Genomic DNA, 288,358 nt, shown 5'->3' with positions numbered 1-288,358 from the left:
TGATAGGTATGAGTTTAGTTCTCTCATTTTGATGTCTTTTTTTGTGTGTTGTTGACAGTTTCTTTTTCTGACTTAATTTTTTGTGCTGAGTAGTTTATGTATTGTCTTTTCGTCTTATTCATTGTTGTTAATTTTGCTTCTGCTGGATCTTTATTTTTTTCTTGTATTTTATTTTGATGAGCAGGATTGTTAGTCTTCTTGTGGTTACCTTAATCTTTACCCCTATTTTTCTAAGTTGAAACCTAACTTTTCTTTATACTGCCTTGACTTCCTCTCCATATGAAAGATCTATGATTACATTTCTTAGTCCCTCTTTATTGTTGTAATGTTTTCTTCTTTTTCATAATGACATTGCTTTTTTCCTGTTTTCAATGTTTTTTTATCTTGATATATTTTTGTAATTTCCCTATCTATGTTGACGCTTGATTGCTCGGTCCAGTGTTCTAGTCTTGGGTTGATATTTGATATTATTGATTTTCTAACCAAAGAACTCCCTTTAGTATTTCTTGTAGTTCTGGTTTGGTTTTTATGAATTCCCTAAACTTCTCTTTATCTGGAAATGTCCTAATTTCACCTTCATATTTAATAGACAGTTTTGCTGGATATATGATTCTTGCCTGGCAATTTTTTTTTCTTCGATGCTTTATATAAGTCATCCCATTGCCTTCTTGCCTGTATGGCTTCTGCCAAGTAGTCTGAGCTTATTCTTATTGACTGTCCTTTGTAGGTGACTTTTTGTTTATCCCTAGCTGCTCTTAAAATTCTCTCTTTACCTTTGGTTTTGGCAAGTTTGATTATAATATATCTTGGTGACTTTCTTTTGAGATCTACTTTATGTGGAGTTCGATGAGCATCTTGGATAGATATCTTCTCATCTTTCACGATATGAGGGAAGTTTTCTGCCAACAAATCTTCAACAATTCTCTCTGTATTTTCTGTTATCCCTCCCTGTTCTGGTATTCCCATCACTCATAGGTTATTTCTCTTGATAGAATCCCACATGATTCTTAGGCTTTCTTCATTTATTTAAAATTCTGCTATCTGGTTTTTCTTCCAATATATTGGTGTCAGTTGTTTTATCTTCAATGTCTCTAGTTGTGCCTTCCACTTCGTTGATTCTGCTCCTCTGACTTTCTAATGAATTTTCTCATTCTGTAATTTTATTGGTAATTGTCTGAGTTTTTGATTGCTGTCTCTCTATGGATTCTTGCAGCCTATTAAATTTTTCATTATGTTCTTAAATAACCTCTTTAATTTCTTCAATTGCTTTATCTGTGTGTTCCTTGGCTTGTTCTGCATTTTGCCTGATTTCGTTCCTGATGTCTTGAAAAGTTCTGTATATTAATCTTTTGTATTCTGCATCTGGTAATTCCAGGAATATAACTTCATCCAGAAGATTCCTTGATTCTTTGTTTCGAGAGCTTGTTGAAGTGATCATGGTCTGCTTCTTTATGTGATTTGATATCACCTGTTGTCTCTGAGCCATTTATAAGTTACTGTTTTAGTTTATTTTATGTTTGCTTACTATACCCTAGCTTCTTGCTTTGTTTTGTTTTGATATGCCCAAATGGGTTGCTTGAGCAAGCTAGCTTGATTATTTTCACCTTTGAAGTTCTAACATCCTGTTACCAGATGGCTAAAGCTATTACCAGGTATATGGGCCTAGGAGTCCATTCACTTTTCTTGTATGGATTCAGCTTAGGTGTCCAGGTAGTTAGTCATCAAGTGTGTGGTACAGGCTCTGTCCTACAGTCTTAGAGGGGCAGGGGTGATTGGTGTAGGTACCGGTATCTGGTTGCAGCAGTGTGTCACACTCTGGAAAAGGCAGGGGGCTGACAACCATCCCCCAAGTGTCTGTGAGGAAAGCGGTCCCTGTTCCCTAAAATGCACAGGTGGGTGGGTTCTGCAGCTGGACCATGGGCACCCAATGCTTTTGGTTATTAGGACTGGGAGGTACCACTTATCCTTAGACCTATGTCATGGGTGGCTAGGCGATGTGGCAGAGCCACGAGTCCTTACGCACCTGATGTGGGTAGGTGAGGACCCTGTTTAATAGCCAAAGTCGTGTCAAACATCAAACACCCACCTCTCCACCACAGAGCTATAACAGTTGCAATTGCTCACAAGGACCTATTCTCCTGAAATATGCCCACACATGTCCATGCAGGGGTGAAAGTTATTCAAAGTCCAAGGACCGTTTGTGCCTGTATAGGAGCGGCTTCTGTCCTGAGCTCCCAGCTTAGTGTAGCTGGCAGAATATCTTTTCCCCCAATTGTGAATTTATTCCTTCTTCAAGGCTGGGAGAATTGCTCAGGACGCGCAGCAGAACCTATCTCAAGCCCAGGGAAGTCAACACCCACTGAAGGTGTCTTGAGGACTGGGGTTGTGGGAAAATAAACGCAATTAGTTTTTGCTGAGAGCACCGTTCTTCACTGGTTCTGGAGGTGTAAGTAGGCTGTGCTGCTTGCTGTCTCTCCCTGAGGAAACCACATCTGGAACTCTACCACCAGCTCCGCCATAGCCACTCCAGGGAATGGTGCCTGAGATTTCCCAGCGATTCAGTTCTGGCAACTCCTTGCAGCTTCTGAGCCATCTCTCCCTCCCTGCCGCTCAGTCCATTCTCTACCTTTGCCTTTGATGTTCTGGCCCCCTACCTTGTCATATATATAATCATTTCACTTGTTTTTTTTGTGTGTCTTTGTTACAAGAGAGATCACTGGATGCATCTGACTACTCTGCCATCTTGGCCTTCCCTCAATAGTCATCAAATTTATATGCACAAAAGATGCTCAGCATTATTAGTCACCAGGGAAATGCAAATGAAAACAACAGTGAGATACCATTTCATACCACTAGGACAGGTATTATCAGAAAATAACAAGTGTTTGTGGAGAAATTTTAACCCTCATATGTTGCTGAAGGAAATATAAAATGCTGTAGCCATTTTGGAAAACAGTCTGCCAGCTTCTCAAATGGTTAAACATAGAGTTACCATGGGATTCAGCAATTCCACTCCTAGGTAAATACCCAAGAGATATGAAAATATGTCCATGCAAAACCTTATACATGAATGTTTGTAGTAGCATGATTCATAATAGCCAAAAAGTGGAGTCAACCCAAATTTCCATCAACTGATAAATGTTGTTTTTAGGTGACTTCAAGTCAATTACAACCCATAACGGCCCTATGAACAACAGAACAAAACACTGTCTGGTCCTGCACCATCCTCACAATCATTGTTATGTTTGAGACCATTGTTGCAGTCACTGTGTCAATTCGTCTTGTTGAAGGTCTTTCTCTTTTTTGCTGACCATCTGCTTTACCAAGCATGATGTCCTTCTCCAGGAATAGGTCCCTCCTGATAACATGTCCAAAGTACGTGAGACATAGTCTCACCATCCTTGCTTCTAAGGAGTGTTCTGGCTGTACATCTTCCAAGACAGGTTTGTTCATTCTTTTGGCAGTCCATACTATATTCAATATTCTCCACCAGCACCACAATTCGAAGGCATCAATTCTTCTTCGGTCTTCCTTATTCATCATCCAGCTTTCTCATGTAAATGAGGCAAATGAAAACACCATGGCTTGGGTTAGGCGCACCTTAGTCTTCAAGGTGACATCTTTGCTTTTCAACACTTTAAAGAGGCCTTTTGCAGCAGATTTGTCCAATGCAATGCATCTTTTGATTTCTTGACTGCTGCTTCCATGGGTGTTGATTGTGGATCCAAGTAAAATGAAATCCTTGACAACTTCAATATTGTTTTCATTTATCCTGATGTTGCTTATTGGTCCAGTTGTGAGTCTTTTTGTTTCCTTTATGTTGAGGCATAATCCATACTGAAGGTTGTGGTCTTTGATCTTCATCAGTAAATGCTTTAAGCCCTCTTTGCTTTCAGCAAGCAAGGTTGTGTCATCTGCATAATGCAGGTTGTTAACTGATGAATAGATAGACAAAACATGGCATATCCCTACAATGGCATATTATTCAGTCATAAAAAAAGCCTGAAGTACTGATACTTGCTGTAATATGGATAAGTCTAGAAGACATTATGCTAAGTGAAAGAAGCCAGACACACATTGTATGATTCTATTTTTATGAGCTGTTCTGAATAGACAAACTCATAGAGACAAAATGGAAATTAGAGGTTGCCTCAGGCAGGCTGGGGGAGGGGGTTTGATGGTAGATGCAGTGTGATTGATTACTTTTGTGTGTGTGGCATTTCTAGCCATGGTCTTGTAACTCCCACCCAAGTGATTGGGCAGGACAATGTGTTAAGGCAATTGTGGCCCACCAAGTGGAATGGTCAGTTCTGCCTTAAAAGAGAGCCAATTTCAGAGCAGAAAGGAGGATCCTACCACCACCAAGGAAGAACATCCAGGAGTGGAGAGCGTGTCCTTTGGACCCAGGAACCCTGAGTTGAGAAGCTCCTGGAAGCAGGAGATGGAGAGAGAGAGAGAAAGATAGAGCAAGCTATAACATTGAAGACAGTGAGAAGCAGTGGCAGGAGAGACCCGGCAGCAGGAGATGGCATCGTGGGCTTCCCAGCACAGGAAGAGAGAGAGCTGACTGCCTTTGGGGAGAGGCCTAGGGCCAGGGAGAGTCATGCCTGCCAGCACTGCTGGGAAGAGGCTATCCTGAAGGAAGAACTGTATCCTGAGTGTTCTTGAGCACTAATAAACCCCATAATTGTGAGTATTGTCTGTGAGTTCTGTGTGGCCATTGCAACGAATTATTGAAGCCAGTAGAGATTGCTGTGGGAGGGACATTTGGTGTCAGAATTGGTAAAGATGGTGGAGAGAGGAGGCGAATCTGACCTCTACCTCATAGGAATCAGCTTTGGGCTGTTGACCTTGGCTCTCTTTTTCCCTTGTGGGGTTGGAGGAGGTCAGACACCTCCCCAAGGCCATTTTTACTGTAGGACTGGAAAAGGAAGGCTAAAATTATGGTTTCTTTTTGGGGTGATGAAAACATTCTAAAATTGATTGTGGTGATAGTTGCACATATCTGTGAATACATCAAAAGCCACTTTTAAGTGAGCAAACTGTATGGTATGTGAATTTTATCTCAATAAAGCTGCTATCAAAAAACTATACACATACCATGAATATAATTTGTGCATATATGTCTGTGGAAACCCTGTTGGAGTAGTAGTTAAGTGCTACAGCTGCTAACCAAAAGGTCGGCAGTTTGAATCCACCAGGCGCTCCTTGGAAACTCTATGGAGCAGTTCTACTCTGTCCCATGGGGTCGCTATGAGTCGGAATCGACTTGATGGCAACGGGTTTTTTTTTTTTTTTGGTTATATACGTATGTATATGTGTATTTGTGTTTATGTTATTTCAAAGGTTTCCTGAAGCCACTGTATTTTTGTACATTTAAAAAAAATCAGAGGATACTGAAAAGATGACTATTTATGTGGGAAGCCACATAAAATGTTTATGTCAAAAAATAATTGCCCTCAACAAGATCAATTGGGGGAAAGGATGAAAGTACCATCTGTTAGGCACCTGCTGTGGGCCAGACACCATGCTGGTACTTTACATACAGTGTCTCACTTCATAAATGAGTCATATGATAAAGATAAACAATGGAAACAGAGGTAAAAACATAGCCCCCTAACCAAAACCTAGCACCATTCACATACTGCAGAAGATGGCATCCTGCAGCAGATAAAGCATATACTTTGGGGTCATACCTTAGTTTTCAAATTCAGTTCCATCTTTAATTAGCTGGAGAACTCAAAACAATTTAAATAAATAATAAAAATAAAATAAAATAAAACTTTTTTACTTTTATTATTTTTGTGTCCTCTGTGTATGTACTTTCAGATGGGAACAGGAATTCAGTTAGGAGTTAATGGCAAATGTCCTTCTTCTTCCCTCAGAAATACAGCAATTAAGATGAATTAGATGCTTTTGATTTTGAATCATACTTACTCTCTTTGAAAAGAATAACTTTTGGGCCTTTTTCCACCCTACAATACCCTGAAAAAAATGGCAAAGCTTTTCTTTACTGGATGAGATAGAATCCTAGGAACATCTAGCAACACAAGGCTAAAAAAGGGCAAGCAGATAATACACTCACAGAAAACATTACTGGATGAGATAGAATCCTAGGAACATCTAGCAACAAAGGCTAAAAAAGGGCAAGCAGATAATACACTCACAGAAAACATAGTAATTTGACATGGACAAGCATTCCCCAAATTGTGTTTCTCAGATGTGTTGTACAAAATGCTCCCGGAGAAAAGGATGCCATGGCCAAACAAGTTTGGAAAACACTGCTTTTTCATTTTCTTGAAGATACAGGGTACATATTAAAGGCCTAAGCAATTCTACAATTGTTCTTGTTAATTGCCATCGATTTGGCTCTGACTCATAGCAGAATGAAATGTTGCTCAGTCCTGTGCCATCTTCATGATCATTGGTATGCCTTGTCCATTGTTTTGGCGATTTTTGCCTATTCATCTCATTGAGGGTTTCCCTAGTTTTCTCCAGATTTTCCTAAATATATTCGATCAATCAACTTTATTCCAGAATTTTCTCAACATCTTTCAGTTCTTCAGATGCACATTCTTTGGGAAACACTGACTGGGCAATTAATACATTTGGAAAATAACACAAGCTCCTTGATAACACGTAGATATGACCTTTAAACCACTTTTTAATTCTCTATGGCTTGCCACAAGAATGGCTACAGTAAACCCAGCTGGGATATTTGCATCTGGAACTATGAAAGTAGGAAGCAGAAGACTCATGTGACGTAGGGGCCAGGAGAGGTATGGGCTGGGAGGAAACATACTGAATTTCATTAGCCTTCTTTATTCAGGGCCTCATTCTCCTAAGAATTTGCCAATGAAAAGTAATGCTTTCCTCAGAAATCCTGTCAAGAATATTGCTGAAGGTAGAAAACACTCATTTCCAGGAATAACAACACCTCCTAAATAGGACTTTTGTGGTATGTCAAGAGGCGAACAACCTAGATTTGGGAATACTTAGGGAGAAAGTGACTGACAGATACAATATGTCTTTCTTTCACCCACTTTCCACCAGTCCTCAAGAGGAAAAGCTCTAAAACTTGCATCCGGAAATCTCAAGTACTGCACCAAGGGCAAAGATTTCCACGGGGCCAGTGCACCTTAGCCCATCTTAAACTCAATTTGTGAGAATAAACAACTAACACAGGTTAGTAGGAAAAAGTGTCAATTAGATGATCACTATTTTGATAGACAAAGTAAAGAGTGAACCGACTTTCAGAAGCTGGGGAAACTACTCTTGTAAATTCTGATCTTATTGGTTCTGTATTTGACCAGCTAATCCAGATTCTACTCTGAACCCAGGACTATCTTGTTTGGTGTTTGAAAAGAATAGTCAACATATGTCATTGTTTCTTCTGTTTTGGATTGTCTTGAATAAACTTTTTTTGCATCCAACTTGTTAGTTTTTCTTTGTAAAAGAGAAGAAATTATAATGTAAGGAAACATATTTTGCTTTAATAAACCATTTAATAAAAAATAGAACAACAAAAAAAAGTGCGCCAATATTTTATCTGCAGGTATAGCAGAAAAATTGCATTCCCTTGTTTTATCATTTAGAATACCAATTATCATATTAGACTCTGTTACCAGAACCTCTGTTGTAGACTGACAATCTCTCTTCTATAAGGATATTAATAGAAGCACCTGGTCTGAAGTGGCTAGGATAGTGTCTATTTCTGGCCTGAATTATTTTCTTCCATTGACCTTGCTTGGTATTTCTATAGCCATATCTTGTGTTAATGCAGATCCTATATGGTTCACATTATATGTATCACTTCTCATATCAGTCAATGTATGGCTTAATGTCAGTAATAATAATCTGTGAAATTCAACATGTTGCCTTGTTCTATAAAGAAAATCAGCTGTGTGTCTGTTGCTTTAGCTATTTCCTTTCCCATCTACTACTGTTTAATGTGGTCAGTAATGAAACGTTGTAAGTGCTGTGACCTTAACAACAGTGAAAAAAGTAACAACAGTAGCCTCTGCTTAACACTTATGCAAAACACTTCTGGAGTTTCTATGAGATGAATTTTATAACTTCCCTGATTTTAAGGAGGGAAAGGAACATCTTCCAGGTGAAGTCTTGCTTAAAAGACTCAGCTAGTAGAAAGCTTTATTGCTGATTGTTTCTTGTTTCCCACTATCAACAGTTGAAATTAAAAGGTGTTAAGTGACCTTATTCTTGTGTGTAATTACACCCACTATATAACACTATCATATTGTCTATCTCCTCCTATACACAGTGAATATTGAGGACTGATACTGTGTCTTATTCATTTCAATATTCCTAATGTCAGTCACAGTCCCTGGCATATATTAGATGCTCACTAAATATTTGTTGAATGAATAAATAAATAAAAATATCCATCCTGCATAGACTTTCCATCCCTCCCCAAAAACAGTGAGTTAAATCAGAGTTAGTAGGTATTACTGATAACGAAGTATGAAAGCCATACCAGACAGGGCCCTTACATGTGGCCCATGAATCACCAATCATAGACACTGCAGATATGTACCTATGGAAGAAAATATCAGTGTGAAGCAAATATTCTAAATTTGAAATCTTTCTGTAGAGCTCTGGTTGGTTAAATAATACCTCCCCCCGCCCTGCCCCCCTGCAAAGATGTTCACATCCTAAACCCTGGAACCTGTGAATATGTTACTTTACATGGCAAAAGAGACTTTGCAGATGTGATTAAAGTTAAGGATATTGACATGGGGAAATTATCCTGGATTATCTGGGTAGGACCAGTCTAATCCCATGAGTTCTTAAAAGCAGAGAACCTTTCCCACCTGCGGTTAGAGAGAGAGATGTGATGATGGAAGCAAGGTCACAGAGATGCAATGTTGCTGGCTTTGAAGCTGGAGTAAGGGGGGCATGACTCCAGAAATGTAGGTGGCCTCTAAAAGCCTTCTAGAGTCTCCAGAAGGAATGTAGCCTTGATTTTAGCCCAATGAGACCTATATTGGACTTCTAACTTACAAAACTAGAGAATAATAAATTTGTGTTGTTTTAAGCCCACTAAAGTTGCAGTAATTTGTTACAGCAGCAATAGAAAACTAATACGAGAGCAAATCCAATTCTAATATTAAGAAGTTTATGGCCATACCCACATGACCAGATTTAATTTTTCCTTTATTGAATATTTGTTAACTGTCAGACAAAATTGATCAGTAAGTATTCATACACGAAATTAGAATATGCCTTAATACTTTATAAGCACCCTGTTCATATTTAACAACAGCCATTTTGTAGAGTCTGGTGATTAACATAAAAAATCTGCACAATGTACACCATTATCCGACTGGTTGGGAGTGGAAGTCCATTAGAAGCTCCTGTTAACGCTGGTGTTTACAAAACCTTCTACAAGCTCCCCTAACGTAGGGGTATAACAGGAATTTCTGAGAGGTGAGTCCATTTTTAAAAGTATTTTAAGTCAGACAAATCTGGAAACTAAAAAGGCACCATTTTTTCTTCATTTACAGGAGAATTGCTCTGAGCTTGAAAAGAAATGGACACTCTCCTCTTGACCTTTACTTGCATCTTCTCGTTCAATTCTTACAAGAAAATCGTGAAGTAGGAAGGCCAGCTGTTATTAACCCCATGGAGAGAAGAAGATAATGAGGTTAAAATTAGGTGACTACATCTCTGTAAATATGCTAAAAAGCATTGAATTGTATACTTTAAATGGGTGAATTGTATGGTATGTGAGTTATATTGCAATAAAGTGGTTGTATAAAAAATTATCATTACCTGTAAGCAAAAAAAATTAAGTGACTGGCCCAAGGTCTCATAGACAGTTACTTTTAGAGCTGGATCTTACTGGCAACAATGGCGACTGGGGAAAACAAAAGAAACATGGAAGCAGAACAGTGATGATTGATTAAGCAACTAAATAAATGTCAGACACTTTGGAAAATGATATGGCACTTCCTTAAAAAGCTAGAAATAGAAATACCATATGATCCAGCAATCCCACTCCTAGGAATATAGCCTAGAGAAATAAAAGCCATCACATGAATAGACATATACACACCCATACTCATTGCAGCATTGTTCACAATAGTAAAAAAAATGGGAAACAATCTAAGTACCTATCAACAGATGAATGAGTAAACAAATTATGGTACATACAAACAATGGAATACTACACAATAATAAAGAACAATGATGAATCCGTGAAACATCTCACAACATGGATGAATCTGGAAGACATTATGCTGAGTAAAATAAGTCAATCACAAAAGGACAAATACTGTATAAGACCACTATTTTAAAAATTCATGGAAAGGTTTACACACGAAAGAAAAAATCTTTGATGGTTATGACGGAGAGGAAAGGTAGATAGGGAAAAACACTAACAAGACAATAGATAAGTGGTAATTTTGGTGAAGGGTAAGACAGTACAAAATACTGGGGGAGCCAGCACAACTTGACTAAGGCAAGTTCATGGAAGTTTTGTAGACACATCTAAGCTCCCTGAGAGACCAAATTGTTGGGCCGAAGTCTGGAAACCATGGTCTTGGGGTACATCTAGCTCAATTGGCATAACAGTTTATAAAGAAAATGTTCTACATCCTACTTTGGTAAGTAGTGTTTGGGGTCTTAAAAGCTTGTAAACGGTCATCTAAGATACTCCACTGGTCCCACCCCGTCTGGAGCAAGGGAGAATGAAGAAAACCAAAGACACAAGGGAAAGATTAGTCCAAAGGCCTAATGGACCACCACTACCACAGCCTCCACCAGACTGAGTCCAGCACAACTAGATGGTGCCTGGCTACCACCACTGACTGCTCTGACAGGGATCACAGTAGAGGGTCCTGGACAGAGCTGGAGAAAAGTGTAGAACAAAATTCTAACTTACAAAAAAATACCAGACTTACTGGTCTGACAGAGACTGAAGAAACCCCGGGAGTAGAGCTCCTGGACACACTTTTAACTCAGTACTGAAGTCACTTCTGAGGTTCACCCTTCAGTCAAAGACTGGACAGGCCCATAAAACAAACAATAACACATGTAGCTCAACCATGTACATGAGACAAAATGGGCACACCAGCCTAGGGGCAAGAAGGAGAAGGCAGGAGGGGACAGGAAAGCTGGATGAGTGGAAATGGGGAACTCAAAGCCAAGAAGAGAGTGTTAACATGTTGCTGGGTTGGCAAATAATGTCACAAAACAATATGTATATTAATTGCTTAATGAGAAACTAATTTGCTCCGTAAACTTTCACCTAAAACACAATAAAAAATACGTAAATAAATAAATGTCAGATAAGGAAACATGATAATTTCAAGCTTTGCTCAAAACTGAGTCCCCTTTGCCCCATCCCCCTGTGGAAGCATTTAATTTTCTTCATCTCTTGATCAACTCCTTGGGCACTATGTTTAGTCTAAACCTAGAGGTGAAGGCTGTCAACAGATTGCAGTGGCAATGAAGCAGAATTGCCACTGTGCTTTTCCCAGTGGGATGTATTTAATGATATTTGTTTTGTTTCTCTCAAATACAATATCCAAAATAAAGCTAGATATTTAAAGTTTGTTTACTTTCATGTGCAAATCAGATATTTGTGTAACACAAACAAGCTTTGTCCATGCCAACTTAAAAAAAAAATTCAGCAATCACCTCCAAAGTTACAAGACAACAAAAACCACATCTTGGAATAGCCACTGTTCTTCATTTTTTTTTTCCATCAGGGGAAGAATATAGATCTTGTTATGAAACAAACATTACTGAGAATTTTCTAGGCAGAATTGTGCATCTCTCCCCATCCCATAAATGATGTATGCAGATTTTACTTCCACATAATTCCCAGTGTGCACCTGATCTATGAGTTGACATTTCTTTGTGAATACTTAAGCTAATGTCTGCTCTGGTCTCCTGTGCAGAATCAAACAAAACTTTTTCTACTCTACTTTTGTCGAGTGTTATGTATTTGCTTATGAACACTGCTTGGGAAAAAAAAAAAGGCCATCTATTTTAAAGAGATTATTCTGTATCTGTATAAATGAGGGACTCTAAAAGGTCTTTCAGGGATTTTATTCGCAAAGAACACATTTCAAAGAAGCTTTACATTTACCCAGACTATAGAAAGCTATCCCAGCTGGAAAATGAAAATACCATCTCACTAATTACATCCTTCTATTATTGAAGTAAAGTTCTATTTGATATACCAGGGCTGTTTTAGTAAATGATAAGTTGGGATGTCTTTCTCTGAAGATGAAGGGCGTTTAGTACACTTCATTGTTCTTAGAGTTATGTCACCTTAAAAAAAGGTGTGATGATCTGCTAACTATGGGAAACCTTTTCCAAGTGTCATTTTGTGTTCCTGAATGTAAACATTACTAAAACTTTTTATTGTAGTTGCTCTGCCCATAAAAATCTGGTATTAACAAAATTTAGCAACTTAAATAATTAATCTGTATGAATGCATCCTAACTTGTCAGCCTCCCAAATGAAAAGATTCGTAATTTTGACACAAATATTGACTGACTTTATATCCACCCACATCTATGTGAGCACCTATAATATCCCAATCCATTTTTGTCATTTGTTAAAATGATCATCTTTCCTCCATGTCTCTGCCATGTAGTCACCTGATCCAAGTTTCACCTCCACCATCTTTCCTGACAAATGAATTCCCTACCAGTAGATTAACTATGACATCCCTGGGTGGTACAAACATTTAAGCACTTGGCTGCTAACCCAAAAGATGACAATTCAAGTCTACCCAGAGGCATCTCAGAAGAAAGTCCTAGAGATCTACTTCTGAAAAATCAGCCATTGAAAATCCTACGGAGCATAGTTCTGCTCTGACACACATGGGGTCTCTATGAGTCAGAATCAACTCAGCAGCAACAGATCCTTTTTTTTAATTATATTATGTTAAAAATTTATTTTAAATTGTCCCTTAACTGGGTTGGTGTAGAGAGTCAAGCCAACACACAGAGAGGACACAGAAACATTAATATAGTGGAAGATGAAAGAGGCCTTGGAAATCATCTAGTTCATGCCCTTGTTTTACATATATGGAAATTAAAATTAATGAAAAAGAAATGACATATTAAAGGTCACAATTAATAGTCATAAGAAATGTGAGGACTAGAACCTAGGTCCCCTTGTGTATTTCTGTTTATGCCTTTTCTGACTTTGTTTCACAGATTTACATAAATTTGGGCACCTCTCCATCTTAGAGTTTCCCAAACACAGGTCAGCACTCATCTAACCTGTTTTTTGCTCCTTTTATGTTTTCCTCTTCTATGTTTCCATAATGCTCTGTGCAGATTTTTATCATAGCACTCAACATGCTGTACTGATGCAGTTGATTTTTTCATGTATTTTTCCCACCGGACTGTGTATTCCTTGAGAGCAAGGGATGGGTCTTGTTCATCTCTGAACCACTGCACACAGAAATACACCTGGCACAAAATAGGTATAACCAAACAGTTGTGGAATAAGGTGGGATTTTAAATTTTAGCCTCAACGTTCAAATTAAAACAAAACAAAGACACCATTTTTCACCTGTCAGATTGGAAGAACTCTCTAAGTTTTGACAACATATTTTGTCGATGAGGTGATAAGAAAACAAGGATTTAAATCATTATTGCTGGGAATGCCAAACAATATAACCTCATTGGAGGAGAATTTGGCAACATCCAGAAAAGTTACAGACTTTTGGGTTTATCTTACCGGCAGAACTCCGTAAGTATTAATGACACTCAGAGTCAAATGGTAGAATCGTCTTAGTTCCTGGTGTTTTATCCAATAAGAGAAGGGTCATAGCTAATGTGAGGTGGTCAGAGTAACAGGACCCAGCCTCAAACAAATGGATCTATCAAGAGACAAGCAGAGTATCGAGGACCTTTTCAAGTAGTCAAGGATCCAGATAAAACTAGGAGTTTCAGGTGGGGCTTGATGCACACATTAGGAAATCAAGATTGAATTCATGTGATATAGATTTGATATACTTAATGGTAATTGGAGCAAGGCTGCAGATCAGGCATTCCTTAGCATCATAGTTGTTCACTGCCAATACTATATATGTGGCTTATGAAAAAAAGAAATCTCAACTGGGTAATGAATAAGATCATAAACACCTATCTCACTTGTCATCAAGTTAAAAAAATAGGTTTATCTAAGCTTATAGGCTGATATACTCTACTTCTTGCCATGCTGTTAGCCCTGCCTGTAATGTGTATTTTCCTGTTGAGATGCCACCATTCATCTTTTAAGAATCAGGTCAAATGTCATCTCTTCTAGGAAATATTTCCTAATCTCCTAGATGGAGATGCTCCTCCACTAGACTCTCAGAGTATTCTGCCTATAACTCTTTCATGATATTTATCTTACTTTTCCTTTTTATTTTTCTTTGGGTACTTACCTCATCCCTGTGAGAGTGTAAACTCCTCAAGGACAGGTATCACGTCCCCATCTTTTCATCTCCCGCACCACAGAGTAGATACTATGAAAGTATGTGTTTGATTGAAATGTGACTTGCTTCCAAGTCGAAAAAGTTGATTCAGAGCATAAGATTTACACTGGTGTCAGCTAGTAGTTCCTGTTTCATGATCCCCCACCTTCCAACAATAATACATATGAAGACAGGGAAATCACAAAAACCCAGAGCAATGCTAAAAACTAAGGCTGACTAACAGGTTATTGCCAGAACCTGAAGCTTTTTTCTCTCTAATTATAGTACATACAGAATGAAAATCACAATCACAATTGAAGTTGACACATGCTTTGTCAGTTGAAATGACGTAAACCTGTTGTCATGAAAGAAATGAGGAGAGGTGTCATCCCTCCCACACTGCCTGGTCCCGGGGTACATACCAATCCAAAAATAGGCAGCCAAATCAAAATAGTGCAGGTATTCTTTTTCTATGCAATCACAGTATTATTATACTTTTCTATCAGTTCCGATCATTTTTAATTCATTCAGGGGTTATAACTCAAGAAAACAGTGTGGCAGAAAGTGTGAAGTGAGATAGGAACTGTTAATGATATACTGTGTTCTGCAAGGAATAGGCCCAAGGTCACTAGCTATATTTGTATTAGAAAAAGATGCTCCCTCTTGATGGATATAGCCTTATGCACACATTTTGGAGAATGAAGTACATGCTGGATTATGTACGCTGCTCAACCAGATGCCCTTGTGTAGGGTATAACCTGCATGACCATAAAGGGCAGCTCTGAAGGGTCCCAGGGAGCAAAATGCTATAGTTGGGGGAAGATACAGAAAAGTAATTGGTAATAGTGGATGCTGGAGCCTAAAGTTTTTAATTTTCTTCTTTAGCTCAGTGTCAGAGAAACACAGAGAGAAAAATGAAAATGTAAAAGATCTCAGATCAATCTAATAAGTTCTGATGAGATCAAAGTTTCTCAAGCAGTAACTAGGGGTGATTTTGACTCCCAGAGGACATTTGAACATGTCTGGAGACATTCTTTGGTTGTCACGACTGGCAGTGGGTATCCTGGCATGTAGTGGGTAGAGGATAGGGATGCTGCTAAATATCCGACAACAATGAGTTATCTTGCCTCAAATGTCAATAGTGCTGAGGTTGAGAAATGCTGACTTAGAGGGATGTCTACTACCATCATAAATTGGGCTAGGACACAGGAATATCAATCTAATTCAAGAATGAGATTCTATTTATATACAAGTTGGAAAAGACCAGGAAAATGGTTACGTCTCACACATCTTACAACACCAGGATAAAATAGAGCTCTTCTTGATTCATGAGAAGGGGAAGAAATGATTAGGATTTATTTATAAATGAGAGGTTACTTCAGGACAAAGAAAAGGTGATATTGTTGAAGACTTGGAGGAGGCTCAGCAGACTTCTGACAATTATTTACTCTAGGAAACAGAAGAAAAAAACTAAGCTTCTTAATATTCTAAACAGGATTCCATAAGACATGATCTTTAGAAATAAGAACAGAGAAAAATAAATAAAAGATAAAAAGATGTTATGCAAAGAGATTTGGTTGAGCTAAAAAAAGAGCTATATAGGAAAATATTAATCCCAAAGAAGCTAAAATAGCAAACCATGAATACAATCCACACCGTAAGCAGACAACAGAACTTACATTAAGGAAAATCAGTGAAACGGAGGGTAAATTGAGAAACAACAGCAAACAGAGGAAAGACAGAGAGACAAAAACAATAGAAAAATAAAAAGAACAGTGCCCCAACCCCAGATAATTGGTGTTTCTAAAGAAAAAAAAAAATAGTAATGATTGTGATGGCCCAGGACCGGACAACACTCAGTTCTGTCTTATATCAGGTCACTGTTATAGATTGAATTGTGTCCCCAAAAAATATGTGTTGTAAATCCTAACCTCTATGCCTGTGGTTATAATCCCATTTGGGAATGAGTTTTCCATTATATTAATAAGGCAAAATTATTGTAGAGTGTAACTTGAGTCAATCTCTTTAAAGAGATAAAAGGACAAGATTAGGCAAGCAGACAAAGATGAGGGAAAGACTGATGCCATGCCACATGGAGATCTTCAAGGAATCAGGAAACAGAAGCTGAAGCAACAAGGACCTTCCTCCAGAACTGACAGAGAAAATCTTCCCCTAGAGCTAGCACCCTGAATTTGGCCTTCCAGCCTCTTTAACTGTGAGAAAATAAATTTCTGTTTCTTAAACCCATCGACTTGTGGTATTTCTGTTATAGTACCACTAGATAACTAAGACAGTCCCTAGGAGTCAGAACCGACTTGATGGCACTTAAGACGAACAACAAAAGAAAAGACTAGAATAAGCAGAACCAATAAAATAACAAAAGCTACAATAACCGAAAACTTTTATGAGCTGAATAAATATCAGGGTCCAAAATTCACAGGGTTCAATGAATACCAGCAAAAATAGTTTATTTTTTAGAGACTTACTTCTACAAACATTCTGGCAAAGGTTTGAATTTAATTTATTAACAAGATTCTTTTTTCAGTCCTCCAATCTTTGAGGCACATGTGTGCAGGGGCAAGGTTTTCTAGCGAGGAATGAAATCAGCCTCACTACAGATTTCACACATCTTCCTTGATACACTCAAAACTACATGTTAATAATCATGCAACATATAGAGAGTTCTGAGGAATAAAGGAATCAAGAATTATTGAATAAACCATGGACTGCCAGAAGAAGGAACAAGTCTGTCTTGGAAGAAATACAGTCAGAGCGCTTCTTGGAAGCAAGGATGGCAAGACTTTGTCTCATGTACTTTGGACATGTTATCAGAGGGAACCAGTCCCTGGAGAAGGACATCATGCTTGGTAAGGTAGAGGGTCAGAGAAAAAGGGGATGACACTTGATGAGATGGACTGACACAGTGGCTGCAATAATGGGCTCAACGATTGTGAGGATAGTGCAGAACTGAGCAGTGTTTCATTCTGTTTTACATAAGGTTGCTACAAGTCGGAACTGACTCGACGGCACCTAACAATAACCCAATAATTATACACCTAAACAGGTTGTCATTGATTTACATCAGATATGCAAAAGCCTAGAAAATACAGCACCAAAAAGCCCTTTTGAGATACGAAAATTACTTGAAGTACATATTCTAACCCACCTAGCAATGAATCTAAGTTGATAATCTAAGCAGAGGCAATTCAGTTCTTACCATAAGAAGACTGACATTCCTCACTGAATTGAATGAAACACAAAAAAACAGTTGCTGTCAAGTTGATTCTGACTCGTGATAACCCCAACATGGGGGCCCCCAAAATGTTATAAACATGATTGTAAAACTGAAAGAAAATGAGAACAATTATTATTGTAATAGGCATATGGTGAGGGAAAAAAAACTGATTCTAAAACTCTAATAGGGGAAGGTTGGCAATTAATAAGTAAATTATTGAGTACATGAATAAATAAAGTAATTAGAGATGTTACTGATACCGTGAAGAGAATAAGCAGGAAGCTATGATAGAGGATAACAGGGGTGGCCTACTTTAAATAGGGTGGTGTCTTAGGCTGGGTTCTCTAGAGAAGCAAAACCAATAAAGCGGATAAGTATATATACAGAGACATTTATATCAAGGAAATGGCTTACGCAGTTGTAGAGGTTAGAATGTCCCAGGTCCATGGGTTAGGATAGAGGCTTCTCCTGATTCACAGAGCCGCAGGGGTTTGTGAACCCAAGATCAGCAGGTCAGAGAGAGGGGCTCTTGCTCACAGGCTGTGAAGATCAAGGAATCCCTAAACCAGCAGGCAAGATGGCAGGTAAGCTGCTAGCTCAAGTCCCAAGAACCAGAGGTCAGATGAACAGGAGCCAGCTACAGGATCCAGAGCAAGCAAAAGCCCACAAGCCTTGCCAGAATGTCCACTTATATTCGATGCAGGCTATACACCCAAAGAAACACCTTTTCAACTGATTGGCTACTCACAGCAGATCCCATCATGCAGGTGATCACATTATATCAAATCTCATCATGGAAGTGATCACGACATCATACAACTGCCAGACTACAGAGAATCATGGCCCAGCCAAGTTGATACACATCCTTAAGCACCACAGGTGGTCAGGGAATTGTTTAAGCAGAGATTGGAAAGATGAGAATGTGAAGAGTTGGTGTGAAGGGGCAGAGTGCACTATGGGTAAAGGTCACAGCCAGCTCAGAAGCCCCCCGGTGTGAACTAGCAAGGTTCACTTAAAGAGCTGAGAGGCAGCCCCATGCCTCCTTTTAGAATGGCCCTGGGAAAACACGGTAAGACACGATGCCACAGAGATCAGCAGGAACAGCTACATTATGCAGGCCCTTTATAGGCTATAGCAAGGTTTGTGGGTTTATTCCAAGAGCTATGAGAAGCTGTTGAAAAGTTTTAAGCAGAGAAGAGATATAACTGATTTACTTTTTTAAAGAAAAGTGTAACTGCTCTGTAGAGATATATTGAAATTGTTTTAAATGTCCAAGAGACAAATAGTTTGCGTTTATAAAACTGTTTCAAATCACTGAAAAATAGGAACAGCTTCTTATATAATTTTCTGAAGAAAACATAACCCTGACAGTAAAATCTGACAAAGATGGTTCAAAGAAAGAGAGCAAGAGATAACTCTCACTAAACATGTAGATATTAGCCCTAATTAAAATAATGATAAAGTTAATTTATTGATATAATAAAAGCTAAACATACCATGACAATCCCAGGGCAGGGAAGCTTCGATCACAAGAAGGTTTCAACATTAAAGAAGGTTTCAACATTAGAAAATCTATTAATATAATTCATCAAGTTAAAAAGACAAATGAGAAAACCAGACAAATATCTTTAAAGACAAAAAGCAAAGTATTTGATAAAATTCCAGACCTATTACTGACTTTAAAATTTCCAAAAAAAACTTGGTATAGAGGAATACTTTCTTAAGATAATAACATTCATGTATCGTAAACACCTTGCAAAAATGATTACCACAATTTTTGTGCAATATTTTTCAAGTTACCCAAAATGTAACCACATCATCAATGGGAAAAATTAAAAAAAAACAGTAACAGCAACATTTATAGACAATTTGTATATGTAAGACAATTGTGTTATTTGTTCTATGTGGCTTAACTTGTCTCCTTTAATTTTTACAATTCTAACCATAAGCATTATTTTTATCTCCATTTTATGGATGAAGACACTGAGATCATAAAAAGAAATACTATGTAGAACAAAGGATGCAAAATTATCATTGTTTGTGAATGATAAGATTATATACCCAAAAATACAAGAAAACAAACTAAAAAGTTAACAGATAGGACTCAACAATTATATAGCAGAAAATAACAGCAGACTACATACAGTTAAGACACACAGTTTACGGATGGCAGTACTAAATAATGGGAATTTGTTCATTCTTCCCAAACTAATACATATATTTAATCTAATGTCAATAAAATGCTCAGTTAAAATGTTCTGACTTGATAAATAAAAAATAGATACCAATATTCATAATAATTAATAAAAGACAGAGAATATCTATGGAAAATTTGAAAAAGAATAGCAAGGATAGATTTGCTTTTGAGATAAATATATATCATAATTCTAAGAAAATTAAAATTGTGTCAGTATTGTAAGAATCGACTAGCAGATCAATACAACAGAATAGAAATCCTGAAAAAAAAAGAACTTTAATATAAAAATAATGTTGAATAGAATAAATATGGTGTTTTGAGTAAGGGTAAAATGATGGGTTATTCAGTAAATTTTCCTAATACAACTGATTAACTACATGGAAAATAATATTACATTAGAACCCAACCTCATTTCAGAACACTAAGATATATAATAAAAACTCATTGCCAGTGAATCAATTCCAACACATAGCAACCCTATAGGACAGAGTACAGCTGCCCCATAGGGTTTCCAAGGAACACCTGGTGGGTTCGAACTACCAAGTTTTTGGTTGGCAGCCATAAATCTTACCACTATGCCATCAGGGTTTCCAAAATATATGATAGATAGGCTAAAAAATAAAAAACAAAACAAAGAATACAGGCGGGGCCAAGATGGCTGACTAGGTAGACGCTACCTCGGATCCCTCTTGCAACAAAGACTCGGAAAAACAAGTGAATCGATCACATACATGACAATCTATGAACCCTGACCAACAAACACAGATTTAAAGAGTTGACCTGAGTGACAGAGACTGAGAACGAACAACCACGGGGAAGCAGCGTCTGTTTTCGGAGCCTGGAGCCAGCGTCCCAGTCAGGAAACCTTGGCCCCAGGCTTTGGACTAGGCTCAGGGGAGCTGAGCACGGCATCCTGTGCCGGCGCAAACAAGGGGCACTACCCTACCCCCCTGAACTGACCACGGGAGAAGCCCAGCCAGTGCACACAAGCAGCGCAGTGATGCAGCTGACAGGAGGAGAAGTCACCGGGAGGCAGCGAATGCTTTTGGAGCAGGGAGTGCGGAGTCCCAGCCGGGGAATCTTGACGTTGGGCTTTAGACTGGGAGCAGAGGAACTGACTGCGGCTTCTGAGACAGCGCAAGCAAGGGACGAGGGCCTGACACTCGGGGGCAATCTCTACCCAGCCGGTGCACACAGTTGACGCGCCCCTCGGGAATCTCAGATAAAAGTCATACCATGCAAGATAAGTAACTTTGTCTATATTCCAGGGTGCTACTCTCTCCTATTTATCTGAACCCTCCCCTCCCGTTCCCAGGCGGCCTTATTAACATTGGAATTTCCTGAGCCAGAGAGTGAACTGCTCTGCGGGTTTTCTTTTCCCCTTTTTTTTGGTCTTTTCCTAACCTATTCTCCTGGCCTGAGAGAAGCAACTACAAAAAACCCAGGGACCAAAAACCCTTACCTAATTGGACTAAAAACACAGAACAAGCTCCAGCCAAGCACATGTGATCCACAGTCTTGGGCTTTCATCCCTACAGGGAACAAGGTGGCTATTATAATGCAAAGGCTTTTCTGATAGGGATCTGATTGTAATTGTTTTAGTGGATTTACTGGAAAGAAAAGTTTCCCAGGTCTGATATCTCTGCATATTCAAAAGAGCCCACAACAGGGAACTGAGGGCTGAAGCTCCCCCCAGACCACCTAGCCTCCTGCCTTAGGGGTCTAAGGGGGGTGACACCTACCAATCTGTAGAGGTACTTGCATTGGGGGCTTAAGGTACAGCTGCAGAGCCCACCCACTAAGGTGCTTTAGGAATAGAGACACACCTATCTTACTGACACTTGGGGGAAGCCTGTCAGCATCCTGCCCCCCCTGGAGTGTGAACCTCTGCTGCTACTAGAATCTGGTGCACACAACTATCACCACTACTTCTCTAGGTGGATAGCTGACACTCTGCATCACACACTTGATGACCCAAAATCAGATTCTACTCAAGAATAGTGAATGGACTCAGGCATATATATCTGGTAACAGCCCAAACAAGCTGGTAATAGGACACAAGTGAGTCAAGTGCTACAACAATCAAGACAGCACAATCTAGTAGCCCATCTACGTATATTGAAAGAAAACAAAACAAGACTCAGTGAGCAAATATAGAATAAATCACTACAATATCTTAGTGAAGGCTCGGAGAAAGCAGTCGATCTCAAACCACATAAAGAAGCAGACCATGATTGCTTCTACAACCCCCCAAACTAAAGAATCAAAACCTTTCCCAAATGAAGATACAATCCCAGAATTACCAGATATAGAATATAAAAAACAAATTTACAGAATGCTTCAAGACAACAGGGATGACCACAGAAATGAAATAAGGCAAGCTACAGAAAAAGCCAAGGAATACACTGATAAAGCAGCTAAAGAACTCAAAAAGATTATTCAAGAACATAGTGGAAAAATTAATAAGTTGCAACAATCCATACAGAGACAGCATTCAGAAATCCAAAAGATTAACAATAAAATAACAGAATTAGAAAATGCAATAGGAAGTCAGAGGAGCAGACTCGAGGAATTAGGATGCAGAGTGGGAAATCTGGAGGACCAGGGAATTAACACCAATATAGCTGAAAAAAAATCAGATAAAAAAATGAAGAAACCCTAACAATCATGTGGGACTCTATCAAGAAGGATAACTTGCGTGTGATTGGAGTCCCAGAACAGGGAGGGAGGACAGAAAACACAGAGAGAATAGTTGAAGATCTGCTGACAGAAAACTTCCCTGACATCATGAAAGACGAAAGTATATCTATAAAAGATGCTCATCGAACCCCATTTAAGATTGATCCAAAAAGAAAAACACCAAGACATATTATCATCAAACTTGCCAAAATCAGAGAAAATTTTAAAAGCAGCCAGGGAGAAAAGAAAGGTCTCCTACAAGGGAGAATCAAGAAGAATAAGTTCAGACTACTCAGCAGAAACCATGCAGTCAAGAAGGCAATGGGATGACATATACAGAGCACTGAAGGACAAAAATTGCCAGCCAAGGATCATATATCCAGCAAAACTCTCTCTGAAATATGAAGGCGAAATTAAGATATTTACAGATAAACACAAGCTTAGAGAATTTGCAAAAACAAAAAAAAAGCTACAAGAAATACTAAAGGAAATTGGTCAGAAAACCAATAATATCAGATATCAGCACAACACAAGATCACAGAACAGAGTATCCTGATATCAACTCATACAGGGAAATCACAAAAACAAATTAAGATTAATTAAAAAAAAACGCTCAAAACAGGGAATCATTGAAGTGAATATGTAAAAGATCACAATAATCAAAAAGAGGAAATAAATACAGGTGGCATACAACTGCCATATGGAGAGGGATACAAGGCGATATAGGACCAGTTAGGTTTTTACTTAGAAAAATATGGGTAAATATTAAGGTAACCACAAAGAGGTATAACAACTCCACAACTCAAAATAAAAACCAAGAAAAACGTAACGACTCAGCAAACATAAATTCAACTACTATGAAAATGAGGAACACACAATTTACGAAGAAAAACGTCTCAGCACAAAAAAGTAAGTGGAAAAATGAAATTATTAACAACACACATAAAAAAGCATCAAAATGACAACACTAAACACATAACTTATCTATAATTACGCTGAATGTAAATGGACTAAACGCACCAATAAAGAGACAGAGAGTCTCAGACTGGATAAAGAAACACGATCCGTCTATATGCTGCCTACAAGAGACATACCTTAGACTTATAGACACAAACAAACTAAAACTCAAAGGATGGAAAAAAATATATCAAGCAAACGATAAGCAAAAAAGAGCAGGAGGGGGCGGAGCCAAGATGGCGGACTAGGCAGACGCTACCTCGGATCCCTCTTACAACAAAGACACGGAAAAACAAGTGAATCGATCACATACATAACAATCTACGAACCCTGAACAACAAACACAGATTTAGAGACGGAGAACGAACTAATACGGGGAAGCAGCGATTGTTTCCAGAGCCTGGAGCCAGCGTACCAGTCAGGTACGGCACAAGCACAGAGACCTGCTCCACCCTCCTGAACTAACCCGGGAGGGGGACCAGCTGGTTCCACGGGCGGCGTGGGATGCAGCTGGTAGGAGAAGTCCCCGGGAGGCAGTGACTGGTCTTGGAGCAGAAAGAGCAGCATCCGAGCCGGGGAACCGTCCTGCAGGGATTTGGACTGGACACAGCGGATTTTCTGGAAAAACTAGTTTCCCAGTGATGGCTCGGAGACAACAATCCATATCAAACCACTTAAAGAAGCAGACCGTGACAGCTTCTCCAACCCCCCAAACAAAAGAATCAAAACCTTTCCCAAATGAAGATACTATCTTGGAATTATCAGATACAGAATATAAAAAACTAATTTACAGAATGCTTAATGATATCACAAATGAAATTAGGATAACTGCAGAAAAAGCCAAGGAACACACTGATAAAACTGTTGAAGAACTCAAAAAGATTATTCAAGAACATACTGGAAAAATTAATAAGTTGCAAGAATCCATAGAGAGACAACATGTAGAAATCCAAAAGATTAACGATAAAATAACAGAATTAGACAACGCACTAGGAAGTCAGAGGAGTAGACTCGAGCAATTAGAATGCAGACTGGGACATCTGGAGGACCAGGGAATCAACACCAACATAGCTGAAAAAAAATCAGATAAAAGAATTTAAAAAAATGAAGAAACCCTAAGAATCATGTGGGACTCTATCAAGAAGGATAACCTGCGGGTGATTGGAGTCCCAGAACAGGGAGGGGGGACAGAAAACACAGAGAAAATAGTTGAAGAACTCCTGACAGAAAACTTCCCTGACATCATGAAAGACGAAAGGATAGCTATCCAAGATGCTCATCGAACCCCATTTAAGATTGATCCAAAAAGAAAAACACCAAGACATGTTATCATCAAACTCACCAAAACCAAAGATAAACAGAAAATTTTAAAAGCAGCCAGGGAGAAAAGAAAGGTTTCCTTCAAGGGAGAATCAATAAGAATATGTTCTGACTACTCAGCAGAAACCATGCAGGCAAGAAGGGAATGGGGCGACATATACAGAACACTGAAGGAGAAAAACTGCCAGCCAAAGATCATATATCCAGCAAAACTCTCTCTGAAATATGAAGGCGAAATTAAGATATTTACAGACAAACACAAGTTTAGAGAATTTGCAAAAACCAAACCAAAGCTACAAGAAATACTAAAGGATATTGTTTGGTCAGAGAACCAATAATATCAGACATCAGCACAACACAAGGTCACAAAACAGAACGTCCTGATATCAACTCAAATAGGGAAATCACAAAAACAAATTAAGATTAATTAAAAAAAATAATACACATAACAGGGAATCATGGAAGTCAACAGGTAAAAGATCACAATAATCAAAAAGAGGGACTAAATACAGGAGGCATTGAACTGCCATATGGAGAGTGATACAAGGCGATATAGAACAATACAAGTTAGGTTTTTACTTAGAAAAATAGGGGTAAATAATAAGGTAACCACAAAAAGGTATAACAACTCTATAACTCAAGATAAAAACCAAGAAAAACGTAACGACTCAACTAACATAAAGTCAAGCACTATGAAAATGAGGATCTCACAATTTACTAAGAAAAACGCCTCAGCACAAAAAATATGTGGAAAAATGAAATTGTCAACAACACACATAAAAAGGCATCAAAATGACAGCACTAAAAACTTATTTATCTATAATTACCCTGAATGTAAATGGACTAAATGCACCAATAAAGAGACAGAGAGTCACAGACTGGATAAAGAAACACGATCCATCTATATGCTGCCTACAAGAGACACACCTTAGACTTAGAGACACAAACAAACTAAAACTCAAAGGATGGAAAAAAGTATATCAAGCAAACAATAAGCAAAAAAGAAGAGGAGTAGCAATATTAGTTTCTGACAAAATAGACTTTAGACTTAAATCCACCACAAAGGATAAAGAAGGACACTATATAATGATAAAAGGGACAATTGATCAGGAAGACATAACCATATTAAATATTTATGCACCCAATGACAGGGCTGCAAGATACATAAATCAAATTTTAACAGAATTGAAAAGCGAGATAGATACCTCCACAATTATAGTAGGAGACTTCAACACACCACTTTCGGAGAAGGACAGGACATCCAGTAACAAGCTCAACAGAGACACGGAAGATCTAATTACGACAATCAACCAACTTGACCTCATTGACTTATACAGAACTCTCCACCCAACTGCTCCAAAACATACTTTTTTTTCTAGCGCACATGGAACATTCTCTAGAATAGACCACATATTAGGTCATAAAACAAACCTTTGCAGAGTCCAAAACATCGAAATATTACAAAGCATCTTCTCAGACCACAAGGCAATAAAACTAGAGATCAATAACAGAAAAACTAGGGAAAAGAAATCAAATACTTGGAAAATGAACAACACCCTCCTGAAAAAAGACTGGGTTATACAAGACATCAAGGAGGGAATAAGGAAATTCATAGAAAGCAACGAGAATGAAAATACTTCCTATCAAAACCTCTGGGACACAGCAAAAGCAGTGCTCAGAGGCCAATTTATATCGATAAATGCACACATACAAAAAGAAGAAAGAGCCAAAAGCAGAGAACTGTCCCTACAACTTGAACAAATAGAAAGTGAGCAACAAAAGAATCCATCAGGCACCAGAAGAAAACAAATAATAAAAATTAGAGCTGAACTAAATGAATTAGAGAACAGAAAAACAATTGAAAGAATTAACAAAGCCAAAAGCTGGTTCTTTGAAAAAATTAACAAAATTGATAAACCATTGGCTAGACTGACTAAAGAAATACAGGAAAGGAAACAAATAACCCAAATAAGAAATGAGAAGGACCACATCACAACAGAACCAAATGAAATTAAAAGAATCATTTCAGATTATTATGAAAAATTGTACTGTAACAAATTTGAAAACCTAGAAGAAATGGATGAATTCCTAGAAAAACACTACCTACCTAAACTAACACATTCAGAAGTAGAACAACTAAATAGACCCATAACAAAAAAAGAGATTGAAACGGTAATCAAAAAACTCCCAACAAAAAAAAGCCCTGGCCCGGATGGCTTCACTGCAGAGTTCTACCAAACTTTCAGAGAAGAGTTAACACCACTACTACTAAAGGTATTCCAAAGCATAGAAAATGACGGAATACTACCCAACTCATTCTATGAAGCCACCATCTCCCTGATACCAAAACCAGGTAAAGACATTACAAAAAAAGAAATTTATAGACCTATATCCCTCATGAACATTGATGCAAAAATCCTCAACAAAATTCTAGCCAATAGAATCCAACAACACATCAAAAAAATAATTCACCCTGATCAAGTGGGATTTATACCAGGTATGCAAGGCTGGTTTAATATCAGAAAAACCATTAATGTAATCCATCACATAAATAAAACAAAAGACAAAAACCACATGATCTTATCAATTGATGCAGAAAAGGCATTTGACAAAGTCCAACACCCATTCATGATAAAAACTCTTACCAAAATAGGAATTGAAGGAAAATTCCTCAACATAATAACTATGCAAAGCCAACAGCCAATATCACTCTCAATGGAGAGAACCTGAAAGCATTTCCCTTGAGAACGGGAACCAGACAAGGATGCCCTTTATCCCCGCTCTTATTCAACATCGTGTTGGAAGTCTTAGCCAGGGCAATTAGGCTAGACAAAGAAATAAAAGGTATCCGGATTGGCAAGGAAGAAGTAAAGTTATCACTATTTGCAGATGACATGATTATATACACAGAAAACCCTAAGGAATCCTCCAGAAAACTACTGAAACTAATAGAAGAGTTTGGCAGAGTCTCAGGTTATAAAATAAACATACAAAAATCACTCGGATTCCTCTACATCAACAAAAAGAACACCGAAGAGGAAATAACCAAATCAATACCATTCACAGTAGCCCCCAAGAAGATAAGATACTTAGGAATAAATCTTACCAAGGATGTAAAAGACCTACACAAAGAAAACTACAAAGCTCTACTACAAGAAATTCAAAAGGACATACTTAAGTGGAAAAACATACCTTGCTCATGGATAGGAAGACTTAACATAGTCAAAATGTCTATTCTACCAAAAGCCATCTATACATTTAACGCACTTCCGATCCAAATTCCAGTGTCATATTTTAAGGGGATAGAGAAACAAATCACCAATTTCATGTGGAAGGGAAAGAAGCCCCGGATAAGCAAAGCACTACTGAAAAAGAAGAAGAAAGTGGGAGGCCTCGCCTTACCTGACTTCAGAACCTATTATACAGCCACAGTAGTCAAAACAGCCTGGTATTGGTACAACAACAGACACATAGACCAATGCAACAGAATTGAGAACCCAGACATAGATCCATCCACGTATGAGCAGCTGATATTTGACAAAGGACCAGTGTCAATTAACTGGGGAAAAGATAGCCTTTTTAACAAATGGTGCTGGCATAACTGGATATCCATTTGCAAAAAAATGAAACAGGACCCATACCTCACACCATGCACAAAAACTAACTCCAAGTGGATCAAAGACCTAAACATAAAGACTAAAATGATAAAGATCATGGAAGAAAAAATTGGGACAACCCTAGGAGCCCTAGTACAAGGTATAAACAGAATACAAAACATTACCAAAAATGATGAAGAGAAACCCGATAACTGGGAGCTCCTAAAAATCAAACACCTATGCTCATCTAAAGACTTCTCCAAAAGAGTAAAAAAGACCACCTACAGATTGGGAAAGAATTTTCATCTATGACATCTCCGACCAGCACCTGATCTCTAAAATCTACATGATTCTGTCAAAACTCAACCACAAAAAGACAAACAACCCAATCAAGAAGTGGGCAAAGGATATGAACACACATTTCACTAAAGAAGATATTCAGGCAGCCAACAGATACATGAGAAAATGCTCTCGATCATTAGCCATTTAGAGAAATGCAAATTAAAACTACGATGAGATTCCATCTCACACCAGCAAGGCTGGCATTAATCCAAAAAACACAAACTAATAAATGTTGGAGAGGCTGCGGAGAGATTGGAACTCTCATACACTGCTGGTGGGAATGTAAAATGGTACAACCACTTTGGAAATCTATCTGGCGTTATCTTAAACAGTTAGAAATAGAACTAGCATACAACCCAGAAATCCCACTCCTCGGAATATACCCTAGAGATACAAGAGCCTTCATACAAACAGATATATGCACACCCATGTTTATTGCAGCTCTGTTTACAATAGCAAAAAGTTGGAAGCAACCAAGGTGTCCATCAACGGATGAATGGGTAAATAAATTGTGGTATATTCACACAATGGAATACTACGCATCAATAAAGAACAGTGACGAATCTCTGAAACATTTCATAACATGGAGGAACCTGGAAGGCATTATGCTGAGCGAAGCTAGTCAGAGGCAAAAGGACAAATATTGTATAAGACCACTATTATAAGATCTTGAGAAATAGTAAACCTGAGAAGAACACATACTTTTGTGGTTACGAGGGGGGGAGGGAGGGAGGGTGGGAGAGGGTTTTTATTGATTAATCAGTAGATAAGAACTGCTTTAGGTGAAGGGAAAGACAACACTCAATACATGGAAGGTCAGCTCAATTGGACTGGACCAAAAGCAAAGAAGTTTCCGGGATAAAATGAATGCTTCAAAGGTCAGCAGAGCAAGCGCGGGGGTCTGGGGAACATGGTTTGCGGGGACTTCTAAGTCAATTGGCAAAATAATTCTATTATGAAATCATTCTGCATCCCACTTTGAAATGTGGCGTCTGGGGTCTTAAATGCTAACAAGCGGCCATCTAAGATGCAGCAATTGGTCTCAACCCACCTGGAGCAAAGGGAAATGAAGAACACCAAGGCCACACGACAACTAAGAGCCCAAGAGACAGAAAGAGCCACATGAACCAGAGACCTACATCATCCTGAGACCAGAAGAACTAGTTGGTGCCCGGCCACAATTGATGACTGCCCTGACAGGGGGCACAGCAGAGGACCCCTGAGGGAGCAGGAGATCAGTGGGATGCAGACCCCAAATTCTCATAAAAAGACCAAACTTAATGGTCTGACTGAGACTGGAGGAATCCCGGCGGCCATGGTCCCCAAACCTTCTGTTGGCCCAGAACAGGAACCATTCCTGAAGACTACTCATCAGACATGGAAGGGACTGGACAGTGGGTAGGAGAGAGATGCTGACGAAGAGTGAGCTACTTGTATCAGGTGGTGGACACTTGAGATTGTGTTGGCATCTCCTGTCTGGAGGGGGGATGGGAGGGTAGAGAGGGTTGGAAGCTGATAAAATTGTCACAAAAGGAGAGACTGGAAGGGTTGACTCATTAGGGGGAGAGCAAGTGGGAGTACGGAGTAAGGTGTATATAAACTTATATGTGACAGACTGACTTGATTTGTAAACGTTCACTTGAAGCTCAATAAAAATTAAAAAATAATAAAATAAAAAAACAATAAATACATAATAAATCTGGAAGGAAACGCAAGTGATTATTTCTCACAACTTGATTGTTTTCTTAATTTAAAAGTACCACCCTTTTGGGGAAAAAAGTGCTTCTCTAAATATAAATATCAATACCCCAATAGAAAAATGTCAAAGCACATAAAACAATAAGTTATTAAAAGGAAAATATAAATGATCGATTCACTTATAAAGAATTCACCCCAAATAAATGTATAATCTCGAGCAATATCATACTTATTCTCTTTAAAGTCTCAAATTTCCTAATCTGTAAAATGAGAAAATAAGGAAAGAGAATCATTTGTCTTCACCGTCTCTGAGTGTGTGTGGACAACTGGTCACAAAGTATCTGCTGTGATAACAATGAGGTACAATCATTGAATGGGGGCTGCCTCCTTAATAAGGTGTCATGGACTGAATTGTGCCCTCCCAATATATTTGTCAACTTAGTTAGGTCATGATTTCCAGTATTGTATGATTGTCTAACATTTTGTCATCTGATGTGATTTCCCTATGCGTTGTTGTAAAATCCTATCAGAGTGATGTAATGAGATGGATTGGTGGCAGTTATATGGATGAGATCTACAAGATTAGATAGTGCCTTAAACCAATCTCTTTGGAGATATAAAAGAGAGAAGCGAGCAGAGAGACATGGGGGCCTCATACCACCAAGAAAGCAGTGCCGGGAGCAGAGCGCGTCCTTTGGACCTGAGGCCCCTGTACTGAGATGCTCCCAGACCAGGGTAAGACTGATGACAAGGACCTTCCTCCAGAGCCATCAGAGACAGAAAGTCTTCCTCTGGAGCTGATGCCCTGAATTTGGACTTCTAGCCTACAGGACTGTAAGAGGATAAACTTCTCTCTGTTAAAGCCATCTACTTGTGCTATTTCTGTTATAGCAGCACTACCTGACTAAGGCATAAGGGTATGTTTCTGTTTATTGTGCCAAGGAAGGTAGGATTTATCAGATTCCCATTTGACTTATTGGTAGGAAAAGTGGGTCACAGTACCCTTTCAGCAAGGCTAAAATACAGCTCAGCCATGAAAATTTTGTAGAGTCATTTTTCTGCTTGCCTTATATAGGTGATCCCAGCTAAGTCCATATTTCTGTGTTACTGGGGGAGATGAAATTTGTTAGATGTTTTTGTCACTTACAATTACATAAGACAAAATTCAACTATTCTTTTCTCTTAGAAATATAGAGTGTCTCAGAGAAAGTTTCAGATTAGTTGGCCCTTCATGTCCTTCATAAGAAAATCAGTACCCTGATGCAAAGAATTGCTCTTGTAAGAGAAAACCCCACAAATGTAGTTTTAAAATCTGAGGAAAAATAATTTTACATAAAAGACACTAAAGTATGGAGTGAGGAAATGTCACAAACTATAAACCTCTTACTATAACCTTGCCGCAGTTTTATAAATCCAAATTTTAAAGGGACAAGAAAAAAAAGGTAATTCACTTATCTGAAGTTCCATCTGCATTATGCAGAATAGTTGAACAGAAGTCTTTACTGAATGAGTAGATGCATAAACTCAAAGCTTGTTTTCCCATCTCACAACAAATTATAAGCAGCAAATTAAAAGAGAGGGCAGATTGAAGAAGCGGTTAGAGACTGACAGTCTGTAGTGAAAGAAATGGCTGATGGCAAGAGAGGAGGCAGGAAAAAAAAATACACATGCACAGCTTAGAGCCATTTACTGCAGGGACAAACAGCTCTACAAGCTTAATGGCCCCTGGGGATGTCTTCGCATTACAACTTCAAACAGTAATTATAAATGCAATAACATCTACTGTTGATTAAGCGTGCATCTTGTGGACAGGAACTGCTAAGGGCTCCATGCCATTTCATTTCATCCTCACAACAATCTTATGAGATTGATACTGTTATTATCTCAGTGCTATAGATGAGAAAATAGAAAGATTAAGCAGCTGCCAAAGGTCACATAGGTCATCAGAACCCAGATTGAATTCTAGGTTTCTCTGGCTCTCAAGCCATCAGGGCTTACTGTTCTGTTGTGCTGTCTTCCCTAGTCAGGTTTACCTACCCTGCTGTGTTGGGGAATCTAAACCTCCACTTCTCGCTCAACATGACTTGTCATCATTCCTTTGACCAACATATTGAGCATTTATCGGGACCAGCACTGCTCTAGGGACTGTTCTGAAGGAGCTCCCATTCTAGTGAGAGTGGTTGCTAGGTGTTGTTGAGTTGGTTCCGATTCATAGCGACCCCATGCACAACGGAACGAAACACTGCCCAGTCCTGCGCCATCCTTATGATCGTTATGCTTGAGCCCATTGTTGCAGCCACCGTGTCAATCCATCTGGTTGAGTGTCTTCCTCTTTGTCACCGACCCTCTACTTTACCAAGCATGATGTCCTTCTTCAGGGACTGATCCCTCCTGATGACATGTCCAAAGTATGTGAGACAAGACAGATTTGTTTGTTCTTCTGGCAGTCCATTCAATATTCTTTGCCAACACCATGATTCAAAGGTGCCAATTCTTCCTTGGTCTTCTGTCTTTGTCCAGCTTTCACATGCATATTAGGCAATTGAAAACACCATGGCTTGGGTCAGGCGCACTTTAGTCCTCAGGGTGGCATCATTGTTTTGTAACACTTTAAAGAGATCTCTCACAACCGATTTGCCCAATCGGCTCTAGTGAGAGAGCTCATATGTAAAAAATGATGAACAATGAAACAAAGTGGCTGTAGAATTTTTCTTGGTTGATAGAGGGAGGGGATGAATTATCATTACATACTTGCAATTCTTTGCAATAGAATCTAATTTCAGTTCATGTTTTTCATTCCACTTTTATTCATAGTTATCCAAAAATGCTTCCTTCTGAAATTCCAGCGACATTTCCACCAGACCTTAAAGTATGACAGAAAAGAAGGGGGAGTGTACTGTATGCATAGAGAGGAGGATGCTCAAATGCACGAAAGCAAGAAAGAATAACAATGAATTCAGGGACTGGAGAGTCTTCTGCAAACTTCAGCCATGTGGAACATCTAAAAAAACTTCAGATTACAGGGCTCCATTCCAATGATTCTGATTCAGGAGGTCTGGGGTGGGACAGGAGAATTTGAATTCTAAGCAAGCCTCACCCCTCACCCAGGTGAATTTGATATATGGCACTGGTAGGAAACCCTGTACTAGAGTGTTCTGGGGTCAGGAAGCAATGAAAACCGAGACCCAGGGGGTCTAACAGCCTTGCTCATCTTTGAAAACAGCTTGAGGCAGCCTCTTTTGCTCCAAGTTTGGCTCCTCTGTGGGGTTACTCAACCACGGGGGGCTGCAGGTCATACAGACCATGGAGATATCTTGTTCTTTGTTTTTTTTGAGCAGGCCTCAAATGACGCTGAAGTAAATGCCTGGTTAGTTCTGCGTGGCCACACAGCCCCCATGAGAATGAACACACCAACAGCTCTTCAGGATGTTAGTTACTGGTCAAATTCATCCGTGAACAATCCCTCCAACCACCTACACACACACACCCTGCTTGGCACATGAAAGGTTCTCTGAGATTACTTAGACTACATTTTCTATGGAGTCCCTTGGTGGTGCAAACGGTTAACATCAAAAGGTTGGAGGTTTGTGTCCACCCAGAGTTACCTTGGAAGAAAGACCTGGTGATCTACTGCTGAAAAATCAGCCACTGAAAGCCCTATGGAGCACAGTAATACTCACACGCACGAGTCTCCATGAGTCAGATCAGACTCTGAGGCAACTGGTTACACTTTATTCACTAGTATGTCAGATTCTAATCAATGTTATTATCACTATAAAGTAACAGTTTGCACAGATTGTGATAAAATAGCTCAAAACGGAAATGCTGTGGGCTTTTTACTCTGAAATAGATTAATTGAGGTCCTATCAGCAATGCTTAGACAAAATTTTTTAAACAGGATTAATTGCATTGACTTCATCCTCTCTTATTTTCGAATTCACATGCTTCATCTAGCCAAACAAACATGCCCATTCTTGACTTGGTCAAGAACTTGTCCATTCTTGGTTTCCTCAATCTCATATTTTACCTTCTAATTGCCATCAGTCACCCCTGGATTTTACTCCCCTTCTCTTTCTGTGAAATTGCTCTTCATCATCCCTTCTCTACTGGGAAACCTACTCCAAACCCTTCCTGTTTGCCAGCATCGCTGACTAATCCCACTGTTCTGGTCACTCCATAGGATGGAATGCTCTCCAGAGATTATGCACAGTAATACCTTGGTTATCCATAATGCTTGGTCATTGTATACACACGTGGGTGTTCTCAGTTAATTAAAATTTCAAATTAAATTTGGTTTAAAAATGTAAAATGTCTTAGTTTGTTTCAATTCTTATTGGACATTCTTTTAAAGTGTCTAAGATAACTAACACACTGAGTAAAATGGACTTTTTTTTTTTTTTGATGACTGAGGCCCTGGTGGCACAGTGCTTAAGCCTTTGGCAGCTAACCAAAAGGTCAGCAGTTACAGCCCACCAGCCACTCCTTAGAAACTGTACAGGGCAATTCTACTCCGCGCTATAGGGTTGCTATGAGTTGGAATCCACTCGATGGCAACAGGTTTGAAGGACCTTTTACTGACTTAGGAAGTAAAGTGATATCTCATTGTGCTTTTTTATCTCCCTAATGAATAATCTCATAAGGGAGATTCAAATGGTTTAAAATCAGGAAAGTGAATCTCACAAGGGAGATTCGAATGGTTTAAAATCAGGAAAGCGTGCATCAGGGTTGTATCATTTCACCATGCTTATTCAATCTGCATGTTGAGAAAATAATCCAAGAAGGTGAACTGTCTTAGGCTGGGTTCTCTAGAAAAGCAAAACCAGTAAAACATATAAATATATATATGGAGAGATTTATATCAAGGAAATGGCTCACGTGATTGTGAGGCTGAAACGTCCCAAGTCCGTGTATCAGGATAGATGATTCTCTCAATTCCTGTAGCCACAGAGGCTGGCAAATCCAAGATTGGCAGGTTGGAGAGTGGGGCTTCTGCTCTCAGGCTGTGAAGATCTATGAATTCCAAGATTTGCAGATAAGCTCAAGTCCCAAGAGCCAGAGGTCGAATGAACAGGAGGCAGCGCAGGATCCAGAGTGAGCAAAAAAGCCAGAACATCTACTTATATTTTGACGCAGGCCACACCCCCAAAGAAACTCCCTTTCAACTGACTGGCTACTCACAGCACATTCAATCATGGGAGTGATCACATATAAACACTGAGAATCATGGCCCAGCCAAGCTGACACACAATCTCAACCATCACATGAACTATATGAAATAGAAAGGAGCATCGGGATTGGAGGAAGACTCATCAACAATTTGTGATATGCAGATGATACAACCTTGCTTGCTGAAAGTGAAGTGGACTTGAAGCACTTAGACTGATGAAGATCAAAAACTACAGCCTGCAGTATGGATTGCACCTCAACATAAAGAAAACAAAAATTCTTACAGCTGGACCAATAAGCAACATCACAATAAAAGGAGAAAATACTGAAGTTGTCAAGGATTTTATTTTACTTGAATCCACAATCAACGCTCATAAAAGCGGCAGTCAAGAAATCAAAAGACACATTGCAATGGGCAAAACTGCCACAAAAGACCTCTTCTAAGTATTAAAAAACAAAAATGTCACTTTGAGGACTAAGGTGCGTCTGACCCAAACTATCATATTTTCAATCACCTCATGTTATGCATGCGAAGGTAGGACAATGAATGAGGAAGACTGAAGAAGAATTGATGTCTTTGAACCATGGTGTTGGAAAAGTGTATTGAATATACCATGGACTCCCAGAATAAACAAGTCTGTCTTAGAAGAAGTATAGCCAGAAGATCCTTAGAAGCGAGGATGGTGAGACTTCATCTCATGTATTTTGCACATGTCATTAGGAAGGATCAGTCCCTGGAGAAGAACATTATGCTTGGTAAAGTAGAGGGTCAGTGAAAAAGAGGCAGACCCTCAATGAGATAGATTGATGCAGTGGGCTCGAACACAGCAACGATTGTGAGAATGTCTTAGGACTGGGCGGTGTTTTATTCTGTTGTACATAGGGTTGCTGTGAGCTGGAATTGACTCAATGGCACCCAACAACAACAACCATGAACAATCATGTTTGCATGTTTTCATGTGCTCGTTTGTATATCTTCTTTGGAGAAATGTCTATTCAAGTCCTTTGTCCATTTAAGTTTTTTTTTTTAATCACACTTTTTGATGGGCCTTAATGAGAATTTTTCCAACAAACCAAGATAGCCAGATACCATTTAACCATCTTACTGTAAAAGATTTCATGTGTAATCACCAAATAATTTTTTATAGAATGTTATGTGTACATAATGGAATCACTGATAATTATTAAATTTGTTTTCTTTCAACCTCCTCTTTCTTTGCATCTCTTTTATTTCTGCAACAAGAAAACAAAATAAATGCTCCAAGTTCCTATCATTTTTTTTAAATTTCTTTTCCCTACCATCTGAATTGGTGATTCAAAATAAGAATATTGGGAGGCAATGGGGGAAAAAAAGGAAATTAACATTTATTGAGCTCCCACTATGTGCCAAGTAGTGTGCTAGACAAGTTAGATACATTATCTCGTTTTAGCAAAACAACATCCCTGAGGCTTAGGAATTCTTCTTCTCCCCATTTTACATATGGGAAATTAAGATTCAATACCTTGCCCAAGTCACACAGCTAGTAAGTGGCTGAGACAGAAATTGAAACAACTACTTTGCCTTTTCATTATAAGAGCTTGAACTGGCTTTACTGAACAATTCTAGGTGTGAGATCATCAGCCCCAAGTTATTAGGCAACAGCAGAGGCAATGTCACTTCCAGATTGAGGTGCATTCTGTGTCCAGGGATAGTGTTAGCAGGCCTAGCTTCAAAAGATGTGGGCCCATTTCCTTTCCTAATTCCCGTTAGCTTCTCTAAGCCTGTCAGAGATGTGCTGCCCATTGCTACCTCCAGCCTATTTGTCCTGAGGATTTGCTAATTCAATTATTTTATTCTTCCAATATCGATCCTCACATCGCACTCTAAGCCTTTGCTGGTCCTGTTCCCTGAAGCACAATGATTTCCTACCAAGTTTTAATTCTGCAGTGCACTCAACTAGATCAACATCACCTTCTCCTTGGTATTCATCTGCCTAGATTTCCTTATTAGACTTTAAAATTAGATTTCCCTGTCTGCCTGAAGCAGGGCCTTCTATTTCTCTGAAATGGCGGAATGATTTCAGCGCCTTCTCAAGGAAGCTGTATATGGAGCTACAGCTCAGTTTTCAAGGAAAGGAACCATATGACCCAAGTCTGATACGGTTCAGTGATTTCAAATGGCAGATCCACTGCACAAAAAAGTAATATTTATAAAGATTATTAATTCAAGAATCCTTGACTTCTTGCACGTTATGAAATATTTTATTTTTAAAATTTATTTTCTTGGAAGAGCATGATGTAGCTGAATGGTGATAAGATTGACAAGAGGGGGGAGTAAGTAAAAACGATTTAGAATCAGGTCAGATGCATCGGATTATAGTACTTCAAGTAAATGACAATTGAGAAATTAAATGTCATTTTTTTTCTATTGAGAGGCTTTCTTGTCTTCTCTGATATCCTACCTATTGACAACTGTTAAGATCCGTCTCTGAGATCCAAGATACATCATGTATAATTGAAAAAACATGCCGGTGGAATCAGCCAACATGTTTGACAGGAGAAATTATGGTGTAGGTGTTTGAGCACTGGACTAAGAGTAGAAAGATTTGGCTTCATTGGAAAAGCAGGTTTAATCAAGCAGTGAGAACAGGGGTCTTCTTTCAACTAGGGCTATGATTAAAGGCAACTTGGAAAGTTATAAAGGATAAGGGAGAGTTGTTTTAGGATGATATCTAACAGAATTTAGTTCTCAGAATATCCAGGAGCTAGCTACATAAGCACTTTGAGTAGATTACCTCATTTAATCTTTGAAACAACCTCATTTGTTTACAGATAGGAAAGTAAAGCTAGGAAAGGCTAAGTGAAGTATCCAAAGTCACTTGTTTATCTTTGAATTAGAAACCATTCTCAAGAAAATCAGATTTTCTTTTTGACTGTCTTCAGGGTTTTAAGTCATTATGAGCTCAAGTTTCAAAATCTGTGCTTTTGTAAGGCTGTTCTTAGTCCTGAATTGATACTTTCTGACACTTGCTGTAATTGCCATCCTCAGGGCCAATGGAAGACAAAAATCAGTTTAATTAATATTAAAACTATCAGATGGAGTTTGCCTTTAGGGTTCCTTGATTCCTCTGTACCTTGAAGAGAAGTACTTGCTGGTAGGGTGAGGAACAAGAAAACCTCACACTACTAAGTTATGAACCTATAATTTCCAAAGATCCTGTGATCCCATGATTTCCTTCTGAACTCAAACTACCCTCTGGCATTTGTATGGCATTTGAGATATTACACTATCCAGACTAAGAGTCCTCCATCAGGACACCAGCCTGGTGCACAGGGCAAACTTATAAAAGTTCAAGGTTTTCTCCTTTAGTATTTCTTCCCGTGGTCCCAAGGAACTGGTAGGAGGTAAGCACATTCAGTCAGGAAAGGGTAAAATTAATAAAGCCTTGCTTCTGACCAGTAGCAATCTAAAGCACTTGAGGATTGCACTTTCTGCTCCTGACTGCTCCCATGCCAAAGTGTGCCAGAATGTTCCATTTTCTTCTTACTTTTTTTTTCCTCTGAGAGGTTAGCACTAAGTTGTCTATCACCTTAGTTTTTAAGATATCTAGGGAATTTTTTTTTTTTCTAGATCAACACACTAAATGAGAAACCCGAATGACTTAAATATCAGACTGGATCCAAACCCTTTCTTATTTTCTGTTTAAAAATATAAAAGGCTTCCAGCGAGAGCACATCTGTGGCCCAGTGACTGATGTGACTGCTCCTGCAGCCTGGCAACTGACTGGGGCACATTCACTGCCCAGTGCCTGGCAGGAGAGTACCTGTAGCCTGGCGACCAGTGGGAGTACACCTGCTGCCTGATGACTGGAGGGAGCACCCTGCCTGCAGCACAGAGACTGGCAGGACTGTGCCTGCAGCTCAGCGACTGGTGATTGACAGGAGTGTCTCGGTGCCCACTAGACTGGTGAGAGCATGCCTACAGCCCAATGACTGGAGAAAGAGCCCTCTCCCCTGTAGCCTGGACACCATTGGAAGAATGCTGGCAGCCTGGCAACCAGTGGGAGCATGCCCTCATTCACTGTCTGGCAAATGGCAGGATCCCCTCAAGCCCATACGGCAACAAGAAATGCACTGAATGCCATTGCCCAGCAGCCAGCAGGTGTACCCCACACCCAAGCCCAGTGACTAGCAGACACATCCCTGTGAACTCTTCCAGTGACCACCTTGCATGGCTTGGCAAGCATGACCTATCACCAGTGACCACCAGGTTTATCACGACAGACTCCAATGACAAGCAGGCATGCTCTGTTCCTATACCCAAAGACCCCCCCAGCTTCAGTGATGCCCATTCTACACCCAACTAGTTCCTACAGGTCAACCTCACATGTACTGAGGCTCCTTGATTTCCCACCACCTACTGAGACACCAATTCTTGCCTGCAAAAAGGGTCTACCCCATCCATTTGAGTAGCACTGGCAACCTGTGGCTATGAAAATGACATTTCTTCCTCTCCAGTAGATGCATTAACTGTTAGCACCAACCCAGAAGGACCTCATGGTCCCACAAGGGCTGTGAAGGAACCCAGACCACAGAATACTTATCACTCAATATCAGTGAAAGAATCCCACCTACACTCAGTCCAGTAAGCAAGACACACAAGCCTAACCACAGAGGTATCACAAGTGGGAGTGACCCACCATATACACTAGTGAGAGGAAATTATGTCCAGCCAACAGGCACCAACAAAGTCACATACAGACTGGAATCAAAAAACAGATATGAAGACATCCTGCCATGACCTCCACAGAATACACTAACTGCTAGCACCAACCTGGCACCTTAATGCCTCAGAGACAGCAGACAATATCAAATAATATAAAGAAGCAGCACGAGATGGCTCAAACAAGTGACCAAAACAAAGGGGCAGAAAACTTTCCTGAGGAAGAAATGGTAATAGAACTACCTGATAAGGAATTCAAAAGACTTACATATAGGATCCTCAAAGAGATCAAGGAAAACACAGACAAAACTCTAGAATAATTCAGGAAAACAATACAAGAACAAAATGACAAATTAAATAGACAATTAGAAACCAAACAAAAAAAGCAACTAGATATGCAGGAGACCAACAAAATATGAAAAATAGATAACTCAGTGGACGGACATTGAATCAATGGAAGAAAGAATCAGAAAAACAGAGAAAAAATCCCTTGATACTACTTTGAGGAACAATCAGCAAAAAATGAAGAAAAATGAAAGCCTAAGAGTTATGTGGAACACTATCAAGAGGAATAATTTACGTTTGATTAGAATTCCAGAACAGGAGGAGACAAAAAAAAAAGTAGGTGAATTTTCGAAGATTTTCTGGCAGAAAACTTCCCCAATATAATGAAAGATGAGAAGATTACCATCCAAGAAGCTCAATGAATCCTATGCAGGATAGACCACAAAAGAAAGTCAACAAGACATATCATAATTGAACTTTCCAAAACCAAAGAAAAAGAAGAATTCTGAGAGCAGCTTGGGAAAAATGAAATGTCACCTAGAAAGGGGTGCCAGCAGGACAAAACTCTGATTTCTTAGCAGAAACCATGCAGGCAAGAAGGCAATGGGATGACATGCGTAAAACCCTGAAAGAAAAGAAATGCCAACCAAAAATCATATATCCAGCAAAACTGTATCTCAAATATGATGGTGAAACTAGAACATTTCCAGATAAGCAGAAATTAAAGGAACTTCTAAAAACCCAGACCAACCTTACAAGAAATATTAAAGGGAGCCTTCAGACAGAGAACCAAAAACATTGGACAACAACCTGAGATTAAGACATACTACAGAATCGCCCAGATACCAACCCAAATAAAGAAGTCTAAAAAGTTATATAAAGCTACAAAACTGAAAACAGGGAACCAGAGATGTCAATTTGTAAATGACAAAAACTTCAAAATACATGGAGAATTTATAGAACCCTCATATGGAAAGGATGTCAAGGCAATATCAAGAAATAACACACTGTTTTAAACTCAGGAATATAAAGGTAAATTTCAGAGTAACCACAAAGAAAATTAATAAACCTACTCACCAAAATAAAAAAGAAGAAAATCATAAAGACTCAGGAAAAACACAAAATCAACAATAACGAAGGAATTGAAAAAATCCACGAAAAGAACTCAGCCCAGAAACTTAAGTGGAACAAAAAAACCATCAACACCACAAAAAAAGCATAGCAAAATGACAGCAATAAATCCATACCTATCAATAATCACACTGAATGAAAATGTTTTAAATGTCCCAGTTAAGAGACAGAGAGTGGAAGAATGGATTAAAAAAAAAATCAGTATATTGACTGCAAGAGACACACCTTAGACACAAAGACATAAATGTGTTAAAAATCACAGGATGGAAAATAAATATATCAAGCAAACAGTAACCAAAAAAGAACAGGAGTGGCAGTATTAATCTCTGATAAAATAGACTGTCATGGATTGAAATATGCCCTCCCAAAAATATGTGTATCAACTTGGTAAGCCAAGATTCCCAGTATTGTGCAGTTGTCCTCCATTTTGTGATTGTAGTTTTATGTTGAGGATTAGGGTGGGATTGTAACACCACCCTTACTCAGGTCACCTCCCTGATCCAATGTGGAGGGAGTTCCCCTGCAGTGTGGCCTGCACCACCTTTTATCTCTCAAGAGATAAAAGGAAAGGGAAGCAAGCAGAGAGTTGGGGGCCTCATACCACCAAGAAAGCAGTGCCGGGAGCGGAACGTGTCCTTTGGACCTGGGGTTCCTATGCCTGAGAAGCTTCTCAACCATGGGAAGATTGAGGACAAAGACCTTCTTCCAGAGCAGACAAAGATAGAAAGCCTTCCCCTGGAGCTGACACCCTGAATTTGGACTTGTAACCTACTAGACTGTGAGAGAATAAATTTCTCTTTCTTAAAGCCACCTACTTGTACTATTTCTGTTGTAGCAGAACTAGATGACTAAGGCATAGACTTTAAGTCAAATCCATCATAAGAGACAAGGAAGGACATTATATAATGAGCAAAGGGTCAATTCCACCAAGAGTATATAAAACAAAACCCAAAACCTGTTGCCTTCAAGTCAATTCCAAGTCATACTGACACTATGGGACAGAGTAGAACTGCCCCATAGGGTTTCCAAGGAGCAGCTGGTGGATTCCAACTGCCGACATTTTGGTTAGCAGCTGAGCTCTTAACCACTGTGCCACCAGGGCTAAGAGGACATAAACATAATAAATATTTATACACCCAATGACAGAGCTCCAAAATACATAAAACAAACACTAATAGTACTGAAAAGAGAAATAGTTCCACAATAACAGTAGCAGACTAACACATACAATCTTCGATGAAGGATAAAAAAAACTAGAAAGAGGGGCAGAAGATGGCTGACTACATAGAGGCTACCACAGATCCCTCTTGCAACAAAGACTCAGAAAAACAAGTGAATCGATCACATACATGACAATCTACTAACCCTGACCATCAAACACAGAACTAAGGAGTTGATCTGAGTGACAGGGAAGCGAAAAGCCATGCACTGAAGCAGCAACCATTTCTGGAACCAGAATCCTGTGCCACAGCCTTGAGCCCTCGCAGTTCCCTGGTGCCAGAGTGTTGCGGCTGATCACGGCTTGCTTAGGAGGGGCAAGCACGGGACGTAACCCTAACCCCTAACGCCCTGGAGTAACCTCTGCAGAGACTCAGCCAGTGCAAGCAGGCTGCAAATTGGCACGGCTCACAGGAGAATGAGAAATCATGGGGAAGCAGCGACTGTTCTTGGAGCCTGGAGCCAGCATTCCAGTCAGAAAACCTTGGCTCTGGGCTTTGGACTAAGCGCAGAGGAGCTGAGCATGGCTTCCTGAGATGGCGCAAGCACGGGACACAGCCCCAATCCCCTGGAGTAACATCAGCGGAAACCCACCAGCGCACGCAAGCTGCACAACGACACAGCTGACAGGAGAAGGAGAAACCACAGGGAAGCAGTGACTGGTTTTGGAGCCTGAAGTACAGCGTCCCAGCCAGAAAACCCTGGCACTGGGCTTTGGACTAGGATCAGAGGAGCTGACTATGGCTTCCTGAGACGGCACAAGCACGGGGCGCAGGCCTGACCCCCAGGGGCAATCTTGACGCAGCCAGTGCACACAGGCTACATGCCCCTCTGGAATCTCAGATAAAACAGTCTTCACCAAACAAGAAAAGTAACTTTGTCTATACTGCCACACTACCCTCTCCTATCTATCGGATCCTTCCCCCCTCCCTACCCCAGCTGACACTATTAACATTGGAATTTCCTGGGCCAGAGAGTGAAGTGCTCTGTGGGGGGGGGGTTCTTTTTTCCTAACACATTCTCCTAGCTTGAGAGAAGCAGCAATTAACAATCCGGGGGGGGGGGAAGTTCCTTCCCTGACTTCCCTTAACTGGAGTAATAATACAGAACCAGCTCCAGCCAAGCATAAGAGATCCACAGACTTTGGCTTTCATCCCTACAGGGAACCAGGTGGCTATTATAATGCAAAGGCAATTCCGATAGAGATCTGACTGTAATTGTTTTAGCTGAGCAGTGGAAAGACAAGTTTTGGAGGTCTGATAACTCTCTACCTATTAAACAGAGCCCTCACTGATCCACTGCAGGGAACTGAGGGCTGAAGCTCCACTCACACCACCTAGCCACCTGCTAAAGGGGTCTGAGGATAGTGACACCTACCAATCCACAGAGGTACAAGCATTGGGTGCTTAAGGTACAGCTGCAGAGCCCACCCACCAAAGTGCTCAAGGAATAGAGACACACCTACCTCACTGACACTTGGGGGAAGGCTGTCAGCATCCTGCTTTCCAAGGAGTGTGACCCTCTGCCACTACTAGAATCTGGTGCATTCAACTATCACCACTACTCCTCTAAGTTAATAGGTGACAACCTACACCACACACTTGATGACCCAAAATCAGGACACCTAAACTGATTCTATTCAAGAATAGTGAATGGACTCATAGGCTCATATATCTGGTAACAGCTCAAACCAGCTGGCAATATGACATAAGTGATTCAAAGGCTACGACAATCAAGAGAGCGCAATCTAGTAGCCCATCTGGGTATACTGAAACAAAACAAAACAAGAAGATAAGACTCAGTGAGCAAATATAAAATAAATCATTACAATATCTTATAGATGGCTCGGAGACAGCAGTCAATATCAAATCACATAAAGAAGCAGACCATGATTGCTTCTACAAAACCCCCAAACCAAAGAATCAAAATCATTCCCAGATGTAGATACATTACTGGAATTGCCAGATGTAGAATATAAAAAACTAATACACAGAATACTTTAAGACATCAGGGATGACCTCAGAAATGAAATAAGGCAATCTACAGGAAAAGCCAAGGAACACACTGATAAAGCAGTTGAAGAAATCAAAAAGATTATTCAAGAACATAGTGAAAAAATGAATAACTGGCAAGAATCGATACAGACACAGCATTCAGAAATCCAAAAGATTAACAATAAAATTACTGAATTAAACAAAAAAACAACTCAATAGGAAATCAGAGGAGCAGAATTGAGGAATTGGTATGCAGAGTGAAGGAGTTGGAGGATAACGCAATTGACACCAATATATTTGAAGAAAAATCAGATAAAAGAATTTAAAGAAATGAAGAAACCCTAAGAATCATGTGGGACTCTATCAAGAAGAATAACCTGCATGTGCTTGGAGTTCCAGAACAGGGAGGGATAACAGAAAATATAGAAAGAATAGTTGAAGATCTGTTGGTAGAAATCTTCCCTGGCATCGTGAAAGATGAAAGGATATCTATCAAAGATGCTTATCGAACCCCACACAAGATAGATCCCAAAAGAAAATCACCAAGGCATATTATCATCAAACTTGCCAAAACCAAAGATAAAGACAAAATTTTAAAAGCAGCCAGGGATAAATGAAGAGTCACCTACAAAGGAGAATCAATACAAATAAGATCAGACTACTCGGCAGAAACCATGCAGACAAGAAGGCAATGGGATGACATGTATAGAGCACTGAAGGAGAAAAACTGCCAGACAAGAATCATATATCAAGCAAAACTCTCCCCCAAATATGAAGGTGAAATTAAGACATTTACAGATAAACACAAGCTTAGAGAATTTGCAAAAACCAAACCAAAACTACAAGAATTACTAAAGGAAATTGTTTGGTTAGAAAATCAATAATATCAGATACTAACACAACACAAAGTCACAGAACAGAACATCCTGATATCAACTCAAATAGGGAAATCACAAAAGCAAAATAAGATTAATTTTTTAAAAAATGCTCAAAACAGGGAATCATTGAAGTCATTATGTAAAAGATTACAATAATCAAAAAAGAGGGACTGAATACAGGAGGCATAGATCTTCCATATGAGGAGGAAAACAAGGCAATACAGGACAATACAAGTTAGGTTTTTACTTAGAAAAATAGGGGTAAAAATTAAGGTAACCACAAAGAGGTCTAACAATTCCATGCTTCAAAATAAAAACCAAGAGAAACATAATGACTCAGCAAAAATAAATCCAACTATTATGAAAATGAGGAACACACAATTTACAAACAAAAACTTCTCAGAACAAAAAAGCAAGTGGAAAAATTGTTAACAACACACAAAAAAGCCATCAAAATGATAGCACTAAAACAAAACAAAACAAAACAAAACTCATACATATCTATAATTATGCTGAATTGGAAATGGACTAAATGCACCAATAAAGAGACAGAGAGTAGAGTCTCAGACTGGATAAAAAAACATGATCCATCTATATGCTGCCTACAAGAGACACACCTTAGACTTAAAGACACAAATAAACTAAAACTCAAAGGATGGAAAAAATATATCAAGTAAACAACAATCAAAAAAGAGCAGGAGTGGCGATATTAATTTCTGACAAAATAGACTTTAAAGTTAAATCCACCACAAAGGATAAAGAAGGACACTACATAATGGTTAAAGGGACAATTTACCAGGAAGATATAACCGTATTAAATATTTATGCACCCAATGACAGGGCTGCAAGATACATAACACAAACTTTAACAGAATTAAAAGTGAGACAGATACCTCCACAATTATAGTAGGAGGCTTCAACACACCACTTTCAGTGAAGGATAGGACTTCCAGTAAGAAGCTCAATAGAGACACGGAAGGTCTAATTGCTATAATCAAACAACTTGACCTCATAGACTTATACAGAGCACTCCACCCAACAGCTACAAAGTATACTTTTTTTTCTAGTGCGCATGGAACATTCTCTAGAATAGATCACATATTAGGTCATAAAACAAACCTTTGCAGAATCCAAAACACTGAAATATTACAAAGCATCTTCTCAGATCATAAGGCCATAAAAGTACAAATCAATAACAGAAAAATTAGGGAAAAGAAATAAAATACTTGGAAACTGAACAATACCCTGCTCAAAAAAGACTAGGTTATAGGAGACATTAAGGAAGGAATAAAGACATGCATAGAATGCAACGAGGCTGAAAACATTTCCTATCAGAACCTCTGGGACACAGCAAAAGCAGTGCTCAGAGATCAATTTATATTGAGAAGTGCAGAAATACATAAAGAAGAAAGAGCCAATATCAGAGAACTGTCTGTACAACATGAACAAATAGAAAGCAAGCTACAAACGAATCCATCAGGCACCAGAAGAAAACAAATAATAAAAATTAGAACAGAATTAAATGAATTAGAGAACAGAAAAACAATTGAAAGACTTAACAAAGCCAAAAGCTGATTCTTTGAAAAAACTAACAAAATTGATAAACCATTGGCCAGACTGACTCAAGAAATACAGGAAAGGAAACAAATAACCCAAATAAGAAATGAGATAGGCCAGATCACAACAGATCCAAATGAAATTAAAAGAATCCTAACAGATTACTATGAAAAATTGTACTCTAACAAATTTGAAAACCTAGAAGGAATGGATGAATTCCTAGAAACACACTACCTACCTAAATTAACACAATCAGAAGTAGAACAACTAAATAGACCCATAACAAAAAAAGAGATTGAAAAGGTAATCAAAAAAACTCCCAATAAAAAAAAGCCCTGGCCCAGACAGCTTCACTGCAGAGTTCTACCAAACTTTCGGAGAAGAGTTTGCACCACTACTACTAAAGGTATTTCAAAGCAAAGAAAAGGATGGAATACTCCCCTACTCATTCTATGAAGTCAGCATATCCATGATACCAAAACCAGGTAAAGACACTACATAAAAAGAAAATTACAGACCTATATCCCTCATTAACTTAGATATAAAAATGCTAAACAAAATTCTAGCCAACAGCATTCAACAACATATCTAAACAATAATCCACTATGACCAAGTGGGATTTATACCACGTATGCAACATTGGCTCAATATTAGCAAAACAATTAATGTAATCCACCATATAAATAAAACAAAAGACAAAAAACACACGATCTTGTCAATTGATGCAGAAAAGTCATTTGACAAAGACCAACACCCATTCATGATAAAAACTCTCAGTGAAATAGGATTAGAAGGAAAATTCCTCAACATAATAAAGGGAATTTATACAAAGCCAACAGGCAACATCACCCTAAATGGAGAAAGCCTGAAAGCATTTCCCTTGAGAACTTGAACCAGACAAGGATGCCCTTTATCACCACTCTTATTCAACATTGTGTTGGAGGTCCTAGCCAGAGCAATTAGGCTAGACAAAGAAATAAAGGGCATCTGGATTGGCAAAGAAGAAGTAAAATTATCTCTATTTGCAGATGACATGAACTTATATGCAGAAAACCCTAAGGAATCCTCCAGAAAACTTCTGAAACTAATAGAAGAGTTCAGCAGAGTTTCAGGTTACGAGATAAACATACAAAAATCAGTTGGATTCCTCTACGCCAACAAAAAGAACGTAGAAGAGGAAATCACCAAATCAATACCATTCACAGTAGCCCCCAAGAAGATAAAATACTTAGGAATAAATCTGACCAAAAATGTAAAAGACCTATACAAAGAAAAATACAAGGTACTACTGCAAGAAACTAAAAGGGACCTACAAAAGTGGAAAAAACATACCTTGCTCATGGATAGGAAGACTTAACATAGTAAAAATGTCTATTCTACCAAAAGCCATCTATTTATGCAATGTACTTCTGATCCAAATTCCAACGACATTTTTTAATGTGATGGAGAAACAAATCAGTAACTCTGTACGGAAGGGAAAGAAGCCCCAGATGAGTAAAGCATTACTGAAAAAGAAAAATAAAGTGGGGGGCCTCACCCTACCTGATTTTAGAACCTATTATACAGCCACAGTAGTCAAAACAGCCTGGCACTGGTACAACAACAGACACATAGACCAGTGGAACAGAATTGAGAACCCAGATATAAATCCATCCACACATGAGCAGCTGATATTTGACAAAGGCCCAGTGTCAGTTAATTGGGGAAAAGAGTCTTTTTAACAAATGGTGCTGGCATAACTGGATATCCATCTGCAAAAAGATGAAACAGGACCCATACCTCACACCATGCACAAAAACTAACTCCAAATGGATCAAAGACCTAAATATAAAATCTAAAACGATAAAGATCATGGAAGAAAAAATAGGGACAATGTTACGAGCCCTAACACATGGCATAAAGAGAATACAAAACATCACTAAAAATGCTGAAGAGAAACCAGATAACTGGGAGCTCCTAAAAATCAAACACATATGCTCATGTAAAAACTTTATCAAAAGAGTAAAAAAAACACCTACAGACTGGGAAAAATTTTCAGCTATGACATCTCCAGCCAGTGCCTGATCTCTGAAATCTACATGACTCTGCTAAAACTCAACCACAAAAAGACAAACAACCCAATTAAAAAATGGGTAATGGATATGAACAGACACTTCACTAAATAAGACATTCAGACGGCTAACAGATACATGAGGAAATGCTCTCAATCATAAGCCATTAAAGAACTGCAAATCAAAACTACAATGAGATTCCATCTCACTCCTACAAGGCTGGCATTAATACAAAAAACACAAAATAATAAATGTTGGAGAGGCTGTGGAGAGATTGGAACCCTTATACACAGCTGGTGGGAATGTCAAATGGTACAACCACTTTGGACATCGATTTGGCACTTCCTTAAAAAGCTACAAATAGAACTACCATACGACCCAGCAATCCCGCTCCTCGGAATATACCCTAGAGAAATAAGAGCCTTTGCATGAACAGATATATGTACACCCATGTTTACTGCAGCACTGTTTACAATAGCAAAAAGCTGGAAGCAACCAAGGTGTCCATCAATGGATGAATGGATAAATAAATTATGGTATATTCACACAATGGAATGCTACGCATCGATAAAGAACAGTGAGGAATCTGTGAAACATTTCATGACATGGAGGAAGTGGAAGGCATCATGCTGAGTGAAATTAGTCAGTTGCAAAAGGACAAATATTGTATAAGACCACTATTATAAGATATTGAGAAATAGTTTAAACTGAGAAGAACACATTCTTTTGTGGTTATGAGCGGGGTGAGGGAGGAAAGGTGGGAGAGGGGTATTTACTGATTAAATAGCGGATAAGAACTACTTTAGGTGAAGGGAAGGACAACACTCAATACAGTAGAGGTCAGCACAATTGGTCTAAACCGAAAGCAAAGCAGTTTCCTGAATAAACTGCATGGTTCAAACGTCAGCAAAGCAGGGGCAGGGGTTTGGAGACTATGGCTTCAGGGGACAGCTAAGCCAACTGGCAAAATAAAATCTATTAAGAAAACAGTCTGCATCCCACTTCGAAGCGTGGCATCTGGGGTCTTAAATGCTAGCAAGTGGCCATCTAAGATGGGTCAATGAGTTTCAACCCACCTGGATCAAAGGAAAATGAAGAACACCAAGGTCACAAGGTAATTATGAGCCCAAGAGACAGAAAGAGCTACATGAACTAGAGACTACATCATCTTGAGACCAGGGCAACTAGATGGTGCCCGGCCACAACCAATGACTGCCCTGACAGGGAACACAACAGAGAACTCCTGAGGGAGTAGGAGAGCAATGGGATGCAGACCCCAAATTCTCATAAAAAGACCAGACTTAATGGTCTGACTGAGACTAGAAGAATTCCGGAGGTCATGGTCCCCAAACCTTCTGTTGGCCCAGGACAGGAACCATTCCCGAAGACAACTCATCAGACATGGAATGGGCTGGACAATGAGTTGGAGAGAGATGCTAATGAGGAGTGAGCTACTTGCATCAGGTGGACATTTGAGACTATGTTGGCATCTCCTGTCTGGAGAGGAGATGGGAGGGTAGAGGGTGTTAGAATCTGGCAAAATGGTCACGAAAGGAGAGACTGGAAGGAGGGAGTGGGCTGACTCATTAAAACAAAAAAAGTAAATGGGAGTATGTAGTAAAGTGTATATAAGTTTACATGTGAGAGACTGACTTGATTTGTAAACTTTCACTTAAAGCACAATAAAAATCATCTAAAAAAAACTAGAATGAAACTCAATAAAGATACACAAGATCTAAATAATACAATCAATCAACTTGACCTCATTTATGTATACAGAACACTCAATGGCAGCATAGTACTCATTCTTCTCCAATGCACATGGATCATTGTCCAGAATATACCATATTTTAGGCCACAAAGGAAGCCTCAATAAATTGAAAAACATCAAAATAGTACAAAGAATCTTCTCTGATCATAACTCTGTAAGACTAGAAATCAGTAACAGGAAGAACAAGGGAAAAAAAAATCAAATGCATGGAAACTGAGTAACACTGAGTAATAGAAGAAATTAAAAATTAAATTTAAAAAATTCTAGAATCAAATGAGAATGAAAACACAACATACCAAAATCTTTGGGACACAGCAAAAGCAGTGCTTAGAGGAGAATTTATAGCAATAAATGCACACACCAAAAAAGAAGAAAGGGCCAAAATCAATAGCTTAACCCTACAAGTTGAACAAACAGAAGAACATCAAAAGAAGCTCACAGTCACCAGGAGAAAGAAAATGATAAAGATTAGAGCAGAAATAAATGAAACAGAAAAACAATAGAATCAACAGACTAGAAGTTAGTTCTTTAAGAGAATTAGTAAAATCAACAAACCACTGGCCACATGGACAAAGGAAAAGAAAGGAAAGTTGTAAATAACCAAAATAAGAAAGGAGATGGGTGGGAATACAACAGAACCAACTGAGATAAAAAAAGGATCATAACAGAATATTATGAAAAATTACACTCTAACAAATTTGAAAACCTAGAAGAAATGGACAAATTTCTAATTTCTAGAAACACACCACCTACCTAAACTAATACAAACTGAGGGAGAAAATTTGAATAAAACCTAACAAAAGAAGAAACTCAAGAGGTCATAAAAAAAAAACAAACCCCAAGAACAACACAAGTCCTGCCCAGACTGCTTCACTGAAGAATTCTACCAAATGATCAGAAAAGAGTTGACACCAATTCTACTCAAACTATTCCAGAACAGAAAAGGAAGCAATACCCCATAACTCATTGTATGAAGCCAGCATAATCCTGATAATAAAGCCAGGCAAAGACACCACTAAAAAGGAAAATAACAGACCAATATCCCTCATGAATATAGCCACAAAATATTGAAAAAAAATTCTAGCAAATAGAATTCAACAGCGTATCAAAATAATAATACATCATGATCAAGAGGGATTCATATCAGTGACGCAAAGATGGTTCAACATTAGAAAATCAATCAACATAATTCACCACATAAATAAAACAAAGGAAAGAAACGCATGATTATCTCAATCAATGTAGAAAAGGCATTTGAAAAAATTCGACACCATTTCGTAATAAAACCTCTCAGCAAAATAGGAATAAAAGAGAAATTCCTCAACATAATTAAGGGCATATATACAAAACCAACAGCCAACATTATTCTCAATGGAGAGAGAATGAAAGCATTCCCCCTTGACAATAGGAACGAGACAAGAATGCCATTTATTGGCACCCTTATTCAATGTTGTATTGGAAGTCCTAACTAGAGCAATAATGCAAGAAAGGGAAATAAAGGGCATCCAAACTGGTAAGGAAGAAGTAAAGTTATCCCTGTTTGCAGATGATATGATCCTATACATTGGAAATCCCAGAGGCTCAACAAGAAATTTACTGGAAATAACAGGAGGTTCAGCAAAAAAAAAAAAAAAAAAAAATTTTTTTCAGCAAAGTGGTGGGATACAAGATCAACATACAAAAATCAGTTGGACTCTTTTATGATAACAAAGAGAACTCCCAATAGGAAATCAGGAAAACAAGGCCATTTGCAGTACTCCTGAAAACGAAAAAATACTTAGGAGTAAAATCTAACTAGGGATGCAAAAGGCTTTCACAAAGAAAACTACAAAATACTACTGCAAGGATCCAAAAGAGACTTACATAAATGCAAAAATACACCATGCTCATGGATAGGAAGACTTAACATTGTGAAAATGTCAATACTGCCCAAAGCAAACTATAGATATAATGCGATCACAATCCAAATTCCAACAGCATTCTTTAACAAGATGGAAAAACTAATCTCTAACTTTATATGGAAAGCAAAAAGGCCCTGGATAACTAAAACGCAATTGAAGAAGAAGAACAAAGTAGGATGCCTCACACTTACCGATCTCAGCCATGGTAGTCAAAACATCCTGGTTCTGGTACAATGACATAGACACATAGTCCAATGGAACAGAATTGAGAATCCAGAAACAAATCCATGTAGCTATGGACAGCTGGTTTTCTGCAAACAGTCGAAGTCCACTAAATGAGGGAGAGATAACCTCTTTAACAAATAAAAAAAAAAATTTAAATGGTGCTGGCAAAATTGGATATCCTTTTGCAGAAAAATGAAACAGGATCCATACCTCACATCATACACAAAACTAACTCCAAATGGATCAAAGATCTAAATGTTAAACCCCGAACTACAAAGTTCATGGAAGAAAACTTAGGGACAAAGCTTGGGGCCCTAATTTATGGCATAAATATCTAAAAATGCACAAACACGAGAAGATAAACTAGATAACTGGGATCTTCTAAAAATTAAATACTTGTAATAATCAAATACTTCACCAAAAGAGTAAAAAGAGAACCTACAGACTGGGAAAAAATTTTCATCTACAACATATCCAACAAGGGTCTAATCTCTAAAATAAATAGAAAACCTCAACATTTCAATAATAATCCAAGCAAAATATGGGCAAAGGACACAAACAGACACTTCACCAAAAAAGACATTGAGGCAGCTAACAAACACATGAAGAAATGCTCACAATCATTAGCCGTTAAACCAAAACCAAACCCTTTCCTGTCTAGTTGATCCTGACTCGTACTGACCCTATAAATGCAAATCAAAACTACAACGACCCCATCTAATCCTGGCAATCATGGCGATGATCAAAAAAAAAGGCAGAAATACCATATGATCCAGCAATCCCACTCCTATATATATAAACTAGAGAAATAAGAGTTGTGATACAAATAGACATATACACACTCATGTTCATTGCAGCATTATTCACAATAGCAAAAAGATGGAAACAAACTAAATGTCCATCAGTGGATGAATGGATAAGCAAATTGTGGCATATACATACAATGGAATACTGAGCAATGATGAAGAATAATGATGAATCCACGAAACATCTCACAGCATGCCTGAATCTGGAAGACATTATGCTGAGTGAAATAAGTCAACTAAAAAAGGTCAAATATTGTATGAAACCACTATTATAAAAAGTCAAGAATAGGTTTACACACAGAAAGAAACATTCTTTGATGGTTACCAGGGATGGGAGGGGGAGGGAGTGAGAATCACTAAATAGATAGTGGACAAGTGTTAATTCTGGTAAAGGGAAAGGCAATACACAATAGGGGGAAGTCAATAAAACTTGACCAAAGCAAAAAAAGACACTGAGAAGTACACAAGAATAAAGGGCAACTATGGTAAATACTATAACATGTACAATCCTGCAACAACTATAATAACAAATAATTATTTGTGAGTGGATACATAGGTAGATATGTATGCTAAATAGGAGTGGGAGGTCGTAAGGTAGTACACCCACATGCATATATAGGTATGGTTGTGAATATTTCTATATACATACTTGTATGTTCTACGAGTATATTCATATATACGATAGAGCACATAGGGGGCACAGTTATGGAAACCTCTTAGACATAACCAAACACGTTGCATGACTGAGCTACTGAGTTTGAAGGCTAAAGATCATAGTATCAGGGGACATCTAGGTCAATTGGTAGAACATAGTTCATAAAAATAATGTTGTATATCCTAGGTTGGTAAGTAGCATCTGGGGTCTTAAAAGCTTGCAAGAAGCCATCTAAGATACTACTATTGGTCTCTTCTCTTCTGGAGTAAAGAAGAGTAAAGAAAATCAAGGTCTCAAGGAAATAATTAGTCCAAAGGACTAATGGCCCACATGAATCACAGCCTCCTCTAGCCTGAGACCAGAAGAACTAGACAGTGCCCAGCTACCACTACCGATCACTCTGTGAAGGTTAAGATTGTGCATCGACTTGGCTGGGCCATGATTCTCAGTGTTTATATGTGACTGCTCCCATGATGGGATCTGCTATGAGTAGGCAATCAATTGAAAGGGAATTTCCTTGGGGATGTGGCCCGCATCTGAATATAAGCAGACCTTCTGGCTTTTTGCTCACTCTGGATCCTGAGGCTGCCTCCTGTTCATCTGACCTCCAGTTCTTGGGACCTGAACTATCAGCCTATCTGCTGATCTTGGAATTCATTGATTTTCACAGCCTGTGAGCAAGAGCCCTGCTCTCCGACCTGCCAATTTTGGGTTTGTCAGACCCTGCAGCTACATGAATTGGGAGAAGCCTCTATCCAAAACCATGGATTTGGGACGTTCCAGCCTCTACAATTGCATAAGCTGTTTATTTTATATAAATATAAATGTATATATGTATATGTGTATATACATATATATTTATACATTTTACTGGTTTTGCTTCTCTAGAGAACCTAGCCTAAGGCATGCTCTGACCAGGAACTCAATAGAAGGCCCCAATCAGAATGGGTGAAAAATGTAGAATAAAATTTAAACTCATAAAAAAGACCAGAATTACTGGTCTGATAGACTGGAGAAACCCCCGAGACTATCACCCTAAGACACCCTCAAACTTGGAACTGAAGTCACTTCTGGGAGCCACCTTTCAGCTAAATAATAGACAGGCCTAAAAAATAAACAATAACACCTGTGAGGAATGTGCTTCACAGAACAACCAACTATACAAGACAACATTTGCCCAAAAGCAATGATGAGAAGGCAGGGGGGCATAGCAAAACTGGAAGAATGGAAACAGGGAACTCAGGGTGGAAATGGGGAGAGTGCTGACACATTGCGGGGACTACAACCAATGTCACAGAACAATTCGTGTATGAATTATTGAATGGAAAATAATTTGCTGTGTAAACTTTCACCTAAAGCACAGCACAATAAAATGTTCAAAAAACTATATATGAGGCCTGTTTTTTAAGGTTCCAGATGGTAGACTGAGGACATGCAGCCAATCTTTATTACTCCTGTGGAAATAAAGGGATAGAAGTACAAAAAGGAAGAAACTCTAACAAATAAGGGAACAGCAATGAGGGCCACCAATAGATGAAAGATTTAAAAATATTTCTGGAGGATGGAACATTGATGGGAGATGTCTGTTAAATATGGTACTCTGAAACTGAAATAGGAAATATCCTTCCTATTCTAAAAATGGAAAATGACAGATGATAGCATGATTGTAGAGAAATTGGGACCCTCATACATTGCTGGTGGGATTTTAAAATGGAACAGCCAATGTGGAAAACAGTTTGGAGTTCCTCGAAAAGTTAGACATAGAATTAACATATGATCCAGCAACTTTATTCCTAGCTAATATACTCAAAATAATTGAAAGCAAGTACGTAAACAGATAATATAATTTAACCAATGTTCATTGCAACACTGTTCACAATAGCCAAAAGATGGAAACAACCCAAGTGTCCATCAACATTTGAATGGATAACCAAAATTTGAAATACAGATATAATGGAGTATTACCCAGCATAAAGAGAAACAAAGTCCTAATGCATGCTACAACATGGATTAACATTGAAATATTATGCTGAGACAAGTCAGACACAAAAGGAAGAATATTGCATGATCCCAATTATATGAAATATTTAGATTAGGCAAATGCATAGAGACCAAAGTTTATTAGTGATTCCAGGGGGCAGGGGAGGGGAAAAAGAGGAGTTATAACTTAGGAGACACTGAGCTTCTGTTAAGCATGATGGAAAAATTTGGAAATGAATGGGTGCTTGTTGTGTAACATGATGAATGTAAAGTTACTGAATTCTACATGTAAAATATGTTGAAATAGCGAATTATTTTGCTACATATATACTTATCACAATAAAAAACTAAAAATTAAGACAAAATAAATTTATCTTTGGACAAAGAAAAAAAGAGAATTTGTCAACAGCAGAACCATACTAAAAGAAACACAAACTAAAAGGAGATATTCAGGCAGAAGAAATTATTCCAGTTGGAAGCATGGCATTATACAGATGAATAAAGAGCACAAGAAAGAATAAATATGTAAGTAAATATAAATTTTAATGGCTTGAACATCAGTAACAAGGTCTTGTGTGTTTTAAATTATACATAGTATAAAATACATGAAAGCTAAAAAGATGATAGGAAGTAAATAGATTTAAAGTGTTATGAGGTCCTTGTATTGTCTAATAATAGGTGGTAAAAAACAGCTACTTTAGGGTAACACCTATCTTACCATTTTATATTGCATGGGAACCTACACATAGACCAAGAGGCAGCCATTAAAGTAGAACAAGGGGATATCATGTGGTTTAAAATCAGGAAAGTTATCCACCTGGGTTGTATTCTTTCACCATACTTATTCAATCTGCATGCTGAGCAAATAATCTGAGAAGCTGGACTATATGAAGAAGAATGCGACATCAGAATTGGTGGAAGGCTCATTAACAACCTGCGATGTGCAGGTGACACAATCTTGTTTGCTGAAAGCGAAGAGGCCTTGAAGCACTTAATGATGAAGATCAAAGACAACAGCCTTCAGTATGGATTACACCTCAACATAAGGAAAACAAAAATTCTCACAACTGGACCAATAAGCAATATCATGATAAACAGAGAAAATATTGAAGTAGTCAAGCATTTCATTCTAATTAGATCCACAATCAATGCCCATGGAAACAGCAGTCAAGAAATCAAATGAAACACACAAAACTTAGTTTAATTCCTCTATACCAACAAACAAAGAGGACTCTGAAAGGGAAATTGCCAACACAATACCATTTACAATACCCCCAAGAAGATAAACTACTTAGGAATAAATCTAACCAGAGATGTAAAAAGCCTATACAAAGAAAACTACAAAACACTACTGCAGGAAACCAAAAGAGACCTACATAAGTGGAAAAACATACCATGCTCATGGATAGGATGAATCAACGTTGTGAAAATATCAATTCTACCCAAAGCAATCTACAGACAAAATGCAATCCCCATCCAAATTTCAACAGCATTTTTTAATGAGATTGAGAAAAAAAATCACCAACTTTATATGGAAAGAGAAGAGGCCCTGGATAAGTAAAGCATTACTGAAGAAGAAGAACAAAGTGGGAGGCCTCACACTACCTGATTTTTAACCTATTATACTGCAACAGTAGTCAAAATAGCCTCGTACTGATACAATAGACACATAGATCAATGGAACAGAATTGAGAACCCAAATGTAAATCCATTCACCTATGAGGAGCTGATATTTGACAAAGGCTCAAAGTCCATTAAATGGGGAAAAGACAGTCTCTTTAACAAACGGGGCTGGCGTAAATGAATATCTATCTGTAAAAAAATGAAGCACAACCCATACCTCACACAATGTACAAAAACCAACTCAAAATAGATCAGAGAACTAAATATAAAATCTAAAATGACAAAGATCATGGAAAAAAATAGGAACAATGCTAGGGGCCCTAATACATTGCATAAATAGTCTACAAATCATAACTAACAATGCACAAACACCTGAGGAGAAACTAGAGAACTGGGAGCTCCCAAAAATCAAACACTTATGCTCATCAAAAGACTTCACCAAAGAGTAAAAAGAGAACCTACAGACTAGGAAAAAAATTTGGGGTATGACATATCTGATAAGGGTCTAATCTCTAAAATCTACAAGATACAGCAACACCTCAACAACAAAAAGACAAATAACCCGATTAAAAAATGGGTAAAGGATATGAACAGACACTTCACCAAAGAACACCTTCAGGTGGCTAGCAGACACATGAGGAAACGCTCACAATCATTAGCCATTAGAGAAATGCAAACCAAAATCACAGTGAGATACCATCCCACACCGACAATACCGGAACTAATCCAAAAAACACAAAATAACAAATGTTGTAGAGGTTGCAGGGAGATTGGGACTCTTACACACTGCTGGTGGGAATGCAAAATGGTGGGAATTGTAAAATGATATGGTGCTTCCTTAAAAAGCTGGAAATAGAAATACCATATGATCCAGCAATCCCACTACTAGGAATATAACCTAGAGAAATAAGAGCCATCACACATATAGACATATGCACAGCCATGTTCATTGCAGCACTATTCACAATAGGAAAAAGATGGAAACAACCTAAATGCCCATCAACAGATGAATGGATAAACAAATTATAGTACATATACAAAATGGACTACTATGCCATGATAAAGAACAATGATGGATCTGTAAAACATCTCATAGCACGGATGAATCTGGAGGGCATTATGCTGAGTGAAATAAGTTAGTCACAAAACGACAAATATTGTATGAGGCCACGATTATAAGAAATCAAGAAAAGTTTAAACACAGAAAAAAGCATTATTTGATGGTTACAAGTATGGGGAGGGAGAGGGAGAGAAAATCACTAATGAGATAGTAGACAAGGATCAACTTCAGTGAAGGAAAGGACAACACACAATACAGGGGAAGTCAACACAACTGGACCAAAGCAAAAGCAAAGAATTTTCCTGGACACATTCAAACATTTTGAGGGACACAGTAGCTGGGTCCTGGGGACCGTAGTTTCAGGGACATCTAGTCCAATTGACATAACATAATTTATAAAGAAAATGTTCTACATCCCACTTTGGTGAATGGCATCTGGGGTCTTAAAATCTTGTGAACAAACATCTAAAATACATCATTTGGTCCCATCCCACTCAGAGCAAAGGAAAATGAAGAAAACCAAAGACACAAGGCAATACTAGCCTGTTTTAGATATCTAGTGCTGCTATAACAGAAATACCACAAGTGAATGGCTTTAACAAAGAGAAATTTATTCTCACAGAGTCTAGTAGGTGAGAAGTCCAAATTCAGGGAATCAGCTCCAGGGGAAGGCTTTCTGTCTCTGTGGGTTCTGGAGGAAGGTCCTTTCTAGTCAATCTTCCCCTGGACTAGGAGCTTCTCCACGCAGGAACCCCAGGTCCAAATGATGCTCTCTGCTCCTGGTGCTTCTTTCTTGGTGTTATGAGGTCCCCCTCTCTCTACTTGCTTCCCTTTTTTCTTATCTCTTGTAAGATAAAAGGTGGTGCAGGCTACCCCCCAGGGAAACTTCCTTTGCATTGGATCAGGGATGTGACCTTAGTAAGGGTGTTATAATCCCACCCTAATCCTGTTTAACATAAAATTACAATCACAAAAAGGAGGACAACCACACAATACTGGGAATCATGGCCCAGCCAAATTGATACACACATTTTTTTGAGGGATATAATTCAATCCATGACACTAGCTCAAAAGACTAAATAAATGAACCAGAGACTCCATTACCCTGAGACCAGCTACTACCAATGACCTGACAAGGAGCACTACAGAGAGTCCTGGATACAGCAGGAGAAAAATGTAGAATAGAACTCAAATTCATGTAAAAAGATCAGACTTAATATTCTGACAGACTGGAGGAAGCCCCAAAACTATTATCTTTGATGCACTGTTAACCCAGAACTGAAACCATTCCTGAAGCCCACTCTTCAGACAAAGATTAGACAGGACTATAAAACAAAATGGAAACCCTGTTGGCATAGTGGTTAAGAGCTATGGCTGCTAACCAAAAGGTCAGCAGTTCAAACCTACCAGGTGCTCCTTAAAAACCGTATGGGGCAGTTCTACTCTGTCCTATAGGGTCACTATCAGTTGGAATTGACCCGACAGCAATGTTTTTTTAAAGTTATTTATAAAACAAAAAATAATACATGTGAGGAATGTGCTTCTTAGTTCCATCAGATAAATGAGACCAAATGGACAGCTCCTGTCCAAAAGCAGGATGAGAAGGCAGGAAGGACAGGAACTGGTGGAATGGACCCAGGGAACCCAGGGTGGAAAGGGGGAGTGTGCTGTCACCTTGTGGGGAGTGCAACTAATGTCACAAAACAATAAGTGTATAAATTTTTGAATGAGAAATTAACTTGAGGTGTAAACTTTCACCTAAAGCACATACACACAAAAAAGAAAAAACAAACAAAAAAGGAATCAAAAGATGTATTGCATTGGGCAAATTTACTGCAAAAGACCTCTTTAAAAAGCAAAGATACCACCTTGAGGACTAAAGTGTACCGGACCCAAGCAATAGTCTTTTCAATAGCCTCAATATGCATGTGAAAGCTAGACAATGAATAAGGGAGACCAAAGAAGAGTTGACACCTTTGAATTATGGTGTTGCTGAAGAATATTGAATACAGCATGGACTATCAGAAGAACAAACAAGTCTGTCTTGGAAGCGAGGATGGCAAGACTTTGCCTCACGTACTTTGGACATGTTATCAGGAGGGATCAGTCCCAGAAGAAGGACATCGTGCTTAGTAAAGCACAGGGTCAGCAGAAAAGAGGAAGACCCTAGACAAGACGGATTGACACAGTGGCTGCAACAATGGGCTTAGACATAGCCATGATTTTGAAGATGGTGCAGGACCAGGCAGTATTTTCTGTTGTAAATACGGTCACTATGAGTGGGAACAGACTTGATGGCACCTAGCAGCAACACGAACATGGAACAGATAACATTTCTTTTTAGTTTACAGATCTCCAGATCAAGAGGACACAACCTTGATGAGCAACACCTGAAGAGCCTTATACACACCTGAGGTAGATAATGAAAGCTTTCACTTTGAGCCTGATTCCTTAATCAGTGACATTTGGGGGGTCCTGGCATGAATGAGGGTGAAGTCCTGGTGGTGCAGTTGTTAAAATGCTTGGCTGCTAACCAAAAGGTCAGCAGTTCAAACCCACCAGCCGCTCTATGAGAAAAAGATGTGGCAGTCTGCTTCTGTAAACATTACAGCACCGGAAACCCAATGGGGCAGTTCTACTCTGTCCTACAGGGTCACTCTGAGTAGGAATCAACTCATTGGCAGTGGGTGTGGGTTTGGGTTTGGGTGGCACGGAATGAAGGAGCCCTGGTGGTGCAGTAGTTAAGTGTTTGGCTGCTAACCAAAAGGTTTGGTGTTTGGACTCACCAGTTATTCTGTGGGAGAAAGATGCAGCAGTCTGCTTCCATAAAGATTAATAAAAAAATAAAATTACAGCCCAGGAAATCCTATGGGGCAGTTCTACCCTGTTCTATAGGATCACTATGATTTGGGATCAACTCCATGGCAATGGGTTTTTGAGTTGGCGTGGACTGACATGTTTCACATTTGAGAGGAATGAAAATCATTGTGCCCAGAACGCAGAGTGGTAGATGAAGGTAGAGTGTAGTAGGTGACAAAAATGGTCACAAATTATTTTCCCTGTATGCACATCCTTATAGCTCCCCTTACCAAGAAGTGGAACCTACTTCTCTGCTTCTAGAATCTTGCTAACCTTGTGAAATGCTTTGGTTAATAGAATAAAGCAGAACACAGGCCTGGGTTTTACACACTTCTACACTTGCTCTGGAGTCCTGGTGGCACAGTGGTTAAGCGTTCAGCTGATAACCAATAGGTCAGCAGTTCAAATCCCCCAGGCGCTCCTTGAATACCCCATGAGGCAGTTCTACTATGTCCTATGGGGTTGCTATAAGTCAGAATCGACTTGATAGCAGTGGGTTTGGTTTTTTGTCTACTCTTGCTCTAAGGAACCCTCGTGGCACAATGGCTAAGTGCTCTGCTGCTAACCGAAAGGTCAGTGGTTCAAACCCACCAACCACTCCTCGGGAGAAAGATGTGGCAGTCAGCTTCCTAGCTTCCATAAATATTATAGACTTGGAAACCTTATGGGCATGGGCCTAGCTATGGAAAATAGCCTCTATGGCAATTAGTTTTAAATTGTAGAATGATCTCTCACAGCTGACGATGGGAACTAGTATGGCCAATAGAAACTTCTCATTAGTGCTCCTTCTTAACTGCACCCAGGGCACGTGTCCTACCTGCCATACCTTAGTTACATCTCTGCCTGTGGGGTAGTTTTACTCTGTCCTATAGGGTCACTATGAGTCAGAATCTACTTGAAGGCAGTAGGTATGGACTCTTGCTCTTGCAACCCTGTGACTACTACTATATCCACATGGCTAGGGTAGTCTGCTACAGTATGAGAGACTGTGTAGAACTGAGATGAGCTGACTTAGGTCAGACCACCCTAGTACAATCACTCTTAGACACCCAGTAGCTGGCCACAGGCTTGTGAATGAGACCAGCCAAAACCAGACGAATCACACAGCTGAAATCAAATGGCCAACCTACAGAATCATAAGCTAAATAAAGGGTTGTTATTTTAAGCCAATAAGTTTCTGAGTGTTTTGTGTCAGACCAATTAGTAAGTGCCAGATGGAGTTGCAATATTACCAGGCCAAGTAGGTGTTAAGTCAAGGTGTATTACTAGTGATATATAGGGACATTTCATAATGATAAAATTGTCAACTCAGCAGGAAGATATGACTAAACTGGTGTGTACCTGTCATGGATTGAATTATGTCACCCCAAAAATGTGTGTATCAATTTGGCTGAGCCATGATTCCCAGTATTGTGTGGTTGTCCTCCATTTTGTGATCATAATTTTATGCTAAAGAGGGCTAGGGTGAGATTATAACTCTCTTGCTAAGGTCATATCCCTGATCCAATGCAAAGCTGATCAAACGAGCCAATATAAAAAAAACCAGTAGAGATACAGAAGATTTTGTCAACGCTATGAATAAAATTCCCCCTCCACCCACACATAAATATTTCACCTAACAACTATAAAATACACATTAATTTCCAAGTGCACATGCAGTTTTTCCAAAATAGACCCTATGTGGGGCAAAAAGGCAAGTTCAAATACACCAATGGAATAAAAATCTTACAACATGAGTTCTCTGACCATAGAATTAAGCTGGAAGTCATCAACAAAAAGATAACTAGAAAAATATTTATGAAAAGCTGTCAGAGGAAGGTAAAGCAGTGCTTATGAGTTTACAGCTTTAAAGGTATATATTAGAAAAGAGAGAGACTGAAAATCAGGTTCTAAGTTTTCATTTTGTGAAGCTTGAAAAGGAGCTGCAAATTAAATACAGAGAAAGTGCAGAAATCAATGAAAATTTTAAAAGAAAAATAAGTTGAGTTTTTGAAAGGAATAATAAACTGATAAATAAATTGTGGTATATTCACAATAAAATTTTATAGAGAAATGATAGATAACAAATTCTGCTATAAACAAACGTATGATTTTCACTCTTATTATTTTGAGCAAAAGATGCCAGACAATTGAGTATACATGCATGTATGATAAAAATAATCTAAGGTTATTAGAAGTCAGAACAGTGGTTGCCTTTCTAGAACAATGATCAGGAGGAAACATAAGAGAGGCTTTACTGGTGCTGATACATTCATAAGACAGAAAACAAAAAGAACAGTGAAAATGAATGAACCCAAGCTATATATTCATACGGACAGAACTCAAAAAAAATTTTGATTCTTAGGATAATACAGGACATGTATACTAACATAGCATTTATCAAAATAAACATAATATTCATTTATGAATTCATATATATCTAAATTATGAAAACAGCAAGGCTATACACCAAATTATTGATGGTGGTTGCCTCTGAGAGTGGAGGGGTGAGTCTATTTTGGAGGAAAACATTTTGTCTATACTATCTTAATTCTTTCACATTAAAGTATCTAAAGCAGAAAGAATAAAATGTAATATTTGTTAACTCTGGGTGGTGGATGTACAGGTGTTTGATGCATTATTCTCTGTACTTCTCTGTATTTTTAAAACTTTTCAAGATCATGAAATAGAATAGATGATGGGAGCAAGTTGAAGGATGAAACAAGTGGAGAAAGCCCCAGGCTAGAATATGTTTACAAGTGGGCTTCAGAGAATATGGGAGCTAACTTACCAGTAGGAAGTCTGGAGAGGCTTTTGGTTCTCTTCAGACTTTGTGCAGCCAACATTTTTTCTCAGATAAAAATCCTATTGTTCTTCTATAAAAACAGAAGGAAATGTTTGGGGGAAGCTAAGACTTCTAGTATGGATGTTGAAAGCCTAGACGGGGATTCTCAAACTTTAGCATGGATCAGAATCACCTGGAAGGCTCTTTAAGTACAGACTTACCAAACCACTTGAGACTAGAGAACTCCCTGAGACTATCACCTTGATATACTCTTTAAACCTTGAACTGAAACTATCCCCTGAAATGACCTTTTAGAAAAATAAGATTGACACACAAAATAAAGAATATTACCCATGAGTACGGGCTTCCATTAAAAAACCATCTATATGAGACCAAAAAGGTCAACAATTACTCTAAAGCAAAGATAAGAAGACACGAGGGGCAGGGAAACTAAAGTACTGGAAATGGAACAACCAGAACACAATGAGAATATTAACAGATTGTGAAAAATGTAAATAACGTCACTGAACAATGTGTAGAAATTGTCAGGTGGGAACCTAATTTGCTGTGTAAACTTTCACTGAAAATACAATAAAATATTATTAAAGAAAAGAAAAACTATAGATAGCTGGCTCCCATCTGGGGGCTAGTTAGTAATGCAAATTCAGACATACTGAATCAGAAATGCTGAGGATGAGGCCCAGGTGATACTGATGCTGCTGGTCCAGGACCCACAGTTTGAGAACCACTGCTCTAGAATAAAGCTTTCCTCTTTCTGTATTTGGAGAATCTGCAGCCTGACAGCCTACTCTCCCTAAAGCAAACCTATCATTTGATTTACCCTGCTCTACCCTACACAGATTTTTCAGTCAGATTCCTCATTTAGGTGAAAGACCAAGCTGGAAAATAACCTTACTTCACAGTAGCTGAAGTAATCCTTACCAGCTATGCAGTCTGTCTAAATGGGAGGAAGAATTATAACCAGGCACATAAAGAGTTTTAGCAAAATTAAAAGAGGAAGAAAAAATAATTAACAAATTGACTGAAGAAGAATAAAGAGATATTTTTGGCAATAGAAGATAATTGTAAAAATCAAGCAAAACTCTATTACCTTCAGAGACATGGCAGAACTATAACATCCAATAAATTTTAATTAATTCAAATTAAATAATATTAAAAATTCAGTTTCTCAGTTGCACTCACCACATTTCAAGTGCTCAATAGCCACATACACCTTTGCTGCCATTTTAGACAGTGCAGAATACTTCTATCATTGCAGAGGGTTCAACTGGACGGTGCTGTTCCAGAAGATGTTACAGCTCATTTAAGCCACCAAAACGCTAAAATTGGAAGAATACAGAGGACAGTTAGTAGTCCCAGAACAAGGATAATACATAGATTTCTCAATCATTTCATATTTTTATATTAAGTAGGAGACAACCACACAAAGAGAAGTTATTCCATGTGGCTTTAAAATGTAATTTCAGGGAGGCAGAACCAACATGATACTATAAACAGAAGCACTGCGTCATCTTTCTGCAGCAAAGACCCAACAAACTAAATAAAACAGATAAAAATGTCTGTCCTGGAACCCTAAGTACAAAATGAAGGAATAAAGAATTGGGTCAAGCACTGAATGGAATAAGAAACTGACAGAGAACAGAGAACAGAGAACAAGGAGAGCTACGGTGCGGACGTCCCATGCCAGGTAAAATGGCCAGATTAGTCAACGTTCTTTTTAACTTCATTTTTTGCCATATTTTGGCCTTTGTTTCTCCCTCTTCTTTCACCCACCCACTTAACTCTACACATTACATCCTCTTCTTCCCCTCTTGCTTATCTGTACCATGCACCAACTGCCGCACCCTAAGCGGTACCGGCATGGTTCCCCAGACCCTGCCCTGGACTGGCCCCCAGCCCTGCCCTATTGCCACCAGTTCATACTGCAAACTACCCATCCCTACCTCTCCACCCTCACTGGATCAGCCCTGCTGCACAATAATTGAGTGACTGGCCCTGCCTACTTGGACAAGGTGGTGAGAATAATTGTGCCTGCAGGTGAGCAAGTAAGAAAATATACCATGCCCACCTGCCCATACATAACGAAGTAAACAAAATAGCAGGATGAAACAACCAGATCTACAACCAATAAACAAAGAAAATAATTCATGAATGTCCTGGAGACAGCAGACAATATCAAAACATACATTAAAAAAAAAAAAAAAACAGGAGACAATGGCTCCAGAAAGCAACCAAAATAAAATATACCAGATGACATGCTAGAAGAAAAGGCACTGCAACTACCTGATAGGGAATTCAGAGCTCTAATATTCAGGGTTCCCCAACAGATGAAGGAAAATGCAGATAAAGATAAAGAAAAAATAGACAAAATCATGAAAAACACAGAAAAAATCATGGAAAAGAGAGACAAAACAACAAAAGAAATCAGGAAAATAATACAGGAAAAAAATGTCAAAACAAATAAACAACTAGAAATCATACAAAAACAGTATTTAGAAACCCAAAAGATAAACAAGATTTAAGAAAGTACAGTGCAATAGAAGGTTTTAGGAGCAAATTTGAGGCAATGGAAGACAGGATAGGCAAAAATGGAGACAAATCCTTGGATACCACTTTGAGGAAAAATCAGAGAAAAGAACAAAGAAAAATGAAGAAACCCCAAAAATGATGTGGAATACAATCACAAGCAAAAATTTGTGTGTGATTGGTGTTCCAGAACAGGGTGAGAAAAAGGAAAGCACAGAGAGGATCATTGAAGATATGCTGACAGAAAACCTCCCTAATATCAGGAAAAGTGAAAAGCTGTCTAAGAAGCTCAGTAAACACCATATCTGACAGACCCCAAAAGAAAAACCCCAAGACATATCATAACAACACTCGCTAAAACCAAGAAAAAGAATCCTGTGAGCAGCTCAAGAAAAATGGAAAGTCACATACAGAGGGGAAACAATAAGACTAAGCTCTGATTACTCAGCAGAAACCATGTAGGCAAGAAGTCAATGGGTTGGCATACATAAAGTCTTGAGAGAAAAAAACTGCCAACCAAGAATAATATATCCTGCAAAACTCTAACACAAATGTAATGGCAAAATCAGGACATTTCAAAATAAACAGTAATTAAGAGAATACATAAAAACCAAAACAAACTTACAAGAATTATTAAAGGGAGTTCTTTGGTTAGAGAACCACCATCAGACAAAAACCTGAATCTAGCACATAAGACAGCATCAGCCAGATACCAACCTAGATAATGAACTCTCAAGGATAAAACAAAACTAAAAGAATTTACAATAGGGAACCAGAGATGACAATCTCTAGATGATGACAATGTCAGAACAATAAAAGAGGGAATAAATGGTGAAGATATAGAACTTTCAAATGGAGAGAAGCCAAGGCATTATCAAATAATAAAAGACTGGTTTGAACTTAGGAAGATAGGAGTAAAATTCAAGGTAACCACAAAGAAAGTTAACAAACCTACTTAAGAAAATAAAGAAGAAAAACATAAACACAAGCCGTAAAAATGCAAAAAAAAAATACACAAACAAAAGCAATTTAGCACAGAAGAGTAAGAGTAACAAAGAAAACCTCAGCACTACAAAATGATAGGGATAACCTCACACCTATCAGTAATCACACTGAATGTAAATGGCTTAAATGCACCCATAAAGAGACAGAACAGTGACAGAATAGATAAAAAAAGATCCATCAATATACTGTCTATGAGAGACACACCTTAGAAACAAAGACATAAATTTATTAAAAATCAAAGGATAGAAAAAATATATCAAACAAAAAGCTATGAAAAAACAGTAGGAGTGACAATACTAATCTCAGATAAAATAGACTTTAAAACAAAATCCAGGATAAAAGACAAATAAGGGCATTATATAATGATGAAGGAACAATCCACCATGAAGACATAACCATGATAAGTATCTACACACTCAATGACAGAGCTCCAAAATATAAAAAACACACTATAACACATTGAAAAGGGAAATCGATAGTTCTACAGTAACAGGAGACTTCAACATACCACTTTCGGTAAATGACAGAACATCTAGAAAGAAACTCAGCAAAGATGCAGAAGATCTAAAGGCCACAATCAAACAACTTGACCTCACAGACATATATACAACACTCCACCCAACAGCAGTAAAGTACACATTCTTTTTCAACAGGCATAGAACATTCTCCAGAATTGACCACATCTTAGGCCACAAAGTAACCCTCAACGAAACCCAAAACACTGAGATAATACAAAGTATCTTCTCTGATCACAATGCCATCAAAGTAGAAGTTAACAAAAGGAAGAGCAAGGAAAAAAAAAATCAAATACATGAAAACAAAATAACAACCTGCTTAAAAACCACTGGGTAATAGAAGAAATCAAAGATGGAATAAAAAAATTCCTAGAATTAAACAAGAATGAAAACACATCATACCAAAATCCTCAGGGCACAGCAAAGGTGGTGCTCAGAGGTCAATTTATAGCAATAGATGCACACATCAAAATACATGAAAGAGACAAACTCCAAACATTAGTGACACAACTCAAACAGAAAACAGCAAAAGAAGCCCACAGCCACCGGAAGAAAGGAAATAAAAAAGATCAGAACAGAAATAAATGAAATAGAGAATAGAAGAACAACAGAAAGAATGAACAGGACCAAAAGTTGGTTCTTTGAAAGGACTGACAAAATTGACAAACCATTGGCCAAACTGACAAATGAAAAAAAAGGAGAGGATGCAAATAACCCAAACAAGAAATGAAATGGGGGACATTGCAACAGACCCAACTGAAACAAAAGGATCATAACAGAGTACTATGAAAAAGTATTCTCCAACAAATTTGAAAACCTAGAGGAAATGGACAAATTTCTAGAGACACACTACTTACACAAACTAACACAAACTGAAGTTGAAAATAGATTGAACAGCAGCACCATTCCCCCAACCCTTGGCCATTTGCATGATGGCAGTGCTAGTCCTAGGCATGGAAAAAAGATTGACATTGTTAAGGATTTCATTTTACTTGGATCCACAATCAACACCATGGAAGCAGCAGTCAAGAAATCAGACAACAAGTTGTGTTGGGGAAGCAGCAGTCAAGAAATCAGACAACACGTTGTGTTAGACAAGAGAAGAGATTGAAAGGTAATTAAAAAAAAAAAAAAAAAAACTCCCGACCAAAAAAAAAAAAAAGCCCTGTCCGAGATGGCTTCACTGGAGAATTCTTCCAAACATTCAGAGAAGATTTTATATGAGTACTTCTCAAACTATTTCAGAACATAGAAAAGGGATACTTCCAAATTCATTCTATGAAGCCAGCATAACCCTGATACCAAAACCAAGCAAACACACCACGAAAAAGGAAAATTACAGACCAATATCTCTCATGAATACAGATGCAAAAATTCTCAACAAAATTCTAGCCAATAGAATTCAGCATCATGCCAAAAAAATAATACACCACAACCAAGTGGGATTCGTATCAGGTGTGCAAGAATGGTTCAACATTAGAAAATCAATCAATGTAATCCACCACATAAATAAAAGAATCACCTGATCATCTCAATCTATGCAGAAAAGCCATTCTACAAAGTCCCACACCCATTCCTGATAACAACTCTCAATAAAATAGGTATAGAAGGGAAATTCCTCAACATAATAAAGGGCATCTATACAAAACCAACAGCCAACATCATTCTTAATGGAGAGAGGCTGAAAATATTCCTCTTGAGAACAGGAACAAGACAAGGATGCCCTTTAATGCCACTCTCTGTTTAACATTGTGCTGGAAGTCCTAGCTGGAGCAGTAAGGCAAGAAAAAAGAAATAAAAGGCATCCAAATTGGTAATGTAGAAGTTAAACTATCCCTATTTGTGTATGACATGATACTATACAGAAACCCTGGTGGTGTAGTGGCTAAGTGCTACAGCTGCTAACCAAGAGGTCAGCAGTTCGAATCCACCAGGCGCTCCTTGGAAACTCTATGGGGCAGTTCTACTCTGTCCTATAGGGTCGCCGTGAGACGGAATCAACTCGACGGCAGTGGTTTTTTTTTTTTCTTTTAAACATTGAAAACCCAAGTCTCCAAAAGAATACTAGAACTAATAGAAAGATTCAGCAGTGTAGCAGGATACAAGATAAACACCATAAAAAATCAGTTGGATTCCTATACACCAATATAAAAATACACCAATACAACACAAAGGAAATCAGGGAAACAATACCATATATAATGGCCCCTAAAAATATAAAATACTTAATAATAAACATAACCAGGGATGTAAAAGACCTATACAAAGAAAACTACAAAACACTACTGCAAAAAACCAAAACAGACCTACATGAATGGAAAAAAAATACCATGCTCAAGGATAGGTTGTCTCAACATTGCGAAAATGTCAATTCTACCCAAAGCAATCTACAAATACAATGCAATCCTAATCCAAATACCAATAGCATTATTTAAAGAGATGGAAAAACTAACCATTAACTTTATATGGAGAGGAAAGAGGCCACAGATAAGTAAGGCACTTTTGAAGAAGAATAAAGTAGGAGGACTTGCACTACCTGACCTCAGAACCTACTATATAGCTACGGTAGTCAAAACAGCCTGGTACTGGTACGATGACAGACACATTGATCAATGGAACAGAGTTGAGAACTCAGATGTAAATTCATCCACCTGCAGTCACCTGATCTTCGACAAAGGCCCAAAGCCCATCAAATGGGGAAAAGACAGTCTTTTTAACAAACGGTGCTAGCAAAACTGGATGTTCATCTGCGAAAAAATGAAACAGGACCCATACCTCACACTGTACACAAAAACTAATGTAAAATTGGTCAAAGACCTAAATAAAAATACTACAAAAGTCATAGAAATAAAAATAAGGTCAATGCTAGAGGTCCTAATACAAGGCATTAACAGGATACACTCCATAGCTAACAACATGCAAACACCAGAAGAAAAGCTAAATAACTGGGATCTTCTAAAAATTAAACACTTAGGCTCATCAACAGACTTCACCAAAACAGTAAAAAGAGAACTTAGAGAATGGGAAAAAATGTTTGGCTATGACAAATCCTACAAAGGTCTCATCTCTAAAATCAACAGGAGAATCTAACACCTCTACAGCAAAAAGACAAATAATCCAATTGAAAAACAGGCAAAGGATATGAACAGACACCTCACCAAAGAAGGCATTCATGTGGCTAACAGACAGTGAGGAAATGCTTATGATCATTAGCTATTAGAAAAATCCAAATCAAAACCACAATGAGATACCATCTCACCCTGACATTACTGACGTGAATCAAAAAAAAAAAAAATCAGAAAACAAATGTTGGAGAGATTGGAGATTGGAACTCTAATGCACTGCTGATGGGAATGCAAAATGGTACAACCATTTTAGAAAATAATATGGTGGTTCCTTAAAAAGCTAGAAATAGAAATACCACATGATCTAGCAATCCCACTCCTAGGAATATATCGTAGAGAAACAAGAGCAGTCACAGGAATAGACATACGCACACCCATGTTTATTGCAACATTGTTCACAATAGCAAAAAGATGGAAACAACCTAGGTGCATCTCATGGACTGAACTGCATCCCCCAAAAATATATGTCAACTTGGTTAGGCCATGATTCCCAGTATTGTGTGGTTGTCCTCCATTTTGGGATTGTAATTTACGTTAAAGAGGATCAGAGTGGAATTTTAACACCATTACCCAGGTCACATCCCCAATCCAATGTAAAGGGAGTTTCCCTGGGCTGTGGCATGCACCATCTTTTATCTCTCAAGAAATAAAAAGGAAAGGGAAGCGAGCAGAGAGGGGGAACATCATATCACCAAGAAAGCAGTGCCAGGAGCAGAGCATGTCCTTTGGACCCAGGGTCTCTGTGTGGAGAAGCTCCTAGACCAGGGGAAGATTGATAAGAAGGTCAACAGAGAAAAAGCCTTCCCTTGGAGCTGGTGCCCTGAATTTGGATTTTCAGCCTACTTTACTGTGAGGAAATAAACTTTTCTTTGTTAAAGCCATCCACCTGTGGTATTTCTGTTATAGCAGCACTAGATGACTAAGACTGTGTCCATCAACATGTGAATGAATAAACAAACTATGGTACATATACACACAATGGAATACTATGCAATGATATAGAACAATGATGAATCTGAGAAGCATCTTTCAGCATGGATGAATCTGGAGGGCATTTTATTGAGTGAAATAAGTCAATCACAAAAGGACAAATATTGTATGAGATTACTACTATAAAAACTCATGTAAAGGTTTACACACAAAAAGGAACAATCTTTGATGGCTGAGAGGGAGGAGAGAGGTGGGAGGGAAAAACACAATAGACAATAGATAAGTAGTAACTTGGGTGAAAGGCAAGACAGCACACAATACTGGGGAAACCAGCACAAGTTGTCCAAGGCAGGGTCATGGAAGCTCCCTAGACATATCCAAACTCTCTGAGGGACCGAATAACTGGGCTGAGGGCTCTGGGGACCATGGTCTCAGGGAACATCTAGTTCAATTGGCATAACATAGTTTATAAAGAATATGTTCTACATTCTACTTCGGTGAGTAGCGTCTGGGATCTTAACAGCTTGTGAGAAGCCATCTAAGATACTCCACTGGTCTCACCCCATCTGGAGCAAGGGAGAAAGAAGAAAACCAAAGACACAAGAGAAAGATTAGTCCAAAGGGCTAATGGACCACAACTACCACAGCTTCCACCAGACTGAATCCAGCACAACTAGATGGTGTCCTTCTACCACCACCAACTGTCCTCACAGGGATCAAAATAGAGGGTCCTGGACAGAGCTGGAGAAAAATATAGAAAAAAAATCTAACTCACACACACAAAAAAGCAGACTTACGGGTCTGATAGACTAGAGAAACCCCGAGAGTATGGACCCTGGATACTCTTATAGCTTAGTAATGAAGTCAGTCCTGAATTTCACCCTTCAGTCAAATATTAGACAGGCCCATAAAACAAAACGCCATGCATCTGTCAGTTTGTTGTACTGGGGGGGTTTGTGTGTTGCCGTGATGCTGGAAGCTATGCCACTGGTATTCAAATACCAGCAGGGTTACCCATGGTGCACAGGTTTCAGCTGAGCTTTCAGACTAAGACAGACTAGGAAGAAGGGCCCAGCAGTCTACTTCTGAAAAGAATTAGCCAGTGAAAACCTTATGAATAGCAGCAGAACATTGTCTGATATAGTGCAGGAAGATGAGCCACTCAGATTGGAAGGCACTCAACATACAACTGGGGAGAGCTGCCTCCTCAAAGCAGAGTCAACCTTAATGACGTGGATGGAGTCAAGCTTTCGGGATCTTGACTTCCTAATGTGGCACAACTCAAAATGAGAAGAAACAGCTACAAACATCCATTACTAATTGGAACCTGGTATGTACAAAGTATGAATCAAGGAAGATTGGGAATCATCAAAAATGAAATGGAACGCATAAACATCAATATCATAGGTATTAGTGAGCTGAAATGGACTGGTATTAGTGATTCTGAATAGAACAATCATATGGTCTACTATGCCAGGAACGACAACTTGAAGAGTAATGGTGTTGCATTCATCATCAAAAAGACCATTTCAAGATCTATCCTGAAGCACAATGCAGTCAGTGATAGGATAAGATCCATACACTTACAAGGAAGACCAGTTAATATGACTATTATTCAAATTTACACACCAACCACTAAGGCCAAAGATGAAGAAATTGAAAATTTTTACCAACTTCTGCAACCTGAAATCGATCAAACATTCCATCAAAAAAAAAAAAAATCGGAAGGCACCAATAATTACTGGTGAGTGGAATGCGAAAGTTGGAAACAAAGAAGGATTGGTACCTAGGAAATACGCCCTTGGTGATAGAAACAATGCTGGAAATTACATGATTGAATTTTGCAAGACCAAAGGCTTCATGGCAAATACCTTTTTCCACTAACATAAACAGTGACTATACACATGGACCTCACCAGATGGAATACACAGGAATTAAATCGACTATATCTGTGGGAAGAGATGATAGAAAAGGTCAATATCATCAGTCAGAACAAGGCCAGGGGCTGACTGCAGATCAGACCATCATTACTCATATGCAAGTTCAAAGTGAAACTGAAGAAAATTAGAACAAGTCCACAAGAGCCAAAGTACAGCCTTGAGTACATTCCATCTGAATTTAGAGACCATCTCAAGAATAAGAATCGATGCATTGAACGCTAATGACCGAAGACCAGACGAGTTCTGCAATGACATGAAGGACATCATACATGAAGAAAGCAAGAGATCATTAAAAAGACTTGAGAGAGGGGGGCGGGGCCAAGATGACTGGCTAGGTAGAAGCTTCTGCTGATCCTTCTTGCAACAAAGACTCAAAAACACAAGAGAATTGATTACATAAAGGATAATCTATGAATCCTGACCATCAAACACAGAACTAAGGAGTTGATCTGAGTGACAGGGGAGCAAAAAACCGACTGCTGAGGCAGCGACCGCTTCCAGAGCCAATGTGCTGTGCCCCGGCCTTGAGCCCTTGAGGTGCCAGAGTGGTGGGGCTGATCACAGCTTACTGAGATGGGGTAAGCACAGGATGCAGGCCTAACCCCCTGGAGTAATATTGGCGGAGACCCAGCCAGTGCATGCAGGCTGCACACTGATGTGGCTGACAAGCTAATGAGAAACCATGGGGAAGCAGTGACTGGTCTTGGAGCCTGGAGCCCAGTGTCCCAGCCAGAAAACCTTGGCACTGGGCTTTGGACTAAGCTTGGAGGGGCTGATTGTGGCTTCCTGAGACGGCACAAGCACGGGACGCAGCCCTAACCGTCTGGGGCAGTCTCAGTGGGGATCCAGCCAGCGCACACAGGCAACACACTCCTCTGGAATCTCAGAAAAAACTGTCTTCACCAAACAAGATAAGTAACTTTGTCTATCTGGCTGCACTACTCTATAGTATCTATCTGATCCCTCCCCTCCCTGTCCCAGCCAGCTTCATTAACATTGGAATTCCCTTGGCCAGTGAGTAAAGCCCACTGTGGGGTTTTTTTTTTCTTTCTTTCTTTCCTAACCCATTCTCCTGGCCTGAGAAAAGCAGCAACTGACAATCAACGGGAAATCCTACCCTGACTTCCCTAAACTGGAATAACAATACAGAACACACAATCTACAAAGAAAAACTTCTCAGAACGAAAAAGCAAGTGGAAAAATGAAATTGTCAACAACACACAAAAAAGGCATCAAAATGACAGCTCTAAACTCATACTTATCTATAATTACACTGAATATAAATGGACTAAATGCACCAATAAAGAGACAGAGAGTCTCAGACTGCATTAAAAAACATGATCCATCTATATGCTGCCTAAAAGAGACACACCTTAGACTTAGAGACACAAACAAACTAAAACTCAAAGGATGGAAAAAATATGTCAAGCAAACAACAATCAAAAAAGAACAGAAGTGGCAATATTAATTTCTGACAAAATAGACTTTAAAGCTAAATCCACCACAAAGGATAAAGAAGGACACTACATAATGATTAAAGGACAATCTACCAGGAAGATATAACCGTATTAAATATTTATGCACCCAATGACAGGGCTGCAAGATACATAAAATAAAATTTAACACAACTGAAAAGTGAGATAGACACCTCCACAATAATAGTAGGAGACTTCAACACACCACTTTCAGTGAAGGATAGGACATCCAGTAAGAAGCTCAGTAGAGACACGGAAGATATAATTGCTACAATCAACCAACTTGACCTCATAGATTTATACAGAACACTCCACCCAACAGCTGCAAAGTACACTTTCTTTTCTAGTGCATGTGGAACATTCTCTAGAACAGATCGCATATTAGGTCATAAAACAAGCCTTTGGAGAATCCAAAACATCGAAATATTACAAAGCATCTTCTCAGACCACAAGGCCAAAGAAATAGAAATCAATAACACAAAAACCAGGGAAAAGAAATCAAATATTTGGAAGCTGAACAATACCATGCTCAAAAAAGACTGGGTTATAGAAGACATTGAGGATGGAATAAAGAAATTCATAGAATTCAATGAGACTGAAAACACTTCCTATCAAAATCTTTGGGACACAGTGAAAGCAGCACTCACAGGTAAATTTATATGAATAAATGCACACGTATATAAAGAAGAAAGAGCCAAAAACAAAGAACTGTCCCTACAACTTGAACAAATAGAAAGAGAGCAACAAAAGAAACTGTCAGGCACAAGAAGAATCAAATAGTAAAAATTAGAGCAGAATTTAATGAATTAGAGAACAGAAAAACAATTGAAAGAATTATCAAGGCCAAAAGCTGGTTCTTCAAAAAAATTAACAAAATTCATAAACCTTTGGCCAGACTGACTAAAGAAATCCAGGAAAAGAAGCAAATAACCCAAATAAGAAATGAGATGGGCCATATCACAACAGATCCAACTGAAATTAAAGAATCCTATCAGATTACTATGAAAAATTGCACTCTAACAATTCGAAAACCTAGAAAAAATGGATGAATTCCTAGAAACACAGTACCTACCTAAACTAACACAAACAGAGTTAGAACAACTAAATAGACCCATAACAAAAAAAGAGACTGAAAAGGTAATCAAAAAACTCCCAATGAAAAAAAAGCCCTGGCCCTGACAGCTTCACTGCAGAGTTCTACCAAACTTTCAGAGAAGAGTTAACACCACCACTACTAAAGGTATTTCAAAGCATAGAAAATGACGGAATACTGCCTAACTCATTCTATAAAGCCAGCATAACTCTGATACCAAAACCAGCTAAAGACAGCACACAAAAAAGAAAATTATAGGCCTATATCCCTCATGAATATAGATGCAAAAATCCTCAACAAAATTCTAGCCAATAGAATTCAGTGACATATCAAAAAAATAATCCACCATGACCAACTGGGATTTAAAAAAAAAAAATTTTTTTTCTTTTTTTCATGCAAGCTTGGTTCAATATTAGAAAAACAAGTAATGTAATCTACCATATAAATAAGAGACAAGAATCACATGATTTTATCAATTGATGCAGAAAAGGCATTTGACAAAGTCCAACACCCATTCATGATAAAAACTCTCAGCAAAATAGGAATAGAAGGAAAATTCCTCAACATAATAAAGGGCATTTATACAAAGCCAACAGCCAACATCACCCTAAATGGAGAGAGCCTGAAAGCATTTCGCTTGAGAACGGGAACAAGACAAGGATGCCCATTATCACCACTCTTATTCAACAGTGTGCTGGAGGTCCTAGCCAGAGTGATTAGGCAAGACAAAGAAATAAAGGCATCCAGATTGGCAAAGAAGAAGTAAAATTATCTCTATTTGCACAAGACATGATCTTATACACAGAAAACCCTAAAGAATCCTCAAGAAAACTACTGAAACTAATAGAAGAGTTCAGCAGAGTTTCAGGTTACAAGATAAACATACAAAAATCACTTGGATTACTCTACATCAACAAAAAGAACATCGAAGAGGAAATCACCAAATCAATACCATTCACAGTAGCCCCCAAGAAGATAAAATACTTAAGAATAAATCTGACCAAAGATGTAAAAGACCTATACAAAGAAAACTGCAAGGTACTACCACAAGAAACCAAAGGGACCTACAAAAGTGGAAAAACGTACTGTGCTCATGGATAGGAAGACTTAACATTGTAAAAATGTCTATTCTACCAAAAGCCATCTATATATACAGTGTACTTCCGATCCAAATTCCAACGACATTTTCTAATGAGATGGAGAAACAAATCATCAAGTTCATATGGAAGGGAAAGAAGCCCCAGATAAGTAAAACATTACTGAAAAAGAAGAACAAAGTGGGAGGACTCACTCTACCTGATTTTAGAACATATTATACAGCCACAGTAGTCAAAACAGCCTGGTACTGGTACAACAACAGACACATAGACCAATGGAACAGAATTGAGAATCAAGGTATATATCCATCTACATATGAGCAGCTGATATTTGACAAAGGGCCAGGGTCAGTTAATTGGGGAAAAGATAGTCTTGTTAACAAATGGTGCTGGCAAAACTGGATATCCATCTGCAAAAAAATGAAACAGGACCCATACCTCACACCATGCACAAAAACTAACTCCAAATGGATCAAAGACCTAAACATAAAATCTAACATGATAAAGATCATGGAAGAAAAAATAGGGACAACGTTACGAGCCCTAATATATGGCATAAAGAGAATACAAAACATCACTAAAAATGCCAAAGAGAAACCCGATAACTGGGAGCTCCTAAAAATCAAACACCTATGCTCATCTAAAAACTTCATCAAAAGAGTAAAAAAAAGCACCTACAGACTGGGAAAAAATTTTCAGCTACAACATCTCCGACCAGCGCCTGATCTCTGAAATCTACATGACTCTGCTAAAACTCAACCACAAAAAGACAAAAAACCCAATTAAAAAATGGGCAATGGATATGAACATACACTTCACTAAAGAAGACATTCAGGCAGCTAACAGATACATGAGGAAATGCTCTCAATCGTTAGCCATTACAGAATTGTAAATCAAAACTACAATGAGATTCCTTCTCACTCCAACAAGGCTGGCATTAATCCAAAAAACACAAAATAACAAATGTTGGAGAGGCTGTGGAGAGACTGGAACATTTATACATTGCTAGTGGGAATGTAAAATGGTACAACCACTTTGGAAGTCGATTTGGCGCTTCCTTAAAAAGCTACAAATAGAACTACCATACAAACAGAACTACCATACGACCCAACAATCCCACTCCTTGGAGTATATCCTAGAGAAATAAGAGCCTTTACACGAATAGATATATGCACACCCATACTTATTGCAGCACTGTTTACAATAGCAAAAAGCTGGAACCAACCAAGGTGTCTATCAATGGATAGATGGATAAATAAATTATGGTATATTCACACAATGGAATACTATGCATCGATAAAGAACAGTGATGAATCTATGAAACATTTCTTAACATGGAGAAACCTAGAAGGCATTATGCTGAGTGAAATTAGTCAGATGCAAAAGGACAAATATTTTATAAGACCACTATTATAAGATCTTGAGAAAAAGTTTAAACTGAGAAGAACACACTCTCAAAAGCGGCTACAGCAGTACATCAAGAGGGAACTGCCAGAAATTCAAGCTGCGTTTAGAAGAGGATGTGGAACCAGGGATATCACTGCTGATGTCAGATGGATCCTGGCTGAAAGCAGAGAATACCAGAAAGATGTTTACCTGTGTTTTATTGACTGTGCTAAGGCATTCGACTGTGTGGATTGTAACAAATTATGAATAACATTGCAGAGAATGAGAATTCCGGAACACTTAATTGTGCTCATGAGGAATCTCTACACGGATCAAGAGGCAGTCATTCGAACAGAACAAAGGGATACTGCATAGCTTAAAGTCAGGAAAGGTGTGTGTCGGGGTTTTATCCTTTCACCATACCTATTCAATCTGTATGCTGAGCAAATAATACAAGAAGCTGTACTATATGAAGAAGAATGGGGCATCAGGATTGGAGAAAGACTCATTAACAATCTGCATTATGCAGATAATACAACCTTGCCTGCTAAAAGTGAAGAGGACTTGATGCACTTACTGATGAAGATCAGAGACCACAGCCTTCAGTATGGATTATACCTCAACATAAAGAAAACAAAAGTCCTCACAACTGAACCAATAAACAACATCATGATAAATGCAGGGAGATTGAGGTTGTCAGGAATTTTATTTTACTTGGATCCGCAATTGACACTCATGGAAGCAGCAGTCAATAAATCAACAGACGCAATGCATTGGGCAAATCAGCTGCAAATGATGTCTTTAAAGTGTTGAAAAGCAAAGATATCCCCTTGAGGGCTAAGATGCCTTTGACTCAAGCCATGGTATTTTCAATTGCCTCATATGTATGTGAAAGCTGGACAATGAATAAGGAAGATCAAAGAAGAGTTGATGCCTTTGATTTGTGGTGTTGGCGAAGAATATTGAATATACCATGGACTGCCAAAAGGAAGAATAAATCTGTCTTAGAAGAAGTACAATCAGAATGCTCCTTAGAAGCAAGGATGGTGAAACTGGGTCTCACGTACATTGGATATGTTATCAGGAGGGATCAGACCCCGGGGAAGACATCATGCTTGGTAAAGTAGGGGATCAGTGAAAAAGAGAAAGACCTTCCATGAGTTGGATTGATACACTGGCTGTAACAATGGGCTCAAGCATAGCAAAAATTGTGAGGATGATGTAGGACTGGGCAGTTTCATTCTCTTGTGCATAGGCTCACTATGAGTTGGAACTGACTCGACAGCACCTAACAACAACATAAAACAAAACGATACTAACTGGGCACACCAGCCCAGGGACAAGGAGGAGAAGGAGGGAAGAGACACAAAAGCTGGTAATGGGGAACCCAAGGTGGAGAAGGGGAGAGTGTTTACATGTCGCGAGGTTGGCAAACAATGTCACAGAACAATATGTGTATTAATTGTTTAGTGAGAAACTTGTTTACTGTGTGAACCTTCATTTACAAATATATATAATAATTTGATTATATGGTCCCAGTGTAATATAAGGAAACCTGGCCCAAGGGCAAGTGCTTAGAGCTGCTAACTGAAGGGTTGGTTGGTGGTTTGAACTCACCTAGCAGCGGCATGGGAGATAGACCTAGCAATGTGTTCCTGTAAAGATTATAACCTAGAAAATCCTATGGGGCAGTTCTACTCTGTTAAATGGGGTCACTATGAGTCAGATTCAACTCAACGGCACCTACAGCAACAACAAGTGTAATATACCTAAAGACAAAAAGAACTGCAAAGAAATCTTGAAATGTATTTAGTAGCCTTATGGTTATAGTAATGATATTGCTATATTCAGACTCTTTCAGTAATCATATTGTTAGTAACATATTGATACTGTTATTCTGAAACTAGTGTGTGTGTATGCGAAAAGCCAATAAGTATATTAATCTAGTAATATGTTTAGAATGCCAAAGTTTCAGTGTGAGAGAAAAGGGACACAAATACAAATTCAAAGAAATTAAGTAAATGCCTATAATCTTACATTTGAACTGAAAATATCAGTATGCGCTCATATGCTTTCATGCTCTTTCCTTAGCTTTGTCCATGGATAAGATCAACAAATCACAATGAGTAGCCCTAGTACCTACCTTGTGGTCCCTAAACACGATTTCCCACTTAAAGAACCAGGAATACTTAGTGAGATGGTTGATTCCAACTTGGAGGCAGGAAATGTACAAGAGGAACAGGAACATCTTGTTATATATTTGTGTATATATATATACATATATATACACACACATACGTATGTAGAAAACCTGGTGGTGTAGTGGTTAAGAGCTACGGCTGCTAACCAAAAGGTCAGCAGTTCAAATCCACAAGGCACTCCTTGGAAACTGTATGGGGCAGTTCTATTCTGTCCTATAGGGTCACTATGAGCCGGAAGCAACTCAACGGCACACAACAACATATATATGTGTAGGTTGGGTGTATATATATATATATAGCAAGGAAGCTATCAAAAAACCACAGAGATTATATCAAAAAGATTAAGGAGCCAACTTGAATATATATCCATGGGCCAAAGATGGAACAATTTGTGCATAAAGAAGAAGAAATATAATGAATTGAAGCACCTAACATATTAAAAGCTATGAGTTGTTATATTTTTTAAAAAATCACCTGTCACTTTTGAAGGATATGAGGGTACCAATCAATATTCTCAAAATTGGTGTGTTTCAGAATTTCAGATGGAAAGAATAAAGCAATTATCCTGTCTTTCCTGTACAGATTGTATCTCAGGTTATCTAACTCCTTGATGAGGGGAAGTTTTTCTTTATAGAAGGCTTCTGACTAATAAATTAAGAAGGAATGATAAAATGAGAAAATCACCATTTTGCACCCCTAATGAAATAATGGATCTAACCATTATTGATATAGTGAAATGAGTAAGTATAAGAAAAAAAAATGAGATGATTAGGGAAAATGGAACACTGACTAGATGTTTGATGTTAAAGAATTATTGCTAACGCTTAGATGTAATAATGGTATTGTGGCTATGTGAAAATTATTTACAGATAAAATTTTATGCTCTCTGGGATCTGTTTTCAAAATAGTTCAGTAGGAAAGTGGTTAAGGTTATAGATGAAACAAGATTGTTCATATGCTGATAATATTGAAGCTGAGCGATGGGTAAATGAAGGTATGCATATTATATATTATTCTCACTGATTTTGAATGCATTTGAAAATTTGTATGATACAAGTTTATAAAATAAATATTGGAACCATTAAACAAGAACAAAATACTATGATACAGGAATAATAAGACAGCAAAAAAGAGCTTTTAAAGAACAAAAATATGATTCAAAAGTTAAAATCACTCGAGAGAGAGTAAGATAAACTTGAGGAAATCTTAGAAAAAATGTAGAACAAAATGTGAAAACGTGGCCAAAATTTAGGAAAGACCAATCCAGGAGTTACATTATCCAAGTGATAGGAGTTCCAGAAAGAGAGACAGAGAAAGAAAAAAGGAAGAATGCTATTAAAGAAATAACACAAGAGAATTTCCCAAAGTAGGACATGAGTCCTGAGATTGTATGAGCCCACTAAAAGACTCAACTTAATTAATGATAAAATACACTATTACACATCCTTTTGAATTTTCAAAACATTATGGATGAAAAGAAGATCCTATATACTTCTACAGAAAAAAACAACAACAGAAAGTAATCTACGTAAAAATGAAAATCAGATTTACCTAAGACTTTTCATCTGTAATGGATGAGTTAGGTCTTCAAAGTTCTGGGAAAAAATTATTGTCCAATTAGATTTCTATACCAAGCATGAGAACACAATTAAAACATTACCTTAGTTTGGGATCCCTTGAGGAAGATTCAGACAGACAGTTGTGGGCAAAGATACCTTGGGGTATGTTCTGTAAGAAAGTAAGGAAGAAGATAGACAGGGCAGAGGGCAAGCTGACCACGTGCAGTTGCAACCAAAGCCTTGGTAGATCCTATGGGGAGCTCTGGAGCTGTAATGGCCCTTCAAAGCTGTCTCTAGTTAAGGCAAGGGGCCTGTGCCTTGTATCCCTGTCTAAGCCAGTCATTGGATGTAATTCACCAGCATGGAGAGGGCATAAATTTGGGCCATTCCCTGTGGCCAAGGGCAATTTCCAGTGAGAGATACAGCTGTGCATCATCAGCAGCTGATATTTCTAACATATGAGGGATAAAAAGGTCAGTTATGAAGAAGGACCTCAGCAGAATGACGCAGTATCCGCTAAAGACCATCCCTTGTACAGGCCACATTTTCTTGCTCTTTATAGTAAGCTTGCTTCATCTAGGAGGGCTTCCTCATGAAAAGTATTACAGAAGGAGTAGTGGGAGCACATACAGCCCCTCCACTGCTTTAACTGCTACTAAGGCTGTAGCTGATACTCATCAGCCCCCTCTCCCACTATCCATTCCAGATTTCCCTCACCATTGAATACCACCTTTGCTGGTCTAGTCTGTTTATCTGGTGGTGTGACCCAGGCTATCATCACCAAGGGGACTAAAAAAAACCCGTTGCCATAGAGTTGGTCCCGACTCATAGAGACCCTATAGAATAGAGTGGAACTGCCCCATAGGGTTTCCAAGGAGTGGCTGGTAGATTCGAACTGCCGACTTTTTGGTTAGCATCAGTACTCTTAACCACTGTGCCACAAAGGGATAGATAGACCCCTATTTACCACGCCTTTCTCATGTCATGTTTGCTGATCTTGTCAATTTACCATTGAAATTGTGCATGGGAGCAACAAAAGTTGCCCTTGAGCACCAAACATATTCTTCCCTGCCCTCACCATACAGCAGCAGCCCTACCTCTGCCTAGCAATTGGGGTCATTTATCCCTGCCAGTAGACTACTCCTTTCCTTGGCTGCTGGTCTCTTGGCATGAGGAGCCCCAAGTAGGCAGACAGCCAGTATGACTTAAGTTAAATGGGACTCAGACTTCTGAAGAGCTAGGGAGATAATACACCAAGCACTGGGCCACCCTTCCACTGTTATCAAATCCGCTGGTGAAACTTTTCAAAATCGTGTTACAACAACATGCCAACAACTATCCATTTTCCACATGCCTATTGGGTTCCTCTTGGCCAGCTGGGCTGGTGAATAATCCAGTGCGGTAATAGCCCTTATAGAGTATTTTCTAGGATCACACTTGGCTGCCAACCAAAAGGATGGCGGTTTGAACTTACCAGCCACTCCACAGAAGAAAGATGTGGCAATCTGTTTCTGTAAAGATTACAGACTTGGAAACCCTATGAGACAGTTGTACTTTGTCCTACAGTGTTACTATGAGTCAGAATCAACTTAACCACAATGGGTTTCCTATGATCACTCTTGACACCAACATTCCTATATTAAATTCCTTGGCAACATAAATAGAGTATAAACTTCAATTATTCATCAGAGAAATGCAAATTAAAACCCCAGTGAGATACCACTTCACACCCACTTGTTGTTAGGTCCTGTTGAGTCCCTTCTGACTCATAATAACTCCATGTATAACATAGCACAATGTTGCCTGGTCCTGCGCCATCCTCACAGTTGTTGTTATGTTTGGGCCCATTGTTTCAGCCACTATTCAATCCATCTTATTGAGGGTCTTCCTCTTTTCTACTGACCCTCTACTTTACCAAGCACGATGTCCTTCTCCAGGAACTGGTCCCTCCTGATAACGTGTCCAAAGTCAGCTGTACAAAACCTTGCCATCCTTTCTTCTAACGAGTATTCTGGCTGTACTTCTTCCAAGACAGATTTGTTTGTTCTTTTAGTAGTTCATGGTATATTCAGTATTCTTCACCAACACCATAATTCAAAGGTATCAATTCTTCTTTGGTCTTCCTTTTTCATTGTCCTGCTTTCACATGCTGGGTGGGCTTTCACATGCATATGACAAGATTGAAAATACCATGGCTTGGGTCAAGCACACCTTAGTCATCAAAGTGATGTCTTGATTTTTAAGATTTTAAAGAGGTCTTTTGCAGCAGATTTGCCCAATGTAATAAATCATTTGATTTCTTGACTGCTGTAGATTACACCAACTAGAATGTCTAAAATGAAAAAAAAAAACAAACTGATAACACCAAGTGTTAGCAAGGATGTGTTACAACTGAAACTCATATTGCTAGTAAAATAACAATGGAAAAGAGTATGTCATTTTATGATAACTTTCCATATATTTATCAAAGGACATAGCAATTCCACTCCTAGGTATTTACTCAAGAGAAATAAAAACAAACGAAAACTGAGGCTGATGACGTGTAAATTTCAAGACCACAAAAAGACTTGCATTTAGCAGCTTTATTCATGATCGCCCCAAACTGCAAACAACTCTAATTGTAATTCTCCATCAATAAAAGAATGAATAAACAAATTGTAGCATATTTATACGGTGGAATGCTATTTCAGTAACAAAAAGAAACCAAGTAGTGATACATGCAAAAACATGATTGAACCTCAAAAACCATATGCTGAGTGAAAGAAGGCTGGCAAAAAAAGAATACATATGAAATTTTGAAACATGAAGAACTAATTCAAAATTAGTTTGGGGTAAGGTGGGAATGAGTACCACATAGAGGCAGGAGGGAGCTTTCTATGGTGATGATAATGTACTATATTTTATTTGTGGTAGGGATTGCATAGGTATATAAATTTTTCAAAACTCATGGAACTATACACTTATATGTATCCATTTTATTTTACATAAATTATATCTTTACATACACAAAATATCCTAGCTTTTGCCCTTAAGAAACTCAATGAAGTGTGTATTAATCCAACATTGTGAACTGTGTTGAGTTCCAAGTATTGGAAGTATTCCTGTTACTACTAATTGATAAAGGTGGCTCTATCACAAAGTCTTCTTCAAAATTATTTTCAAAAATGAAAAATAGTAGTATGGTATACCAAGTATCCTTAGTACATTTCAAATGATATTGTCTTTTTAAAAAACTATTTACAAATACTTTTGGAAACATACACAAAGCATAAAATACGGGATACTTACACAATCATTTGATTAGGAGAAATGTGACTTTCAGGGTAAAAAGGATAATTTCGTAATTAAGGATAACACAATCCATTAACATATCTCATAGTCAATTAATACAGGCAGCCAACAGTCCTGTCTTCCATGATGTGTGGGTGCTTGTGCACACACCTGTACAATTCCAAAGGGATAAGATTCCATGCCGGACCAGATTTCTCAGCCTCACTTCTCTGATTCCAAAAGTTTTTTCCACTGCTTTTCAGGCGAATTTAACTGCCTCTCTATAATTTAAATCTGTGGGAGTCTGGGGATTTGATGATAAAGTCATTACTCATTAGACAGATTTGTAAGGAGTAATTTTTAATTATGTAGAATGGACGCAGGAATTAAATCATTGCAAGCAGAACAGTGGAAAAATTAAATTACTTGGTATACACTGATGGGAACAGTTGGAGATAAGGACCTGCCTCTTTCTCCATTCCCACCTTCACTCCCTAGAAATAAACAAACAGGAATTTACAATCTACAGAATTTGTCGAAATAATGACAATCCGAAATAACTTCTAATCTTTATAGATTTGCAAAATTCAACAGTGGCATTAAAGATACCATATGAGCCATCGCTATGGTTTGCTTGGAGTAGTGTGGGAATCTCTTTGAAAAACTCTCCTGTATGTGAACATTAGTTTCTTAGCAGCAGACCTAATTACTCCAGGAAGAGAGGCGATCCTGAGATGAAAGCTCTGAAAAATTTCAGTTTGCAATCCGTCTTCTCCTCTTTCAACACATTCTTATCACCAATACTATATGAAGAAAGTGGCCAAAAGATGCCACCTTTTTATTGGTACGTAGCTTAAAAACTCCCTGGTGAACACTGAAGCAGCAGCCCAGTTGAAAGCCAGGTAGAATGAACCTGTTGCCCTGGAGTTGATCCTGACTCTTGTTGTCGTTGCTGTTGTTAGGTGCTTTCGAGTCGGTTCTGACTCATAGGTACCATACGTACAACAGAATGAAACACGGCCTGGTACTGGGCCATCCTCACAATCCTTGCTGTGTTTGAGCCCATTATTGTAGCCACTGTGTAAATCCATCTCAACTAGGGTGTTCCTCTTCTTTGCTGACCCTCTACTTCACCAAGCATGATGCCCTTCCCAGGGACTGGTCCCTCTTGATAACAAGTCCAAAGTCTGTAAGATGAAGTTTTGCCATCCTTGCTTCAAAGGAGCACCCTGGATGTATTTCTTCCAAGACAGACTTGTTATTTTGGCAGTCCATGGTATATTCAATATTCTTCACCAACACCATAATTCAAAGGCATCAATTCTTTGACCTTCCTTATTCATTGTCCAGCTTTCGAATCCATATGAGGCAAATGAAAGTATCATGGCTTGGGTCAGGCCCACCTTAGTCCTCAAAGTGACATCTTTGCTTTTTAACACTTGAAGGAGGACTTTTACAGCTGAATTGCCCAATATAATATGTCATTTGATTTCCTGACTACTGTTTCCATGGGGGAAACCCTGGTGGCGTAGTGGTTAAGAGCTACGGCTGCTAGCCAAAAGGTCAGCGGTTCAAATCCATCAAGTGTTCCTTGGAAACTCTATGGGGAAGTTCTCCTCTATCCTACAGGGTTGCTATGAGTCAGAATTGACTTGATGGCAATGGTTTTCTCTTTTTTTTTTTTTTTTTTGTTTCCATGGGCGTTGATTGCGGATTGAAATAAAATAAAATCCTTGACAAGGTCAATCTTTTCTCCATTTATCATAATGTTCCTTATTGGTCCAGTTGTGAGGCTTTTTGTTTACTTAATGTTGAGGTGTAATCCATACTGAAGGCTGTGGTCTTTGATCTTCATTAGTAAGTGCTCCAAATCCTCTTAGCTGTCAGCAGGCAAAGTTGTGTCACCTGCATATCGCAGGTAGTTAAATGAGTCTTCCACCAATCCTAATGCCATATTCTCCTTCTTTTTATAGTCCAGGTTCTTGCATTATTTGCTCAGCATACTGACTGAATAAATTGGTGAAATGATGCAACCGTGATGCACACCTTTCTTGATTTTAGAGTATGCAGTTTCCCCTTGCTCTGTTCAAACAATTGCCTCTTGGTCTATATACAGGTTCTGGGTGAGCACAATTTAGTGTTTTGGAACTCCCATTCTTCACAATGTTATTCATAATTTGTTATGATTCACACAGTTGAATCCCTTTGCATAGTCAATAAAACACAAGTAAACATCTTTCTGCTATTTTGTGCTTTCAGTCAAGATCCATCTGATATCAGCAATGATATCCCTCATTCCATGTCCTCTTTGGAATCTGATTTGACTTTCTGGAAGTTCCTTGTCAATGTACTGCTGCAAACTCTTTTGAATGACCTTCAGCAAAATTTTGCTTGCATGTGATATTAATGATATTGTTCAATAATTTCTGCATTCTGTTGGATCATCTTTCTTTGGAATGGGTACAAATATGGATCTCTTCCAGTTGGTTGGCCAGGTAGCTGTCTTCCAAATTTATTGGCATAGATGAGTGAGCACCTCCAGCGCTGAATCCATTTGTTGAAACATCTCAATTGGTATTCCATCAATTCCTGGACCCTTGCGTTTTGCCAATACTTTCAGTGCAGCTTGGACTTCTTCCTTCAGTACCATTGGTTCTTGTTCATATGCTACCTTCTGAAATGGTTGAACATTGACCAATTCTTTTTGGTACAGTGACTTTGTGCATTCTTTTCATCTTCTTTTGATGCTTCCGGCATCATTTAATATTTTGCCCACTGAATCCTTCAAAATTTGCAACTCGAGGCCTGAATTTTTTCTTCAGTTCTTTCAGCTTGAGAAATGCCAAGTGTGTTCTTTGCTTTTGGTTTTCTCACTTCAGGTCTTTGAACATTTCATTATAATATATTGCTTTGTCTTCTGGAGCCACCCTTTGAAATCTTCTGTTCAGTTCTTCATCATTTCTTCCATTCACTTTAGCTACTCCACATTCAAGAGCAAGTCTCAGAGTCTCTTCTGACATCCATTTTGGTCTTTTCTTTCTTTCCTGTCTTTTTAATGAGCTTTTGCTTTCTTCATGTATGATGTCCTTGATGTCTTCCCCCAACTCATCTGGTTTTCAGTCACTAGTGGTCAATGCATCAATTCTATTCTTGAGATGGTCTCTAAATTCAGGTGGGATATACTCAAGGTCATATTTTGGCTCTCGTGGACTTGTTTTAATTTTCTTCAGCTTCAACTTGAACTTGCCTATGAGAAATTGATGGTCTGTTCTGCAGTCAGCCCCTGGCCTTGTTCTGACTGATCATACTGAGCTTTTCCTTTGTCTCTTTCCACCGATGTAGTCGATTTGATTCCTGCGTTTTCCATCCTGTGTGGTCCACATTTATAGTTGCCATTTATGTTGTTGAAAAAAGGTATTTCTGACTCATAATGACTCTATACAACAGAGTATTATTACCTCATTGGGTGTCCAAGGAGCAGCTGGTGTATCGGAATGGCTGACCCTTCGGTTAGCAGCCTGAGCTCTTAACCACTGCACCACCAGGGCTCCAGATTGCATGAAAGGACAGCTATATTAAGAATAGCTTAGGGTTTTTTGCTAAACTGAAGTCATTCCCAGGCTATGGGAACACAGAGCAGACTCAAGAGATATTCTATGCACTTTGCTTTCCTTTTTCCAATCTCTTTACTGTCCCTCTTCCAATTCCAAAACTGTTTTAAATTATTGTTACTGTTAACTTAAATTAAGCCCTTGTCAGAAAAGTCTTGTTGAAGAACTTTAAGCAGCAAGTAAGGGAAGTCCATGATTGTACTTTGCTTCAGCTCTCACTCTGCTTTACAGGCTACCTAAACCTGTTGCCGTTGAGTCAATTCTGACTCATAGCAACCCTATAGGACAGAGTAGAACTGCCCCATGGAGTTTCCAAGGCTGTAATCTCTATAGAAGCAGACTGCCACATTGCTGGTGGGTTCGAACCGCCAACCTTTCAGTAAGCAGCGTAGTGCTTAACCACTGCACCACCAGGGCTCCTTACAGGCTTTCTAAACTATCTAAATTGAGTAAGGTTGAAGTTACATTGACTCCTCCGATCAAATGATAAGTCACCTCATTTACCAGAAAGCAGTACCTCATGCCTGTAGCACCCACCTCCAGAATTTGAGAATATCTGTCAAAATATAACAATGATTGTGAGGATGGTGCAGGACTGGGCAGTGTTTCATTCTGTTGTACATAGGGTCGCCATGAGTCGAAACCAACTGGATGGCACATAATAACAACACCTTTCAAAATGGAATCTACCTTTTCATATGGTCACCACACACAATAAAAAGCCAAAATGAGTTCCTATTCACCACTATCTCTTGAGTCCCAGGGTATTTTATGGCCAACATACCCAAGTCTGAGGCAGATCTTTCTTTCTATCTCATCATTTAGAGTTCTGAGAACTGTTGACTACATGTACTTAAACACTACCCAGAATTATAGTTTTCAAACAATATCAAGAATGCCTTTCAAGGGAACAATTTCTTTCTGCCATTTTCTATGATAAAAAGAGAAAAGAATATTCTACACTTCTACTTGGGAATTCTGAATGCCTAAGCTACATCAAATTAGTCTTTAGGTTACTTTGCCATCATAATAGCCACAATTCACTTTGTCTATTTTAGTCTCTGGATTCTGGACAATCAGACTTTCAAAAGAAGCCACCATCCTTTAACTGAAACATCAGTGAGTACATTTTTAAACAACAACAAAAAGAAAGCTCTTGTTTAGAAATCTTCATTTCACACAAAGCATGCAATTAGGCCCAAAGAACAATGACAAAGCTTAGAATTTAACTATATGCTTATTTTTTGAAAATATTTTTTTAAATAAACTTTGAGAATAGCTATAGTTTTACAGAAAAGCTGTGAAGATAGTACAGAGTTCCCATACGTCCCACACCCAGTTTTCCCTATTATTAACATCTCACATCAGTTTGGTATATTTGTCACAACTAATAAACCAATGTTGATACATTATTATTAATTACAGTCCATACCATATTCATATTTTCTTAGTTTGTTTCCTAATGTTCTGTCTCTGTTCCAGGGTCCCATCCAGGGTACCACATTACATTTACTTGTCATGTCTCCTCAGGTTTCTCCCATCTATTAGTTTCACATGCTTTCCTTTTTGACGACCTTGACATTTTTGAGGAGTACTATTAAGGTATTACAGTACTATAGGGTCGCTACGAGTCAGAATCGACTGGACAGCAATGGGTTTGTTTGTTTATTTGTTTTTGGCTATTAAGGTATTTGGAGCCCTGGTGGTTAAAAGTGCCACTGCTAAGCAAAAGATTGGCAGTTCAAATGTATCCACAATAACATATCATACACAATAGTTACCAAACCAAACCCATTGCCATTGAGTCGATTCTGACTCATAGCAGCACTATAGCACAGAGTAAAACTGCCCCATAGGGTTTCCAAGGAGCGGCTGGTGTATTCTAACTGCCAACCTTTTGGCTAGCAGCCTGAGCTCTTAACCAGTGTGCCACCAAGGCTCCACAGAATAGTTAAAAAAAAAAATTTTTTTTTACAGCACCCTAAAATATCACTTGTATTTCACCTATTCAACCCTTCCTCTCTGCCCTCAAGCCCCTGGAAACCACTTACCTGTTTACCATCTGTATAGTCCTGCCTTTTCCAGAATGGAAATGGAATCATACAGTATGTAGCTTTTTCAGACATGTTTCTTTCACTTAGAAATATGTGTTTAAAATTTACTTATATTTTTACATGGCTTGATAGTTCAATTTTTTCAATATACTTTGTAGTTTGAGATAATTGTAGATTCTCATGCATTTGTAAAAAATAATACAGAAAGAGCCCATATATCCTTCACCCAGTTTTATGCAAAGGTAACATCTTGAAAAACTATAGTACAATATTACAACCACATAAGGACACTGATATGGTCAAGATACAGACTATTTCCATCACTGCAAGGATTCCTTACAGCCATTATGCATCAGTCCTGACCACTAATCTATTCTCCATTTCCATAATTTTGTCATTTTAAGAAAGTTAATTTTTTTAATATAAATGGAATCATACAGTGTGAGCAAAGTGTAGAAACTGTACCTCTCTTTACTTCTCCATACTCTCCCTCATTTATAATTGTCATGATTTTTTCCTCTATATACACTGAGAACCATATCAGACAATGTTATATGACTTTTTGTTCCAACCATCAAACGTAATTTAGAAACTCAAGAGTAACAGGAAAGTCTATTGTATTTACCCATAAAAAAAGTTGTTCTTTTTTTCTTTTCTGATGCACCAGTTCACTTATTTTACCTTTTTTTTTTTTTTTTTATGGTGCAGTAGTTAACAGCTTGGCTGCTAACCAAATGTTGGCACTTCAAATCCGCTGGCCACTCCTTGGAAACCCTATGGGGCAGTTCTACTCTGTCCTATAGGGTCTCTATGAGTCAGAATGGACTTGATGGCTTTTTTTTTTTTTTTTTTTAATGTATGGAGAACCTCCTTTAGCCATTCTACTAGGGTAGGCTGACTGGGTACAAATGCTCTAAGTTTTCCTTCATCTGAGAATGTCTTGATTTCTCCTTCATTCCTGGTAATAATTTCACCTGATACAAAATTTTCAGTTTCTAGTTCTTTTCTTTCAGCATCTGAAAAATATTGTGTCACCTCCTCCTGGCCACCATGGTTTCAGATGAGAAATCATCTGTCATTTTAATTGCTATTCCCCTATTGGTAATGTGTCTTTTTTTCTCACTGTTTTCAATAACTTTGCCTTTAGTTTTCAGGAGTTTGATTATGACGTGCCTTGGCATGGATTTTTTTAGATTTATACTGTTTGTGGTTCACTCAGCTTTTTGAATCTGTAGATTTACATCTTTTCCAAATTGAGGAAGTTTTTTTTTTTTTAATTTTTATTAAGCTTCAAGTGAACATTTACCATTCCAATCAGTCTGTCACATGTAGGTTTACATACATCTTACTCCCTTCTCCCACTTGCTCTCCCCCTATTGAGTCAGCCCTTACAGTCTCTTGTTTCGTGCCAATTTTGCCATCTTCCCTCTCTCTCTATCTTCCCATCCCCCCTCCAGTCAAGAGTTGCCAACACACTCTCCAGTGTCCACCTGAGTTAATTAGCTCACTCTTCATCAGCATCTCTCCAAATTGAGGAAGTTTCTAGTCATTAATTCTTTGAATACCTTTCATCCCCACCCTCTTTCTCTGTTCCTCTAGGACTCCAATGACATGAATGTTAGATCTTTTCTTATAGCCCCACAGGTTCCTGAGGACCTGTTAATATTTTTCTTCAGTCTACTTTCTCTGTTTTTCACATTATGTGATTTCTATTTTTTCTAGATTCAGTTCACTGATTTTTTTCCACTACCCTCTCCATTTTGCATTTTTTTATCTATCCAATGAGTTATTTTTCATTTTGGTTATTGTATTTTTCAGTTATAAAATTTCCATTTGATACTTCTTTTTGTCTTCTATTTCTTTCCTAAAACTTTCTATTTTTACGTTTGTTTCAGGTGTGTTTGTAAGTGCTCATTGAAGCATTTTTTATGATGGCTTCTTTAAAATCCTCATGAGATAACTCCAATATCTATGTCATCTCAGTGTTGCATCTGTTGATTGTCTATTCTCATTCAAGTTGAGATTTTCCTGGTTCTTGTTATAATGAGTGATTTTCAGTTGAAACCTAGACATCTTGGATACTATGCTATGAGACTCTGGATTTTGTTGAAATGTTCTGGTTTAGCAGACCTTCTATTTATACCATGCTGGTGGGAGAATGGGGAACACCACCTTGTCACTGTTCCATGGTGGTGAAATTTCAATTTCTCCACTTTTCCTTTTTTGAAACTCTGTAGGGGAAGGATGCCTTGCTATTGCTAGGAAGAGATGGGAGATCAGGCTCCCCTCCAAGCCTCTACTGACTTGACTCTGGCTAGGAATGAGACCAAACCAAAACCAAACCTGTGGCCATCGAGTCAATTCCTACTTATAGCCACCCTATAGAACAAAGTAGAACTGCCCCATAGAGTTTTCAAGGAGCACCTGGTGGATTTGAACTGCCGACCTTTTTGGTTAGCAGCTGTAGCTCTTAACCACTAAGCCACCAGGGTTTCCTAGGAATTACTGGAGCACTTTATTGCTGTCCTCATATGGTTTCCACTTACACCACAGGGAAAGCAGAGGGTCTCATTACTGCCACATGAGGGTGAAGGTTGTAGCTTGCCACTCAGCCTCCTCCGACACCAACAGGGAAGAGGAAGGTAGTCTTGTTACAGCCTGGCAAAGGTGGAAGTCTAGACACGCCACTTGGCCTTTGTTGGTGTGGGTGTCGCCAAGTTTTTTCTGTGGTCTTTGGCTGGAGTAGAGTGGTTATTGTCTACAATTTTTCTATCTTGTTAGGCTGCCCCATTTCTGGTCCTTTAACTACAGAAAGTAGCCTTTTGTTGGGCTTTTACCTGTCTCTTCCCTTTGGTGTTTCTGGATTGCTGGCTTCTTTAGCTCCAAGTGTGGGATCTTTGAGCAAAAACAAAACCCAGGAAAGCCACTACTATGTTGTTGCTTTGGTCCTGAGGTGCCTAGACATTTTGCCTTCTTCTTTCCACCCCGCAGAGTTTTCTTATGTTTTTTTTACATGTGATTTACATACATTTCAGCTATATTTAGCAGTGTAATAGGGAGAACTGTGTTTACTCCCTCTTGTCCATAACTGGAAGCTCAACAGGTTTGTTTTTAAATGACTTGAAACTATGAGGATTAACTCAATTTTAGGGTATAATTTGTCATATCAATATTCAGGTATACAAATGAAAGCCATTTTTAATAAATTTATAACAGCATGGAAGCCAAAGAATCCTCTTTTAATCTGAATACTTTATCTCATTACGTTCTCCATCATTCTAACAAGTCATGAGTGGTAGACTATGAATAGGTTTGTTCCTGGAATTCACTCAAGTGCAGGCTTAGAAAAGAGGAGACTGCTGCAGTGCCTATATACCAAGATATTCAAGGCCTAGAACATTTGAGGCCTTGGTGAAGGGGCCTGCCGGTCAGCAAAGTTATTGTTTTGTGGGTAATATAAACTATGTCTCACAGCTGACATAGTTGGTGGTATAAAACGGTCAGAGTAGTTAAGTAACTTGCCTAAATTCACATAGGCAAGATTGCAACCCTGGCTGACCCTAAATCTGCTGCATATTCCCCTATACAATTCTATCCCTCACCCAGGGCTGCCCCCACATTGCACATCTACAGGCAGCAACAGAGAGTGCAATGAGAAAGTGCCTGTTGGAATTGTTCTACGCAGTGGTCCTACATTCAACAGTATAGGAAAACTAAATACGAGCAAATGTGTTCAACCCCAAAATTGTATACCAGTAACTTAATAATGATTTGACTATTACCATTTTTTTCCTTGAAAATGAGTAGAACTATTCACAGGCAGGAGTTTCCATGGTGTCACTAAAAACACTTCAATGAAAAATAAAACAACTTCTTGTCCCTGGAAGATATTGCTATATTTTTCATTCAAATCTTTGTCCAACTACTAAATAAACTGAAATTAGCCCTTTACCATTTTTCATGCAGGTAGCCTGAAACTTGCAGTGTTCCATAATAGAAAATGATGTGTGGGTGTGGGTGTGGGTGTGTATGTAACAAAATTACATCTGCTAAATCCTTCTAGGAGCATCTGCTCCTAGAGGGCAAATTGACAGTTGTGGCCATTAAAAACCATTTTGCTGGTCTCTTTAGAAAAAATTCTTCCAAGTATTGGTTTAAAAGAGGGATTGGAGGGGTAATTGCTTTAATAGGAGCTTCCAGGGGACTAAAAGCTGCAAGACTAGTTGATAGGTAATTTCCTACAAATTACTTGGAGTTAGAATTGACCTGACATGGCAAATGATTGGCTATGTAGGCAAGGGGGTGGGAGGAGCCAAAGATCAATCCACGTTTTTAACTCTGTGTGATTGAAAGGTGTTTGCATTATTAAAAGAGACAGGAAACAGAAAAAAAAACTGAAGGGGTAGAGATGGGGTAGAACATCCAGGCAGAGATATTTAGCTCAGCAGGCCTTTGTGAAATTGGGGCTGAAACTTGAGGGGACAGGTGAGCATTGGAAGTATAGAATTCATTCTTCAACAAAAGTTTACTGAGGCAGAGCCAAGATGGCGGAATACACAGACACTTCCCTCGAGCCCTCTTTACAACAAAGACACGAAAAAACAAGTGAAACGAGTATATTTGTGACAAGCTGGTAGCCCTGAGCATCAAAGGCAAGCTTAGACAACGAACTGAGGGGCAGGAGAAGGAAGAGACCATTCAGAAGCAGAGAGGAGTTGCCAGACCTGAATCACGGGGAGCCCTCAGACACAATTCCCGGAGCTGTGGTGGCGGCGGCTGCAGTGGCAGGCTGGTCCTAGCATTCGGCCGCAGTTTCCTCAGGCAGAAGCAGCCAGCCTCAGAGCCCACTCACACCTCCGGAACCTGAGGAGAAGGGCGCTCTCGGCAAAAGCTAAGTACTTGCGTATATTTCACCGCACCCCACCCCCAAGCCAGCTTCAGCAGCTGAATCCCTGGGCCTGAGATAGACCCTGGCGAGTACCTGGAGCCGTCCTCCCAGCCTTGGGGAAGGAAAAAATTTGCAACTGGGGGGAAAAGATAATTTGCTAGCTCCATTAACTGGGAGAGCTCAGGACAGAAGCAGCTCCTGTCCAGGCATAAACTGTCCATGGACCTTGAGCACATTTCCCTTCTGCATGGACCTGTATGGGCCTCTTTCGGGAGAATAGGCCCTTGTTGGCAAACTCCAACCATTTCAGTGGTGCATGGAGAGGTGGGTGTTTGACGTTTGACATTGCTTTGCCTATTAAACAAGGTCCTCACCTACTCACAACAGGAACCTAAGGACTGGTGGCTCCACTTGGGTCACCCAGGCACCTGTGACAGGGGTCCAGGGATAACTGGTACCTCCCAGTCCTTACAACAAAAACTTTGGGTGCCCATGGTCCCTCTGCAGAGCCCACCCACCAGCAAGCACTAGGGAACAGAGACACGTTTTCCTCAGAGGCACTTGGGGGTTGGTTCTTAGCCCCCTGCCTTGTTCAGAGCATGACCCCCTGCTGCAATCAGATACGGGTATATACGCCAATCACCCCTGCCCCTCTAAGACTGTACGACAGAGCCTGTACCACACACTTGATATCAGCTACCTGGAACCTGAGCTGAATTATACAAGAAAATGGAATGGACTCCTAGACTGATATACCAGTCTGATAAACTAGCCAGCGGGGGACAGGACACCAGAGCCCCAAAGGTGAAAATAATCAAGCTAGCTCTATCAAGCAACCCATACGGGTATACCAAAACAAAACAAGCAATCAGCTACGACACAGTAAGCAAGCATACACTAATACAATAACTTAAAGATGGCTCGTAGACAACAGTCAATATCAAGTCACATACAGAAACAGGCCATGATCACCTCAACAGGCTCTCAAAACAAAGAATCCAGGGATCTTTTAGATGAAAGTGCATTCCTGGAATTACCAGATGCAGAATACAAAAGTTTAATATACAGAACCCTTCAAGACATCTGGAAGGAAATGAGGCAATATGCAGAACAAGCCAAGGAACACACAGATAAAGCAACTGAAGAACTCAGAAAGATTATTCAGGAGCATAATGAAAAGTTTAATAAGCTGGAAAAATCCATAGACAGACAGCAATCAGAAACTCAGAAAATTATCAATAAATTTACAGAATTAGATAACTCGATAGAAAGTCAGAGGACCAGAATTGAGCAAGTAGAAGCTAGAATTTCTGAAGTCGAAGATAAATCACTTGGCACTAATATATTTGAAGAAAAATCAGATAAAAGAATTTTCAAAAATGAAGAAAACTTAAGAATCATGTGGGACTCTATCAAGAGAAATAACCTACGAGTGATTGGAGTACCAGAACAGGGAGGGATAACAGAAAATACAGAGAAAATTGTTGAGGAATTGTTGGCAGAAAATTTCCCTGATGTTGTGAAAGACGAGCAGATATCTATCCAAGATGCTCATTGCACTCCACATAGGGTAGATCTTAAAAGAAAGTCACCTACAAGGGAGAGCCAATAAGAATAAGCTCGGACTACTCGGCAGAAACCATGCAGGCAAGAAGGCAATGGGATGACATATTTAAAAAATTGAAGGAAAAAAATTGCCTGCCAAGAATCATATATCCATCAAAACCATCTCTTAAATATGAAGGTGAAATTAAGACATTTCCAGATAAACACAAGTTGAGGGAATTCATAAAAACCAAACCAAAACTACAAGAAATACTTAAGGGAGTTCTTTGGTTAGAAAATCAATAATATCAGGTATCGACCCAAGACTAGAACACTGGGCAGAGCAACCAGAAGTCAGCCCAGACAGGTAAATCCAACAACAACAACAACAACAACAAAAAAAGCAAGGTTAAGAAAAAAGGCCAACACAGGGTAACGGCAATGTTATTATATAAAAGAAGACAACATTAAAATAATAAAGTGGGACTAAGAAATGTAATCATACACTTTCCGTATGGAGATGAAGATATGGCGATACAAAGAAATAAAAGTTAGTTATAAATTTAGAAAAATAGGGGTAAATAATAAGGTAACCACAAAGGAGACAAACTATCCTACTCATCGAAATCAAATACAAGGGAAAAATACAGACTCAGCAGAAACAAAATCAACAACAACAAATATGAGGAAAGGACAATATATAAAGAAAATCTACTCAGCACATAAAATCAAGTGGGAAAAAAGAAGCTGTCAACTCACAAAATAAGACATCAAAATGATAGCACTAAATTCATACCTATCCGTAATTACCCTGAATGTAAATGGACTAAATGCACCAATAAAGAGACAGAGAGTGGCAGAATGGATTAAAAACAAGATCCGTCTATATGCTGCCTACAAGAGACACACCGTAGACTTACAGACACAAACAAACTAAAACTCAAAGGATGGAAAAAAAATATCAAGCAAACAACAATCAAAAAAGAGCAAGAGTGGCAACATTAATTTCTCACAAAATAGACTTTCAAGTTAAATCCATCAGAAAGGGTAAGGAAGGACACTATATAATGATTAAAGGGACAACACACCAAGAAGATATAACCATATTAAATATTTATGCAGCCAATGACAGGGCTGCAAGATACAGAAAACAAACTCTATCAGCATTGAAAAGTGAGATAGACAGCTCCACAATAATAGTAGGAGACTTCAACACACCACTTTCGGTGAAGGACAGAACATCCAGAAAGAAGCTCAATAAAGACACAGAAGATCTAAATGCCACAATCAACCAACTTGACCTCGTAGACATATACAGAACACTCCACCCAACAGCTACCAACTACACTTTCTTTTCTAGTGCACATGGAACACTCTCTAGAATAGACCACATATTAGGTCATAAAGCAAGCCTTAGCAGAATCCAAAACATTGAAATATTACAAAGCGTCTTCTCTGACCATAAGGCCATAAAAGTGGAAATCAGTAAGAGGAAAAGCAGGGAAGAGAAATCAAACACTTGGAAACTGAACAATACCCAGCTCAAAAAAGGCGGGATTATTGAAGACATTAAGGATGGAATAAAGAAATTCAGAGAATCCAATGAGAATGAAAACACTTCCTATCAGAACCCTTGGGACACAGCAAAAGTGGTGCTCAGATAAACCATCGGCCAAACTGACAAGAGAAAAACAGGAGAGGAAGCAAATAACCCGAAAAAGAAACAAGATGGCGATATTACAACAGACCCAACTGAAATTAAAAGAATCATATCAAGTTACTATGAAAAACTATACTCAAACAAATTTGAAAACCTAGAAGAAATGGATGAATTCCTAGAAACACACTACCTACCTAAACTAACACAAACAGGTAGAACAAGTAAATAGACCCATAACAAAAGAAGAGATTGAAAAGGCAATCAAAAAATTCCCAACAAAAAAAAAGCCCTGATCTGGATGGCTTCACTGCAGAGTTCTACCAAACTTTCAGAGAAGATTTAACACAACTACTACTAAAGGTATTTCAAAGCATAGAAAAGGATGGAACACTACCAAACTCATTCTGTGAAGCCACAGTATCCCTGATACCAAAACCAGGTAAAGACACCACAAGAAAAGAAAATTATAGACCTATATCCCTCATGAATGTAGATGCAAAAATCCTCCACAAAATTCTAGCCAATAGAATTCAACAACAAATCAAAAAAATAATTCACCATGACCAAGTGGGATTCATACCAGGTATGCAGGGTTGGTTCAACATTAGAAAAACAATTACTGTAATCCACCACATAAATAAAACAAAAGACAAGAATCACATGATTTTATCAATTGATGCAGAAAAGGCATTTGACAAAGTTCAACACTCATTCATGATAAAAACTCTCAGCAAAATAGGAATAGAAGGAAAATTTCTCAACATAATAAAGGGCACTTAAAGTCAACAGCCAATATCACCCTAAATGGAGAGAGCCCGACAACATTCCCATTGAGATCAGGAACCAGACAAGGATGCCCTTTATCACCACTCTTATTCAACATTGTGCTTTAAGTCCTAGCCAGAGCAATTAAGCTAGATTAAGAAATAAAGGGCATCCAGATTGGCAAGGAAGAAGTAAAAGTATCTCTATTTGCAGATGACATAATCTTATACACAGAAAACCCTAAGGAATCCTCAAGAAAACTACTGAAACTAATAGAAAAGTTCAGCAGAGTACCGGGATACAAGATAAACATACAAAAATCAGTTTGATTCCTCTACACTAACAAAAAGAACATCGAAGAGGAAATCACCAAATCAATGCCATTTACAGTAGCCCCCCCCCCCCCACCAAGAAGATAAAATACTTGGGAATAAATCTTACCAAAGATGTAAAAGACTTATACAAAGAAAACTACAGTACACTTCTGCAAGAAACCAAAAGAGACTTACATAAGTGGAAGAACATACCTTGCTTGTGGATAGGAAGACTTAACATTATAAAAATGTCTATTCTACCAAAAGCGATCTATACATTTAATGCAATTCTGATCCAAATTCCAATGACATTCTTTAATGAGATAGAGAAACAAATCACCAATTTCATATGGAAGGGAAAGAGGCCCCGGATAAATAAGGCATTACTGAAAAAGAAGAAGAAAGTGGGAGGCCTTACTTTTCCTGATTTTAGAACCTATTATACCGTCACAGTAGTCAAAACAGCCTAGTACTGGTACAACAACAGATACATGGACCAATGGAACAGAATTGAGAATCCAGACATAAATCCATCCACATACGAGCAGCTGATATTTGACAAATGCCCCAAAACAGTTAAATGGGGAAAAGACAGACTTTTTAACAAATGGTGCTGGCATAACTGGATATCCATCTTTTCCAAAAAATGAAACAAGACCCATACCTCACTCCATGCACAAAAACTAACTCAAAATGGATCAAAGACCTAAATATAAAATCTAAAACAATAAAGATCATGGAAGAAAAAATAGTGACAACGTTAGGAGCCCTAATACATGGCATAAACAGTATAGAAAACATTATAAAGAACCTAGAAGAAAAACTAGATAACTGGGAGCTCCTAAGAATCAAACACTTAATGCTCATCCAAAGACTTCACCAAAAGAGTAAAAAGACTACCTACAGACTGGGAAAAAGTTTTTAGCTATGACATTTCTGATCAGCACCTGATCTCTAAAATCTACATGATACTGCAAAAACTCAACTGCAAAAAGACAAATAACCCAGTTAAAAAATGGGCAAAAGATATGAATAGACACTTCACTAAAGACATTCAGGTAGCTAACAGATATACGAGTAAATGTTCATGATCATTAGCCATTAGAGAAATGCAGATCAAAACTACAATGGGATTTCATCTCACTCCAACAAGGCTGGCATTAATCCAAAAAACGCAAAATAATAAATGTTGGAGAGGCTGTGGAGAGATTGGAACACTTCTACACTGCTGGTGGGAATGTCAAATGGTACAACCACTTTGGAAATGGATTTGGCGCTTCCTTAAAAAGCTCAAAATAGAACTACCATACGATCCAGCAATCCCACTCCTTGGAATATATCTTAGAGAAATAAGAGCCTCTACACGAACAGATATATGCACACCCATGTTTATTGAAGCACTGTTTACAATAGCAAAACCATGGAAGCAACCAAGTTGCCCATCAACGGATGAATGGATAAATAAATTACGGTATATTCACACAATGGAATACTACGCATCAATAAAGAACAGTGTGGAATCTGTGAAACCTTTCATAACATGGAGGAACCTGGAAGGCATTATCCTGAGAGAAATTAGTCAGTTGCAAAAGGACAAATATTGTATAAGACAACTATTATAAGAACTTGAGAAATAGTTTAAACTGAGAAGAAAACATTCTTTTGTGGTTACGAGAGGGGGAGGGAGGGAGGGTGGGAGAGGCGTATTCACTAATTAGATAGTAGATAAGAACTACTTTAGGTGAAGGGAAAGACAACACACAATACAGGGGAGGTCAGCACAATTGGACTAAACCAAAAGCAAAGAAGTTTCCTGAATAAACTGATTGCTTTGAAGGCCAGCGTAGCAGGGTTAGGGGTCTGGGGACCGTGGTTTCAGGGACATCTAGGTCGATTGGCATAACAAAGTGTATTAAGATAACGTTCTACATCCCACTTTGGTTAGAGGCGTCTGGGGTCTTAAAAAGCTAGCAAGCAGCCATTTGAGATGCATCAATTGGTCTCAACCCACCTGGATCAAAGGAGAATGAAGAACACCAAGGACACAAGGCAATTAGAAGCCCAAGAGACTACATCAGCCTGAGACCAGAAGAACTAGATGGTGCCTGGCTACAACTGATGACAGCTCTGACAGGGAACACAACAGAGAACCCCTGAGGGAGAAGGAGACCAGTGGGATGCAGACCCCAAATTCTCATAAGACCAGACTTAATGGTCTGACTGAGACTGGAAGGGCTCTGTTGGTCATGGCCCCTAGACCTTCTGTTGGTCCAGGACAGGAACCATTCCTGAAGCCAACTCTTCAGACATGGATTGGACTGGACAATGGGTTGGAGAGGGATGCTGGTGAGGAGTGAGCTTCTTGGATCAGGTGGACACTTGAGACTGTGTTGGTATCTCCTGTCTGGAAGGGAGATGAGAGGGTGGAGGGAGTTAGAAACCGGCAAAAATGACACGAAAAGAGAGAGTGGAGGGAGAGAGCAGATTGTCTCATTAGGGGGAGAGTAATTGGGAGTGTGTAGCAAGGTGTATATGGGTTTTTGTGTGACAGACTGACTTGATTTGTAAACTTTCACTTAAAGCACAATAGAAATTATTTAAAAATAAGAAGTTTATTGGTGGGCTAAGTGAAGTAGTAGGTTTGGGCCAGGAGGAGGAAAACTTGTTACCCTGAAATTAGAGTGTGAAGATGCAGAAATGGGTTTTTTTGTTTGTTTGTTTTTTGGAGGGAAGGAGGTTACCTGTCTTCCTCCTCCAGAATCTACAGTGTTTCTCTGGAAACTTGTTCTATCAATACCTCTGTTCTTTTGCATGTTCAATGCCTTCTTCCCACCTCAAACTTTTTCACATGTTCCCATGTAAAAATAGAAAAGTCTCCTCAATCGTGATGCCTCCTAGCTTGTCTAACTGAACTGCCTTCTTTTTAGAAGCAAATTGTTAAGTAGTCTATGAAATATTTGTATTTTTATCTATTTAAACTGGTCATAGATGAAATAGCTAGGTTTGTGTAGAATTGTATGGTAACGCCGACATGGTGAATAGAAGGCAAAGCCACAAGGTCTAAGGAGATTCTATGGTGAGACAGCTTGAAGCAGGAGAAAAAAAGACAAAGCTAAAGGTTCTAATGTTAATCTTTTCAACATTTACCAACTCTAAATAGTTCTGTGAATCTATGAATAGGAGGCTGTTCTTCAGTACTGAGAAAAGAAGATGATAAAATAGGTTTAAACTGCAGCATAAAGAGTTGGGGTTTGATGTGAGAAATTATCTCCAAAGCAGGAAGGGAGAATGAAGAAAACCAAAGACACAAGGGAAAGATTAGTCCAAAGGACCGTGACTACCACAGCCTCCACCATACTGAGTCCAGCACAACTAGATGGTACCTGGCTACCACCAATGACTGCTCTGTCAGGGAACACAATAGAGGGCCCCAGACAGAGCTGGAGAAAAATGTAGAACAAAATTCCAACTCAAAAAGAAAGACCAGACTTGCTGGCCAGACAGAGACTGGAGAAACCCTGAGACTATGGCCCCCGAACACCCTTACAGCTCAGAAATGAAGTCACTCCTGAGGTTCAGCTTTCAGCCAAAGATTAGACAGGCTCATAAAACAAAACGAGATTAAAGGGGCACCAGCCTAGGGACAAGGACAAGAAGGCAGGAGGGGACAGGAAAGCTGGTAATGGGGAACCCAAGGTCAAGAAAGGAAGAGTGTTGACATGTCATGGGTTGGCAACCAATGTCACAAAACAATACGTATATTAATTGTTTAATGAGAAACTAGTTTGTTCTGTAAACCTTCATCTAAAGAAGAATAAAAAAAATAAAATAACCTCCAAAGCACTTCAGGTATTAAAAGAAAAATACTGAGAGAAGCATTGGAAATCTCCTTCCCTGGATATTTTTTAAGCAGGAAAACTCCCTATGTACGAAACAGTTGTGGATAAAGGTTAGAGAAAGAAAGAGTCTCATTTGGTGGTCCTTCCTGACGTGTAATGTAACTGATTCTACTGAAAAGAAATAAATAAAATATTCACCAGAACCCAGCTTCACTATGGAACCAGGCAACTGGCAGTTGGAAATGCTTGATTGGTGCATCATGGGTGACCCGCTCTCACTTGGGTCCAAAAGCATCCTGACTATAAAAAAGTTCTGGATTTGTCTCCAAAGCATTAGCATTTTTATTGCTTTATGATCCATCCACATCCGTATAAAATGATTTACTCCCTTGGTATGTGCAATATAATACCAAAGAATTAGTGCTGGAACAGCCTCAGGGGTCAATTAACCCAAACCTGGAATTCTAAGTGGTAGAGATTAGGTTTTGGAACGTCTCCCAGTAATTAAATCTCACAATGAAGGTGACTCTGCCACTTTCCTAAGTACTTTTTTTTTTCCCCGACTCATTTAACTGAGTCTAATTTCCTGTTGTATACAAAAATCGCTTAGGGATGGTTATGAGTATTTATATACACAGTGTTATTGGGGATTAATTGTCTCTTTGTGCTTCTCCAAGACCTACACCAGGAGAAACTAGGACCCCCACAAAGCTTGTTGCCTATGGTTTTAAGGCTCAGGGAAGAACCCTCACCCTGCAGAGCAGACAAAACATTTTAATCAAAAAAAGGTATTTAAAGCCTAGTGTGTGAATGTGTGTATGCTGATGTTCCAACAACAGGGGACATTCATAGTGGACATAAATACAGCTGTTTGCCTCTTCAAATGGGTCAACCAGCTGGAGAAGTAAGAAACCAAGGTGCCAAAGGCAACAGACAAGCTTTTATCAGTCATGGAGAACCAGATGACTTAAAAAGTAGAAAAACATCGACAGCGTGGCCAGGGGGCATATTCTGTAACATCCATGCCCTTTGACCACTTATTTACCGGTTTTCCAACAAGTGGACTCTGACTCATGGTGACCCTGTGCATGTCAGAGTAGAACTGCATTCCATAAAGTTTCTAACAGCTGACTTTTTGGGAAGTAGATCACCAGGCCTTTCTTCCAAGGCATCACTGGGTGGACTCAAATTTCCAACCTTTCCATTAACAGCCAAGTGCTTTAACCGTTTGCACAACCCAGCGACTTCAACAACATACCTCTACTGAATTTTACCTTCTTAGTTTGAGCCCATCATTATGGCCTGCCCAGAACCTTTTGAATCACATTTCTGTTACCTAGCATCTTACATTTTGTGTCACCAGCAAATTTAATAAGTGTTCCTTCTATGTCTTCTTTCCAATTGCTGATAAATTTAAATAGGATTATCAAGGTCAGAGCCCTTCACCAGGATACCTCCCTCCAGTTTGACATTGATCCGTTAATCAACCTTTTATGAAATAGTTGCCCAACCAACTACAGATACTCCTAACAAGGCTGTTACCCAGATCACATTTTTTTTTCCACAAGATCATGAGGCAAACTGTCAAGTATCTTGTTTACATCCAGATACATTGTCTCTATATCCCTTGATCTAAAAGATTCAGTAATTATTTATTCTTTTAAAGGGATGATTTAGGAAATAATATTGGAATTATTGTTCCCTGTCTTTAAGCATAGAGAATGGGACCCAGCTGGAGTTGGACTCACAAGGACACATCAACTTGGCCCTGAGGTATAAAGACAATAGCTAGGATAATCTTGGAAAATATCTTTTAGAGAACCTTGCACACAATCCAATCAAACAGAACACAAAAGACCTTCCACTCTCATCTTTTTCTATTAACATTCAGGAAATAAAAAATTTGTTGGACTAATGAAGACCCCTCTGACTGTTGTTACAGAAACTTGTACCAACAATTGTTAAGAAAGGCAATTCAAAATGAAGGATCACAGCTTCTAGCCAATCTGTGAAAAGGTGAAGCTTTCATCGGTTTTGCCCTTTTGTAATGTTAATATATACTAATGATGCTGTAACGTTCCTTGGACTTGGGCAGACATGGCTGTGGCAGTATGCTTGTCCATTTTCCCATTCTTGCCTGTTGTTGTTAGATGCTGTTGAGTCGGTTCCATCTCATAGTGACCTTATGCGCAACAGAACGGAACACTGCCCAGTCCTGTGCCATCCTTACAATCGTTGCTATGCTTGAGCTCATTGTTGCAGCCACTGTGTCAATCCACCTCGCTGAGGGTCTTCCTCTTTTCCCTGACCCTGTACTTTGCCAAGCATGATGTCTTTCTCCAGGGATTGATTTCCCCTGGCAACATATCCAAAGTATGTAAGATGCAGTCTTGCCATCCTTGCTTCTAAGGAGCATTGTGGTTGTACTTCTTCCAAGACAGATTTATTCATTCTTTTGGCAGTCCATGTTATATTCAATATTCTTCACCAACACCACAATTCAAAGTCGTCAATTCTTCTTTGATCTTCCTTATTCGTTGTCCAGCTTTCACATGCATATGATATGATTGAAAATACCATGGCTTGGGTCAGGTGCACCTTAGTCTTCAAGGTGATGTCTTTGCTTTTCAACACTTTGAAGAGGTCATTTGCAGCAGATTTGCCCAATGCAATGTGTCGTTTGATTTTTTGACTGCTGCTTCCATGGCTGTTGATTGTGGATCCAAGTAAAATGAAATCCTTGACAACTTCAATCTTTTCTCCATTTATCATGATGTTGCTCATTGGTCCAGTTGTGAGGATTTTTGTTTTCTTTATTTTGAGGTGCAATCCATACTGAAGGCTGTGGTCTTTCATATTCATGAGTAAGCGCTTCAAGTCCCTTTTACTTTCAGCTAGGAAGGTTGTGATATCTGCATATTGCAGGTTGTTAATGAGTCTTCCTCCAATCCTGATGCCCTGTTCTTCCTCATATAGTCCAGCTTCTTGTAGTATTTGCTCAGCATACAGATTGAATAGTTATGTTGAAAGGATACAACCCTGACACACAACTTTCCTGACTATCATTTGATTAAGAGTGACATTGAGTAACTCTTCTGGTGAACTGCAATTTAGGTCCAGATTTGGGCATTTGAAACATTAAAGAGTTAATTCTATTTTCAAAGAGCTCTGAGTCACTATAAGCCACAAAAATTCAGGCACAGGTTGACCAGTAAAAGCCATTAGGGTGGTCTCTGGCGCTCATCACGAGTGTTAAAGTCTCCTGGAACAGGATAAGGTGGTCGCAAGACAGGCTAGAGCACAAGGCTGCCTGCCACCCGCAAGCAATTCTCACGCAAATGAAGGCACACATTGGTCTAAGCAAAACACTGTCCAAACCCCATGGCATTCCTGGTTAGGGTTCTTTTTGTGGCTCAGAGAAAACCTGGAAAATAGTGCTCCATTTGCCAAATTCTCAGGGGGAGGTGGCAGCTCCTGACCTGTGTTATGAAATTTGAGGGAGAAGTGGTAGTTCCGTACCTTTTTTTATGATATAGTTTCTTGATAAAGAACCACAATGTTAAAATTAAAATCAATCAGTAGCTACTTTAAAGTACTTTCCAATTGGAGGAACAAGCATATTTAAAGTCTAAAACAAGAGACTAGGTCTCTAGGCAGCAGAATGAATTAAGTTCAAAAAGAAGGAAACCAAATGCTTAACACCTTTGATAAATGAGCCCCTACTACTGAAACACTGGTTTGGGGTTCATATTTAAAAACTCTATAAACTGAGTATAATAGAAGTAATTTAGAATTTCAGTGACCACTTTGGGAAAACGAGCTTTGATTTGTGTTGTCTTTTCCTCTTCAGGGAAATTTTGCTTGATGATCAGGTTTTGTCAAAAAGTTTTATATTCCTCCATCTGAGGCTCTGGCAAGTTAAGAAGTTTTATCTAGTGATATAAAAAAAAAACTGTTTTTTTTTCCATTGAGTTGCTGTATATACTTTAAGAAACTAAAATCCCCATATCCATGTTTTGTGTGGTATCGTTCGGTGAGTTTATGTGGTCTTTCTGTCTCCTTTTGTTCTGAGAGCTTGCTTCTGGTCTAGAGCACTTTGTCTAAGTATCAGTCTTGTATTCGGTTGGTGGCTATGGCTGAGAATTGGTGTTTTTTGTCTTAGAACCTCAGTTCTTTCCTCATCCAGAAAAACTGTGTCTTGTGTCTGTCTTTTGACTTAGACTTTTAGTAGCAACTTGGTGAAAATTTTGCATAATTTCGTGTATTTGAAAAGTACACCAAGACCTTTATGTTCTGTATGTCAATCTTAAAAGCAAAACCTTTCTAAGTAACTTAAGCTAGATATTATATAAAATGTGTTTTATATAAAGAAAAGGAATAATTTATGTCTTAAAGTGAAAGTAGCAGTTCCAGAAGAGGAAAGGGAAAGAAATAAGTTGTCTTTTGTCCTTTGAAATGCCTAGGTCAACTTAAACATACATAAATGAATTGGAATTACCCACTCTTGTCTTCTACTATGAGTTGAAAAATAGAGAGGGCACTGCACAATCAGGCCTCCCCAGCCCCTAGTCTCCAAGGTTGTATAGCTCCAGGGAAGCTTTTGAAGGACTTTCTAACTAGGTGGAGACCCTTTTAAGGAAAAAGAAGATAAGAAAAATTACTGCCTTACTATAAAAAAAAAAACCTATAGTTATCAGAAATTGGTTGGCTCCCAATCATGGAAGAACTTTACAAGTTCTCTTTATTGTAGGGGAACTTTAAGAAGCCAGAAAATAGAAATCACAATGAGACACACCTGAAATGGCCTGGAAAAATATTTCCAACTCTAGGCAGACACTTAAGGTTATATCCATACCAATGAATTGGTCAACTGAGCAGAGACTTTGTGATTTCCAAAGCCAGTTGATAAAACTTTTAAGGGCTAAAATTAGATTACAAAAAATATGAGAAATAGTAAAAGCTGAATGAAAACTTGGAATGTCTAAACAAACTTTATTTCAATTACAGTTATTTTTATGGTATACAGGCTTAAAATAATTTCCAAGACTTTTTAGGTAACTTAATGATGTTAAATTGAGTTAATATTTTCCATAATTTAAACTTATATACTTTTGCTTTTTATGCCACAAGAGGAAGGATACATATATATATATACATATATATATGTATATATATATATATGCATAGTGGGTCTGCTAATGAGTGAGTTCATTTTTGCCTTTTTAAAAGGATGCACTATAACTATAAGCGCAATATAGAGAACGTTTAAGAGGTTCATTAAAAAGAAATTCAGCTGATATGGTCAAAAATTTTATCTATCTGACTGAAGTTTAATGGTTTAATTGATGAGATTTTTAGGAGCTTTAACATTAAATAAAATATAAAACAAAGAATTGAGTTTCTTGCTGTTAAAATAAGAACGTTTTCTTTGATTACTGAGTTGAAGAGTTAATCTATTCTTTGTGTAATCTGCCTCAAAGACAAAGGTTCAGTTTCTCATTAGAATAATATTCCTGACTCAGAAATCAAGCCACATGTTTTTAAGAAAAAAAAAAAAAAACTAAGATTTTTACTTTAAGATCTTTGGTTAAATAAAGTATTGTTTCTTCTCTGTTTAAACTATTTTTCGGGTTCTTATAATAGTGGTCTTATACAATATTTGTCCTTTTGCAACTGACCAATTTCACTCAAGAGGGGGGAGGGACGGAGGGTGGGAGAAGGGTATTCACTAATTAGATAGTAGATAAGAACTACTTTAGGTGAAGGGAAAGACAACACACAATACAGGCGAGGTCAGCACAACTGGACTAAACCAAAAGCAGTTTCCTGAATAAACTGAATGCTTCAAAGACCAGCGTAGCAGGGGCGGGGGTTTGGGGACCATGTTTTCAGGGGACATCTAAGTCAATTGGCATAATAAAATCTATTAAGAAAACATTCTGCATCCCACTTTGGAAAGTGGTTTCTGGGGTCTTAAGCACTAGCAAGTGGCCATCTAAGATGCATCAATGAGTCTCAACCCACCTGGATCAAAGGAGAATGAAGAACACCAAAGACACAAGGTAATTATGAGCCCAAGAGACAAAAAGGGCCACATAAACCAGAGGCTACATCAGCCTGAGACCAGAAGAACTAGGTGGTGCCTGGCTATCACCAGTGACTTCCCTGGCAGAGAATACAACAGAGAACCCCTGAGGGAGCAGGAGAAAAGTGGGGTACAGACCCCAAATTCTCGTAAAAAGACCAGACTTAATGGTCTGACTGAGACTAGAAGGACCTCAGTGGTCATGGTCCCCAGAACCTCTGTTGGCCCAGGAGAGGAACCATTCCGAAAGCCAACTCTTCAGACAGGGATTGGACTGGACAACGGGATGGAGAGGAATGCTGGTGAGGAGTGTGCTTCTTGGATCAGGTGGACACTTGAGGCTATGTTGCCCTCTCCTGTCTGGAGGGTAGATGAGAGGGTAGAGGGGGTTAGAAGCTGGCGGAATAGACATGAAAAGAGAGAGTGGAGGGAGGGTGCAGCTGTCTCATCAGGGGAGAGCAATTGGGAGTGTGAGAAACTGGCTTGATTTGTAAACTTTCACTTAAAGCACGATAAATTTTTTTTAAAAAGTATTGTTTCATGGTAACTTATGATAAACTCTTGACAAGTTTGAAACTTCATGGAAAACCACGAAAAAAATCTTTGATAAAGGAAAAGTACTAAAAAGGTTCATTTAACATGTTATGAAATATATGGAACGTGTTGTTAAAATCAAGAGAAATGCCTGATTCTCGTTGGGTTAAAATTTATATGTTAGTATTTCCTCTTATGTTTTTGCCTAATATTACACAGGAAATGCATAATCTTATTTCATAATTTTATTATTATTTCTTTATTGCTAACTTGGTTGAAAGTTTATTTTTTTGGAATCTGGCATCAAAGCCAATGGTTTGATTGGAGAATTCACATAATTTACCTATTAAGTTATTTTTGTTACTATCTAGAGACTTGATAATCTCGGTATAGTCTTGGTATATCCTGACTATATCGTATTATATATCAAGATTATTATGTAATATATCTCAAGTTCTTTGAAAATAAGGTTAGTCATTATATTTAGAAATATTGTCTGAAGTTTTTTAACTGATTTTATTTGGCCTTTATGTTGTGCTTGTAATTAACTTCTATCAGGTCTTTCACTATAAAAAAAAAACCCATTGCCATCCAGTCGATACCAACTCATAGTGAGACAGATAAGGTTAACTGTGCTGGCAGAATAAAAGAGCTATTAAGAGATTACCATCTAGAAGTTGGCTAAACAGGAACCACACCCTGTCAAGATGAGATAAGGTTGAAACAACCCATGAATTACTATCTTCTTCTTAGTGTTTTTCTAGTCCCTCCCCCCGTACAGGCTCCCACATGTGCAGAAGAACAAAGTGTGACCCCTATTTAACCTTTTTTAGCCCTCTGAAGATGGTGATGTAGTGCCCAAGATCAGTGCGCTTGCACCACATCCCATAATAAGTGATGCCAAGGGCTACTGAGAGGTCTCCATCTTGAATATCAGTGGGTTCCATCTTGGATTCTAGATGCGTGTGCAGCCTAATTAGCATGCACTGCCATTCTGAGAAGTACCCGCCCCTGGAAAGAAGCCCACTAAATATTCATTACTCTATTGTCTCCATGGAACCCATATAAGCCCTACCCTTGCTTCCCTTTTCGAGTCAGCCTTTTGGAGAGGCTTAGTCCCCCACTGACTCCTTTTGCTTAACTCAAGCAAAATAAAGCTTGCTGAAGATAAAGTTTGTCTTTCATGTTTGCTCTTACTTGGGAAAAGACAAGGACCCTTTTTGTCAGATTGGTGATTGGTAACAATAGCAACCCTATAGGATAGAGTAGAACTGCCCCATACAGTTTCCAAGGAGCACTTGCTGGATTTGACCAGCTGGCCTTTTGGTTAGCAGCTGTAGCACTTAACCACTACACCACCAGGGTTTCCTCTTTCACTATAAGAGTATTATTTTTATAAATTAATCATGGCCATATTAAGTTTTATCATCTATAGATAAGTTTTTACTTTGTTGATTTTCTGAAAATGTTTGACCAGAATATTTCAACAAAAAGATGGACTATATTGAACTTATGAAAAAGACTGTGACTAGACTCAATCAAGATTTCCAGAACTCTTACGCAGAAGCTGATGAGTTTGCAAACTGTGGCCAATCCAGAATCACATGGAACAGAAGTTGACTACATAAGACTGAGTAAACTAAAGGATTACTATGAATATAGTGGGAATAAAGTGGGAATATTGCTAACGTTTTAAGGTCCCACTTTCTGGATAAAAGAAATCATTTTTCTTTCTTCTCAATTATCTAACTAATGGGTTTAGATATTTTAACTTTTGAACTAGAAATTTCTGTTGATAAACTTAGCAAAGTTGTAAATATCATAGCCAGAGAAGTGTCTGAAATTTGAGCTATGATTTTACAAAATAGAACACCATTAGATTTCCTATTCTCTCGGAACAGGTTGTGCCTCAATGGATAAATGTTACTCTATTTATATTAAAATGCAAGCTGAGGTTTTGCAGAAGGTAGTTGCTGCTGAGTCACATGAAAAACAGTTATTGATGCTGCTTATGCATAAACAAACACCTCATGAGATTTGTTTCCTTGGCTCCAAGACCTTAGGTTCATGGTTTCATTGGTTATTTCAGACAATTGGCCTAATCTTATTGTTAGTGATTCTATTCTACTTCCTAATTTGCTGTATGGTGCCTGAGATCTTAAAAACAACATGGTACCCAGTTACCATTTATTGAGCAATTTTGATCAAGATTCTATAGTAAGGTCATAATCCAAAAGAAGGAACTGTGAAAGCATTGTAATTCTCCTGGAATCCAGATTTCTGGCATTCCTAGAGGTAGGGGCAACGCACACAGGCCATTGCCTTTGGGTGTCCTTTTGAACCTCGAGCTTTGAGAAAAAAATTGATTTCTGAAGCCAGTTTGAGTCAAACAATGGTCCAGATAAACTAGTAAGAACTTTTTGCTCTGCACATTGTGCTTTTTTTTTTAAGAATTCAGTCCATTTTAGGAAACTAACTTCAAAGGTCAGATTGAGAGCTCTGTTTAAGGTAAAGCAGTAAATAGTTTAATCAGTCTCTAAGACAATGTTGTAGGAAATACCTGTCTAATGTTTGTAATCAAACCGTCACCCTCTTACTAAGCAGAAAATTATGTATCTTAAAGAAACTAGGTTCTCAGAGGAGATCTCCCTCATGGCTCAGACTCCATTTTGTCTTAGATTCCACTTCTGCTTCTGAGAAAGTGACCCATGACTGTTAATAGATAACCAAGGAGGGGCAGCTTGCCCTCAGGGAGAACACTTAGTATGTTTTAAAGAGATTAATTGAAGACCTCTATCAGAAGTCCATTCTGTATTATCTTGCTAATCATGAATTCTCTAATGGAAACTGGTTTGTCATATGTAAATTTTTCTGTACCTTCTGTTTTCTCTAGACAAACTCTGTGTGCTCTTTATGGATATATGTTTTTGTGTGGTAGATCCAACTATACTATTTTAGATGATCCCTTTCCAACTGGCAGTGAATTTACGTGGGCAATCTTTTGTTTAGATTCCTGGTGAATGTGTGGGCAGTGCACTTTGGGAACTTTGGGATTACCTTTAGATAGCCACAGAAATGATGCTAGTAAATATTGGAAAGGTAATATTAATTTGTCACCATTATAAAATGAGTCAGAAGAAAGCCCATTGGTCCAACACTCAGGGTGGGGCCAGTCATTTCTAAGAGCTTTAATTCCTAGTTACGGTATAGTTGGATAAATCTTTAAGAAATTTATCAGTTATTATGGGACAAGTAACAAAGTTGCTAATGGAATAGAAACACAATAAGGATCTCCGACCTCATTAAGCCAAGGTGACATGAGATAAAACAATAGCCTTAGATTTTTTTATTAGTTCAAGAAAGTGTAATCTGTGCTGTAGCAAATACCTCTTGTTGCCTTTGGATAAATAACACAGGAGAAGTAGAAGAAGGTATATGCTGAATTAAACAGCAAGCTACTTGGTTACACACTGTAACACCCTTACAGACACCAGATTTATTTGTTTGGTTACCATCAGGAATAAGTACATGGGCTAGATCACTATTGCAAGGGAGAGTAATATTCTTAGTCTACATCCTGATAGTATTAGGCATAATAAAGCTTATCTTTTTCTAGTGTCATACACACTTAAAAGGCAAAGAAGGCCTTGGGCTAAAATGTTGATCCACATTGAGTCTGCTCACTCCTGGCAATGCGATTGATGAAAACATCTCTCTTAAGATCCTGGTGAAGAACCAGATGGTATCCAGTGGGAAACCAGCATCATGAGTTTAAAGAGCCTGCAATGGCTACCATTTAGGAGCTCGACTAAGTCCAGGTATTGATTATAGGAGTGTTATCTCCAATCTCCGATCAATAGGAGAGAATGATTCAGGAAATAATATTGGAATCAATCCCTGTCCTTGAGCGTAGAGAATGTGACCCAGCTGGAGCTGAACTCACAAGGACACATCAACTGGGCCCTGAGGTATAAAGACAATAGCTAGGATAATCTTGGAAAATATCTTTTAGAGAACTTTTCACATAAGCCAATCAAACAGAACACAAAAGACTTCCCACTCTTATCTTTTTCTGTCAACATTTAGTGAATAGAAAATTTGCTGGACCAACGAAGACCCTCCTGACTGTCATTACAGAAACCTGTACCAAGGATTGTTAAGAAAGACAATTCAAAATGTAAGATCAGAGTTTCTAGCCAACCCGTGCTAAAGGTGAAGCTCTCAATGGTTTTGCCCTTTTGTAATGTTAATATATACTGATGATTCTGTAACGTTCCTTGGACTTGGGCAGACATGGCTGTGGCAGGATGCTTGTCCATTTTCCTATTCTTGCCTATTCTGTAATATTCTCTGGACTCGATCAGACATGGCTGTGGCAGCATGCTTGTCCATTTTCCCATTCTTGCCTATTCTGTAATAATTCCTTGACCTCAGGCAGACATGGCCATAGCAGCATAATTGTCTGCTTCCCATTTTTGCCTTTTTTTTGAAAAAAATGCCAAATAAAACTTTCTTTTTGCTTTACTAAACTTTGTGATGTTTTTGCCCTACAATAGGGAACTAGGATCTTCTGTAACTCTAAACGAGAAAAAAAGAGCCTTGGACAGGTGTTTCTCTCTCACCCTCTTTTCTTTCTTCCTTTCAAAGACAAAGAAACTGAGATTTGAAGCTTTGTGGGCCAAAACAAACTTATTGATATAAGCCAATTCACAAACTACTTGAAATATTCTTTTGCCGTTTAAAAAAAAAAATCTGTCCGATACCCATTTTTTTTTTTTCCCCTCACGGTTCAGGGCTGACTCATTATAATGGCTGGAATATTACTTTCACATTCAATACCATACCATACATTTGTCTAGTGCTTTGCTAGTTCCTGATATTTGTCTTGAGAGTTCCTAGCAAGAATAGGCTGCCTTCAGCTTAGATCATATTCTCCTGTTGAGCAAATATGGCCTGAAGTCCATAGCCATGGAGGATTGTGTTGATGCTTTGGGAAAATTTGTTTTCTTATGATCAATCATTTTCATAGGTTCCCCTGCCTCCAGTCTCATCCCCTTGATACATGCTTGTGAACGAATGCCGGAAAGAGAACACAGGAATCAGGTCTTCTGAGCAAGTGAACAAATACTGGTTGAGAAGAACTACATCCTCACCGGAACTACATAGTTTAACAGAGAAACTACAAAAATTGCAAAGACATATGAATATACTCACTCAAATAATAAACATTGCAAATAGTAATATAGATGTCTCCTTGAAAACATAATAGCCCCGAAAACATTCCAGCCCTTTTGATTTTAAAGTTCAAGGTTGAAGGTCTTTTGAACCTTGGAATTATAAGCACATACCTCTGAAATTAATTCTTTCAGGAAGTATACAAAAGACAATCATAAGGTGCATCTATCTGTCTCTCAAGTAAATAAAAAACCAAAACCAAACACATTGCCGTCAAGTCAGCTTCAACTCACGGTGACCTCATGTGTAACAGAGTAGAAATGCTGCTCCAAAGTGTCGTTTTTTTTTTGCTATACTCTTTACAGAAGCATATTGCCAGGCCTTTCTTCCATGGCACTGCTGAGTGTATTTGAACCACCAACCTTTAGGTTAGTAGGTGAATGCAAACCATTTGTGCCACGCAGTGACCTCCCAAAGAAATGAGTTTTAATTGTTCTTTCTTTTAGTTTACTGTATAATTTTTTGTGTGTGAATTTTGGCCAGACTTTATAAATCTGTCTGGATTGTTGTGCTACCTTATACACATGTGTGATAATGCTTACTCAAAATTAAATTGTGTTCTCTCTCTCTCTTCTGTATTGGTACCAAAAAAACCAAACCTGTTGCCGTTGAGTCAACTCTGACACATAGCAACCCAATAGGACAGAGTAGAACTGTCCCATAGGGTTTCCAAGGAGTGGCTGGTGGATTTGAACTGCCAACCTTTTGGTTAGCAGCTGAATGCTTAACCACTGTACCACAGAGTGGCCTTTTTTTGGCAGGATTGTTTTATTTCCCCATCAAGGTGTAACTAGGATATGTAATCCTTCCTCTCTGGAGCATTGATGAAGGTTTTTGTTATTATGACTACAGTAGTCCCTAATCTTCACATTATTCCAGAATCATCTCCTTATATCATTATTCTGGCTCTCTAGCCCCAATTCCTATGTTCACTTCTGTATCCTACACTGTTGCATGCTGATCTTATTAGCTCTTGGCACTGACATTGCTGTGCTAATCGCAAATCATTTGAAAACTATCTGTCCTTAAAGTAATCCCCCTACTCCTGCTTTTACGCACATATATACACACTAAGACTGTTAATTTAAAACACAATTAAACTGTCAGCAGTTCCTATTTGCAGTGGAATATTTTTCAAAAGCGACATTACTAGGCGTAACTGAAAGGTTGGCGGTTCGAACCCACCAGTCCTTCCACGGGAGAAAGATGTGGCAGTCTGCTTCTGTAAAGATTACAGCCTTGGAAGCCCTATGGGGCAGTTCTACTCTGTATTATAGGATTACTATGAGTTGGAATCAACTCCATGGCAATCAGTTTGGTTTTGGTTTTCAAGTGGATTAAAAAAAAAAAAAACTGATTCATTTTTCTCTTTGATTTTTAGGCCTTTAAAAATTACTGTCTGAAGCTGAACTGTACTGGGCATTCGGTACTACAAATAGCTGATTTACATGAACACTAAGGAATGAAAGAAAAAAAATCAGTTCCTAATGTGTCACTAACTAAAACACAACAGCATTAAAAAAAATGATAAAGTATCCAGGTAAAAGTGCATTTACTTACCCTCACCCTGACCTTATATTTCTTTCAATTGTTTATTCAGCTCTCTTATAGAAAAACAATAAGATTCTGTGGATCAACACCTACAAGTATTGAGCCCATTTTTTCTGATTAATAAACTGTAACTTAGAATGAGCAATGATAGCCAAATAAGAAATTCAATTCCAGCATAATTATTGTTGATGAAACTAAGCATGTTTCACTGAGTAGGAGTAGAAAAAAAGTGAAATTTCATTTTCCAAGCTCAGAATGAATCATTTTATAGGATTTACATGGTAGCCAGAAAAGTAGCCAAACAGGAACTTCCAGGACCTCAATTGTTTCTTATTAAGTGTGATTAAGTGCCAATTTCCTGCTATGGATAATGTTCAGGACTGTATAATAAAGGGCACATGGGACTTCTGATATATAGACAAAGCTCTTTACGTCCCTAAGTGTGCAGTAAGGAGATGAAATGTGATGTCAAATGACTCACAACATTCCAAACTTTCCACCAACTTGAAATTTGCTACTCCAAAAATTTTGTGGCTTCCAGTAAAACCCAGAACAGCTGACTACCTGGATAAAAAGGTGAATGCTGGTAGTTTCAAGCAATTCAGGACATTTTTTTTTTTTTTATCTACTTTAGCTTGGTTTGGAGTCAGTGGAAAAGATCTAGAAAGGTAGAGTTTAAATCAAAAGGTGGATGCATTTTGATGATGAGTGAGGGGATCAACTCATTCTGATTCAGCAGAAGGAAGGCATAGTTTTAAACGCATTTGAAATGTGTATTCTGATGTTTCACCCAATACTTTACTGGGTGCAAAAAGTTACAATACCTATTGAAGCTATTCACTAAATTGTTGAATTTTTTTTTTTATTCTCAGGCACAGTAACAATACAGGATATATTTATGTATGTTCTAATATCTAAAGAAAAAGAGGTGACTGTAGAACAAAGAGATGAATTTTATGGCTTTTCCAAGTTAAATATGGCCTTGACCCTTTTTTCTTCTTCTTCTTCTTTTGAGCACGGACGCACAAATAGTGGCTAAAAAAAGGTTGCAAATATATAAGATGGCTTAAGAAATACACAAAGTGAAAGATTTAAAATAAAATCTGTTCCAACCATTTTCACTCTTCAGCTTTGTCCTTTTGTGATGCGTTATTTATAGCCAAAGCTTTAGGAAAAAAATTCACATCTACTCTCAGTGTAGATTAAGCCACTGAAAAATGGTGATTGTGAGATGTATTCAATAGTGTTCTGTAAAAGAATTCATTTCACCACCATAATGACGAGTCACTGATATTTGGCAAAGGGATTTCATAGATTTATAGCTTCATCATCTGCTTTGCTGATTGCTAGTCTCTCAAGGACAAATGGGCTTTCAGACACAATTGTAAATAACCAGCATAAAGCAGCGTCATGTCCACTCTGAATGGCTATGCCATAATTAGGAAAAAGTTGCTAAATAAACTTAATTGCACATTTAGAGGACTATATAAAATATTCCTATTTATTTCTTCCCCAGAGGACCCTGCTGGGTTTTCATTTCAAAACATCCACTCTTTCATTGTCCATCTCTCTTTTTTCTTATATGTTAATTGCCTGGGTAGTGATTGGTGAGGAATCATCATTTCCACAGAGTTATATAACTCTTCAAAATCCCCAGGATGATTGCTTCTTTTTTTTTTTTTTTTCAAATACTGGAGGTGTTTGGCAATGACTAAATCCTTCAGGTACGGGATGAAGGACAGTCAGAGTTTGAGAGAAACACAAGAAATTTTAGAGAGAAAAAAACTGTTTGGAAAAGGAAGACACAATTCTTCTGAACCCTTAGGGCAGGTAAAATAGCCTCAAAATGAGAGCGAGCAATGATTGAACACTAAAAATGGTTCCTTCCAATCACCTCTTGACATTTATATGCTATCATAACACTTCTCGTAACTCTTCTCAGGTTTATGAAAACAACAAGACAACCACTGAAATTACTCAGAGGTTTATTCATAAAGCAATAGACAAGTCCATTGAATAGAGAGTATTTTTGTAGTTACTAAAGCAGAGAGTTTTAGCTGTAGAGATGCCTGTTAGGAAAGCACTGTACATATTCATAGCAGGATTGAGGGCTTGATGGGCATTCCAATTTTTTTGCGAACAGAAACAATGCCACAAACAGCCTTTGCTCAACTGGGTGAGCATGGTTATAAGATACATTCCTAGGAATTAAATACCTGGGTTAAAGGGGATGTGCATTAAAAATACTGATACTGCTAAACTGTTCACCGAAGGGGTCACACAGTGTTTACGAGTGTACTCATTTTGCTATACCTCTGCCACCACGAGATACAGTCAGTGTTTTAATCAGCCTCAATCTCATAGGGGAAAATGGTATCTGGTTAATGCTTTATTTTGCATCCCTTCAGTAATGAGTGACATTTATCCTTTTTCGTATTTCTATTGCTCTTGAAAAATCCTTCTTTTAAAAGATTTTTAAGGTATCTTTTAAAACTAGTTTTAAGTAAAACTAAATCCAACATACAATTCTTAATTTTCATCAATTAATTTTAATTCTAATCTAATGTGAAGCAAGTGATTACACTGATAAGAGCATTTCTGTGACTCACCTTGGCATTCCTAGTTCATGGTCAAAGTGTTTCCTCTCTATTTTCAAACAGCCTTCCTATTAAAGGGCCTCTGGCTACTTCTCTCTCAGAGGTGAGTTTGGATCACACCTGATTCTCTCTCTTCGAAAGTCAGTGGTGGAAAGGACAGAAATGAAAGAGACAAAAATAACTACAATATAAACTCTATTATTAATATATATTATTTTATTATATATATAATAATATATGTAGCAAGGTATTATATATAATAAAAAATATAGCACCTAATATACCTAGCATGTAGTGAATACTCACTTTGTGTATGGCATGACTCTATGTCCTTTACATGTAGTATCTTATTTAATCCTCATAACAATATATTTTGCCACTGAGGAAATTTTGATTCAAAGAAGTTTAGCAATTTGCCGAAAATTACATAAGTATTAGATGCAGGACTTAAATCCAGAAGAAGACGAAGCAAAAAAAAAAAAAATTGCTGTTGAGTTGATTCTGACTCATAGTGACCCTGTAGGACAAAGTAGAACTGCCACTTAGAGTTCCCAAGGCTGTAATCTTTATGGAAGCATACTGCTACATCTTTCTTCTACAGAGTGGCTGGTGGGTTCCAACCACAGACCTTTTGGTTAACAGATGAGCACTTTAACCATTGTGACACCAGGGCTCTCTAAAAGGCAAGAATGTTAAAAATATATACTACAGAGGCAGACTGAGTAGGAATCGACTCGACAGCAATGGGTTTGGTTTGGTTTGGTGGTGCAAAAATTAAGTGCTCAGCTCTTAACCAAAAGTTTGGTGGTTTGAACCCACCTAGCAGCTCCAAGGGAGAAAGAACTGGTGGTCTGCTTCCATAAAGGTTACAGCCTAGAAAATCCTGTGGAGCAGTTCTACTCTGTCACATGGAGTCACTATGAGTTGAAATGGACTCCAGACCACCTAACAACAACAACAACAGAAGCAGATTACTTGACATTTACTAAGTGTGTGACTTTAGGCAAATTGGCCGACCCTCTCTGTGCCTGTTTCCTAATATGAAAACTGGGATAATGGTAGAACTCACCAGATAGCATTGTCATGAGGATTAAATTAATTTAGGTGAAAGCCTTAGAAGGTTATCTGTTTGGCACATGGTAAACACCACGTGTTATCCATTATTATCCAGAGCCCATGCCTCTCAAAGAAACGCCCCAGAGCATTAGCTTTTCTCACCATCTCTTAGTCATCTAATGCTGCTATAACAGAAATACCACAAGTGGATGGCTTTAACAAAGAGAAATTTCTTCTCTCACAGTCTAGTAGGTTCTAAGTCCAAATTCAGGGCGTAAGCTCCAGGGGAAGGCTTTCTCTCTCTGTCGGCTCTGGAGGAAGGTCCTTGTCCTCAATCTTTGCCTGGTCGAGGAGCTTCTCTGCGCGGCAATCCTGGGTCCAAAGGATGCGCTCTGCTCCTGGTGCTTCTTTCCTGGTGGTATGAGGTCCCCAACTCTCTGCTTGCTTTCCTTTCTTTTTTATCTCTTGAGAGATAAAAGGTGGTACAGGTCACACCCCAGGGAAACTCCATTTACATTGGATCAGGGAGGTGACCTGAGTAAGGGTGGTGTTACAACCTCACCTTAACCCTCTTAACATAAAATTACAATCACAAAATGGAGGACAACCACACAATACTGGGAATCACGGCCTAACCAATTGATACACACATTTTTGGGGGGACATAATTCAATCCATGACATTCCACCCTTTGGCCCCCCCAAAAATCACATTCTTGCAATAAGCAAAACATATTCATCCCATCATATCATAGCAAAAGTCTTAACTCCAAGTCCAAAATCCAAAAATTCCTCTTCATCTGTGAAATCTAGAATACAAGTTATCTGCTTCCAAGGGTACAATGGCAGAATAGGCACAAGCTAGACATTTCCTTACAAACAGGAGAAACTGGAGGGAAAGAGGCATAACAGGAACCAAGAAAGTCAGCAGAAGAGACTAGCCCTCAAAGCTTTGAAAATAATCATCTGTTCTCTGAGACCATTTACACAATGACCCTGCCCTCCAGCCCCTAGGTATTTGTCACACTCTCCAGATTTTGAGTGGAGGCCCCTCAGCCCTGGCCTTCAGCTCCACCTTCCAGGCCTACTGGGACAGCAACTCTGCTCCCTCGACTTTAGGCTCACAATTCTCCTAGTCTATCTGAGTGGCAATTCCACCCTTAGAGACACCAGAGGCCATGGCTCCACCCTTTGAAACCCCTGAGGTCATGGCCATACTTTTTGAGACTGAGGCAACTCGGCTTCTTGTGTTGTCTCTTCAGCTTCTGCTTTCTGTTTTCTTGGCCTCTGGCTCCTCTGGCCTCATGCCCGCATCTGCCCTGCGGGGGCAAGTGTTCCAAAGCTCTGTAGCTCCACCGTAAAGTGCCTGGAGGAACCCTACTCTGCCAGGAAGCCTTCTGCACACAGGCACTCAGCTCTCTCACTTCATGGGTCAGCTCCAGTGCTGCCTCGCACTGGTCTCCTGGTTCTGCTGCTGCTGCTGCTTCTCTTGCCACTGCACGTTCTCTGCTGCACTGGTCCTCTGCTGCTGTCACAATTCTATCCATTCACAGTTTCAACACTGCTTCCACATTTTAGGTATCTGTTAGAGCAGCACTCTACTCCATCGGTACCAAATTCTGTCTTAGTCATCTAGTGCTGCTATAACAGAAATACCACAAATGGATGGCTTTAACAAAGAGAAATTTATTCCCTCACAGTAAGGTAGGTTACAAGTCCAAATTCAGGGTGTCAGCTCCAGGGGAAGGCTTTCTCTGTTGGCTCTGGAGGAAGATTCCTTGTCATCAATCTTGCCCCGGTCAAGGAGCTTCTCAGGCACAGAGACCCCAGGTTCAAAGCACACACTCTGCTCCTGATGCTGCTTTCTTGGTGGTATGAGGTCCCCAACTCTCAGCTTGCTTCTCTTTCCTTTTATCTCTTAAGATAAAAGGTTGTGCAGGCCACACCCCAGGGAAACTTTACATTGGATTAGGGAGATGACCTGAATAAGGGTGGTGTTACAATCCCACCCTAATCCTCTTAACATAAAATTACAATCACAAAATGGAGGACAACCACACAATACTGGGAATCATGGCCTAACCAAGTTGATACACACATTTTGGGGGGGACATAATTCAACCCATGACACCATCCATTCTAGCACTGTTTAGACTATCTGCTGCAGTCAAAGACATCTTCACTTGCCATGTCCACGTAAACTGTGTATCCCTCCTGCCTCTGGCTCCAGAGCACATGTTATTTCCTCTCTCTTTATTTTCCAGACCTGTTTCATTCTACCAAACTCCAGCTATACCTACGTCCCCATGGTCAGATAAGATGTCAAGGAATGATTTGTACTTTCCCACATGCCACTGCCTGTCTACCTAGTCCTAGTCCAAGCACCATGAAGGTAGAAACCCTGATACTACCAATTAGCAGCAAATCAGAGTCATGAAAGTGATTAATTGCAACCCATTTAATATCCTGCTCAGAACTTAAGTTCTCCATCAAACGCTTCCAAAGATAGCTGTAAATACTTCCATTTGGGGAAGAAAATAATGTATTATCTCAGTAACTAGCATCAGAATTCCTCTTGTGGCTAAAACTTCTTAGTAAAAACAATTTGCCCTTGGAAGGGAGGATGAGATACTGAGGGCATGGGTTCTGGCTAGAGCTAAGACACAAAAGATGATGCTCTAGATGATAAAAGAAATAAATATGTGTTTGCGGATTTTTTGTTTTGTTTAGTTTCACTCCTGAGACGGAGGAAAGGAAGAGAAGGAAGGAGAGAGGTACCACCAAAATGAAGAACCAGAAAGACAACTCCTCAGTGGCAAAGTAGCCTGACTTTGTTTTTTGCTTTTTTTTTTAATTGAGACAATTGTAGGTTCACATACATTTATAAAATACAATGCAGAGAGATTCCTTGCACACTTTGCTCAGTTCCCTTAAGTGGTAACTTTGAAAAACTCTAGTGTAATATCACCAGCAGAATATTGACACTGACCGTATTTAGATCTCTCCAATTCTTCTTGTACTTATTTGTGCGTGTGTGAAAAAGTTTTAAAAACAGGAGTGTCTAATATTCAAATTGAAAATAATTTCATTTCTATGATATGAGCCTTCCTGTCAAATCTCCACATATTTTTTGTGTCATCAGGTTTTTGTTTGGTTTGTAGAAATAGAGCAAAATATTTTTCTATGATCTGTACAGCACACATAGAAAATAAGAGTACAGAAACAAAGGGGACCATGCAAATGTAAGCCCCCCCAAATTCATAGAAATCTTCGTGAGGGATTTGAACTTCCACATGGTATAGAATGGGGTTCAAGTAAATGATATATAGATGAAAGAACCAAGTTGATGTGGATTACATGTCATTACAGTGTCCACCCTTGAAGGACACAGTTGTTTATATGACATGGTTTAAAGAATCCCACACAGACCCTTCTCCTAAATCCCTAACAGAAAGCCATGTAGCTTCAAGTGCCACTGTTATGAATTCATTACTTTAGATTCTTTAAGACATTTATTCTTAAATAATCCCTATCGAGAACAAATAGTTCTGGAAAGAGACCTGTGGTTGGTATGGTGTAGTGAGTTCATGTTTCAATTACCTCTCTGTTTCCAACATAAAGTTATGATGTATAAAATATAAAAAGAGAAAAACCAAAAATGTATAGCTGAGATAAAAAAAAATAATAATAATATGGCTATCTCTGAGGACCAAAAACAAAACAAAAGCATAAAATGGTAAGTTTCTAGGCTCTGTTGAGAAACAGGCAGAGACATCTGGAATTCTGGTTGTTGTAGGGTAAATGGGCTAAATGTGCTTCACACAAGACCTGGGGCCTGATCCAGGCTTCAGTCCAGGGGCTTGGATAGATCTCACCCCCTTCATTAGTCATTAAAATAATAATTAAAAAATGTTCCAGAATTGACAGAGTTGAATAAAGCGTTAATGAATTGGAAGATATTTCTGAGAAAATTAACTCAGGATATGGCAAAGACACAAAAATATGTGGAGGATAAATTAGGAGACATGAAGGATAAACCAAGAGTTTTCAATATTTGTCTGATATACGTAATTTTCAGGAGAAGAGAATAGAGATAACGGCAGAAAAGAACTCTTTAAGAACATAATGGCTAAAATTGTTTCTGAACTAAAGGCATAATTCCTCAGATTGAAAGTGCACTCCAAGTACCAAACAGGCTACATAAAAATTAATAACGAGACACATCTTGTAACACTGCAGAATATCAAGTTTGAAAAGAGAATCTTAAAAGGTATCAGGAAAAAAAGACATGACATGCAAAGGACTGAGCTGATTTCTCAACTGGGGAAAAAAAGAGTACATAGACAATGAAATAAGTTCAAATTACTTGGGTTTGGAGGATACTGTGGACCTGGAATTATACACTTAGTTAAATTGCCATTTATGAGTAAGGGCAAAATAAAGGCATTTGTAGACATGCAAAGACTAAGAAAGTTTATCACAGATTCTCACTAAAAGAATTACTGAAAGATGTATCCTAGGAAGAAGGAAAATAAACACAGAAGGAAGGTGTTATTTGTGAAAACAGTGCTGAGTACAGAAATTGATCAAATATGTTAGTAAAAAGTATTTTTAAAAAACAAAACTCTAACCAAGGGGTTGGCAAACTTTTTCAGTAAAGGGATAGATAGCAAACATTTTATACTTATGAACCATATGGTTTCTGTCACAACTACTCAACTCTGCTGTTGTAGGGCAAAAACAGCCATAGACAGTATATAAACAAATGAGCATGGCTGTGTGCCAATAAAACTTTGTTTACACAACAAGTGGCTGGCCAGCAGGCTGTAGTTGCCAATCCTTCTCAAACCAATGGTACCAATGTAAGTTAGTCATTAAAGTATTCTAAGTTTCTTTTTATGGTTGAGAGAAGGATATAAAGATTGCATAAGTGTAGACTTTCTCATAATATCTCTAGAAGGAGAAATGCCTTGAGCTTTTATCAGATACTGCCACAGTGGGGCTCAGTTGATTGCAAAGCCCTTTAGAAAAAGAAATCTGTCAGAGACACAAGAAAAAGGGGGGTAGGAGAAAAGCATTTTATCTACATCGTATTTTTACCTAGAGTGGGCTCTACGGTTGTACTGCAACAGCAATTAAGCATAAGCTATTTTCCACTAGCTAATTGCAATCCGTCTTTCAGGTTCAGCTTAGCTTTTCCTTACCCTCAAGTCTGGGTGAAGCGTTCTTTGTACGTTTCCTGTATCACCTTATACTTGTACTGCTTAGCTCACTTGATCATAGCAGCTGGTCTGCGTGTGTTTGTTCCTTATAGAAAACAATTTTTGTGAGGGTAGATATGTTTGCCTCATTCACTATTATATCCCTCTACCAAGATGTGCCGGGCGCATGGTAGATACTGCACAAGTGTCTGTTGAGTGAATAACTACTTCTGTTAGATAAATGATACATGGGCAACTGTCAAGATATATCACCTCCATTTCTGCGGTTACAGCATCATCTTGATCTTGCCAATTCATTCAACCAACAAATAATAATTTAACACTATATGCAAGGTTGTCATTATGATGTTGGAAGCTATGCCACTGTTATTTCAAATGCCAGCAGAGTCACCCATGGTGGTTAGGTTTCGGTAGAGCGGCCAGTCTAAGGCAGGAAGAAAGTCCTGGTGAGCTACTTCCAGAAATTAGTCACTGACTAGCTCATGGATCACAGCAGAACATCGTCCAACTCACTGGCTTTAGAAACGTCATCAGGAGGGATCGGTCTCTGGAGGAGGACATCAAAGTTGGTGAAGCAGAGGGCAGAGAGGAAAAGGTAGACCCTCGGTGAGATGAATTGGCACAACAGCCACAATGACGGAGTCACACACGTTAGCAATTGTGAGGATGATGCAGACGGGGCAATGTTTCGTTCTGTTGTACATAAGGTTACCATGAGTCAGAGCCTACTGGTGGCGGCTTATCTATCTGTCCGTCCATCCGTCCGTCCGTCCATCCGTCCGTCCATCCGTCCGTCCATCAGTCCATCAACCTATCTACATTATTCTAGGTTCTAAGGATACAGCAGTGAGCAAAACAGACAAAGTCCCTGCCTTATGTAGCTTACATTGTAATGGGAGTGGAAGATAATACACATACAGAAATGTTTACTAGTGGAAATCCTTGATTACCAGTAAGTGAAGTACTCTTTGATGACCCAGAACCTTAGAGCTTCAGAATTAAGATCACTATCTCTAAGCAAGAAAGATGATGGAGATGGATGAGGAAGTTGGGCTGAATCTGTACTGATATCCTTCAGTCTTGGCATATTAGACTGTTCAGCAAATCCCTAATGTCAACACATTTATTTGTCATTGAATGCAAGCTGTTCAGAAAGATCCAGATAATTGATGCTTCTACTTAGATAGTAAAATTGGAGAAAGAAAGCACAGCAATGGACATTAGAAGATTTTGGTTCCAGACTCAAGTTTTGCCAATTCTTCCCATGAGAGAATTGGATTCAACCAGTGTTTCCAAAACTTTAGCCATTTTCATATCACCCTCATGGTTTTTACCATATCCGCATGTTGTTGTTAGGTGCCATTGAGTTAGTTCATTATCATTTACTTAGTAACTGTCTTTAAATTAAAACAGTACTGTTTTGAGTACTTAGGTTTGTATTTAGTAGTAGTGATATTGCTGAAATCATGAGTGTGATGTACTAGTTACCGTGTTTCCTAATGAACCCCATTAAAGTTCATAACTATTAAGATGTTTTTAAGCATCACCCAAAAGCATCCTACATACCATAAGTGATATTTCTATTTCATTTGGGAACACTGGATTAGATAATTTCCAAGTCCTCTTTGAGTTCCAAATATTATTTTATGATATTCTTCCATATGATCACTTTATCTCAAAAGGCTCCAGATATTTTTTTTCAAGATGCAAAACACCTACATTTAAATAAAAGCTGTATAAGAGAATGCTTTAATATTGGAAAACCAATAAAGCTTGTGCTTTGCTTGGATATCTTTTTTCTGTCTGTCATTTAATCTACTAGAATATTTGTCAGGGTAAATTCCTGGGCCCTTCTCAGATACATTTGTAAAGATTATTGTCTGCTTGGTGTACCTTTTCCACCCTTTTGTTTTCAGAGTATCCATGTCCTTAAAGTAAAAGTATGTCTCTTGTAGATAGCATCTAGTTTGGTCTTTTTTTAAAAATCCAGATTGGCAAATTTCTGCCTTTTATGGGGTTGCTTAATTCATTTACATTTAAATTAATTATGGATATGGTTGGTTTTAAATTTACCATCATTTTTATTTATTGTGTGTGTGTGTGTCTGTGTGCATATTGGTTGCTCCACAGCTTACAATAAATAATCTTACCTTATCAGATACATTTCTAAACGAAAGCTATGTAGGTAGAATACCATTCAACAAGCTACAGAGCATAACAAAACTTCTACATCACATCCAAACTTGCAAAAACATCACAACCCCAGGGCTGCCTGGTACCCATGGGTCATGGTATATTGTTCATAAAAATTCAGTGTTTAGTTCAACTTAAATTGACAAGCAAAAGATAGCTAGAAGGATGCTTCTCAAAGGGCTACGTGAAGGAAGCTGTATCAGTCAATATGGGCTGAGTTACACTGCAGTTACACTGCACTTACAAACAACCTCAAAATCTCAGTGGTTTGAAACAACTAAGGTTTATTTTTTGTTCATGCTACATGTTCATCAGGGGTAAGCTGCATTCTGCTTTATGTTGTCTTTTTTTTTTAACTCAGGTTGATGGAAAAGCCATTCTCTGACACATTGTTTGTCATCTTGACAGAGGGAGAGCTCTAATTGATACATTAACAATTAAATGTTCAGCCAGAAGTGACAGATATCACTGGTCCTTACAAATTAGAGGCCAAAACTGGTCACATAGCCCTACCCAACCATAGGTATACAGTAAGCACAACCCTACCATGTGCCCAAGCAGAGGAGAAATGGCAAACATCATTATTGACTACCATACAGGATTTTTTTTTGGTGGGGGGAGAGAGGTAGATTCTAGGGCCTGAGCTTCTGAAGAGTTAATGCTGTTTAGTCCTCCTACTTTCACTGGATTTAATAGTAACAATAAATATCCATAACCTGAGGGAAAGTATTTATAAATCAATGATCAATAGATGAGTTGGGAGACTGTTATTAATTGTTGGGAAGAACAGGGCTGGGTGCTTAAGGTTGGTAATATTACTTCCTTCCACTAGATTTAGGAATGTTCTAGGCCAGAATAGAGTTTCTGCCCTCAAATCTGTTTCTAATGCAAGAGCTAAAACGCAAGAATAGATTCCATTAGTTTCATAATAGACAGGTCAGTTGTGTTCACAGATAAAGGAATTTGTAGGCAAATATTTGAAATAAAGGAAAGAACAATCTCTGAGGGAAAGGGAAGGCCGTTATCACCAAACTACATATGTAGTTCTGTAGACTGCTTTTTTTTTTTTTTAGACTGCTTAGGATCTAGACCCTTATTGAGGGAGACTGTAAAAACAGGGTTTGAGGCTAGATGTATGCTACTTCAAAATTGCTTACCTTTTCCTCTGTGTATATTTCCTATGCTCAGAGATTTGGAGTAATCTCCGAGGAGAAAAAACTTCAAAGTATCCTGAGAAAGCAGGAAATGAAGAAAGATAACCACAATTAAGTGGGCGTTAGTAAAACTACAGGTACTTTTCCAGGTGTTTGGAATATCCCTATGAAGTAGTGATTTAGAAGTTCAATAATACAGAAAACATCCACCACAGTTCCTTGAGGAAAAAGCAGAAGATAAAAATAGGTGATATGCAAACCTTTGCAGAGTTAGAAACAAAGTCATCTCTTTTCTCTTTATCACATGCTCTCCACGTCACTTGTTTTCATTTCTATTTTCTTTAAAAATGCCATTTAATATCAGGCAGATATTGAAAAAACAAGCACTGGTGATTAATGCTTGCCACTTTAATAAGCCCTAAGTCAGATTTTATAGATTCATTTACCAAAAGAGCTATGCTGCCACTTTTAGATGAGAAGGCAAGCCAAAGGAATTTTCCAGAAAGATGGAGTTATATTGGCTGTGTCCTACAAATGAGATAAGAATGGATTTTCCAGGCAAGTCACCAATTTTTCTATATTAGAATATATTGTTAAGCACAAATACAATTCTGAAAGGCTAGGAGGGTGCTGACTTCTTTAGAGAGAGCCAATAAAATTTTTAAAGGAGGAGACCATTGCTAAAAAAAAAAAAAAAAGAGTATCCTAAAGATCATGGTCTAGGTCAGTGCTAATCAAAGCCTGGTCTGAGGACCAATGCCAATCCACAAATCAGTGATAGTCTGTGAGCTATCTAATGGTTCGCCTTGAGATTAGGAATGTGTGTCAGAATGTGAGTCAATGAACTGCTTCCATCATCAAGGAAGTCTTACTACATATATATATATATACACACACACACATATATGTAAATACAGTTGTACATACATACATATATATGTGTGTGTGTGTGTGTATATATATATATATATATTATATAGTTGTTGTTAGGTGCTGTCCAGTCAGTTACAACTCATACCAACCCTATGTACAACAGAGCAAAACATGGTCCAGTCCTGCACCATCCTTACAATCCTTAAACTTAAGCCAATTGTTGCAGCCACTGTGTCAATCCATCTCATTGAGTGTCTTCCCCTTTTTCCCTGACCTTTTACTTTAACGAGCATGATGTCCTTCTCCAGGGACTGATCCCTCCTGAAAATATGTCCAAAGTAAGTGAGACAAAGTATCACCATCATTGCTTCTAAGGAGCACTCTAGTTGTACTTCTTCGAAGACAAATTTGTCCATTCTATTGCCAGTCCATGGTATATTCAATATTCTTCTCCAACACCATAATTCAAAGGGGTCAATTCTTCTTTGGCCTTCCTTATTCATTGCCCAGCTTTCCCATGCATAGGAGGCCATTGGAAACACCATGGCTTGCAGCAGGTGAACCTCGGTACTCAAGGTGACATCTTTGCTTTTTAACACTTTAAAGAGATCTTTCACAGCAGATTTCCCCAATGCAATGTGTCCTTTGATTTCTTTCTTTCTTTTTTTAAAGTATTTTATTATTATGTTTATAGATCTTCCAGTTAGTGAATTCCCCTCTCCACCCTTGTAACCAACAAAGAATGTTTTCTTCTGTGTTTAAACATTTCTTGAGTTCTCATAACAGTGGTCTCATACAGTATTTGTCCTTTTGCAACTGACTAATTTCATTCACAGAAGGATCTGGGGGAAAATATTAAACAACCCAGGAAGCATCAAGTCAAAATGGAAGGAATACACAGTCATTATACCAAAAAGAATTTGTTGACGTTCAACCATTTCAAGAGGTAGCGTATGATCAGGAACTGATGGTACTGAAGGAAGAAGTTCAAGCTGCACTGAAGGCATTGGTGAAAAACAAGGCTCCAGGAATTAATGGAATACCAATTGAGATTTTTCAACAAATGGTGCAGCACTTGAAGTGCTCACTTGTCTATGTCAAGAAATATGAAGGACAGCTACCTGGTCAAACAACTGGAAGAAACCCATATTTGTGCCTGTTCCCAAGAAAGATAATCCAACTGAAGGCAGAAATTCTCCAACAATATCATTAATATCACACACAGGCAAAATTTTGCTGAAGATCACTCAAAAGCAGCTGCAGCAGTATATCAACAGGGAACTGCCAGACATTCAGGCTGGATTCAGAAGAGGCTGTGGAACCAGGGATATCATTGCTGATGTCAGATGGATCCTGGCTGAAAGCAGAGAATACCAGAAGGATGTTTACCCTATGTTTTATCGACTATGCAAAGGCATTCGACTGTGTGGATCATAACAAATTATGGATAACATTGTGAAGAATGGGAATTCCAGAACATTTAATTGTGCTCATGAGGAATCTGTGCATAGATCAAGATGCAGTTGTTTGGACAGAACAAACAGATACTGCATGGTTTAAAGTCAGGAGAGGTGTGTATCAAGGCTGTATATTTTCATTATACCTGTTCAATCTGTATGCTGAGCAAATAATCTGAGGAGCTGAACTATATGAAGAAGAATATGGCATCAGGATTGGAGGAAGACTCATTAACAACCTGCGTTATGCAGAAGACACAACCTTGCTTGTTGAAAGTGAAGAGAACTTGAAGCACTTACTGGTAAAGAATGCAGCCTTCACTATGGATTACACTTCAACATAAAGAAAACAAAAATCCTCACAACTGGACCAATAAGCAACATCATGATAAACAGAGAAATGATTGAAGTTGTCAAGGATTTCATTTTACTTAGATCTACAATCAACACCCATGGAAGCAGGAGTCAAGAAATCAAAAGATGCATTGCATTGGGTAAATCTGCTGCAAAGAACCTTTATAAAATGTTGAAAAGCGAAGATGTCACCTTGAAGACTACGGTGTGCCCGACCCAAGCCATGGTATTTTCAACCGCATCATATGCATGAGAGAGCTGGACAGTGAATAAGAAATATCGAAGAAGAATTGATGCCTTTGTATTGTGGTCTTGGAGAAAGAAAATTAAATATACCATGGACTGTCAAAAGAATAAGTCCATCTTGGAAGAAGTACAACCAAAATGCTCCTTAAAAGCAAGGATATAGAGACTGCATCTTGCATACTTTGGACATGTTGTCAGGAGGAATCAGTCCCTGGAGAAGTATGTCACGCTCCGTAAAGTACAGGGACAGCAGAAAAGAGGAAGACCCTCAAGGAGATAGACTGACACAGTGACTTCAACAAGGGAATCAAGCATAACACCGATTTTGAGCATTGCACAGTCTTCTGTGGTACACAGGGTCACTGTGAGTCGGAACCGACTTGACCGCACCTAACAACAACAATTTCACTCAGTATAATGCCTTCCAGATTCATTCATGTTGTGAGATATTTCACGGATTCATCATTGTTCTTTATCGTTGCGTAGTATTCCATTGTGTGTATATACCATAATTTGTTTATCCACTCATCTGTTGATGAAAACTTAGGTTGTTTCCATCTTTTTACTATTGTGAATAGTGCTGCAATGAACACGGGTGTGCATATATTTATTCATGTGGTGGCTCTTATTTCTCTAGGATAAATTCCAAGGAGTGGGATTGCTGGATCATATGGTACTTCTATTTCAAGCTTTTTAAGGAAGTGCCAAATCGATTTCCAAAGTGGTTGTACCATTTTACATTCCCATCAGCAGTGTGTAAGTGTTCCAGTCTCTCCACAACCTCTCCAACATTTATTATTTTGTGTTTTTTTGGAGTAGTGCCAGCCTCTTTGGGGTGAGATGGTATCTCACTTAAGTTTTGATTTGCATTTCTCTAATGGCTAATGGGTGTTGATTGTGGATCCAAGTAAAATGAAATGCTTGACAACTTCAAACTTTTCTCCATTTATCATGATGTGGCTTATTGGTCCAGTTGTGAGGATTTTTGTTTTCTTTATGTTGACGTGTAATCCATACTGAAGGCTGTGGTCTTCCTTTTTTTTTTTTTTAATTGTGCTTTAAGTGAAACTTTACAAATCAAGTCAGTCTCTCATACAAAAAGTTATACACACCTTACTATGTACTCCTAGCTGCTCTCCTCTTAATGAGACAGCACATTCCTCCTCTCCACCCTTTATTCCCTATGTCCATTCAACTAGCTCCTGTTCCCCTCTTCCTTCTCATCTCACCTCCAGACAGGAGTTGCCCACATAGTCTCATGAGTATACTTGAGCCTAGAAGCTCACTCCTCACCAGTATCATTATCTATCTTACAGTCCAGTCCTATCTCTGTCTGGAGAGTTGGCTTCAGGAATGGTTCCAAACTTGGGCTACGAAACGGTCCAGAGACCACGACCTCTAGGATCCCTCTAGTCTCGGTCAGACCATTAATCATGGTCTTTTTACAAGAATGTGAGATCTGCATCCCACTGTTCTGCTGCTGCATCAGGGATTCTCTGTTGTGTTCTCTGGCAGGTCAGTGATCGGTGGAACCCAGGCACCATCTAGTTCTTCCAGGCTCAGGCTAATGGAGTCTCTGATTCATGTGGCCCTTTCTGTCTCTTGGCTCATCTTTACCATATGTTTTTGGTGTTCTTCATTCTCCTTTACTCCAGGTGGGTTGAGACCAATTGATGCATCTTAGATGGGCACTTGCAAGCATTTAAGACCCCAGACATCTCTCACCAAAGTGGCATGCAGAGTATTTTCTTAATGCATTTTGTTATGTCAATTGACCTAGATGTTCCCTGAAACCATGGTCCCCAGACTCCCATCCCTGCTACTCTGGCCTTTGAAGCGTTTGGTTGTATTCAGGAAACTCCATAGTTTGATTTAGTCTAGTTGTGTTGACTTCCCCTGTATTGTGTATTGTCTGTCCCTTCATCTAAAATAATTCTTGTGTAATATTTAGTTAGTGAATACACCTCTACCTCCCTCCCCACCCTCATAACCATCAAAGAATATTTTATTCTGTTTAAACTTTTTCTAGAGTTCTTATAAAAGTGGTCTCATACAATATTTGTCCTTTTGCAACTGACTAACTTCACTCAGCATAATGCCTTCCAGATTCCTCCATGTTATAAAATGTTTTGCAGATTCATCGTTGTTCTTAATTGTGTAGTATTCCATTATGTGAATATACCATAATTTATTTATCCATTCATCCATTGATGGGCAACTTGATTGCTTCCACCTGTTTGCTATTGTAAACAGTGCTGCAATGAACATGGGTATGCATATATCTCTTCGTGTGAAGGCTCTTATTTCTCTAGGATATAATCCAAGGAGTGGAATTGCTGGATTGTATGGTAGTTCTATTTCTAGCTTTTTAAGGAAGTGCCAAATCAATTTCCAAAGTGGTTGTACCATTTTACATTCCCACCAGCAGAGTATAAGTGTTCCAGTCTCTCCACAACCTCTCCAACATCTATTATTTTGTGTTTTTTGGTTTAATGCCACTCTTGTTGAAGTGAGATGGAATCTCATTGTAGTTTTGATTTTCATTTCTCTAATGGCTAATGACCATGAGCATTTTCTCATGTATCTGTTAGCCACCTAAATGTCTTCTTTGGTGACTTGCCTGTTTATATCATTTTTCCGTTTTTTAATTGGGTTATTCGTCTTTTTGTTGTACAGTTTTTGCAGTAGCGTGTAGATTTTAGAGATCAGATGCTGATCGGAAATGTCATAGCTAAAAACTTTTTCCCAGTCTAGGTAATCTTTTACTCTTTTGGTGAAGTCTTTGGATGAGTGTAGGTGTTTGATTTTTAGGAGCTCATAGTTATCTAGTTTCTCTTCTGATGTTGGTACATTGTTAGTAACGTTTTGTATACTGTTTATGCCATGTATTAGGGCTCCTAGCATTGTCCCTATTTTTCTTCCATGATTTTTATCGTGTCAGATTTTATATTTAGGTCTTTGATCCACTTTGAGTTAGTTTTTGTGCAAGGTGTGAATTACAGGTCTTGTTTCATTTATTTGCAGATGGATATCCAGTTATGCCAGCACCATTTCTTAAAGAGACTGTCTTTTCCCCCATTTAACTGCTTTTGGGCCTTTGTCAAATATCAGCTGTTCATATGTGGATGTATTAATGTCTGAAGTCTCGATTCTATTCCACTGGTCTATATATCTGTTGTTGTACCAGTACCAGGCTGTTTTGACTACTGTGGCAGTATAATATTCTAAAATCAGATAGTATGAGGCCTCCCACTTTGTTTTTCTTTTTCGGTAATGCTTTACTTATCCAGGGCCTCTTTCCCTTCCATATGAAGTTGGTGATTCGTTTCTCCATCTCATTAAAAAATATCATTGGTATTTGGATCAGGATTGCGTTGTATCTATAGATCACTTTGGGAAGAATAGACGTCTTTACAATGTTGAGTCTTCCTATCCGCGAACAAGGTGTGTTTTTCCACTTATGTATGTCTCTTCTTGTTTCTTGCAATAGTGTCCTGTAGTTTTCTTTGTATACTTGTTTTATGTGTCTGGTTAGATCTGTTCCTAAGTATTTAATCTTCTTGTGGGCTATTGTAAATGGTATTGATTTGGGGATTTCCTCTTCCATCTTCTCTTTGTTGGTGTAGAGAAATCCAACTGATTTATGTATGTTTATTTTGTATCCTGATATTCTCCAAAACTCTTCTACGAGTTTTAGTAGTTTTCTTGAGGATTCTTTTGGTTTTTCTGTGTACAAGCTCATGTCATCTGCAAATAGAGACACTTTTACTTCTTTGCCAATTTGGATGCCCTTTATTTCTTTATCTAGCCTCTGATTTCTCTGGCGAGGACCTCCAGCACAGTGGTGAATAAAAGTGGTGATAAAAGGCATCATCATCTGGTTCCAGTTATCAAGGGGAGTGCTTTCATACTCTCTCCGTTTAGGATGATGTTGGCTGTTGGCTTTGTATAAATGCCCTTTATTATGTTGAGGAATTTTCCTTCTATTCCTATTTTGCTGAGAGTTTTTATCGTGAACGGGTGTTCGAATTTGTCAAATGCCCTTTCTGCATCAATTGATAAAATCGTATCTTTTGTCCTTTGTTTTATTTATGTGATGGATTACACTGTTTTCCTAATGTTGAACCATCCCTGCATAAATGGTATGAATCCCACTTTGTTGTCGTGAATTATTTTTTTAATATATTGTTGAATTCCAGTGGCTAGAATTTTGTTGAGAATTTTTGCTTCTAAGTTCATGAGGGACAATGATCTGTAATTTTCTTCTTTTGTGGTGTCTTTACCTGATTTTGATATCAGGGTTCTGCTGGCTTTATGAAATGAGTTTGGGAGTATTCCATCCTTCTCTATGCTCTGAAATAGTAGTAGTGGTGTTAACTCTTCTCTGAAAGTTTGGTGGAATTCTCCAGTGAAACCATCAAGGCTGGGGCTTTTATTCATTGGGAGTTTTTTAATTACCTTTTCAATTTCTTCTTTTGTTATGGGTCTATTTAGTTATTCTACCTCTGTTAGTTTAGGTAGGTAGTGTGTTTCTAGAAATTCACCCATTTCCTCTAGGTTTTCAAATTTGTTAGAGTATAATTTTTTTATAGTACTCTGTTACGGTTCTTTTAATTTCACTTAGGTCTGTTGTGACATCGTCCGTCTCATTTCATATTTGGGTTATTTGCTTCCTCTCCTGTTTTTCGTTTGTAAGTCTGGCCAATGGTTTATCGATTTTGTTAATTTTTTCAAAGAACCAACTTTTGGTCTTGTTAACTCTTTCAATTGTTTTTCTGTTCTCTATTTCATTTAATTCTGCTCTAATTTTTATCATTTGCTTTCTTCTGATGCCTGAGGGTTTCTTTTGTTGCTCTCTTTCTGTTTGTTCAAACGTAGGGATAATTCTTTGATTTTAGCCCTTTCTTGTTTTTGGATGTGTGCATTTATTGCTATAAGTTGACCTCTGACCACTGCTTTCGCTGTGTCCCAGAGGTTCTGACAGGAAGTGTTTTCATTCTCATAGGATTCTATGAACTTCTTTATGCCATCCTCATTTTCTTCTGTAATCCAATCATATTTGAACAAGGTGTTGTTCAGTTTCCATGTGTTTGATTTCTTTTCCCTGATTTTTCTGCTACTGATTTCTAGTTTTATGGCTTTATGATCAGAGAAGATGCTTTGTGATATTCAGGTGTTCTGGATTCTGCTAAGGCTTGTTTTATGACATAATATGTGGTCTATTCTAGAGAATGTTCCATGTACATTGGAAAAGACAGTATATTTGTCTGCTGTTGGGTAGAGTGTTCTGTATATGTCTATGAGGTCAAGTTGGTTGATTGTGGCATTTAGATCTTCCGTGTCATTATTGAGCTTCTTTCTGGATGTTCTGTCCTTCACTGAAAGTGGCGTATGGAAGTCTCCTACTATTACTATGGAGCTGTCTATCTCACTTTTCAATGCTGTTAGAGTTTGTGTTCTGTATCTTGAATCCCTGTCATTGGGTGCATAAATATTTACTATGGTAACAGCCTCCTGGTATATTGTCCATTTAATCATTACACAGTGTCCTTCCTTATCCTCGTGGTGGATTTAACTTTAAAGTCTATTTTGTCAGAAATTAGTATTGCCACTGCTGCTCTTTTTTGATTATTTGCTTGATATATTTTTTGCGTCCTTTGAGTTTAATTTGTTTATGTCTCTAAGTCTAAGGTGTGTCTCTTGCAGGTAGCATATACACGGATCGTGTTTTTTTAATCCATTCTGCCACTCTCTATCTCTTTATTGGTGCATTTAGTCTATTTACATTCAGCAAAATTATGGATAGGTATGAATTTTGTGCTGTCATTTTGATGTAATCTTTTGTGTGTTTTTGAGAGTTTCTTTTTTCCCTTTAATTTTTTGTGCCGAGCAGTTTTTTTTTCATAAATTGTGTTTTCCTCTGTTTCATTGCTGTTGATTTTGTTTTTTGCTGAGTCTTTATGATTTTCTTGTATTTTATTTTGATGTGTAGGATTGTTAGTCTCCTTTGTGGTTACCTTATAATTTACCCCTATTTTTCTAAGTTTAAAGCAAACTCCCTATATCGCCTTGACATCCTCTCCATAGAAAAGTCTAAGACTACCTTATGTATTCTGTCTTTACTGATTTAATGTTGTCCTCGTTTCTGTAATGACATCACAGTTTTCTTGCTTTGAATGTTTTTCTTTAATATTGATTTATATTTGTGATGTCCATATCAGGATTGCTATCTGGTTTCTCTGTCCTGTATTCTAGTTTTGGGTTGTTATCTGATGTTATTTTCTAACCAGAGTACTCCCTTTAGTATTTCTTGTAGTTTTGGTTTTGGTTTTGCAAATCCCCTAAACTTCCATTTATGTGGAAATGTCCTAATTTTGACTTCACATTCAAGAGGCAGTTTTGTTGAATACATGACACTTGGCGGGCAACTTTTTTTCCTTCAAGGCTTTATATATATCATCCCATTGCCTTCTTGCCTTTATGATTTCAGCCAAGTAGTCTGAGCTTATTCTTATTGATTCTGCCTTGTAGGTGACTTTTCCTTTATCCCTAGCTGCTCTTAAAATTCTCTCTTTATCCTTGGTTTTGGCAAGTTTGATTATAATATGTCTTGGTGACTTTCTTTTGGGATCTACCTTATATGTGGTTCGATAAGCAGCTTGGGTAGATATCTTCTCACCTTTCACGATATCAGGGAAGATTTCTGCTAAAAAATCTTCAACAATTCTCTCTGTATTTTCTGTTATTCCTCCCTGTTCTGGTACTCCAATCACTCGTAGGTTATTTCTCTTGATAGAGTCCCACACAATTCTTAGGGTTTCTACATTTATTTAAAATTCTGCTCTCTGATTTTTCTTCCAGTATGTTGGTGCCTAGTGTTTTATCTTCAATTTCACTAATTCTGACTTCCATTTAATCAGTTCTGCTCTGCTGACTTTCTATTGAGTTATCTAATTCTGTAATTTTATTGTTAATCTTCTGAATTTCTGATTGCTGTCTATGAATTTTTCCAGCATACTAATTTTTTTATTATGTCCCTGAATAACCTTCTTAATTTCCTCGACTGCTTTTTCTGTGCGCTCCTTCGCATGGTCTGCATTTTGCCTTATCTCCTTCCTGATCACTTGAAGTGTTCTGTATATTAATCTTTCGTATTCTGCATCGGGTAATTCCAGGAATACATTTTCATCCAGAAGATTCCTTGATTCTTTGTTCTGGGAGTTTGTTGAAGTCATCCTGGTCTGCTTCTTTATGAGATTTGATATTGACTGTTGTCTCCAAGCCATCTATAAGTAATCATATTAATTTATTTTGTTTGCTCACTCTGTCCTAGCTTCTTTCTTTGTTTTGTTTTGATATACCCAAATAGACTGCTGGAGTAGCCTAGCTTGACTATTGGAGCCTTCGAAGGCCTAATGTCCTGTCACCAGGTGCCTAGAGCTGTTACCAGGTATATGAGCCTAGGACCCCATTCACTTTTATTGTACGGATTCAGCTTAGGTGTCCAGGTAGTTGGCCACCAAGTTTGCAGTGAAGGCTCTCACCTACAGTCTTAGAGGAGCAATGGTGATTGGTGTATGCACAGGTTTCTGGTTGCAGCAGTGGTCACACTCTTAGAAAGGCAGGGGGCTGAGAGCTGTCCCCCAAGTGTCTGTGAGGAAGGCATGCCCCTGTTCTCCAGAGTGCACAGATGGGTGGGCTCTGCAGCCATGCCATAGGCACCCAGTGCTTTTAACTGTAAGGACTGGGAGGCACCACTTATCCTTGGACCCCTGTCGTGGGTGTCTAAGTGGCGTGGGTGGAGCCACCAGTCCTCAGGCCCCTGATCTGGGTAGGTGAGGACCCTGTTTAATAAGCAGAGTGGTATCAAACATCAAAAACCTGTCTCTCCACCGCACAGCTGAAACAGTTAAAGTGGACTTCATGCATATACACCCTTGCAATGTAACAAGACTGTAGCTGCCGAAATGGGGCCATCTGGGTCCATGCAGTGTTGAAAGACATTCAAAGGCTGTGGACCACTTATGCCTGGACAGGATCCACTTCTGCTCTAAGGTTCCAGATTAGGGGAGCTGGCAGATTATTTTTTCCCCTGTTTGTTAATTTGTTCCTTCTCCAAGGCCAGGAGAATGGCTCAGGAAGCACAGCAGAACCTAAGGCCCAGGGACATCGACTCTCACTGAAACTGGCTCGGGGCAGAGGGAGGAGGGATCAGATAGATGGGAGAGAGTTCTTACACAAGGAGGAGCTATTAGATCCATGCGGTAATTTAGAGGAAATCACTTATCTTGTTCTGAGAGAACTCTTTTTTTGCTGATTCCAGAGGTGTGCATAGATTCTGTGACACTGGCTCAGCCCCACCACAGTCATTTCAAGGGATTGGGGCCATGCCACTTCACTCTCCTTTAGCTGAAGGAACCGCTTCCTGAATGCTACCGCCAGCCCTGCCACAGTCAAGCCAGGGGATCAGGGCTGAGCGGTGTCAGTTCCTGCTGAGTCAGATCCAGCAACTCCTCACTGCTTCTGCACCATCTCTCCCTCCCTTGTCACTCAGTCTGATTTCTTAACTTTGCCTTCATGTTCAGGGCTCCCAGCTTGTCATATATATAATCGATTCACTTGTTTTTTCGGGTATTTGTTGTAAAAGGGGAAACCCTGGTGGCATAGTGGTTAAGTACTACGGCTGCTAACCAAGAGGTCAGCAGTTTGAATCTGCCAGGTGTTTCTTGGAAACTCTGTGGGCAGTTCTACTCTGTCCTATAGGGTTTCTATGAGTCGGAATTGACTCAATGGCAGTGGGTTTGGTTTTTGATTGTAAAAGGGACCACCAGAAGCATCTGACTACTCAGCCATCTTGACTCCACCCCAGGCTGTGGTCTTTGATCTTCATCAGTAAGGGCTTCAAGTCCTCTTCACTTTCAGCAAACAAGATTGTGTCATCTGCATAACACAGGTTGTTAATGAGTCTTCCTCCAATTTCGATGTCCCATTCTTCTTCATTTAGTCCAGCTTCTCAGATTATTTACTCAGCATACAGATAGAATAGGTAACAACAACAATGGCTAATGATAGTGAGCATTTCCTCATGTATCTGTTAGCTGCCAGAATGTCTTCTTTGGTGAAGTGCTTTTTCATATACTTCGTGTATTTTTTAATTGTGTCATTTCTCTTTTTGTTGTTGAGGTTTTGCAGTATCTTGTAGATTTTAGAGATTAGACGTCGATCAGATTTGTTATAGCCAATTTTTTTTTTCCCAGTCTGTAGGGTTTCTTTTTACTCTTTTGGTGAAGTCTTTTGATGAGTGTCCTTGATTTTTAGGAACGCCCAGGTCTCTAGTTTATCTTTTGGTGTTTGTGCTTTGTTAGTTATGGTTTGTATTCTGTTTATGCCATGTATTAGGGCTCCTAGCATTGTCCCTATTTTTCCTCCATGATCTTTACCATTTTCAATTTTATATTTAGGCCTTCAATACATTTTGAGTTACTTTTTGTACATGGTGTGATTCTTTCATTTTTTTGCAGATGGATATCCAGTTATGCCAGCACCATTTGTTAGAGACCGTCTTTTCCTCATTTCATGGAATTTGGGCCTTTGCCAAATATCAACTGCTCATAGGTGGATGAATTTACAACTGAATTCTCAATTCTGTTCCATTGGTCTGGGTATCTGTTGCCATACCAGTACCAGGCTGTTTTGATTACTGAGGCAGTATAATAGGTTTTAAATCAGGTAGAGTGAGGCTTCTCATTTTGTTCTTCTTCAGTAATGCTTACTTATCCAGGGCCTCTACCCTTTCCCTGTGAAGTTGGTGATTTGTTTCTCCATCTCATTAAAAAATGTTGTTGGAATTTTGATTGGGATTGTATTGTATCTGTAGATCATTTTGGTAGAATAGACATTTTCGTAATGTTGAGTCTTCCTATCCATGACCAAGGTATGTTTTTCCACTTATGTAGGTCTCTTCTGGTTTCTTGCAGAAGTGTCTTGTAGTTTTCTTTGTTTGGGTTTTTATGTCTCTGATTAGATTTAGTCCTAAGTATTTTATCTTCTTGGGGGCTATTACAAATGGTATTGATCGGTGATTTTCTCTGCAAAGTTCTCTTTCTTGGTGTAGAGGAATTCAACTGATTTTTGTATGTTTATCTTGTATCCTGATACTTTGCTGAAATCTTCTATTAGTTCCAGAAGTTTTCTTGTGGATTCTTTGGGGTTGTCTGTGTGCAAGATCATATCATCTGCAAATAGGGTTACTTTTACTTCTTCCCTACCAATTCGGATGCTCTTTATTTCTTTTTCTTGGCTTATTGCTCTGGCTAGGACCTCCAACACAATATCAAATAAGAGTGGTTCTGGTTCCTGTTCTCAAGGGGAATGCTTTCAGACTCTCTCGATTTAGCATGATGTTGGCTGTTGGCTTTGTATAAATGTCCCTTATTATGTTGAGGAATTTTCCTTCTATTCCTGTTTTGCTGAGAGTTTTTATCATGAATGGGTGTTGGACTTTGTCAAATGCCTTTTCTGCATCAATTGATAAGATCATGTGGTTCTTGTCTTTTGTTTTATTTATGTGATGGATTACATTGATTGTTTTTCTAACGTTGAACTATCCCTGCATACCTGGTATGAATCCCACTTGGTCATTGTGAGTTATTTTTTGATATGCTGTTGAATTCTATAGGCTAGAATTTTGTTGAGGATTTGTGAGTCTATGTTCATGAGGGGTAGTGATCTATAATTTTCTTTCTTTTTTTGGTGTCTTTACCTGGTTTTGGTATCAGGGTTGTGCTGGCTTCGTAGAATGAGTTTAGGAGTATTCCATTCTTTTCTCTGCTCTGAAATACCTTTAATAGTAGTGGTGTTAACTCTTCTCTGAAAGTTTGGAAGAATTCTCCAGTGAAGCTGTCAGGGCCAGGGCTTTTTATTTGTTGGGAGTTTTTTTTTTTTTTTTTTAATTACCTCTTCAATCTCTTCTTTTGCTATAGGTTTATTTAGTTGTACCTCAGGTTGTATTAGTTTAGGTAGGTAGTGTGTTTCTAGAAATTTGTCCATTTCCTCCAGGTTTTCAAATTTGCTGGAGTATGATTTTTTATAGTATCTGTTATGATTCATTAAATTTCAGTTGGATCTGTTGTGATATCCTCCATCTCATTCTTAGTCAGATTACTTGCTTCCCATCAAGTTTTTCTTTTGTCACTTTGTCCAATGGTTTTTTGATTTTGTTGATCTTTTCAAAGAACCAGCTTTTGGTCTCGTTAACTCCTTCAATCATTTTTCTATTCTCTATTTAATTTATTCCTGCTCTAATTTTTATTATTTCCTTTCTTCTGGTGCCTGAGTTCTCCTTTTGCTGCCCTCTTCCTATTTTTCAAGTTGTAGGGTTAATGTTTTGATTTTGACACTTTCTTCTTTTTGGATGTGTGCATTTATTGCTATCAATTGACCTCTGAGCACGGCTTTTGCTGTGTCCAAAATTTCTGGTAGGATATATTTTCGTTCCCATTTGATTCTGTTAATTTCTTTATTCCATCCTTGATTTCTTCTATAACCCAGTCGTTTTTGAGCAAGGTGTTGCTCGGTTTCCATGTATGTGATTTTTTCCCTCGCTTTCTCTGTTATTGATTTCTACTTTTATGGCTTTATGGGCAGAAAAGGTGCTTTGCAATATTTCGATGTTTTGGATTCTGTTAAGGCTTGCTTTGTGGCCTAATATGTGGCCTATTCTGGAGAATGTTTCATGTGCATTGGAAAAGGAAGTATACTTGGCTGCTGTTGCATGGAGTGCTCTGTATATGTCTATGAGGTCAAATCGGATGATTTTGGCATTTAGGTCTTCCCTGTCTTCATTGAGCTTCTTTCTGGATGTTCTGTCCTTCACCGAAGTGATATGTTCAAGTCTCCTACTGTTATTGTGGAGCTGTGTGTTTCTCTTTTCAACGCTCTTAGAGTTTCTTTTATGTATTTTGGATTCCTGTCATTTGGTGGAAAACCCTGGTGGTATAGTGGTTAAGTACTATGGCTGCTAACCAAAAGGTCAGCAGTTTGAATCTGCCAGGTGCTCCTTGGAAACTTTATGGGGCTGCTCTACTCTACCCTGTAGGGTAGCTATGAGTTGGAATCAACTCAACAGCAGCGGGTTTGGTTTTTTGGTTTGTCATTCAGTGCATAAATATTTATTATGATTATGTCTTCCTGGTGTATTGACCCTTTAATTGTTATATAGTGTCCTTCCTTATCCTCTGTGGTGGATTTTGTTCTAAAGTCTATTTTGTCAGATATTAACATTGCCACTCCTGCTCTTTTTTGATTGTTGTTTGCTTGATATATATTTTTTCCATCCTTTGAGTTTTAGTTTCTTTGTGTCTTTAAGTCTAAGGTGTGTCTCCTTTAGGCAGCATATAGATGGATTATGTGTTTTTTTTAATCCATTCTGCCACTCTCTCTTTATTGGTGCATTTAGTCCATATACATTCACCGTAATTATTTTTTTTTTATGAGTTTAGTGCTGTTATTTTGACATTTTTTTTGTGTGTTGTTGACAATTTCTTTGTTCCACTTAATTTTCTGTGCTGAGTCATATTTCTTTATGTATTTTCTTTTCATTTTTTTAATTGTTGATTTTGTATCTGCTTAGTCTTTATGTTTTTCTTGTTTTTTATTTTTATGCATAGGATTGTTAGTTTCCTTTGTGGTTACCTTAATATTTTCCCCTATTTTTCTAAGCTTAAACCAATCATTTATTTAATATATAATCGCCTTGACTTCCTCTCCATATGAAAGATCTATGATTACATTTTTAGTCCCTCTTTTTTTGTTTTATTGTCCTCTTTTACATATTGACTTCTCTGTTTCCATGTTTTCAGCGTTTTAGCTTTAATTTATTTTTTTGGCTTCTTTTTTTTTTTTTTTCTATCTGGGTTGATATCTGGTTGTTCTGTCCTGTGTTCTTGTCTCGGGTTGTTATCTGATGTTATTGATTCTCTAACAGGAGGGCTCCCTTTAGTATTTTTGGTAATTTTGGTTTGGTTTTTGCAAATCCCCTAAGTCTCTGTTTATCTGGAAATGGCCTGATTTCTTCATCATACTTTAGAGACTGTTCTGCTGGATATATAATTCTTGGCTGGCAATTTTTTTCCTTCAAGGCTTTATATATGTCATCCCATTGCCTTCTTGCCTGCATAGTTTCTGCTGAGTATTCAGAGCTTAGTCTTATTGGTTCTTCTTTGTAAATGTCTTTTCATCTATCCTTAAAAAAAAAATCCTTAGCCACTCTTAAAATTCTCTCTTTATCTTTGGTTTTGGGAAGTTTAATATAATATGTCTTGGTGACTTACTTTTGGTATCTACCCCATGTAGGTTTTGATGAGCTTCTTGGATAGATATCTTCTTGTCTTTCATATCAGGGAAGTTTTCTGCCAACAAATCTTCAACGATTTTCTCTGTATTTTCTGTTATTACCTGCTGTTCTAGTACTCCAATCACTCATTGGTTATTCCTCTTGATAGAGTTCCACATAATTCTCAGGATTTCTTCATTTTTTTTTTTAATTCTTTTATCTGAATTCTCTTGAAATAAACTGGTGTTAAGTGCTTTATCTTCAGTCTCACTAATTCTGACTTCCATTGCCCCGATTCTGCTCCTATAACTGTCTTTTGAGTTCTCTAATGCTGAAATTTTGTTAATCTTTTGGATTTCTATTCACTGTCTATGGATTCTTGAAGCCTGTTAAATTTGTTATTATGCTCTTTTATAACCCTGCTAGGTTCCTCTGTTGGTTTGACTGTGTATTCATTGGCTTGGTCTGTGTTTTGCCTGATCTCTTGAAGAGCTCTGTATATTAATCTTTTGAATTCTACCTCTGGTAATTCCAAGAAATTATCTTCCTCTGGGAGGTTTCTTGGTTCTTTGTTTGGGGCACTTGCTGAAATCATCATAGTCTGCCTCTTTATGCAATTTTATATTGACGGTTTTCTCTGAGCCATCAATAAGTTATTATGTTTATTTATTTTATGTTTGCTTACTGTGTCCTAGCTTCTTTTTTTGTTTTGTTTTGATATGCCCAAATAGACTGCTCATGTGAGCTAGTTTGATTATTGGTGCCTTTGAAGCTCTCACATTTTGTTACCAGGTTGTTATAACTATTGCTAGGTATGTGAGCCCACAAGTCCATTTAGTTTTCTTGTGTGGGTTCAGCTCAGGCGTCCAGGTCGTCAGCCACCGAGTGTGTGGTATAGGCTGTCACATACAGTCCTGGATGAGCTGGGCTATGTAGGGGTGATTTGAGGCACAGGTATCTGGCTGCAGTAGGGGGTTATGCACTGAGCAGGGTAGGGGGCTCATGCTGGCCCCTGAGTGCCTGGGTGGAAGGCATGTCCCTGTTCCCTAGAGTGTGTAGTTAGGTGGGTTTTGCAGCCGGACTTTTGACACCCAATGTGGTTGGCTGTAAAGACTGGGAGGCACCACTTATTCTCTGACCCCTGTCTTGGGTGGCTAGGTAGAGAGTGTGGAATGACCAGTCTTCAGGCCCCTGATATAGGTAGGTGAGGACCCTGCTTAATGGGTAGGGCAGTATCAAATGTCTCAAATCTGGCATTCCCCCTTAGGAGTTACAGTTGAAAATAGGCTCCAGATATGTACCCTGTTGTACTATGCTAATGAGGGCCTATGCTGTTGAAATGAGCCCACACAGGTCTAGGCAGGAATGAAAGGCATTCAAAGTCCATGGACCCCTTATAGGCATAAGGGATGTGCCTGTTCTGAGGTCCCAGTTTAGGTGAGCTGGCAAATTATTTTTCCCTGTTTGTAACTTTTTCGTTAATTGTTTCTTTCTCCAAAGCTGGGACAATGACTCAGGACACTGGAAGGGTCTCTCTTTTGCCCCAGAGGGCGTGGCAATCACTGAAACCAAACTGGGACCAGAGAAGAGTGGGGAGGGGGTGGGTAAACGGGAGAAAGGTACTACCCAGAGGGGGAAGGGTGTGTTGATCCCGTGCAGTAGGTTAGAAGCTTGCACTTAACTTTCGAAGATTTAACACCGCTTTCCCCTTGTTCCTCAGGCTTCTACAGACTCTCCACCACTCAGCTTCTCCTAGTGTGGAAAATGCATCCCAGGTGTTACTGCTTTCCTCAGCCTGTGTGCGCCAGCCTATACAGCCTGCAGGGTGCCGGCCAAGTTAGGTCTGGCAAATCCTCAGTGCTTCTGAATTGTCTCACCCTCCCCCCGCCACTCAGTCCAACTCTTCTGCTTTGTCTTTGATGTTCAGGGCTCCTAGATTTTGATATAGATTTTCATCGATTTCCTTGTTATTTTGGGTCTTTGTTGTAAGATTGACCACAGGAAGCATCTGACTACTCCGCCATCTTGGCTCTGCCTCCTTGTTTGATTTTTTGACTGCGCTTTCATGGGTGTTAATTGTGGATCCAAGTAAAATGAAATCCTTGACAACTTCAATCTTTTCTCTATTGATTGTGATGTTGCTTACTGGTCCAGTTGTGTGGATTTTTGTTCTCTTTATGTTGAGATGTAGTCCATACTGAAGGCTGTAGTTGTTGATCTTCATCTGTAAGTGCTTCAAATCCTCTTCATTTTCAGCAAGCAAGGTTGTGTCATCTGCATATCGAAGGTTGTTAATGAGTCTTCCCTCAATCCTGATGCCCCATTCTTCTTTATATAATTCAGCTTTTCAAATTATTTGCTCAGCGTACAGATTGAAGAGTAAGTATGGTGAAAGTATATGACCCCGATGCACACCTTTCCTGACTTTAAAACACACAGAATCCCCTTGTTTGTTCCAAACGAATGCCTCTTGATCTACGTGTAGGTTCCTCATGAGCACAATTAAGTGTTCTGGAATTCCTGTTCTTCGCAATGTTATCCATAACTTGTTATGCTCCACACAATCAAATGCCTTTGCATAGTCAATTAGCACGAGTAAATACCTTTCTGGTATTCTCTGCTTTCAGACAGGACCCATTTGAAATCAGCAATGATGCCCCTCATTCTACATCCAGTTCCTAGTCCACCTTCAATTTCTGGCCGTTCCCTGTTGATTTACTGCTGCAGCCACTTTTGAATGATCTTCAGCAAAATTTTGCTTGCACATGATTGATAGTAATGATATTATTTGATAATTTCTGCATTCTGTTGGATCACTTTTCTTTGGATTAGGCATAAACATGGATCTCTTCCAGTCAGTTGACCAAGTAGCTGTCTTCCAAATTTAGTGGCATAGATGAGTGAGTACTTGCAGCACTGCATCCATTTGTTGAAACATCTCAATTGGTATTCCACCAATTCCTGGAGCCTTGTTTTTCACCATTGCTTTCAGCGCAGTTTGGACCTCTTCCTTCAGTACCATTGGTTCCTGATCATACGCTACCTCCTGAAATAGTTGAACATTGACCAATTCTTTTTGATATGGTGACTCTGTGTCTTTTTTTTGACACAGAGTTTTTTCTTGATCTTTTTTTATTGATATGTCCTGTGTTACTAAAAAATTTTTTTTTTTTATTTAGTATTTTCCCTATAGAATCCTTCAATATTGCAACTGGAGGTTTGAATTTTTTCTTCCATTGTTTCATTTTGAGAAATGCTGAGTGTGTTCTTCCCTTTTGGTTTTCTAACTCCAGGTCTTTGCAAATGTCATTATAATAGTTTACTCTGTCTTCTTGAGCTGCCCTTTGAAATCTTCTGTTTAGCTCTTTTCCTTCATGATTTCTTCCATTTGCTTTAGCTACTCGACCTTCAAGATAAAGTTTCAGAGTCTCTTCTGACATCCAATTTGGTCTTTTCTTTCTTTCCTGTCTTTTTAATGAACTTTTCTTTCTTCATGTATGATGTCCTTGATGTTATTCCACAACTCGTCTGGACTTTGGTCATTAGTGTTCAATGTGATAAATCTATTCTTGAGGTGGTCTCTAAATTCAGGTGGGATATACTCAAGCTCATACTTTAACTCTTGTGGTCTTATTCTAATTTCCTTCAGGTTCAAATTGAACTTGCATATAAGCAATTGATGTTCTGTCCCATAGTCAGCCCTAGCCTTGTTCTGACTGAAGATATTGAGTTTTCCATCATCTCTTTTGCAATGAAGTCGTTTGTCTTGCAAAATTCTATCATGTGATCTCTGGCATACTTTCTATCACTTAGGCCATGTTTTCCAACTACTCATCCTTCTTCATTTTCAACTTTCACATTCCAATAGCCAGTAATTATCAGTGCATCCTGATTCCATGATGTCACAGTCATCATCAAAAAAAATTTCAAGATCTATCCTGAAGTACAGGGCTGTCAGTGATTGGATAATATCCATATGCCTACAAGGAAGCCAGTTAGTATTATTATTATTCAAATTTAAGTACCAACCACAAAGCCCAAAGATGAAGAAACTAAAGATTTTTACAAACTTCTGCAGTCTGAAATTGATTAAGTGTGCAATCAAGATGTATTGATAATCACTGGTTATTGTAATGCAAATGTTGGAGACAAGGAAGAATGATCGGTAGTTGCAAAACATGGTTACAGAAATGATGCTGGTGATCAGATTATAGAATTTTGCAAGACCAATGACTTATTCATTGCAAATGCCTTTTTTCAACAACATAAATGGCAACTATTCACATGGGCCTCACCAGACAGAATATACAGGAGTCAAATTGAGTACATCTGTGGAAAGAGACAATGGAGAAGGTCAATATCATCACTCACAACAAGGCCAGAGGCTGACTGTGGAATAAACAATCAGTTGTTCATATGCAGGCTGATAGCAGAGCAAATCATCGATTACTCATACGCAAGTTTTAGTTAAAGCTGAAGAAAATTAAAGCAGATCCATGGGAGCCAAAATATGACCTTGAGTATATTCCACCTGAATTTAGAAACCATCTCAAGAATGGATTTGACTCATTGAACATTAATGACCAAAGTCTAGATGAGTTTTGGGATGGCATCAAGAACATTATACATGAAGAAAGCAAAAGGTCATTTAAAAAACGGGAAAGAAAAAAAGACCAAAATGGATGTCAGAAGAGACTCTGAAACTTGCTCTTGAATGTACAGTACCAAAAAAAAAAAAAAAGACAAAAACCAAACCCAGTGCCGTCGAGTCAATTCCAACTCATAGCGACCCTATAGGACAGAGTGGTACTGCCCCACAGAGTTGCCAAGGAGCACCTGGCAGATTCGAATTGCCTACCTTTTGGTTAGCAGCCATAGCACTTAACCACTATGCCACCAGGGTTTTGAACGTACAGTAGCTAAAGCAAATGGAAGAAATTATGAAGTAGGAGAGCTGACCTGAAAAATACTTCTCAAGTAGCCAAAATGAAATGTGCAAAGACCTGGAGTTAGAAAACCTAAAGAGAAAAAAAGAGAAGAATACCTTTAATATTTTTCAAGCTGAAAGAACTAAGGAAAAAATTCAGGCCTCAATTTTCAATACTGAAGGATTCTTTGGGCAAAATATTGAACAAGGCAGGAAGCATCAAAAGAAGATGGGAGGTGAAGCCAAGATGGCAGAAGAGTCAGACACTTTGTGTCACCTTTCTTACAACAAAGACCTGAAAAAACAACTGACTCAAATATATATGACAATCTAGGAATCCAAATCATCAAAGACAAATTTGCTGAAGAATCAGACACAGTGACAGGTGGAAGGAAAGAAAATTAAAAAACAGCAGAAACTGGACATTATGGATTCTGAGATTGTCCATGTTTTGCTAGCTGAATCTTCACAATGCACATATGTTAGGACAAGCAGCAAAATCCTAAGATGAAACCGACCCATCTGGTGCAGCCAAGTAGAAGCAAATCTGCACACACCTCCAGAACCAAGCAGGAGTGACACCAGACCAGTGAAAGTTAAGTGCAAGCTCACAAAACACTGTGCATGTATCACAACCCTTCCCCTCATGAGAGCCCCAAGGCTGAGGAACACTCCCTTCTCCTCATACATTCCCCTCCCTGCTCTGACACCAGCGTAGCAGGGGCGGGGGTTTGGAGTCCATGGTTTCAGGGGACATTTAAGTCAATTGGTATAATAAAATCTATTAAGAAAATATTATGCATCTCAGTTTGGAGAGTGGCTTCTGGGGTCTTAAATGCCAGCAAGTGGCCATCTAAGATGTATCAGTGGGTCTCAACCCACCTGGAGCAAAGGAGAATGAAGAACACCAAAGACACAAGGAAATGATGAGCCCAAGAGACAGAAAGGACCACATAAACCAGAGACTACATCAGCCTAAGACCAGAAGAGCTAGATGGTACCCAGCTACCACTGATGACTGCCCTGACAGGGAACACAACAGGGAATCCCTGATGGAGCAGGAGAGCAGTGGGATGCAGACCTCAAATTCTCATAAAAAGACCAGACTTAATGGTCCGACTGAGACTAGAAGAACCCTGGAGGTCATGGTCCCCAGACCTTCTGTTAGCCCAAGACAGGAGCCATTCCCAAAGCCAGCTCTTCATGCAGGGATTGGACTGGACTATGGGATAAAAAATGATAATGGTGAGGAGGGGGCTTCTTGGGTCCAGTAGACACATGAGGCTATGTGGGCAGCTCCTGTCTGGAGGGGAGATGAGAGGGTAGAGGGGGTCAGAAGCTGGCTGAATGGACACGAAAATAGAGAGTGGAGAGAAGGACTGTGCTATCTCATTAGGGGGAGAGCAAGCAGGAGTATATAGCAAGGTGTATATAAATTTTTGTATGAGAGACTGACTTGATTTGTAAACTTTCACTTAAAGCACAATAAAAATTAAAAAAAAATCAACAAACTATTGGCCAAACTGACCAAGGAAAAACAGGAGAAGAAGCAAATAACCTGAATAAGAAATGAGTTGGGTGATAACACAACAGACCAACAGGAATAAAAAGGATCATAACAGAATACTATGAAAAACTGTACTCCAACAAATTTGAAAACCTACAGGAAATGGACAAATTTCTAGAAACACGTTACCTACCTAAACTAACACAAACCAACCAAAAAAAAACCCATTGCATCCAGTCTATTGCAACTCATAGTGACCCTGTAGGGCAGAGTAGAACTGCCCCATAAGGTTTTCAAAGAGCAGCTGGTTGATTTGAACTGCCGACCTTTTGATTAGTAGCTGAGCTCTTACCCACTATGCCATCAGGGTTCCAAACTAACACGCATTAAGGTAGAAAAACTAAAAAGACACATAACAAAATAAGAGATTGAAAATGTAATTTAAAAAAAAAAAACTGCCAACTGCAACAACAAAAACATCCCTGTCCCGGAAGGCTTCACTGGAGAATTCTACCAAACTTTCAGAGAAGACCTAACACCAATAGTACTCAAGCAATTTTAGAGCATAGAAAAGGAAGGAATGCTCCTAAACTCAATCTATGAAGCCAGCATAATCCTAATACTTAATCCAGGCAAAAACGCCACAAAAAAAGAAAACTACAGACCAATATCCCTCATGAATATAGAAGCAATAATTCTCAACAAAATTCTAGCCAATGGAATTCAAAAGAATATAAAAAAAATAATACATCATGACCAAGTGGGATTCATACCAGGTATGCAGGGATGGTTCAACATTAGGAAATCAATGGATGTAATCCACCACATAAATAAAACAAAATAAAAGAACCACATGATCTTATCAATCGACACAGAAAAGGCATTTGACAAAGCCCAACACCCATTCCTGATAAAAACTCTCAGAAAAATAGAAGCAGAAAGGAGATTCCTCAACACAGTAAAGGGCATTTATACAACACCGACAGCCAACATTTTTCTCAATGGAGAGAGAGTAAAAGCATTCCCCTTGAGAATGGGAACCAGACAAGGATGCCCTTTATTACCACTTTTATTCAACATTGTGTTGTAAGTCCTAGCTAGAGCAATAAGGCAGAAAAAAGAAATAAAGTGCATCTAAATTGGTAAAAAAGAGGTTAAAGTACCCGTTTTTGTAGATGGTATGATCTTATACATAGAAAACCTCAAAGAATTCGCAAGAAATCTATTGGAATAGAGAGTTTCAGCAAAATAGCGGGATACAAGATTAACATACAAAAATCAGTTGGATTTCTCTACACCAATAAAGTGAACTTTCAAAAGGAAATCACCTATCGATACCAATTACAATAGCCTCCAAGAAGATAAAGCACTTAAGAATAAATATAACCAGAGTCATAAAAGATCTATACAAAGAGAACTACAAAACACTACTGCAAAGAAACCAAAAGAGACCTACATAAGTGGAAAAACATACCATGCTCATGGATAGGAAGACTCAGTATTATGAGCATGTCAATTCCATCCAAAGCAATCTACAGATACAATGCAATTCCAATCAAAATTCCAACAGCATTCTTTAACGAGTTGGAGAAACAAATCACCAACACTATATGGAAAGGGAAGACTTCCTGGATAACCAAAACATTACTGAAGAATAACAAAGCGGGAGACCATAAACTACCTGATTTTACAGCCTATTGTAGAACCTATTATACAGCCACAGTAGTCAAAACAGCCTGGAACTGGTAGAACAACATGCACATAGACCAATGGAACAGAACTAAGAACCAAGACATAAATCCATCCATCCATGGTCAGCTGATCGTTGACAAAGGACCAAAGTCCATTAAATATGGAAAAGACAGTCTTTTTTAACAAATAGTGCTGGCATAGCTAAATGTCCATTTGTAAAGAAAGAAAGAAACAAGATCCACACCACACACCATAAACAAAACTAACTCAAATGATCAAAGAACTAAATAAAAAATCTAAAACGATAAAGATCATGGAAGAAACAATAGGGACAACGCTAGAGGCCCTAATGCATGGTATAAATAGTATACAAACGATAACTAACAATGCACAAACACCAGAACAGAAACTAGATAACTGTGAGATCCTAAAAATTAAACACTTATGCTCACCAAAAGGCTTCAGCAAAAGAGGAAAAAGAGAACTTATAGGAAAAAAATTTTGACTATGACATATCCGACAAGGGTCTAATCTCTAAAATCTACAAAATAATTCAACACCTCAATAACAAAAAGACAAATAACCCAATTTAAAAAATGGGCAAAAGATATGAACAGACACTTCACCAAAGAAGATACTCAGGAGGCCAACAGACACATAAGGAAATACTTTCAATCATTAGCCATTAGAGAAAAACAAATCAAAACTACAGTGAGATACCATCTCACCCTGACGAAACTGAGACTAATTCAAAAAACACAAAATAACAAATTTTGGAGAAGTTGTGAGGAGATTGGGACTCTTCTACACTGCTGGTAGGAATGTAAAATGGTACAACTTTGGAAAACGACATGGTGCTTCCTTAAAAAGCTAGAAATAGAAATATCGTACAATCCAGCAATTCCACTTCTAAGAATACAGCCTAGAAAAATAAGAGCTGTCACACGAATAAACATATGCACACCCATGTTCATTGCAGCATTATTCACAATAGCAAAAAGATGGAAACAACCTAAATGCCCATCAACAGATGAAAGGATAAACAAATTTTGGTATATGCATGCAATGAAATACTGTGCAATGATAAAGAACAATGATGAATCCGTGAAACATCTTACAGCATGGATAAATCTGGAGGGCATTATGCTGAGTGAAATAAGTTACTTACAAGAGGACAAATATTGTATGAGACCACTATTATACGAACTGAAGAAAAGTTTACTTGCAGAAAAAAACATTCTTTGATGGTTATGAGGGTGGAGAGGGAAGGGGAGAGGAAATCACTAACTAGATATAAGAGTCAACATTGTTGAAGGGAAGAACAACACACAATATAGGGAAAGTCAGTACAACTGGAGAAAAGGAAAAGCATAGGTTTCCTAGACACATCCAAACACTGAGGGACTGAGTACCTGGGGCTGGAGTCTGGGGACCATAGCCTCGGGGGACATCTAGATTAACTGGTATAACATAGGTCATAAAGAAAATGTTCTACATCCCACTTTGGTGAGTAGCATCTGAGGTCTTAAAAGCTTGGGAGTGGCCATCTAAGATATATCCATTAGTCCTATCCGGTCCGGTGCAAAGGAGAATGGAGAAAACCAACACAAGGAAAATATTAGCCCAGAGGACTAAAGGACCACATTGAACCAGAGACTCTACCAACCTGAGACCAGACGAACTAGATGATGCCTGGCAACCACCAACAAACACTCTGACAGGGAGCACAACAGAGTCCCAGACAGAACAGGAGAAAAATGTAGAACAGAATTGAAATTCACAAAAAAGGCCAGACTTACTGGTCTGACAGACTGGAGGAACCCCTGAGACTATGGCTGTAGACACTTTGCTAACCCAGAACTGCAACCATCCCCGAAGCCCACTTTTCAGACAAGGATCAGACAGGCCTATAAAACAAAAAAAATACCACACACCAGGAACGTGCTTCTTAATTCAATCAAATATAGGAGATCAAACAGGCAACTCCTGTCCAAAAGCGAGATGAGAAGGCAAGAAGGGACAGGCACTGGATGAATGGACACAGGGAACCCCGGGTGGAAAGTGGGAGCATGCTGTCATATTATGGGAATTGCAACCAATATCGCAAAACCATAAGTGTATAAGTTTTTGAATGAGAAATTAACTTGAGCTGTAAACTTTCTCCTAAAGCACAATAAAGAAGATGGAAGGAATACACAGTCACTGTACCAAAAAGAATTGGCCTACATTCAACCATTTCAGGAGGTGGTGTATGATCAAGAACAGATAGTATTGATGGAATGAGACCAAGCTGCACTGAAGGCATTGGCGAAAAACAAGGTTCCAGGAATTGACAGAATACCAATTGAAACGTTTCGACAAATGCATGCAGCAGTGAAATTGATTACCTCTCTACGCCAAGAAGTTTGGAAGACAGCTACCTGGTCAACTGACTTGAAGAAATCCATATTTGTGCCCATTCCAAAGAAAGAGATCTAACAGAATGTGGAAATTATTGAACAATATCGTTAATATCACATGCAAGTAAAATTTTGCTGAAGAACAATCAAAAGTGGCTGCAGCAGTACATCAACAGGGAACTGCCAGAAATTCAAGTCAGATTCAGAAGAGGATGTGGAATGAGGGATATCATTGCTGAAAGCCAATACCAGAAAGATGTTTACCTGTTTTTATTGACTATGTGAAGGCATTGAACTGTGTGGATCATAACAAGTTACAGACAACATTTCAAAGAATGGGAATTCCAGAGCACTTAATTGGGCTCATGAGGAACTTGTACATAGGTCAAGAGGCAGTTGTTCAAACAAAACAAGCGGATACTGTATGATTTAAAGTCAGAAAAGGTAAGAGTCAGGGTTGCATCGTTTCACCGTACTTATTCAATCTGCATGCTGAGCAAATAATCAGAGAAACTTGGCTGTATAAGAAGAACGGGGCATCAGGATTGGAGGAAGACTCATTAACAACCTGTGATATACAGATGACACAACCTTGCTTGCTGAAAGTGAAGAGGACTTGAAGCATTTACTGATGAAGATCAAAAACTATAGCCTTCAGTACACATTATACCTCCAAATGAAGAAAACAAAAATTCCCACAACTCGGCCAACAAGCAATAACATGATAAATGGAAAAAATACTGAAATTGTCAAGTATTCCATTTTACTTGGACCCACAACCAAGTCCATGGAAGTAGCAGTCAAGAAATCACAGATTTGCAACGGGCAAATCTGCTGCAAAAGACCTCCTTAAAGCGTTCAAAAGCAAAGATGTCACTTTGAGGACTAAGGTTCGGCTAACCATGGTATTTTCAATCACCTCATATGCATGTGAAAGCTGGACAATAAATAAGAAAGAGTGAAGAATAACTGATGCCTTTGAATTATGGTGTTGACAAGAATATTGAATACACCACAGATTGCCAGAAAAATGAACAAATCAGTTTTGGAAGAAGTACAGCCAGAATGCTCTTTAGAAGCATGGATGGTGAGACTTCATCTCGTGTACTTTGGATATGTTATCGGGAGGGACCAGTTTCTGGAGAAGGACATCATGCTTGGTAAAGTAGAGGGTCAGTGAAAAAAAGGAAGACCCTGAATGAGATGGATTGACACAGTGGCTGCAACAATGAGCTCAAACATTGCAAGGATTGTGAGGATGGTGCAGGACTGGGCATTGTTTCGTTTCATCCTGTTGTATGAGTAGGAACGAACTAGATGGCACCCAACAACATCAAGCTCCATATTTCATTGCAGACCAGTAACAAAGTGCTCATTGACCAGTGGCACTGGTCTAGATGTCTCAGTTACAGCTGATATTGTGCATTGTTGTTGTTGTTAGTTGCTATCGTTTCCAACTCATGGCAACCTCATGTGTGCAGAGTAGAACTACACTAAAAGGTTTTCAAGGCTGTGACCTTTCAGAAGCAGACCACCAGGCCTTCTTCCAAGGTGTCTCTAGGTGGGTTCAAACTTCCAACCTTTCAGCTAGGAGTTGAGCACTTAACCGTTTGTGCCACCCAGGCACTCCGATATTACAGATAACGCTGTGGTATTAAAATTGCATGATTTCAGACTGCGTGATAAATATCAACCAGGAATAATTAGTTGGAGAGCTGACCAGAAGCAGCGATGTTCCCCTCCTGACACCAGATATGTTTTGAGTGACCAGACCTAGTGAAGATTTTAGACCTTAGATAATGGAATTCTGCCAAAATGCTGTGCCTTTTTAGCTATTCACTTGACATTTCCATTGACTGTTTCCTTCTCACCTTTTCTCACATATCACATATTGTTAAGTATCCTACCAAAAAAAAGCTGTCTTCATTAAACCAATTATCTTAATAGTGCAATACTAAGAAAGTACTACCTACCATTTTTGACACCTTACTATGTGCCAGGCATTGTCCTAAGTACATAACATTATTTAAAGCATTTAATCCTCACAACAATCCCATAAAATGAGTATTATTATTAACCATTTTACAATGAGAAAAATGAGAATCTGAGGTTAAGTGATTTTCTCTAAATCACACCAGCAAGAGGACAGAATAAGAAACCCAGCTCATGGCACTTTAGCCCCAGAGCCTATGTTCCTATCAACAATTTTATATTTCCCGCCTAAGGGGATTGAGTGAGGCAATATACATTTAGTGGAAAGATCGCTGGACTAAGAATCAAAAAGCCTGGATTTTAATCCCGGTCCTCTTCCTGACCAGCCACGTAACTTTAGGAAAGCCCCTCCCCCTATCTGGGCCTCTTTTTCCTAATCTAGAAAAACCAGCAGGGTGGACTACATGTTTTCCCAGATGCCTCTCAGGTTTAAGGTTCTATGAGGCTGCAAGTATGGATTTCTTACTAAAAGCAGAGGCTAATGAATGTATCTTTTGTACAGAATTTCTTGTTCAAATAGAATTTTTTGTTTCTAATTCAGCAAAGCAGTATTGCTCTGGGCTATCTGCCTGTGTGTAGAAATAGCCTTACAATATAGAATTGGATGGTAGCATGAGAGCCATTGAAATGGGAGTGCTTCACTTTGCTTTCTGCTAAAGACAGGATGTAACAATTACACACAAATAATAAGCATGACATTTAATATTTACTCCATTTTGATTTTTCTTTCTGCTTTCCTCAAAGAGTAAGGCCAACCTACCTTGTGGCCCGACTTGGCTTCATAAGCAATGAATTTTTCTCCATGTTTAAAAGCTTGTCAGTCTAGAAAAGTTTAAATATTTAGGTATTTTGTTTCTGACATACAGCAAATTTTGCCAAGTTTCATAGCTCGACAGTCTCCCATTTATGGTACTCAGCCATAATGAACAAAGAATGCAGTGTTAATGTAGGCTTCTGCTCAGTGAGATGGTGTGATTTGTAATGAATGGCAGGTATTAATGCCTACGGATTTAGATCCATTTGTACCACAAATAATCAATTTGGAAAGAAAAACACTTCTGCTCTCCAATTTGAAGAAAAAACAAACTAAATATAAGTAACCAGCTATGTTCTCGTGAATATGTATTCAAGGGCATAACGATGGCTCTGTGCTTCTGTCCGCTGAGAAGCAAATGGCAGGAGAGCAGTTTTCAAAAATATCAGACATTTCTAAATGTCAAGTTTACCAACTTTTATTGTCATTTTGCATTGCCTGTTGAGTGATGTTAGATTTAGGCTTGCAGTGATAATCTTCAGCATCATCTCCCTAGGTACCAAGTACATTTTGCCCAGTGATGCTGATAGCCATAGGTTTTATTTTTAGCTAATAATTAGTTTAGCTGAGCAGAGCGAGCACTTTCTGAGGTTTGTACATACACTATTAAAGGTCACGAGGCTGGAGTCAGCTTAGCCAGCAGCAAAGTTCAGCCAAGATCCCCGCAGAAAACTGAAAGGCCCAAGTCTCACAGTATGACTCTACTGGTAATTATGAATGCCCTATGTGTTAGGAGAGACAACACTCAGAGTGTTGGGTCAACACTCAGTGTTCATATCTCCAGACTGTAAATGTAGATGATGACCATTACCATGATGTGTTCTCATGATACCTACCACTGTAAATCTTCTCATCCACAAGAATGGTAGACCTCACCTCAGAAATAAGTGATCAGTTGGATCAATATTTTCAAAGTTGTTCAAAGGCAACCTATGCGAGGCAGTTTAAAACTAAAATTTTCTAGTAGCCTGACTTCTAATGGAAGCAGATCTATGGTCCCTTTCTTATCCGCATAGTGCAGTGAAAAAATCTGAATTATAATTTCCATCCATGAGTCCCTGGTTGTCCAAATGGTTAAGCACTTGGCTACTACCCCAAAGGCTGGTAGTTAAAACCCACCCAGCAGGGCCTCAGAAGAAAGACCTGGCAATCTGTTTCTGAAGGTTACAACATGAAAACCCTATAGAGCACAGTTCTACTCTGCAATACATGGGATTGCCTTGAGTTTGAATAGGCTTGAAGGTAACTAGTTTTGGTTTCTTTTCTTTTCTTTTTTTTTAATATCTGTATAATCTTGAAAATGTCCTTTAAATTTCTTTGGCCTCAATTTCTTCACCTGTAAAATAGACTAGATGATCCAAATTTTTCTAGCTGAAAAAATGTTATGATTTTAAGGCAGGTATTAATGCCTTCAGATTTAGGACTTAAAGACTAAGTCCTCTTAATAACATATCCTAGTTTTCTTCCAAACCCTTGTTTTCTGGATAGAATGAGACATTTGTTTAAATAATGCTTGATCCAAGGGGATGTTGCAACTTTCATATTAAGTTTTATGAGAGAATACTGCATACCTCTGATTAACTGGAGAGCACTGGTGGCCCAGTGGCTAAGGGTTTGGCTGCTAACCACAAGGTAGGCAGTTCAAATCCACCAGCCGCTACTGGGAAACACTATGGGGCAGTTCTACTCTGTCGTATAGGGTCACTGTGAGTCGGAATCGACTCAATGGCAATGAAGCCTCTGGTTGCTACAAAGAGTTAATGTGCTTGGGTGCTAACTGAAAAGTTGCAGGTTCAAGTCTGCCCAGAGGAGCCTTAGAAGAAAGTCCTAGCAATTTACTTCCAAAAAATCAGACACTGAAAACCCAATGGAGGGACTTCAGGCCAACATGGTGCCACAGACAGAAGCACCATGCCATCCATCTACAGCAAAGTCCTGAAAAACTAAGTAATACAGAGACATACATCATTCCTGGAGCCCAAAGTGTCAAGTGAAGAGATAAAGAACTCAGCCAAACACCAAATGGAATAACAAACTGACAGAGGACTGAGAGTGAGGAAAGGTAAGTGCTGAGGTTCCTTAAAGCAGCACAGATTCGCCATCTTGGACTCCTGTCAGACATTGGCTGACAGGGAGCCTGGGAAGGCAGCTTTGTGGAACTCCCATCAGGAGACAGAGCACATGGTAACCAGCTATACAAGTTTTACCACCCCTCATTCTCTCTCCACTGCTCTATCTCCAAGCTTCCTGGCTGGCTGCAGTGGCATCCGTGCTGCTTGGATTTGCCCCACCCACGTCAGAGATCGGAAAACAGGGAGTACAGGAAAGCATCTTCGCAAAGTTCCCAGCAGGGGCAGAGCACCCAGCAAGGAACAATATACACTTTCCTAACACCCACCCTTCTTCCCCTCCACCTTCGGCCTCCTCTGCTCCCGCCAGCTGCAGCCTCTTGGCCAGGAGGCAGCTGCTTTGGCCCCGGGCCGCTTGCATTCACCAGTCCACACTGGCTGGGTCCCTGAGGTGTTGTTGCTTCTTTCCCTCTCTTTTAGTTTCTTCTGTGCCTCCCACCACACCTCCCCCTCCTTTCTCTGGAACACCTGGCTTCCTGTACCACCTTTGCTTCTTCTTGAAAGGCTGTGAAGCCACGCTTGGCTGGAGATCCACTCCCCAGCTTGCAACACCACACTGGTGGGGTCCCTCGGGCTTTTTTTTTTTTTTTGGCTTGTTTTGTTTTACTTTGTTCTGTTTTGTTTTGTTTGTATGTTTGTTTTCTTTTGCTTTTTGCACTTGGGAGCCCCTTCTAGCTGGGCTGCACTTCACGGACTAGGAGACACTCCCCTAATCTGCAGCAGCTGCATAGGCGAGATCCCTGGGGGCATTGTTTTTTATTCTTTTCCTTTTTCTTTCTCTCTTTTCCCTTTCTGTATTCTTCATTTCTCAGCTCTCCTCTGTCTATACTTATCTTCCTTTCCTGTCTCCTGAATACCTGATGCTATGTGACGTCTATACACCCTCTAGCCAGGATATCTTGCACAGCCAGGGAGCCACCTCCCCGGTCATTGCAGCCACACCAGTGGGACCCCTGGGGGCTTTTCTTCTTTTCCAAATTTGTATTATTTTTTTTCCTCTTTGCTTCTCTCCATTTCTCTGGTTCTCATCTCTGTACTCCAATGGCAAGCTCCCTTTGCATTCTTTTTTTTTAGTTTGTTTGTTTTTCCTTTGTTTATTTTTGGCTCCTGTTTCTCTCTCCTCTTTCCAATACCCATACTACCTCCATACATCACAACCTCCCCCACTTCCTGCCTACTTGCACTGTATGCTGAACATAACACCTCCAAGCAGCACAGGGACAGCCTAATGGAACCTGCCTGGCACTGATTCCTGGCCCAGCCTGTAGGATCTAGTACGTGCCACAAACAATGCATCCCAGCCCCTCCCCTTCAGCTGGACATGCCCTGCTGCATCATAGCTGGATGACTGGCCCTACCCATTGGACAAGGTGGTGAAAAGTGTCATGACTACACATGAGCAAACAACAAAGAATGCACAGCTTGCCTGCTCAGACATAACCAAATAAAACAAAAAAGCAGGTCAAATCAAACAAATCTACAATCAAGAAACAAGGAAAATAACTACTGAATATCCCAAAGACAGCAGACACTATCAAAAATATTAAAAAAAAAAAAAGAGAGAGAGGATGGTTCCAGTAGGTATCCAAAATAAAACATGAGATGACTTTCCAGTAGAAGAAAAGGCACTAGAACTACCTGACAGGAAATTCAAATCTCTAATATTCAGAGCTAGCAAAGAGTTGAAGCAAAAAGCAGACAAAATGAGGAAAAAATTGACAAACTTATGGAAAAGGCAGACAAATTCATGGAAAATACAGACAAAAAATGCAACAACTCAGGAAAATAATACAGGAACAAAATGCCAAAATAAATTCACAAGTAGAAATCATACAAAAAACAACAATTAGAAATCCAAAACATAAACAACAAGAGTTCAGAAATGGACAGTGTCATAGAAGGGCTAAGGAGCAAGTTTGAAATGATGGAAGACAGAATCAGTGAAACTGAAGACAAACACTTGGATACAAATTTGTTTGAGGAAAAATCAGAAAAAAGAACAAAGAAAAATGAGGAAATCCTGAGAATTATGTGGGATACAATCAAAAGCAAAAATTTGTGAGTGATCGGAGTTCCAGAACAGGGAGAGAAAACAGAAAACACAGAGAGGCTCATTGAAACATTGCTGACAGAAAACTTCCCTAATATCATGAATGATGAAAAGCTGACCATCCAAGAAGCTCAATGAACCCCATATAGGATAGACACCCAAAAGAAAAACACCAAGGCATATCATAATCACTCTTGCTAAAACCAAAACAAAGGAAAAAATCCTGAGACCAGCTTGAGAAAAACACAAAGTCACACACAGAGGAGAAACAACAAGACTAAGCTCTGATTATTCAGCAGAAACCATGCAGGCAAAAAGGCAATGGGATGATATATATAAAACTTTGAAAGAAAAACATTGCCAACCAAGAATAACATATCCTGCAAAACATTCATTCAAATATGATGGTGAAATTAAGACATTTCCAGATAAACAGAAATTAAGGAAATATGTAAAAACCAAACCAAAACCCACAAAAATTATTATACAGAGACCTTTGGTCTAAGAACAAACAACATCAGACCACAGACTGAATCTAGGATGCAAGATTGTACCAGCCAGATACCAACATAGGAAATCAACTCTCAAGGACTATCTAAAACCGAAACAATTGCAACAGGGAACCAGGGAGGTTAATCTGTAAGTGACAACAACATCAGAATGATAAAAGCGGGAATAAATGGTATAGGTGTAGAATTTTCTAAAGGAGAGGAAGGCAAGGCAATAACAAGTAATAATAGACTGGTTCAAACCTAGGAAGATAAGGATAAATTTCAAGGTAATCACAAAAAAAGTTAACAAAGCTACTCATCAAAATAAAGAAAAGCATAAAGTCTCAATAAAAACAAAATTGACAAAAACAAAAGAAATGAAAAAGAAATCCACAAACAAAAAGAACTTAGCACAGGAGATTAAGGAGAACAAAGAAAACGGTAGCACTAAAAAAAAAAAAAAAAAAGACACTAGAAAATGACAGCAATAAACACACCAATCAATAATTACATTGAATGTAAATGGCCTAAATGTACCCATAAAGAGACACAGAGTAACAGAATGGATTAAAAAAAAAAAAAAACAGGATCCATCAATATGCTGTCTACAAGAGACACACCTTAGAAACAAAGATGTAACTTTATTAAAAATCAAAGGATGGAAAAAATATATCAAGCAAACAGCTATCGAAAAAGAGGAGTAGCATTACTAATTTCAGATAAGATAGACTTTAAAACAAAATCCACCATAATTGACAAAGTAGGGCACTATATAATGATTAAAGGAACAATCCATCATGATGACTTAACCAGAATAAACATCTATGCACCAACAACTGGGCTCCAAAATACATAAAAACAACTCTAACAGCACTGAAAAGAGAAATTGACAGTTCCACAATAATAGTAGGAGACTTCAACACACCAGTCTTGGTAAAGGACAGAACACATAGAAAGAAACCCAACAAAGATACAGAAGAGCTAAAGAGCACAATCAGCCAACTTGACCTCATAGACATATATAGAACACTCCACCCAACAGCTGCAAAGTACATATTCTTTTCGAATGCACATGGAACGTTCTCCAGAATAGACCACATCTTAGGCCACAGAGAAACCCTCAACAAAATCCAAAACATTGAGATAATACAAAGTATCTTCTCTGACCACAATGCCATCAAAGTAGAAATGAACAATAGGAAGAGTAAGGAAAAAAAACATTACATGGAAACTGAATAACACTTTGCTTAAAAACCACTGGGTAAAAGAAGAAATCAAAGATGGAATCAAAAAATTCCTAGAATCACACAAGAATGAAAACACATCATACCAAAACCTTTGGGACACTGCAAAGGCAGTCCTCGGAGGTCAATTTATAGCAATAAATGTACACATCAAAAAAGAAGGGACAAAATCAAAACATTAGCTACACAACTTGAACAAATAGAGAACAGCAAAAGGAGCCCACAGCCACCAGAAGAAAGGAAATAATAAAGATCGAAGCAGAACTAAATGAAATAGAAAATTGAAAAACAATAGAATCAACAAAACCAAAAGTTGGTTCTTTGAAAGGGTCAACAAAACTGACAAACTGCTGGCCAAATTGACAAAAGAAAAACAGGAGAGGATGCAAATAACCCAAATAAGAAATGAAATGTGGGACATTACAACAGACCCAACTGAAATAAAAAGGATCATAACAGAGTATTATGAAAAACTATATTCCAACAAATTTAAAAACCTAGAGGGAGGGCGGAGCCAAGATGGCGGACTAGGCAGACGCTACCTCGGATCCCTCTTACAACAAAGACACGGAAAAGCAAGTGAATCGATCACATACATAACAATCTACGAACCCTGAACAACAAACACAGATTTAGGGACGGAGAACGAACTAATACGGGGAAGCAGCGATTGTTTCCAGAGCCTGGAGCCAGCATACCAGTCAGGTACGGCACAAGCACAGAGAGCTGCTCCACCCCCCTGAACTAACCCCGGGAGGGAGACCAGCCAGTTCCGCGGGCGGCGTGGGACGCAGCCGGTAGGAGAAGTCCCCAGGAGGCAGTGACTGGTCTTGGAGCAGGAAGAGCAGCGTCCCAGCCAGGGAACCGTCTCGCCGGGATTTGGACTGGACGCAGGTACGGCATAAACACGGAGAGCTGCTCCACCCCCCTGAACTAACCCCGGGAAGGGGCCCAGCCGGGTCGCGCAGGCGGCGTGGGACGCAGCCGGTAGGAGAAGTCCCCGGGAGGCAGCGACTGGTATTGGAGCGGGGAGAACAGCGTCCCAGCCGGGACACTCCGTCACGGCACAAGCACGGGGAGCTGCTCCACCCATCTGAACTAACCCCCGGAGGGGGCCCACCTGGTTCGCGGGAGCAGCACGGCCACGCGGCTGGAGGGACTAGAAGTCCCCGGGAGGCAGCGACTGATTTTGGAGTCGAGAGTGCACCGTCCCAGTAGGGGAGCCTTGACGCTGGGCGTGGGGCTGGAAGTGGAGGATCTGACCTTGACTCCAGCGGGCCAGACCCCACGGGGGCAATCTCCACACAGCCAGCACACATAGGCGACGTGCCCCGTGGGAATCTCAGATATAATAGTCATTCCAAGCAAGACAAGCAACTCTGGCTATATTCTGAGGTGCTACTCTCCTATCTCTCTGTTCCCTCCCCCACCCTCCCCAGGCGGCTTCATTAACATCCGAATAGCCTGAGCCAGAGGGAGAACTCTGATAGGGGTCTGACTGCATTTTTTTTTCAGCGGATTTTCTGGAAAAACTAGTTTCCCAGTGATGGCTCGGAGACAACAATCCATATCAAACCACTTAAAGAAGCAGACCATGACAGCTTTGCCAACCCCCCAAACAAAAGAATCAAAATCTTTCCCAAATGAAGATACAATCCTGGAATTATCAGATACAGAATATAAAAAACTAATTTACAGAATGCTTAAAGATATCACAAATGAAATTAGGATAACTGCAGAAAAAGCCAAGGAACACACTGATAAAACTGTTGAAGAACTCAGAAAGATTATTTAAGAACATAGTGGAAAAATTAATAAGTTGCAAGAATCCATAGACAACATGTAGAAATCCAAAAGATTAACAATAAATTTACAGAATTAGACAACGCAATAGGAAGTCAGAGGAGCAGACTCGAGCAATTAGAATGCAGACTGGGACATCTGGAGGACCAGGGAATCAACACCAACATAGCTGAAAAAAAATCAGATAAAAGAATTAAAAAAAATGAAGAAACCCTAAGAATCATGTGGGACTCTATCAAGAAGGATAACCTGCGGATGATTGGAGTCCCAGAACAGGGAGGGGGGACAGAAAACACAGAGAAAATAGTTGAAGAACTCCTGACAGAAAACTTCCCTGACATCATGAAAGACGAAAGGATATCTATCCAAGATGCTCATCGAACCCCATTTAAGATTGATCCAAAAAGAAAAACACCAAGACATATTATCATCAAACTCACCAAAACCAAAGATAAACAGAAAATTTTAAAAGCAGCCAGGGAGAAAAGAAAGGTTTCCTTCAAGGGAGAATCAATAAGAATATGTTCTGACTACTCAGCAGAAACCATGCAGGCAAGAAGGGAATGGGACGACATATACAGAACACTGAAGGAGAAAAACTGCCAGCCAAGGATCATATATCCAGCAAAACTCTCTCTGAAATATGAAGGCGAAATTAAGATATTTACAGACAAACACAAGTTTAGAGAATTTGCAAAAACCAAACCAAAGCTACAAGAAATACTAAAGGATATTGTTTGGTCAGAGAACCAATAATATCAGATATCAGCACAACACAAGGTCACAAAACAGAACGTCCTGATATCAACTCAAATAGGGAAATCACAAAAACAAACAAATTAAGATTAATTAAAAAAAAAATACACATAACAGGGAATCATGGAAGTCAACCGGTAAAAGATCACAATAATCAAAAAGAGGGACTAAATACAGGAGGCATTGAACTGCCATATGGAGAGTGATACAAGGCAATATAGAACAATACAAGCTAGGTTTTTACTTAGAAAAATAGGGGTAAATAATAAGGTAACCACAAAAAGGTATAACAACTCTATAACTCAAGATAAAAGCCAAGAAAAATGTAACGACTCAACTAACATAAAGTCAAACACTATGAAAATGAGGATCTCACAATTTACTAAGAAAAACGCCTCAGCACAAAAAAGTATGCGGAAAAATGAAATTGTCAACAACACACATAAAAAGGCATCAAAATGACAGCACGAAAAACTTATTTATCTATAATTACCCTGAATGTAAATGGACTAAATGCACCAATAAAGAGACAGAGAGTCACAGACTGGATAAAGAAACACGATACATCTATATGCTGCCTACAAGAGACACACCTTAGACTTAGAGACACAAACAAACTAAAACTCAAAGGATGGAAAAAAGTATATCAAGCAAACAATAAGCAAAAAAGAAGAGGAGTAGCAATATTAATTTCGGACAAAATAGACTTTAGACTAAAATCCACCACAAAGGATAAAGAAGGACACTATATAATGATAAAAGGGACAATTGATCAGGAAGACATAACCATATTAAATATTTATGCACCCGATGACAGGGCTGCAAGATACATAAATCAAATTTTAACAGAATTGAAAAGTGAGATAGATACCTCCACAATTATAGTAGGAGACTTCAACACACCACTTTCGGAGAAGGACAGGACATCTAGTAAGAAGCTCAATAGAGACACGGAAGATCTAATTACAACAATCAACCAACTTAACCTCATTGACTTATACAGAACTCTCCACCGAACTGCTGCAAAACATACTTTTTTTTCTAGCGCACATGGAACATTCTCCAGAATAGACCACATATTAGGTCATAAAACAAACCTTTGCAGAGTCCAAAACATCGAAATATTACAAAGCATCTTCTCAGAGCACAAGGCAATAAAACTAGAGATCAATAACAGAAAAACTAGGGAAAAGAAATCAAATACTTGGAAAATGAACAATACCCTCCTGAAAAAAGACTGGGTTATAGAAGACATCAAGGAGGGAATAAGGAAATTCATAGAAAGCAACGAGAATGAAAATACTTCCTATCAAAACCTCTGGGACACAGCAAAAGCAGTGCTCACAGGCCAATTTATATCGATAAATGCACACATCCAAAAAGAAGAAAGAGCCAAAATCAGAGAACTGTCCCTACAACTTGAACAAATAGAAAGGGAGCAACAAAAGAATCCATCAGGCACCAGAAGAAAACAAATAATAAAAATTAGAGCTGAACTAAATGAATTAGAGAACAGAAAAACAATTGAAAGAATTAACAAAGCCAAAAGCTGGTTCTTTGAAAAAATTAACAAAATTGATAAACCATTGGCTAGACTGACTAAAGAAATACAGGAAAGGAAACAAATAACCCGAATAAGAAACGAGAAGGACCACATCACAACAGAACCAACTGAAATTAAAAGAATCATTTCAGATTATTATGAAAAATTGTACTCTAACAAATTTGAAAACCTAGAAGAAATGGATGAATTCCTGGAAAAACACTACCTACCTAAACTAACACATTCAGAAGTAGAACAACTAAATAGACCCATAACAAAAAAAGAGATTGAAGCAAAAAACTCCCAACAAAAAAAAGCCCTGGCCCGGACGGCTTCACTGCAGAGTTCTACCAAACTTTCAGAGAAGAGTTAACACCACTACTTCTGAAGGTATTCCAAAGCATAGAAAATGACGGAATACTACCCAACTCATTCTATGAAGCCACCATCTCCCTGATACCAAAACCAGGTAAAGACATTACAAAAAAAGAAAATTATAGACCTATACCCCTCATGAACATTGATGCAAAAATCCTCAACAAAATTCTAGCCAACAGAATCCAACAACACATCAAAAAAATAATTCACCATGATCAAGTGGGATTTATACCAGGTATGCAAGGCTGGTTTAATATCAGAAAAACCATTAATGTAATCCACCACATAAATAAAACAAAAGACAAAAACCACACGATCTTATCAATTGATGCAGAAAAGGCATTTGACAAAGTCCAACACCCATTTACGATAAAAACTCTTACCAAAATAGGAATTGAAGGAAAATTCCTCAACATAATAAAGGGCATCTATGCAAAGCCAACAGCCAATATCACTCTAAATGGAGAGAACCTGAAAGCATTTCCCTTGAGAACGCGAACCAGACAAGGATGCCCTTTATCACCGCTCTTATTCAACATCGTGCTGGAAGTCCTAGCCAGGGCAATTAGGCTAGACAAAGAAATAAAAGGTATCCGGATTGGCAAGGAAGAAGTAAAGTTATCACTATTTGCAGATGACATGATTATATACACAGAAAACCCTAAGGAATCCTTCAGAAAACTACTGAAACTAATAGAAGAGTTTGGCAGAGTCTCAGGTTATAAAATAAACATACAAAAATCACTCGGATTCCTCTACATCAACAAAAAGAACACCGAAGAGGAAATAACCAAATCAATACCATTCACAGTAGCCCCCAAGAAGATAAGATACTTAGGAATAAATCTTACCAAGGATGTAAAAGACCTATACAAAGAAAACTACAAAGCTCTACTACAAGAAATTCAAAAGGACATACTTAAGTGGAAAAACATACCTTGCTCATGGATAGGAAGACTTAACATAGTAAAAATGTCTATTCTACCAAAAGCCATCTATACATTTAACGCACTTCCGATCCAAATTCCAATGTCATATTTTAAGGGGATAGAGAAACAAATCACCAATTTCATATGGAAGGGAAAGAAGCCCCGGATAAGCAAAGCACTACTGAAAAAGAAGAAGAAAGTGGGAGGCCTCACTTTACCTGATTTCAGAACCTATTACACAGCCACAGTAGTCAAAACAGCCTGGTACTGGTACAACAACAGGCACATAGACCAATGGAACAGAATTGAGAACCCAGACATAGATCCATCCACGTATGAGCAGCTGATATTTGACAAAGGACCAGTGTCAATTAATTGGGGAAAAGATAGCCTTTTTAACAAATGGTGCTGGCATAACTGGATATCCATTTGCAAAAAAATGAAACAGGACCCATACCTCACACCATGCACAAAAACTAACTCCAAGTGGATCAAAGACCTAAACATAAAGACTAAAACGATAAAGATCATGGAAGAAAAAATTGGGACAACCCTAGGAGCCCTAATACAAGGTATAAACAGAATACAAAATATTACCAAAAATGATGAAGAGAAACCTGATAACTGGGAGCTCCTAAAAATCAAACACCTATGCTCATCTAAAGACTTCTCCAAAAGAGTAAAAAGACCACCTACAGATTGGGAAAGAATTTTCAGCTATGACATCTCCGACCAGCGCCTGATCTCTAAAATCTACATGATTCTGTCAAAACTCAACCACAAAAAGACAAACAACCCAATCAAGAAGTGGGCAAAGGATATGAACACACATTTCACTAAAGAAGATATTCAGGCAGCCAACAGATACATGAGAAAATGCTCTTGATCATTAGCCATTTAGAGAAATGCAAATTAAAACTACGATGAGATTCCATCTCACACCAGCAAGGCTGGCATTAATCCAAAAAACACAAACTAATAAATGTTGGAGAGGCTGCGGAGAGATTGGAACTCTCATACACTGCTGGTGGGAATGTAAAATGGTACAACCACTTTGGAAATCTATCTGGCGTTATCTTAAACAGTTAGAAATAGAACTACCATACAACCCAGAAATCCCACTCCTCGGAATATACCCTAGAGATACAAGAGCCTTCATACAAACAGATATATGCACACCCATGTTTATTGCAGCTCTGTTTACAATAGCAAAAAGTTGGAAGCAACCAAGGTGTCCATCAACGGATGAATGGGTAAATAAATTGTGGTATATTCACACAATGGAATACTACGCATCGATAAAGAACAGTGACGAATCTCTGAAACATTTCATAACATGGAGGAACCTGGAAGGCATTATGCTGAGTGAAATGAGTCAGAGGCAAAAGGACAAATATTGTATAAGACCACTATTATAAGATCTTGAGAAATAGTAAACCTGAGAAGAACACATACTTTTGTGGTTACGAGGGGGGGAGGGAGGGAGGGTGGGAGAGGGTTTTTTTATTGATTAATCAGTAGATAAGAACTGGTTTAGGTGAAGGGAAAGACAACACTCAATACATGGAAGGTCAGCTCAATTGGACTGGACCAAAAGCAGAGAAGTTTCCGGGATAAAATGAATGCTTCAAAGGTCAGCGGAGCAAGTGCGAGGGTCTGGGGAACATGGTTTGAGGGGACTTCTAAGTCAATTGGCAAAATAATTCTATTATGAAATCATTCTGCATCCCACTTTGAAATGTGGCGTCTGGGGTCTTAAATGCTAACAAGCGGCCATCTAAGATGCAGCAATTGGTCTCAACCCACCTGGAGCAAAGGAAAATGAAGAACACCAAGGCCACACGACAACTAAGAGCCCAAGAGACAGAAAGGGCCACATGAACCAGAGACCTACATCATCCTGAGAGCAGAAGAACTAGTTGGTACCCGGCCACAATCGATGACTGCCCTGACAGGGAGCACAGCAGAGGACCCCTGAGGGAGCAGGAGATCAGTGGGATACAGACCCCAAATTCTCATAAAAAGACCAAACTTAATGGTCTGACTGAGACTGGAGGAATCCCGGCGGCCATGGTCCCCAGACCTTCTGTTGGCACAGGACAGGAACCATCCCCAAAGACAACTCATCAGACATGAAAGGGACTGGTCAGCGGGTGGGAGAGAGATGCTGATGAAGAGTGAGCTAATTATAGCAGGTGGACACTTGAGATTGTGTTGGCAACTCTTGTCTGGAGGGGGGATGGGAGGATAGAGAGAGAGGGAAGCCGGCAAAATTGTCAAGAAAGGAGAGACTGAAAGGGCTGACTCAAGAGGGGGAGAGCAAGTGGGAGTAGGGAGTGAGATGTATGTAAACTTATATGTGACAGACTGATTGGATTTGTAAACGTTCACTTGAAGCTTAATAAAAGTTATTAAAAAAAAAACCTAGAGGAAATGGACAAATTTCTAGAAACACACTACCTACCCAAACTAACATAAATTGATGTTGAAAATCTGAACAGACTCATAACAAGAGAAGAGATCAAAAAGGTAATTTAAAAAAACTCCCACCAAAGGAAAAAAAAAAAAAGAATGGAAGGGGTCCTTTCTTGTACCATCTTACAATTTCTATACTTTGTGGTTTAGGCTATGAAGATTGCTAAACTTTCATTTGATAATCAAGGCTACACTTATTAGAATTAAATAAAAAATATTGCAAGTGAAAAAAAAAAGAAAACCCTATGGAGCACAGTTTTACCCTAACACACATGGGATCACCGTGAGTCAGAGCTGATGCAATGGAAAATGATTTTTGTTTGTTTGCTTATAATTATCTAGATGATTAAGAGATAACATTTACTGACCAGCTACTATGTGAAGAGCCCTGGTGGCGCAGTGCTTAAGAGACTGGCTGCTATCCAAAAAGTCAGCAGTTCAAATCCACTAGCTATTCCTTGGAAATCCAAAGGGGTTATTCTACTCTGTCCTATAAAAAATAACCAAAACCAACCCATTGCCGTTGAGTCGATTCTGACTCATAGCAACCCTATAGGAAAGAGTAGAACTGTCCCATAGAGTTTCCAAGGAGTGCCTGGTGGATTTGAACTGCTGACCTTTTGGTTAGCAGCCATAGCTCTTAACCACTATACTACCAGGGTTTCCACTCTGTCCTATAGGGTCACTATAAGTCAGAACTGACTCAACAGCAATGGATTTGTTTTTTGGTTTTTACTACGTGAAGTGTACTCTATTAGCATTTTATCTACATTATCTAATTTAATTCTCATGACAAACTGTTGGAGTAATTGAGGGCACCCGGGATATAGTATCTCTTTTCTCTGTCTTAGTTCTGATCTAATCGAGAGCTAAGACCGTAGAGATCAGCATATGCAGAACAAAACTTTACCTTTTTACTAAAACAATTAAAAACATATTGGAGATTCCTCAAAAAATTAAACATAGTATTACAACATGACCCAACAATGCTGTCCTAGGTTTATACCCAAAAGACTTGAAAGCAGGGACGCAAACAGATATTTGTACACCAGTGTTCACAGCCGCATTATTCACAATAGACAAAAGGTAGAAACAACCCAAATTCCCATCAATAGATGAATGGATAAACAAAATGTGGTACATATATACAATGGAATATTATTCAGCCATAAAGAGAAATGAAATTCTGATATATGCTAGGATATGGATGAACCTTGAAAATATTATTCTAAGTAAAATAAGTCAGACTCAAAAGAACAAATACTGTATGATTACACTTATACGGAATATAATGTCTAGAACAGGAAATGCGTAGAGACAAAAGTTTATCAGTATTTACCAGCTAATGAGGAAAGAGAAATGGGGAGTTATTGTTTAAGGGGTACTTGGGTTTAAGTTTGGGGAGATAAAATTTCGGGGGGATGGGGAATGGATAGTGGTGAAGGTTGCATAGAATGGCTAATACAATAATGTTACTGAATTGGATGTTAAAGACTGGTTGAAATAGCAAAATTTTTTGGTGATATATATTTTACCACAATAAAAAATAAATGTATAACTTAGAGAGTGTGGCTTATATCTGTAGACAACTAGGCTTCATAATACTGGACAACAGAATTAGAATGAACGTCCCAAACTAGACAGATGAGAAGTGCAACAAGCCCCAGGCAGCACTGGATCACTGAAGGCTTTCTCTCCCACCGGAAACCCCTGAAACATGGAGGAGCAGAGCAGAACGTATGCCCTTTGCAACCAGCCTGGCTCCCGAGAGAAAAGATGTGAGAATAAGTTGGGCTATGTATACCCTGCTCTTCTTCCACACACACGAATTAGGAAGATCACTGAACCTCGGTGGAAAAGAGTAAGGACTGGGTCATGAGGCCAGCAATGATAATGGATCTCCATCCAAACACAAAGAAACATGGGAAGTGGAAGAAAGTGAATAGTTCTTAAGAAAACTGAGGTCCAGAGAAACTAAGTATCATGTCCAAGGTCATACAACTAAGCAGAGAAGTTAGGATTCAAACCCACTTCTTTCTGATTCCAGAGCCCATACTCTTTCTACTATACCACTGCTTATTTTTCTGCATTGTTGCTTATAGTATTCTGCCTTAGCTATCTTCTGCTATGAGCCATCAGAGTGCTAACAGTATGGAATTGTCCTTTAGAAAAGTTGGCTTGATTTTCAAACTGACTGATAAGAGGTACCCTTCTCTATATCAGAAACATAGCAAGTTTTGGGTCTTTATTTTCCCAATGACTCTAAAAAACGACAGCAATATGAATTACTCTGTGAGCTCTGTGATCTCTTGTCATTTAAACCCTGGTGCTTCCTATACCAGACCATGCAATAATAAATAGCTATAAGAGATTTTTCTAATGGAATAGTTTTTCAAAAGACAGGCAAATGTCTGAAAATGTCTTCCAAGTTTACAGATTCTAACCACATACCAGGCGCTTCAATTAGCAAATCTTCAGGGGCCAAATTTCATTGTAACAGATTTATTCTGGGATCAGAGAGACTGGGATAAATTCCAGTCTCTATTGCTTTTCTTTTACAGCAAAGAGTTAGAGGTAATAGTAACTTAAGAGCAAATAATATGCTCTGTCTCAGATATGTGGCCCACATTCAGCAGAACAGGGACAATGTACCCTGATTCCAGTGTGAGAACAATAGGGATTGGGTATCAATGCCATACCAGTTGCCATCAAGTTGATTGTGACTCAAGGCAACCCCATGCGTGTCGGAGTAGAACTATGCTCCATAGGGTTTTCAATGGCTGATTTTTCAGAAGTATATTGCCAGGACTTTTTTCCAAGGTGCCTTTGGATGGACTCAAATCTCCAATTTTTCATTTAGCAGCAAAGACATTAACTGTTTGTACTAGCCAGAGACTCCTGAGTATCAATAGATATTAGCAAGTCATTCCAAGAGAGATAGGAGGCCCTTGGGTGAATCAGGGAGTCCCAGGAGATGGAAAGTAGCAGCACCACGGCAACATGGGGATAAAAATTCCATACCCTAGGTCTCGTATAATATTTTTACCTCTTCTTCTAACAAAGTTTTTGATGCTAGACTCTGTCATTGGATTGCATTCTCTTCATTCATAGAGGCATAGCTACTTTGAATAGACACTTAGCCTTTGGATGCTCTTCAACTTCTAAGCCTACATTACATGAAAGGGACAAAAATGATATCAACCAGTCTATCACAAGTGATGATACAAGCATCCCAACTTCCCTGACAGATGGTATGAAAAGATTTGAAAATGCTAAAATTGAAATTGTCCAAAAGTAGATTTGTTTTTAATCTTAAAAAAACATTACACAGGAAGTTCTGGAAAATGCTCATTAAATGTATCACTAAATCATGGAGCCCTGGTGGCACAGTGGTTAAGCATCTGGCTGCTCACCAAAAGGCTGGCAGTTCAAATCCACCAGCTGCTCCTTGGAAACCCTATGGGGCAGTTCTACTCTGTCCTATTGAGTCAATCAACTCAACGGCAATGGGTTTAATTTGTTTTATTCATTTATTTATTTTGGCTTAAATCATGTAAAATGCAATAGGTAGCCAGATATTCACAGGTTGCATTTTATTCTCTGTTTCAGAAAGCATCTCCTCATTACTAACAAGGGGCTGGGAACCTGTTAAAGTTATCATTACTCTTAATAAGGTTATTTATTTTCTCGTTGGTGACAAGAGCTTGTCTAGAAGGATATGGGAAGAAAGGCATCATTACCAAGTGCCCATATACTATTTCCAGGGAAGACATTATATTATTTGTGTAGATTAGGAGTAATAGGTGAGAAAACATCATATAGTAAGGAGCTGATTTTCTAGCCAAACTATCTAAATTTAAATCTAAATCCTAGCCTGTTAAAGATGACAATAAGGAAATGTTGTTCAGCCATATTAAAAGTTTTTTCAAGATTAAAATTCATGCTGGCAATTTTGAAATATTTCCACAGTATGTAATAATCTCTGGGAACCTACCAGGTTACCGTGTAAAAGAATAATGAAAACCTCAGTCTTTCTGTCTGTCTCTTTTGTTTGGGTTTTGCCAGGGAAGTAGCATAGCAAAAGGTTTTGAGCCAGAGCTCAGTCTATAGTTTTCTGATCTGGTTATCACAGGTTGGCACTTTGCTCTTAATACATATTTGATAAATATGCAGATGAATGAATCGAGTGTCCTGTGTTAAGTATGCTTGACATATAACAGTGAAAAGGACAGCTGTGTTCTCTAGTGACCCTGCAGTTCTTAAAGGAAAAAGGGAACTAGCATGTCATTCATTCAACAAGTACTTATTGAAACCCTACTACATGCCAAGTGCCCTGATAGACGGTGGAGTTATAAAGAATAAATGAGGCAGACACTGTCCCTGGCTCACAAGAAACTTAAAGCAATCATGGATACCAGTCGTTAAATAATTAAACAATTAGGATACTATAGTTGTAACATGTGGTATAAAAGAGAGACAGGGAGATGTATATTAAGCTAGCACAACATACTTATGAGTGTGCTACCCTAGTCTAGGGAGTCAAGGAATTCTTCCTCAAAGAAGGTATTTAAGCTGCGACTGAATCATGAGTAACAGCTTGGCCGAGAATAGGGGCAGAGGAATTAAAGAAGTGGCAACAACATGCAAAAAGATTAGAAGATACGGCAATTTAAAGAAATGAAGTAACTTCATTGCAGCTGGAGCAGAAGGACAAAAATGACACGAGATGAAGCTGGGGAGGCACTCAGAGGCCAGATCACGTCATGAGCCTCACGGAAGTGTTAGAACTCTATCCTAAGGGTAATGGGAAGCCATCATATGGTTTTCTTTTTTTAACTTTTATTGCGCTTTAAGTGAAAGTTTACAAATCAAGTCAGTCTCTCATACAAAAATTTATATACACCTTGCTATGTACTCCTAATTGGTCCCCCTCTCAATGAGACAGCACAGTCCTTCCCTCCACTCTCTCTTTTCATGTCCATTCAGCCAGCTTCTGACCCCCTCTGCCCTCTCATCTCCCCTCCAGACAGGAGATGCCCACATAGTCTCATGTGTCTACTTGATCCAAGAAGCTCATATTTCACCAGTATCATTTTCTATCCCATTGTCCAGTCCAATCCCTGTCTGGAGATTTGGCTTTGGGAATGGTTCCTGTCTTGGGCTAACAGAAACTCTGGGGACCATGACCTCCAGGGTCCTTCTAGTCAGTCGGACCATTAAATCTGGTCTTTTCATGAGAATTTGGGGTCTGCCGCTCCCTCAGGGGTTCTCTGTTGTGTTCCCTGTCAAGGCAGTCATTGGTGGTAACCAGGCACCATCTAGTTCTTCTGGTCTCAGGCTGATGTAGTCTCTGGTTTATGTGGCCCTTTCTGTCTCTTGGGCTCAAAATTACCTTGTGTCTTTGGTGTTTTTCATTCTCCTTTGCTTCAAGTGGGTTGAGACCAATTGATGCATCTTAGAAGGCCGCCTGCTAGTGTTTAAGACCCCAGACACCACTCTCCAAAGTGAGATGCAGAATGTTTCCCTAATAGTTTTTATTATGCCAATTGACTTAGATGTCCCCTGAAACCATGGTCCACAGATCCCCGCCCCTACTGTTCTGTCCCTTGAAGTGTTTGGTTATATTCAGGAAACGTCTTTGCTCTTGGTTTAGTCCAGCTGTGCTGACCTCTCCTGTATTGTGTGTCATCTTTCCCTTCACCTAAAATAGTTCTTATCTGGCAATGGGGTAATGGGGATGGGACTATCTAATTAGTGAAAACCCTTTCCCTCCATACCTCCCTCCCCCCTCTCGTAACCATCAAAGAATATTTTCTTTTATGTTTAAACTGTTTCTTGGGTTCTTACAATAGTGGTCTTATACAATAGTTGTCCTTTTGCAACTGACTAATTTCACTCAGCATAATGCCTTCCAGGTTCCTCCATGTTAAGAAATGATTCACAGTTTCATCACTGTTCTTTACTGATGTGTAGTATTTCATTGTGTGAATAAACCATATTTTATTTATCCATTCATCCATCGATGGGCACCTTGGTTGCTTCCATCTTTTTGCTATTGTAAACAATGCCGCAATAAACATGGGTGTGCATATATCTGTTTGTGTAAAGGCTCTTATTTCTCTAGGATATATTCCAAGGAGTGGGATTGCTGGATTGTATGGTAGTTCTACTTCTAGCTCTTCAAGGAAGTGCCAAATCAATTTCCAAAGTGGTTGTACCATTTGACATTCCCACCAGCAGTGTAGAAGTGTTCCATACTCTCCACAACCTCTCCAACATTTATTATTTTGTGTTTTTTGGATTAATGCCAGCCTTGTTGGAGTCATCCTTTGGTTTTAAACTGGGTCAAGTTTACTCTTTAGAAACAGGACTCAGACTGCAGTGTGTGAGTGTCAGTGTATGTGCCTATGCCTACATACTCTTATTTTATACATGGTCTTAGATGACCTGGGTGCATGGCCACACTCTATCAAGAATGCACACTTTCATTTTCCAAGTATGCTTTTGCTATGCTTCTTTGTGAGATTGGGTACGTTTGCCTCTCCCTTTCATGGAGAAGTGTGGAAATGAATGGACAGGGAGATGGTGTTCTTGGCTTAATATTCCTTCCCCTTTTTCCTCCTAAAAAAAAAAATCCTACATCAGTGATAATAGTATTTGACATTTACACTAATAATTAATACTTATTGAGCCTATACTAGATATCACTGTTTTTTTAATAGCTTATTTTTGTTACTGTTGTTGAGAACATACACAACAACACATACACCAATTCAATAATTTCTACATGTACAGTTTAGTGACACTGATTACATTCTTCAAATTGTATAACCATTCCCACCCTCCTTTTCTGAGTTGTGCTTCCCCATTAACATAAATTCGCTGCCCCGTTAAGCTTTTATCTAATCTTTCAAGTTGCTATTGTCGATTTGATCCCATATAGATAGATCTTAAAAGAGCACAATGCTCAAAGCAGACATTCTTTACTAGTTAAGCTAAACTATTGTTTCATTTTAAGAAGACTCCAGGGGATATTTTTGGCTTAAGGTTTAAATATTATCTCAGGGCAATAGTTTCAGAGGTTCATCCCGCCTCCATGGCTCCAGGAAACCTGAATTCCATGCGAATTTGAAATTCTGTTCTTCATTTCCCCATTTTTGATCAGGATTCTTCTATAGAATCTTTGATCAAAACATTCAGCAATATTCACTGGGCACAAACCAGTTCTTCTTGTCTCATGGCAAAGGAGGCAGTTGTTCATGGAGTCAATCCACACACTCCATATCCTCCTATTCCTGCCATTCCTTCCTCTGTTGCTCCAGGCAAATAGAGAGCAATTGTTATACCTTGGATGACTCCTTGCAAGCTTTTAAGACCCCAGGTACTACACAATGAACTACAAGGTAGAACAGAAGCACTAAGCACATTATTAGGCCAATTAACTAGGATGTCCCAAGAAACCATGACCGTATACCTCCGAATCAAGGAACCAAATCCCATGAGGTGTTTCATTATACATATGCAGCCTCAGCAGCTACTCTGTTTTTTGTCATTGTTGTAAATATATCTATCACACAACTCTTGACAATTCAACTTTTTACAGAAGTGCAACTTATTTACAGCAATTACATTAATTGGATGTGCAACGCTACCCTTAATCAATGTGATTTTTCCATCACCATAAACCAAAACTCAGTACTCCATAAAAAAATCTCCCCTTTCTCCCACTCTTTCCCTTTAGCAACCACTGATAAACTTTGGTCTCTATACCTTTGCTTGTTCTTCTCTTTTTATATAAGTGAGGTCATACAGTATTTGTCGTTTTGTGATTGACTTATTTCCCCCAGGTGTTCTTAATGGGTTATCTTATTTAATCTTCTTAACCGTTCTATGATATAAACCAAAACCAAACCCATTGCCATCAAGTTAATTCTGACTCAAAGCAACCCTGGAGGACAGAGTAGAACTGCCCCATAGGGTTTCCAAGGCTGTAATCTTCATGGAAGCAGACTGCCACACCTTTCTCCCCCAGAGTAGTTGGTGGGTTCGAACCACCAACCTTTCAGTTAGCAGCCGAGTGCTTAACCACTGCACCACCAGGGCTCCTTATTCTATGACATATCCATTAAAACCAAACCCATTGCCATTGAGTTTTTCCAACTCATCCAAACCAAAACTCATTGCCGTCGAGTCGATTCCGACTCATAGCGACCCTATAGGACAGAGTAGAGCTGCCCCCATAGAGTTTCCAAGGAGCGCCTGGCGGATTCGAACTGCCAACCCTTTGGTTAGCAGCCGTAGCACTTAACCACTACGCCACCAGCGTTTCCCTTCCAACTCATAGCGACCCTATAAATACTATTATTTTTTCTATTTTACACTTTGTGAAACTAAGGCTCTGGAAAAAAGTTATATAACTTACCACAGATCACACAGCTAGGAAGTGGTAGAGCTGTGATTCAAACCCAATCATTTAATGCTACTGTCCATGCTCTTCACCACTAAACTGTTTCGCCACCCAGTGATAGGTGAACAGGCTTAGACCTAGTAGCATTGCAGTGAAGGGATATAAAGGAGACGTGAATCATCTCCTTGTTTGTTCACATCACTGCATTTACATTTACTGCCTCTGCCTTGGAAAGTCTCAGTAGATTATAGAAATGTCTGATCGTTATCAATTTGAGAAAGGATGTTCTCTTTGTTTTATCATCATGTGGAAATAATACACAAACTCAAGAATATAAGGTCCCTAAACTTCACTGAAGGAAAGGAAAGAGGGGAATGGATTTTTCTATCAAGCCTGTCTACTATTTAACCTAGTCTCTTACCTTACCAAATAGACGACCATCTGGTCCCATACTTCAACTGTAGAATGGTTAAAAGAAAATTGGAGAACGGCTTTACAATGTTTATTTCTAGGTTAAAGTGCAGATTGAATCTCCTAATTTCCTTAATGGCATAATGCTAGCCTGGCATATTATAATGGTTTGGGCTTGTTTCAAAAATTAGGTTATATATTTCATTAAGTTCATATTTACTGGAGCACAAGGCAACCTATAGTAACAAGCATCAAAAATCTATTTTACAGCCCATATTATGAGCAGATGGAGCATAGGTATTTAAAAATGCCACACCTTTTCATTAAGAGCCTGATTATTGTCAGATCAGGGTGAAGAATAATGGCCCTATACAAAGGCTCTCTATTTCAAAATACTACTGGACCTTTATTTCTTTGAAATCAGGTAGTAGCGTATTATAAAACCTGGAATTTGAAAAATAAAAACAAACCCCAACCTCACTAAAAAAAGCAGAGATAGGAAAGGGCTTGTTTTCAGTAGATCAAGGACAGACTTTCCTTCACTGTTGCCAGATCAATGAGTTATTACTGTTATCACACGGCAGGGAGTAAACCTTTGGAAGTAATGACTTACATAGGTAGAACAGGCTGAAAATAGACACATGTGTAGGTTCAGAATGTCCTTCAATCAATAAATCTATAAGTGTTAGGTCTTTAATGAGATATTAAAGAAAGTCAGGACTATTAGGGGCACATTCCTGCCCTTCTGAGATTGATACCTCAAATGATCTACTCTGGCACAATAAAAGACTAGGTGCTGAAAGTAAAATGGCTCCTGTGAATAAGGTCCTTCCTCTTTCCCATCAAATTACAATGGTTAGGTCTAGGGCCTTGTTATCCAAGTCTCTAGAGAACTAACATTTCCATACCTGTCGCCTCCAGTGGATTCCAACTCATAGCAACCCTATAGGACAGAGTAGAACTGCCTCATAGGGTTTCCAAGGCACGCCTGGTGCATTCAAGCTGCTGACCTTTTGGTTAGCAGCCGAACTCTTAAACACTATGCCGCCAGGGTTCCCAACATTCCCATAAGACTCACCAATCTATCCAAGAATATATCCCAATAAGAGGCTACTGAAAGAGATCGAACCTGGTTAAAAACTAGTGAGGGCCCTTTAAATTCCGAGGCACTAAGGGGGCTGATTTGAAATGGTTCTCCCTAAAAAGCAAGAATGTATAATGGTAATTGGATTATTGAACAGACTTAGGCTCAAAACCCACTTAAGAAATTTACTTAACTGTATAAAAACAATAGTCTTGGGCAAATTACTTGTTCCTTATGGTCTCAGTTTCGTTATCTGTAAAATAGATTTAAAAAAATCAGTCACATAGGGTTGTTGTAAGGATTAAACAAAGTATGTAAAGGGCCAGGTACACAGTCAGCACTTGGTTTTTAAAAGCATCCAAAGTACTGTAGCAAATATTGGACCAAATATGAACAATTGTTCACAATCTCTTTGAAGCTGCTACAATTAGCAGTCTCTTTGGATTTTTTTTTTTTTTCTGGATTGCTACAATCACAGGCTCCTACATGCTCTCTGCTTTGCTTCTTCAACTTGAGCTCCTAGCACAGCTTTGCTAATAGCCTGGTCACTACCTGGGACTCCTGGACTCATATATTGCCTTCTTCCAAAACAGATTTGAGGTGGCTTATGATAAAATGGAACTATAATACTTCTTTGTCCCTACCCTGTTTCCTGGGATCTGAGAGGCAGTATTGCACAGGATCTTATGCAGAGTGGCAAAAGGGGTGGGCCAGACTGGCTGAGTTCTAATCTCCTCCCACTTACTAGCTACGTGATAAAAAAAAAAAAATTTTTTTTTTTTTTTTACAGTTACTTAATTTCTTTGAACCTCAATTCCCCGATCTGTAAGAAAAAAAAAATGGGGTTGATATTAAGATTACTCACCTCATAATGTTGTTGTGGGGATTAAATGAGTTCATATATGTAAAGTACCTGGCACATAACAATACTGAATGTTAGCTATCGCTGTTTTTCCTTTTGCTTAACCACTTGTTATGGATTGGGTTGTGTCCCCAAAAATATGTGCCAACTTCGCTAGGCCATGATTTCTAGTATTGTGTGGTTTTCTCCTTTTTGTGATCTGATGTAATTTTCCTACATGTTGTAAATCCTAATCTCTTTCTGTAGTTAAAGAGGCAAGATTAGGTCATGTTAAAGAGGATTAGGATGGGATGCAAGACACTTACTCAGGTCACAGCCTTGATCCAATGTAAGGGGAGTTTACCTGGGGTGTGGCCTGTATCACCTTTTATCTTACAAGAGAAAAAAGGAGAGAGAAGTGAGCAGAGAGATGAGGAACCTCATGCCACCAAGAAAGAAGCATTGGGAGTGGAGCACATCCTTTGGACCCAGGGTCCCTGTGCTAAGAAGCTCCTAGACCAGGGGAAAATTGATGACAAGGACCTTCCCCCAGAACTGACAGAGAGAGGAAGCCTTCCCCTGAAGATGGCACCCTGAATTTGGACTTCTAGCCTCCTAAACTGTAAGAGAATAAATTTGTTTGTTAAAGCCATTCACTTGTGGTATTTCCGTTATAGCAGCACTAGATAACTAAGACACCACTCATGACTCAGACTTGCTACCAAATGACCATACAGTTCTCTGCTGACAGCACTGAAAGCATAGCCAGAAGCAGTATATTAAATGTGTATCAACTGCAGTATGATAATGGTCCTAATATGTGAACAGCACATCCTTCAGGGACAACAGAGTTACTAAAGATGATCTGCAAAACCATATATGCAACCATTTTACTCAAAGAGCTGCTATAAAAAAATTTTTAAAAGATACCGTAGGGGTAGGCTTTAAATTATTTTGAAGTTAAAAACAGGTTCTTATTACACATGCACACATGCACACACACACAGTTCTTATGTTCCACCAAGTTCCGAAAACAGATAATACTGAAAGAGATTGCAGTTCTTAATGACATCTTAATTTCTATTTTATTATCTCATATTCCTTAAAAACAGTTTTTCAAACAATTAGAAAAATATTTACATTTTATTAGATTTAGAACAACAGCAGTGTAGGTTTATCTTAATAAAAACATGGTTGTTAATATTGCCTCCGTTATTAAAGGACTACATCATGGAAATTAATCACACCCAAACTTCCATAAGACACAGAAGTCCAGAGTTGATTCTGACTCATAGCGACCCTGTAGGACAGAGTAGAACTGCTCCATGGAGTTTCCAAGGAGGGCCTGGTGGATTCAAACTGTCAATGTTTTGGTTAGCAGTCGTAGCTCTTAACCACTATGCAACCAGGGTTTCCTCCATAAATATCTTAAGTCAATTAAAATATGTGAATCTTAGTAAACTAAGAATATTGTCTACAACACTGAAAAGTCAATCAGACTAAACCTTCATTCTAATTAAAATAATGTCCATAAAAATGTTTTAAAAATATATTTTTTAGGATTTGGTGATAAAGTGTGTCTTGGAAACTTAGATTTAGTCATATGCAAAAGCATGTCCTCTCAGCAGCTGTAAAACATAAAATCTATATGAAGGAGTTTAACCATACCCATCTGCCTGGCTGTATGTCAGCCTTATGGGGAACGTGAGGGTCTATTTGCTATTTTTTGACTGTTGGGTATCTTTCTTTTCTATTCTTGAAAATTTCTATCCATAGTTGGTTAAGTCTTTAATTATTAAGGTCCTTATTTTTTTTTTTTAAATGTATTTAAGAAAGAAAAGTTATAACATTAGTCAGTGTCAATTTAATTGAAACACAAACATCATGTTTTCCATTTTAAGCATTAGTATTCTTACATTTCTGAATAGGAATGTGTAGGGCAAAATAATACGTTTAATAATACCACTTGTTATCTGTGTGACCCTGGGTGATTTTGTAACTTTGGCCAAGAAACTTAACCTCTCTGAACCTCAATTTTCTGCTGAAATTACGAAAGGCAGTGATGCACCTCTTGGGCGTAGAGATACCTATCTCACAGCCAGATGTATAGTAAGCATTCCATAAATGTTAGTTGAATCTGAATCTACATAGAAAATAAAGAATGGGCCATGAAAGAATAGGAGGTACAGAATTTTTAGACTTACGGATGTAAATGAGCCACATATAATTAGAACAGACAAATATTGCAAATATATCCAGTTAACTTATACTAAACAGCCAGAACATTACTTAGTAGAAATGTAAAGATTATAGACTTCCATTTCCAGCACTGTGACAGACTTGATATCTTGAAAAACCTCTGTATATAAAATACTAAGAAACTCTTGATAAAATATTCAAATACTCTTTTTAAATCCTTGACTGATTTCACAAGAAAGTATGAGGAATCTCCCAGTCAAAAACAAAGAAGAAGCTGAAAATCATAATGGTAAGCTAACAGAGGCCCTATGCCTGCCTTGGAAATATTTGAAGACTTCCGTAACTAAAAGTCTTGAGTTTTAATCACTGTAAATGGAGGAGGGACAAGACTTTGTGGTCAGGTAAGATGGAAATTGGAACTGAAACCCAATAGTAAGCTGGGATCCTTGAAGGGCTACTTCTTTAGGGAAAGGACAGCTTAGAAAATAATCCACCTACTGGCAAAAGGACATAATAAAAAAATTGTGTCTTAGCCTGGGTTCTGGTTGAGGAAATACAAATAAATAAACAAAAATAGTACTTCTTTGAGAATTCTGAGCCCTGTAAGAATTACAGGACTAAGAAACCACAAACCAGGAAATTACTACCAAGTAGCCTTGGGTTTACAGCACTAGAGATGACTAGAAGAAGTAAGCACAAATAATTAGTACAGGTGCACATCCATCAGCCATGCCACAGAGTCTGCCCAGTATAAGGGAACACCAAACAATAACACATAAACAGAGTTTAAAAGCACAAAGAAAACAGTAATAAGAAACAAACAACAAAAGCATAATTAGGTCTCTAAATGCTTTGGACATGGAAATTATAAAATACAGAAGGCAAAATAAGTATTTTAAATTTTTAAAGAAATAAAAGAATCAAAACAAGCAAACATTGAAATAAAAAAAGTATGAGCAAAAACAAGAGGTTCGCAAAAAAGACCAAGAAATTTGAATAAGAACTAAAATAGAACTTTGGAAAATAAGAAATATAATCATTAAAAGTGAAAATGTCACGCAATAATTAAACAGTGTACTGGACTCAGCTGAAGAGAGGAGCAGAGAAGGCAGCAGAGAGACCAAAGGTATGGAAAATATGAAAGTGAGATCAAGAGACATGAGTTGGTGTGGTGGGTAGGGAAACAAATATGAAAAGATAATAGTTGAGAATTTGTTAAAATCGATGAAAGACATTATCTTTGGATTCAGGAGCATAACAGAGTCTAAGCAAGATAAATATAGAAACACCCACATGTAAACGTATTCTAGTGAAACCGTAGAATTCCAAAGACAAAGATTTTTAAAGTATACAAAGAAAAAAAGATTACCTTCAATGGAACAAAAGTAGAATTTTCAGTAGTCCTATACAAAGGCAGATGAAAGTAGGATAATAACTACACAGGGCCGAGAAATAATTATCAATCTAAAAATCGAGAGTGAAGGTAAAAATATACCTGTTCAGAAAGCAAAACAGTGAGAGTTTCTCACCAATAGACCCTAACTAAAGGAACTCATAAAAGATATATTGCAGAAGAAACTGAACCTAGAGGCAAAAAACAAGATGCAAAATTTATGGGGAATAAAGATGTTAGTAAATATGTGGGTACTTAAAAAAAAAACTTATTGCACATTTAAAATAATAATGAATAATTTTGGGTGAGGTGTAAGATGAAATGGTTGATATAAAATTCTGAACAAGAATAAAATATTAGATGGTAACCAAATTCAAAGAGGTCTGAAGTCCATGTGATTTTCAGGAAGAGGTTAAAGATACCAATCAACATTAGCATATATAAAGTTAAGAATAACCACTAAAAGGTTAACAATAGTATAATTTCAAAATCAGAATGAAATACTAAAGAACAAAAACAGAAACTTCAATGAACCCAAAAGAAGGCAGGAAAGAGAAAAGGCATAAAAAAGGGTAAATAGAAAGCACACACATAAAAAAAGATAGTAGAAATAGATGCAAATACAACAGGAATCACAATAAATGTAAATTGGCTAAACTTGATGGTTAAAAAATTGTAAAATTGGATAATGTTACTTAATCCAGCTATATGTTGCTGACAAGAGACATATGTAAAATATAAAGATGCAGAAAGGCTAGAAGTAGAAAACATATGCCCCCCCCAAAAAAAATTGAACAGTAACTTGACAAGTCAAGTATAGCTATACTAATCAGATAAATGATACATTGTACCAGGAAGACATAACAATTTTAAACTTCTATGTACCCCAATGACGTAGCCTCATAATATACAAAGCAAAATGGACCAAATAACAAAAGTAAAGACTCCATCAACACAGTGGAATATTTTAGTTTACCTCTCTCAGTAAGTGGATGATTGATGAGACCAAACATTAATAAAACGGATTTAAACGGCTCAGCTTACTATTTTGATCTAATGGATGGAGAATATGTACGTGTATGTATTCCAAATACATTGTCAATTTTCATAAATGTTCAAAGTGTGCCTATAAAACATATGCATTAGCTCTATTTTTTGGATGTAAGGTACATACATATATGTTTCATTTCATATATGTTCAATATGTGCTTAAACAAAATGTGCATTCCGTACTTGTTGGGTGCACACGCTTTAGAAGCATACGTTGAATATTTATGAAAATTGTCAATGTATTTGGCCAAAAGCACATCTCAACTGATTCACAGAATTCATGTCAAACAGACTGTTCTTTGCCCACAACACGATTAATCTAGCAATCAATATTAAAAGGAAATTTTACAAATCGTCTTTATTTGGAAATCTAAAAGCGTATTTCTAAATATTTATAGTTCAAAAAAGGCATTTAAATGGTAATTAGAAAATAACCATAAAAGAATGAAAATTAAAATAATGTACTATATGTCAAGATTTGTGGGGTATAGCTGAAGTTGTATTTATAGAAGCTTTGCCTAGTTTAGGTCAGAAGAAATGTTTAATATTTAAAAACAAAGTATTCTGTTTAATAAGTTAGAAGAAAAAAATGGGTTAAACCCAAATAAAGTTGAAGGAAAAAAAATAAGGATAAGAGCATAAATGAATGAAATAAAGATGCAATAGAAAGGGCCAACAAGTCAAATTTAGTTCTTTAAAAAGACTAATAAAATTGACAAACTTTTGGTAATATTAAATAAAAGAGAAGGCACAAATAAACAATATTAGGCATTAAAAGGAGCATAAGCATATATACAATGATTTTTTTTAATCTCTCATGTTAATCCTATGGGAAATTTTATTCCAATAACTTAGAATTCTTCAGTAAACTGAACAATTTCCTGTACCAAAACTGATTCAAGAAGAAACAGGAAACTCAAATAGATCCAAAATCATTACAAAAGAAATCAAGTCATTACTTAAAAATCTTCTCCCATAAAAGGCACCAGTTTAAACACTTTTCAAAGGAGTTCTACCAATCTGGTTTTTTTTCCCGTGATGCCAAGGATGGCTTTATATTAAAAAGTCAATTAACTTCTACATTAATGGATTAAAAGAGAAAATCCATATAATCATAACAATGAATGCTGAAAAAAATAACATTAAAAAACACATTCATGATTAAAGTTTGTAGAAAAGTAGGAACAGAAAGATATTTTCTTGACCTGACAGAATGTCAGCCAAAAGCAAATAATATAATTGATGGCAAAAGTTTAGAAGCACGCCTTCTGAAAACAGGAACAAGAAAGGATTGCCTACTGCCACTGCTTCTATTCATCATGTTGCTAGAGGCACCAGCCCACACACTAAGGTAAGAAAAAGAAGTGAGACAAGGATTGGAAAGGAGGAAACTAACAGTCATCAATTTCATATAATATGATTATGTATATAGAATTAATATGAGCCCAGAAAGACTGTTTTATTCCCATTTTACAGATGAGGAAAGGAAATCTTAGATTGTACAACATCACACAACTAGTACATAGTCATCCTTCAGTATTCCGTCTCAATCAATGACTTCATCACTCATCTCGTTACAGAAGCTAGAAGCCTAGAAGTCACCCTTTTCAATATCTTCTCTCTTACCCCACCGTAATCAATACATCGCCAAATCTCTCCTTATCACTCATAGCAATGGCCTCCTAACTGATTTCTCTGCATTCGCTATTTATCTTTGTTTATTTAACAACACTTAAATAGCACTTGCCATGAGACAGGCATTCTCCTAAGGTTTTACAAACCTGAACATATTTAGTCTTCATAATGATCCTAAGAAGTAGGAATTATTATCATCTCCATTTTACATACAAGGAAACTGAGGCACAGAAAAATTAAGTAACAACTACTAAGCCGAAGAGCTGAAGTGTAAACTCGGCAGTCTAGCTCCAGAGACAACATCCTGCCAATTTCCAATGTATCTCTATTCTACAGACCCACAGTAACCTTTCAAAAATGACATTTTGACCATATAATTAAACTACCAAAAAATTATTCAGCAGCTTATTCTTGCTTAGCAAACTAAGGGAAAAAAATCATCGTGACCAACAAGACCTTGCATGATTTGGTTCTTACTTACTTTCCACGATCATTTCCCACGCTTTCCAAAAGTTTTATGATTGCACCCCACCTAACGCCAGCCTGCATGCATGCTGTTTCTTTTGCCTCGTCTCTCCTTCTGATTAATTTCAACTCATGTATCATATCTCAGTTCATATCATTGCTTCAAAAAAGTCATCTGTGACCCTTGTATTACAGGCTTTCAACTCAGCGTGAACCACTCCTTCATAGAACTGAGCACAACTACAATTTTACATTTTGCATGCTTATATTATTTATATCCATCTTTCCCACTAGGCTGTAAGGGAAGACAGGGATCACCTCTTTTTTCCCTTGTGACTGTATCACTAGGGCTTTGCACAGTGCCTGGTACAAAATAAATGCTCAATAAATGTTGAGGAAAGAAGGAAGAAAGGCTTTTACATGCACTCTTTTTTTGTATATAGTCATAATAAATTTTAACACGTCTGTTGTTGTTGTTAGGTGCTGTCGAGTCGGTTCCAACTCATAGCGACCCTATGCACAACAGAACGAAACACTGCCCAGTCCTGCACCATCCTTACAATCATTGTTATGCTTGAGATCATTGTTGCAGCCACTGTGTCAATCCACCTTGTTGAGGGTCTTCCTCTTTTCCGCTGACCCTGTACTCTGCCAAGCATGATGTCCTTCTCCAGGGACTGATCCCTCCTGACAACATGTCCAAAGTATGTAAGATGCAGTCTTGCCATCCTTGCCTCTAAGGAGCATTCTGGTTGTACTTCTTCCAAGACAGATTTGTTCATTCTTTTGGCAGTCCATGGTATATTCAATATTCTTCGCCAACACCACGATTCAAAGGCATCAACTTTTCTTCGGTCTTCCTTATTCACTGTCCAGCTTTCACATGCATATGATGAAATCAAAAAAATACCATGGCTTGGGTCAGGCGCACCTTAGTCTTCAGGGTGACATCTTTGTTGTTCAACACTTTGAAGAGGTCCTTTGCAGCAGATTTGCCCAATGCGATGAGTCTTTTGATTTCTTGACTGCTGCTTCCATGGCTGTTGATTGTGGATCCAAGTAAAATGAATTCCTTGACAACTTCAATCTTTTCCTCGTTTATCATGATCTTGCTCATTGGTCCAGTTGTGAGGATTTTTGTTTTCTTTATGTTGAGGTGTAATCCAGACTGAAGGCTGTGGTCTTTGATCTTCATTAATAAGTGCTTCAAGTCCTCTTCACTTTCAGCAAGCAAGGCTGTGTCATCTGCATAACACAGGTTGTTAATGAGTCTTCCTCCAATCCTGATTCCACGTTCTTCTTCATATAGTTCAGCTTCTCGTATTATTTGCTCAGCATACAGATTAAATAGGTATGGTGAAAGAACACAACCCTGATACACACCTTTCCTGACTTTGAAACAATCAGTATCCCCTTGTTCTCTCCGAACAACTGTCTCTTGATCTATGTAAAGGTTCCTCATGAGCACAATTAAGCGTCCTGCAATTCCCATTCTTCGCAGTGTTATCCATAGTTTGTTATGATCCACACAGTCGAATGCCTTTGCATAATCAATAAAACACAGGTAAACATCCTTCTGGTATTCTCTGCTTTCAGCCAGGATTCATCTGACATCAGCAATGATATCCCTGGTTCCATGTCCTCTTCTGAAAAGAGCCTGAATTTCTGGCAGTTCCCTGTCAATATACTGCTGCAGCCATTTTTGAATGATCTGCAGCAGAATTTTGCTTGTGTGTGATATTAATGATATCGTTCTATAATTTCCACATTCGGTTGGATCACCTTTCTCGGGAATAGGCATAAACATGGATCTCTTCCAGTCAGTTGGCCAGGAAGCTGTCTTCCATATTTCTTGGCATGGACGAGTGAGCACCTCCAGCGCTGCATCTGTTTGTTGAAACATCTCAATTGATATTCCATCAATTCTTGGAGCCTTGTTTTTTGCCAATGCGCTCAGAGCAGCTTGGACTTCTTCCTTCAGTACCATCGGTTCCTGATCATATGCCACCTCTTGAAATGGTTGAATATCGACTAATTCTTTTTGGTATAATGACTCTGTGTATTCCTTCCATCTTCTTTTGATGCTTCCTGCATCGTTTAATATTTTCCCCATGGAATCCTTCAGTATTGCAACTTGAGGCTTGAATTTTTTCTTCAGTTCTTTCAGCTTGAGAAATGTCGAGCGTGTTCCTCCCTTTTGGTTTTCCATCTCCAGCTCTTTGCACGTGTCATTATAATACTTTACTTTGTCTTCTTGAGAGGCCCTTTGAAATCTTCTGTTCAGTTCTTTTCCTTCATCAATTCTTCCTTTTGCTTTAGCTGCTTGACACTCAAAAGCAAGTTTCAGAGTCTCCTCTGGCATCCATCTTGGTCTTTTCTTTCTTTCCTGTCTTTTCAATGACCTCTTGCTTTCTTCATGGATGATGTCCTTGATGTCATTCTACAACTCGTCTGGTCTTTGGTCACTAGTGGTCAGTGCATCAAATCTATTCTTCAGATGGTCTCTAAATTCAGGTGGGATATACTCGAAGTCATATTTTGGCTCTCGTGGACTTGCTCTGATTTTCTTCAGTTTCAGCTTGAACTTGCATAGGAGCAATTGATGGTCTGTTCCATAGTCAGCCCCTGGCCTTGTTCTGACTGATGATATTGAGCTTTTCCATTATCTCTTTCTACAGATGTAGTCAATTTTATTTCTGTATGCTCCATCTGGCGAGGTCCATGTGTATAGTCGCCGTTTATGGTGGTGAAAGAAGGTATTTGCAATGAAGAAGTCATTGGTCTTGTAAAATTCTATGATTCGATCTCCAGAATTGTTTCTATCACCAAGGCCATATTTTCCAACTACTGATCCTTCTTCTTTGTTTCCAACTTTCGCATTCCAATCACCAATAATTATCAATGCATCCTGATTGCATGTTCGATGAATTTCAGACTGCAGCTGCTGATAAAAACCTTCTCTTTCTTCATCTTTGGCCCTAGTGGTTGATGCATAAATTTGAATAATAGTCGTATTAACTGGTCTTCCTTGTAGGTGTATGGATATTATCCTATCACTGAGAGGGTTGTACTTCAGAATAGGTCTTAAAATGTTCTTTTTGACGATGAATGCAACACCACTGCTCTTCAAGTTGTCATTCCCAGCATAGCAGACTATATGATTGTCTGATTCAAAATGGCCAACACCATTCCATTTCAGCTCACTAATGCCTAGGATATCGATGTTTATGCATTCCATTTCATTTTTGATGATTTCCAATTTGCCAAGATTCATACTTCATACATTCCTGGTTCCGATTATTAATGGATGTTTGCAGCTGTTTCTTCTCATTTTGAGTCATGCCACATCAGCAAATGAAGGCCCCAAAAGCTTTACTCCATCCACGTCATTAAGGAGGAGGCAGCTCTTTCCCAGTCCTCTTTTGAGTATCTTCCAACCTGGAGGGCTCATCTCCCAGCACTATATCAGACAATGTCCCGCTGCTATTCATAAGGTTTTCACTGGCTAATGCTTTTCAGAAGTAGACGGCCGGGCCCTTCTTCCTAGCCTGTCTTAGTCTGGAAGCTCAGCTGAAACCTGTCCTCCATGGGTGACCCTGCTGGTATCTGAATACCAGTGGCATAGCTTCCAGCATCACAGCAACACACAAGCCCCCACCGTACAACAAACTGACAGACATGTGGGGGGAACACATGTATAGATTTACATAACCATGACCACAATCAGGATACGGACCAATTAATTATGTATACCAGTATGGACTCATGGATATGTATTTTATTCTGTAGAATATTATTGTTATTATCATTATCGTGTACACTATCCTGCTATGGCCATTGGACCCTCTTTTCCATTGACTCCTATGTTCCTTTGGCATAACACCATCTTTTTCTTTATACCTTCTTACATCCTGGCACCACAAGATGCTCCATGTCCATCTTATATTATTACTGCCCCAGCTCTTCTTGTTGTTGTTAGGTGCCATCGAGTCGGTTCTGACTCATAGTGACCCTATGTACAACAGAATGAAACACTGCCTGGTCCTGCACCATACCCACAATTGTTGTTATGCTTGAGCCCATTGTTGCAGCCACTGTGTCAGTCCATCTCTTTAAGGGTCTTCCTCTTTTTTGGTGGCCCTGTACTTTACGAAGCATAATGTCCTTCTCCAGGGACTGATCCCTCCTGACAACATGTCCAAAGTATGTAAGACATTGTCTCGCCATCTCTGCTTCTAAGGAGCATTCTGGTTGTACTTCTTCCAAGACAGATTTGTTCATTCTTTTGGAAGTCCATGGTATATATTCAATATTTTTTGCCAACACCACAATTACAAGGCATCAATTCTGCCTTCCTTATACACTGTCCAGCTTTCACACGCATATGATGCGATTGAAAATACCATGGCTCGGGTCAGGCGCACCTTAGTCTTCTGGGTGACATCTTTGCTCTTCAACAATTTAAAGAGGTCCTTCGCAGCAGATTTGCCCAGTGCAATGCGTTTTTTGATTTCTTGACCGCTGCTTCCATGGGTGTTGATTGTGGATCCAAGTAAAATGAAATCCTTGACAAAGTCAATCTTTTCTCCGTTTATCATGATGTTGCTCATTGGTCCAGTTGTGAGGATTTTTGTTTTTTTTATTTCAAGGTGCAATCCATACTGAAGGCTACGGTCTTTGATATTCATCAATAAGTGCTTCAAATCCTCTTCACTTTCAGCCAGCAAGGTTGTGTCATTTGCATAACACAGGTTGTAATTGAGTCTTCCACCAATTCTGATGACCGGTTCTTCTTCATAGTGTCCAGCTTCTCAGATTATTTCCTCAGCATACAGACTGAATAGGTATGGTGAAAGGATACAACCCTGATGCACACCTTTCCTGACTTTACAACATGCAGTATCCCTTGTTCTGTCATAACAACTGCCTCTTGATCTATGTAAGGCTCCTCATGATCAAGATTAAGTGTTCTGGAATTCCCATTCTTTGCAATGTTATCCATAATTTGTTATGATCCACACAGTCAAATGCCTTTGCATAGTCAATAAAACACAGGTAAACATCTTTCTGGTATTCTTTGCTTTCAGCCAGGATCCATCTGACATCAGCAATGATATCCCTGGTTCTGCGTCCTCTTCTGAATCCAGCCTGAATTTCTGGAAGTTCTCTGTTGATATACTGCTGCAGCCACTTTTGAATGATCTTCAGCAAAATTTAACTTGTGTATGATACTAATGATAAAATATGGTTCGATAATTTGTGCATTTGGTTGGATCACCTTTTTTGGGAATAGGCATAAATATGGATCTCTTCCAGTCAGTTGGCCAGGAAGCTGTCTTCCAAATTTCTTTGCATAGACAAGTGAGCACTTCCAGCACTGCGTGTGTTTGTTGAAACATCTCAGTTGATACTCTGTCAATTCCTGAAGCCTTGTTTTTCATCAATGCCTTCAGTGCAGCTTGGAATTCTTCCTTCAGTACCATTGGTACCTGATCATATGCTACCTCTTGAAATGGTTAAACATCGGCCAATTCTTTTTGGTATCCTGACTGTGTGTATTCCTTCCATCTTCTTTTGATGCTCCGTGCATCATTTAATATTTTCCCAATAGAGTCCTTCACTATTCCAACTTGAAGCTTTAATTTTTTTTTCAGTTCTTTCAGCTTGAGAAATGCCGAGTGTGTTCTTCCCTTTTGATTTTCTATCTCCAGGCCTTTGCACATGTCATTATAATACTTTACTTTGTCTTCTCTAGCCACTCTTTGAAATTTTCTGTTCAGTTCTTTTACTTCATCATTTCTTCCTTTTGTTTTAGCTACTCGACATCCAAGAGTAAGTTTCAGAGTATCTTCTGACATCCATTTTGGTCTGTTCTTTCTTTCCTGTCTTTTCAGTGACCTCTTGCTTTCTTCATGGATGATGCCCTTGATGTCATTCCACATCCCATCTGTTCTTTTGTCCTTAGTGTTCAACCTGTCAAATCTATTCTTGAAATGGTCTCTAAATTCAGGTGAGATATACTCAAGGTCATACTTTGGCTCTTGTGGACTTGTTCTAATTTTCTTCAGTTTCAACTTGAACTTGCATATGAGCAGTTGATGGTCTGATCCACAGTCAGCCTCTGGCCTTGTCCTGACTGATGATATTGAGCTTTTCCATCGTCTTTTTCTACAGATGTAGTCAATTTGATTTCTGTGTATTCCATCTGGCGAGGTCCATGTGTATAACAAAAAGAAAACAAACCAAACCCATTGCCATCGAGTCAATTCCGACTCGTAGCAAGCCTATAGGACAGAGTAGAACTGCCCCATAGTTTTCCCAAGAAGCACCTGGTGGATTCGAACTGCTGACCTTTTGGTTAGCAGCCATAGCTCTTAACCATTACGCCACCAGGGTTTCCAAGGTTGTCTTGTCAGGAATGGGATTCGAACCCATGCCTCCATGGGAGACTGTGACCTGAATGCAGTGCCTTAGACCACCTGGCCATCCTGACTACATGTGTATAGTCACGGATTATGTTGGCGAGAAAAGGAATTTGCAATGAAGAAGCATGGTTTTGCAAAATTCTATCATGCGATCTCCAGCATTGTTTCTATCACCAAGGCCACATTTTCCAAATACTAATCCTTCTTCTTTGTTTTCAACTTTTGCATTCCAATCACCAGTAATTATCAGCACATCCTGATTGCATATTTGATTGATTTCTTACTGCAGAAGTTGGTAAAAATCTTCAATTTCTTTATCTTTGACCCTAGTGGTTGGTGCATAAATTTGAATAATAGTCGTATTAATTGGTCTTCCTTGTAGGCGTATGGATATTATCCTATCACCGACAGATTTGTACTTCAGGATAGATCTTGAAACATTCTTTTTGACGATGAATGCAACACCGCTCCTCTTCAAGTTGTCATTCCCAGCATCGTAGACTATATGATTGTCCAATTCAAAATGGCCAATACCAGTTCATTTCAGCTCACTAATGCCTAGGATATTGATGTTTATGCGTTCCATTTCATTTTTGACAATTTCCAGTTTTCCTAGATTCATACTTGGTACATTCCACGTTCCAGTTATTAATGGATGTTTGCAGCTGTTTTTTATTATTTTGAGTCATGCCACATCAGCAAATGGGGGTCCCGAAAGCTTGACTCCATTCTCGTCATTAAGGTCTACTCTACTTTGAGGAGGCAGCTCTTTCCTAGTCGTATATTGAGTTCCTTCCAACCTAGTGCTCATCTTCTGGCACTATATCAGACAGTGTTCTGCTGCTATTCATAAGGTTTTCACTGGTTAATTCTTTTCAGAAGTAGACTTCCAGGTCCTTCTTCCTAGTCTGTCTTAGTCTGGAAGCTCAGCTGAAACCTGTCCACCATGGGTGACACTGCTGGTTTCTGAATACTGGTGGCATAGCTCCCAGAATCACAGCAATACACAAGCCCCCACAGTATGACAAGCTGACAGACACGTGGGGCCCCCAGCCCTAGGATCAGCTATTTCTCCAACTATTTCTCCACATATCCCTTATTCCTTTTATTAGAGAGTGGTATTTAGAAACCACAATCTGGGTGCTAGGAGTGCTTATTGTTACTGGGGTGTTCTTTTCTTAGGGCCTCTCAGTCGATAAACTAGAAAAAAATATATATGTACATCCACTCATATATATATATATATGTATATTTACTAACCCACGTATATCACAGCTCTATATTTCTGTATCTATCTGATTATACATACATATATATATAAATGTGTATGAGTTCATACTGATTTCTCTCACTCCAGTTCAGCACCACAGGTTTCATTCTAACTATTCTAGTGTTTCACCTTTGCTTATTTATAACTTCTTTCAACAACAGTGAGAAACTTGGTTTTCAATGTATAGATAGAGATAAAGATTGACTCATTTGTTCAACCTTAATACAAACATCCACCACCTGTCAATTTGTCATACTGTGGTAGCTTGCTTGTTGCTGTGATGCTGGAAGCTATGCCACTAGTGTTTCAAATACCTGCAGGGTCACCCATGGTAGACAGGTTTCAGCGGAGCTTCCAGAATAACATGGACTAGGAAGAAAGGCCTGACCACCTACTTCCAAATAGTAGACGATGAAAACCCTGTCGACCACAATAGAATGTTGCCCGATATAGTGCTGGAAGATGAACCCCTCAGGTTGCAAGACACTCAAAATACACAGTGGCTGCAACAATGGACTTGAGTATGCCAAGGATCATGAAGATGGTGCAAGACTAGCCAATGTTTTGTTTGTTGCACATGAGGTCACCATGAGGCAGAGCCAACTTGACAACAACTAACAACAACAACAGTTTCAGAATTGCTAACCCACAGACCTGTAATAAACAAGACTGATCCACTTTTAAAACACAAATGCTTCCAGGAGGGATAGAAGAACTAAACTAATTTACACTAAGGTATCAGCGACCTGGCAAGAATAACTGCCATAGAAACTGAAGTGATGAGATTTTGGTTGAGGAAGACAGGGCTGGGAAAGAATAAAAGAAAGGTCACAGAAAGGCAGAGGAGAAATGCTGCCTCCTTCCTGCTTTGACTAAAGGTACGAATTTGATCATGTGTTTTATGTCTGTGATACTAGCCCACATCAAAGAGAGCTGGCCATAAATACCTGGCTTTTGGAAAAACATGCAGGGTGGTACTGACTGGTAGACATTAAAGTAATATATCTGTCTATAGCACTTTGACTGCCTTTGGCAACTTTGATTTGCATCGAGCAGAGATGCCTTGGCATTTGCTAAAGTATCACTGTAGATCTATCCAGTTGCAGAGCAATAACAAAGAGGAAGAATGAAAAGCAATAAAAAAAATTTGGTCAAACAACTGTTGGAAGGAAGATAGCAAGTACAACAAACCAACCAGAGACACATCCCCTAACTGTTATTCCAGACAGTAACCAGTTTTCTGGGTGGATAAGCAGCAGTAAATACTGAGGACAGGCTCCCATGAATCTAACTTCCCCATGCCTCTGCCAGCTTAGACTTTTCTTTACACAATTCAAGAGGGTTAATAACAGAAACCTCAACCAACCCCCATATCAATAGCTATTTCCTATCCTCATTATCATATGTCATATCCCATCCCCTCCTCCTGTATATATTTCCAGGAAGACCTAAAGTGCTGTAAAGGTATTTTTCAGTTGTTGGTTTATAAGGCAATGTTGGAAAATATGTATTTTTTTATATTCATATGCACTTGGGTTGAAATCTGGGACCTAACACCTACTCCAAGCTCACTGAAATTCATTATAGTTCCCTTACCTGTAAAATACCTATCTTATATTGTGGCAGAAGCTGGCTAGATGATAACCATCCCATTTCTTCTCCAAGACCACAGAGAAAGACTGTATTTCCCAGCCTCCCTTGCAATTAGGTTACGGCTGCGTGTCTGGATTCTGGCCGATTCAATGTGGACAGTAGTGATGTATTCCATATCCAGTCCTGGCCATAAAACATCCCATGTGATCGTCATGTTCTCTTTCTTAGTTTGTTGGCTTGCTGAATGCAGAGATCTAACACAGAATTCCTAGGACTCCTTATGTGATGAAGAATTACTAAATACACAGAATCTGTGTCCCTGAGTCACTGCTTAGAAGAGAACACCATGGAAAGTCATCCATCAATATCTGGATAGACTGAGTGAGGCATGAATGAAAAATATGTTATTGTATTAGCCAAAGAGATTGTGGGATTGTTTGTTATAGCAGCTCACATTACTTACCCTGATTAATGTATATTTATTTATATTATTCAATAAAATATAATAAGTAGAACACCTTGCACAGTGTCTGGCACATAGTAGGAGCTAAACATTTGTTGAGGTGTTATAATTTGACATATAATATGGACTCATGGGGAAGCAAAAATTAGTTCAAAGTTTGTTGACCAAGCACAATGAAATGCATTCCCAAATTATTCTTCTTTCTCTTATTTTTGACTATTTCCATGAAAAATCTAGAAATTTTTATTTATAAATTTTGATTTACCTTCATAAATTTAGATTTCCAGGTTCAGTGATTAAAATATAATTTTTCCTGTTTGATATTTATTTTACTCCCTAAACTTTGAGGAATGCTTTAAACCATAGAGAACTTTTTTGCCTAAACTTCAGATGAATTTCATTTAACTCCAGGTCAGATCAGGTACTTACCTTTCACTCTACTTTTTAAGCATTATCAACCACAGCTTTATCTAACCCTGGTTTTATATCCAGCCTTTGGGAAGAATTTTCCAATTGCCGTAGATTATTATCACATAGTGAAACTCTGACTAGGGTGGTTACATCACTCTAACATTTCAATTCAGTTTGATTACAAAAGACCTTGAAATTTTTCTCAGCCACCAAGCATAAGTACTTAAGCTTCAGAAACCATTTGAGTAGCTGTTCTTGTTTATAGAGTGTTTTTAAAGTCATCCCCCAAAGATTTCAGCTCTCTTCTTTTACAGTTATTTTTTCAATGAGCTATGCCATGAGGTGGAAGGAAGAGAAAGAAAGCCAAGTCTACACTACCTCAAGAGGGAAAAGGTTCTTCAGCTACTATTATGTATGCTGTTGCTGTTATGTGCCATTGAGTTGATTTCAATGCACAGCGACCCTGTATGAAAGAGTAGAACTGCCTGCACAGGGTTTTCTAGGCTGTAATTTTTTTTTTCTTCCATGAACATGGAGTATCTCTCCATTTATTTAGATCCTATTTGATTTTATCAGAGATTTTTAGTTTTCTGCATATGGATTCTATACATATTTTATTAGATTTATACCTTTTTTGTTTTTGCCTAAGTATTTCATTTTTTGTGTGCTGTTACAAATGGTAGTGTTTTAATTTCACATTCCAGTTGTTCATTGCTAGTATATAGGAAAACTCCAGGACTTTGTTTCTTTGGGATTTCCTACATAGGCAGTCATGCCACCTGTGAACAGACAATTTAGAGTTTGAATCTCTATTATTATTTTTTTAACTATTTTTTATAGTACTTTAGATAGATGTTTACAGAATAAACTAGCTTCTCATTAAAACAGTACATACACTTTTTATGACATTGGTTAACAACCCAATGATGTGTTAACACTCTCCCTTCTCAACCTTGGGTTCCATATTACCAGCTTATATCTGTCCCCTCCTGCCTTCTAGTCCTCTCCCCGGGGGGGGGGGGTGTGCCCCTTTAGTCTCATTTTGTTTTATGGGCCTGTCTAATCTTTGGCTGAAGGGTGAACCTTAGGAGTGACTTCATTACTGAGCTGAAGGGGTGTCCAGGGGCCATACTCTCAGGGTTTCTCCAGTCTCTGTCAGGCTAGCAATTCTGGTCTTTCTTTTTGAATTAGGATTTTGTTCTACGTTTTTCTCCAGCACTTTCCAGGACCCTCTATTGTGATGCCTGTCAGAGCAGTCAGTGGTGGTAGCTGGGCACCACCTATTTGTACGGGACTCAGTCTGGCAGAGGCCGTGACAGTTGTGATCCATTAGTCTTTTGGACTAATCTTTCCCTTGCGTCTTTAGTTTTCTTCATTCTCCCTTGCTCCAGAAGGGGTGAGACCAGTGGAATATTTTAGATGGCCACTCACAGGCTCTTAAGACCCCAGACACTACTCACCAAAGTAGAACATAGAACATTTTCTTCATAAACTATGTCTAGGCTGTAATCTTTATGGGATCAGATTGCCAGGTCTTCTGTGAGCTGCAGGTTGGGTTGGAACTGCCAAATTTTGGTTAGCAGCGCAGTGAGTATTTAACCATTGTGCCACCAGGGCTCCATATATATGTACATATATACACCAGATGAAGAAACTTAGAGGTGAAATAATTTTTCCAAGGTCAGAGTAAGTGGAGATCTGGGTTCCAATACCCAGTCTACATTTAAAGTCCATGCTTCTACCCAATAATATATATGCCATGTGGTTGACCTGTGCAGTTCCTGAAGATGTTCAATCCTGTTTCCAAGTTGGCATATGTCATCTGAGCTTGGCAATGCCAAAGTATCTTCCCTGGAGGTGGGGTCTCTGTAACAGTAGTTGAGTTTCTCAAAAGTTGTATATAAAGCAATATTTTTAGTTGAATCTAATATTCTGTTGACTTCCCTATAACTCCCTTATGTGTTATATTTTCTGTTCTTCAGTTAATAGTGCTGCTTAAAACTTTAGTTTTCAATTTTTCTGCTCATCAGGTTTTCTGTCATTTAATAATCTGTAAATAAATGTAGAGATGCACTGGGGGGTTCAAGAATTTTTTGTAATTCCTTAGCCAAGTGAAGAAGATGCAAATTATGATCTCTTGTCAAACATCTGTTGTTCTGAAAGCTGGGCATGGCTTTATAAAGTTTTTGACTAATTATAAAATGTTGGAAAACAACATTCTAGAACAGATTAATTTTGCTCATCCTGGAACAACAGAATTATATGAAAGCCTTTCAGAAATGAAAAGAAATTTCCACTCATCCTTTAACAGTTTATAAGCATTTAACCATTCTGGAAGTAAGACACGAGGAAAACTGCCTTTTTTTAGCTGAGTGAGGTCTTGTCTTCCAGAGAGGTGGGAGCCAGATATATATCCTAAACACTTCAGAAAATAAAAGCACTTCAATTTCTCCCCCCCCCCGCCCCCAGTCCCATCAGTACCCTAAATGCTCATGCTGCTGTGCAACATTAACTTACAACATTGGGCTTGCCGTCATAATTGAGGTGCCAAAGGAGCCCTTCTCTCAGGGAAGGTCACCAAGGCTACAGAGAAAACGAGTACGGGCAACACAGCTCCTGAGAGGCTCTATTCATAAAGCAGGGGTAAGCATGAATACAGCATTATTCTTTTTCTTTCTTGGGCAGTTCTGAAAAAGGCTGACCTCAGTGGAACGGGTGCAAATCTGCATAATGCTTCATTTCCTTCGAGCAGCTCTAGGGTTGGTAACCATTACATGAGGCCAGACAACTGCAGTGAAAAGATTAATGGGACCAGCGTATCATTACTTCTAAAGAGAGAGGAGTCATGCCAAGGTCACAGCAAGGTTGATCAATGAAAGGATGTTTGCTCATTGGAATGGGTGACGTATATCTCAGCCTGACAGGACAGAAGGAAGCCAATTGCACATCACTAAATATTAAGCTGTCCAGTAACGCTGCTTCATGTCAAAGAGCATAACGTGCCATGGAGAAGATTTGTGAAAATCTGCTGGTTTACGTTCTTTGGCAAGAACCATGGTATGAAAACCCTTCAGCTAAGGACGAGTTATTTTGTCCCACTTGTTATAAAAAAAGAGAGAGAAAGGAAGCAATCAAGCAAGATGATTTATGCTTCAGAGCCCTGACTCCAGCTCCCTGTATGAGTAGTATATTGAGAAATTGATTGATTGAGCTTGTTAATGCAGCATCAAAATACCCTCAAGGGCTTAGGTGGAAGTGAGATGGCAGACTTAACCCAAACAACGTCAATGAAACATCAATGATCAGTCTCTAACAGGGAGCAACTCAACAAAGGTATAAATGGCTTTCCACATAGTGAGTATTTTCCATACAGTGACTCCTCCTGCTGTGCATCCATGCCCTGGCTTAGAATAAAAATGACAGCTAATGATGTCAGTTTCCAACAAAATTTTAGGGCAATGAAGTTCAAAATTTGCCAAGGAGAGGAGAAAACAAAAAGCAGGTAAAAACATAAAAAGTTAACACGTTGTAGTGGAAAGAACATGTTGATTTCGGGTGGTAGGTCCAATCATTATTGCTGGGTGCTGTCGAGTTGATTCCAACTCATAGCAACCCCGTGTGACAGAGTAGAACTGCCTCATAGGATTTTCTCGGTAGAAAAGAAAGCAGATCGCTAGGTCTGACTCCCACAGAGCTGCTGGGTGACTTTGAACCACCACCCTTTTGGCTAGCAGCCCAGCACTTAACTGTTGCACCATGTCATGGATTCAATTATGTCCTCCAAAAAATGTATGTATCAACTGGGCTGGGCATAACTCCCAGTATTGTGTGATTTTCCTACATATTGTAAATCCTGCCTCTATGATGTTAATGAGGGAGGATGGGCAGCAGTTGTGTTAGTGAGGCAGGATTCAACCTACTGAATTGGATTGTGTCTTGAGGCAATCTCTTGAAATATAAAAGATAGAAGCAAGCAAGAGAGACAGGCGACCTCATACTACCAAGCAAGCACCACCAAAAGCAGAGCACATCCTTTGGACTGGGGATTCCCTGCACCTGAGAAGCCCCCCGACTAGAAGATTGAGAACAAGGACCTTCCTCCAGACCCAACAGAGAGAGAAAGCCTTCCGCTGTGGCTGATACACTGGATTTGGACTTTTAGCCTATTTTAATACTGTGAAGAAATAAATTTCTCTTTGTTAAAGCCATCCACTTGTGGTATTTCTGTTACAGCAGCACTAGAAAACTAACACAGAATTTGTTACAGGGAGTGGGGTGTTGCTCTATACCTAAAATGTGGAAGGGGTCTTCAAACTGTCAGTGGATAGAGTTGTGACAGTGGCAGAGGACCAGTGCAGCAGAGAACCTGCAGCGGTACAGAAGCAGCAACAGCAAAGAACCAGCAGTAGCAGAACCAGGAGACCAGCATGAGATGGTGTTGGAGCCGACCTATGGAGTGAGAGAGCTGAATGCCTGTGCGCAGGAGGCTTCCTGGCAGAGCAGGTGCCTCCAGGCACTTATCGATGGTGCTAGGCTTGCTGACCCACAGAGCTAAAGAGCTGAGTGCCTGCGTGCAGGAGGCTTAGTGGCAGAGTGGGCTGCCTCCGGCCACTTATTCGTGGAGCTACAGAGCTTTGGAACACTTGCCCCAGCAGGGCAGATACGGGCATGAGGCCCGAGGAGCTGAGAAGCCAAGAAAACAGGAAGCAGAAGAGGAAGAGACAAAGAACAAAAGAAGCCAAGTTGCCTCAGTCTCAAAAGGTATGGCCATGACCTCAGGCGTTTCAAAGGGTGGAGCCATAGCCTCTGGTGTTTCTAAGGGTAGAGTCACCACTCAGATGGAAGAGGAGAATGGTGCGCCTAATTAGGCAAGGGAGCAGAGTTGTTGTCAGGCAGAGATGAAGCCCAGGGCCAAGGGGCCTCCACTCAGAATCCAGAAAGTGTTGCCAATACCTAAAAGTCTGGAGGGCAGGGCTGGCCATTGTGTAAATTGTATCAGAGAACAGACAATTATTTTCATACCTTTGAGGGCTAATGTAATGTGTTCTGCTGACTTGCTTGGTGTCCGTTATCCCTTCTTTTCCTCCAGTTTTTCCCATTTGTAATGGAAATGTCTAGCTTGTGCCTGTTCTGCCATTGTACTATTGCAAGCAGATAACTTGTATTCTAGATTTCACAGATGAAGAGGAATTTTTGGATTTTGGCCTTGGAGTTAAGACTTTTGCTATGATATGATGGGGTGAATATGTTTTGCATGTTGCAAGGATATGATTTTTGGGGGGCCAAAGAGTGGAATGTCATGGATTGAATTATATCCCTCCAAAAATGTGTGTATCAACTGGGCTGGGCCATGATTCCGGGTATTATGTGATTTTCCTATATGTTGTAAATCCTGCCTCTATGATGTTAATGAGGGAGGATGGGCAACTGTTGTGTTAGTGAGGCAGGACTCAACCTACAGGACTGGATTGTGCCTTGAAGTAATCTCTTGAGATATAAAGATAGAAGCAGAGAGACAAGGAACCTCATACCACCGAGCAAGCAGCACTGGGAGCAGAGTGCATCCTCTGGACCCAGGATCCCTGCACCTGAGACATTTCTCGACCAGGGGAAGACTGAGGACAAGGACCTTCCTCCAGAGCCAACAGAGAGAGAAAACCTTCCCCTGGAGCTGATACCCTGAATTTGGACTTTTAGCCTATTTTACTGTGAAGAAATAAATTTCTCTTTGTTAAAGCCATCCACTTGTGGTATTTCTGTTATAGCAGCACTACATAACAAACACACACCACCAGGACTCCTTATCTATATCAATATTAAGGAACGGGAAAGAACACACCTCTTCTGTCCATTACCACCCATCCAAAAGCAGTTCAGGTTTCTCTGGTCAGACGCCCAAGTCAGGGTTTATGACAGAAGACTGCTGATATAAGTGGCTTGAACACAAATCACAGCAATATTCAGAGTCTCCAAAGGGACAGTCACAAACATGGAATTTCTCTGAACTCAATTCCTAGTCAGTTGAGTCCAGCCTCTGAATGATGATGGATGGAATATTTTGTACATTTAAATTTATCTCAGGATGAGCACTGGGGGCCATTGTATTTGAGACTGTATTTAGGGCACTTTCATCAAGAAATGTTGTATTTTGGACTCCTCATCCCTAATTTTGGAACAGAAATACCTTGGTAATTGAGTTGGGCAGAATATATAATCCTGAGGGTTTTCAAGTCTGGGATCTAAAAAATCTTTTTATGATGTAATCTTACTATTCTAAAATAGGAGGGGTAAGCCAGAACACAAAATAAATCCTTGAACATTCATATTCCTCTTTATTAGATTTTAGAGTTCATGTGTCCTCTATAACCTTTTCATGACTTGTGGGTTATATGGTTTTCCACCACCATTTTCTGCCTTTGAAGTTTGTTGATAAGCTGCTTTCCCACTGACAGTGCATGCTACTGCAAGGCAGGGACGTTTATGACTGTTTGAAGCCAAAACAAAACAAAACAAACAAACAAAAAACACAGGTGTGCCCCACAAATTACTGTTTCTACAGAGTGTTATATAAGGTATGCACATTTTTGGTAGGAAAAATAGAAATTTTGAAAAAAATTTTTGGGAAACATATGTCCCAGTGGACTTGGGGTGGGGGCTGAGAGGAGAATTAGTGGGACAAGGTACATCCCTCTTGGGCAAGGGGGCAAGAAAAAAAAATCCATACTACCAACCAAAAATTCAACAACACTCAATGATTCAACAAGCTTCCATTAATGAAAACACTTGGTATTAACAAAACATTCAAAGCAGAAAATAATTTGGTCTTGAAAGGGATAACTTGCAATTTCAAGGCGAACTCTCTTTAAGGTCACCACACTGAGCACTTGCATTTTTTAAAAAGTCAACTGTGACATAAAAGGAATAATATGAGATGAGGCTGTTTTATGGTACGTATATAAACTATTAGGAGCAAAAATATTCGAACAAATGGTTATCATTTTGAAGGCCATATTTGTATAATATTGACCGCTCTATCCCCAGCCCCTAGAGAAAGCCTGGAAAATAGAAGGGGTCCAGCAAATGATGCTAAATGAATGAATTAGTGAATAGGAATATACAACACTGTAAGCATCTAGGGCTCATTCTGAAATAAATGCCAGAATATTGTTTTAGCCAAACCTCTTTACATATAGCTAAAGTAATTCTTGTTTTTATTCATTATTTGAGAAGACAAACCAAACAAGAAAATGATAACGCTCATAACTTTGGTGACAACTGAAACACATGAACACTTCAAGGTTATTGGATCTTTATGAGTAAATATGTAAGTAAAAGGAATTGACAAGTTGTTCCTGCAAGACCAGGAACACAGTTAAAACATAACTGTAGGAGAAAAGAAGGAGGTTAAAAGGACATTATATTTAAAAATAGAATCGGGAGGCGGAGCCAACACGGTTGACTAGGTAGAAGCTACCTTGGAGCCCTCCTGCAACAAAGACTCTGAAAAACAAGTGAATCGATCACATACATGACAATCTACGAACCCTGACAATCAAACACGGATCTAAAGAGTTGACCTGAGTGACAGAGACTGAGAATGAGCAACCATGGGAAAGCAATGACTGTTTTCGGAGCCTGGAGCCAGCGTCCCAGTCAGAAAACCTCGGTGCCGGGCTTTGGACAGGGTGCAGGGTAGCTGAGCAAGGCATCCTGAGACGGCGCAAACAGGGGTCGCAGCCCTAACCCCCAGAGGTGACTTCGGGGGAAGCCCAGCCAGTGCACGCAGGCAGTGCAGCGACGCGGCTGACAGGAGTAGAAGTCTCCAGGAGGCAGCGACTGGTATTGGAGCCTGGAGTGTGGCGTCCCAGCCAGGGAACCTTGGCACTGGGCTTTGGACTGGGAGCGGAGGAACTCACCACGGCTTCTGAAACAGCACAAGCACAGGACGCGGGCCTGACCCTTGGGGGCAACCTTGATACAGCCAATGCACAAAGGCTACACACCCCTCGGGAATCTCAGATAAAAAAAGTCGTACCATGCAAGATAAGTAACTTTGTCTATATTCAGGGTGCTACTCTCTCCTGTCTATCTGATCCCTCCCCTCCCCTTCCCAGGCAGCTTCATTAATGTTGGAATTTCCTGAGCCAGAGAATGAAGTGCTCTGCGGTTTTCTTTTTTTCTTTTTTGGTCTTTTCCTAACCCATTCTCCAAGCCTGAGAGAAGCAGCTAAAAAAAAACAGGGACCAAAAATCCTTCCCTGACTTCCTGAAATTGGACTAAAAATACAGAACAAGCTCCAGCCAAGCATATAAGATCCATGGTCTTGTGCTTTCATCCCTACAGGGAACAAGGTGGCTATTATAATGCAAAGGCAATTCTGATAGGGATCTGACTGTAATTGTTTTAGTAGATTACTGGAAAGACAAGTTTCCCAGGTCTGATATCTCTGCGTATTAAACAGAGCCCTCACTGACCCACAACAGGGAACTGAGGGCTGAAGCTCCCCCCAGACCACCTAGCCTCCTGCCTTAGGGGTCTGAGGATGGTGACACCTACCAATCTATAGAGGTACATGCATTGGGTGCCTAAGTACAGTTGCAGAGCCCACCCACCAAAGTGCTTTAGGAATAGAGACACACCTACCACACTGGCACTTGGGGGAAGCCTGTCAGCATCCTTCCTCCCCTGGAGTGGGACCCACTGCTGCTACTAGAATCTGGTGCACACAACTAGCACCACTACTCCTCTAGGTGAATAGGTGACAGTCTGCATCACACACACTTGGTGACCCAAAATCAGATTCTACTCAAGAATAGTGAATGGACTCTTAGGCTTATATATCTGGTAACAGCCCAAACCAGCTTCTGATAGGACATAAGTGATTCAAGGGCTACAACAATCAAGACAGCGCAATCTAGTAGCCCATCTATGTATATTAAAAGAAAACAAAACAAGATAAGACTCAGTGAGCAAATATAAAATAAATCACTACAATACTTTATAGATGGCTTGGAGACAGCAGTGGATATCAAACCAAATAAAGAAGCCGACCATGATTGCTTCTACAACTCCCCAAATTAAAGAATCAAAATCTTTCCCAAATGAAGATACAATCCTGGAATTGCCAGATGCAGAATATAAAAAACTAATTTACAGAATGTTCAAGACATCAGGGATGACCTCAGAAATGAAATAAGGCAATCTACAGAAAAAGCCAAGGAACACACTGATAAAGCAGTTGAAGAAATCAAAAAGATTATTCAAGAACATAGTGGAAAAATTAATAAGCTGCAAGAATCCATAGAGAGACAGCATTCAGAAATCCAAAAGATTAACAGCAAAAGTACAGAATTAGACAACTCAATAGGAAGTCAGAGGAGCAGGATCGAGCAATTGGAATGCAGAGTGGGGGACCTAGAGGATAAGGGAATTGACAGTAATACAGCTGAAAAAAATCAGATAAAAGAATTGAAAAAAATGAAGAAACCCTAAGAATCATGTGGAACTCTATCAAGAAGAACAACTTGCCTGTGATTGGAGTTCCAGAACAGGGAGGGGTAACAGAAAACACAGAGAGAATAGTTGAAGATCTGTTGGCAGAAAACTTCCCTGGCATCACGAAAGACCAAAGGATATCTATCCAAGATGCTCATCAAACCCCATTTAAGATTGATCCAAAAAGAAAATCACCAAGACATATAATCATCAAACATGCCAAAACCAAAGATAAAGAGAAAATTTTAAAAGCAGCCAGGGGATAAAAGAAAGGTCTTCTAAAAGGAGAATCAATAAGTTCAGACTACTCAGCAGAAACCATGCAGTCAAGAAGGCAATGGGATGACATATATAGAGCACTGAAGGAGAAAAACTGCCAGCCAAGGATCATATATGCAGCAAAACTCTCTCTCAAATATGAAGGTGAAATTAAAACATTTACAGATAAACGCAAGCTTAGAGAATTTGCAAAAACCAAACCAAAAAAACCAAAGCTACAAGAAATACTAAAAGAAATTGGTCAGAAAATCAATAATATCAGATACCAGCACAACTCAAGGTCACAGAACAGAACATCCTGATATCAACTCAAATACGGAAATCACAAAAACAAATTAAGATTAATTTTTAAAAAGAAAAAAATGCCCCAAACAGGGAATCATTGAAGTCATTATGTAAAAGATCACAATAATCAAAAAGAGGGACTAAATACAGGAGGCATAGAACTGCCATATGGAGAGGAAAACACGGCGATATAGGACAATACAAGTTAGGTTTTTACTTAGAAAAATAGGGGTAAATATTAAGGTAACCACAAAGAGGTATAACAATTCCATAACTCAAAATAAATACCAAGAAAAACATAACGACTCAGCAAACATAAATTCCACTACTATGAAAATGAGGAACACACAATTTACAAAGAAAAATGTCTCAGCACAAAAAAGTAAGTCAAAAAATGAAATTGTCAACAACACACAGAAAAAGGCATCAAAATGACAGCACTAAACACATACTTATCTATCATTATGCTGAATATAAATGGACTAAATGCACCAATAAAGAGACAGAGAGTCTCAGACTGGATAAAGAAACACGATCCATCCCTATGCTGCCTAAAGAGACACACTTTAGACTTAGAGGCACAAACAAATTAAAATTCAAAGGATGGAAAAAATATATCAAGCAAACAGTAAGCAAAAAAGAGCAGGACTAGCAATATTAATTTCTGACAAAATAGACTTTAAAGTTAAATTCATCACAAAGGATAAAGAAGGACGCTACATAATGATTAAAGGGACAATTGACCAGGAAGATATAACCATATTAAATATTTATGCACCCAATGACAGGGCTGCAAGATACATTAAAAAAAACTTTAACAGAACTGAAAAGTGAGAGAGACACCTCCACAATTATAGTAGGAGACTTCAACACACTGCTTTTGTAGAAGGACAGGACTTCTAGTAAGAAGCTCAATAGAGACACGGAAGACCTAATTGCTACAATCAACCAACTTGACCTCATAGACTTATACAGAACACTCCACCCAACAGCTGCAAAGAACACTTTTTTTTCCAGCACACATGGAACATTCTCTAGAATAGACCACATATTAGGTCATAAAACAAACCTTTGCAGAATCCAAAACATCGAAATATTACCAAGCATCTTCTCAGACCACAAGGCCATAAAAGTAGAAATCAATAACAGAAAAATCAGGGAAGAGAAATCAAATTCTTGGAAAATGAACAATATTCTGCTCAAAAAAGACTGGGTTATAGAAGACATTAAGGAGGGAATAAAGAAATTCATAGAATGCAACGAGAATGAAAATACTTCCTATCAAAATCCCTGGGACACAGCAAAAGCAGTGCTCAGAGGCCAATTTATATCGATAAATGCACACATACAAAAAGAAGAAAGAGCCAAAATCAGAGAACTGTCCCTACAACTTGAACAAATAGAAAGGGAGCAACAAAAGAATCCATCAGGCACCAGAAGAAAACAAATAATAAAAATTAGAGCTGAACTAAATGAATTAATTAGAGAACAGAAAAACAATTGAAAGAATTAACAAAGCCAAAAGCTGGTTCTTTGAAAAAATTAACAAAATTGATAAAGCATTGGCCAGACTGACTAAAGAAATACAGGAAAGGAAACAAATAACCTGATTAAGAAATGAGATGGGCCGTATCACAACAGACCCAACTGAAATTAAAAGAATATATCAGATTATTACAAAAAATTGTACTCTAACAAATTTGCAAACCTAGAAGAAATGGATGAATTCCTGGAAAAACACTACCTACCTAAACTAACACAATCAGAAGTAGAACAACTAAATAGACCCATAACAAAAAAAGAGATTGAAAAGGTAATCAAAAAACTCCCAATAAAAAAAAAAATCCCTTGCCCGGACGGCCACACTGCAGATTTCTACCAAACTTTCAGAGAAGAGTTGATACTACCACTACTAAAGGTATTTCAAAGCATAGAAAATGATGGAATACTATCTAACTCATTCTATGAAGCCGCCATCTCCCTGATAACAAAACCAAGCAAAGACATCACAAAAAAAGAAAATTACAGACCTATATCCCTCATGAACATAGATGCAAAAATCCTCAACAAAATTCTAGCCAGTAGAATTCAACAACATATCAAAAAAATAATCCACTACGACCAAGTGGGATTTATACCAGTTATGCAAGGCTGGTTTAATATTAGAAAAACTATTTATGTAATAAAAAAAATGCCCCATAGGGTTTCCGAGGAGCCACTGGCAGACTTGAATTGCCAACCATTTCGTTAGCAGCCATAGCATTTAGCCACTACGCCACGAGCGTTTCCATTAACATATAAATAAAACAAAAGACAAAAACCTCATGATCTTATCAATTGATGCAGAAAAGGCATTTGACAAAGTCCAACACCCATTCATGATAAAAACTCTCAGCAAAATAGGAATTGAAGGAAAATTCCTCAACATAATAAAGGGCATCTATACAAAGCCAACAGCCAACATCACTCTTAATGGAGAGATCCTGAAAGCATTTCCCTTGAGAACGGGAACCAGACAAGGATGCCGTTTATCCACCGGTCTTGTTCAACATTGTGCTAGAGGTCCTAGCCAGAGCAATTAGGCTAGACAAAGAAATAAGGGGCATCCGGATTGGCAAGGAGGAAGTAAAATTATCTCTATTTGCAGATGACATGATCTTATACACAGAAAACCCTAAGGAACCCTCCAGAAAACTACTGAAACTAATAGAAGAATTTGGCAGAGTCTCAGGTTATAAGATAAACATACAAAAATCACTTGGATTCCTCTACATCAACAAAAAGAACATTGAAGAGGAAATCACCAAATCAATACCATTCACAGTAGCCCCCAAGAAGATAAAATACTTAGGAATAAATCTTACCAGACATGTAAAAGACCTATACAAAGAAAACTACAAAGTACTACTACAAGAAATTAAAAGGACCTGCTTAAGTGGAAAAACATACCTTGCTCATGGATAGGAAGACTTAACATAGTAAAAATGTCTATGCTACCAAAAGCCATCTATACATACAATGCACTTCCGATCCAAATTCCAATGACATTTTTTAATGTGATGGAGAAACAAATCACCAACTTCATGTGGAAGGGAAAGAAGCCCCAATAGGTAAAGCATTACTGAACAAGAAGAAGAAAGTGGGAGGCCTCACTCTACCTGATTTTAGAACATATTATACAGCCACAGTAGTCAAAACAGCCTGGTACTGGTACGACAACAGGCACATAGACCAATGGAACAGAATTGAGAACCCAGATAGAAATCCATCCACATATGAGCAGCTGATATTTGACAAAGGCCCAGTGTCAGTTAATTGGGGAAAAGATAGTCTTTTTAACAAATGGTGCTGGCATAACTGGATATCCATTTGCAAAAAAATGAAATAGGACCAATACCTCACACCATGCACAAAAACTAACTCCAAGTGGATCAAAGACCTAAACATAAAGACTAAAATGGTAAAGATCACGGAAGAAAAAATAGGGACAACGTTAGGAGCCCTAATACAAGGCATAAACAGAATACAAAACATTACCAAAAATGGCAAAGAGAAACCAGATAACTGGGAGCTCCTAAAAATCAAACACCTATGCTCATCTAAAGACTTCACCAAAAGAGTAAAAAGACCACCTACAGATTGGGAAAGAATTTTCAGCTATGACATCTCCGACCAGCGCCTGATCTCTAAAATCTACATGATTCTGTTAAAACTCAACCACAAAAAGACAAACAACCCAATCAAGAAGTAGGCAAAGGATATGAACACGCACTTCACTAAAGAAGATATTTGGGCAGCTAACAGATACATGAGAAAATGCTCTCAATCATTAGCCATTAGAGAAATGCAAATTAAAACTACGATGAGATTCCATCTCACTCCAACAAGGCTGGCATTAAGCCAAAAAACACAACATAATAAATGTTGGAGAGGCTGCGGAGAGATTGGAACTCTTATACACTGCTGGTGGGAATGTATAATGGTACAACCACTTTGGAAATCTATCTGGCGTTATCTTAAACACTGAGAGATAGAACTACCATACAACCCAGAAATCCCACTCCTCGGAATATACCCTAGAGAAATAAGAGCCTTCACACAAACAGATATATGCACACCCATGTTTATTGCAGCTCTGTTCACAATAGCAAAAAGCTGGAAGCAACCAAGGTGTCCATCAACAGATGAATGGTTAAATAAATTGTGGTATATTCACACAATGGAATACTACACATCGATAAAGAACAGTGATGAATGTCTGAAATATTTCATAACATGGAGGAACCTGGAAGGCATTATGCTGAGTGAAATTAGTCAGAGGCAAAAGGACAAATATTGTATAAGACCACTATTATAAGATCTTGAGAAATAGTATAAACTGAGAAGAACACATATTTTGTGGTTATGGGGGGGAGGGAGGGTGGGAGAGGGTTATTTACTGATTAGTTAGTAGATAAGAACTACTTTAGGTGAAGGGAAGGACAATACTGAATACATGGAAGGTCAGCTCAACTGGACTGGACCAAAAGCCAAGAAGTTTCCAGGATATACTGAAAGCTTCGAAGGTCAGTGGAGCAAGGGCAGGGGTTTGGGGACTATGGCTTAAGGGGACTTCTAAGTCAATTGGCAAAATAATTCTATTATGAAAATATTCTGCATCCCACTTTAAAGTGTGCTGCCTGGGGTCTTAAATGCTAACAAGCAGCCATCTAAGATGCATCAATTGGTCTCAACTCACCTGGAGCAAAGGAGAATGAAGATCATCAAGGTCACACGATAACTATGAGCCCAAGAGACAGAAAGGGCCACAGGAACCAGAGACTTACATCATCCTGAGACCAGAAGAACTAGATGGTGCCCGGCCACAACCGATGACTACCCTGACAGGGAGCACAACAGAGAACTCCTGAGGGAGCAGGAGATCAGTGGGATGCAGACCCCAAATTCTCATAAAAAGACCAGGCTTAATGGTCTGACTGAGACTAGAGGAATCCCGGCGGTCATGGTCCCCAAAACTTCTGTTGGCCCAGGACAGGAACCATTCCCGAAGACAACTCATCAGACATGGAAGGGACTGGACAATGGGTTGGAGAGAGATGCTTATGAAGAGTGAGCTACTAGTATCAGGTGGACACTTGAGACTGTGTTGGCATCTCCTGTCTGGAGGGGCGATAGGAGTGTAGAGAGGGTTAGAAACTGGCAAAACAGTCACGAAAGGAGAGACTGGAAGGAGGGAGCGGGCTGACTCATTAGGGGGAGAGTAAGTGGGAGTATGGAGTAAGGTGTATATAAGCTTACATGTGACAGACTGACGATCTGTAAACTTTCACTTAAAGCACAATAAAAATTATTTTAAAAAAGTAGAATCACCCAGGTATTTTTATTATTCTCTCTTACTTGTACCAGTTAATCTATCACAGCCTAAGAGGGAAACGCAATTCCTTACACCTTAGTTTCTTTTCTTTGACTACTCAATGTGCTGCTTTTGCCTCTGTGGGTTTTTCCATTTTCTCCCAACCTTGGTCTACAGAAACCCCGTGGCGATGACAGGACAGATACCACACAGTTTGTAGCCTGGCAGGATGTAAAATCCTTGACCTGATTTTTCTCAGAATATTGGCAAAGTAAAGGTATTTACTTAACTTTCTGTTTCATACTCCATTAAAGTTCATATGTGGCTCAGCCTATCCTGACACCATCCCTGAAAATTAAATCTTCTATAGAGTATCACCTTGTCTTGTGTTGTTTTTGTTTCTGTTCTATAAATCAGGGGTAACAATATTTACTTCCTGGTATTCATTGACCTCATGCTTTTGACACATCTCTAGGGATAACAGTTAAGATTATGTCCAATAGAAAAGGCAGACCTTCAAAGTCATCTCTAAATCTATAGACTTGCCGTCATCACCTTCTGTGAGAATGGACAGAAGCAAGAACTCTCTAAATAAATGCTCCAAATAATCATAGACAACAAAATAAAACACTCCAAGGGAAACAAGCAATTTGGTTAATATACTTCTAGATCTGTAGTGTCTGTCCATGATAAATGACATGATAAAAACCCCTTACCATCACTTTAATATTGAATACTAATTAAAGAGAAGATTGGGCATCCTCTCCATGCCTGCCAGTTATGGCCTTTCCACTGTGGTGATCTCACCAGTTTGATTGTCCAATCTATAACTCACTCCTTACTATCTAATGGAGTTAGAAGACAATGAACTTTCTACAAAGAATGACCTAAACTCATCCTTGACTGCAGCCACAAGACAAGCAGGATTGAAAGTACAGAGAGAAAAAGGTTTATTGATTTTTGTCCTACTCTCTATCACTTCTCATTCTTATTATCCAGAAGAAAACATTAAAGGTTTAGTTGTAATTAGCAGTGATATTATAGCCCTCGCCTTCTCTGAAACCCTCTCTTCAGTGTCCCTCATTAATGGTCACTTGTTTTTCTGAAGGTTAGTTTGTCATTTTTTTTTTCCTCACTCACCAAGCATTCTTTATGTCAGCTGCTATAGTGATGTCTGAGGCCAAGCAGTGCCTTTAAGTAGCAAAGGCTGTTATATATATCGCTGCTTTTAGCTGCTGTGGAGTCGGCACCCTACTCATGGCAACTCCACACACAACAGGATTGGACCATACTCGTTGGCTGATTTTGGAAGTGGATGGCTAGGCCTTTCTTCCTAGTCTTAGTCTGGAAGCTCTGCTGAAACCTGTTCAGCGTCATACCAACACTCAAGCCTCCACTGACAAATGGATGGGGACTGTGCACGAGGTACACTGGCTGGGAATCAAACCTAGTTCTCCCACATAGAAAGTAGGAATTCTAGCACTGAACCACCACTGCCCCCACTATGTATATAAACAGGCACTCAAATAGAAATCTCATTATATGAGGAAGAAGGGATATGCAAGACCATGCAGACCTTCCCTAAATCCCAATTCATACTCCTATTACTCATTTTATAATTGTATAACCCAGTTTCCAATCTCAGCTTCTCTCTACATTATGACTTGGAAATGTCCATACTAAGTTCACAAAACCTTCTCTTAAAATTCACTCCCCTCCCCTCCAATGCCTCCTGATCTCTATGCAAACCTCATAAAGAAAAAAGAATCAAAGGACTTTTAGTTATTAACAAACAAAATTCTGAAGTCTGGATCTTGTGCCAATTTTTCCCTCCTGAGTTCCAGTCTCAAAAGTCCAATAGGACATCTTGACTTGAATGCTTCCCAGCCAGTAAGATAAACCCACCATACTCAAAACTGAACTCTTCATTCTCCCTTCGACTTAGCCTCTCTTTCAGCATGCCCTGTCTCAATGCTCCCCCATCAGTATATTCTAGTATGCACACCTGTTCTTTTCATTCCCCTGATGAAATCCCTTCATGTCTCTCCATTGACTGGGATGAAAGCCAACCATCTTGGCATGACATAGAATGCCCTTGAACGTTTGGCCTCTGCCTACACTTCAAGCCTCATCTTGCACTATTATTCCTAGTTCCTTGAATGCACTGTGCTTACTCATCTCTCACTGTTATTCCCTCTGTACACACTGCCCTTCAGCCCTTACTTCCCCTGGCTGACTCCTAATTATCCCTTAGAAATCTTCTCAAGTATAACTGCTTCATGGGAACCTGGACCTCCCCTAGCCACCAAGGCTACATTGGGCACACCTCCTTTGCATTCCCATAACAACTTGTTGTTGTTAAGTGCCATCCAGTTCGTTCTGTCTCATAGTGACCCTATGCACGACAGAATGAAACACTCCCCGGTCCTGCGCCATCCTTAAAATCGTTGTTATGCTTGAGCTCATTGTTGCAGCCACTGTGTCAATCCACCTTGTTGAGGGTCTTCCTCTTTTCCACTGACCCTGTACTCTGCCAAGCATGATGTCCTTCTCCAGGGACTGATCCCTCCTGACAACATGTCCAAAGTATGTAAGGGGCAGTTTCGCCATCCTGGCCTCTAAGGAGCATCCTGGCCGCACTTCTCCCAAAACAGATTTGTTCGTTCTTTTGGCAGTCCATGGTATATTCAATATTCTTCGCCAACACCACAATTCAAAAGCGTCAACTCTTCTTCGGTCTTCCTTATTCATTGTCCAGCTTTCACATGCATATGCTGTGATTGAAAATACTATGGCTTCGGTCAGGCGCACCTTAGTCTTCAGGGTGACATCTTTGCTCTTCAACACTTTGAAGAGGTCCTTTGCAGCAGATTTGCCCAATGCAATGCGTCTTTTGATTTCTTGACTGCTGCTTCCATGGCTGTTGATTGTGGATCCAAGTAAAATGAAATCCTTGGCAACTTCAATCTTTTCTCCATTTATCATGATGTTGCTCATTGGTCCAGTTGTGAGGATTTTTGTTTTCTTTATGTTGAGGTATAATCCAGACTGAAGGCTGTGGTCTTGATCTTCATTAGTAAGTGCTTCAAGTCCTCTTCACTTTCAGCAAGCAAGGTTGTGCCATCTGCATAACGCAGGTTCTTAATGAGTCTTCCTCCAATCCTGATGCCCCTTTCTTCTTCATATAGTCCAGCTTCTTGGATTATTTGCTCAGCATACAGATTGGGTAGGTATGGTGAAAGAATACAACCCTGACGCACACCTTTCCTGACGTTAAAACAATCAGTATCCCCTTGTTCTGTCAGAACAACTGCCTCTTGATCTATGTAAAGTTTCCTCAAGAGCACAATTAAGTGTTCTGGAATTCCCATTCTTCGCAGTGTTATCCATAGTTTGTTATGATCCACGCAGTTGAATGTCTTTGCATAATCAATAAAACACAGGTAAACATCCTTCCGGTATTCTCTGCTTTCAGCCAGGATCCATCTGACATCAGCAATGATATCTCTGTTTCCATGTCCTCTTCTGAAACCAGCCTGAATTTCTAGCAGTTCCCTGTTGATATACTGCTGCAGCCATTTTTGAATGATTTTCAGCAAAATTTTGCTTGTGTGTGATATTAATGATATTGTTCTCTAATTTCCACATTCGGTTGGATCACTTTCTTGGGAATAGCCATAAATATGGATCTCTTCCAGTCAGTTGGCCAAGAAGCTGTCTTCCATATTTTTTGGCATAGACGAGTGAGCACCTCCAGCACTGCATCTGTTTGTTGATACATCTCAGTTGACATTCCATCACTTCCTGGAGCCTTGTTTTTTGCCAATGCCTTCAGAGCAGCTTGGACTTCTTCCTTCAGTACCATCGGTTCCTGATCATATGCCACCTCTTGAAATGGTTGAATATCGACTAATTCTTTTTGGTATAATGACTCTGTGTATTCCTTCCATCTTCTTTTGATGCTTCCTGCATCGTTTAATATTTTCCCCATGGAATCCTTCAGTATTGCAACTTGAGGCTTGAATTTTTTCTTCAGTTCTTTCAGCTTGAGAAACGCCGAAAGTGTTCTTCCCTTTTGGTTTTCCATCTCCAGCTCTTTGCACATGTCATTATAATACTTTACTTTGTCTTCTCGAGACGCCCTTTGAAATCTTCTGTTCGGTTCCTTTACTTCATCAATTCTTCCTTTTGCTTCAGCTGCTCGACACTCAAGGGCAAGTTTCAGAGTCTCCTCTGACATCCATCTTTGTCTTTTCTTTCTTTCCTGTCTTCTCAGTGACCTCTTGCTTTCTGCATGGATGATGTCCTTGATGTCATTCTACAGCTCGTCTGGTCTCTGGTCACTAGCATTCAATGTGTCAAATCTGTTCTTCAGATGGTCTCTAAATTCAGGTGGGATATACTCAGTCATATTTTGGCTCTCATGGACTTGCTCTGATTTTCTTCAGTTTCAGCTTGAACTTGCATATGAGCAATTGATGGTCTGTTCCACAGTTGGCCCCCGGCCTTGTTGTGACTGATGATATTGAGCTTTTCGATAGTCTCTTTCCAAAGATGTAGTCAATTTGACTTCTGTGTGTTCCATCTGGCGAGGTCCATGTGTATAGTCGCCATTTATGTAGGTGAAAGAAGGTATTTGCAATGAAGAACTCATTGGTCTTGCAAGATTCTATCATTTGATATCCGGCATTGTTTCTATCACCGAGGCCATATTTTCCAACTACTGATCCTTCTTCTTTGTTTCCAACTTTCCCATTCCAATCACCAGTAATTATCAATGCATCTTGATTGCATGTTCGATCAATTTCAGACTGCAGCAGCTGATAAAAATCTTCTATTTCTTCATCTTTGGCCCTAGTGGTTGGTGCATAAATCTGAATAATAGTCATATTAACTGGTCTTCCTTGTAGGCGTATGGATATTATCCTATCACCGACAGCATTGTACTTCAGGATAGATCTTGAAACGTTCTTTTTGAGGAGGAATGCAACACCATTCCTCTTTGAGTTGTCATTCCCAGCATAGTAGACTATATGATTGTCCGATTTAAAATGGCCAATACCAGCCCATTTCAGTTCACTAATGCCTAGGATATTGATGTTTATGCATTCCATTTCATTTTTCACGATTTCCAGTTTTCCTAGATTCATACTTTGTACATTCCAGGTCCCGATTATTAATGGATGTTTTCAGCTGTTTCTTTTCATTTTGAGTCATGCCACATCAGCAAATGAAGGTCCCGAAAACTTTAGTCCATCCATGTCATTAAGGTCGGCTCTACTTTGAGGAGGCAGCTCTTCCCCAGTCATCTTTTGAGTGCCTTCCAACCTGGAGAACTCATCTTCCAGCACTATATCAGACAATGTTGCGCTGCTATTCATAAGGTTTTCACTGGCTAATGCTTTTCAGAAGTAGACTACTGGGCTCTTCTTCCTAGTCTTTCTTAGTCTGGAAGGTCAGCTGAAACCTGTCCTCCGTGGGTGACCCTGCTGGTGTCTGAATACCAGTGGCATAGCTTCCAGCATCACAGCAACACACAAGCCCCCATGGTACGATAAACTGACAGACACGTGGGGGATAAAACCTTACATATGTTAAATATTACACCATTTATCATGCTCTATTACAATTGCCTAATTTTACCTCTCTTCCAATAGAGTTTGAGCTTCCTGGGTGCAGGGTTCAAATCTGGTCTTCATATCCACAAGGACCTAGCTCAGTGTGTGGTATATTACGTACATGCCAGATAAAGTTTTGGTGGGGGAATAAGTGACTGAAGCACTCTGAACATAAGATACGAAAAAGAAACATTCAAATAAAAACAGTTCTGATTTTTTTTATTGTACTTTAGATGAAGGTTTACAGAGCAAACTAGTTTCTTATTCAACATTAAAATGTATATTGTTTTATGACATTGGTTAACAAGCCCACAACATGACAACTCTCTCCTTTCTCGACCTTGGGTTCCCTATTCCCAGCTTTCCTTTCTCCTCCTGCCTTCTAGGCCTTGCCCCTGTGCTGTTGAGCCCCTTTAATCTTGTTTTGTTTTACGCGCCTGTCTAATCTTTAGCTGAGGGGTGAACCTAGGGAGTGACTTCATTACTGAGTTAAAGGGGTATGGGGGCCATACTGTCAGGGCTTCTCCAGTCTCTGTCAGGTCAGTAAGTCTGGTCTTTTTTTTGTGAGTTAGAATTTTGTTCTACATTTTTCTCCAGCTCTCTCCAAGACACTCTGTTGTGATCCCTGTCAGAGCAGTCGGTGGTGGTAGCCAGGGATTCTAGTTGTGCTGGACTCAGTCTGGTGGAGGCTGTGGTACTTGTGGTACATTAGTCCTTTGGACTAATTTTTCCCTTGTGTCTTTAGTTTTCTTCATTTTCCCTAGCTCCCAAAAGGGTGAGACCAGTGGAGTATCTTAGATGGCCTCTCACAGGCTTTTAAGACCCCAGACACTACTCACCAAAGTAGAATGTAGAACATTTTATTTATAAATGATGTTATCGCAGTTGAGCTAGATGTTCCCCGAGACCATGGGCCCCTCGGCCCTCAGCCCAGCAATTCGGTCCTTCAAGGCATTTGGATGTGTCTATGGAGCTTCCATAACCTTGCCTTGGTCAAGTCGTGCTGGCTTCCCCAGTATTGAGTACTGTTTTACCCTTCACCAAAGTTACCACTTATCTATACTTATCTATTATCTATTTAGTGTGTTTCCATCCTTACCCCTCCCCTCACTCGTAACCATCAAAAATTGTTTCTTTTTGTGTGTAAACCCTTTCATGAGTTTTTAAAGTAGTGGTCTCATACAATATTTGTCCTTTTGTGATTGACTTATTTCACTCAGCATAACGTCCTCCAGATTCATTCATGTTATGAGGTGCTTTGCAGATTCATCATTGTTCTTTATCAGTGGATAGTATTCTATTATGTATATGTACCATAATTCGTTTATCCATTCATTCATTGATGGGCATCTAGGTTGTTTCCACCTTTTTGCTATTGTGAACAATGCTGCAATGAACATGGATGCACATAAATCTATTTATGTGATGGCTGTTATTTCTCTAGGATATATTCCTAGGTTGCTGGGTCATATGGTATTTCTATTTCTAGCTTTCTATGGAAGCACCATACCATTTTCCAAAATGGTTGTATCATTTTGCATTCCCACCAGCAGTGCTTAAGAGTTCTGATCTCCCCGCATCCTCTCCAACATTTGTTATTTCCTGTTTTTTTGATTTGCGCCAGTAATGCTGGGGTGAGATGGTATCTTCATTGTTGTTTTAATTTGCATTTCTCTAATGGCTAGTGATCATGAGCATTTCTTCATGTGTCTTTTGGCTGCTCAAATGTCTTCTTTGGTGAAGTGTCTGTTCATTTTCTTGGCCCATTTTTTAACTGGATCATTTGTCTTTTTGTTGTAGAGGTGTTGGATTTTCCTGTAGATTTTAGAGATTAGAACTTTGTCTGATTCGTAATAGCAAAAAAAAAAATTTTCTTCTCAGTCTGTAGTTTCTCTTTTTACTCTTTTGGTGAAGTCTTTTGATGAGTATAAGTGTTTAATTTTTAGAAGATTGTAGTTATCTAGCTTATCTTCTGGACTTTGTGTGTTGTTGGTTATGGTTTGTATCCTGTTAAAGCTGTATATTAAGGCCTCTATAGCATTGATCCTATTTTTTCCTCTATGAAATTTATAGTTTATGGCTTTATATTTAGGTCTTTGATCCATTTTGAATTAGTTTTTGTGTATGGTGTGAAATATGGATCCTGTTTCAGTTTTCGCACATGAACATCCAGTTTTGCCATCACTGTTAAAAAGGCTGTCTTTTCCCCCCATTTGATGGACTTTGGACCCTTGTTGAAGATCAGGTGACCATAGGTGGATGGATTTACATCTGGGTTCTCAATTCTGTTCTGTTGGTCAAGGTGTCTGTCATTGTACCAGTACTAGGCTGTTTTGACTACCATAGCTATATAGTAGGTTCTGAGGTCAGATAGTGTGAGTCCTCCTACTTTATTCTTCTTCTTCAATAGTGCTTTACTTATCTGGGGCTTCTTCCCTTTCCGTATATAGTTAATAATAAGTTTTTCCATCTCTTTAAAGAATATTATTGGTATTCGGATAGGGATTGCATTTTATTTGTAAATTCCTTTGGGTAGAAGTGTTATTTTCACAATGTTGAGTCTACCTATCCATGAGTGTGGTATGTTTTTCCATTTATGTGGATCTCTTTTGGTTTTTTTCAGTAGTGATCTGTAGTTTTCTTTGTATAGGTCTTTTACATCCTTGGTTAGATTTCTTCCTAAGTATTTTATTTTTTTAAGAGGCTATTATAAATGGTATTGTTTTCCTGACCTCCTTTTCATCATTCTCTTTTTTGGTGTATAGGAAGCCAACTTATTTTTGTATGTTTATCTTGTATCCTGCTAATCTGCTGAATCTTTCTATTAGTTCCAGTAGTTTTCTTGTGGAGTCTTTTGGGTTTTCTATGTATAGTATCATATCATCTGGAAATAGGGACAGGTGAACTTCTTCATTACCAATTTGGAAGCCCTTTATTTCTTTTTCTTGCCTTATTGCTCTAGTTAGAACTTCCAGCACAATGTTAAATAGGAGTGGTGATAAAGGGGATCCTTGTCTTGCTCCTGTTCTCAAGAGGAATGTTTTCAGTCTCTCTCCATTAGGAGTGATGTTGGCCATTGGCTTTGCATAGATGCCCTTTATTATGTTGAGAAATTTCCCTTCTATACCTATTTTATTGAGAGTTTTTATCAGGAATGGGTGTTGGACTTTGTCAAATGCCTTTCCTGCATCTATTGAGATGATCATATGATTCTTTTCTTTCCTTTTTATTTATGTGGTGGATTACCTTGATTGATTTTCTAATATTGAACCATCCCTGCATAACTGGTATGAATCCTACTTGGTCATAGTGAATTATTTTTTTGATATGATGCTGAATTCTATTGGCTAGAATTTTGTTGAGAATTTTTGCATCTATATTCATGATATTGATCTGTAATTTTCTTTTTTTGTGGTGTCTTTGCCTGATTTTGGTATCAGGGTTATGCAGGCTTCATAGAATGAATTCGGAAGTATTGCTTCCTTTTCTATGTTCTAAAATAGTTCCAGTAGTACTGGTGTAAGCTCTTCTCTGAATGTTTGGTAGAACTCTCAAGAGAAGCAATCTGGACCAGGGCTTTTTTTTTGTTGGAATTTATTTTATTACCTTTTCAATCTCTTGTTATGGGTCTGTTCAAATTTTCTACCTCAGTTTGTGGTAGTTTGGGTAGTTAGTGTGTTTCTAGAAATTTGTCCATTTCCTCTAGCTTTTCAAATTTGTTGGAGTATAGTTTTTCATAATATTCTGTTACGATCCTTTTTATTTCAGTTGGGTCAGTTGTAATGTCCCCCATTTCATTCCTTATTTTGGTTATTTGTGTTCTCTCCTGCTTTTCTTTTGTCAATTTGGCCGGTGGTTTGTTGACCCTTTGAAAGAATCAGCTTTTGGTTTTGTTAATTCTTTCTATTGTTCTTCTATTCTGTATTTCATTTATTTCTGCTCTGATCTTTATTATTTCCTTCTGGTGGCTGTGGGCTCTTTTTGCTGCTCTCTTTCTAATTGTTTGAGTTGTGTAGCTAATGCTTTGATTTTGTCCCTTTCTTCTTTTTTGAGGTGTGTATCTATTGCTATAAATTTACCTCTGAGGACTGTCTTTGCTGTGTCCCAAAGGTTTTGGCATGATGTGTTTTCATTCTCATTTGATTCTAGGAATTTATTTCTTAATTTTTATTGTGCTTTAAGTGAAAGTTTACAAATCAAGTCAGTCTCTCATACAAAAATTTACATACATCTTGCCATATATTCCTGTTTGCTCTCCCCCTGATGAGACAGCACACTCTTTCCCTCCGCTCTCTATTTTCACGTCCATTCGGCCAGCTTCTGACCCCTTCTGCCCTCTCATCTCCCCTTCAGACAGGAGATGCCAACATAGTCTCATGTGTCTACTTGATCCAAGAAGCTTACTCTTCATTGGTATCATTTTCTATCCCATAGTCCAGTTCAATCCCCGTCTGAAGAGTTGGCTTTAGGAATGATTCTTGTCTTGGACTAACAGAAGGTCTGGGGACCATGACCTCTGGGGTCCTTCTAGTCTCAGTCAGACCATTAAGTCTGGTCTTTATGCGAGAATTTGAGGTCTGCATTCCACTGTTCTCCTGCTCCCTCAGGAATTCTCTGTTGTGTTTCCTGTCAGTGCAGTCATCAGTTGTAGCCAGGCACCATCTAGTTGTTCTGGTCTCAGGTTGATGTAGTCTCTGGTTTATGTGGCCCTTTCTGTCTCTTGGGCTCATAATTACCTTGTGTCGTTGTTGTTCTTCATTCTTCTCTGCTTCGGGTGGGTTGAAACCCATTGCTGCATCATAGATGGCTGCTTGCTAGCGTTTAAGACCCGAGAAGCCACTCTCCAAAGTGGGATGCAGTGATTCTAGGAATTTTTTTATTTCATCTCTGATTTCTTCTATTACTTGGTGGTTTTTAAGCAGGGTGTTATTCAGTTTCCATGTAATTCATTTTTTTCCCTTGATCTTCCTCTTGTTAATGTCTACCTTGATGGCACTGTGGTCAGAGGATATACTCTGTATTATCTCAGTGTTTTGGATTTTGTTCACGGTTGCTCTGTGGCCTAAGAGGTAGTCTATTCAGGGAATATTCCACGTGCATTGGAAAAGAATGTGTACTTTGCAGCTGTTGGGTGGAGTGTTCTATATATGTCTATGAGTTCAAGTTGGCTGACCGTGCCCTTTAGCTCTTCTGTATCTTCTCTGAGTTTCTTTCTAGTTGTTCTGTCCTTTATTGAGAGTGGTGTGTTGAAGTCTCCTACTATTATGGTGGGACTGTCGATTTCTGTTTTCAGAGCTGTTAGAGTTTATGTATTTTGGATCCTTGTCATTGGGTACGTACATGTTTATTATGGTTATGTTTTCATGATGGCTCATCCATTTAATCATTATATAGTGCCCTTCTTTGTCTTTTATGGTGGATTTTGTTTTAAAGCCTATTTTATCTGACATTAGTATTGCCAGTCCTACTCTTTTTTGGTAGTTGTTTGCTTGATATATATTTTTTCCATCCTTTGATTTTTAAGGAATTTATATCTTCATTTCTAAGGTTTGTCTCTTGTAGACAGCATATTGATGGATCCTGTTTTTTTTTTTTTAATCCATTCTGTCACTCTGTCTTTTTATGGGTGCATTTAGGCCATTTACATTCAGTGTAATTATTGATAGGTGTGAGTTTATTGCTGTCACTTTGTATTCCTTTTTTTGTGGTGTTGACATTTTCTTTGTTCCTCTTACTCTCCTGTGCTAAATTTCTTTTGTTTGTGGATTTCTTTTTCATTTCTTTTGTTTTTGTAGATTTTGTTTTAACTGAGACTTTATGTTTTTCTTCTTTATTTTAATGAGTAGTTTTGTTAACTTTCTTTGTTGTTACCTTGAAATTTACCCTTATCTTCCTAGGTTTAAACCAGTCTATTATTACTTGTTATTGACTTGCCTTCCTCTGCATTAGAAAGTTCTATACCTACACCTTTTACTCCCTTTTTTATTTTTCTGACATTGTCATTTACAGATTAACCTCTCTGGTTTGTTGTTGTAATTCCTTTGGTTTTGGATAGTCCTTGAGAGTTCATTCCCTAGGTTGGTATCCATCTGGTACAGTTTTGCATCCTATATTCAGGCTGTGGTCTGATGTTGTTTGTTCTCAAACTGAAGGACTCCCTTTAGTAATTCTTGCAAGGTTGTTTTGTTTTTTTACATATTCCCTTAATTTCTGTTTATCTGGAAATGTCCTAATTTCGCCATCATATCTAAATGAGAGTTTTACAGGATATATCATTCTTGGTTGGCATATTTTTTTTCTTTCAAGGTTTTGCATATGGCATTCCATTGCCTTCTTGCTTGCATGGTTTCTGCCAAATAATCAGAGCTTAGTTTCATTGTTTCCTCTCTCTATGTGACTTCTCGTTTTTCTCGAGCTGCTGTCAGGATTCTTTCTTTGTCTTTGGTTTTAGCGAGTGTGATTTTGATATGCTTTGGTGATTTTCTTTTGGGGTCTGTCCTATATGGAATTCATTGAGTTTCTTGGATGGTCAGCTATTCACTTTCATGATATTACAGAAGTTTTCTGTCAGCAATTCTTCAATTATCCTATGTTTTCTGTTTTCTCCCCCTGTATTGGAACTTTGATCACTTGCAAATTTTTGCTTCTGATTGTATCCCATATCACTCTCAGGGTTTCTTCATTTTTTTCTTAGTTATTTTTTCTGATTTTTCCTCAAACAAATTTGTAGCCAAGTGTTTGCCTTCAATTTCACTAATCCTGTCTTCCATCATTCAAACTCCTCAGCCCTTCTATGACACTGTCCATTTCTGACATCTTATTATCTTTTGGATTTTTAATTGTTGTTTTTGTGTGATTTCTAGCTGTGAATTTATTTTGCCATTTTGTTCCTGTATCATCTTCCTGAATTCTTGGATAGCTCTGAAGATCAGAGATTCGAATTCCATATCAGGTAGTTCTAGTGCCTTTTCTTCTACTGGAAATTCATCTGGTGTTTTATTTTGGATGCCTACTGGAACCATCCTGTCCTGTTTTTATGTATGTGTATACACACACACAAACACACACACACACACACACACACGTTTTGATATTGTCCGCTGTCTTCGGGACATTCAGTAGTTATTTTCTTCATTTATTGATTACAGATTTTTTTGTTTCATCCTGTTTGGTTTTATTTGGTTATGTCTGAGCAGGTGGACTGTGCATTCTTTGTTGTTGCTTATCTGTTGGCATGATATTTTCACCTCCTTATCCAATGGGTAAGTCCAGTTGCACAATTATGGTGCAGCAGGGCAGGTCCAGCTGAAGGGGAGGGGCTGGGCTGGGTTGTTTGTGGCATGTACTAGGGTCAACAGAGTGTACCAGGAATCAGTGCAGGGCAGCTTCTTGTGCAGCTTAGGGATGTGATATTCAGTGCATGTTGCAGGTAGGCAGAAAGAGAGGGGATGTTTTGATGTGTGGAGCCAAGATGAGTATGGGAAAAAAGAAAGAGAGGAGAGAGAAACAGGTGCCAAAAACAAACAAACAAAAAAGAAACACAAAAAGAAAAAAATAGTGTTAAAGGAGCTTGATATTTGAGTGCAGAGATGAGAAGCCAAGATATGGAGAAAAACAAAAAGAAAAAGAGAAAAGCAAATAAATAAATATTAGAAAAAAACAGAAAAGAAAAGCCACCAGGTATCCCACAGGGGAAGTGGCTCTCAGGCCGCACAGTACCACCTGGCTAGAAGGGGCTCCCAAGGCACAGAAACAAAAAGAAAACAAACAGACAAAACAGAACTAAACAAAAAAAGGAAATGCCCCCAGGGATCCCACTGACACGGCTGCTCAGACTGGGGAAGTGACTCCCAAGTCAGACAGTACAGCCTGGTTAGAAGGGACTCTCAAGCTGAGAAAAGAAAAAGAAAACAAACAAAACAACAAAAACAAACAAACAAAGGCCCTGTGGTTCCCACGAACTTGGTGGCTCAGTTCGGGGAAGCAGTTCCCCAGCTGAGCAGTGCTTCACAGCCTTTCAAGAAGCACAGCTGGCACATGGAGCCAGGTGTTTGATAGAAAGGAGTGGGAGGTGGTGAGAGGCAGGGAGGAAACCAGAAGAAGCGGAAAAAAGCAATAGCAGCAACAAACAAATGACACTGATGTTGTTGGCCAGTGTGAGCAGGGTGAATCCAAGTGGCATGGTGCCTCCTGGCCAAGAGACTGTGGCCAGTGGGAAGTGGAAGAAGCCCATGGAGGGGAAGAAGGGTAGGGGTGAGAAAAGGTATCTAGCTGCTTACTGGGTGTTCTGTCTCCTTCTGGGAGCTACGTGAAGCCGCTTTCCCGTACTCCCTGTCCGCCGATCTCCAATGTCGGTGGGGCGAATCCACGCAGGACGGACTCTCGTCTTCCTGGCCAGCTGAGCTAGGAAATGGCGGAGGCCAAGCAGCAGGGGGGAGAAGAATGGAGTATGGGAAAGCATATTTTGCTCATTACTGTGTGCTCTATCTCCTGCTGGAGCTCTGTGAAGCTGCCTTCCCGTACTCCCTGCCCACTGATCTCCGACAGGAGTCCAAGATGGCAAATCCGTCCTGCATTAGCTGATAGGGGACCTCTGCATGTATCTCTCCTTGCTCCGTTTTCTGTCAGTTTCTTATTCTGTTTGGTGCTTGGCTGAGTTCTTTATCTCTTCATTTGATGCTTACGGTTTCAGGATTGGCATTTGTCTCTGTTTTACTTAGTTTTTGGGTCTTGGCTGTGGAGGGACGACATGGTGCTTCTGTCTGTAGTGCCATGTTGGCTTCACCTCTGGTTCTATGATTTGATGTAAACATTGCTAACAATTGAAAATGCACTTCTTTGGCAACCTCCCTGAAATTACAAGGTTAAAAAGTAATTCTTAAACTGATGTGGGCCACTACAGCTTAGTCCATAGTATATTCCCCAAGCTAACTCAGAGTCTGTCAAATGATATTCTCTTTTTGGGGTCAGTGGCAGGTGAAGAAGAGCCCTGGTGGCTCAGTGGTTAAGTGCTCGGCTGCTAACCAAAAGGTCTGTGGTTTGAACTCACCAGCCGCTCTGTGGGAGAAAGATGTGCCAGTCTGCTTCTGTAAAGATTACAGCCTTGGAAACCCTATGGGGCAGTTCTACTCTGTCCTATGGGGTTGCTATGAATTGGAATTGACTCCTCAGCAAGGGGATTTTTAGCAGGTGGGGAAGCACATGTTTCCTAGTTGAGTGCCTTTTTCATTCCTCTCAAAGCTTGTACTGCATCACCCTTCCCCCTTCTTCCCTCTGCAATATCCCTTGTCCCACATATGCAGTTGTTCCATGAATCAGTAATTTCTGTTCCAGAAATCAACTGAACCTTCTGATCTAGACAGGGACTAAATCCTCCAAATGTGTGGACATCTTTTGTTTAGAATGTGAGGAGTTTTGTAAACTATTGTTCTCTGTTTTCAAACCTCAGTCAGAAATCTGAGAGCAAAAGTCCAATTTAACATCCTGCAGTATGAAGACACTGAAACCCTGATCAACTTAACCAAAATTATATTATAAGTGGCAGATACAAGAGTATATTTACAGAACTCATTTATGACACTTACTTTTGTCCTCAATTGCATTAGTTTCTATTTTCCTCTGGGTATGTCCAATTTGTCCAAGGAGACTGTAAACCTTTGAGGGATAGGGTAGTATTTTGACTCTGAATACCACCATCGCCACCATCACCCCCTACACCACCGTCTTAGGCAAGGTGGCGAGTTGCTAAATATATAGTAGATGCTCAAATACTTGTTTGAGCATCTGCTTCCTATTTTGGTGATTTTTTTTTCATTCATTTATTCCACAGGATATATTGAATGAATACGAGGTGAAAGAACCTAAGCACTAAAATTCATAAAATCCAAGAAATCACAAAATATTCCATGTGGAAGTTATCTCAGAGATTATTTAAGCCAAACCGTTCATCTTGCAGTTGGGTAAACTGAGACTCAGAGTGAAAAGTTAATTGCCAAAAGTCATATAGAAAATTAGTGGAGGATTTCACACACATGTGGCTATCCATGTATAGTTGTTAATTTTGAGCAACCGTTCAAGTTAACATTTAGTCCTGTGCCAGCTAGTGCAGAATTTATATTTCACTTTGACATTCATACTTTTATCACGCTTTCCTAATTTGCAACTTCCAATTTGGTATAAGAAAAATCACTTACATTCATCAATACTGCTCTGCTCTTGTACATGATTTAAAGTTGAATTTATGTCCTTATCATTAGTGTGCCTACATTGTTTAAATGAATTGGAAAATGGGAGAAGTCTAATACAGAGCACAGTGCGTGGCATGATGTATAAGCTCAATATACAGTGGTTACTATATTTTTACAGAATGAGAGGGGGTGAAAAAGGACAGTGGTCTGTGAAGTATATGCATGAGACCTATCTAATTTAAAAAAACTTTTTTGATTGCCCTAGGAAATTAAAAATGATCCTCATCTCACATGAGAGTCATTCTGAATTTTATATGGACATTAAACTTTAGTGCATGGAATCTTTTTACTGTACTCTTGGGAAACGATAAATCTGATTATGAGTTTTTAGATAAAGTAAAAAAAACTGGTAAAGTTCATAATGTCTTTTCTATTTTCTGGTGGGCAAATATGGACTCTTTGATTGGCTAAATTTTGTGAGAATTCGGAGATGTCTGTATTTCAGCATTTTCTTTCAGGTCCCTCAACCTTACTTCCAAGTGGGATTGTACCAGTTCCCCATAAGTAGTCCTTAACAGCTATACTGAAATTCATCAACACATCTTTAATATTCCAATTTACATTAATGGAGGACAAGGTCAGCAGCACCATCAAGAGCATAAATGCACCAGCCTTTCCAGTGGACTTGAGGACTCTTTCTGCTTCACCATCAATTGGTATGGAGGTCTTCCACAGTGATGGGTTTTGCTTGTTTCTTTGTTACTTAAAAGTTTCTCTTCCCGTGGAAAATGCACAGGACATAATTTCAACTTTCCCTTAGTTCTTTCTATAACTACATTTTTATCAGCCATTTTATCTGTAAGTTATTGTTGCTTTTTTTCTGTGTTTTACCATCACTGAGTGACTGAGTTCTGTTCCTAAATCTAATTCCATCAAATATATTGAACAACTAAATATGTTTATCCACATAGTAAAAGTCAAACCTCGTTAATTTTGGGAAGAGCTAAAAATGTTGCTACCGCATCAAGCATTTCAGCAAAATCATTTGGAACTTTGGGAGTGTTAGATAGTATCTCATCTTGTAACACATATTTAATAAGAAATGCACATTATGAAGAGATCGTTTACAGAAAGAGCATGTACCGTGAAGCTGCAACAAAATCTCAAATCCACACAAGCTAAGACCATGGGATAAAAAGAGTATTTTTAGCTCCTCTTCTCCCTCTGTCAAAAAAGCAAACAAAAACCTCTTCATTGCTGTCATATCATCAGAACACGCTAATTCAGTACCTACTTATTGAAAGTAGTGCAGGACAAAAACAATATTCTTTAACAAACTAAATATGAGTCTAAACCAAATCAATTCAAAGCCAAATTAAGAAGACTGCACTGCCTGTGAATATGCTTCCCTTTCAGATTTCCTTTATTAAAGACAGCTCAGTGTCTTTCAGGTTAATGTGCCTATAGGACACAGTGCTGAAATTAGCCATTAGGTTGGAAAAATCATGGTGAATTAGAGAACCATGCTAAATTACCTGACAGCTCTTCTATTATCTCACTATGAATGGCTTTAAGCTTTGAAATTTGGTTTTATGGCATTCTTAGGTGGCAGATTAGCTATCAGGTGCCTTGAGAACCTTGTTAAATCTTTAGCTCAATGGTTCTCAAAATTGATTGCACATCAGAATCAACTGGGGAGATGCAAAATACCCTTTGCAGGCCACACCCCACACCAGTTAATCAGAATCTCTGGAGGTAGAGCCTAGGTGATTCCAATGGGAACCAAGGTTGAGAACCACTGATCTAGGCCCAACAGTCACTGAAACAGCACATGTAGTTCATAAACTGGTTCTGAAACCAATTTGGGAGCTATTTTTAGCACTGGCAACCTTGCCAAGTAATTGTGTGGGTTCCCAATTTAACTAATTTGAAGGTTCATGAGTTTATGCATTGTTGATGATGTTGGTCTCATTACTTTCCAATCCTTTCTCATACATAAAATAAGGGCTTCCACAACTCTTCAGACATAGATTGGACTGGACAATGGATTGGAGAGGGATGCTGGTGAGGAGTGAGCTTCTTGGATCAGGTGGACGCTTGAGACTATGTTGGCATCTCCTGTCTGGAGGGGAGATGGGAGGGCGGAGGGGGGTTAGAAGCTGGCGAAATGGACACAAAAAGAGAGAGTGGAGGGAGGGAGCGGGCTGACTCATTAGGGGGAGAGTAATTGGGAGTGTGTAGCAAGGTGTATATGGGTTTTTGTGTGAGAGACTGACTTGACTTGTAAACTTTCACTTAAAGCACAAGAAAAATTATAAAAAAGAAAAAAAAAAGAAGGGCTTCCAAACACTTCAACATGAAAGTAAAAGAGGGAGAAGGAACTTGGGCAGGAAAAAAGACATTAGGAATCCAGAAGTTTGATGAAAACAGATGGAAAGTCTAACTGGAATTCCTAGAATTGACATTTGATGACACTTTGTTCTTTTCACTATATTTCTATCCAAGTTGTTGAGTTAGAATACACATGGTATAAAAGGCTGATTTCTAAAATATGCTATTGATTTAGGTAGCAAATGCTGGTTGTTGCAGAGAGAAAAGCATTTTGAAAATAAGTGACTCAATTTTTCTTTATCTGCTGCAGCAATGATCTTCTTTTTCTCATTCAAGAACTGATGGTATCTCATCATAAAAAAGAATAATGCTGTGTCAACAACTGCAGAAGCCAAACCTTAGAATCTAGGTAGAAACATGTCAGAAAAAAGGGGGATATATTATATGCTTTTACTGCATGAATCCATTTGCTTTATTCTTTCCAATTTTGAGGAAAACACCTAAGATACAAGAGGCTAAACTTCCTTTCAGTAAAGAGAATGTAGGTTTAAAATTTCAAACTAACTGATGAAAAATAATCCCTCCCTTCTCACACATTAAAAATGTGTCAGATAACTCTGAAGCAACCAAGAAAATTGATCAGCATAGAGAGGATTCAAGCATAAGAGCTCTTGGACAAGATGGACCTTAATATTCCTGCCAACCCAGAAGATCCATAATTTCAAAGAAAAACATTCAGACTTTAATCCTAGCGACATAAATAAAACTGCTATATTATTTTCCACAAGTAGTTTTGTATTTAATTTTGACCTCATGCCATTTTCAGTGCTACTTGAGCTTCTGGATAACTTCAAACTAGGGGATAAATTGTACAAAGCCACTTACAGTGGAAATTTCCTTTTCCTGAGCAGACTTGGAATATACCACTTTCCCGTAATCTTTGTGTCTAGTTCCAGAGTACTTTCAGGAACTATGATAGTTTAAATCAGTAGTTCTTAACTTGGGCCTCAAAGGTGACCTGCTGGAGATCAGTAAAAAACCTCGGATTGCTATGCAGCATTTTTCTGGGGCAAGGGTCTATAGATTTCATAAGATTTTCTGAGGAGTCTGCAACCCCAAAAACATAGGGAATACTGGTCTATAGGACCCCATATGGACTAATCAATGGTCAAAGCAAAACCTGTTCAGATTAGGTTCGAGTACTTAGGAACTCCAAGTTTCCCTCTATGGAGTCAAGAGACAGGGCTCTACAACCAGAGAGTTTAGGTATGGAAGGCTTATGTCAAGCTGGTCCTTCTTACATTTTGCACTGTCTAAACACCAGAGCTGAGAACAAGTCTATGACGGAGATCCCTGTAGCTGATACAAATGCTCATAAATCATCCAGAAGAGACAAGGTGGGGAAATGAATACGACTTCATCTGCTAGAGGTTCAAAGGTGGGAACTTCAGGAAAGCATCTAGATCAAATACCAGACAGGCCTAGACACCCTACTGATGATTAAATACACTTTTTTTTTTTTGGTACATATTTCACTTGAAAGGAAAAATGTATTACCCATATTTACAGTTCACAGCTGTCCCTTAGATCAATTTCAGGTCTTTTCCAAGTGAAAGCATTTTAAAAAATTGATTCAAATTCATAATCCAATCCTCTTTAATGCAGACTCCTCTGCATTATTATTAATCATTTGTTAACTGCCCACATTGTTCTAAGTACTCTAGAGAACAAATGTAGACATGGCCCTGCAAGTGATCTCTAGTTGTTGGTAGAAAGGTTGATGTTGTATTGATTTCATTGTTCAATTGATTCATTAAGTGCCTAGGTACTACAGTTCTAAGCACCAGAGAAATTCATGAAACAGCAATAAATAACTTTGTACATATGATAATGATAAATGAACTGAAAAAAGCATTTGATCTCCTTGGAGATTGTTTGATATGTAGCATCACTGCACCTGACGAAGGTGCTTTGGTTTGCACTTCACTATGCAATTCATGACTCAATACATAGTAGAGATTTGGACCTGGATACTTAATATATATCCTGTAATATATACATAATCCATTCTGCAATTATGGATCAAACTCCTCTATCTTTCTAGCCATATTTTTCAGCAGTTATCTGTTGAATTTTTTTCCAAGGGCTAAAGATCATCTTAGGTGTATATATACTCAAAAAATATATACCTTAGACCCTTAACTTTGAGATTTTTAAATTGCTTTCAGGGATAATATTAGTTGCTATTTCAGAGTCAATACTGATTTAGGATTTTAGATGAGACTACCTTATTAAAAATCAGAAAGATTTGGTCTGTGATCAACATAATGGAGAATTTCCAATGTATGACTAAGAGATTTCTTGGCATTTGCAGCATTAATTGGGAAAATAAAATATAGTCTGGCAAATTTGAACATTAAAGCCCTTCATTTTTTACCTGTAATATTCATCTTTAAGTCAAAGCAACTCAAATAGTGGTAAAGGTAATCAGAGAAGAGGGAAATATACACACTCAATTGCCAAATAATGTTGATGGATTAAGAGGGTGGAAGAATCACTGTGGGGAGTAAAAGAAAAATATTTGTAGTTCCTTCTCTGATGGAACCACTATTCATGGCTTATTTGGTCACTCACGGGTTTGTTTGTTTGTTTCTTTCTTTCTTTTGGCACAGAACTTTCTGTCCTTAAGAACACCTCACCTAGTTCCATTTAAGACACTGAGGGGCTCACCTAGAAGCATACTCTGTGTGTTTTGTCCCAGAGGGACACACCCATTGGAGCTTTCCAAATTCCTCTGTTCATACATCATCATTTATCAAATAATTACTTTTATAAAATCCCTAATCTATGCTAGGCATGCATTATACTAAATGTTTTTTCATGTAATGCCTTGTTTAATTTAACCCACATAAAGAACCTATGGAGACAGCTACATAGCATTACTATACCCATCGTATAGACTGGAAAACTGAGGTATATATGCCGTGACACTAATTACATCCTCAGAAAAAGCCCTGGTGGTGTAGTGGTTAAGAGTTCAGCTGTTAACCAAAAGGCTGGCAGTTCGAATCCACCAGCCACTCCTTGGAAGCCCTATGAGGTACTTCTACTCCGTCCGATAGGGTTGCTATGAGTCGGAGTCGACAGAACAGCAATGGGTTGGTTTTGGTTTTTTGGTTACATTTAAATTAGATCACTTTTCAAGATACTACTCTCTAGTCACATAGGTACTTGAGGGGCACATCAAGTTTCCTCCAATTTCCTCTTAGGTCCTGGATGAAAATAGGAAGTAACCAAGGTGTCATCTAACATTTCCTCCGAAGAGAGCTGTCACTCAACTTTCCCAGGTGCAGGCTGTTGGGGAAGACCAGCACTCATCATTATTATTCTAATTACCTAAGTTAACATTTCTTTGAAAAATGTAATTAGGATTCTTCCAATGTTTTGTTTGTTTGTTTAAATAACACCTGTCTGACAGTTGTCACAACCCATTCAGAGCTTTTTATTTAGAAATAATGATAAACAGCAGCAATTGAGCCAGAATATTTCCAAAGAGAAACTATACATTTTCATTGCTGATAAATGTTGCCCACTTTGTAATTATATAAGGTAGCCATGGCCCAGGGCCCCTGTCTTTATAAAAGAGCCTGTTTTATGCATCCAGGGAGACAGTTTTCCAGATAGCAAGACAGTTTACCAGACAAATAACCCAAATCGATTTAGCCACTTCCTCTTCAAGGGACAAAAGAGAAATTTCTCTGGTGTTTTAAACATAGCTGAAAGCTGTCACAAGTCCAATTGAGAGGCAAACTTAGTACAAATTGTGTTCACCCAAGCCATCAATTTCAAAAGCTCACTCCCCCTTCTTCTAAAAGCAGCAAGCTGTAACCTGGCCTTTGTTCCATTATTCTTAGGAGGATGTGCTTGCATTAATAGTGATATTTTCAGTAAAAGTAATCCACATACAGATTTCTGAAAGCTTTGGGTTTGCTGCTGAACCTTGCACTTGGAAGAAAAGACCTCAGCTGAAGTGTCTAACAAGGTTCGCTTTGGGAAACAGTTACAGTCTGCTGAAACACAGGGGCCCAGCAGAAAGAGCCCAGACTGGTATTCAGACACCTGGTAACTCCCAGCTAAGAATTCATTTCCCCAATGAGTCAATGAGAGTAGAAATACATTTATTTTAGAAATAGTGCCTGTACCCAAGAGACAAAGCCAGGCAAATACATTGGATTTGACTCTTCACTGCAGCAGATAACATGACAGGCATTTACCACGACTCAGTCTGGTCCAGAAGAGGGGGCTCTCTAAGGTAATGAAAAAGAAAAAATAAGAGGGAGAGATAATAGCCAGATTCACATGATTATGTCAGTGAACATTTATGTAGTTCTTCATACTTTTTTACTGCTTTTCAAATTCAGTAATTTCAGTCTCGCCATAATCCTATTTAGGAAGGCCATTAAACGCTCCATTTTAGAAATGAGGAAAGTGATGCTTCAAAAGATTAAGTGACCTGCACTCTGTATGTAACACTATCATAGTCTCCAAAAGACCCTGAGCTCATTGAGGGCAGAGACTCAGTCTTATTTCACTGCTATGCCCCCAAAGCGCTTGTTGCGGTGTAGACAATTCCTTTGTTGCATTAATGAGTGTTGCCCACAGTCATCCAGGAAGCAGAAAATCCATCAGAAATATAGTAACAGACTCTTTGTAATAGAATTATTTCAGTGCACTCTTCTACCTCATGTATTTACTCTCTCCTATTCAATTTAAAAGGCTGTGTCATGACCGTTTGAGACGGATATAGAAGTTAAATCTCTTATCAAAACTACAGTTGTACTTAAATACTCCTTTCTTCCATAAGAACTTTAGTCCTAGTAGAACCAATTTCACAGAACAGGGACCTAGATGCAGAGAATAAAAAGAAACAAAAATGGGCTCCATGGAAAGCTGTCCCCCACAAGGGAGTGGACTGTACCATGCAAGGTCAAAGGTAAGGACTCTACCGTCCAGAATAGGCCCAAGATTCCATCCTACCTGGTGCTTCCCCCACTGAAATCTGCTCTTGGGAAGCTGTGTCGTATACAGCTGAACATTTTCATTGACTTTTCTGAAAGTAATTCAAGGCATAAAAATGAACAAATTATACATACAAGACTGAGGTTATGCAGCTAATACACAATTTATAGCGAGATTTGAAGAAATAAGAGCCTGTGACTCTAAACAAAAGTTTTTGTTTGTTTCCTTTTTAACTGGCTGTTAGCTATAAATTCAGTCTGAAATCCTAACAAGTTGAGCCCTTCCCTTACAGTCAAGCCAGATAGCACTCTCCTGTTCTCTTTCCCTCTTTGGCAGTTCAGGTGACATCTACTCTGTCTTTTCATAAGTTTATTTTCCAGAAAATAGATGAGTTTCTCTACTCAGGTAGAAAGATATGCTTCTCCTCCATACCCTATAGAGGACAGTGTAGTGTACCACCCAGGTTCTTCTTTAGAAGGACTTGCTGCCCTAGATGCTGGAAGCGCTATTGGCAGATAGATAGCCTTCAATGCCAGTCTCTTCAGAGATTGCCTGAACTTCAGAAATTCACCTTCTTCAAGGTCACACTTTTCATTGTGCAGGCAGCCCACATCCAATGAATGATCAGTATAGAAGTATAAAGAAAGATCCAGTCATCTTGCCCCAACAGTAACATTCTGAAAGCAACAACTACAAATCTTTATGGAAACAGACTGCCACATCTTCTGTAAAGCGGCTTTGTTGCTGTTGTTGTTAGGTGCCATCGAGCCGGTTCCAACTAATAGTGGAGAAGGAAACACTCACTGCCTGGTCCTGCACCATCCTCACAATTGTTATGCTTGAACCCATTGTTGCAGCCACGGTGTCAATCCGTCTCATTGAGGGTCTTCCTCTTTTTCTCTAACCCTCTACTTTACCAAGCATGATATCCTTCTCCAGGGACTGGTCCCTCCTGATAACATGTCCAAAGTATGTGAGACATAGTCTCGCCATCCTTGCTTCTAAGGGGTATTCTGGTTGTACTTCTTCCAAGACAGATTTTTTGTTCTTTTGGCAGTCCATGGTATATTCAATACTCTTCGCCAACACCACAATTCAAAGGTGTCAATTCTTTGATCCTCCCTATTCATTGTCCAGCTTTCACATGCATATGAGGCAACTGAAAACACCCTGGCTTGGGTCAGGTGCACCTTAGTCCTCAACCTGACATCCTCACTTTTCAGCACTTTAAAAAGGTTTTTCGCAGCCAGTTTGGCCAATGCAATGCATCTTTTGATTTCTTGACTGTTGCTTCCATGGGTGTTGATAGTGGATCCAAGTAAACTGAAATCCTTGACAACCTCAATCTCCTCTCTGTTTATCGTGATGTTGCTTATTGGTCCAGTTGTGAGGATTTTTGTTTTCTTTTATATTGAGGTACAATCCATACTGAAGGCCATGGTCTTTGATTTTCAGCAGTAAGTGCTTCAAGTCCTCTTCACTTTCAGCAAGCAAGATTGTGTCATCTGCATAACACAGGTTGTTAATAAGTCTTCCTCCAATCCTGATGCCCCGTTCTTCTTCATATAGTCCAGTTTCTCAGATTATTTGCTCAGCATACAGACTGAATAGGTATGGTGAAAGAATACAACCCTGACGCACACCTTTCCTGACTTTAAACCATGCAATATCCCCATGTTCTGTTCAAACGACTCCCTCTTGATTCATGTACAGATTTCTCATGAGCACAATTAAGTGTTCTGGAATTCCCATTCTCTGCAATGTTATCAATAATTTGGTATGATCCACACAGTTGAATGCCTTATCATAGTCAATAAAACACAGGTAAACATCTTTCTGGTATTCTCTGCTTTCAGCCAGGATCCATCTGGCATCAGCAATGATATCCCTGGTTTCACATCCTCTTCTAAATCCAGCTTGAATTTCTTGCAGTTCCCTGTCGATACACTGCTATAGCTGCCTTTGAACGATCTTCAGCAAAACTTTTCTTGCATGTGATATTAATGATATTGTTTGATAACTTCTGCATTTGGTTGGATCTCTTTCAATCAGTTGCCCAGGTAGCTGTCTTCCAAGTTTCTTGGCATAGACAAGTGAGCACTTCCAGTGCTGCATCCATTTGTTGATACATCTCAATTGGTATTTCATCGATTCCTGAAGACTTGTTTTTTTGCCAATGCCTTCAATGCAGCTTGGACTTCTTTCTTCAGTACCATCAGTTCCCGATAACATGTTGCCTCCTGAAATGGCTGAAAGTTGACCAACTCTTTTTGGTATAGTGACTCTGTGTATTCCTTCCATCTTCTTTCGATGCCTGCTGTGTTGTTTAATATTTTCCCCATAAAATCCTGCGGCATTGTAACTTGAGGCTTGAATTTTTTCTTCAGTTCCTTCAGCTTGAGAAATGCCGAGTGTGTTCTTCCCTTTTGGTTTTCTATCTCCAGGTCACTGCACATGTCATCATAATACTTTACTCTGTCTTTTTGAGCTGCCCTTTGAAATTTTCTTTTCAGCTCTTCTACTTCATTTTTTCCCTTTTGCTTTAGCTACTCGATGTTCAAGAGCAAGTTTCAGAGTTTCTTCTGACATTCAATTAGGTCTTTTCTTTCTCTCCTGTCTTTTTAATGACCTCTTGCTTTCTTCATGTATGATGTCCTTGATGTCATTCTGCAACTCGTCTGGTCTTCTGCCATTAGTGTTCAAGGAATCAAATCTATTCTCGAGACGATCTCTAAATTCAGATAGGATATACTCAAGGTCCTACTTTGGCTCTCGTGGGCGTGTTCTAATTTTCTTCAGTTTCAATTTGAAACTTGCATATGAGTAATTGATATTCTGATCCACAGTCAGCCCCTTGCCTTGATACTGAGCTTTTCCATTGTCTCTTTCCACAGATGTAGTTGATTTGATTCCTGTGTATTCCATTTGGCAAGGTCTATTTTTTTTTATGTGTATAGTTGCCGTTTATGTCAGTGAAAAAAGGTATTTGCAATGAAGAAGTTGCTGGTCTTGCAAAATTCAGTCATGCAATCTCCAGCATTGTTTCTATCACCAAGGCTGTATTTTCTAACTACAGATCCTTCTTGTTTCCAACTTTTTGCATTCCAAATGCCAGTAATTATCAGCGCATCCTGATTGCATGTTTGATCAATTTCAGACTGCAGAAGTTGGTGAAAATCTTCCATTTCTTTATCTTTGGCCTTAGTGGTTGGTGCATAAATTTGAATAATAGTTATATTAACTGGTCTTCCTTGCAGGTGTATGGATATTATCCTATCACTGACTGTGTTGTACTTGAGGATAGATCTTGAAGTGTTCATTTTGACGATGAATGCAATGCCATTCCTCTTTAAGTTGCTGTTCCTGGCATAGTAGACTGTGATTGTCCTATTCAAAATGGCCAATACCAGTTCATTTCAGCTCACTCATGCCTAGGATATCAATGCTTATACGTTCCATTTCATTTTTGACGATTTCCAATTTTCCTAAATTTTATACTTCCTACATTCCAGGTTCTGGTTATTAATGGATGTTTGAAGCTGTTTCTTCTCATTTTGAGTCGTGCCACATCAGCAAATGAAGGTCCCAGAAGCTTTACCCCATCCATGTCATTAAGGCCAACTCTACTTTGAGGAGGCAGCTCTTCCCCAGTCATATTTTGAGTGCCTTCCAACCTGAGCGGGCTCATCTACTGGCACTATATTAGACAATGTTCTGCTGCTATTCATAAGGTTTTCACTGGCTAATTCTTTTCAGAAGTAGACTGCTGGGTCCTTCTTCCTAGTCTGTCTTAGTCTGGAAGCTCAGCTGAAACCTGTCCGCCATGGGTGACCCTGCTGGTATTTGAATACCGGTGGCATAGCTCCCAGCAACACAGCAACACACAAGCCCCCATTGTACGACAAACTGACGGAAGCATGGTGGTGGAGCGGCTAGTGGTCTGAACTACCCGCCTTTTATCTATTCCTTGTTGCAAGCTAAGAAGACATTTAAAAAGATGATAAACATGGTCTTACATCTGCAGTTTCTTCACTGTCTTTTTTTCCTAATTGAAAGTTTTTTTTCCGTGACCCTCTGAACCCCATTATCCTAAAAGTTGCTTTGCATTTGTTTGCTCAAGGGAATACTTCAATCACCTTAGTAAGCCTTGTTTCTAAAAAGCTAAAACCACGTGTCTATGTGTGTGTTTTTGTATATGCATACATATTTCTCTTATCAATTTCTACCCTATATGTAAAGTGATTAAAGTCACATAACTATCCATAAGGAAATGGGCTTTCTGGAACACTTCAAAGCTCAAAGGAAAAATACTTCTCAGAGGCACCTGGACACTCACAGACTCTGCTTTTACACGCTGGGTGAGATGTAACCTCATGAAGTTGAGTTTGGTTCAAGAAGCTGGAAAACCTAATGTTTATAAATACCCCTCTAAAGGAGGTCAGAGTTCTGACATGGGTCTCTATGAGCTAAAAATCAAGGTGTTGGCAGTGTTCAGTTCCTTTCCGGAGGACTTAGGGGAGAATCTATTTCCTTGCTTTTTCTAGCTTCTGCAGGCTGCCTATATTCCTTGGCTTCTGGTACTCTTCCTCCATCTTCAAAGCTAGCAATAGCCAGTGAAGTTTTCTCACACTATATCAATCTAACACTCTCTTATGCCTCCTTCTTCCACTTTAAGGATTATCGTGATTATATTGGGCCCAACTGGTTAATCCAGGATAATCTATTAATTTCTACGTCATCTGATTAGGAACCTTAATTCCATCTGCAACCTTAATTTCCTCTTGCTAAGTAACATAACATATTCACTGGCTTCAGGAATTAGGACATGGACATCTTTTGCCATTGAGTGGATTCTGACTCATAGTGACGCTATAGGACAGAGCAGAACTACCCCGTAGGGTTTCCAAAGAGCAGCTGGTAGATTCGAACTGCCGACCTTTTGGTTAGCAGCTGTAGCTCTTAACTACTGTGCCACCAGGGCTCCAGATGGGCATATTTGGGGGGGGGGTCATTATTCTGCCTACCATATCTTCTTTAAAAAATATATATTTTACAATGTTTTAAAATATTTAACGAAATAAATTCTTGAAAAAGGAATTAAACAATATTTCTCTGTCACTCTTTTTTAAGAAGCCTAACCTTCTGCCATAGACCTTTCTCACCAAAATAAGTAGGAATTGATGGAGAGTATATCACTTTTTGATGGCAGGAATATTTCTGAACAAATGGCTTAGGTATTAGATGACAACAGAATTGCATAAACTAGTGGAATGTGAAGCTATATATGATTATCTTACGTTTAGATTTGCGCAATAAATGCAGGTTAGCTGAAAAAAATCCCTACACAAATGACTGGATTTACCTTTATAGAATTTCAATCTACTACCTCCATATAAATCTCTCACCAGAATGCCTAGCACATGGTGTCTGAAAGGCAACCTACCAATGATACATAGATGTTATTTATATATATTATTAGTAATACCAAAACCAAACCCATTGCTGTTGATTCAATTCTGACTCATAATGATGCTGTAGGGCAGAGTAAAACTGCCCCATAAGGTTTCCAAGGGGTGGCTGGTGGATTCAAGCTGCTGACCTTTTGGTTAGCAGCTGAGCTCTTAACCACTACACCACCAGGGTTCTAATGAGGCTCTGAATATTACTGATAATGTCTTCTAAAGTCTAGAAAAATAAAACTACTTAGTATGGGACCCTAAGAAGTATTGCCGAATTGAAGAACTAATCTTCATATACAAACTAATTTAGCCTTCTTGTCCTTTCAGTTAAAGCCACACTAAATCGACCTTAATCACAGATAAACAGAGAAAAGTGTATAAACCACCTTGCTTACAGAAAAGTAATGGATAAACAGACTTCTAGCTAAATACGGCAAATTGACCACATGAGTTTATCTTGTTTTCCTCCCAAATCTTTATTAAAATGTCAGGATAGAAATAATAAAAGGCGTTAACCAACAGGGACTAAGAGAATAGAAGACAACAGCAGACAAAAGATGTCAACAGATTTTTAGAAAGTAAAAAGCAGAAGGAAACAGTTTAAACTGATTGCACAGAGTAAAGGAACTTATAACCTAAGTGCCGGCAGAGTGGGAAGAGCCATGAGAAGTGACCCAAGTAACAGTGTAGAATCTGAGGCTCTGTGCTTGGATGCACCAGGTACTACAGCCATAGGATAGGGGCATGGAACTGAAAACTGGGAGATAATTGAAAGACGATATACGGAGTGGTCAGATTCACCAGGTGGAGGTATTGGTATTCTTGGAGAAACTAAGGTTCCTAGAGAAAAAGACCTCTGACATTTGGAGTGTTCCTATGAAAAGGCCAGCTGTAACTTGATCAACATTCAAGCTAGCCCACCAGTCAACAAGCCTCAACCCCTCACCTCACACACACAGCTTCTAATCAGCTTTTTAGTGTATCCCTCATATAACCAAGTAATTCTCTAGCTTTACAGAAATCCTTAAAAAAAAAAAAATACAGGTAATAAGAACTCAAAAATGTCACTTTTCACATAACTTTTCTTAGGTAGCATAAGCTTCATCAGAGTGAGGGAACAAACCTAGAAAGATAATAAGCCAGTTGCCACGGAGTCAATTTCAATTCATGGTGACTCTGTGTGTGTCACAGCAGAACTGAGCTCCATAGGGTTTTCAGTGGCTGTGATATTTCAGAAGTACATTGCAAGGATTTTCTTCTGAGGTCCCTCTGAGTGAACTGAAATCTCTAACCTTTCAGTTAGCAGCCGAGCTCCTTAACTGTCTGTACCACCCAGGGACTCCAGAAAGATAACAGGATCTAGAAATCAGGTGAAGTAATACAGTGCTCTGTTGTGCTTAGTTCCCAGGATTCTCCAGGGCTCATTTAGGGCTTTTAACAAGAATGCTGAGAACCATCCATATCCTAAAATAGATTATTCTGGGGAAAACTAACATTTCCACTACTAATAAAGGACTAGCCTTCATTCATGAAGAAAGAGTGCACTTTTTGTTGTTTTTCCACGGGTGGAGGTGGATTTGGGTCAATTTATATGGTCTTTGGTCCAGTTCCCTTGGGGCCAACAGCATGCATTTGTAAGATGTCTAGCTAAGGTTAGGGGGTTACAGCCTAGAGCCATGGCACAGAGCTGAGCCAACTGGCCTCACATCAAGGAAATACATTCAGGGCTTTTGAAGAGAGCTGTACCAACAGATTCAATGTTTACTCCCAAGTTGTTTGGCTTTCAAGCTATCTGCATCAATAAACCTTTTCTCCTACATTATTCATGGGTTCATTTTGGTAGAGTCAACCAAGAATTCAAGGTCCTGTCTGTTTTCTACGTATTTGCCGCTTCCTAATTATTTTGGTAAGGCTACTATACCTCTCTTTCTGGATTAGGGAAGTACTCCTAGAAAAGCCCCATTAACTGTAACCATGTTATATTTCTTACTCAATTTAATTCTGACACCCAGAATTCCACCCCACTCCCTAAATGGCATGTGAAGAGTCTTTCACATGCTGATTTATGATTCTTAAGATGCTTCCTAGTTTTTTCTTCTCAGATGGGAAAACAAGACATATTTTTCATATGATTATTACATTGAAATTACCATCATAAAGTTAATGTATTTAATAACTGTCAAAAACAGTGAAAAGTGTGTCTGAAACATGAAGACAACTACATTTATGAATCCCTTCAACCTCTTAGAGGATCAGATAACAGGATAAATGTCATTATGGTTTTGATCCGGGGCACTCTATCATTTAAAATGTGGATGAAGAAAGATGTTCTTTATTCCGCTAGAGCTGAGGATGCCATAATGAATAAAGGTCATTTACTTTATGTTGCTTTTGATTTGTTCAGCGTTGAATGCCTTTGCATTTTAAGCATCCAAGGAAATGCACTCTTTTTTTTCTGGGGTGAATTATAAACAATGTGGCACTATGAAGGGATTAAAGAATCAGATCTGAAGAATCCAGAGTTTCTCAGTGTAGGGATGTCAGCTAGTCTTTGATAAAGGATTATCCCCTTTGACCTTTTGTTCCCTCTTCCTATATTTTATAGCCAGCAGAGTCTCCATTCCCTTTATCCAAGTGTTGTTACAGGAAACAGAAAGGACCCATTTATTTCATCATCTTCAGCAAAATTATGAGGTCAGAGAATTTTGCCTCATGCCCCATGCAATATATACTCAAGACTTCTTGAGGGTGCACTTGACAATAGCAAGGATAGAAGAGAAATTCTGCCCAGTTCCCCTTGCCTTGGGCACTCAGTGTAACTTTATTCTTTCTCCCTGATGCCCCCAACCCATAGGATACCTCCTCCCTAAGGCTTCTAAATTCTTACCGAAGCTGCTGACAACAATCCAGCCTGCCTGTGAATCCTGGGTTAACCCTTCTGTGGGTCTGGGTTCTTGAGAATTTGTTCAGTACTCAGTTTACCACAGGTATTTAAAGAGCTTACAGGACTGCATCCTTGGCCCAAATTGCTCTCAGGCTTGGGATACAGACCACTCCAGTGTAATACCATTCATGAGTGCATGTGTATGTGTGTGTGTTTAGTCTACTCTCCCAGGCCCCTGGGTATCTATTTAGTTTTCCATAACTGCCTCATGGCCCTTTTTTGCACTTTACACATCTGGCTTTGACAGCAGCAGAACTGAAAAAGAGCTCTTATAAGATCCAATATAATTTCTGGTCCATCTGGAGGGCTCCTCCCTTTTTTTTTTTCCAGCCTCTGTTCTCCCCCTTCTCTTTTTTTCTAAACCAGGTTTGTGCTGCTCCATGCACCTATTTCCCCAGTGCCCCCTTATAGAGGCCTACACTAGTATCTTTCAGGATTTGAGCCTTTGCCAAGCTAGAGCCCTGCCCCCATATGTACACCCCAGGGGAATAAAAAGGAGCTCATAGTGGTGTCTGGGGTCTTAAATGCTAGCATGGGGCCATCTAAGATGCATCAGTTCATCTCACCCCATCTGGAACAAAGGAGGATGAAGAACACCAAAGACACAAGGTAATTATGAGCCCAAGAGACAGAAAGGGCCACATAAACGAGAGACTACATCAGCCTAAGACCAGAAGAACTAGATGGCTACAACAGAAAACTGCCCTGACAGGGAACACAACAGAGAATCCCTGAGGGAGTAGGACAGCAGTGGGATGCAGACCTCAAATTCTCATAAAAAGGCCAGACTTAATGGTCTGAGACTAGAAGGACCCCAGAGATCGTGGTCCCCAGACCTTCTGTTAGCCCAAGAAGGAACCATTCCCAAAGCCAACTCTTCAGACAGAGATTGGACCGTACTATAAGAAAGAAAATGATACTGGTGAAGAGTGAGCTTCTTGGATCAAGCAGACACATGAGACTATGTTGGCATCTCCTGCCTGGAGGGGAGATGAGAGGGCGGAGGGTGTCAGAAGCTGGCTGAATGGACATGAAAATAGAGAGTGGAGGGAAGGAGTGTACTGTCTCATCAGGCAGAGAGCAACTAGGAGTATATAGCAAGGCGTATATAAATTTTTGTATGAGAGACTGACTTGATTTGTAAACTTTTACTTAAAGCACAATAAAAATTAAAAAATAAAAAGGAGCTCACAAAACACTATTTCAAGCTTCTACTGAAATATATACATATTTTTTTTTCTGCTTCCTTGAGTTCCAATTTAGGCTCATTTTTTTTTTTTTAATTCTTAAATTCACAACGCCTCAACTTCTTAATACATCTTTTCTTAATTTTCAGAGCTTCTGGTTGGAAAAATTCACAAGTATCCAGTATGGAATTTCTGCTTATGTGGCTCATAAATCCTTCTTCGTTTTGATTCACAAACTCCACTTTTCATCTATAGTTGCCATTGTTTCAATTTTTTCCTTCCTTTCTCATCATACAGAGGCCAAGAAGCTGTATATCTTGGATGATCTTTCCAGACTATCCTGTATGGCACATTCCTCTTTCTGTCTGGTACAAAAACTCTCTTCTCTTTTCTCTCTCTCTCTCTCAGTCACAAACACACACACACACATACACAAGGAAACAAAGAACGCATAACTTTTTGTGTCCTCTTAACTAGCCTCTATTTTATCTTACCTTTTTTTATTGTTGTAAAAATGTAGATAACATTTGACAATTCAACCTTTTTCACGTGTATAATATACTGATACCAATCACATCAATCATGTTGTGCAGCCATCACCAACATCATTTGTCAGATTTTCCATCTTATTTAGTTATTTAAAGTCATCAATGAAGTAAAACAAAGCCTAGTCTCTCTGTCCTCATCTCAAAAAAAAAAAAAACAGCAACCAAACCTGTTCCCATTGAGTCAATTTCAACTCATAGTGACTCTATAGGACAGAGCAGAACTGCCCCATAGGGTTTCCAAGAAGCAGCTGGTGGATTTGTACTGCTGACCTCCTGGTTAGCAGCTGTAGATCTCAACCACTGTACCACCAGGGCTCCATGTTCATCTCACTTATGCTGAATCCCTGTAAACATTAAATGTTTATCCTAAATTACCAGGTTATCTATAAGGAAAGTATTTATTTGGGGATGTATTTAACAACTGCAGGGATAGTGAGAGAGTTTGTTGAGCTTTGGCTTTATTTAGTATACAAATGCCTTCTTCATACTCTTCACTGACCGGGTCCAAGATCTCAGGGCCAGAAGTAAGTAAACAGAGTCAAACTACAATTGAGTTTACCATGAGAATGAACTGCTCTGAGTGTTTTGGAAGGCCCATAAGAATGACCTCAGGCAATAGCAAGTTCAAAGTAAAATACCCTTTTGGAGAAGTCATGGCTTAAAAAAGTCAAATTTCCATGGTCAAAGAAGCCAGGATTTCCATGAAAGAAGTCTGGGCTTACCTTTTCAATCAGGCCAGGCTAATAGCACAGCTAGTCCTCTCCTCACCCCTCACCAAAACATGTCCAAAAGGAGGTTGTCATGTAGACAGGGATTGGGTTATTCAAGTGTGCTTCTGCAGCAAAAGTACAAGGACTCGGATTTCAACTAGGAAAGTTGCTTGAAAATCAAACAAGCTGCCCCAGAAGTAGTCCTTGGATAGAAGTTAGATGGCCTCTTGTTAGGAATGTCATCAAAAGGGCTTAGGGTGAGGGCGGAGTCAAGATGGCGGACTAGGCAGACGCTACCTCAGATCCCTCTTACAACAAAGACACGGAAAAACAAGTGAATCGATCACAAACATAACAATCTACGAACCCTGAACAACAAACACAGATTTAGAGACGGAGAACGAACTAATACGGGGAAGCAGCGATTGTTTCCAGAGCCTGGAGCCAGCGTACCAGTCAGGTACAGCACAAGCACAGAGAGCTGCTCCACCCCCCTGAACTAACCCCGGGAGGGAGACCAGCCGGTTCCGCGGGCGGCGTGGGACGCAGCCGGTAGGAGAAGTCCCCAGGAGGCAGTGACTGGTCTTGGAGCAGGAAGAGCAGCGTCCCAGCCAGGGAACCGTCTCACCGGGATTTGGACTGGACGCAGGTACGGCATAAACACGGAGAGCTGCTCCACCCCCCTGAACTAACCCCGGGAAGGGGCCCAGCCAGGTCGTGCGGGCGGCGTGGGACGCAGCCGATAGGAGAAGTCCCCGGGAGGCAGCGACTGGTATTGGAGCGGGGAGAACACCGTCCCAGCCGGGACACTCCGTCACGGCACAAGCACGGGGAGCTGCTCCACCCATCTGAACTAACCCCGGGAGGAGGCCCACCTGGTTCGCGGGGGCGGCACGGCCACGCTGCTGGAGGGATGAGAAGTCCGCGGGAGGCAGCGACTGATTTTGGAGTCGGGAGTGCACCGTCCCAGTAGGGGAGCCTTGACGCGGGGCGTGGGGCTGGAAGCGGAGGATCTGACCGTGACTCCAGCGGGCCAGACCCCCCGGGGGCAATCTCCACACAGCCAGCACACATAGGCGACGCGCCCGCGGGAATCTCAGATATAATAGTCATTCCAAGCAAGACAAGCAACTCTGGCTATATTCTGAGGTGCTACTCTCCTATCTCTCTGTTCCCTCCCCCACCCTCCCCAGGCGGCTTCATTAACATCTGAATAGCCAGAGCCAGAGGGAGAACTCTGATAGGGGTCTGACTGCATTTTTTTTTCAGCGGATTTTCTGGAAAAACTAGTTTCCCAGTGATGGCTCGGAGACAACAATCCATATCAAACCACTTAAAGAAGCAGACCATGACAGCTTCTCCAACCCCCCAAACAAAAGGATCAAAATCTTTCCCAAATGAAGATACAATCCTGGAATTATCAGATACAGAATATAAAAAACTAATTTACAGAATGCTTAAAGATATCACAAATGAAATTAGGATAACTGCAGAAAAAGCCAAGGAACACACCGATAAAACTGTTGAAGAACTCAAAAAGATTATTCAAGAACATAGTGGAAAAATTAATAAGTTGCAAGAATCCATAGAGAGACAGCATGTAGAAATCCAAAAGATTAACAATAAAATTACAGAATTAGACAACGCAATAGGAAGTCAGAGGAGCAGACTCGAGCAATTAGAATGCAGACTGGGACATCTGGAGGACCAGGGAATCAACACCAACATAGCTGGAAAAAAATCAGATAAAAGAATTAAAAAAAATGAAGAAACCCTAAGAATTATGTGGGACTCTATCAAGAAGGATAACCTGCAGATGATTGGAGTCCCAGAACAGAGAGGGGGGACAGAAAACACAGAGAAAATAGTTGAAGAACTCCTGACAGAAAACTTCCCTGACATCATGAAAGACGAAAGGATATCTATCCAAGATGCTCATCGAACCCCATTTAAGATTGATCCAGAAAGAAAAACACCAAGACATATTATCATCAAACTCACCAAAACCAAAGATAAACAGAAAATTTTAAAAGCAGCCAGGGAGAAAAGAAAGGTTTCCTTCAAGGGAGAATCAATAAGAATAAGTTCAGACTACTCAGCAGAAACCATGCAGGCAAGAAGGCAATGGGGCGACATATACAGAACACTGAAGGAGAAAAACTGCCAGCCAAGGATCATATATCCAGCAAAACTCTCTCTGAAATATGAAGGCGAAATTAAGATATTTACAGACAAACACAAGATTAAAGAATTTGCAAAAACCAAACCAAAGCTACAAGAAATACTAAAGGATATTGTTTGGTTAGAGAACCAATAATATCAGATATCAGCACAACACAAGGTCACAAAACAGAACGTCCTGATATCAACTCAAATAGGGAAATCACAAAAACAAACAAATTAAGATTAATTAAAAAAAAATACACATAACAGGGAATCAAGGAAGTCAATAGGTAAAAGATCACAATAATCAAAAAGAGGGACTAAATACAAGAGGCATTGAACTGCCATATGGAGAGTGATACAAGGCGATATAGAACAATACAAGTTAGGTTTTTACTTAGAAAAATAGGGTTAAATAATAAGGTAACCACAAAAAGGTATAACAACTCTATAACTCAAGACAAAACCCAAGAAAAACGTAACGACTCAACTAACATAAAGTTAAACATTATGAAAATGAGGATCTCACAATTTACTAAGAAAAACGCCTCAGCACAAAAAAGTATGTGGAAAAATGAAATTGTCAACAACACACATAAAAAGGGATCAAAATGAAAACAATAAAAACTTATTTATCTATAATTACCCTGAATGTAAATGGACTAAATGCACCAATATAGAGACAGAGAGTCACAGACTGGATAAAGAAACACGATCCATCTATCTGCTGCCTACAAGAGACACACCTTAGACTTAGAGACACAAACAAACTAAAACTCAAAGGATGGAAAAAAGTATATCAAGCAAACAATAAGCAAAAAAGAAGAGGAGTAGCAATATTAATTTCGGACAAAATAGACTTTAGACTAAAATCCACCACAAAGGATAAAGAAGGACACTATATAAGATAAAAGGGACAATTGATCAGGAAGACATAACCATATTAAATATTTATGCACCCAATGACAGGGCTGCAAGATACATAAATCAAATTTTAACAGAATTGAAAAGTGAGATAGATACCTTCACAATTATAGTAGGAGACTTCAACACACCACTTTCGGAGAAGGACAGGACATCCAGTAAGAAGCTCAACAGAGACACGGAAGATCTAATTACAACAATCAACCAACTTGACCTCATTGACTTATACAGAACTCTCCACCCAACTGCTCCAAAGTATACTTTTTTTTTCTAGCACACATGGAACATTCTCTAGAATAGACCACATATTAGGTCATAAAACAAATCTTTGCAGAATCCAAAACATCGAAATATTACAAAGCATCTTCTCAGACCACAAGGCAATAAAACTAGAGATCAATAACAGAAAAACTAGGGAAAAGAAATCAAATACTTGGAAACTGAACAAATACCCTCCTGAAAAAGGACTGGGTTATAGAAGACATCAAGGAGGGAATAAGGAAATTCATAGAATGCAACGAGAATGAAAATACTTCCTATCAAAACCTCTGGGACACAGCAAAAGCAGTGCTCAGAGGCCAATTTATATCGATAAATGCACACATACAAAAAGAAGAAAGAGCCAAAATCAGAGAACTGTCCCGACAACTTGAACAAATAGAAAGTGAGCAACAAAAGAATCCATCAGGCACCAGAAGAAAACAAATAATAAAAATTAGAGCTGAACTAACTGAATTAGAGAACAGAAAAACAATTGAAAGAATTAACAAAGCCAAAAGCTGGTTCTTTGAAAAAATTAACAAAATTGATAAACCATTGGCTAGACTGACTAAAGAAATACAGGAAAGGAAACAAATAACCTGAATAAGAAACGAGAGGGACCACATCACAACAGAACCAAATGAAATTAAAAGAATCATTTCAGATTATTATGAAAAATTGTACTCTAACAAATTTGAAAACCTAGAAGAAATGGATGAATTCCTGGAAAAACACTACCTACCTAAACTAACACATTCAGAAGTAGAACAACTAAATAGACCCATAACAAAAAAAGAGATTGAAACGGTAATCAAAAAACTCCCAACAAAAAAAAGCCCTGGCCCGGACGGCTTCACTGCAGAGTTCTACCAAACTTTCAGAGAAGAGTTAACACCACTACTTCTGAAGGTATTCCAAAGCATAGAAAATGACGGAATACTACCCAACTCATTCTATGAAGCCACCATCTCCCTGATACCAAAACCAGGTAAAGACATTACAAAAAAAGAAAATTATAGACCTATATCCCTCATGAACATTGATGCAAAAATCCTCAACAAAATTCTAGCCAATAGAATCCAACAACACATCAAAAAAATAATTCACCCTGATCAAGTGGGATTTATACCAGGTATGCAAGGCTGGTTTAATATCAGAAAAACCATTAATGTAATCCACCACATAAATAAAACAAAAGACAAAAACCACACGATCTTATCAATTGATGCAGAAAAGGCATTTGACAAAGTCCAACACCCATTTATGATAAAAACTATTACCAAAATAGGAATTGAAGGAAAATTCCTCAACATAATAAAGGGCATCTATGCAAAGCCAACAGCCAATATCACTCTAAATGGAGAAAACCTGAAAGCATTTCCCTTGAGAACAGGAACCAGACAAGGATGCCCTTTATCACTGCTCTTATTCAACATCGTGCTAGAAGTCCTAGCCAGGGCAATTAGGCTAGACAAAGAAATAAAAGGTATCCGGATTGGCAAGGAAGAAGTAAAGTTATCACTATTTGCAGATGACATGATTATATACACAGAAAACCCTAAGGAATCCTCCAGAAAACTACTGAAACTAATAGAAGAGTTTGGCAGAGTCTCAGGTTATAAAATAAACATACAAAAATCACTTGGATTCCTCTACATCAACAAAAAGAACACCGAAGAGGAAATAACCAAATCAATACCATTCACAGTAGCCCCCAAGAAGATAAGATACTTAGGAATAAATCTTACCAAGGATGTAAAAGACCTATACAAAGAAAACTACAAAGCTCTACTACAAGAAATTCAAAAGGACATACTTAAGTGGAAAAACATACCTTGCTCATGGATAGGAAGACTTAACATAGTAAAAATGTCTATTCTACCAAAAGCCATCTATACATTTAACGCACTTCCGATCCAAATTCCAATGTCATATTTTAAGGGGATAGAGAAACAAATCACGAATTTCATATGGAAGGGAAAGAAGCCCCGGATAAGCAAAGCACTACTGAAAAAGAAGAAGAAAGTGGGAGGCCTCACTTTACCTGACTTCAGAACCTATTACACAGCCACAGTGGTCAAAACAGCCTGGTAGTGGTACAACAACAGGCACATAGACCAATGGAACAGAATTGAGAACCCAGACATAGATCCATCCACGTATGAGCAGCTGATATTTGACAAAGGACCAGTGTCAATTAATTGGGGAAAAGATAGCCTTTTTAACAAATGGTGCTGGCATAACTGGATATCCATTTGCAAAAAAATGAAACAGGACCCATACCTCACACCATGCACAAAAACTAACTCCAAGTGCATCAAAGACCTAAACATAAAGACTAAAACGATAAAGATCATGGAAGAAAAAATTGGGACAACCCTAGGAGCCCTAATACAAGGTATAAACAGAATACAAAATATTACCAAAAATGATGAAGAGAAACCCGATAACTGGGAGCTCCTAAAAATCAAACACCTATGCTCATCTAAAGACTTCTCCAAAAGAGTAAAAAGACCACCTACAGATTGGGAAAGAATTTTCAGCTATGACATCTCTGACCAGTGCCTGATCTCTAAAATCTACATGATTCTGTCAAAACTCAACCACAAAAAGACAAACAACCCAATCAAGAAGTGGGCAAAGGATATGAACACACACTTCACTGAAGAAGATATTCAGGCAGCTAACAGATACATGAGAAAATGCTCTTGATCATTAGCCATTAGAGAAATGCAAATTAAAACTACGATGAGATTCCATCTCACTCCAACAAGGCTGGCATTAATCCAAAAAACACAAAATAATAAATGTTGGAGAGGCTGCGGAGAGATTGGAACTCTCATACACTGCTGGTGGGAATGTAAAATGGTACAATCACTTTGGAAATCTATCTGGCGTTATCTTAAACAGTTAGAAATAGAACTACCATACAACCCAGAAATCCCACTCCTCGGAATATACCCTAGAGAAATAAGAGCCTTCACACGAACAGATATAGGCACACCCATGTTTATTGCAGCTCTGTTTACAATAGCAAAAAGTTGGAAGCAACCAAGGTGTCCATCAACGGATGAATGGGTAAATAAATTGTGGTATATTCACACAATGGAATACTACGCATCGATAAAGAACAGTGACGAATCTCTGAAACATTTCATAACATGGAGGAACCTGGAAGGCATTATGCTGAGCGAAATTAGTCAGAGGCAAAAGGACAAATATTGTATAAGACCACTATTATAAGATCTTGAGAAATAGTAAACCTGAGAAGAACACATACTTTTGTGGTTACGAGGGGGGGAGGGAGGGAGGGTGGGAGAGGGTTTTTTTATTGATTAATCAGTAGATAAGAACTGCTTTAGGTGAAGGGAAGAACAACACTCAATACATGGAAGGTCAGCTCAATTGGACTGGACCAAAAGCAGAGAAGTTTCCGGGATAAAATGAATGCTTCAAAGGTCAGCGGAGCAGGGGCGGGGGTCTGGGGAACATGGTTTGAGGGGACTTCTAAGTCAATTGGCAAAATAATTCTATTATGAAATCATTCTGCATCCCACTTTGAAACGTGGCGTCTGGGGTCTTAAATGCTAACAAGCGGCCATCTAAGATGCAGCAATTGGTCTCAACCCACCTGGAGCAAAGGAAAATGAAGAACACCAAGGCCACACGACAACTAAGAGCCCAAGAGACAGAAAGGGCCACATGAACCAGAGACCTACATCAGCCTGAGAGCAGAAGAACTAGTTGGTGCCCGGCCACAATCGATGACTGCCCTGACAGGGAGCACAGCAGAGGACCCCTGAGGGAGCAGGAGATCAGTGGGATACAGACCCCAAATTCTCATAAAAAGACCAAACTTAATGGTCTGACTGAGACTAGAGGAATCCTGGTGGCCATGGTCCCTAGACCTTCTGTTGGCACAGGACAGGAACCATCCCCAAAGACAACTCATCAGACATGAAAGGGACTGGTCTGCGGGTGGGAGAGAGACGCTGATGAAGAGTGAGCTAATTATATCAGGTGGACACTTGAGATTGTGTTGGCAACTCTTGTCTGGAGGGGGGATGGGAGGATAGAGAGAGAGGGAAGCCGGCAAAATTGTCAAGAAAGGAGAGACTGAAAGGGCTGACTCAAGAGGGGGAGAGCAAGTGGGAGTAGGGAGTGAGATGTATGTAAACTTATATGTGACAGACTGATTGGATTTGTAAACGTTCACTTGAAGCTTAATAAAAGCTATTAAAAAAAAAAGTAAAAAAAAAAAGGGCTTAGGGTGATGTGATGGGGAGAAGACTAGTTATTTCTTCTGACCCCTAACAGTCCATGATTTTATCATTTTCTAAATAGCTTCCAGCAACTATTTATCTGAATATGTCCTCTGCTATTTTTTTATTTTATGCCATTGCTACTCCATTCAGGCATTCTTATTTAATCAACTTCTCCTTATAGCTGTTCAGCTAGCTAAGCTCTGGGACTGGTCCCTGCACTAAGCATATATGAAGTTTCCTGGTTACTCTAGGTAACCTGGTGGTGCAGTGGTTAAGAGCTATAGCTGCTAACCAAAAGGTCGGCAATTCGAATCTACCAGCCACTCCTTGGAAACCTTATGGGGCAGTTCTACTCTGTCCTATAGGACCGTTTTGAGTCGGAATTGACTTGATCGCAACAGGTATAGGCGCTCACGTGAAATTCAAATTTCTTTTATGTTCATCCCCAAGGCTGGTTTTCCAGTCCACTTTGCTCTGTCCTGCTCCTTCATTACCTGAGGCTCTTCTCACCCTGGTCTTTTGACCGGCTGCTGGCTTTGCATTTCAATAAATGGTTCCTCCAGGTTCTTGCTTACCCCCAGATTGCTGACTCATTGTTCTGACCTTGGATTTGCATGAGCTTTTGGAATCCAGGTTTCTTACATCACTTGCACCATCTAAACACCTGGACTCTAAAGACAAACTGCTTCAGTTTAAATCCTGGTTCTGCCACTTACCAGCTCTGTGACCTTGGACAAGTTAATTGTCATCTCTAGACTTTAGTTCCTTCTACAAAACCAAAAAACAAGCCCATTTCCATCAAGTCAATTCCGACTCATCGTGACCATACAGGACAGAGGAGAACTGCATCATAGGGTTTCCAAGGAGCAGCTGGTGGATTCAAACTGCTGATCATTTGTTTAGCAGCAAAAGGAGGACAAATGAAACACCTACATAATTTGCTTGCTGTGAGAGTTATAGAAAGTATATAAAAGGCCAAGTACATATTCCTGATTTTTGAAGGCAACAGAAGCACTCTAGCAAACGTTAGAGCAACAATTAACAGAGCTCACTTCGAGTTGCTACAAGCACAGGATCCTATGTGCTCTGCAACAATACTCCTTTAAGACCAGCTCCATGCGGATTGCCTCCTTGAAGTTCACTGCAGATGTTTCAGACACTACCTAGGTCCCCAGAATTATTTTTGAATTATCTGTACTTTGACCCCCCCCCCCCGAATGGTAAGTTTTTTCTGAACCCTATGATATCGGAAAACAGTTAACGATGAAAGAAATCACCCCACCCTCTGTGTTCAGGAAAATGGCTTACTGCAAAGAACCCCTCTCTTCCCATACAACTTGGATAAGACTCATGGAGATTCTCGTTTACTTATGACAAAGACAGATACCAAAAAAGTCAAAACGAAACCCATTGCCCTCGAGTTGATTCCAACTGATGTTGATGTACAGGCCCTCCAAATTTCCATTCCTTGCATCATAAGTGAGTAACTACATTGCTTGTCCTCACTGATCAATCAGAAACAAAGTGCTTGTGAACTAAACTTTGGTCAAGCTTCCCTCTTTCCTCCAAGGCCCTGAACTTTGGCCTGCCTTCAGCCTGAGCCAACATGCTACCCCTCTTTAAGGACCCCTTCCAGAGAACCGGGTGACCTCAGTGTAAAGCATTCTGATCTACTATTTAAAGATGTCGCCTTCTCATACCACTTCTCCACACCTGTTTTTCTAGCCTTGTTTACTCTGTCTCTGTAAAAGAAAAATGCTTTTTCCCTAACTGTTTGAGACACTTGCAGATCTGATGGTCTGGGTGTTCGCCCTACTACTGTTGTAGCAGTCCTCCTCCGCTACTATAACAATAGTCCCTCTCCCCCTTTTCTTTCTGAAGAAAGCCTCTCTCTACTGAAGTCTAGAGATTTATTATTTGACAACTCCAAAAGTTATCTAAAGTGGCTTATAGTAAAACAGATATAGGATAGAAGCCCTACACATATGTCTTTTCCCTTTCCTTGTTAGATGGCTTCAGAGTGATCACGCTTCTGAGATGCACTATAGCAGTGTAGGAAAAGAGATGGACTCTGGAGCCAGATTGCCTTAGCCCTTTTATTACCAAATTTTTATTTAATAAAAATGTTTTTTTTTTTTGGATGGCATGTGCTTTCAGTATTGGCATGCATGCTTACTAATTGAGAGTTTTTTAAATTTTGGGTTGGCAATATGGATATTGAGAAATATGATCTGATAATACAAGCCACCAATAAGGCGAGTGACATTCTGGTGCCACCGATCTGTGGTATGACGATATACCAATAAAAACTAAATAGAGAATTTATTGCTGGTGTCTTGCCATTACGTTACATGGGGAACTTCTGGTTTTCCAAATATGACACAGAAAAACCAACCCATCAGGGCTCCCTAACTGTCACACAGGAAAGCCATAATTATGCTTGCAAACATTATCTCAGAGAAACAAAGGGAAAAAGGCAAAAGTTTATAAAGTTTACAAAACTCACGCATGCAGGAAGTATCACCTAATAGAATGCTCAACCTACACAACAATGGGGCTCCACCTCCGGTCTGTTGAGCTTCAAACATTTCAAAAGGGACCCACCCTGATGTTAAATCCATTAGAACTGGAATAACATACTACCTAGGAGGTTCAGAGGCATAAAAAGTGGCTGATATACCCTTAAACCAATTCCACCTCTACCACATACTAGACGTGTGAGCCTGGGCAAGTTACTGACTCTCTTTGTGCCCCTAAAACAACAACAAAAAAAAACCCATTGCCATTGAGTTGATTCCTACTCATAGCGATACCATAGGACAGAATAGAACTGCCCCAATAGGGTTTCCAAGGAGTGGCTGGTGGATTCCAACGGCCAACCTTTTGGTTTGCAGCCCAGTTCTTAACCATGGTGCCACCAAAGCTTCCTTTGTCCCTCAGTTCCCCTAAATGAAAAATAGGGATGATAGTAATAGCACCTACTCCATAGAGTCTAAGCATGATTATAAGAATTAATACATCTTAACACATAAAATGCTGTCTGGCACATTGTAAGTATTCAATTGATATTATTACTTTTTTCTCAAGCACAAAAAGGACATGTAACACTCATGTAAATAACAGTGATTCTCAATAGGTTTGGGGGAAGAGAGTGTTAAGCAGTGCAGGAGGAAGTAAGTGTATGTTGAATTTCACCTTCCCAGTGGTTTGAATAAAAAGCCCCAGATACACAAACAAGAATCGCTGACCTATTCAGTTGCTGGCCTAGACTCCTGACCCATACTCTGTTTTCCAAACCATAGCTCCCAGCCTGTCTCTATATTCTGTCACTACTGCCCATAGTCCTGCCACTGAGCTTCTCTAGGCCTCCTTAGGAGTCGTAACCATGCCACCTTTAAAGGCCTGAGCAGGCACCACATTCACATAGCAATATTAAATACCAAACACACAGGCAAGAAACCTGGTGATTTGCATGCATATGTCCATGGGAAAGGTGAGTAATCTGTCCCTTAAGGTGCTCACTAAGCATGAGGAGTGTTAACATACGGACAGTGAAGACTAGAGGAGAATAGATGAGTCACACAGGAGGCAATCAATCTGGAGAAGAGGATGGAACTCACCACAAAATTCGATGGAGAGTAGGAAGAAACTGGCTATGGTTTGACAAACAATTTTTGCTCAGAAAAAATTTAGAGGGGGCAGTGGAAGGAAAGAAAGAGTGCTCAGTGAGGATATGTTTCCGATTAATATGGAATTCTCAAACACATTTGGATACTCTTCACATCCCTTGGTAACACAGCAGTTAAGCACTCGACTGTAAATGGAAATGTTGGCAGTTTGAACCCACTGCTCCATGGGGGAAAGACGGACAATATGCTCCCATAAAGATGACAGCTTGGAAACCCTATGGGGCAGTTCTATTCTGTCCTATAGGGTTTCTATGAGTTGGAACCAACTCAATGGCAACAGGTTTTTCATGTCCCTTACCCAGGCATAGCCTGGGTGTAGGAGGGTGAGGATTAACAATTCATGGGTTCTGTTCCTGCTTCTGCCACACCTTTGATTTGTAACTCTGGGATAGTCTCTTGCCCTCTCAGTGCTCCTTGTAGTCACTATTCTTAAGATACAGAGAACCACCCTTGAGACCCAATTCTAGTAAAAGAGTGAAAGAAATCATACCAGTGCCTGCCCTTGGGAGTGGCAGCAGAAATATAAAATTCAGTGTCCTGATCTTCATTCTACAGGCCTATGTATAAGCTGGATTCCAGCCCAAATCCCAAAGAATGATTTATTTTGTAATAATATCTTTCCTTCCAATAAGCTGTTTCGTAGGGAGAGGTTTAAGAAGTAATTAGAAGCCCAGGGTTTGGAATCAGATCCTGCTCTGCCATTAACAAATTGTGTGGCCTTAGGTAAGTTAATCATTATTCTATGAATCTCATTTTTCACAGCAGTAAAAATGAGACAAATACAGTATCTACCTCATTGGGTTTTTGTGAGGATTGAGAAAATGCATATGAAGCACTTAGTACCTGGCACACAGTAAATGCTAAATAAATATGCCCGATGGAGCATGGAGCCCTGGAAACTCTATCGGGCAGTTCTACTCTGTCCTATAGGGTCGCTATGAGTCGGAATCGACTCAACGGCAGTGGGTTTGGTTTTTTTTTTTTTTGTATGGAGCCCTGGTGGCGTAATGGTTAAGAGCTTGGCAGTTAACCAAAAGACCAGCAGTTGGAAACCACCAACCACTCCTTGGAAACCCTATGGGTCAGTTCTACTCTGTTCTATAGGTTTGCTATAAGTCGGAATCAACTTGATGGCAATGGGTTTGGTTTGCGTTTGGATTATTATAATTTAACCTCACCATTTTTTTTATTCCACATTTGGAGACAACAAAGGAAAGAAGAGACGAGGAAAGGGACTAATACAAAGAAAGGCATTGCATGAGTTGTTGTAGAGGGGTGGGCTTAATGTCATTGAGAAGTATGTGTTAGCGGGTGTCATAGTTTCCTAGTGCTGCTATAACAGAAATACCACAAGTGAGTGGCTTTAAAAAACATAAATTTATTTTTGCACAGTTTAGGATACTAGAAGCTCAAATTCAGGACACCAGCTCTAGGGGAAAATTTTCTTTCTCTGTTACCTCTGAGGGAAGGTCCTTGTCTCTTTTTAGCTTCTGTTTTTTGGTTCCTTGGTGATCTTCAGGTGGCATGGTATCTATCTTCATCTATGCTTCCTTGCTTCTGTACCTAATCTGCTCTTTTATATCTCAAAAGTAATTCCCTTAAAACATATCCTACACTGATATGATCTCATTAACATAATAGAGAAAGCCCTATTCCCAAAAGGGATTACATCCACAAGTATAGGGGTTAGGATTTACAGAACATATTTTGAAGGGACATAATTCGATTCATAACGGGGAATGTGCAAGTTGCTAAAACCAGGGTGCAACTAGGAAAGGGAAAGGCAGTAGTATCAGGAGTAATTAAGGCTGGGACTGATTTCAGGCAGGTAAGAACAAAAGAGAACTTCTTGGGGTGTTTGCTCTGAGAGGCCTAGAGCTGGCAAATAGGAGGAATCAGTTAATTAGCACCATATTAGCCAAAATTGTGGGTCCAGCTACATTCTTAAAAAGAAGGCCCACTGTGGAGGGGTGAGGTAAGCTGAAGAAGACAAGAGTCAGGGCAGGAGGCTAGGCAAAAACATATGAAGACCCTGGGCTTCCATTCTTAGGGGTCTGTCTTCATTCAGTAAACATTGGTGGGACATCTATTATGTCCAAGGCATCCTGGCATCTGAGAACATCAACTTATTCCCAGCGGCTCTCTTGTCTCTGTGAACTTCTCAGCTAGGTCACCATTCATATTCCTCTTCATTCATTCAATTAATATTTGTTAAAAAACTTATTACGTGTCAGGTATTGTGTTGTTGGGTGGTGTTGAGTCAGTTCCAACTCACAGTGACCCTATAGGACAGAGCAGAAATGCCCCATAGGGTTTCCAAGGAGCACCTGGTGGATTTGAACTGCCAACCTTTTGGTTAGCAGCCAAGCTCTTAACCACTATGCCACCAGGGCTTCAGATATTGTGGTAGGAACTATACAGAAAGAGAAAAAAAAGAAAGGAAACAAAGGCTTCTGAAGCAACTTATTTGTTACCCTTTAAGCAAAGGCTCTTTTGTTAATCACCCTACCTTCACCCTGTCCCAAACACTGGTAGTTAGGTAGCCAGTGTTCCATTGTTGTGTCATCCACAAAACAAGTGGGTAGCCCTCTTGCAAATCATAGAATTTGCTTACATTATCTATCACCCAGCTTGATTCAGAACACCATTTTCTTACAATTTACAATATTCCTCTGATTCAATTTCCTGACTCAACTCACACAATGCTATTCCCAGAACAGACCCCTCCCTGGGTCAGGGTCTTTACAGCTATACCAAAAACCTCTAAGAGGCTTCAAAAACCTGATTGTAGTTTCTGAAAACATTCCATTTCAGCTACAATAATCATATTTTAAAATATCTTTCAAAACATAATAAAATAACAGCACACTCAGATGCAATATATAACAATTTTTAATACTGGAAACCACTAAGGTATTATTTTTTGTTGCCAGGTGAATTAATTTTTGATGCAGACCTTGATTGAAAGCTACTCCTACCATCTCTATTTAATTCAAGAGTCTCCGGAGATTGCAAGTCGAGCTATCCAAAACACTGTTTCTATTTGCAATTTATCTGTGTGAATTAGGAATGGCTCTATACCATGCAAACTAAAACCTTGTAGATGCATAAATTAGATACTGAAGCTGAAAATAAGAATACAGTGGACACCCAGAACCCCCTATTTCAAAGGTTTGTACTCACTAAATTTCATTCATGCACTCATTTATCCTAAGTAAATGGTATATATAGATTTGCACTTAAAATATTTTAAGATCTGTTTATGTATTATAGCTCCTTATAAGGTCCCATTTGATTTAAAAAAAAATACTGTTAAAAATAAAATTAAAAAAAACCACTGTCCTAAGTAAATTTTGAGCTGCCCACAAAGTATAGTGGCGTAAGGTCAATTACAAAGAGTAAGCAAACATGGCATTCCAATGAGGAGCCTATACAAGAGAGGTGTCTGGAAAGGAAGTACGCCTACCTTTCCAGATCAATACATCTCTTCAAAGAACCATTGCTAAGGCTCTTCATACTCACAGCACTCCTGCTATAGCCACTGTTCATATTCAGAATTCATGAGACTCCTCTCCCTGCTCAATTCAAGTAAAATTGACCATTCCTTCATCACTGTGTCTACAATTACTGTCCCTTGAAGAAGTAAATGGCTCAAAAGAATATGAAGTACAGGTTTCCCTGGGTTCCCAGTTCCACACAAAGGCAGCTCAGTACCTAGTAGCCTGGGAAGAATATGGGCCAAAGTGCTTTATGTCTGAGAATTGACCATCCATAGTTATACCTCACTCACCTGTGCTTTAATCTGCCCCATTAAAATCAAGCTCTTCCCATCTCACTACAGATAGGGCCTCACAGTTCTTCATACCTTCGATCAGGCAATTTTGGTGCAATTTATTTCAGTAGTGTAACTTCTCAATCAAACCAAAACCCACTGCCATGAAGTCAATCTGACTCACAGCGACCGCATAGGGTTTCTAAGGCTATCAGTCTTTATGGAAGCAGACTCTATCACATCTTTCTCCCGTGGAGCTGCTGGTGGTTTCGAACTGCTGACCTTTCAGTTAGCAGTCAAGTGCTTTAACCACTGCACCACCAGGGCTCTTTGATTACTCATCAGTTGCCCTTTATCTTGCCAATCCTGTTCCCTGGGTACTCAACCTGGTCCACTGGCAGTCTATTTGAATTTTCCTTAGGCTTCTTTCTTCCTGTCCCTCTGGCTCCTCCCCTACTCAGTCAGCCTCCCTTTGTCTTCTAAGCTCTCTTGGCAATGGCCCTAGCCCAGCTCCTCCTATTCTTGTCTTCTTCCTTGTCAACCCCAGGCTTCCCAGTGTATCTGAATTATCTACCACTCCAATGATCACAATTACCTCAGTCAACACCATTTTCACTGAAAATAAACACAAACTCATATCCTCTACTTTTGCTTTGTGATCATCTGCAGGGACGAAGATTCCATCTTCTTATAAGAATTGTTAAGTAAAAGATGGCTTGCAGGTATTTTTAAAATAATAATTCAGACTGCCTGTTTTCTTGATCCTGTAAACATGTATAGATACAATTGGCAAAGGCAGGAATAAAAAAACAACATAATATAGTTAACAATTCAAATAAATTCCTGTGAGCCTGGGGCCTTTCAAACACATGTTATTTTACTGTCGGCTTGCACTGCCAGATGCCTCCACTCTCTGCTTCCTGTTAACTGCTTTCTGCTTGCTTTTGATAATTTCCCAAATTCCCTTCCTTACCTTATTTATATTTCTAAAAGCCTGATTATCATTTAAATTACATCTAAAAGCAACTGATTGTGCTCCATCTGAAGCATAGCTGGAAAAGGGAGGAAAAAGGGGAGTGGGCAGGTTCTGGGACAAATCCCACTGGGTGCCTCCATGCCTTTCTCTTCCTCAGTTACATTTATCCAAATGAAATCACATTAAGGCCAACATCAAAGCCATTCTTGAGGGGCATGGAAGGCAAAAACTTGCAGCTCGAATGGATTGTGTAAAAATAGGAAGGGAAATACTTTAAACAGGTGATGGTTGTTGAGAGAAGGAGGTTTCAGGTGTGGATGGTCTATATATAACCCTCACCTAAGGAGTTCTCATTTTCCCCATTATCTCACAGGCCACTGTTTCCCCAAGTCAACCCAGACACCCAGCCCCTGCCCCTTTGCAGAAAAGGAACCCTTAATTTAGGGAACTGTGGTGAAGAACCTGAATAAATATGGTAAATCCATATAATGGAATATTCAACTGATATTAAAAGAATAAGGTAAATCTCCATGTACTGAAGTGAAAAGATTTCCAGAAAATATTGGCAAGTGAAAAAAGGAAGAGGTTTATATCTATTATCTGTATCTGAGTCCCTACATGGTGCAGTTAAGCACCTGACTACTAACTGAGGTTGGAGGTTCAGACACACCCAATGGTGCCTCAGAAGAAAGACCTGGCAATCTACTTTAGAAAAATCAGCCATTGAAAATGTTATAGAGAACAGTTCTACTCTGCAACATGTGGGTGGTCATCATGAGTCAGAATCAACTCGAGGGTAATCGGTTTTCTGTCTTTTTCTTTCATGTCTATATCATGATACAATTTATTCTTTAAAATCCCCAAGACTATATATGCGAATGTAAGGATATTAAAAAAAATAAGCGCAAGAAACACACTATTGACAGTGGCCACCTCCTAAAAGAGAAGTTGAGGGGCATCGATGGGGAATTTACCTCTCATTTGATACAATCTGAAATTTTTTAAACAGTGAATAATGTTTTTTTATTGCATTTTACATGAGGGTTTACACAGCAAATTAGCTTCTCATTAAAAAAATTAATACACATATCCTTTTGTAATACTGCTTGTCAACCCCGCAATGTGTCAACACTCTCCCCTTCTCGACCTTGGGTTTCCCGTTACCCGCTTTCCTGTCCCCTCCTGCCTTCTCATCCTTGCCCCTGGGCAGGTGTGCCCCTTTAGTCTCCTTTTGTTTTATGGGCCTGAAGGGTGAACCTCAGGAGTAACTTCAGTACTGAGTTAAAAGGGAGTCCAGGAGCCATACTCTCGGAGTGTCTCCAGTCTCTGTCAGACCAGTAAGTCTTGAACTTATATAAGAGCAATTTATAGTCAATTGGACCTTGCCAGATGGAACACATAGAAATCAAATTGACTACATCTGTGGAAAGAGACATTGGAAAAGCTCAACATCATCAGTCAGAACAAGGCCAGGGGCTGACTGTGGAACAGACCATCAATTGCTCATATGCAAGTTCAAGCTGAAATTGAAGAAAATCAGAGCAAGTCCACGAGAGCCAAAATATGACCTTGAGTACATCCCACCTGAATTTAGAGACTATCTGAAGAACAGATTTGACACATTGAACACCAGTGACTGAAGACCAGATGAGTAGTGGAATGACATCAAGGACATCATACATGAAGGAAGCAAGAGGTCACTGAAGACAAGAAAGAAAGAAAAGTCCAAGATGGATGTCAGAGGAGACTCTGAAACTTGCTCTCTAACATCGAGCAGCTAAAGCAAAAGGAAGAATTGATGAAGTAAAAGAACTAAACAGAAGATTTCAAAGGGCGTCTCAAGAAGACAAAATATTATAATGACGTGCAAAGAGCTGGAGATGGAAAACCAAAAGGGAAGAATACGCTCAGCATTTCTCGAGCCGAAAGAACTGAAGAAAAAATTCAAGCCTCGAGTTGCAATACTGAAGGATTCTATGGGGAAAGTATTAAACGATGCAGGAAGCATCAAAAGAAGTTGGAAGGAATACACAGAGTCATCATACCAAAAAGAATTAGTCAATGTTCAAGCATTTCAAGAAGCGGCATATGATCAGGAACCGATGGTACTGAAGGAAGAAGTCCAAGGTGATCTGAAGGCATTGCCGAAAAACAAGGCTCCAGGAATTGATGGAATATCAATTAAGATGCTTCAACAAACAGATGCAGCACTGGTGGTGCTCACTAATCTATGCCAAGAAATATGGAAGACAGCTTCCTGGCCAACTGACTGGAAAAGATCCATATTTATGCCTATTCCCAAGAAAGGTGATCCAACCAAATGTGGAAATTATAGAACAATATCATTAATATCACATGCAAGCAAAATTTTGGTGAAGATCATTCAAAAATGGCTGCAGCCGTATATTGACAGGGAACTGCCAGAAATTCAGGCCAGTCTCAGAAGAGGACGTGGAACCAGGGATATCATTGCTGATGTCAGATGGATCCTGGCTGAAAGCAGAGAATACCAGAAGGATGTTTACCTGTGTTTTATTGACTATGCAAAGGCATTCGACTGTGTGGATCATAACAAACTATGGATAACATTGTGAAGAATGGGAATTCCAGAACACTTAATTGTGCTCATGAGGAACATTTACATAGATCAAGAGGCAGTTGTTTGGACAGAACAAGGGGATACTGATTGGTTTAAAGTCAGGAAAGGTGTGCATCATGGTTGTATTCTTTCACCACACCTATTTAATCTGCATGCTGAACAAAGAATACAAGAAGCTGGACTATATGAAGAATGGGGCATCAGGATTGGAGGAAGACTTATTAACAACCTGTGTTATGCAGATGATACAACCTTGCTTGCTGAAAGTGAAGAGGACTTGAAGCACTTACTAATGAAGATCAAAGACCACAGCCTTTGGTATCGATTGCACCTAAACATAAAGAAAACAAAAATCCTCATAACTGGACCAATGAGCAACATCATGATAAACGGAGAAAAGATTGAAGTTGTCAAGGATTTCATTTTACTTGGATCCACAATCAACAGCCATGGAAGCAGCAGTCAGGAATTCAAGAGACACATTGCATTGGGCAAATCTGCTGCAAAGGACCACTTTAAAGTGTTGAAGAGCAAAGATGTCACCTTGAAGACTAAAGGGCGCCTGACCCAAGCCATGGTATTTTCAATCACATCATATGCATGTGAAAGCCGGACAATGAATAAGGAAGACCGAAGAAGAGTTGACACCTTTGAATTGTGGTCTTGGTGAAGAATATTGAATATACCATGGACTGCCAAAAGAACAAACAAATCTGTCTTAGAAGAAGTAAAACCAGAAGGCTCCTTAGAGGCAAGGATGGCGAGACTGCGTCTTACATACTTTGGACATGTTGTCAGGAGGGATCAGTCCCTGGGGAAGGACATCATGCTTGGCAGAGTACAGGGTCAGCGGAAAAGAGGAAGACCCTCAACAAGGTGGATTGACGCAGTGGCTGCAACAATGAGCTCAAGCATAACAATGATTGTAAGGATGGCTCAGGGCCGGGCAGTGTTTTGTTCTGTTGTGCATAGGGTCGCTATGAGTTGGAACCGACTCGATGGCACCTAACAACAACAACAACAATGTGGTATTGTTTTCCTGATTTCCTTTTCATAGTTCTCTTTATTGGCATCTAGGAATGCAACTGACTTTTGTATATGTATCTTGTATCCTGATACTCTGCAGAACCTTTCTATTCCAGTAATTTTCTCACATAGTCTTTTGAGTTTTCTATATATCATATCATCCACAGATAGGAACGGTTTTGCTTCTTCCTTACTAATTTACTAATTTGGATGCCCGTTATTTCTTTTTCTTGCCTTATTGCTCTAGCTAGAACTTCTAGCACAATGTTGAATAGGAGTGTGATAAAGGGCAACCTTGTCTTGTTCCTGTTCTCAAGGGGAATGTTTTCAGCCTCACTCCATTAAGAATGATGTCGGTTGTTGGTTCTATTTAGAAGCCCTTGATCATGTTGAGAAATTTCCCTTCGATGCCTATTTTATCGAGAGTTTTTATCAGGAATGGGTGTCTTTGTCGATCGCCTTTTCTGTGCCAGTTGAGATGATCTCTTATTTTATTTATGTGGTGGGTTATGTTGATTTATTTTCTAATATTAAACAATCCTTGCATACCTGGTATGAATCCCAGTTGGTTGTGGTGTATTATTTTTTTCTGATACGATGCCGAATTCCATTGGCTAGAATTTTGTTGAGAATTTTTGTATCTATTTTCATGAGGGATATTTGTCTGTAATATTTGTTTGTGTGGTCTTTGCCTGGCTTTGGTATTAGGGTTATTCTGGTTTCATAGAATTAATTCAGAAGTATCCCTTTCATTTCTATGAAATAGTTTGAGTAGTACTTCTGTAAGCTCTTCTCTGAAAGTTTGGTAGAATTCTCTAGTGAAGCCATCTGGGTCAGTGCTTTTTTTTTTTTTTTTTTGCTGGGAGGTTTTTTCTTTTTTCTTTTGAAATTACCTTTCAATCTCTTCTCTTCTTATGGGTCTGTCCAGATTTTCAATTTCAGTAGTGTGTTTCTAGAAATTTGCCCATTTCCTCTAGGTTTTCAAATTTCTTGGAGTACAGTTTTTCATAGTACACTGTTATGACCCTTTTTATTTCAGTTGAGTCTGTTGTAATGTCTCCCATTTTATTTTTTATTTGGGTTATTTGTGTCCTCACCTGTTTTTGTTTTGTCAATTTAGCCAATGGCTTGTCAATTTTGTTGATCCTTTCAAAGAACCAACTTTTGATTTTGTTTTTTCTATTCTCTATTTCATTTGTTTCTGCTCTGATCTTTATTATTTCCTTTCTTCTGGTGGCTGCGGGCTTCTTTTGCAATTCTCTATTTGCTTGAGTTGTGTAGCTAATGTTTTGATTTTGTGCCTTTCTTCTTTTTTGATGTGTGCATCTATTGCTATAGATTGACCTGTGAGTACTGCCTTTGCTGTGTCCCAAAGGTTTTGGTATGATGTGTTTTCATTCTTGTTCGATCCTAGGGATTTTTAAATTCTGTCTTTGATTTTTTCTATCATCCAGTGGTTTTTAAACAGGGTGTTATTCGGTTTCCATGTATTTGATTTTTTTTTTCCTTGCTCGTCCTGTTGTTAATTTCTACTTTTATGGCATGATCAGAGAAGATGCTTTGTATTACCTCAATGTTTTGGATTTTGTTGAGGGTTGCTTTATGGTTTAAGATGTGGTCTATTCTGGAAAATATTCCATGAGCATTGGAAAAGAATGTGTACTTTTCTGCTTTTGTGTAGAGTGTTTTATGTATCCCTGTGAGGTCAAGTTGGTTCACTGTAGCTTTAGATCTTCCGTATCTTTGTTGAGCTTCTTTCTAGTTGTTCTGTCCTTTACTGAGAGTGATGTGTTCAAGTCTGCTACTGTTATTGTGGAACTGTCAATTTCTCTCTTCAGTGCTGTTATGTATTTTGGAGCCCTGTCATTGGATGTGTAAACATTTATTTTTATTGTGTAAGATATTTATTATGGTTATGTCTTCATGGTGGATTGTCCCTTTAATCATTATATAATGCCCTTGTTTGTCTTTTATGGTGGATTTTGTTTTAAAATCTATTTTATCTAAGATTAGTATTGCCACTCCTGCTCTTTTTTGGTTGCAGTTTGCTTGACATATTTTTTCCCCATCCTTTGATTTTTAATATATTTATGTCTTTGTTTCTAAACTGTGTCTCTTTTAGACAGCATATTGATGGGTCCAGTTTTTTTTTTTTTGATTCATTCTATCACTCTCTGTCTCTTTATGGGTGCATTTAATCCATTTACATTCAGTGTGATTATTGATAGGTGTGCATTTATTGCTGTCATTTTGTAGTGCTTTTTTTGTGGTGCTGACATTTTCTTTTCCTTCTTACTTTCCTGTGCTGAATTCCTTTTGTTTATGGATTTTTGTTTTGTTTTTGTGTATTTTATGTTTAATGAGACTTTATGTTTTTCTTCTTTCATGAGTAGGTTTATCAACTTTCTTTGTGGTTATCTTGAAATTTACCCCGTCTTCCTAAGTTTGAACCAGCCTTTTATTGCTTGATATCGCCTTGACTTCCTCTGGATTTGAAAGTTCTATACCTATACTGAAAACACTGGTGGCATAGTGGTTAAGAGCTACAGCTTCTATCCAAAAGATCGGCAGTTCGAATCCACCAGGTGCTCCGTCCTATATGGTTGTTATGAGTTGGAATCAACTCGACGGCAATGAGTTTGGTTTTTGCTTTTTTTTTTTTTTTTTAATACCTACAGCATTTATTCCCTGTTTTATTTTTCAGATGTTGTCATTTACAGATTGACCTCTCTGGTTCCCTGTCGTAAATTTTTTAGTTTTCTTTTATACTTTAGAGTTCATTACCTAGGTTGGTATCTGGCTGATGTATTCTTGTATCCTAGATTCAGGCTGTTTTCTGATGTTGTTGGTTCTCTAACCAAAGGATTCCCTTTAATAACTCTTGTAAGTTTGATATGGTTTTTACACATTCCCTTAATTTCTGTTTATCTGGAAATGTCCTAATTTTACTGTCTTATTTGAGCAAGAGTTTTGCAGGATATATTATTCTTGGTTGGCAATTTTTTTCTTTCCAGGTTTTATATATGTCATCCCATTGCCTTCTTGCTTGCATGGTTTCTGCAAGTAATCAGAGCTTAGTCTTATTGTTTCCCCTCTGCATGTGACTTTTTGTTTTTCTTGAGCTGCTCTCAAGATTCTTTGTCTTTGGTTTTAGTAAGTGTGATTGTGATATGTCTTGGTGTTTTGGGGGGGAGGTCTATCCTTTATAGGGTTCGTTGAGCTTCTTGGGTGGTCATCTTTTCATCATCTTTCATGATATTCGGGAAGTTTTCTGTAAGTAAATCTTCAATGATCCTCTCTGTGTTTTCTGCTTTTCTCCCCCTATTCTGGAACTCAATCACATGCAAATTTTTGCTTTTGATTGTATCCCACATAGTTCTCAGGGTTTCTTCATTTTTCTTCATTCTTGTCTCTGGTTTTTCTTCAAATAAAGTGGTATCCAATGATTTGTCTTCACTTTCACTTCTCCTGTCTTCTATTGTTTCAAATTTGCTCCTAAAACTTTCTATAGCTGTGGTGGTTAAGATTGTGTGTCAATTTGGCTGGGCCATGATTCTCAGTGTTTTAGCAGTTGTATAATATTGTGATCACTTCCCTGTTGAAATATGATATGTGATCACCCCCATGATGGAATCTGCTGAGTGATACCTGTGGAAACGGGGCCTGTGATGACGTACCTCCCTCTCAGCCTTCATCTCTCCACCCTCTACTGCCTACTTCCTTCCTGATTGCCTTCCCAAAGTTTTGAGCTTGTTCTGGATCCAGCAGCTGCCTCTTATCTGATCTCCAGTTCTTGGGACTTGAGCTAGCAGCTTACTTGTCCATCTTAGGATTCATCAATCTTCACAGCCTACAAGCAAGAGTTCTGCTACCCGACCTATTGATCTTGGGTTCAACTGTAGCTATGTGAATCAGGAGAAACCTTTTGGTCCTGCCTGTTGATCTTGGGATTAATCGAACTTCACAGCTTGTGAGCAGGAGCCCTGCTCTCCAACCTGCCAACCTTGGGCTTGCCAGCTTCTGTGGCTGCATGAATTGGGAGAGGCCTCTAGCCTGATCAATGGACTTGGAACGTTCCAACCTCTACAATCACGTGAGCTGTTTCCTTGATATAAATCTTTCTCTCTATATATATTTATATGCTTTACTGGTTTTGCTTCTCTAGGGAATCCAGGCTAAGAAAATGCCACTGTCCATTTCTGAAGTTTTTTTTTATCTGTTGGTTTTCTAATTGCTGTTTTTATATGATTTCTAGTTGTTTATTCTGACATTTTGTTCCTGTATTATTTTCTTGAATTATTCCATTATTTTGTCTGTTTTTTCCATGATTTTGCGTATTTTTTTCCTTATTTTTGCCTGCATTTTCCTTCATTTCTTGGAAAGCCCTGAATATTAGAGTTTTGCATTCCCTATCAGGTTGTTCCAGTACCTTTTCTTCTTCTGAAAGGTCATCTGGTATTTTATTTTGGATGCTTCCTAGAGCTATCCTGTCCTTTTTTTTTTTTTTTAATAAGTTTTTATATTGTCTGGTGTCCTCGAGACATTCAGGAATTACTTTCCTCATTTGTTGATTATAAATTTGTTTGTTTTGTCCTGCTTTTTTGTTTTATTTGGTTATGTCTGGGCAGATGGGCTGGGCATTCTTTGTTGTTTGTTTCCTACAGGCATGATACTTCTCACCACCTTGTCTAGGTGGGCTGGGCCAGTTGCTCAGTGGGTGCTCTGTCCCCTGCTTGGAGCTCCATGAAGTTGCCTTCCTGTACTCCCTGTCAACTGCTTTTGGTGACTGAGGGATCCAATACGGCGTGTCCATGCTGTGCCAGCTGGCAGTGTACCTCCACTCTGCTGCTCTCCTCATTCTCTGTTCTCTGTCAGCCTCCTACTCCATTCTGTGCTTGGTTGAATTCTTTATTCCCTCATTTGCTGCTTAGGGTTCCAGGATTGATGTTTGTAACTGTTTTACTTAGTTTTTAGGCTCTTTGCTATAGAGAGACGATGTGGTCCTTCTGTATATAGCACCATTTTTGCTCCGCCTCCTTAATGAGGATTATTTTTATTACATGTAAAAGTAAAATTAAAATAGGAAGATAATTTCAAGATTGAAGTTGAAACCAGTGTGATCCTGAGAAGTCTTGCCCTCCTGTCCCCTACTCAACCCGTTAACATGAATTCGTACTAGCTCAGGCCACAGATGGACATTTCAGTTCCTCAAAGGGCCCATGCTCTTCAAGGCTCTCACACATGCTTTCCTTTCAGCCTAGAATACCCTCCTTGTCCTGTTTAGATGTCACTTCCTCCAGATTCTCCCACACACTGCCCTGCTCTGTCCTGCCCTATTCCCCACCCACCCTGCCTGCAAGGCAAGTTTAGTCAAGGAACCCAGGAACCAGGGCAAGTATGCTCTTTGTTGGCCCAGTTAAATGTTTACTAAAAAGAGGAAATGGCAATTTCAAGGTACTATTAGAGGAGTTTTTTTTATTAGAGGAGTTTAGAGGAGAGTTACACTTCTAAGGTGAAAAAAAAAAAAGAAAGGTGAGCTGCCCCCAAATGGATGGTCTTAAAAGTTACATGCTATTCTTAAGTGGTACATACTTGGACTTTCCCCATCACAGTACCTACCACTCAACATTGTAATTGTCTGCTTGCTTGTCTATCTCCCCTACTAAAATGCAAATGCTATGAGACCATGAAAGAAAAGAGCTTGTCCATTTTATTCTCCACTATAATGTTTTTTTTTTATAAGGTATAACTACCACCAGAGTAGACCACCTGCTGCCAAGTCAACTCCAACTCATGGCTATCCCATGTGTGTCAGAGTAGAACTGTGCTCCATAGGGTTTTAAATGGCTGATTATTTTGGAGGTTGATTGCCAGGCCTTTCTTCTGAGGTGTGTCTGGTTGCACTCAAACCTTCAGCCTTTTGGTTAGCAACTCAGTGGTTTAACCACTTGCACCACTCAGGGACTCCAGAACTAGCACCAAACCCAAACCAAAGCCATTGCTGTTGAGTCAATATTGACTCATAAGAACCGTATAGGACAGAATAGAACTGCCCCATAGGGTTTCCAAGCAAGGGCAGATTATCAAATAAACAAGGTAAGCACAAACTTACTTGTGCTTACTTACTAATCTGTAGTCAACAATTTCACATGGGTTTCACCACCTCTTTGCTAATAAGTGGTAGAGCTGATAGAACCTTGTGACGGATGTTTCTAAAGCAAGCTACTGGATACCATTGACTGAAATAAGGACAGTAACGAAAATGGAAAGCTAACTCAGTTTAGAATGACAAGTGTGTATCTTGGTCAGGTGAGGAATTCAATTCTCATTTAATTCTCACAGCAACCCAATGACCATACTATCCCTCTTTTAGAAACAAGACTCTGAAGATTGTAGAGATGAATAAAGTAACTTGCTCAAGGTTACACATCTAGTAAGCAGCAGGGATGGATTCAAAACCAGGTCTGTCTGATTCCAAAGGCTATTTTTTGTTGTTTTCTTTCTTTTTTCTTTTACTTTATCCCACTCAGCATTTTACAAAGAGAAATTTTCATGCCAGTGGGTCTTTAGCAGAATGTGGAAGGTAAGAAATGATAAGGCAGTGTTATGAATTGAATTTTATCTCCCAAACATGCGTGTCAGCTTGGCTAGGCCACAATTCCCAGTATTGTGTGGCTGTCGTCTATTTTGTGATCTGATGTAATTTTCCTGTGTTATAAATCTTAACCTCTATGATGTTAATGAGGCAGGATTAGAGGCAATTATGTTAATGAGGCGAAACACAATCTACAGGATTAGGTGGTATCTTGAGCAATCTCTTTTGAGGTGTAAAAGAGAGAAGTGGGCAGAGAGAGGGAAGGACCTCATTACCACAATGCAAGAAGAACGAGGGGTGGAGCACATTCTTTGGACTCGAGGTCCTTAGGCTGAGAACCTGCTAGACTCAGGGGAAGGATGATGGTAAGGACCTTCCCCAAGAGCTGACAGAGATAGAAAACCTTCCTTAGGAGCTGGTGCCTTGAATTTAGACTTCTAGCCTCCTAAACTGTGAGAGAATAAACTTCTGTTTGTTAAAGCCATTCACTTGTGGTATTTCTCTTCTAGCAGCACTAGATAACAAGACAGGCAGGGAGGAAGTAAAGAGGACTTTTTCTTTTAATTAACTTTTATTAAGCTTCAAGTGAACATTTACAAATCCAATCAGTCTGTCACATGTAAGTTTACATACATCTTACTCCCTTCTCCCACTTGCTCTCCCCCTACTGAGTCAGTCCTTTCAGTCTCTCGTTTCGTGACAATTTTGCCAGCTTCCCTCTCTCTCTATCTTCCCATCCCCCCTCCAGTCAAGAGTTGCCAACACACTCTCAAGTGTCCACCTGATTTAATTAGCTCACTCTTCATCAGCATCTCTCTCCCACCCGCTGACCAGTCCCTTTCATGTCTGATGAGTTGTCTTCGAGGATGGTTCCTGTCCTGTGCCAACAGAAGGTCTGGGGACCATGGCCGCCGGGATTCCTCTAGTCGCAGTCAGACCATTAAGTATGGTCTTTTTATGAGAATTTGGGGTCTGCATCCCACTGATCTCCTGCTCCCTCAGGAGTTTTCTGTTGTGCTCCCTGACAGGGCAGTCATTGATTGTGGCCAGGCACCAGCTAGTTCTTCTGGTCTCAGGATGATGTAGGTCTCTGGTTCATGTGGCCCTTTCTGTCTCTTGGGTTCTTAGTTGTCGTGTGACCTTGGTGTTCTTCATTTTCCTTTGCTCCAGGTGGGTTGAGACCAATTGATGCATCTTAGATGGCCGCTTGTTAGCATTTAGGACCCCAGATGCCACATTTCAAAGTGGGATGCAGAATGTTTTCATAATAGAATTATTTTGCCAATTGACTTACAAGTCCCCTCAAACCATGTTCCCCAGACCCCCGCCCCTGCTCCGCTGACCTTTGAAGCATTCATTTTATCCCGGAAACCTCTTTGCTTTTAGTCCAGTCCAATTGGGCTGACCTTCCATGTATTGAGTATTGTCTTTCCCTTCACCCAAAGCAGTTTAAAGAGGACTTTTTAATTGGGCTTCTCCTTCCTGATGGAGATGTGGTGTGGTGAAATTCATGTGAAACTGTTCACTACAGATTAGTAAGTAAGCACAAGTAATCTTATGCTTATCTTGCTTACTGGGTCATCTATCCCTGTCAGGGATTGTAAATTTGAAGAGCCTTTCACTCTGTAGGAAGGTGCTGTCAGATTGAGAGAGACAAATGCCAGCCACACATAGAAGCAGCATCTCTGATTTGGTGAAAAATTGTGAAATTGTCTGCTACAAATGATCTCATAAGCAAGGTAAGCATAGTGCTTACCTTGTCTATTAGATAATCCGCCCCTGTTTTCCAAGACTTTAAATCTTTATGGAAGCCAACCACCACAGCTTTCTCCCACAGAGTGACTGGTGTGTTTGAACCATTGACCTTTTGGTTAGCAGCCAAGTGCTTTAACCATTGTGCGACCAGGACTCCTTAGAACTAGCGCCAAAAATAAATAAATAAATAAATAAAACCAAACCCCTTGCCATCGAGTCTATTCCAACTCATAGCGACCCTATAGGACAGAGTAGAACCACCCCATAGGGTTTCCAAGGAGCTGCTGGCGGATTTGAACTGCCATCCTTCTGGTTAGCAACTGAGCTCTTAAGCACTGCGCCACCAGGGCTTCCAGAACTGGCACAGTAGATATTAAATATTTATACATGAGGTAGATGTATAAATTACAAAGATTAGTGACTTACTCAAGAGAAGTAATGTTGCAGATGGGAAAATGTTGCATTTTTTATGCTAGGGGCTATAGATTCTCCTAACCACGAGACTGATAGAACCAAGAAGGGAGGCAAGATGAGAAGGCAGAGGAGAAAAGGAGCTGGTTGAACTGGACATGGGGAATACAGGGTGGAGAGGAGGAGTATGCTGTCTCATTATGGGTAGAGCAGCTAAGAGTACATAGCAAGGTCTGTATAAGTTTTTGTATGACAGGCTGACTTGATTTGTAAACTTTCACTTACAGCACAATAAATAGAAATTAAAAAAAGTGGTCTCTCCCTGGTTAGACTACTCCCTTGACATAGGGCAGTTTCTCAGCCTCGGTACTAGTGAATTTTGGACCAGATAATTCTGTTATGGAGCACTGTCTTGTACACTGTAAAATGTTTAGCAGCATCCCTGGTCTCTACCCATTAGATATCAGTAACACAATACCCCAAGTTGTGGCAAACAAATATGTCCCCAGACTTCGCCAAATGTTGTCTGGGAGGCACAATCACGGACATAGGGTCTTCATAGATACAACAGAGTAGTGCAATGTAAAAGAGACAACATCTTGATGCTCACATGCACTCCCTCTTTGACATATCATGGTTTGGTCCTTACAAGCAGAAGGGCTCCAAGTGAATGACCATAATAACTGAGTAGGTAAAGCTATTGGACCAATAATCTTATCTCAAGTAGGTGACACAAGGGCTAATAATGTATAGTCGACCTTTACTAAGCATTCACCGGTTTGAAATTCAGTTTCAATTATTCTCAGGTGATTCTGAAAGCTCACGACACATAGTCATTTATCAGTGTGCTGAGGCATGAAATTGTACCATGTATTCTCTGTGACTGGTGTATGGAGGTGAGTTACTTAGCTATTGAGTGAACCTAGCTGATCACTCACCACCAACATCATTTTCTATCAAGTGCCTGCATCTAAACATGGCTTTGTTGTTCTCTGTTGGAAATTGGTGACAGTAATTTTTAGAAATGGGGTTTACTTTCTTGTAGAAAAGGCTGTACAAAGAATGACAAATCTGCTAGCATGGTGATGAAATGGAAGTGGCCTAAGAGTGTGGTGGCTTATATTACTGATAGAATTTATTTTAAGAGCTTTACGAATTATTTATTTATTTTTTTATGAATTATTTTAGGCCTATATTTATGGAATTATTAAAGATCCAAAGGGCCCCTTCAAATTTTTGGTCAAATTTCCCTACATTTTATGGGAAATTATGCACCATAGTGGTATTCATGAATTTGGGAATCTTTAAAGATCTCAAGACTTACCCTCAAGAATGGTGAGGATCGACAAAAATGCAGAGTTTTCAGTTGTGCCCCTTCCTCTCTATTACTACAATCACAGGCTTAAACCAAATTGCAACCAGCTGGATGCTTGCTTGTCTCCTTAATGCCACCAAGCCCCCTTCCCCATTGTAAGGAGCAAATGTATACCCTATGTGATATTCAGATTATGTAACTCCCCTATTCTCAAGCTTGTAGTGTATCACCCCACAGAATATCAAAGCCAAATAAAAGTTTTGATTGAGTGAAGTTTTAGGCTCTGCATTAAATGTTTATACTCCGTGTAATAGATTGAATTGTCCCCCCAAAATATGTGTCAACTTGGTTAGGCCATGTGTGGTTGTCCTCCATTTTGTGATTTTTCTATGTGTTATAAATCATAATCTCTGCCTGTGGTTAAAAGGATTAGGGTGGGATATAACACTCTTGCTCAGGTCACCTCCCTGATCCACTGTAAAGGGAGTTTCCCTGGGGTGTGGCCCATACCACTTTTTATTTTACAAGAGGTAAAAGGAAAGGGAAGCAAGCAGATTGATGGAGACCTCATACCACCAAGAAAGCAGTGCCGGGAGCAGATCGCGTACTTTGGACCTGAGGTTCCTGCGCTGAGATGCTCCCAGACCAAAGACTGATGCATCACAAGGGCCTTCCTCCAGAGCTGACAAGAGAGAAGCCTTCCCCTGGAGCTGACACCCTAAATTTGGACTCCTAACTTCTCTTTGTTAAAGCCATCCACTTGGGGTATTTCTGTTATAGCAGCACTAGATGACTAAAACACTCCATCAGTTACCATTCTTCATTTTTCTGAACATTCTCACTCAGCTCTTCACTGTGGCCTTCCTTTTCTAAACCTAGGTTTATTTCCTGCTACCCCTACATTGTCCATCAGGCAGGATAAATCCAGTTAAAAAAAAACCCTCTTTACTTCCTCTCTGCCTTATTTCTTACCTTCCAAATTCTACTAAAGACCCACTGCCATGAAAAATCCCCTTTTGTAAAATGCTGTATGGGATAAAGCAAAAAACAAAACAAAAAAACATGGTCTTTGGAATCAGACAGACCTAGTTTTGAATTCATCTTTGCTACTTACTAAATATGTGACTTTGAACAAGTTACTTTATTCATCTTTACAATTTTTGGAGCCTCATTTCTAAAAGGTGGATAGTATACCACTGGGTAGTTGTAAGAATTAAATGAGAATTGAATTCCTAGCCTGACCAAAACACACACTTGTCACTTTAAACTGGTTTAGCTTTCCATCTTCCCTACTGTCTTTATTTCAGTCAATGGTACCCAGCAGCTTGCTTCAGAAACATCCACCACAAGGTCCTATCAGTTCTACCATTTATTATCTCTCATATATACCCCCATCTCTTCATCCACACTATTATCATATTCTACCTTTATTACCTGGCCTAGACTACTACATTAGCCTCCTAACTGATGTTCTTGCTATCGTTCTTCATATTATCCATCCATTCTCCATATACCTTCCAGACTGATCTTTTTTTAAAAGATTAATCAGATTGTGTTAGTTACCTGCTTAAAACTTTGCAATGGCTTCTACATGAATTTAGAATATAATCCTACCTTCTATACCATGGCCTTCAAGATCCTACATAATTTCAGTACAACATAGTGGTTAACGCAGTAGGCTCTGGAGAAAGACTGTCTGGGGTTGAATCACAGACTCACCATTTCCTGGCTATAGAACCTTGGAAGAGTAACCTCTCAGAAAATCAGTTTACTCAAGTATAAAACTGAAAACCAAAACCCGTTGCCACTGAGTTAATTCCGATAGTATAAAAGGGAACAATAATAGAAACCTACCTCATGAGATTATTGTGATGATTACACATAACATACATTCAGTAAATGTTACTTGTTGTTGTCAAATCATTCCAAATATTTAAATATAGTTACAGGCCCTGCAAAGTCTGACTCCTACTTAGTTTTCCAGCTTCCTCTTTTGCCATTTTCCCCTTTGGTCACCATACTCCACCACTTGGGCCATCTTTCAGGTTCTCGAGTAGGCCAGTCATTCTCAGACTTCATATCAGAATCTTCTTGAAGACTTATCAAAACACAGATCAATGGATCCCCCTTCAGGATTTATGACTCGGTTGGTCTGGGGTGGGGCCTGAGAATTCACATTTCTAACAAGCTCCCAAGTAATGCTGATGCTAATGTTGCTGGTCTGGAGACCACGTTTGGAGAACAGCTGCGCTACAGCATTTATGTCTTTGTTAATATTGTTGCTTCTTTCTGGGATGCTCTTCCCTTCCATCAATGACATTAGACCCTGCCCAACCTGGAGATATGGATCTTGAGGTGGGAAAAAAAAGAGCCCAACTGGTCAAAGTCTCTGAAAGGCAGATTTTAAGGAAGAGTTTAAAACATCAGAACTTTTCAAAACAGGAATTGGCTATCTGAGGAATTAGTGAGTTTATTGTTACTGGAGATGTTACAGAAGAGGTAAGAGAGGCATTTCCTGGGCTGTTGAAGTCCAGTATTTCTCAGTATAGATCACGATCCATTTGGACATAATCATCTAAGGGTACCTTCTACCAATGCAGAATAGGATTCACCCCAAACCTATTAAGGCAAAATCTCTGGGGATGGAAACAGGGGCTGTGATTTCTAAGAAGCTCCCCCAGGTAATTCTGATGCAGTTGGACCGTGGTTCACATTTGGAGAAACAATGATAAAGAGGTTAAGAACATGTGTTTTGCATGAGATGGAATTTAGTGTTTATTCTCATACAGATATCTTTATCTAAATACAGGAAGGATAGATAAGTATTGGAGGGGGAAGATAAGAGAAACCACAGCATACCCTAGGTCAATGTTTCTCCGATATAATTTGGCACTGACGGTCTAAAAGTGGGGTTTGAGCATTTGTATTTTTTTAATCTCCCCAGAGGATTCCAATGTACTGCAAGTGTTGAAAACCACTATGAAATGAATGTGTCTATCTCTAGAGCTAAAAGTAGTTGATCCAAAATCATCTGCATCAGAATCACCTTGGGGAAATTATTGGAAATGCAGACTGTTGAGTTTTGCCTAAGACCTAATTACATCTAAATCTCTGGAAGTGGGGCTCAAGAATTTACGCATTCAACAATTTACCGAAGTTATAAATGTTTAAGCATAAGAACTACAGCACAAGACATAATGCGGCATCTTCAGCTTCCTTTGCATCTCAGAGAGTCTAATTCTGTATTCAGTGGTGCTGCAAAATGAATTCGATAAATTTCATCAGCAAATTGACTGGTACAGCTAAAATTGTCAAATTATGTATCTTGCGAAACATAATTATTAACTGAGATTTTGGTTGGCTTTTATGTACAGTGAGCAAAAGGTCTATTAAGGACCATATTCAAGAGGATTAAAATAAATAAAATATATCTAGTAAGGTGGGGCTGAAGGGTTGCAGAATGTGAATATATTTAGTTTTCCAACTTTTTAACTCATATAGCTTAAAACCTTTTCTAGAAATAAGTGTATGTGAAGGAGGTGGGGTCAAAGTCAATCGTGACATCTAAACCACAAAAAAATCCCAAATTTAGCAGCTTATCTATATGTTTCTAAATACATGGGTATTTCACATCTGGGTAGATAAACTATTGAGATGATTCTTTTGATTTTATATTTTTCACACAGATGTTTCATCAACACATTAACCTAGTCATCATAAAGTGCCAAAATTTAAGATGGCTGTAATAGCCTAGTTATTTAACTAAAGCACTTTTGAAAAAATATCTGTTTTTACACAGAATCCTATAAATACCCCCAAAATCATTTCTAAAGCAAGAGGTTATTTAAAGACTTTGGTAATATTATTATCATAATTATTTTCTGGTACTGCTGACAATTATAGTCTCTTAAACTGTTTCTAATATGTTTCTATGGATTTTCAGCACATTTTCAAATACAAATGAGCTTTTTCAGGAAAATGCTTACACATGCAATCATAGCCTCAGATTATATGTTCAAAATACATCCAACAATCCTACTGCCAATCTCTCACTCTTGGAAAGACAGAGCTCTCAGTGGCACTGGGGGTTTGAGGGGAGGAGAGACTAGAATCAATGATATGTTTTAGTCTTTTCCCCTCCTAACCTTACTTGCTTCTTCCTGATGCCTAGTACAGAGAGATAGCCCAAGGGAATCATCTTTGCCTCAAACCTGCCTTATCAATATAATGTCCTTACCTCAGTCCTGTCCTCCCCAGATATATCAACTAATGTCTATTGAATTACACACCTGTTCATGTATGTCTCTCTGTGAGATCACGTGTAGCTTTGAGCAGGCATTACTAGAGGAAGGAGGTGTCACCATCATTCACCCAGTGCTGTCAAATCGATTCCGACTCATAGTGACCCTATAGGACAGAGTAGAGCTGCCCCATAGAGTTTCCAAGGAGCGCCTGGCAGATTCGAACTGCTGGCCCTTTGGTTAGCAGCCATAACACTTAACCACTACGCCACCAGGGTTTCCTTCACCATCATTAGCAGCAACAATATTTGTTGAGCGCTATACGAGGTAAAAAAAAAAAAAGTACTTTATATATAATATCTATCATTCTCACAACCACTCAACAAGCATAGAAGCTGCATTATTATCCTCATCACAAAGTTGTAGAGACAGAGGGCGAGAGTAATTAAGTGACTTATCCAAAGTCACAGGGGCAGTGGCGTTGGAAAACCAGAATTTTAATTCAGTGTTGTCTTTTGTTAGCACCATATGAAAATATTCAAGAGAGGCAGCCTAACATGGTGTTGAGCAGAACTGGTTCTGGAGCCAATCTGAGTTTGAATTAGGCTCTATCAATTACTGACTATCATTTTGAGCAAGTTAACCTCTCTGGGCCTCAGTTTCCTTAAAACAGGGATGGTAATAATAATACTTACCCCATAGAGTTGTTAGGAGCATTAAAAGAGTTAATACATGTATCTGGCACTTGGTAAAGGATCAATAAGTGGTACATAGTATTAAGTGGGAAACCCTGGTGGCATAGTGGTTAAGTGCTATGGCTGTGAACCAAAAGGTCGGCAGTATTAAGTGGGTTTAAATGAAGACGATGAACTCCAATCATTCACTGGTTAGATTATAAAGAGGAAAACAGCCTCTCCATATTAAGACAACATTACTTAACATTAGCTGGAGAAAGAAAGCTCAAGTTAACTAGAAACAGTCAATATTTCAAACTCCTAGATGGGCTTTCCTTTCTAGTTCTTAAAATCTTTTCCTGGACATATATTGTTCCTTTTTCAAATGCATTTCATCAGCACCACTTTCAAATGGCCTTCTGGAAATTTGCTAACTTATGACTATGAGTTCTTCCCTCCACATCCCAGAGAGAAGATTGACAAGCAAACTATTTTACTGGCTCTTTTTGACTAATGAAGCACAACGGACTGTTGTATTTAGGAAGACTATTTGTAGTATACTCTCAGTTTTCCCATGTGAGGGAACATCATCTTGAAAGAAGTCTCTGGATCATTGTTCTCAAGGTATGCATGGGGTCTTTTCAAGTCTACAAATAGGACTCCACCTAATAATAAAACCAAGCCAAACCTGTTGCTGTAGAGTCGATTCCGACTCATAACAACCCTATAGGACAGAGTAGAACTGCCCCATAGTGTTTCCAAGGAGTAGGTGGTGGATTTGAACTGCTGACTTTTTGGTTAGCAGCTGTAACTCTTAACCACTGCACCACCAGGGATCCCCGCCTAAGAATACTCAATTCCACTTGAATCACAGTAAGGTTTTTGTGGGCAGTAAATGGTAAAGAAACAGGTGCCAAAATTTCTAATACCTTGTTTTATTCAAACAGTTCAGGAAGAACACTATAATGATATGCTCTTAGGAGCAGATGATGATTGGAGCTAGAATTGCAGGGGCTGAAGCAGTAGAGGGCTGGCCAAGCATTCTTCTCACTTCATGTGGCCTCTCCACATGGACTTGTTTGGGACTCCTCAATGCATGGTGGCCTCAAGACAGTTGTACAACTTACATGGCAGCTCAAGATTCCAAGAAGGTCTCCAAAAGAACCAGGAAGACACTGTATCACTTTTTATGGCTTAGCCTTAGAAGTCACATTGCATCACTTCCGCTGTAGTCAAGCCAACCAAGATTCAAGGTGAGGCAACATAAACTCCACCTCTCCAAAGGAGAAATCAATCTCAATGTTATTTTCTAAGAAGAACATAAGGCATGAGAAATATTGTTGTAGTCATCTTTGGAAAATACAATCTGCCATGCTTGGCATTTGTAGTTCTTGATGTATTATTAATTTATGCATCATATTTAAACAAACTGTTTTTTGATATTTTGATAAAGTAATTTGTTTCATAGAAAATATATAATTGAGTAGGTAGATACGCTTCGCTGCATTCATCCAGAAGTACAGAAAAACCTATTGAGACTAATATATAACTAAAGAACCACCATCCACCATGGAATGTATTTTGAAAAATTCTGCAATGAACCAACAGCAACTTTGTCTAAAGATTTACAATTTTTCAAAATTAAAATTTCCCCATTTTAATGGTATCAGCATACCTGCTAACACACCTCTGGTCAA

Source organism: Elephas maximus, chromosome X, assembly GCF_024166365.1.
Source record: "Elephas maximus indicus isolate mEleMax1 chromosome X, mEleMax1 primary haplotype, whole genome shotgun sequence".
Taxonomy (NCBI): Eukaryota; Metazoa; Chordata; class Mammalia; order Proboscidea; family Elephantidae; genus Elephas; species Elephas maximus.
Note: the sequence above shows the minus strand (reverse complement) of the source record.